The sequence below is a fragment of the Meriones unguiculatus genome, chromosome 9 (assembly GCF_030254825.1).
Source record: "Meriones unguiculatus strain TT.TT164.6M chromosome 9, Bangor_MerUng_6.1, whole genome shotgun sequence".
In the NCBI taxonomy this organism is placed as follows: domain Eukaryota; kingdom Metazoa; phylum Chordata; class Mammalia; order Rodentia; family Muridae; genus Meriones; species Meriones unguiculatus.
In genome coordinates, this window is record NC_083357.1 from 66,357,864 (window position 1) to 66,625,494 (window position 267,631).

Genomic DNA, 267,631 nt, shown 5'->3' on the forward strand with positions numbered 1-267,631 from the left:
CTCTGCATATGTCTACATATATGTGTGTATACATTATAGTCTAGGATCCAGTATGAAAAAGAACAGGCAGGGTCCTTTTTTTTTTCTTTTTCTTTTTTTAAAAAGCAAACTTCATAAACAAATTTTTAAAATTCCACTTCTCTAGCACAAAATGAAACCTGCAAAGCCCAGCTCAATAGTTTTGGTTTCTAATTCAAATATACGAAAGCCAACCTAACAGTCTTGGCCTTTTGTTATAATAAATTGTCTTTGATTATTTACATTTAAAAGAAATTTAGAAGCCTTTAAGTGGCTTTTCTCCTTAATAAAGTGGTAGTGTTTGCATTTGCCTCGTATGGCTACCTTGATAAATTACCACAAACTGGTGGATTAAAACAATGCAGCTGCTTGGGAAGGTGAGAAATAGGATTCCAAGTTCAAGACCCACCTCTCTGCAGGATGAGGTTGAGGCCGACAGGGGACCTTAGCCAGACCTTGCTGCCTCAAAATAAAAAGTAAAAAATGTTAAAGTGCAGGGGTGTGGGGTGTGAGGTGTGAGGTGTGGCCCAGTATGCTTGAGAAGCATATAGGAAGCTGTAGGTGTAGGCTTTTCAAACACTACTTTATTTGGGGGTTCCTTAAAGCTTATACCTTCCTCCCAAGCCCCCAGTCCCAGGTAGGGGAAAAAGAAGATTGTAAGGGAAAGGAAATGTCACCCTCTTTACTTCTTCCTGCTGGGTAGGGTCCTAGAATTCTTTTTGGGGAAATAGCAATCTCTGTCATCAGAAAATTCAAAAGTCCAGGTAACCAGCAAGCCAGCAAGCCAGCAAGCCAGCAAGACAAAGCAGCAAGATAAAGCCAGCAAGAAGTCCTCCTCCTACTCCTCCAAGCTGTCACCCCTTCTTCCTCTGGGCTAGCCTATTTATATCCCTCAAAGTCCTCAGAATTCAACTAATTCCAGCTGGTAAAGAGCCCTTCTCAGAGCCCACACAAGGCAAATGGCCTGCTGCTATGGACAATCTGAGTCCATCGCATATCCCACAACTGGTATTAAAACAAAAACATGTTTACATCCACAACATATAGGTTTAATCCCCACAAGAAAGCCAACACAAACTGATCCTCCTCAGCTACGCGCGCCAGAGTTGAATAGCCACCACTGGGCTAAATCTTCAGAAGGGCTGGGTGGTCCCTTCTGAAGTTTCCTTGACTGGCAACCACTGCCATCCTTGACTCCTGGCCTCTGTCTCCCCGCTTTCCAATTCAATCTGCATCCTGCTTTAACTTCTCTGTTCCCTTTTCCAAAACCCATTGTGCTGACTCTGAGGACCAGCACAGTTCCTGTAGGGTAGTTCCTTTATCTCGATTCCATAATTAAGTCACAGTTTCTAGTCCCTTCCACCATCTGCAGTAGACCTTCAGGTTGCAGGGGTTAGGAGAAAAGCATTTGGGTGTTTTGCCTGCATGTATGCGGGAGTTGGATCCCTCACACAGGAGTTACAGACAGTTGTGAACAGGTGCTGGGAATTAAACCCGGGTGCTCTGAAAGAGCAGCCAGTGCTTTTAGCTGCTGAGCCATCTCTCCAGCCCTGAGAAGAGCATCTTTGTTAGAGGTTATAATTTATTTATTTGTTTGTTTGTTGAGACAGGGTTTCTCTACATAGCCCTGGCTGCCACTGAACTCACTGTGTAGGCCAGGACGGCCTCGAACTCACAGAGATCTGCCAGCTTCTGCCTCTTCCTCTCAAATGTTGGGATTAAAAGTATGTGCTACCATACCTGGCAGAGGTCATTATTCAGCCAAGTCCAATACTTGTCTGGTCTTCTTTAAAGCAGACATTACCAAATGTGTTCTTTCAGTGATGGTAAGAAGATAACTGAATGTGGCAAGCCACAATCATATTGTATATAAACTGACACATCTGCTCCCCGGTATGGTTAAGGAAGTGGTCCTTTTGATCGTAGATACGAAAGAGACGGAACAGTCAGAAGCATCTGGAAGAGTCAAAAGCAGAGAGAGAAAGAATTAGGCTGAACATGGCCAGCAGACTGGACCTGGCCACGGCTGTCTTCAAGAAAGGAGAGAATAGCCGAGGACAGAGCCTAAAGAAAACGTAGTGAGAGAAGCGGGAGCAGAACGTAGAGAAAACGTAGCAAGAACACCAGGCTTATAAGGAGAATGAGTAGCTGGGGGAGGGAGGGAAGCCCAGGAGCTGGAGGGAGTTCATGGTAGGAGAGGAGGTGAGAAGGGCTGGGATGCGAGCACAGACTCTGAAATGTGTACTTGTGACACCGAGGGAGCCTGGAGTCCAGCATGAGCTTTGAAATGCTGGTAGGCCCCACAGGTAGCCACATGCCTCTTCTGCCAGACGCATGGGAAATGACTCCATTTGGTGTCTCAGGAACCAGTTTCACGGCATTCCTGAGGAATGCTGGCTTTTATCTAAGCGCCAGAGATCCTCCTATGGTCAGGCTGAGCTTCTTTTTGGATATTTGCACTGCCTTTTGGAGTTTGGGGGACTGGAGTTCCCTTTGGACCCGACAACGTGCACTGGTGTTTATAAAAGATGCTGGACTGACAAGGAGGCTTGAGTTAGTCCCACTAAGACATCGTTGAAAAAAACGGTATAGCCATTAGACACGGGTGTGCCTGTTTGGGAATCCCTGCTGCAACTGGTAAAAGGGTACACTTGACTGTTGGCTTAATCTGGGAAGCCATACCACCTGCAGGCACAGGGGTGGGGTAGGGTGGTGAGGGCAGGCACAACCCCTGCCATGCTGCATGCCATAGGTCCTTCCTTCTCCATCTCCTGGGATGACATGAAATGTGTGAGTCTCTCTGTTTTGTTTTGTTTTTAACTTTATGAAGGTTGAAAGCAGCACATCAGCATAAATTCATGTTCTTGCACGCAATGAAGAGGATGAAGTTTACCTTCCTGTCACGCTTTCCTCCTAAACTAGGAGAGCTGACTTCTTGAGTGGAGTTTGACGTTGGTTTCCATGTCATTAGGACGGGTGAATGGAAATTTTCGTGCAGAACATCTTTGGACGTAAAGAGATCAAGGGGGTGAAGGAAGATAGGAAAAAAGAAATACAAAGTATGTGGGGTTATAGACTAAAGAAAATACACAGGAGCAGGGCGTGGTGACGCACGCCTTTAGTCCCAGCACTCAGGGAGGCAGAGACAGGTTGATCTCGTGATTTCCAGGCCAGCCTAGTCTACAAAGCGAGTCCAGGATAGCCAAGGTTACACAGAGAAGCCCTGTCTCAAAAGGAAGGAAGGAAGAAAGAAAGAAAGAAGGAAGGAAGGAAGGAAGGAAGGAAGGAAGGAAGGAAGGAAGGAAGGAAGGAAGGAAGGAGAGAGAAAGAAAAGAAAAGAAAAGAAAAGAAAAGAAAAGAAAAGAAAAGAAAAGAAAAGAAAAGAAAAGAAAAGAAAAGAAGAAAAGAAAGACAAAGCATGGGTATGATAGCTCTGTGAATAAAGGCTCTTGCTGCCAGGCCTGATGACCTGGCTTTGATCCCCAATTCACACAGGGTAGAGAGAACTTACCCCACAAACTGTCCTCAGATGCCACACAGAGGATGGCTTTTGAAGAATGACACTTAAAATTGATCTCTGCCCCCCATAAAGATGCGTGTGCATGCATGGCCAACTGCACACACAAGCCTGCGTGCACACGCACAGAGGTCCGAGCACACCCATCCCTTCCCTCCCACCACACAAAACCTAAGGTGAAACCCACCCCAGGTCTTCACCAGCTACATCTGGATTGCTATGGATCAGTCTCCAGCCTTTCTCTCTCCCAGGGTCCCATTGCAAGCCTTCCTGGATGTGAAGTTCTATTCTTAGTTAAAAGAGAGAGAGAGTAGAAGCTCTGTCTTGTTCTGTTTTCTTTTCTGCCTGTGCTCCACCTTCTTTACGGGATAGTCATGACCTGGTTTCCCTGCCTTTCCTATAAGTGAAGCATGTTCAGATGTTTCACGATTTTTAAAAGTATGATCCTCTTGGACAAGCCTTTCATTTTGCACATAAGGAAATTGGGGTTCACAGGAGGCTAGGGATATGGCTCATCCCCGTGTCCTTGCCCAAGCCCACAGTGGGTTTCTATGGAGGTTATGAGGCTTAGAGTCATAGAGATAGCTATAAGTGGCCTGTGACTCCAACACCATCCCTAAGGAAACATGGGGCCGGGGTGCTTCTGGCTTCCACACACAGCTTTCAGAGGCAGGTTATTATTTCAAGACAATTCCAAAGCATTCATCAGTGTCTGTGTTGGCCTGGCTTCCCCTGCTCTACCTGTAGATGAGATTTCCTTTAACAACACACTCCTCTCTCAACTCCCTGCTCCCCTGGCAGCTGGCTCTTTCAGTGTGTCAAGCCTATAACTTGCTTCCAGCCTAAGCAAGATGCTCGGGGCACTCAAAGGTACTTCAAGGCACAGCTGGGCCTAGAGATAAGAAGGGCCATGCCAGCACCCACATGGGTGGGCCATTTATAGAATGGTGGGGAGACCTGGGTGAGGCTCAAGTTCAGTGATGTTGACTAAGCTATGGGGGAGAGTTCTCTCTCACCCCATGGTAGTGGAGCTGCCTATGGTGGCTTGAGCTGATAGACGATTCTACTCTAGCTCTCTGAGGTGGTAGACAACCCTAGGAGGGACCTCAGCCCTGAGCTAAACCTCCAGAGCCCAGGCTAGATTGTGATCAGTGTGGTCCTTGTGATAAAGAATAGCTTGGGGAGGCCCTGTTCCTGGGTGGTGGGACCCCAGGACTCAGAAAAACAGCCGTTTATCATTCTGTCTCCACCCAGCTGGAGGAGGCTCTCCAGAGACTGATAAACCCTGCATGCCATGTTTTCAACTAATAGTACATTTGTTCCTGTTTACATAAGTGGTTAATGATCATACTTGGAAAATGTTGACGAGAGAAAATAATATTCTATAATTCTGTAAGCCACACCAATCAAAATAATCTGTATCCTAGAACTGTTCAGTGTGTTACCTTTAGCCATTTAAAGTGACATAACAGTAATCAGAATATATTTATATTCTATATTTTCTTACCTCATAGTACCTCACAAGCTGTCTTTGCTACAACAAAATTTATAGACATAACTTTCTTTTGAGATAGGGCTTCACTGTGTAAATCAGGCTGTCCTCAAAGGTGGATATGCCTTCCTCTGCCTCCTAAGTGCTGGATTAAAGGCAGGCACCACGATGCCTGGCCATACAGACATAAGCTTAAGAGCCTTCCTTTGATTTGGAGGAGGTGATACATCCTCTGTCATTTCTATAGGGTTAGGCTGTTTCAGTTTTGCATGGTTACAAACAAGGTCATGTTAACATACCATATTTTATAGCTTCAATTACTTCCTTAGAGGAAATCTCCAAGGCGGAATCCATCTACTTAATGCAAATAAACATGTAGAGGATGAACCGTTTGAAGCTGGAGAGATGGCTCAGCAGTTAAGAAGCACAGACTGCTCTTCCAGAGGACCCAGGTTCAATTCCCAGCACCCACATGGCAGCTCACGACTGTCTGTAACTCCAGTTTCAGCGTACCTGACACCCTCACATAGACACACCTGCAGGCAAAAGACCAATGAACGTAAAATGAAATAAATTATTCTTAAAAAGAATTAAGTGTTTAATACTATATAAGACATCTCAAAATACATTCTAGTTTTCTTTTTATGGTGTATATAATACATTCTCATTGTAAAATGTCAAAATACAGAGACACAATGACTAATAATTCTGCCATTAAAAAATAGTAACTCTTTTATATAAAGTCATCCCTTAGATTCAAGGTGGGCATTTGTAAAGTATTCGAAAAACTCCCTTTGCATAGTCAATACAATCCAGTTCTCTCACAGAGAATGATAGCATGTTTGCCATAAACTGAGCTCGTGTCCTGTGGACTTCAGATCCTCTCACCATATTCAATGACATGGAAATGCCATATAAATGCCATAGTGTGTCCTACAGGGGATAACATGAAGAGATCTGTACATTTTCAGTGCAAATACGCCTCCTACACTTATGTATTTGCCATTCATGGTTGAGTGAATCCACAGACATGAAACCTGTGGCCACAAAAGATGGACATGACGGTACCCGCCTCTTTCCCTGCTCTCCTGGAATCATTTGTTATATAAAAATTGTACTTGCTTAATCTATTTTTGCACATCCTTAAAAATTCTTCTAAAACATATTTTCCTGTGTGTGTGTGTGTGTATGTGTGTGTGTGTGTGTGTGTGTGTGTGTGTGTACACAAGGGAGATTGGATACATATGTGTGGATGTCAGATTTAAACAGGAGTCTTCCCAGATGGTTCTCTAGGCAGGGCCTCTGACTTCAACCCAGAACTCACCAATTCAGCTGGTCTAAGTAGCCAGCTGGTGCCAGGTATCACGTCTTCCTCTCCTGTGCGCTGGGATTATAGGCTGGTGGACACTCGTTTACATAGGGATCCAATCTTCATACCTTAACTAGTTAAGCCAGCTCCCCAGCTCCTTGACCATGATTTTCAGTCACCACAGGATGCCCCCCTGTATGTCCCTTCCCACTTGTTATTGGACTCCTTCTCAACCTCAACCCCAATTTCCCTTTACAACACACCACAGCAAATGCTAAAACAGCCCCTACTTTCATGATGAAGGGACTGCCTTAGTGACTGTCACAGAATTACAGTTTTCTTGGAGTCTTCCTAAGAGTTGGTATCTTGAAGGAAAAACCCGCTTTTAATCCAAAGAAGGAGGCAGACAGAATATTTAGGCAGGGGGATGAGAGTACATGAGATTGTGGTGCTCACCCATCATGCCAAGTGAGCATGACAAATTGTCACCCCAGAAGGAAAGGGTGGGGAATCCAAGGGGTTCTGTTAGGACCCTCAGGTTCAAATGTCAGAAATACCACAAACCAGCCTAAGCTGAAGACAGAAAAATTAATTTGTTTGCAGGTTAACCAGAAGTCAATGGGCTGCTGGCTGCAGGCCTGTTTGGATAGGGAACACAAAGCACCCTCCCAGGAGCTCTCTTGAGGCCTCCCTTTGTGCAGTCCTCTGACTGGGCTCCCTTTTCAGGCAGCTTCTCCCCAGATAACAACAGACAGCTGTCCAGCAGTTCCAGGTGGATGTGGTCTCTGTCCTGCTTCGCCCTGGTCCCGGTAGCAGCATCCATTACAACCTTGACTAGCCACACTGGTTAATGTGGACGCATCTGCAAGTGTCAGAACCCGCAAGAACCACAGGACGTCATCTGAGAAAATGGTTCTTCAAAGGAAAACTTCTCGGCTGTCGTGGAATGAAGGGTTGGATGCTGGGAAGCCAAACATCTGGTATCCTCGTCACCAGAGCGAGATGGGATGAGGGGTAGTCATTCTGAATCACCCCAGGGGCTGTCACTCAAGAACGCGGGACTAGGAAGGATCATAGTGGGTTAGCCTGGAGTCCTGGAGCATGCTATGTGCTCTTGCCCACATCGCCATCTAGTGTGCATCGTGGCATAGCAGAGACACCGAGGGCAAAGCAGGTGGATGGAGGCCCCCTATTGGGCTACCGGACAGGGTGGCTCAACTTGAAGACTTCTTACCCTGGGTGTGAGACGGAGCCAGATTTAAATTATATAACCTTATTCCACCTTGGAGGGAAAGAAATCAACAACCAAATGGTACCTTCCTCCCTAGTTTCTCTTTTCTGGGGCTTTTTTCTCCCTCCTGTACCCAGGCATCCCCACTCCATCTGCTGGCAGTCCAGTGCTCTCCCAATACTGCCTAGACCCTCAGATCTGCTTCCCCCTCACACTGTCTCTGCTATACATTTAGTCCCTTTCCCTCCAACTCGAGCATTTGACACAGCTCGCTGTCAAATTTTGCTTCTTCCGGTTAATCCAATTCGAACTGTAGCAGGGCCCTGGATCTCAGGAGGCCTGCAAACCTTAGCACAGCTGACTCCTTGGTGGAAGTACCATTTAGGCTGTAAGACTTAGCACATAGATAGCACCACCCGCCAAAAATGAAAACAAAGACCAATCCGTCAAAGTCAATAGCTATGGGATAGCCTCTAAATGTACCATCCTTGCCTTTTGGCTTCTGTAGTTCTGTGTCTGGCTAACTATTGTTAACTGAAGTATGTCAACCCAGGACATGTGTTTTTGTTGCTGTTGTTGTTTTGTTTTATTTTGTTTTGTTTCTGCCTGAAAGTTCATCCTAAGAAAGGCTTGGGGGCAACATGAGGATCCCAAACATCCAGTGTAACTGCCAGCACAGTAATAAAGACTCTTCATTGGTTTAAGCCCGGGTCTGAGCAGTCTTCTCTGGTGAACACCCCACAAGAACCATGGTGGGAATTTTATAATAGCCTTCTTTCACAGAGAAGGAGGTAGACAAGGTCTCTTGTATCCTATAAGCCCAGGTTGTCTTTGACTCAATATGTATCCGAGGATGACTTTGAAATCTGGATCCTCTTGCTTCTGCCTCTTGAGTGCTGGACCACAGGCATGCACTACCCTGTTAGCCTAATATAACCTTCTGAATCCTCCACAGAGCTTAAATTTTCATCAGTTAAAGAACAGTTAGTTAACCATGTGTCCAAAGTCTACTTGCAAGCAATTCAATTATTTGCTACAAACATATGGGGGAAGGAAGGGCCACATGACAAACTCGGTGATAGTCAGCAGGGGACAGATGTAAATAAACAGGGTCTGGATCTCTCAGAAGGAGCAGTGAGATTGTGAGACAGCTTCTACTGAGTGTCACACTGTGCTATGCACACTACATTAGGTCATGTCTTGTCCCTAACCCTCTCTGGTGAGAATTCTAGGAAAATAAAAATAAAAACCAGGCACCATCAAGATGCTCAGTAGCTTTGACCCCTGGAGCCCATGTAAAAGAGGAAGAAGAGATTCCATTCCATACAGTTCTCCTTTGATCTCTAGGCATGCACCACGGCAGGCTGCCCTTTCCCAACTCACACACAAGGACTTTAGGTCTAAAAGGACCTTTATTCATAAAATAAGACCCAAACCTCAAACCCACCCAAGCCTTCCCTCCTTCTGCCTACAAGCAAATAAGTTATGCACAGTTACAAAACAGCTGAATTTCCTGTAGAGAAAAAAGACACCCTTCCTTTGGGGACGCCCCCACCCCTGGAAGCACAGAGGGGAAGTACTTTCCTTATGACTGGATCCAGGACATAGAGCTAAAACCTCGTAGCTTAATGCTGGTGGGTCAAACACCAGGGCCATTTAGTGGCTGTGTCTTCTCAGTACTGACCTAGCATCTGGGAGTAGAAATGAGAGGAAGATTTGGGGTGAGCGACATGGAGCAGTGTCCAGTGGAGAAGTGGGCTTTCTTCCGAGGGAGGGCGTTCACCGTCCCTAAAAACTGTCCCGGTGTTGATCCGGATGCCTTCACTCAGGGGCAGTAACAGCTGCCCACGTTGGCTCCCTTGCTTGAGCCCAGGTGCAGAGACACAAACTCCAGTGCCCTCTAGCGGCACATTCCTCATCTCAGTGTACGGCTCAAAGAGGAGCTGCCGGCAAAGCTGGTAAAGCTGGGAGTCAGTTGTAATGGGTTCTCAGCTTCACTCATCAAAGTATCTCAAAAGATGTCCAAGCCCCCAAAACATCCACGTCCTGAGTCTAGAAGCCTCCAGCCGCCATGCCCTAACCTCCCAAGCTCCTAGAAGAGCTTCTGACTGTCCTGCCTCGCTTTCCTCTTTGTTTCCTCTCTATGCTAATCAAACTCAGCCTCTCTCCAGAGATCTCTTTCTAAACAGACGGAGGCGAGCAAAATCCCAACATTCCTGGGAGCTCTGGAACAGACACAGGAGGATCACAGAGTCCCGTTCACGCCGAAAGCCTGGGAAACAGGACACCCTCAGCAATTTCTGGGGTCTGAGGAAGTGGCCATCTTGAGACCTCCATTGTGCTCAGATCATCTCTCCACCTAGTACCACAATGCATGACACTTTGGCCTCGCCCCAACCTTCTGAAAGAGGCAGGCTGCCGTGCAGAGCTTGAGAGCAGACGAAAAGAAAGGACACAGGTGCTGACGGGGGCTCCTAGCTACAGGTCAGGCCACAGGGTCAGAGGCAATAGAGAACCCACGTGGTGTCTCAGAGGAATTACGTGACTCAGCCGAGTTGGTGAAGAGTTCTCCGGGGGTATACAGTAGTCAACCCATCGCCGGGGGTCACCTTTCAAGACCCCCGGAGCCAGCCAGACATATACATACATACATACATACATACAAATATATATTAAGTATTTTCCAAAGCATATATACCGATGATAAAGTTTAGTTTATAGATTAGGCACAAATTTAGCATTCGTTAAAAAAAAAAAAAAATAGAACCTTACAACTATACATCAGAATAAAACTTCCAGCATTGCTTTTCTTGGGCTTTGGGGCTGTCCTCGAGTACAATAAAGATTACTGGGACAAAAGCACGGCAGCGCAACGGTCGTCACTGTGCCGGCTGAGCTGACTTCCAGGCGATTAACGGGAAGGTATGTCCACAGCACAGAAACACTGGACAAAATGGTGGCTCTTATCCTAGGTGAGACAGAGCAAGATGGTGCAAGATTTCTTCACGCTGCTCGGAGAGGTGTGCAACTTCAAACTTGTGAATGGTTTTTGGAATTTACCGTGGGATATTTGCAGGCGGTGGTTGACCACAGGTAATTGAAACCACAGCAAGTGAAACCTCCGGTGGGGGCGGGGGATTGCTTGGAAAGTGTTTGTGCTTGATTCATCCAATTTAGCCACTCATTAAGTGAGTAGACGAATAATGTTACATATTATATATCAAATGGCTGTATATCTTCTTTAATTAAAAGAAAATCATCTCCATTTTAGGTTTTGTAGTGAAAGTAATCCCTGTCCCCACCCACTATGTCACATAACCACAGAGAGCTTTGTTAAAGACCAGAGATGGGGAAAAGGATTTGTCATTGATCTTGGACACTCGGGTGCAGAAAACTCCACTGTACTTTCTCTGGATTCCGAAAGGGATTAGGAAGTAAATTGGTCTTGAAAAGTGAATTCATTTGCAGTTTGGGCATATGAGGAGAGAGAGGCTGTTTCTGCGTCGGTGGCAGTCTTACAATTTGTAGGGATCATGAGAAAAAGGCCAGGAGATGCTGGCATCGGATTGTTGAGAGCAACAGCACCTTTCTTGGCTCAGGAGAACTTTAAGCAGGGCACCAGGGGACCAGAGCCACAATGAGAAGGTGGCTCTCGAGCTGAGGAAGCTCAACAGAGTGAGAGTTGAGATAAAATGAGAGCAGGAGAGGTCCCAAGAGAGGGTCGCCCACCATGCTGTGTCATCCAGAGACTTCTTTTTATTAGACGTATGGCATACGCTGAGAAAAGACTGAGCTAATTATATTGAAATTGATTCTCTTCTGGCTTGATCACAGCTTAAGCCAATGTGGACTCCCGCATCCTTTGTTTGCCCTATAGTCGGGGACGTGACTATGTGCTATTTACCCAGTCATGGGGATAGTCACGTGCTGCAGCCATCTCAGTTCATTCTTTCTCTCCCTCAGCTTGTTTTACTGGTCCTTGACTAAACTATGTTCTCTCTTTGTTCCTGGCCATGCACCCCTGCCCTCACAGGGAGCCAACTCCTGTCCAACACACAGGTTTAGCTGTGAGGCCCTTTAATAGGTCCTTTCCTTGGAGAAGGCTGCTAGGCTTCGGGTTGCCTCCACTGACTCCGTCCTCTATACGGTGGAACACAAGTGTCTCTCTTTAGAGTTTAGAATGTCTCCTCTGTCCCGCCAAGGTTCTGGCTTGTTCTCCCTCATCGTAAGACCACCCTCGCATAGTCACCCCCAGTCCTCCAGAAAACCACCTTAGGCTTTTCCCAGAGAGAGATCTGACAGCTGCTGGTTCTGAAAATGGAGGCAGGGGTCATGGGCGAAACATGAAATGCATTCAGAATCTGTAATTTCTGTAACCTCCTACTTACTGTTTTCAGCAATGTATTTGAAAAGTACCTTGATCTGTGATCTGTTAATTTGGGATAACTCAAATCTGCGTTCCTGGGCCATGGTTACATGGACCTCCATAATAAATTATCTCTTTATCCCCTTTGAGGTGAGAGCTGTGCTTTTGCATGACAACACCAAGCTCTTAATATTAACGTCCATCAAGAAGATACACTCCCTCCTCTTATAGGCGGAGGTATGCCATTTTATAACCATCAAGATGTAACTGAAGCGCTGGTGAAGTGAGGTGCTAGTGATGGAAGCCTATCGTGTTAGGACATGTTAAACCCTCTACTTAACCTTCTCAAGTCACCTTGCAGTTGTAGTCAGTAGAGTAGAGACCCTAAGCATAGAGCAGGGAGAAACGTAAAACCTCACGCCCGAACGTTGACAGCAGTGCTGGGAGGCAAACAGATTCACGAGGGAGGAAGCAGGACTGGAGGCGCTGTTTAGAGACACAACAGACAACAGCCTGGCAGGTCAGAAGGGCAGCCTCCTCTCCAGCAAGGGGGCAGGAAGCCAGCTGTACAGACAGGGCACTTCCCAAGTGGGGCCAGCGTTGGGAGGTCCCACCAGAGCCTGAACAGATGCCCTCTGGGTGTAAGAGAAACTTTTGTCGTGTTAAACCTGGCCCAGAGGGACAGCCGCACCTGTCCCCGATCTGTCTCCCCAGCTTCCATGGGGTTAACTGAAAGCAGGTGTGTTGCATTGCCTCCCGAAAGATGCCTCAGTTTCCCCGTGTGAAGCAGTTGCAGTGTTTGTGCTAGATCGAAAGAAAAGATCCTCAGTGAAGGACACATCGTGAACATTTATGATCTACAGGCATGTTCATGAAGATGCAGACACCAGTGTCACTGGACTTAAGGTCACAGCCTACACTGTCACAAGCCAGGTTCAGGCATCTGTTTAGATAAGTAGATCTAAATTAATAGCAAAAGCAAAAAAAGTAATTCAATATGACTATACTAGGAAGAGAGAGACCATGAGATCCAGCAACCTTCCACGTCCATGTTTGGGGTCCCGACCCGAGGTTACAGTTTAAATGGAGGGCTGGAATGTCCTTCTCCACAGTGCTTTAACACGTTCCAGAAGATAGGTTTCCTCTCTGGCTGGTCCAAGCTTTAATCTTTCTCTTCTTCCAGCAAGAGAGTCCTGGGGGGGAATTGTGATTTCTCTGGTCCATTGTTTGAACAATTTGACAGTGAAACAGAAGCACACGGTGTCTCCTTAGAACGTCTTCAACTCTGCCAGCCTGGGCAGATCAGGAACATTTAGACAACCATGAAACGATGAGGTTTTTTGTTTGTTTGTTTGTTTCTTCAAAAAAGTCTTCCTTGACAACTCACACTAGAATGTTCTTCTCATGTCATTGAGTATCTCCTCCCAAGTCCTGTCCACCCAGAGCCTATGAATGTCATCTTATGGGTAGCAGGGTCTTTGCAGATCCAATGAAGTTCAGATAAGCTCACACTGGACAGGAGCGAGAACTCATATGACTAGTGGCTTTGTGGGAAGAAAAAAAGAAAGAAAGAAAAAAAAAAAAAAAGAACAAGGTGCAGAGAATAAGAGGCTGCAGCTACGGTACATACCGTACCGCCTCCTCCAAAGGCTCAGGCATCATTGCAGAAGACGGGAATGAAAGAGAGGAAGAGCCAGGGCTGGTAACTACAAGGAAACATCTGGACAAACAGGGCAGCTGCACATATGAACTCACAGCGATTGTGACAACATGCGCAAGACCACCCATGTAAACCCAAGCCAGACCAAACCCCAGCATGGAGAGGGGAGATGGGCACCCAGGTCCATCGCTAGACAAGGAGCTACTGGCAACTGTTAGCTGCTAGAAGAAGAGTCGGTTTGCTCCGGGATTTGCTCTAAGGGGATAGCACCTAAGAAGCTGACTCCACGCCAGTGGAAAGGCCACTCAGTGAAGACTGTTTGGGCAGCACAAATTGACTTTGACAAAACTGGGTGGGAAGGGAAAGGGGTGGAGCTGGGAAGATCTGGGTGAAGGATCCTCTCCTAGAATCTCCAGCAAATGTACACTCCCACAGGCACCTTGATTTAAAATCCAAGCCTATAGCACTGGACGATCATAGCTCTCTGTTGCTTGATGGTATCCACTTCAGGGTAAGTGATGGCAACTCTAAGAAATGAATGCCTGTATACTGTCACCTTTTCTTATATTTTTCTTCCATCTTTCCAAATAACTGTTACATATGAATTACTAGAAAATAATACTTGGTGTAATGATGCATGCCAGTCTAGAATATCAATAGAGGTTCCCTTGAAAGATAGCATCATAATCCCAACTGGTTCATCAAATAAGAATTTTAAAGGGCAGGGTATTTTGAGGTAGCCTGGTTCTTAAGTCAGAGCATCACAGTGGCCACCTAGGTCAGTGTCTGAATGCCAGCTGGCCTTAGAGACATATCATGGAATTTTCTACCATGTGAATTATCCCAACTGGTGACTTATTTTTATAGCAACACATTGTCAACAAATAGCACCAAAGTAGGAATTGGAAACACTCCAGTTGGAATACCTGAGTTCCCCTTGGGGCTCTTACACAAATCACTCCAATCTCCCCAATGTGCAGGTTCCTGCATTGTTAAAGGAAAATAATAAAGGATGAGGCAACTCCTTTGGCTCTAAGCTTTTGTGGTTTTATGATTCTATTATAGATGAATAGTTCAGAGTTGGTGCACTCAGCTCCCCACTCATGATTTACATTCATGGGACCAATTAACAATGGTCTGGAACTCTTTCTTATACATTGCAAAAGTAATAAATATGTACAGAGGTTCTTTTTCCTCGTCCTTATCCCTTGACAATAAAGTATAGCTACATGCATAGACCTTACATCATATTAGGTCTTATAAGCGATCTAGAGATGAGTTAAAGTATTCATGAGGAATATGAAAATACTACTTATACAAGAGACTTCAGCATAGGTGGATTTTGATACCGGTGGAAGTTGTGGAATTAATGCCCCACAGATCCTGAGAGACAGGTGTTATTTAATGTAAAGCACAAAAGCCTTGGTCACTGCTATGAACTCAGTGGCAGCTCAGTCTGCCACTGGCAACAGAAAATGCAATTCAAGGATACAGACAGAGCAAGTCCAAGCAGTCCTGTTTAGAGCCTCAAGGCTTCTCCTTAGACACTGTTGAGTCAGTCCTTGATATCTTCCACAGAAAAAACCTCAGAGTAAGTCAGAGAGTTTATTGATTAAACAGAAAAAAAGCAAGACTCGGCTGAAGAGACTCAAGGGCGGACATCAGGACAGGAATGCACTTCGGTGCCACAGAAGTAGAAAGAATTTCCAGGGTTCATTCAGGTAGAGACAGGAATTAGAACCTAGAGATGAGGGGCCTCCTTCCTTATGTCTCCTCTATTTCCTGATAAGCTACCCTATGTCAACGCAATGGGGCTTGAATGCCTTAAACTTCAGGGCTGACCGTGGCTGAAGATTAGCCTTCTGGAGGATGATCTTCAGGATCAGTGGATCCTGACTATCCAGAAACTGAAAGTCTACATCCAGGACAGGATGGGTGTTTATATCCAAGACAGGTAGGGTGAGAAGGTCAGATCTTGGAGAATAGAGGGTCATAACTCCATGAAATTCTGGAAGAAATTATATCATTTCCTGATACATTGGACTGTATAAACAATAAAGCACAGCACAGATTGTTATTCCTAGACTCAAAATCAACACCCAAAATAAAGGATCTTTTCCCACACAAGGAGCTTGAGGTTGACCTTAAGACTAGCCGACTAGCCGACCATAACAATCTGTTCTGTGTGTTATTGTCTATACAGTCCATTGTCACAGATGACAGCATTCCAGATTCCTAAAGCAGGATCCTCCGATCTCTAAGCTGACCTTAGATCACGCAAGCTAAGAGTTTCAAACCCACGGAGCTCGCTGTGCATGCACGAGCTGGATTTGGTTCTCAGAACCTACGTAAGAAAGACAGGCGTGATGGTGCATGCTTGTAATTTTAGAGAAGGGGAGGCAGAGACAGGCAGATGTCCCTGGGGCTCTGTGGCCAGCCAGGGGAGCTGAGTTAGTGAGTTCTACACTCAGTGAGTGACCCTGTCTCAAAATAAGTAATAAATAATAAAATAAATGAATGAACAAGATAGACTAGATGGCATCCCAAGAAACAATAGCCAAAGTTGGCTTCTGGCCTCTACACACACCTGCAGGTACACATCCATGAACACACACAGAGACAGACACAGACACACACAATTACAATCCCTGGAGAGGCAGAAGCTACACCCTGTACAGAACACTGACTCCTCAGGCATCATCAAGTCTTAAGATTAAGAGATCAAAGTCTCAGATCAGGGAACTGAAGCAGGAGGATAGCTAGTTAGAAATAGAAGGGAGCATGAGGCAGGAAAAGGCCCTTTTATCCCCTGGTTCTTATTTTTGTCTCTCTTGGCCTGAGCCCCAGGAATTTCCTCATAAGTAACCAGCCACCTGCAAAAGAACTGTTCTCCACTTCCAGAGAATCATCACAGAGAAGACTGTCAAAATGGCAGCCCAACCTTCTTGTGACCTGTGCACAAATAAGTGTACCTTTGATCAGAGTACCTATCTGGATCAGCATTCCCTTCTCTACCTGCAAGCCCACACCATGTACCTTTCAAAAATCCCTTCTTCAAGGGTAGAATTCTAAGGGTAACACAAAGAAACATACCAGCATATACTTTGCCTAACAGCTAAACTTAGTTGTATGGGGGGTTGCTCAAACCCCAAGGTCACATGTGCAGCTTCTTCTGGAACACTGAGGTGCATTCTGCTCCTGATGCCTGCTCTTGGGTCTCTTCAGCTAGGTCATGTAAGTTTGCTGACTTAGCTCCACTCTGACTCATCCTGACATTGTTTTCTGTGGAGGACATCAAGGACCCAGCAGAATCTGAGTAGAAGCCTTGAGGCACTCAGCAGGAAGGCTCCAGTTGCTCTGCCTGCAGTCTCACTTAACTGAATTCCAAGTCCAGCCGTGTAACTTCACCAGAAAGGCCAGGCGACCGAAGCTGGTGCTAGACCAAGGGTTCTGTTTTAAGATGGAGAACTGCTGGTTCCGTGCCAGCGGGTTTTACTTGACAAGTAAACCTTTCTAAAGCTCTAAGCATAAAAATATTTTCAGGTGATTAGACCATCTGTGGTCTAATCCTTATTCCCAGGTCTCCACTCTCAGTTACACAGCTCTGCAACTTCAAAGCAATTAACTGAGCTAGGGAGGGAACAGATCATGGAGTCAGTATGCAGGACCGTGTATTCTGCCATATTTCTCCTCAGAACCAGGGCACAGGATGGGTCTTTGGCTTGAGCAAGCCAAGAGATGGCACCACTGACTGAGCACCTTCCCATCTGTGAAGCAAAAACAGTCGCTGGCAGAATGGGAAAATGCACAGAAGTGGATGGGTGAGAAGGGCCAGTGAGTAAACCTGCTTGTCATGAAAGCCTTGAGGGTCTGAATTCTATTCCTGTAACTTAGAGCAGAAGGTGAGAATCTTCTCTAGAAAGTTATCCTCAACATGTCTGAATGGCTTCTCCCTCAGCATAATAAATGAAATTGGGCCAAATTTAGAGTAAAAAGGCAGGTTGATTGTGGTTCACTGACCTCACAGGACCGGCTCAGTGAAGTTGAAAGCCTGGGCTGGGTTAGAGGCTTCTTAAAGGGGAAGGGGGAGTTGTGACGTGATGGTGAAGTAGGCAGCTAATAGCCTTATTTAGTGAGGTTAGGTCCAGTGGTCACTTTAGAATATGGAACTAGGAGTTGGCTTTGTCTACTGTTTGGCACAGGCTTTTGAAAGCGGAGACTTCTGGTAAAAGAGAAGGGCTGGGACCTACCGGCCCAGGCCATCTTGCCTTTGTCCCAAAACCTCTGGCCTAACAATGTCTACACGCTAGCTGCTGCACATGTGAACCCTCCTTCCAATCATGCACACAAGAAAAAGACAGAAAGAAAGAGAAAGAAGAAAAGAAAGAAAGAGAGAGAAAAAGAAGAAAGAAAAGAAAGAGAAAGAAAGGTAGAAAGAGAAAGACAGAGAAAGAAAGGTAGAAAGAGAAAGAAAGAAGAAAGGTAGAAAGAGAAAGAAAGAAGAAAGAAAGGAAAGAAAGGAAGAAAGAAAGAAATTGAAAAGAAAGAAAGAAAAAGAGAGAGAGAGAGAGAGAGAGAAAGAAAGGAAAGAAAGAAAGAAAGGAAAGAAAGAAGAAAGAAAGAAAGAAAGAAAGAAAGAAGAAAGAAAGAAAGAAAGAAAGAAAGAAGAAAGAAAGAAAGAAAGAAAGAAAGAAAGAAAGAAAGAAAGAAAGAAAGAAAGAAAGAAAGAAAGAAAGAAAGAAAGAAAGAAAGAAAGAAAGAAAGAAAGAAAGAAGAAAGAAAGAAAGAAAGAAAGAAAGAATGATAGTGTTCTGGGTTTGGCCCTAGGACCTAGGCCTTGCTAGGATGTGATGTTTTCTAGAATCCTCTGGGAAGATAAACCAAGGAAAGATAAACCGCAGTCTCACGATCACCTTGCGGCTTGGGGACAACCAGGCTAGCCTGGGGTGGCCAGAAACCAAGCGGACCTCTTAAGCGAGCCGGGCTGGAGTCTGCAAGCCAGCCCGGCGCCCCGTGCCAATCATTCGGTAGGCCCCGCCCCCACGCAGGCCCGTTTTCCCACCCTCCCCAGCGCGCGCGCGCTCTCCTCCTACGTGCGCGCGCCGACGCGAGCGGTGATGTGACGTTGGCGGGCGCGCGCAGCGTGGCTCCCGGAAAGGAGCGGAACCTCCAGGAAGCTGGTGCCGGGATGCGGTGCCCTAGTGGCCGCCCGCCCCCCCGGAGCCGCGGCCCGCCCAGCAGGTGAGGCCGGGGTCCCGAGGGGCGAAGGCAGCGGGAGGCTGCGGTTCGGTTCAGCCGTCCCCACGGCTACATCCGGGCCGGGCCGGAGCCCCGTGACCCCGGTGACAGGTGCTTGTCCCTGGACACCGTGCGGGGTCTCCGGAGCGCCCTGGCCCCATGGCGAGTGTGGGCTGAGGGAGAAGGACTCTTGCTCCCGGGCCTGGATGGCCCCTGCCTGCCTCCCGAAATCTGACCCTGACGCATGTATCATCATGTATTTGCTTTGCTCTGCGCTTTGGGGAAGTTTCCTGGGAAGATTTCCCGGTGGAAAAAAAAATGGAGCTGGTTGAGAGAGAGAAAGAGAGAGAGAGTGATGGTCCACGGTTATGTTTCTCAACTTGAGTCATGCGTGGACTCCTTTTAAAGGGACAAGTCTACCCGTTTCTCAGGAATATAACCCCAGAACCTGCAAGGGCACCACAGACCCGAGCTAGGTGAACACAGGTGCAGAGACCATATGTTACTAGCAAACAAAAGAGATGCTTTATAATTCAAGATCCGCATGTTACACAGTAAACTAGAGGTCAATTACAATACTAAATTAGACACCCAGTTAACGTCAGGTTGCAGTCTTTCATGTATTCAGCTTTTGTGAGAGGAAATTACCTACATTTCCATCCTCAGAGAGGGCTAAGGTCTGTGTTGTGTTACCTTATGTTTCAGGTGTCTTTGTATCTGGTTTGTTAATTGTTTGACGTAGTCAGTCGCAGAACTATGCTTATTTAGATGAGTAGTTTATTTTTCTTCTTAATGCTGATTTACTACCTGTTTTAAGATTTAATTTATCATTACCGTACATGTGTGTGAGTGGATGATAGGGGGCCATCCATATGCCTTGCCCCAGGTCTGGGGTTTATAGAACAACTCTTTTTGGGGTTCCAGGAAATTAATTCAGATAACTGGGATTGCGCAGTAAGTGCTCTGCCTGCTGAGCTATCCTGCCAGCCCCCACCACCTGTTTTTGAATGTCATTGAATGCATGGCTTACATCCTATTAGCCCTATCAGGAATTGTGGGATCAGAGACTTTGAGACAAGACAAACATGAGAATTGATCTACGGATCTGTCTTCTCTATGTATTTGTTCAGCATGTTTATTTAAAATAAGCTACACATGAATCATGAGATTTGGAGTACGGGAAGATAGTAGAAAGTATAACAACTATATATGTATGTGCATATATTTGTGTGTATATATATGTATATATATGTATGTGTATATATATATATATTTTTTTATTTTTATTGTTTTTACCCAGTGGCCTTGAAAGAGGTGTAAGTGTGCAAGCAGGTTATGAGGAGGGAGCAGCATTTTTTTTTTAAGATGTGTTTATTATGTACACAGTGTTCTGCCTGCATAGACACCTGCGTGACAGAAGAGGGAACCAATGGTTGTGAACCGACATGCAGTTGCTGGGAATTGAACTCAGGACCTCTAGACGCTCTAGAAGCACAGCCAGTGCTCTTGACCTCTGAGCCTTCTCTCCAGCCCAGGGAGCAGCATTATTAAAAGACAGAGGCCAATATTAGAAGGGCTTGTGTGGGAATAGGCCCACCTTGCCAGAGCAAAGAGATATTCTTGAGAGTGAGGCAAGAACAGGTTGTTGATACAGTGTGGGAACAGTTGATGGACTGAGGTTTTCAGGTGCTACGTGGAGAAGTCGGTATTGATCTACAGGCTTTCAGGTTTTTCTTTGGTCAGGCTCTGAAGGTAGTGTTTCATAAAGAGTGTTTACAGTGAAAGCAGAAGCGGCTTCCCACAAGCTCGGTCTTGGAGTAATGTTGTCTGCTGTGGTCGTCCTAGATGTGTGGGATGTTGATGAAGAGTTGACAGGATCCTGGGGCCGGGGAGATGGCATAGAGGGCAAGGTGCTTGCTCTGGAAGTGTGAGGACCTAAGTTCAGATTCATCGCTGGGGGAGGATGGGGAGCAGGAGGATCCATGCCTGGCCAGTCGGGGAGCTCCAGGTTCATGGAGAGGCCTTGTTTCAGATATGGAAGCAGGGAGTGATTGAGAAAGATGCTTGGTGTTAATCTGGCCTACACACACACACACACACACACACACGCACACGCACATGCACACGTGTACCTGCACACACATGAACATACAGACACAAAAGAATTGACAGGGCTTAATGAACGATGGACTGTTGGTACAGGAGAAGTGAGAACTGAAGCCGAGGACAAGGCAGCCATGCTGGAGGTGGTGCCTCACACATCTGGAGAATCCAGAGTTGAAATATTTAACCCAGACTTGGCTTAACTGAGCTTAAGGTTTCAGGGCTTTAATAAGCTGAAGATACGGACCTGGGCCTGGAGGAAAGTCATTCTGGGGGAGACTGCAGAGCTGGTATAGGGAAAGTGTGGAAAGTGTGGTCTGTAGAAGGCCATTCAGAATGGCCACCAGGGCAGTACATGAGTAGTAGGGGTAGGGCAAGATTGACAAGGACTTGCTGCTTAAAAGTACCATTTGATGTGGATATCGGGGAACTATGGAGCATGCGTGCAGCTCCGTGCATTCTCCAAGTTGTTTTGCTGCGTCTTCCACCAGGAGCTGAGTCACCGCTGCACAGCAGCCTTCACCTCAAAGCTCACTGCAGTCATTTCTTACAAGCTCTGCCAGTGCAGTTGCTCAAGGTTCTCCTTTAATTCTCTGATACTTAAACCATTCACTTTTGAAATACTCTTCATGTCATCTCAAGTTTTCTGGCTCACAAGTATTTGTGATTTGATTGGTCATTTTCAAGCGTGTTGTGATGGTTACTGTTTGGTTGTTAAGTTGATTGGTTGGGAAATGCCTCAGAGATTAGTAAGGCATGCCACTTTCAGCCATGTCTGTGAGGGCATTTCCACACAGGATCGGCAGAGCCCGTTAGCCCACTCTGACTGTGGGAGACTTCCCTGTAGGCCAGGTACATAAATGGAGTAAAAAGAGAAAAAGGAGAAAGACAACTAGACCTAGCCCAGCAGAGCCTTTCTGCCCCCTCTTTCTCTCTGCTTCCTGGCCACCATGATGTGTCCTGCTCTGCCATGCCCTCTGAAACTGTGAGCTAAAACAAGTCCTTCCACTGTAAGAGGTTTTCTCCAAGGTGCTTATCACAGGGCTGAAAAGTCTGACTAACCCAAGTCTGAAAATTTACTGTGTCTATATTTTTCACCAAGTAAGCTTCATGGCTGATGTGTATCTTTTTTTTTTTTTTCCATTAGAGAGACATGGCTGAAGAGATGGTTCAGCATTCAAAAACACATGCAGCTCTTGTCCCTGCACCCACATGACAGCTCACAACTGTCTGTAACTCCAGTTCCAGGGGATCTGACACCCTCACACAGACATAATGGGAGAGACTCACCAAGATATTGCCCCATGGACCAGATGGGCTCTGTTGTAGTCACTGTCCTATTGATGTGAAGAGACAGCATGACCAAGGCAACTCTTATAAAAGAGAACATTTAATTAGTGGCATGGCTACAGTTTCAGAGGTTTAGTTCATTAACATCATGGTGGGGTAACATGGCTGCACACCTGGCACTAGAGCAGAAGTTAAGAGTTACAGCCTAATCCAGAAGCACAAAGAGACTGGGCCTGGCATGGGCTTTGGAAACCTCAAAGCCCACCCCCAGTGGCACACTTTCTCCAAGAAGGCCACACCTCCTAATCCTTCTCAAGTAGTGCCACTCTCTTATGATGAAGCCTTCAAATACATGAGCCTATGGGGGCCATTCTTTTATATATATATATATATATATATATATATATATATATATATATATATATAAATTTATATAAATATCTAAGTTCTTAATTATATATATTATTTTATTTTATGTGCATTAGTGTGAAGGTTTCAGATTCCTTGGAATTGGCATTACAGATAGTTGTAAGCTGCCATGTGGGTGCTGGGAATTGAGCCTGGGGTCTTTGGAAGAGCAGGCAGTGAGCCATCTCTCCAGCTCTTGGGGTCCATTCTTATTCAAACTGCCACAGGCTTTATTTCCTTACATGATGTTCTGCTAAGGGGACGCAACACCTAAAATCACAAAGGTTCTTGCTCTCTCTGGCAATAGGCCTAGTACAATTTAGAACATGTTTAAAACATGACAGCAATATTAGAAGTTTGCTTGCCTGAGCTCTGGTGCCAAGATTCCTAGGTGTAGAAACAGCCTTTGGAGTTTACATTTTAAGATCAAGTTACAGTATTGTGACTTCTTGTCAACAATCAGCCTTACATCTGTCCTCAGTGAGAGTATTAAGTAACTTATGGACTGTCCCTTTCTGTCAGAATTCTCACATACCTTAAAAGGGAAGTCCTGGAGAGGAAGAGAATTAATCACTCAGAGTGCTTGCTGCTCTTCCAGAGAAATCACAGTCAGTTCCCAGCACCCATATCAGGGGGCTCATAACTAACTGCTCCAGCTCTGAGGGATTTGATGCCCCCTTCTGACTGCTGTAGGCAAGTGTGTATGCACACATACACACACATATACAAATAAAAATAAATTTTTTAAAAGATATGAAGTCCTAAGACAAATGCCAGAAGCTGTAAAATTTGCTAAGTATGCTGTGATCCTTGGTAAGGTGCATCTTAGAAGTGTATTCTCTTTTCTTGGCCCCATCCAAGTTCTTCTCTACCTCCACCTCCTATTGGCACCAGGCTTCCTGGGCTCTGAGCTCTCATAGCCAAGAGTCTGTAGAATTTAACAGAGCTGTTGGTTGCTTTCTTCATCATTTCCCGAATGAGTGTTGTTTAGAGTTTTCATTTGATGATCCTTATCCTGTCACATTCATAGTACTGAGCCATTTATGGCTTTTCTTCTCCCGCAGCCAGTTTGTGTTTAATAGTAGATTGAACACTTTTGTCTTAGCTCAGCTACCTCTCAACTGTCACTGGTTGTTTTGTGCGGTCCCTACATCTTAAGTTTTTTTTCTTAATTTAGATTATTTTCTTGTATGTCCACGAATGTTTTCCCTAAATACGTGTCTGTGCTGCATGCATGCCTGGTGCCACACAGGTCAGAAGAAGTCAAAAGCATTGGGTCCTCTGGAACTGGAGTTACAGATGGTTGTGAGCTACCATGTGGGTATTGGGACTGGAACCCAGGTCCTCTGCAAGGGCAGCAAGTGCTCTTAGCTGCTAAATCATCTTTTCAGCCCTTGTCTTGGGTTTTTAAATATTTAAATCTTTAGGGAATTGAATTTTTCACTATATTAAAGTGCTTTAAAAGTTATTTTACAAAATACATGAAAACTAATTTTAACATCTTTAATTGAAATAATTTTTAAATTTTATATGACTTTTTTTTTTTTTTTTTTTGAGACAGGGTTTCTCTGTGTAGCCCTGGCTGTCCTGGAACTTGCTCTGTAGAGCAGGCTGGCCTTGAATTTACAGAGCTCCACCTTTGTCTCTGCCTGGAACTAAAGTCGTGTGCCACCACTGCCAAGCCACCACACAAACATTCCAATTTAGCAGGCATGAGCACATGTGTACGTGGGTACATGTGTGTTTGTATGTGTGTGTGTGCACGCGTGTGCGTGTGTGTGCATGTGTTTGTGTTGTATTCTTCTGTACTGGGTTATGAATTCTTAAGGGTTGGGTTTAAGTCAGATTACCTGTGTAGCTCTCACTCCGAGTGTAGCAGGTACTGGCCCCTGCCTGGGATGGATGTAAGGAGAAAGTCAACACAAGTGTAACACCAGAGCCCCCTGCTATGTTAGAAGCTCTTACAGAAGCTCATGCTCCCTTTGTACCCTGAGGGGTGCAGGAATTCTAGCCAGTAGATCCCAAGAGGGGTGTTGTACAGAAGATGAGGAATTCACAGCTTGCTTTTGGTGTGGAGATCTACTGGGATCCATGATGGCTGCCTGAAGAGCTTTTGCTGTGATATCCATGTCCAGCACCTGCACAGAACGTGCAGAGGCCACGTGGGTCGGAATAAGGCTAGTGCAATGAAGATCTCAGACATTCTGTGTTTATATTTTTACATTTAATGTCATTATCATTATTATTTGCTACAGTGGGCATAAACCCAGAGCCTCGCCCATGCTAGGCAAATACCTCAGCCTACTTTTTACTTTTTAATGAAACCAGTCTCTCTAGCTTCCCCAGGCCATTCTTGAGTCCACTGTATTAGCCAGGAGGGCATTGCACTTGCAGTCCACCTGTCTTAACCTCCTGAGTAGCTGGATTTACAAGCCTGGGCCACCACGTCTGGATGATATGTTTCATTTCCATTCCTTTAAATAGCTGCACATCGCAGGCAGCCGCTTTATAAGTTACAAGGTGTTGGGGCCCTTATTCCATATCAGAGGAGCTAGGGCTTTTCCCCCTCACTAAAAGAGAAAAGTAGGGGAACAGAGGTTTCTGTGTGATTTGAAAAGATAAATCTAATGTAGAGGTTCTTAGGTTTTTTTCCTTCCCCGAACTCTGACCCTTGCCACCTTGTCAGGACCTTTTCCAAAGTTGGGTGGTTTGAATGCAGTAGTCAGCTAAGGGTCCCATGTAGCATGCATTCTAGAGTCGAGAAATGAAGACACCACCTGCACAGTGTGACTGTGTGAGCCACGCATGTGAATACCAGTCCTGCCTCTCTGCCTCCCCATAAAACATCACAGTAGCAGTCCCAGCCCACAGGGGATTTAGGAGAAAGGAAGAACCATGAGCATTTAGAGTGCAGCCCGAGTGCTGTAAGCACCCCTATGTGTGTTTAATAAAAAGGTAACTGCTAAGCCAGGTGTAGTGGCACACACTTTTAATCCCAGAGGTAGGTGGATCTCTGAGTCCAAGGGCAGTCTGATCTACATAGTGAGTTCCAGGATGACCAGGGCTATGTAGAGAGACTGTTAGGATAGATTTTAAAATGCCATGCTGTCAACAGAAGGAGATTGATTTGGCGGAGGGAAAGGGGAGAGGAGAAAGAGGAGCATGGTGCCCCCTCCTCCCAGAGAGAAAAGTCAGAGAGGCTGAAGCAGAGAGAGAGAGAGAAAGAGGAAGGAGGAGGGAGAGGAAGGACGGGAATGGCAGATGTGTTATATCTGAAGCACCTGGTGATGACATAGGACACAGGTGGTGACACAGAATGCAGTCAGAACCCTCAAGGCCCCTGAGGACAGACCAGTTGAATTGCCTGCACAATATAACAGAGACCCTTTCTCAAAACAAACAAATAAAAAAGAAGTAAAAGGAGAAAGCATTAAGGATGAGAGCTGGGTGGAAAGTAATGTGTGTACTTATTGATCCCTGAAAAGGTGACATTATGTAAAGACCTGAGGGAGATCAGGTGATAAACTGTAAGTGTTGCTCCAAAGCAGAGGGAGTAGTGAGGCCACAGAACAGAGTGAGTGACTTCTGAAACCTGGTAGAGACTGCCAGCACAGCTGGAGTGCTGGAGAAAGCAGCCTGTGAGGTCAAACAGAGCAGCTGGCCAGAGCCTGCAAAGCTGGAGATCACCGGAAGACTTCAGTATTTGTTTGAAGAGCAAGGGCAAACTGGGAGATTTTGAGTCCTGACTTGATGTGATCTGAGTTCTGGGTGTGTCAGCCTCAGGGAAAGAATCTGTGCCTGTGGTGTTGGGAAAGCACTGGGGAGTCCTCGGGTGGAGCTTCAGGGAGAAGGCAGTGCAGATAAGAGGTTAAGAGCCGATCCTGGAACAGTGGTAAGTGAAAGGGACAGGTTTTAGGTAAGGGGGAGTTCAGGGAAGGATTCTAAGAAGTTGGACAGGGAAGAGGACAAGACAGGAAATTTGAGTAGCTTGGAATAAGAATCAGGACAAAGGAGAGGAGTGGTTGGGATTAAATATCATGGGGAGTGCCTTTAAAAATGTGGCTCACAGTAGCTCACAGCGTCCAGATGGAGGTATAGGGATTAAGGGTAGACTAGAGGCTGCATGACTCAGAGAGGAGTTGCATTGAAGAGACAAGTTATCTGATATGTGCTGTAGCTATGAGGCTGAGCTGGAAGCATTAAGAGGGAGTGGAGTCAGAGCAGGAGCAATTAAGTTGTGGAGAGAATGGAGTCTAGGCAGAATTTTGGGGGACTCAAGAACAGACAGCTTTAGTCCTACCAAGTTTGGTCCAACAGAGCCAAGGATCCCCAGCAGGATTGCAAAGTTGTGAAGCTGACTAGGCTGTGAGATTATTGAGGGTGTGGGGGGTTGTGTCTGTCAAGCTCCAGCAGCTTGGAAGGAGTCCCTGGCTTTGTGATAGGAGGGCTGGGGCCTGGAGGAAAAGTGAGAATGGTAACAGGAATGGAGCACCATCTAAGGACAGGACGCTTTGCATGGTACTTCGTCCATTTTGTCCATTAAAGCAAATGAACACATGCTTCTGATTCCTATTGAGTTAATCCTGTGTAACTCCCCCCACCCCAGATCTTTAACATCTCAGTGCTATAATAATTTCATGCCCTGAAATGTTAGGGTTACAGTAATGCTTGTAATAATTGTGCCAGGCTCTTAGCATCCCTTGACTGAGGCCTGGATTTCTAGCAGCATGAAATTGATGTGCAAGCATGCTGGCGGTAACCTAGTAATCTCCACATGGGGATTGCAGTCAGATTGTATGGCTGAGTTTAAGCATGTACTTGGTAGGACTATAGACATTTTATTTGATTACACTCTTCCTGATTTTTCTCACCCTGAACCAGAGGGGCTCTGACTCCATGAAGATCCCAGCTCTGATTCTGTCATCGTGGATGACAAGAACTGACTTCCACAACATTGCCTGGACCTTGGCCTTTCAGCATGGGGAGGTGAGTGGTAGGCTTCATCACTAGCCTGTAAGTCCTGAGGTTCTGATGCTGAAGAAACGGGTCTTAAGAGAGAAAATCTAAATCCCTAGAGAAAAGTATTCGAAGTTATGTTATAGTAGACTAAAACCATTGTTCCTACAGAGCCTAGAGGGGCACTTTTCACAAAAAGAAAGTAGCCAGGTGAGCTCTACAGAGGTTGGTGTGAGTTGTAGTTTAGGCCTGCATCTTTAGATTAACATTAGTACAGGATGGCTGTCTAGGGCCTCTGGAGTTCAGAAGCAGAAGACACATGCCGTGGAGTGTCCTCAGAACTCGTATGAAGGGAACCTGAGTGGGAGTTTCCAGCGAGTTGACAGTATAGCCTTCAGTGAGGGGTTTTAGTCCATGAAGAACTCTTCAAAAGAAAAAAGACAGAAACTATGAAATAATCAAAAATTTACCCTAAAGGTTGTGCCTGCTGATGGCTCTACAGTTTGCTTCTCTTTCGTGGCATAAATTGAAACCCTTTCTGTTTGTAAAACATATCTCAAAGGAATCTTTCTAAAATCATGGGACTTATCAGAGTTCCTTTATTGACTTCATTATGTAGATACTGTTTTTCCCATTACTAGGTCATCGGGGAGAAATTTACTTTAGAATTGCATGTTCAGAAAATCTCACTCGTCCTCAGCCTGACTCATTAATGCACAGTGTTTGTTCCATTAGGCTGTTGGCATTTATGGAGTAGCTTACAGCATGCCTTTTCTGTATCCTCAGTCTCCCTTTGGTGTCATCATCCTTTAACTGGATTTCATTATAGATTTATGTGTTTATCTGACTAAACTTATGAACTGATTTTGAAAAAAGGCAGGATGTTTTTGTAATACTCCCAAGAAAGGGAGGAAATGGAGGAATATTATAACTAGCAGGGAGTCTTTCTCATTATGGCATTTTATAATAATGTGCTCCATAACCAAGCATCAACCTGGAGCATACTAAGTGCAGGCCATGCAGACAGGAAGCAGGGGAGCCGTGCTGAACATCTGTTCAGGTGAGACCAGGTCTCCTCTAACCATGTGGCCTTAAAATCTGCTTCTTTGGAATTTCAGGATTGGCATTTCCTGTCTCTTTCCTGCTTCTTGGCATTTTAGCATCTCTCCAGTGGGCTGTCCTCGAATTCTGAACACCAACTTACGACAAATCATTGTCATTAGCATACTGGCTGCAGCTGTCTCCCTTTTATACTTTTCTGTTGTCATAATCCGCAGCAAGTATGGGTGGCTGTCGAGGGACAAGAAATTTCAAAGGTAAGAGACACAGACTTTGTGTCATACCTCTGGCTGACTGTGTTCCAGCTGCTGTAACAGAGCACTGTGTGGCTTCCATAAGCTCATAGAGTTGTATTTCTCACAGCTCTAGAACAGCAGTTCTCAACCTGTGGGTCACAATCCCTTTGTGACCTTTTCACTGGGGTCACCTAAGACCAGTGGAAAAACAGATATTTCCATTATGATTGATAACCGTGGCAAAATTCCAGTTATGAGTAGCAATGAAATAACTTTATGGTTGGGGCTCACCACCACATGAGGAGCTATATTAAAGGGTCCCAACATTAGAGAAGTTGAGAACCACTGGTCTAGAGGCTGGGAAGCCCAAGAGCAAATACAGCAGAGTTTGTATCTGGAGGGCTGTGTCCTGTTCTCACATGGGAAGGGTAGGGCAGCTCTGTGTCTCCTTTCTCCAGACCTGATCACTCCCCAGAGGGCAGTGCTGCCCACATGGTGAGACTCACAGCAGATGAGCCTCAGAGGGGAGGAACAGTCAGCTCTGAAATGGCACATGAGGAACATGAGGCTGTAGAAACCAGACCCTGTGCTGACTAATAAATTAGACTGTGGAAGTGCCTGGGTCTGTGTCGTCAGAGGCCCTGGCATAGTCACACAATCAGGAGCTCCTTCTGTCTGTTTTTAGCTCGGTTCTGAGAATGAACTTGGAGACTGTTTTCTCTTTGGGGGGTGTGTTCAGAAGAAATGAGCAGGTACCGGAGTTAGAGGTTCCCTCTGGGCAGCATTTGTTTGGCCTTCTTTTGACTCATCATGTGGCCATGGAGGGAATGCCAGAGAGAGATCACCACACATCATGGAGGTCATGGGTTATTTAAGTACAATGGTGCTGTGCTTAAATAACCCATGTGTTTCTAAACAAGGTACTTGGCCCGAGTCACAGACGTTGAGGCTACGGACACCAACAACCCCAACGTGAACTATGGCATTGTGGTGGACTGCGGCAGCAGTGGGTCCCGGATATTTGTCTATTGCTGGCCTCGGCACAACGGCAATCCTCATGACCTGCTGGACATCAGACAGATGAGAGACAAGAACCGAAAGCCGGTGGTGATGAAAATTAAACCCGGTATGAGATAAGAAGGCTGAGGACTGGAACCAGGTTCTGGGCTCCAGTATTGTGTGATACCTCTCACTTCCTCTCACTCAGCACTACCTAACCCTGCTTCCCAGTTCAAGGCAGAGCCTAACAGCTGACTTCATTTCACTTTCCGTTTCCTTCTCTCTTTGTTTTGTATATGTGACCAACATCTTAATCAAACACCCACAGCCTATTTTTTTTGTCACCTGTGGCCATCATCATGGCAGCCCCACGATGTCTGCTTACATGCTATTTAACACTGTCACGGCGATTTTGTTTTGTTTTCTTATTTGGTAGCTCTTCCTTAAAGACAGACATTTTCAGATAACTGGAAAATCTGTACTTTAAGTATTAACATATTATTTGCTTAAATATTGATGTATATTAGTTTTTTACAAAATCACTGCCCAGATATCTATCTTCCTCTCTTTTCCTTCTCTTTCCTGTCTCTATCCTTCCCTCCCTCCCGTGCCCTTTTCTCTTTTGTGGTGCTAGTACTGACCCTAGGAGTCATATTTGTTAGACAATGCTCTGCCACCAAGTTATATCCCCAGCACTCTTTGTTTTTGAGACAGTATTTTACTAAGACACCCAGGTTGACCTTCATCTTATAATTCTTCTGCCTCAGGTCACTAGACTCCACTTGCCCAGATTTGTTTTTTATTATTTATAAGGGCAGCCTTGGGACTTGAAAAGAGTGAATGTAACAGCGAGGTAGTGGCGCACACCTTTGATCCCAGCACTTAGGTGGCTCTCTAAGTTCGCCATCAGTCTGGTCTACAGAGTGAGTTCCAGGACAGCAAGGGCTACACAGAAAAACCCTGCCTCAAAAAACCATGCACTCAGTTTTTAAAGTCACGGCCGTTTCACTTCTAAGCCAGTGTGAAGTGTGAAATCAAGCTTTGGCTTCCTCATTAAGTAGCTTAAGCAGCAGGCTCGTACCTTCTCAGGAACTCAGTCTCTTGTCTGTGGTTGGTACCCTCTCAGAAGCACTGGGAATGGGGCATTTCAAAATGAGCTTGCCGTGCCTAATTCTCAATAAGCTCTGATTTAAGACAATAGGCTACAGAGCATAACAGAAATACTGAACTTTTATCTTCTCTCTCACTAGTACGTGAGTGCTAAAATATTACTCTCTTTAAATGTTAGAGAGACACAGAGAAATGGCAAGTGTTCAAAGAGATGGGCACACTAGTTGCTCCCTTTGATTGTTTTACATTTTGTTCATGTGTCGACCATCATGTTATACCCCCAAAATACAGATAAATTATAACGTGACATAAAAAGTTTAAAATGGAATATTGATAAGGAATAACCTCTTTCTGAGAAGTGTAAATAACATTGGTGGATTTCCATAAACAAAGATTTTAATATTTAGTGGTAACTTTTTATTTTCCATTCTTCTGTCTCTTAAAATTGTATATACACTAAATCTAGAAGTATCTTCAAGATTAACATAATGTTACTCATATAAAGCTGTAACAGGAACCTCAGAACTAAGGCTCACTAAAACACCTTGCCTTTCCCCAAGCCTCATGTGACAGCTTCCAGCCCTTGCTGGACACCTCCATGGGTGGGGTGAATGCAAGTCCTTATGGAGTGTGTTGTAGTAAATTAAAAAAAAAAAAGAGTGTTGGGTTTATAATGTTTATCATTAGCCCTAAGATTATCATGGCGGTATTATTTAACCCGCTATCGCAAATAATAAGATACAGGCACCTGTTAGATTTATAATTAATTGCCTTATTTACCTTGGGCCAGGCAGATATTTCTACCTTACCATTCACCTGTCAGCCCCCATCCAATGTCATCTGCCTTGATCATCCTCATCTGAACTATCTTCTTTCCATAATCTTATACTTTCTTGCATTCTCCATCCATGCCATCCTCAGAGTCCTTCATCCTCGCCCATGTGGTTCCTTCTCCACCTAACCCATCATAGTGTCCTCCTTCCTCTTTTCCCGTCTGTCTGGTCTATATGATTCCCGTGATTCTCTCTGAATTCAGCCACCCCCCCAACCTTAGCCACACCTACCCCATTCTGTCCTGCCCAGGTATAGGCCATTTAATCAACCAATCAAGTATGTCTTAGGCAGGCTTACAAAACAAGGATAGGTGTAACCAGATCTTGAGGGTCATTAACATGCATCAGACCAACCTCCAACAGAGGTGTATGCCAGGATCCTAGTCACAGCTGGCTTCAACATTCTCCCCGTTCTCCCTCACCGGGTGGATCAGCTGAGTGAAGCGGCCTCACTGAGGTGGACACTAGAATCTCAGTTAGATCTGGCTTAGTGCAGTTCTTACCCAGATGGAAATCAGTGTCCCTTTTTATAGCAGTGTTTTGTCGTGACTCTTAGTCTCCCAGTGTTAATATAAGCAAGGTTCTAAGCATATTAAAAATAGATTCTGGTTAGCCTGGGATTTGGTTTTCCACTGAAATAGCTCTGTATGCATAGTCAGGAGTTTTGCCTTTAACTCCATTTTCTGCTCTTTCCTTTCACATTCCGTCTTTCTGGGTCTCAGCCTCCACAATATTGTAGGCTGTATTCCACAGTGACAGCTGTAAATATTCATTTACTGTTTAAAAAGATGTATTTATTGTGTGTGTGTGCCTGAGTGTGTGTATGTGCACCATATGTATGCGAGTGCTTAGAGGTCAGAAGAGGGCATTGGAGCCCCTAGAACTGTTTGGCTGAGAGCCACGTGAAGGTGCTGGGAACCAAACCTGTGTCCTCTGCAAGAGCAGCCAGTGCCTTAACTGCTGAGCTGTCCCATTCACTTCTAATAATAAATATTGAACAGATGTTTCTGAGTACCTCTACTTGCCAGGCACTGTTAAGTGCTGGGACATGAACTGAACGGGACATATATGTGCCCTTGACAAATAAGTGAGACAAATAAGTAAACAGTGTGGTGTGATGAACAGATAGCCAGCAGTGGGGTGGGCGCAGGCTGTAAGGAGAGCTAGGCCCCCTTAGGGCTCAGCTGGGGAGATTTCTGTGGAAAATGGAGCTGACTGGGCATGCAGAAGTTGACTGGGTAAAGGAGGTAGGGAAGAGAAGGCTCCTGCAGGAGACTCAGAATTCCAAAGGCCAGAGCAGGAGGCATCACAGAAGTAGCTAGTTCAGTGCTTTGAGGTGAGAGGAGACAAAGATGGGCCATTGTGTGAGTAGCTGTGTATCTCCAAGCTGAGTTTGTCTGACTTGGTTAGAGGAGCCATAGAAGGGTTTAAAACTAAGAAAATACCATCCTTGGTGTAAGGGATGAAGGAACTGGTGGAGACTGGAAGGTAGTGAGTTATACTAGGCCAGCAGCAGATGGTGGTGTCCAAAGAAACAAGAAGAGAAGTGGTCAGTGAAGGCAGAAGGCACTCTGCACTGTGCATGTGAGAGACTTTACCCAGGATGCCAGCCTGGGCACTGGGGTAGGGAACAAGCAGCAAAAACAGATCTGTAGTGCCAGTTGTAGAATGCATGTCATGTTGGGGGTGTCCGTGAGGACAGGTGGTGACGATGTGCATTAGACAGTCACCTTGAACTAATCTGAAGGTTGGGAAAGAGCACTACGATCTGAAGGCCTGAGAAGAGAGGGGCACGTTTCTCAAGGGCAAGAATGTGCTCCTGTGTGGGACACGGTAGATGCTCAATTGGATCAATCCCCTGATGACAGAGAGGAAGGCATAGAACGGAGCCCTTCATGCCACAGCAGAGTGTGTGGGAGCAGAGGAATAGGCAGAACTTGGAGAGTACAGAGTGAAGCCTGAATTTCCCCCAGATTCGGCACACTAAAGACATTTCCTCTTCGCTCCACCATGTCCCTACTAACACACTGTCTGTTTCTGCAGGCATCTCAGAGTTTGCTACCTCTCCAGAAAAAGTCAGCGATTACATTTTTCCACTTTTGAGCTTTGCTGCAGAACACGTGCCACGGGCAAAACACAAAGAGACTCCTCTTTACATTCTCTGCACTGCTGGAATGAGGGTCCTTCCTGAAAGGTGATCTTCCACAGCCTAAAGCGTGGAAGGGGTGCTTGGGGGGGGGGTGGCTTTCTGCTCATTGTCACTATCCTCATCACAGCACTGAAAATCCTTTCTTGAGTTTGAACTAGTCCCAGAGCCATTCTTCTAGACAGACCTCACCAAAAAGCTTTTAATCTACTTATTTGTGACTATAAAGTGTAAGGTTAACTTTGGTGGGGGCCCAGTGAAGAGTCTTATATCCCAAGTTGGCCTCCAACTATTTATATGTAGCTGAGCTTGACCTTAGGTTTCTGATCCCTCTGCCTCCCACCTTCTTAGTGCTGGGACCTACACTCCCAAACCCAGTTTATACAGTGCCATGGATGGAGCTCTGGGCTTGGTCCCTGCTGGATGGACAAGCATTCCTCCCACTGAGCCAGAAATCACATGATCATAACTTTTTCATTTGGAAAGAACATTCCTAAGATAAGCAATCTTTTCAATGACTTACTTTTGTTTTACAGTTAACTATTTCATGTAGGACATAATGAACCAGGGTTTTTTTGTTTTTGTTTTCAAAACAAAAAAAAAATTGAGGATATGATTTTGACTGTAAATTTTGGATTGCATTAAAGCCAGCAGAAAGCAATTCTGGAGGACCTCCTGACTGATATCCCTGTGCACTTTGACTTCCTGTTTTCTGACTCCCATGCTGAAGTCATCTCAGGAAAACAAGAAGGTTGGTATTAATTAGACCTTCAGTTTCAAGTGTCTGAAGCTGCTCCTTTAGAGGCTCCTTCCCCACCATGCATTATATCCAATCACTGGAAACCGTAGCCTTGAGATACTCTTAAAACACTAAATTAGTTTTTTATATGGCAAGTCTTTATTTTACAATCCTAACTGTTAAACATAACTAATCTGTGATTACCACATGTAGGGGATGTATTTTGAAGAGACTGATGGAGGAAGTCTGTGTTTCTTGCCTACCTCAGAGAGCTTTCTGGGCCATGAACCTCTGACTGACTTCTAGCAAGGAAGAATTCTTGCCTTTGATGAACTGAGAAAATATCATTTCTGTTTCAGAGAAATTATTTCACTTGAAATTATTTAATAGTCAGTGAAATGATTTGCTAGAAGCAGAGACCCACAAGTGCGGTAGCAGAGACCTAGACATGCAGCATCTGTTCTGATGTCACTCGCCACTCCAGCAGGTGTTCCTATGGAAAGGCACTGGGAAATGCAGAATTGGGCACATCAGCCATGAAATCCTTATAGACCAATGTGGCTCTCAGAATTGTAAGAGGTCACTTTTGGTGCCCGAAGGAAGATACAGAAAAAATACCCTGAACCTGCGAAAGGGAAAGGCCTCTCTCCTTTCCCCTGTCCAGCTAGGACTGGTTCTAAGTGGAACCTTTGGGAAGAGAGTAAGGGAAGTTCTTTGTAGGTGGAGGAAGCATGGTCCAAGCAGAAGAAATGATCACTGTTACTGCAGATGGGAAGGGATGACACAGTGGACTCACATAGGTTTTTATTCAGCCGGATCATGGCCCTGTGGAAAAGTGGTGGTGATGTTGAAAGCTGGATACAACTTGACTTAGCAGCCTTTGAACTTTTTGTTTTATGGACCAGCCTAACAGAATAGTTCAGAGGAGGTTGCCATGGAAGATTAAGTAGCTTGTCACCTCCACCACATAACGACACAAATCAAGGTGGCAGTGGAAATGGGTAAGAATGAGCCATAGAGAATGTTGACAGGTATAGACTGAGACTTGGCAGCTGCCTGAGTGACAAAGATACAGGAAAGATGAGAGAAAGTTAGTATGGAATCCCTGCAGAATTTACATTTTTAACACATCTGATATAAAGTATAAGCTTTAAAATTGAGAGTTCTTGTAAAACCACTGGGAAAAGACAAAACATCAGAAGAAATGTGTTATTTGGTGATTCTGTCTCAGGCTGCCAGGAGTTAAAACAAGTGAAAAGCTTACAGAGACCAAATTGATCAGAGTCAGACTTGATTTTTCCTAATTTTGCTCTGAAATGTCTAGGTGTATTTGCTTGGATCGGCATTAATTTTGTCCTCGGGCGGTTTGAGCATATTGAAGAGGGTAAGTGCCACATTCCCACTAGCATTCTAGTTGGAAGTTACAACCAGAATTTATGTTCATCCCAAGGGCAGAGAAGGAGCTAAGTGTTCTGAGATAGCTGAGTATGTGGGGTTGGGTGAGCAGAGCTGCTGTCTAAACTACAGTGGAGTTCATCGGGAGGAGTGGATGGGGTGCTTTTCAAAGGTGCTTTTCAAAGCAGAGATGCCTCAGAAGGCATCTGCTGAGTGGACACTTCTTTCTCCAGATGATGAGGCGGTTGTGGAAGTCAACATTCCTGGTAGTGAGAGCAGTGAGGCCATCGTCCGGAAAAGAACAGCTGGTATTCTTGACATGGGAGGCGTGTCTACTCAGATAGCGTACGAAGTCCCCAAAACTGTAAGCTTTGCCTCCTCACAGCAGGTTATTATCTGTACAAATTGCCTTCTGTTTGGTTCAGTTTTCATTTAACATGTCTCCATCCATTTTTGTTTTGTTTCCTGAGTCTGAACACATCCTTACTCTGCTTGCTGAGGTTCCACCTTCTCATCCCAGGAGGAAAGAGGCCGGAGAATGAGGCAGGCCTCAGCCAAGCCGGTTACGGTTGTACATTGAGCCTAGCTGGTTTGTCTTCTGAAGTTGTCTTCTTGGAGTTTTTCTCTGGTGTATATGTCAGTTGCATGTTTGAGCTTTTGTTCACATTTTCTCATTAGTCGCTTTTTTAAAATGCTTATAGCATTAGGTGTTAAAAGTTATGGTCAGGAGAATCACTTTTGTTTTTTAATAATTTTGAACTTTTCTGGAAAACATTGAAGTTGGTACTCAGTACTTCACATCTGGTTCACTCCATCTTTTCTCCATGACTTCAGTGCTGTCAGTCAGGGTCTGTGGTCCTCAGCAGGCTGTGCCTTGCCAAGAGGACACCAGAACAATTTCCGTGTGTCCCAGAATCACCATGTCTCTCACTAGTGTTTCTATCCAGATATAAATTGACACCAAAGCATGCTGTCCCACAAAGTAGGGGTCATGTACCAGGCGGTGACTCAGAGTTAGGACACGGAGCAGAGCAAGCCTAGCTGGCAGCATCGCCCTGTTCCTCCTAGCTGTGTGACCTCATGCTAGTCCTGTCTCTTCTGTGAGCCAGTTGCTTCTGAAAGTGCAAACAATGGCCCCTCCAGCATGGGGCCATTGAATGGTTGCTGCCTGCTTAATACCAAGGCCCCCAGTGTGTGCTCAGGAGGTCTCACACTGTCTTTATTAAGCTCCTTGGAAAAGTGCTTTGGAAATTTAAGTATTTGAGCCTGTGTTAACCACTTCCCATTGCAAATATGCCTCTAGAGACTGGCACACATGCTTTCTCTCTTCACTGTAAAGTAGCAAATGCTCACAGAGAAAGCTTAAGGCAAACGGAAGACTAAAAATTCCCCCTGGACTCACTGTCATAAAAAAAAAAAAAATAGCCTTGCTAGTGTTTTGATGAATTCTTTTTCCATTATTTTTATTACTGTTATCATTTCAAAAGTGTGGCTTTTGTGTTTTTGCCTTTTGTATGACTGTGTGCCTTTTATTTACAGTGCACAGTGTGTTCCTCGATAAATTCTTCTACAGCCGTTATTTTCCTCCTTTAATGTTGAGTACTCAGCTGCCATTTCTTTTTGGTTTTGTTTTTAATAAAGATGTCTTTATTTATTAGGACATACCTGTGTTTGGGTCTATTTTCACAGTAGGGGTTACCATAAATAGATTTGTGGGTTAGAGGGGGAGGAGCTATAGTACTAACCTCCTTTTCAGAAAGCCCTACCACCCGTGTGCAGCTGCAGTTCCCCCAGTCAAAATCAGCATAACTGAATTATGAAAGAGGCTCAGAGCATCCTTGGGAGGTGGAGAGACAGACTCTGCTGTTCTGGAACCCTTCTCTTTTAACTAGAGCTAGAATTGCTGTAAAATACTGAAATGTTGCCCTTGTGCTTACAGGAGGAAGTAGCTAAAAACCTGTTAGCTGAATTCAACCTGGGCTGTGATGTCCACCAGACTGAGCACGTGTACCGAGTCTACGTGGCCACGTTTCTTGGGTTTGGTGGTAATGCTGCTCGACAGAGATATGAAGACAGACTGTTTGCTAGCACGGTACAGAAAAACAGGTACAGCACCTGCCACTCCTCAGCAGGCACTTGCAGGCATAGCTTGCTCCTCATCAAAACTAGATCCAGGCCGCCACTGTGCTGGATGGGTGGAGAGGCCCTCAGGGTCCTGGCACCAGCTGCCTGTCCCACCATTGTGTGTGCTCGCATTCTCTCTCTCACTTCATCTAATAGAGTGGAAACCATTGCTCTGACTACAGTTGTTCCTGGGTGACACTGGGCTGATTGCAAAGGCCGAGGAAAGCTCAGACGATGACAGCACTTTTGGTACCACACCAGCAGGTGCCCTGATTTCAGAGTCTCAAACAAGGAATATTCTAGAGATACTGGACACAGATAGAGGAGAACCATACTAAAAAAGGTTAAGTGTAAGGAAAGATCTTAAATAATTTTAGGGTTTTAAAATATTTTTAAACAGGGTATCATGGTCTATGCCTATAAATCATTATATTATTAGTTTGAGGCCTACATATTAAGACCCTATCTCAAAAAGCAAATCTAAACAAAACCAAAACCTCATATTTTTATGAGTAAAATTTAAAAAATGAGTTTCTGTGACATTCTGGGCTTGAAAAATATGTGAAAGAAGGACATCACTCCTGTCGTATTGAATTTTTTAAGCTTAGCTAGATGTGGCAGTGCACACCTTTGATTCCACCACTTGGGAGGTAGAGGCAGGTGGATCTCCGTGTGATTTTGAGGCCAGCCTGGTCTATGTGGTTTCAGGCCACACAGGAGTACCCTGTCTTTAAGAAAAATAGTAAGTTTAACTATATACTAATTACTTACTTAAAATGTGCCCATCAGAACAGATAAATGGTCTGGAATTATCTGAGTGGAGTTTGGGCTTGTAAGATACCTTGTTCTTCCTGCATCTGCTTTGTTTGTTCTGATAGAATGTTTTTAAGGAGAAATGCTAATTTTAGAGCTAAGTAATAGTGTATTCCCTTGGCCACTTTAATCTTTTTCATACACTTTATTAGTTATTTTTGTGTGTGTTTTTGCCTGCAAGTATGTCTGTACATCATATGCAAGCAATGTCTGTAAAAGCCAGAAGAGGGCACTGGGTCCCCTGGAACTGGTGTTACAGATGGTTGTAAGCCTCCACATGAGTGCTGGGACTCAAACTTAGGTCTTCTGGAAGAGTAACCCATGCTCTTAACCCCTGGACCATCTCTCCAACCCTGACCAATTTAACCTCAACACATCCATGAAGGCCTAAAAGAAAGACCAAGTTGATGTACTGATGGTAATCAAAGCATCAGGTCAGGCCTTGAGATGGCTCCATAGCTTAAAGCACTTGCTGCTCAAGCCTGACAACTTAAGGGGCCTCAATCCTGGGGCCCCACATGTAGAAGGAGACAACCACCTTCTGCAAGTTGTTCCCTGATCTCCACAACACATGCTGTGGTACATACACATGCACACACTCGAGACACAAATGAAGAGTCAGGCCTGCCTCTCCTTGTTTCCCTGGACTCAGCATGACTGTGTATGTGATTGTGGAGCTCTGCAAGGGGTTGGGTGACTGTTTTCCTAACTTTGTTTGGAACCCTTTGTGTTCCCTCACACAGTTCTGTGGAACCCATGTTAGGAGAACACTGGCTTGCAGCCACTCATAAGTCTCATGGTAAATGGTTCTTTGTGCCACAGGCTCCTGGGTAAACAGACTGGTCTGACTCCCGATGCTCCATTCCTGGACCCCTGCTTACCTCTGGACATTAAAGACGAGATCCAGCAGAATGGGCAGACCCTGTACCTTCGGGGAACGGGAGACTTCGACCTGTGTCGAGAGACCCTCCAGCCTTTCATGAACAAAACCAACGAGACACAGACTTCCCTGAATGGAGTCTACCAGCCCGCCATCCACTTCCAGAACAGTGAATTCTATGGCTTCTCCGAATTCTACTATTGCACCGAGGATGTCTTGAGAATGGGAGGAGACTACAATGCTGCTAAATTTACTAAAGCTGCCAAGGTAATATGCCAAGGAAATTCATGCTTTGGAGAGAGTGTGGGCCACAGGTCCTGCCTCCATCATTCCTGGAGGGAAAGATGGTTGTAGTATGCCATTGCCATGTTCTTTCCCTTCTGTCACGGGGTAGAAAGTAGTCACAGGAGAAAATCTAAGCTCTGATAGCCACATTGGTCACCAGAAATATACAAATCGATCTTAAGTTGACTTTTGATTGTCACATCTCAAAATCCTTTCAGCAGCCTCCCATCCCCATAGCAGCCAGGATATGCCTATGATCTCGTTCCCTCTGCTTTCTCTTTGTCAGAAGTTTGCCCTGTCATGCATCATCAGCCTTGATGGCCCTTGTCTTTCAGCCACAGCCCATTCCCCTTCAAGCTCACGGATTCACAGATTGTCCTACCCATGTCACAGTTCTCTGGCTGCTGATGCTCAGTCTCTGATCTTAGCTCACTGAGTTTCATAATTCCTTTTCCCTTTTCTTTATTTTTTTGTAAGATTTATTTATTTATTTTATGTATATGAGTACTCTGACTGCATGTACATACACCTACATACCAGAAGAAGGCATCAGACCCCAGTATAGATGGTTGTGAGCCACCATGTGGTTGTTAGGAATTGAACTCAGGACATCAGGAAGAGCAGACAGTGCTCTTAACCACTGAACCATCTCTCCAGTCCTCATAATTCCAAACAAATCCACAGTTTTCTCTCTTTCTGTATCTCTTGTGCCATCTTAGTTGGTAGCATCACCAACATCCAGTCCCCTTCCTCCAGGCATGGCTCTTGTATTATTTTGCTTGTAGTGCTGGGGTTTAGAGAATCCCGGGCCTTGTACATGCTAGGCAACTGATGTCTCATGGAGCTGCATCCCAAACCCTTTACTTCTCTTTGTCCCTCTTTCAGCTGCCCTCCCTAGCCCCCTATAATCAGTGACAGTTTCTCTCATGAGTATTTCTCAAGCCTATCCCTGCTTCCTGTTTTATTGCCATTGTCCTCTGTGTTTGGGCTCTCTGGTGTCCATTGTGCATGCTGTCCCAGGGGTGTTCTGTCTGAAGATCTCATGCAGTCACCTTGCTGTACTGTTTAAAACCTTCAGCAGTTTCACAGGCTGAATTCCACTGATCTTAGCCTGCCCCTCCCTCTTCCCACCAGCCCAGTGACCTCTCAGCGTGGCAAGCATCATGGCCGTGTGTGTACCTTCTCTCGTGTGCTTCTTCATTCTGTTTTCCCTTCCTCTTGCCGCAGGCCAAGCACGTTCCCTTGTGCTCCCTGTCACACCAGTTCTCTAAGCCTCAGCCTTTTCATCTTGTAGAGAGGTGAGGAGAGGAGCCATGTTGGTAGGTCAGGTGTCCTTTAGAAGGTCACAGCGCTCAGTTAACATGACTCTGAATGACACTTCCATCACCATCCTCACCCAGTCCTAAGTCTGCCCCAGACATAAGGACTCAGTTTGAACAGGTCAAATACTGTTTCACTTTGCCAAAGTTTATTCTGGTGCCATGACATGAGAGAAGGGCTAAACAGGTTTGAAGAGGCAGCTGGTGGGCGGGATTTCCGGATAAAGAGCAGAGTCTGCTGATTGCCAGGGACTCACCAAGTCCTGGGTCTCACGTTGACTGCACAGACATAGCTGTGCTATGTGTTCGCTCTGCTTGTTACGAATATGAACTTGGTAAACCAATTGTAAGTGGAAGAGGTTTTAGTAAACTTTAATAAGGGATGATTGATTCAGGGTGGAACTGTTTTTAGGATTACTGCGCAACAAAGTGGTCGATCTTGCGGGAGCGCTTTGACCAAGGACTGTATGCCTCTCACGCTGACCTCCATCGACTTAAGTGAGTAGCGGACAGTCAAGTCCTAACCTGCCAGGTGACCCTCCTTATTTACTGTCCTCCTCTACTATCCTTGGTCTCCTTCAAATGTAACAGGTTTTTGTTGCTGGTTTTCTGCTCAGTTCTGAAATTCTTCACTGCAGAAATTCCCCGTTTCATCTGTTTGCTCACGTCCTGCCAAACATCAGAGTTGTGTGGGATGCTGTCCCTTTCAGGCTTCCTGTCCCCTCAGGCCCTCCTGCCCCCCCCCCCCCCCCCCACCTTCCTGAACACTAATGCTGCTCCTCTGGTGAATTGAAGCTGTTCTGATTTGGTTTATAAAATTCCCTTTTGTTTAAGTCACTCAAGTATAATGACTGGGTCTTATTATTTATTGCCGTTTTTATCACTTACTTAGTCCAGTACTTTGTAAAAAACAAAAAGCCTAATAAACATTTAGGATCAGCTAAAAAGGATCCTTCTGCCTTTTCATTTTGTCACAAAGAGGCTGGGGTCTAAAGGAGCTTGACCTTGGCACTGTTTGTTCAGTAAATGATGTTGTACTGACGGCATATGGAGGTGGTGTCGCACAGTAACGATGAAGTGACACTGTTTCAGGCTAATCAGTTTTGACAGGTGAACTGTCCTATGTGTGGGCCAAAGACCCGAGCCAGATAAATCCCTTAGCAGCACGTATGCACTGCGTGCTCAGAGCCGGCCTGCTGCAGGCCGGGAGCAGTCCTTGCCTGGGCGTTCTGACAGGGCGCCTGTCTGACTCATACCTGTGCTCGGCATTGTAGGTATCAGTGTTTCAAATCAGCCTGGATGTACGAGGTGTTCCACAGGGGCTTCTCCTTTCCTGTCACGTACAAAAACCTGAAGACAGCCTTGCAGGTGTATGACAAGGAAGTGCAGTGGACGCTGGGGGCCATCCTCTACAGGACCCGCTTTCTGCCCTTGAGGTAGGCCGTGAACTCGGGAGAATCACGAATGATGCTTCCTGGACTGCCTCCTGGTGACTGTACTTGTGGGCGTGTTGTCAGAGCCGAAGGCCCAGCCAGACTGCACTTGGGCCTTCACCACCTCCCTCCTCCAGTGCTTCCTTTCTTCCCAAGCTGCCAGTCCCTCAGAACACAACAGTCTGGTGCTCCCTAACCCCTGCACAAGAGTCTGCTTAGTGGTGACCCTTATGCCGTTGGGCCCTGCCAGTGGATAGTACAGTGTCTAGGATTGCAGAGGAAACCGCTGTACTGAAATGCATTTATGACACTGTTGCAGTACACATATCTATGATACAGGAGTACACAGGCACACTGACTTGTAATGTCTGGCAGCGGAACCATCATGTCCGTTCCTTCAGTTTGATGATGACTGACAGCTGAGGCATTGGCCATCATAAGGGTCATAAACCATCAATCATTGTTCTTAGCATTGAGGTGTTATTTAAGACTGTGACATTGTCTATGTAGATTCATGTCCCAAGGAGATACTAAATTCCAGGCCACAGTTGGTCACATAAAGACATACAGCCTTCTCCATTCAAGGTCTCAGACCTAGCTCAGCTGACCCACATTAAAAACTATATTTATCTAATATTTTAAGTTTGTCAGCTCCAGAAATTCTATGTAGTAGCTGTTACTGATTATACATAGTTCCACTTGAATGAGTTTGTTCCATTAACTTCCTTGTTAGAGCAAAACCCTGGCCCTTATGTTTATTAGATTTTTGTTGCTGAAATTGTAACACTAGGATCTTACGGATATAATTTCACATGCCATTGCCTTAGTCTTAACAGCATTAGCATCGGCAGGGAACTCACTTTGGGCCTACCAACCCCCCATGTTAGAGGTAGGAAAGCCAGGGACAGCAGGCCCTGCCTGTCTTCTCACTGTTTGTTTGTTTCCATGCCTGCAGAGACATCCGGCAGGAGGTGTTCCGAGCTGGCCATGCACACTGGCGGGGTGTGTCCTTTGTCTACAACCACTATCTGTTCTCTGGCTGCTTCTTGGTCGTCCTTCTGTCCATCCTTCTCTACCTGCTGAGGCTGCGACGCATCCATCGCAGGGCGCCCCGCACTGGCTCTCTGTGGATGGAGGAAGGCCTGCCCTCCCCCCAGAAGGGCCCTGGGCCCTTGTGACAACTGTATCTGTTGGCTTGAGGAAGACGCTACAGGAAAAGCCATTTTTGCCTCAGGGTTTCTCGTATGCTTGGATGGTTTTGTTTGTCTCCTTCCTTTCTGTTATGATAAAACCCACTGACTGTAAACCCTACTGTCTAGAGGTATTGCCATTTTGAAAACAGCTTTAAATGGGAGAGTGGAAAAAGGGAATTCACTCAATTTGTGCTGCGTAGCATCTGCCACAAATTAGTAAGGTTTTTGGTTTTCTTTAGCACATGCTGCATTTTCAGCACATGCACTTGGATAGTGGGGGGGTCAGGGGACAAAGGCCAAGTTCCCATCAATGTAGGTGGGGCCAGTGGTCCTGGGTTAGAACCAAGAAGTGAGTTAGATCTTCTCTCTCCTCTCCAAAAACCTCCAGCCTAGAAGGAGGTATTTGATTTTGTTTACTGCTCGGGTCTGTCACCATCTATGCTTTCTTTGAAGATTTAAGAATTTAGTCATTCATAGCAAAAATTGACAAAATGTTGGCAAGGGAGGTAATACTGAAGAGTCGTGAGTGTTAATAACTACTGAGGAGAGCCTTGTCTTGCTAAAGCACAGACCTGTAAATTAGCTGTTCTTGTTTCTGTGTTCAGAAGCTCCGTTGCCCTCTTGCAGCAGCATTAGGGTTTTTGTGTATTTATTTGTTTTGTTTGCTTTTAAGCCAGAAAGTTTTCAAAGTTTGCTGGTTCATGGTCTGAGGACTGGAGTGTCCCCCGCAGGCGCCCCAGCACCTCTGGGAAACAGAGCTGTGCCGTTCGACTGCTCCAGTCCCGTCCACTTCCGGTTGGCACCACGCTGTTCAGATCTCTTCAGTGTTTTCCTTCAGAACACCCTCCACACTGCTTGACAGTTCTTGTTGTCACCTCTGGGGTTGCAGGTGTTGTTGGCAATGCCACTGTAAGCCCACACCATGAAAGAGCCTGAACTTAGCATAAGAAATAAATGCACATGTTGAAAACAAATTTGACATTTGAAGCAGAAACTTGAAAGGACACCTGGAGGACATGTGGGACTGGTGGGAGATTTGTTTGTCCCTTTGTCTGTTTTTTATGGTGTTCATTTATTTTAGAAATTTGAGGGATTTCTGTTCACGGGGGGGTGTTTTTGGAAGGCTTTGTTTTGGTGTGGTGGTGGTGGTGGTGGTGGTGGTGGTGGTGGTGGTACACATATTTCCTAGCTCCGCAACACTTGAGTGAAAGTAGTTGGTAGCAAATGGGTACTTGGAGAACCTTCAGCTGCTTACTCACAACTCAGAGATGAGAGTGGTGATTCTACCTTTAGAGAAAAGATGTGGCGTTCATGAGAGAAATGCAAATTTCTCATCTCTTCAAAGTGACCATTCTAGATGAAAAACACTAGTGGAGAGTTAGGGGCATGGTGTTGAGCAGCCCATGTGTGGCTCATGCTCAGAGGACGTATGCTGGGATAAACATTCTGTAAATCTCAGAGGGTTGGTTTCTGAAGGCTTGGCCACCAGCTGCCGCAGGTAAGCCGGTCATTGGAATCCTAGCAGCCGCCAGGCTGCCATCTTTCCCTTGAATTCCTGCAAGGGTTTGCCCTGTAAACAAGCTGGGCTTGGTGCTAAACAGGAAGTGTCTACTAGAGTTTAGTCAGGACCCCTCTCCCACTGCCAGGCGGTGAGACTCCTGAGGCCTCATAATCTATAATCTGTGCAATTAAGACCTGTAAATGCCTCTGTTTGGGGGCATTTGCCTTTAAAATCAAGGCAAGGAAAAGCCAGTTTAAGAATTTCCTGAAACCTGACTTCCCTAAGACTTCCTGCCCTGCTTTAACTGGAGGGTGCTGGTCTGGCCCCGCTCTTGCAGCTTGGGGACAGAGTGGAAACAGTCATTCTCCTTTCAGCCTGTAACAGGTCCCTGCAAGGACCAACATTACTTTCCAAAGTTACCCCCTAGCTAGGGTTCCCAGGGCCACACTACCTGTGTTTCTCTGATAGCTCCTAGAGCAAGACCTAGTTGCCATGACAAATCTAGAAGGCTTTTAAGCTAAGAACGTTATTTCAACATTCGAAAGGATTGTTTTAGCTGGACTTGATGGTGCACACTGTTAATCCCTTGGGAGGTAAGGACAGGCAGGTCTGTGAGTTCAAGGCCAGCCTGGTCTACATAGGAAGTAGGTCTACATAGGCCAGCACTATCTCAAAAAAGAAAAGGATTGTCTTTTTAATTAGGGGGGGTGGGGGCAAGGTGGGTCACACTTGTAATCCCAGCATGGGGATGCTGAGGAAAAGGATAAAGATTTCAGGGCAGCATGGGCTTCATAGATCCCATAACCACCACCAAAAAAAAAAAAAAAAACCCAAAACACAAAAAAATCGAGACTGCATGGTTTTGTTTGATCTAAAATAGTTACAGATGTCCCTTTATAGACAATTTTGTTAACTATTGCTATGTTGGCTTTCTGTTGCTATAACTAATTCCTGAGACAATCAACTTACAAAGAGAAACATTTTTGTTTATCTCGTGGCTTCAAAGGTCTCCCTGTGGTCATTGGCCCTGTTTTGGGCCAGTGTTGAGACAGCACACTGTGGTAAGAGCAAGGACTAGAGAAGAACCACCTGCTTCTTAGTCAAGGGTGGAAGTGGGGGTTCCAGGCCTCACAGTTGCCTTCAAAGACACACCACTCGTGACCTGAGAACATCCTGTTTAAGCCCTGTCTTAAAAGTTCCTCTGCCTCCCCTAACACCAAGTCAGGGGTCTAGCCTCTAACACAGAAGCCCCCCGGGGATATTGCAGGTTCAGTCTAGCACTCAGCCTGTGAGAATGAACTGCTCCTCGAGGGAAACTACAGCACTGTAATTCAGCAAGTGTACTGTCCAGTCTCCAGATGGGAAGTGACCCCATGTCAGTCTTAAAACGTCTGCTTAGATACTTCTCTACAGTAGATTACTTCCAAGGTTCATTTTGTTTGTTTTCCATATCAGGAAACCTATGCTTCCCCAATTTAAGAACCACAAAAAAATCTCTTTAGGAAGCCCACGTGGCACTGAGGGGGTTCTGAGTCTGAGAAATCCCTGCTCAGAGGTGGCCTGCAGCTCCTCACAGTGCTTAATACGATGCAGAAGGTCATACTGTGCTGAGTCGTGAGTGAGGGACAGCCAAGGACAAAGCTGCTTTGGGATAAGGATTCCTGTCACCTAGTAGCTGGCCGGGAAGCTCATGAGCTACACGTCCGAAGTAGAAAGACACTGGCCTGGGAAGTTGCTAGGAAGCTTTGTCAAATGAACACATTCTGCATGGACTCCTGGCTCAAAGGCCCCAGCAGTAAATGCACACTTATGTAGCTTATATCAGTGGCTGTATTTTAAACCACGTGGCTTCTTCTCAGATTTAGGCACTTCAGAGAAAAAGGCAAACACAGATCTGCACCCTCCAGGCTTTGCTCATTTCATCCCTAAACCTCCGGCTCTAGCTGTGCTTCCGCCTCAGGCATAGGCAATGACGGCTTAAGGCTGGTATCATAGGTCCCAGCCTGACCTCCCTAAGGTAGGTCACTGGTCACTGTTGCCCACAACTGCACACTGCAGAGTAACCAGCCTTGAACAGATACTCATTTTCATCCAAGTCTACGTGGGATGGTGTTCCTTATGAGAGAGAGCGTGTGTCAGCAAGAAACCAAAAAGAGCAAATGTGTTTGCCAAGCTTTCCAAAGGACACGTTTCTGCTTTCTACTCCTGTGTGATGACGTACGGTGCAGCAAGCAAATTACTCATTTATTTCAGTGCTTCTCCAGAGTTGAGTTCCCCTCTAGGTCAGTGGTTCCCAGCCCTCCTAGTGCTGTGACCCTTTCATACAGTTCTTTGTGTTGTGCTGACCCCCCCCACCATAAAATCATTTCTGTCAGTACTTCCTAACTGTAACTTTGCTGCTGTTATGAATCATAATGTAAATATCTGATATGCAGATTGTCTTAGGTGCCCACTGTGGGGGGTTGGGGCCCGCAGGTTGAGAAACTTCTCTCTAGGTGATGACTGATGTGACCAGCCTGGGAGAATGTTGTGTGACTGAGGTGTTTTTACAGTTAGCAATTACGAAACTAAAGGAGCACCTTTAAATGTTTTTGTTTTTTTAAGTAACAGGGTTTTTGTTTCAAAGCAAGAATTACTGTTTTGGAAAGCATTTGTATGTCTACTGTCTAGTTTTAGCCCAGGTCTACATGGGATAGTCTTCCTTATGAGAAGCATGTGTCAGCAAGAAACCAAAAAAGAAACCTAAGTCAGGTTAGGCAGCCTTCTGTCGTGTACTTGGACACGGATGGGTGCTGAAAATAAACGCTCATCCAGTGAACCAGAGCCTTTGTGTGCTTGTCTTCTTGTGATTTAAATAGACTTCTCTCTGAATCTCATTAGAATGACTGGCTGAATTTGAGTGGAAATTCAGCGAAATAACCTACACACACTTCGTTATTATGTTGCACATACAGCAGGGAGCAACTGTGAGTGCTGCAGCAACAGGCTCTGTAGCACAGAAACCCAGTGCTCCACAAGGAACCAGGCTTATCAACATGCAGTATTAAGCCTGTAATGGCCAAATTGAGACAGCAACTTATAAGGTCCCTATGGTCTGGAGAGAGAGTTCAGTTGGTAAGGTGCTTGTCCCACAGGCCTGAGGACCTGAATTTCAACTCCAGAAACCATGTTAAAAACAAACAAACAAACAAACAAACAAAAAAAAAAAACAGACCTTGTGGCAAAGTCTCCTAGCTTGACATGCAGAGACAGATTCTGGGAGCTTGCCAGCCAGCCAGCCAGCCCAGCTTGGTGAGCTCTAGGCCAGTAAGAGATCCCGCCTCAAAAATTAAGGTGGACAGCACCTGAGGAACAGTGCTGAACCTCCTGGTCTTCCCACACATGGGCACGCATGTACACTCACACACAAAAGTAAGGTTTCCATTTTGAAGTACCTATTTACACACAGACAAGAAAAAGAAATGACGGGGCTGGAGAAATGGCTTAGCAGTTAAGAGCATTTGCTGCTTTTGCAAAGCATATGAGTTCAGTTCCCAGCACCCATAGCTGCCTGTAACTCCAGTTCCTGGGAATTTTGTGCCTTCCTTTGTGGGCACTGCACACATGTGGTACACATATATACATGCAGGCAAAATTCATAAAATAACATCAATGAAAAAATCAAAATGGAGGAGCATTGGTTTGGTCACTTAACATGGTGTTGGGAGGCCACGGTTCTTCAGATCTTAGCCACCTGAAAGCGACCCTTTGAACTGAGCAACAGTTACCTGAACCGTGCTTAACTTGGGCCAGCCAGTACAACAGACCCCTTCCACCAAACTGCACACTCACTGAGTGAACACCCAAAACCTTTTCTACAAGGCAGCTTGACTTTTTCCAGCATCAATCATAATTTCAAACAAACAAATAGTATGATTTCCAGCTGCCCTGGCAGCAAAGCTATCAATATAGCCACCATTATGGAAAGTCTCAGATCCTGCTTTCAGGACTGAATCTGTGTCTTTCAGTTGCAGGCCTGATTAGCCCCAAATTAAATTCTTGACTGGTTTGATTTTATTCTCCATCAGTATCCCTCCATAGTAATGGCAAATGCCTTTCTAGTTCCTTGGGTGGAACCAACTTTGGCTGTATTATCTCTAAGAGATGCCCAGTGGGCTCTCACTGTTCCCTTGGGGTTTGCCAGTGGCACCATGAGTTCTATGTGTTCTAATTTGGTTTCTGTTGCTATGGAAAACACTATGTCCAAAAGCAACCTTGAGGAGGAAAGAATTTATTTTCAGTTTCCACCTCCAGGTCACAGTGCATCACTGAGAAAAGCCCCGTCAAGAAATGAAGCAGACACCTTGAAGAAATGCTGCGTACTGGCTTGCCCTCCAGCTCATGCTCATGTGGCTAATACAGCCCAGGATCATGTTCCCAGAGATGGTGCCACTCACAATGGGTTGAGCCCTTCCTCCTCCAGACAGTCTCTCAAAGACATGGCCACAGGCCAATCTAATCAAGGCAATTCTCTCTTCCCAAATGACAAGAAAAACTTAACAGAGCACTAAGCTTGAAGCTTCTATTTTCAGAGACTTTCTAATATCATTACTGTTACAATATGGATGCAAAACACCACTGGTTAATTGGTTTTTGTTTTGATCCCAGCCATTAACAGTGGAGCCATCTCTCCAGCCCACTTAGTGCTTTTAAATGTCATCGTGCCACAACTTAGAATCACCAAGAGAGTATATTGACTGTGGAATTGCCTACATCAGGTGGTATGTCTGTGGGATATTGTCTTGATTGTTAGTTGATGTGCTAAAAATCAGCCCACAGTGGGTAACACCATTCCCCAGGGTTGGGTTTAGAACAGTATAGAAGAAAGCTAGCTGAGAACAAGAGCCACACAAGGTGTTTATGGTGTGCGTTCGTTTCTCTCTGCTCCTGGCTGTCAATGTGACGTGACTAGCTGTTTAAGTGTCTACTTTGACTTGCCCTCAGTGATGGACTTGTAACCTAGGATTGCAAGCCACATCGACTCTCCTCCCTCCCCAAAGTTGCTTTTTGTCGGGGTATTTTATCGCAACAGAAGTGAAACTAGATCGATCACTTTTGCTCGGAGTTTGTTGTAAGCTAAATCTGAATAGCTACAGTGTGGGAGCATGGATTTCTGTTACTCTGGGTGATAGCTTCTGTTGTGGAAGTGATCATATGACATTTATAGTCAGAGAACAAAAGTCCTAAGTCAATGCATTTGCCACATACGTGGGTAGAGAGATCAGTCAGGCAGTTTATAGCAGGGCAGGAAAACCTCTCCTGAGAGATTCAAATGTTATTGTTAGTCCTCAGGTTCTAGAGAGTGGGAAACCAGTTCCACAATTCTGAGCCAAATTCAAAGCAAGCTTTAACTAAATACAGGCCAGGTCTACCCCAGGTTTCCAGGGAATGGCCATGAGTCACATTTTGCAGGGCTTAAAAAGGCAAAAGCCATAATTCATTGTGTTTCCCATTAGGTCCAATCAGGGGCAAACATACATCCTTGGCATATTTTTCTACCCACATACCTCCTGCCCACCCATGATCCCACCTACCTGATGGAAATGGATCAAACATTCACGTTAGCACAGTAAAACATGTGGCTTGTTATTTCCCAAGAACTACAACTCCCAGCATTCCAGGAAGTTACTTTGTCCTTAGGCAAATGGGGCCTACAGGTTAACTTTGGCTCTTACAGTTGTAACGGTCTTAGCGGTAGAGATGCTGGAGGCTAGCCGTCTGCGAAGGTTATCAGTGCATTCCCAAAGATTTACCCAGTGGTCACAAAGATGGGGGGTTGGTAGTAAGTGGCTAGTGAGAAGCCTAGGGAGTACAAGATAATCTTGCAACATTCCACCTCTTGATGATCAGACAGCTGGAGTCAAGTCAGTCCATCCGACAGACCGTCACCACACATGTCACTTCTTCACAGAACCTCAGTTCCAACCACCAATTGCCAGAAAAGATCAAATTAGAAGCTAAACCTCTTCCAGCCGTTCTTAGGATATATAAACAGTTTTTCTTGAAGGTGGAGGGGTAGGCCTGAGCCGTGCTTAAAAATAGACGTGGAGACAGATGGGAAGAGAAGGTGGCTGGTTGATGGGAACTACAGGGGGAAAACAAGCCTAAGACATTTGTTTGAAGGATGTTGAGAGAAAAAAGGAAAGGGAAAGGGGAGTGGGGAGGTATGCCCTAAAGCAGGGTGCCTTAACCACTGAGGGGAAGAACAGTATATGAGTGTGAAAACAGACAACCTATTTTGAGGCAGTGCAGGACTCGGTGCTTAGAGGTAAATATCTGAAATCAGCCAGTAGTGGTGGTACATGCCTTTGATTAGCACTCAGGAGGCAGAGAAAGGAGTGTTTCTCTGTGAGACCTAGGCCAGCCTGGTTTATAGAGAGTTCCAGGACAGCCAGGGCCACACAGAGAAACCCTGTCTTGAACACACACACACACACACACACACACACACACACACACACACATAAAACAAACAAAACGACAGCAGCGAAAACCCCACAAAAACGAAATACCTACGTCAGTAAAGATATATCGATTATTCATTTGGGTAGAAGGAAGGCACCAGATCCAAAAGCTTCAAAACAATGTTAACAGATCATAAAACACAGCCTTGGTTTTTTGTTTGGTTTATATATTTATGTTCGGTTTTTTTTCTAGATCCCAAAATGCTGATAGTCCCTATGGAGGGTGGGGTGTTGTGGCCAAGGAGCAACAAAGTTCCTGCCAGACCTGTTAGCTAGCGTATCTTCTTTCAGGGGACAAAGGGGTACCCTGCTAATCCCCAAACACTTCTTGGAAGAGGCAGTCCACTTGGAAACACAATACTGCAGAGAGTCTTTGCCAGCCCACCATGTCTGGGGTCTGGAGACCCCAACCTTCTGCCTACCTCACCCTCACAAAGGAAGAATGTGTTGACATGCTTTCATTCTCTGCAGTAATGGCTGAGACCCGCTGCAGGGCCGCTCCGGTCTTTGATCTTCACCCCCTTAGCTCCCGTCCTGTTAGACAGGGGGATCACCCTGGGCTCCAGACTTCACAGCCACTTGAACACTTCCATCAACAGCTTGGGACTGAAACATGGGAGAGACCGAAACAAAACAAACAAACCAAAATCAGGCCTTAGGAAAAGTCCAGAAAGCTCCTGGCGGCTTATGGTGTTGATGGGTTTCAGAGGCGTACTCTTTGTTTAAACAATAATCTCAGCTAAATGGAGGGTGAAGGAGGGGCTTCCTTCCTGTCCAACTGCTCATCTGATAAATGTCCGAGGCACCACGTTCTTTTGTTGCGAGTCCAGAATTCCAGTGACCCTGACTGACAGGAAGGGGGCACATTGGCGTATCACAAAGTTTCCGAAAGACAAGCTCTGCGCCTTCGGAGTGCTTAGCAGAGGGCTGATGTTCGTTGACTTACTCCTCTTTTATTCCATTGATTTATGTTTGTGGGAGCGTGCACACACTGGAGAATACACGCAAAGGTTAGGGAACAACTTGAAGGAGTTGGTTCTTTCCTTCTCTCATGTAGGTCTCAGGGATGGAGCTCAGGCCCTCGAGCTCGATCCGTTCCCTGCTGAGGCACATCAGCGGCCCTTAGTGTATTATTCCTAAAAAGTTCAGCCCTCTCAGGTTTACCGTTGGCTGTGTGAATTCCACTCTTCACCCTTTTTTGACCTAGACAGTTCTGAAAAGATTGCCCACTCTGTCTTTTCCCTTGCCTTGTCTTACACAGGACTTGAACTCCAGGAACCAGACTTGGCATTTTCTTAAAGAGTTCATTTTTTCTAGCCATAGGTTTTACTGCCCAGATTTTTTAAAACAAAAACAAAACAAAACAAACAAGCAAACAAACAAAAAAAGGTTCAGACACCTAACATTTAATGAACTCTGCTTAGCTTTGTGAAATCTTTTTATGCAGGTTATGGTAGCATGAAAGGATGCTCTGAGGCATCCAGCCAGCCTTCTGCTTTGACTTGAATATGTACCCCAAAGTGCATACATTAGAAACTTAATCCCTAACTAAAATGCTAAAATGCAACTCTTGATACTCTGTATGATTAAACCTCAGAGAAATGACGTTCTAGAGAAGGAACTCAGGACTTTTGAGATGATCCCTAAAATACCTATTATGTGTTTTTATAATTTTGCACAATATAAAAAAAATACGTTCTCCTAAATAATAACCCAGCATATTTATTGTGGGGGGGAGCTTGGCTTTTCTTTCGCTTTCAGTGTTGAGGGTGGAGCCCAGGAATGCCAGACAAGCACTCTCCCACAGTGCCACAGGCCACCCCAACTCAGTACATAGCACTCAGATGGTCAGGTTCATCCCAGGTTGTTTTACAGAAGAATTGGTTTCATCTTTGTGACTATGGTCTGTTGGAATACAACTCCAGTTCTAAGCTGCTCGGTATCACTTAAACCATGGAACACTTTGCCTACAGAACACTTTCTAAAGCTTTTCTAAACACTTTCTAAAGTCTTTTCTTTACACTGCCTCCCCCTCCCCGCCCCATGTGCTACAAGACTGTCTCAGGCCTAGTCTCCTGGGTGGCAGGCTAAAGCAGATCAACCAGGGATGATTTAAGAGAAGGAAATACTCCAAGGACTGAATCTGAGGAAGAAAAATTGGGCCTGTGCCATTGCTCAGTGGGGAAAGGCGATTGCCATTCAGGCGTGACCAGAGTTTCATCTCCAGAAGCTAGGTAAGGTGGACGGAGAGAACTGACTCCACAGAGTCGTCTGCTGACCTCCATGTGCTATGGTACCAGAATGTACAGACTTCGTCCTCGCACGCACAGCAATGATAGTAATAAGGGAAGATGTGAAGGTCAGAAAAGTAGGAAGCACAGCCTTGGTACCAAAGACAGAGGGTTTTTATGTAGTCCTTCCACTAAGAGGAGATGCAAAATACCTTCTGACCCTAGCTCCTTGCTTTCTGATCATGGTATTTCTCTCCCACAAGGATTCATATCATGTTTCTCCTTTCTTCTTCTTCTTCCTCCTCCTCCTCCTCTTTCTCTCTCTTTCTCTGTTTCCTCAGCCCATATCATATAATCCAATCTAACAAATCTCCATTATCATGTATACAGAGAGAGAGAGAGAGAGAGAGAGAGAGAGAGAGAGAATGGCTCCTCTAGAGAACCCTGCCTAATAACACCCAGCTGTCTGTCTTAAAAAACAAACAAACAAACTCACAAAACTTAATTCAGATCATGTGACTGGCCAGGAAACAAAAAACCTTGAATCAGCTTTATAATTGTACTTGAAGGAAGAGTTGCCATGAAAATTACCTGTAAGGCCCTCTACAACACAAACTCCCAGAGTTATTTGAGAGATAATATTTAGATATAGTGAGTTAGATAAAATACGTAACTAGTAAGGTCATCCAATAAAAACAAACATTAAACTGAGCTAGTTTTTCCGTCACGGTGGTAAACCAAAACCTAGTCGTACCTTCTGGTTCCAGTAGATATAGGGTGAAACTGCCATGCCATCTCACATTTGTTGTTTCTTGAAAAGAGACTTGGGTCAACCTTTGAGGCAAGTGTCACCTGGTTCTAAAACACTCCTATCTTTTGGTGGATCATGCCTTTCAGAACTCCCCCAGAGAGTTGGAAACAAGCCAGGTATGGCTGGTACACTCCACCTTAGCGAGGTCCGGTGAGCCATGGGCTACCTACATAGTGACCCTGTCAAAAGGGAGGGAGGGAGGGAGGAACAGAGACAGACAGACAGACACACACACACACACACACACAGAGGTTGGTTCCATTGCAGGGTAGAGAGCCGGTGTTTTTGAACAAGCACAGGGTGGCCAAACTCAGAACTGCGCCCTTTCCTACATTGGTGAGCTCAATCCTCAAAGCGAGCCTAGGAACCAACACCTATTATCCTTTTCATATCTCGGGTACAGAGTTGAAGTTTAGGTGAAGCATGTGATTAGTGAGGGAAGAGCTGGAACTTAAACCCGGGCAACGCCACCGTGGCAAATGATCTCAGGTGCTGCGCAGAGCTGTTTGGAGATGGCCAAAATGGAGTGATCTGTGTGTTGGTTTCCATGATCTGTGTGTTAATCTCCACCACCACCACTACCACCTTCCACACCTTCCATCCCCCCCCCAACCCATGGCCGATTGAACACACCGTTGAGACATCTGTGCGGTGAAATTTGAATGATTTACTTCCAAATGCACGAACTCTGAAAACTGCCTCCGAGGTGCTATAGTTAAGTAGCTGAGCAAGTTGCGGGAACCAAGTTTAATGTTTTAAATTCTGCATGTGTATACATGTGGCACGTGTGTGAATGTATGTATGCTTGTCCACATGTGTGTGGGTGCGAGCACATGTTTGGTGGGTGTGAGTATACTTGTGCGTGGAGGCCAAAGGTTGACATGGGTTGTCTTCCTCCCCCTCCGTTCCTTCCTCCCTCCTTCCCTTCTTCCACTTTCCTTCCTTCCCTCCTCTCTCTCTCTCTCATGGGCAGCCTTTTCTTCCACACATCCCCAAAACCATGATTTTAAGCCTCACCCTAGACATGGAGCTGGCCAGCTGTGATTGAAATCTCTAAAACCTTAAGGCAAAATAAATAATTCCTTCCTTTGAGTTTTTCTTTCAGGTATTTGGGTCACAGCTCAGAAAGCTACCTAACTCTGCATTCATACTTTTGGGTTATGTTAATTACAAGTATCTTCTCCTGTTTTATAGCCCCACTCTCTTTAAGCACTGTCTTGATGGGTAGTTTTATTATATTTTATTTTATTTTATTTTAATACAGTAAAGCATGCCATTCTTTTTGGTAGTTGTTGCTTTTGGACTTGGTTTCAGAGGGAAAGGATTTCTGACTGCCCCAGAGATCTACAAGACAGTAAAGAGCCAGAGATATCAAAGAAGTCCATTTATTCATTCAGCAAACAGTTACTAGGACTGGGTGTCAGGTACTTGAGGCATCAGTGAGGGGAAAGAGAAGCTGTGAAAGAAAGCTGGGGTGTGGTGGAGCTTCCCTCCCAGTAAGGAAGAAAATGGAAGGGAGCCTGAGCCGGAGAGTGGGAGAGTGTGGAAATGGAACTTCAGAAGAGTAGTAACGGTCTGAACAGGCAGCCAAGAATGTTCTTCCAGTGAAATGTTATCGAGCAACGATATGAAGGAGGAGAGAGAGGGACCCCAAGGAAACTCAAGGAAAGAGTGTTCTAGAGCCAGAGATCATCAAGACATGTAGAGACTCTGGGCCGGGAGCAGATTTCGGCACTGGAACAGTGAAGAGTCGGGTTTGTGCAGAAAATCAAAGCAGGCGAAGGCTGGCAAAGTGTGCACGGGCAGAAGAAGGTAGGAGCTTGTGGACTTTCATGCCAGTGTCATGAAAGAAGCCACAACAAAGTGCTCATCGGGAGAGTGACATGACCAGACGGATATTTCAAAGGAATGATGTGGCTTTGGGCTTGAACATGAGTTCCAGGACAAAGGAAGAATAGAAGGATCAGTAGGGCTGGCTCAGGTCTGGAAGAGAGGGCCCCAAGCAAAGAGAGTCTGGGTAGATTCTGGGGCGCCTTTGAAGGCAGGGCCAACAGGGTTTGGAGCAGATCTGGGAGCTCGAGGCCACCGATGTAGGGTCAGGAAGAATGTCACAGAGAGGCTGAAAGACTGGAGGAAAGGGGATCCGATTGCCCACCTCATCTCTGGACAGACTGTGATTCAAGAGATAGATTTCTTTACTGTAGAGCACCAGAGAGGAGCTGTGCGTGGGAATCATGGGTAACTGGAGAAAGAAGGCAGAGCTGTAGACCTGGTACCATGGCAGCTATGGCTGGGAGGCGAGGGTCGGAGGAGCATCCCCTGTGGATCTATCTGTCAGCTCAGAATGCTGCCAGAGAACACCACAGGCTGGACGGTCTAGACAACAGACATGTCTATAAAGCACTTCCGGCTCACTGAGCTGATGGGAGCCCAGCTCCTGGTTCAGAGAAGGCCGTCTTTCCCTGTGTCTTACCCAGCACAGAGACATTTTGCTCCTTTCCCCCTTTTTCTTCTTACACAGTTGTGAGTCCTACCAGGAAGGTCTCTTCTAAAGCCCCCCCAACCCTAATTGCCCCCCTAAGGCCCTACTTCCGGATCCCACTTCGTTGGGATTTGGGGTTTCATCATAGAAATTGCAGTTCCCATTCAGACCACAAGGTGTCCCTGCTGCTTTGGTGATTAATGCTGAGGAGGTTTGGCAGTTGCCTCTTCATGTCCCCCTGGTTCCCAGATTCTTGCAGACCAGTGGCTACTTCAAGCAACGCAGCTGTAAGGCTCATCCCTGGTTATGGCACCCAGAACAGGTCTAACTTCGTCTGAGCTCAGAAATCAAAAGGAGCAGGGGGCACACAGGCAAAGACAGGATTTATCCACCCATCTCTCCTGTGGTGCTGAGCTGGCTCTGGGCACAGAGCAGCCTCATAAATACCAGCAGCTGGAATGCAAGAGTCAGACGCTGTCCTCAGCCAACCCTGAGCCACCAGGGCGAAGCTACTGGCATACCTTGGAGAACCCTGGGGCTAGCTGACCTGCAAGTTGGATTGTGGACCCGGCTAAATGCCAGCCCATCTTTCTTGGTAGAAAAAAAGCTCTCATGACCCTTCCCTGCCTCAACTGTGTCTCAGAGTTGGCAGAAATTGGGGGTCTAGAATAATTTGAGCCAGTTTGTATATACAACAAAACCCTATCTAGTCAATTCAGGTACGCATGGACCCGGTTTTAAATAGCAGGACTTCCTGGATAGCAATCGTGCCGTCTGAAAAGCGCTGATTACAGAAGTGGAAAGGACAAAGGCTTGACGGGCTTTTTACGAGCTGCAAGTCTCCACACACACTGCATAAAAGAGCACTGTCTGGTTGCTTTGCATGTATTAAACTTGCATGCTTTTTACTCTACTGCCTTTGGCATAATATTTAGATGAAACTCATGTGAATGAAGCTGCACACTTCCAGTCACAGAGACTTTGGGGTTTGTTCTAGTTTCACTCTATTGCCGTGACAAGCGCCATGACAAAAGCAACTGAGGGGAAGAAAGGATTTATTTGGCTTACACCTCCAGGTCACGGTCAATCCATCGAGGGATATCGGGGCAGGAACTCAAAGAAGGGACTTGAGACCAGACTTGCTTGCTATCCCACAAAGCATTGCCTCCGACCAGGGAACTCACTCAGAGCCAGAGTACAGCAGGAACCATGGAGGAATGCTGTTTCCTTCCTTGCGAGGGGTCGTGCTTAGGTAGCTTTCTCATACAGTGCAACACCACACCACCTCTCTAGGAAGTGGGCTGGGCCCTCCTGCATCCGTGAACAATCAAGACAGTCCCACACAGACATGCTCGTAGGCCAATCTGATCTAAGCAATCCCCCAACTGAGACTCGTTTTTCAGATGACTCTCGGCTATGTCAGGTTGACAACTGAAGCTAACCAGGATGGTGCTTTAGTTACAGTTTTCTCTTCAGGCATAACACAATCATTCCATCTCCATTTTAGAATAAAAATATGTTGGCCCTGGCTGCGTGTCTTTTTTTTTTTTTAAGATGTATTTATTATTTATATAGTATTCTGCCTGCATGTATGCCTACATGCCAGAAAAGATGGTTGTGAGCTGCCATGTGGTTGCTGGGAATCGAACTCAGGACCTTTGGAAGAACAGCCAGTTCTTTAAACTGCTGAGCCATCTCTTCAGCCCCAGCTGCGTGTCTTATTAGCCATAGCAATAACCATGCAACTGTCACAACAAAGACTGCAATGTGTTCTCTAGTCCTTCAACCCGTTTCAGGACATCCCTGCCTTCACACAATAGACCCGCTCATCAAGAGGGCACCCCGATTCATACCACAAAGAAGAAAACAGCCACCCTGGGACTCTTGCCTTGGTCACTCCACCACCACACGGCTCAGTTGCTTGTCTTACTAGGAAAGCAGGCCACCTGTGCCACACACAGCCATGTCATGACTGCCCCTCGGAGAGTTCAGTCTCAGTCACATGCCTTACTGCCCGAAGCAAGGGCAACGTGGTCTCTCCTCCCACACTCATCTTTGGTTTTTTTATGCCCCACATGGGTGCACCAGATTGTTGCATCCACTTTCCCAGAGAGACGCAAGCAAACATCTCTTCACCTAGGTAGGAAACTAATGGCAGACAGCACCACACAAAGTCCAACTCAGTGAACCAGTCCGTGGCTCACCTACGGAGGACTGGAGTTTCGTATAGGAGCGTGGTGACCACCCCTCCCCTAAACAGCTCCATCACTGCAAAGTCTCACTCCATCATGGATGATGACCTCATGGAAGCCGCATCATGGAGTCTCCTTCCGGTCGACGTATTCCAGCACCTCCCAGGATCTCTTGCAGCTAGGGCCGGCAGTAGGAAGAAGTCATAGCCAGACTCTCAGGTCAGGGTACTGTAGCACCTCTCCTTTCCTACCTACGAGGGCATGTCAACAGCTCTGTTATCAGTACCACAAACCCAGCTGTCCTCATATAGTTCTGCTCAATGAGTTAATTCTGTTCTGCCGATGATGTCTTAGCCTCCCCCAAACAGGCTGTTTGTGTTGTTTCATTAGAGTTGCGCTTCTGCAGAAAGCCAACAGACAGCAGTCACAAGGCTGTACAGTGACAGACTAACTGAATTGCTGTAAAGAAATGATTCTGATGGTGGTGAGGTTGCCCAAAGCGTGCTCCCCTAGAAATGCATGTGAAACAATAGGGCATTAAGTGTACCAGGGTCAGCTTACAGTAATAGTTGTTTAAAATGTGGACGTTAGAGGGCCTTAATGTACACAAGCAATTAAATGAACTTTGCCCTTAAGTCTTGGCTTCCTGAGCTGTCAAAGATTGACAAAAGCAGCAGAAAACATAAGCAATTGCATTAACAGAACATTAAATCTTATTCTGTAAGCCAGTTCTCTTTTACAAATGTTATCAAGAGGAGAACAGTAACTTTAAGAACAATTTTCTTGATACTTTGTCTATTTCATACTGTAGGAGAGCAATTGCTCATGGTTGGGCAAGGATCCAGCCACTAGAGGGCGCAGCCTCCTCAGAGCTAGCTACCTTCATTCTCAACAGTACTCATTGAACTAAAAGGCACTGTGATAAGAGTCTCAGATTTGTGGTCACCGGAAACATGGACACCAGATCACAGGGCTGATCAGATGTCTGCCCAAAATGGAATATGTGATATAACTGGCCACGATCCCCTCCCCAAGGCCAGATGAGGCAGATACCCCTCCCTGATAGACGTTTTCAAGTCTCTTCCCCAAACAGATGGACCAATGTTTGCATAGCTGCTTGCTTGATCTCCTTTTATATTAACAACTAGACCACACGAAGATCTTTGGTTGTATGAGTTTCAGCTTCTTCCTTCATCGTCAGAAGTTGGAGAATCAATGATACCGACTGTCGCCATTTCAACTTCAGTCACATGTTAGAGGTTTATGTTTTGGGTTTGATGGGATGCACCTCACAAACACTGTGTGAGTTGCAAAGAATACTGCAGATGCCAGGGTGGCTGCAAGGCTAGTAGGAAGGTAAGGAAGAGGGGCATTAGGAACCCTTTTGAGTGCCCAAAATCTAGTGGCTCAACTGGTGAACCCACAGGCAGACAGCCCTAAGCCCTGAAAGCCAAGGTTCTATTGGTTCAGGCTTTAGATGCCAGAGATTCCTGGCGATAGACACGCAGACTGCGAACTTTTCACTCCAAATTTCAGCTTCAGGACCCCATGTCAGGACAAAGAGAGAAGGCAAATGGAAAGGGCAAAAACAGTTACACTTCACCCTTGAGCCGTGATTCTCAACCTGTGGATCTTGACCCCTTTGGGGGTTGTATATTAAATTATATATATATATATATTAGATATCATCCATATGAGATATCTTGCTTTAGAGCCTTCTCCAAGCCTCTGGCCAGCTGAGAGTCCAGCATGAGTAACGTTTCTGTGAAAGCTGCCTACATAGAGATGGCATTCCTTTTGTATTGAGATGTTTCAAATAAGAATGCTGAAGTAGCAATGAGCCTATGCTTCCAGGCCCAAGTGTATATGATGAAGTATGGCCTTTCTCCTTTCCAGGGTGTAAAGCTTTCCAGGAATCTCGCAAGGAATTCTATTTGCAAAGACACATCTTAACCCCCTTTTTTTCTAGCCCTTTATGATCAATGGTTTTGTTGTATCAGATTGCAGATCTATCCAAGACAGTTCTAATTGTATTTATTAAGAATGAGACAATAGAAAGTTCCTGGGCAACCCTTCAAGATGTAACTTGAGAAGACCAAGCATGGTGCTCGCCTTTAATCCCAGTACTTTTTGGTAGAGGCAGGTTGATTTCTGAATTCCAGATCAGTCAGAGCTGTGTAATAAGACCATGTCTCAAAAAAATTAAAAAAAAAAAAAAAAAGAAAGTTATAACTTGAGAACCATCAAATTCGTTTATGTGGCTACAATTAAAACACCCTAAATGACTGCCGGGTGCGGTGCTTGTAATACCAGCACTCAGAGAGGCAGAGGCAGGTGGATCTCTGTGAGTTCGAAACCAGCCTGCTCTACAAAGTGAGTCCAGAACAGCTACAGGTACATAGAGAAATCTTGTCTCAAAAAACACAAAACAAACAAACCAATTCAAGTGCAACTTTCCCCAGAAAAGCCCACAGCACATTTCTACATTTCATGTGTGTGTGTGTGTTATACTTTCCCTGAACTCTATCATCTATCTATCTATCTATCTATCTATCTATCTATCTATCTATACTTTCTATAACAGATATTGTTTAATCCCATGCATGTTAGGCTTGCTACCTCTGATCTTGCCATGAAACTTTCATCTATGTTTAAGACTCTCTCTTTAACATTCACTGTTTGTGTGTGAGCATGCAATACAACAGCCTGTGTTAGTGAGGTCAGAGGACTTGTGGGAGTCAGCTCTCTCCTCCCACCGTGTGAGGCTCGGACTCAGGTCAGCAGGTTCAGCAGGGAAGCATCTTTACCTGCTGAGCAATCTTTCTGGTCCCCCAAATCTCTTCTTAATAAATTTCAACTCTGCCTCGCGCCAGCTCATCCTGAAATTCTTTCTGCAGGGAAGTCAGGAATCCCATCTTTACCTGAATGAACCCCTCTGGCTGCTGCAGGTGGCAGCCTGGGGCCTGACCTGAGCTCCTCAGGCCCCAGCACTTGGAGGCTCCTGGAACCCTCAGCTTTCAGCAGCAGTATGCCAGCATCAGACAGAAGCGAGCAGTGGTCGGCGCCTCTGCCCTGGTTCAGTGATTGTGATAAAACATGGCAACTGAAAACAACTTGTGGAGGAGAGGATTTGTTTGGCTTTCTACTTCCAAATCACGGACCGTCATCAAAGGAGGTCAGAGCAGGAACTCAAAGCAGGAACATGAAGTCAGAAGCTTAAGCAGAGACCATGGAAAAATGGTGCTTACACTCTTCAGGGCCTATGCAGCCCACTTTCTTACACCGTCCAGGACCATCTTCTCAGGGGCAGCAGCACTGCCCAAAATGGCCGGGCCCTCCCACATCAACCATTAGCCCTGCCCCAGGTAAAACTCATTGTTGGGCTTTGTTGTGGGTATTTGTATTAGGGTTAAGTAGGTGGTGTGTGTGTGTGTGTGTGTGTGTGTGTGTGTGTGTGTGTGTTGGGGCTTCCCTAGGAAAACTCTCCCATACAACAGTGGGGAGTCAGGATTGGCTTTACCTGAACAGAGGTGACAGAGAAACTAGGGGAAATGCAAGGCCTCAGTGCCGGGCACATGCTGCTGTTTAAGGAGGGAACAAACCTCCCTTCCCGTGGAGGGCCAGCTCTCCTTTGTAAACCGGAGCTTCGGATCTTGTGACCTCTGAAGTCCTTTGCTTCATGTCAGGGTCAGCCTTAGCAAGCTGATCCAACGAGTGGGGGATGGACATTGTTCAAAGAGACATAATAACATTCCTGGCTCTGAGGTTCACACTGGGGGCAGGTCACAGTGAGTCACCACAGGAAGACAGGAAAAATTAAGGGCGCAGGGAAAGCCGCTCCTCAGAATCTGTATGGGCGTGTGAAACCTTACCACAACTGATAAGATCAAAACTGCCTGCAAAAATAGCCTAAAGACATCTACAAGAAGGGTGTTAAGAGCAATAACCCGTGTTTATTTAGGGTTTGCAATGTTGAGCTTAACTGAACGAGCAAGTCTTATACCCGTAATCTAAATAATGTAGCTCATGCAGCCACCTGACGGTTTCACTTCAAAGGAGATTTTTAGAAAGATTTATCTATTTGATTTTATGAGCATGAATGTTTTATGCATGTATCATGTGCACCGTGTGCATGCCTGGTGCCCACGGAGGTCAGAAGAGAGCATCAGATCCTTTTTGGACGAGAATTACCAATGGTTGTGAGGTACCATGTAGGTGCTAGGAACTGAACCTGGCTCCTCTGAAAGGACAGCAAAGAGGAGCAAATGCTCAAACGTCTTGGGGAGGGGGCGGGAAGCAGTGATGGCGGAAGCGATGGTGAGGCCGCCAGTGGCCCCTGCTGTGGAACAAGGAGCAGTTTGCTGGGTAAGTAGAAAAGTGATGATAAGTCTGTTAATTTTTTCTGAGTAGACTGACCAGTTATGAAAAACCTCTTGGGATGATTCCGCCAAAGGGTACTTCTAGAAAAGCACGAACATTCAGGAATTTGGGTGTAACTGAAGTTTGCCTCATCATCTTCCTCCTTGGCCATAGTGGCTTAGCTGCTCAGAGTCTCTTCCTCCGGCTGCTGTTTTCTGCTTTTACAACCCTGGGGAGAGGTTCCCAGATCTTACAGGCTTTGGTGTCTGCAGACTTGTGAAGTTGGTTTGCTTCCCGAGGCTGTGAGCCTCCCCACGAGACAATTGTGACAGTTTCCTTTCCGTCACACTGACAAAATACCCTGACTGAAAGCAAGTATCGGAAGGAAGGGCTTGTTTTAGGAGACTGTCCATTACTGGGGAAGTCCAGGCAGGAATTCAACAAGAGCTTGAAGCAGACACCGTCGGGGAGATCTGTTTGTTGGCTCAAAGGCTCATGCTCGGCTAGCTTTCGTGTATAGCTCAGTACTACCTGCCTAGGGAATGTCACCCCCAGTGGGCTGGGTCCTCATACATCAACTAACAGTCAAGACGAGATGAGTCTGTAGTATGCCATCCATGCCATCTCCTTCCATGATGGATTGCAGCTAACAGCAATGGTTTGATCAATAGCAGTTGCATCCCCATCCCCTGCTGCCCCCAGAAGTCTGTGATCTCCCCAGTGTCCGGTTTTGTCCCAGATGTGAACTCCCTCCTGTGGGGTCTCAAATCCAGTTGAAAAGCTGACGGTTGGAGCCATGACAGTCAGGCCACTATTGTACGAGCAGGTACAGCTTGCCTGGCATTTCAGTTATGTCACATACAAGGTCCATAGCTGAGCAGGACTGTTACCGTCCATTCTCCCACAGCAGCCCACACAGCAACTTCATGGGACACCACGAAAGCCAGCGCAACCCCAGCTTTATTTTCCAATGTCCTGTAACCAAGGAATGTAGTGTCTTCATCAATAGGGTCTTTCTGTCAAGTCCTGGGATGTGACCAACCACAGTGAATGTACCCTTCATGGTTTGGGGGGCCTCAGGAGCCTCCCTGGCCAAGTATAAAAGTACCCCAGCTCTGGTACTGAGGTTTTTAATCTAACCACCTTATTCTAACCTCTGGAGTAGCCACGTCCACTTGTTCAGGGGAGCCTCCTCTATCCAGCTCTCTAATCGTCCTCCTGTTATTATTTGGTTTCAATTGTGTGTTGGAACGTTTGTGTGTGGTACCCACATGTGGATACAGGTGCCATCGGATCTTCACCGGCTCAAACTGCCTCTTGACACTTTTTGTCCTAATCACACCTAGAACCCAAATTTGTCAAGTTATACAGGTGACAGACAACTAGGATAGAGAGGGGTATGGAAATCTAGCAACGTCCTAGGAGTCCAAATAGGCCTGAAGCTCTTGTACATTGACAGACACAGCTGTTTTAAATTCTGAAAGTAACTTGGGCTGCTAGTGTATGTGGTTTACCAGACTATAATGCTCTCGGGAACTTTGCAACTATGCCTGGCCCTTCTGCCTTGTGTAAACATTCCTACTCTCATTCCTTTAGGTGCACTTGTATGTCTCTTAGATGCTTCCCCACCAAAAAAGGCCTCTTTTGTTTTCTCTAAAAGCCAACATTCAGGCATCTACTCCATCAGCAACAGGGAAACTAGCTGCAAATGAGACCAGTAGAGGAGACACAACATCCACACACTGAACATTGAAGGCAAAGTGCCAATTATGCCCTGAACATAGACCTTTATTTTTTTTAATCTGTAAAACACTCAGAAGTTAGCATTATATATGGCATCATTAAAATCATTTTACAGAGCTCAGGCAGGACAGGAAAGCAAGGACCCAGGCCACTCTTTCTATGACAAACAGTGAGAATGTAAAAGTAACCTTGGGACAGCACTCTATAAAGGTCCATTCCAAGTGAATGTGAACTGGCCTTGGCATCCAGTAGCTAAGGGAATAAAAAAAAAAAAAGAAAAGAAAATGTTTCCAAGTTCTAATAAGTATGTTCTAAGTATGTTATCAAGTTCTGATACAGCAGGAAAAGAGTCCAGCACTTGTATCAGTCGTCTGGCGTCCTCATCCTGGGGTATCTCCATGGGGCCTCTGTGCGTTTCCTCACGCCAGTGGGCTTGGCTGGATCAGCTCAAGTTGTTTGATTTTGCTCTGGCCTTCCTGGCTGTATGCAACCGAGGGTCTGACGGACTACCAGCCTGAGTTTCTAGATGCAGGTGGGGTCACTCAGCCACATTGAACTAGGCAACCTTGCTTTCCTGGGGTGCTCTGCTCTGTGGGGCAGCTTTAGTTGATGTCTCGGTACCCACTGTAGGGGTAGGTGCATCTACTCCTTCTCAACTCATTCCTGGCTCTGTTGGTCCCTGTTTGGGTACCAAATACTGTCTGTGGTCATGTCTTTCCAAGAAAAGCCTCGGACATGACCCCAGTGAAATGATAACCACATTAGTCAGGAGACATGGAGGACTCAAGCTGGTCCTAACTGGGAAGTTTCCTCCCGCATGGCTTGATTTCATAGTACTGGAAGGTCTATGCAGGCTGCCCAGTAAGAAAAGTCAATAGTCTTATCCAGCTGGGAACCCTGAAAGCTACAATGAAAAAACCTGGCAAGAGATGTCCACAGGTGAGTATAATAGTGGCACAAAGGTTATGGGAGTAACCAGCTGCTCTCTGGTTGTATTTAAGGCTCAATCCACAGAGAAATCACACTATAAATATTGCAAAGAACCCATAGTTGGGGAGCTCTTATGTCCCAGAGGTGAACCTACTACTATTATTTTTTGATAGCAAACTGCTCTCTACATATCTCTACACCCATAGATTAGTGAGGTGCTCAGACCCCAAAAGAGAAGCTTCTTTGGGCAACAGACAGCAGTTAACCCAGACACTCACAGTTGGTCAAAGTACAGAGAATAAACATCTGTGGAGTGCTCAGCCCTAAATGGGACATCTGTATCACGCCCCTTCTCATCAAAGTTCGGGGATTAGCTAAAAAGAGGGGGCAGAAAGATTTTAAGAGTCCGAGGTCAGGAAGGGCTGTGCAGAAGTGTCTTCCAGGCACCATGGAGCCCTGCAGAGGCTGTGTTTGTCTGCACAGGCCCTAAGACCAAGGCAGTCAATGATCCAGCGTGGAACAGGGAAGGGATAGCCAACTGAGGAGCTATTGCGAAGTGATGCAGTCTTGGGGGAGAGTAAATTTTTGTTAAGGTTTTAGGTCAGCCATGTCCAGTGGATGGCCCCACACCCATGTATGGGCAGCACAAATTGGACTCACTGAGTTAAAAAAAAAATTTTTTTTTCAAAGAGGAAGTGAAGCTGGGGAGGTGGGTAGTGGATCTGGGAGAAATTAGGTAGAAGAACAGAGAATGAATATGATCAAAATACATTGTATGTGCGCATGAATTTCTCAAAAAAAAAAAAAAGAGTGGGGATTTACTACGGCTCCAGAAGTCGACCTCTGTCCTCCAAACACACACACACACACACACACACACACACACACACGTTAGAGTCAAGGGTGTTGAGAAGATGGCCTCAGGCACCTTAGGTACCTTCACCCTGGCTCCAAGGTTCATCCTGTGGCTTTCTAAACTGCGTTGCTCAAAGGATGTCATTCACAAGATTTAAAAATTAAGCGAAATTCAGCGTGTAAGTAAAGTTGACAAATTAAAACTATATGTGCTGGTTTTCATACAGTCCTTATCTCGAAAGAATTTCATTTGTAAACAGAATTGCTAGGTCGTTTTGTGGGAGATGGTATTTAGATAAAGAGCCCTAAACCAGCTTGCTTTCTTTTTAGTTTATTTTTAACTTTTTGCTGGAGAAGTCTTTAGGAAGACCACCGTTGTTTCTGTAGGCAATTTCAATTTTGTCAGTTGTGATAAAGTTTTTAAACTCCAGTCAGATTCCAACGACCGGCTTCTTTTCCCCCGACCTTCTCTCAACTTTTCTGTCTTGCCTCCATGCACAGATGTGACCCTGGGGCTGAAAGGCGAACAGTTTGGGTCTGCTACTCAGAATCCATCTACGAGAGAAGACGTGGTGCCTGAGCGAGATGAATGAAAACTTCTGACTTCAGCTTTTAGCTTTCAGGTTAAGGAGCTGGATTCGGCGCCGGCCTTAGCCCCGGGTAAATCACACCCTGGGGGAATTGACTGCGGGGCCAGGAAGGTGGAGGGTGCAGAATCCTCTAGAGAAGAGAAGAGCGCTCTGTCTGGAACGCGCGCGCGGTCTTGGGAGATGCCTGCCCCAACCTCTGCTGATCCACTCCACTCCACCCCGCTCCCTCTCCACCCCGCTCCCCCTCCACCCCCATCCTGGGATAAGCTGAGGAAGTTCAACAAAGGGTGGAGGCCGGGCTAAACTGGAGGCCGCCTTCGGGGCGAGAGGGGGTCGGGGGAGGGGTTTGCTACAAGTTTCTCTTTAAAAGCCCGGAGGGGAGAAAGCCTGCCCAGAACCGTAACGCGCGCAGCTCTGCTTTTCGCCTTGCTTCTCGGCGGGCGGGCGGGCCCCCGGCGCCGATCAGCGCGGAGAGGGGCCAGCACGGAGAGCCCAGTCCCAGCCTGGCCACCTCGGAGCCCTGCTGCCAAGTAAGAGCGCTTACCCTGGTCATCCCCTCTCGTGCGCGGTCCCGGGGCTAGGGGGGGACATCCCCGGGCTCCATCCCTCCCCCCCACCTCCTCCCTTGAGCCAGCTAGGGCCAGGAATGCAGGAGGACGTGCGGGCTGACAGGTCCCCCTAACTCCCACCCTAAGCCACCAGCCCCGCCCAGTCCCACCTTGCCTTGGGTCCCCCGAGGCGGTCGATTTTCCCAAATTGCTGGACGCTTCCCTCCTGGAGACCCGGGGCGTTCCAGGACAGAGGCGTGGGGCCTTGGGGCGCGCTCTGGCTGCAGAGTGGAGAAGGTGCTTCGGAAAGTTGGGGTGGTGGCCAGAGTTCTGGCTTTTGAGATGTGGAGCTCATGGTGGGGAGGGGTCAGGAAGTCACTTCAGTGCCGCTGTGACTGTGACTTTGGGCATCGTGGGGTCGAGCGTTCAGCAGCCGTAGAGCGCACAGCCTGTAACTAGGTTTTCTACCCCGCCTGCTGGAAAGGCTCAGCCGAGAGTCAGAGCTCAGTGAACAGAGCGGGAGAAAGGTCCGGGCGCCAAGTATTCATTCCCAAGTCGCGCTGGGGACCTCTCACCACCGTTATCCAGGGGAGACTGGGCTGTAGTTAAGAACCCGCACGAGTGAATCCCTGGGAGGTGCGTAGGGTCCGGTGTGTTTAGACTTGAGGTTCCCGATACTAACCACAAACACGCAGGCGTCTGGTCCCTCTGTTTTACTCAGACTGCTCCCTACTGGTGTCCTTGCCCACCCCGCCCGTCCCTAAATTTTGAAGCCGTAGGGTGTTGTGTCTTGCCCAAAGTGTCTCTGTTTAGTCCCTTAACAGACATGACTGGAAGAAACAAACATTCCTTTCTCGCCATCACCCTCTGGCCCACTGTGACAAAGATTACAAAAAAAAAAAAAAAAATTCCCAATCAAATAACCACCAACCAACCAATATCACAACAAAACAGACTGTGTGGTAGAGGGGTGCCCCTGCGTGGAGGAGAGGACTGAGTTACCCAATGTGGCTGGGAAACCTCCAGTTCAGATGACAGGTGCATGACGTCAGGAACACGCCCAAATTATTTTATTCCCCCAAGTCCTTGGGGTGGAAGAGACGCTAAAATCGGCCCCATGGGTACTCCCTCCTCCCCCACGTCCCAGGGCTGAAGTTTAACAGCTCTGGTTTAGTGTTGAGGACTGACCCATATGTCTTAGCCGGAGCCCTTGCTTACATCACCACCGGGTGTGTTGCCTGCAACCTCCAAAGCCCATTTGTCATCTCGGGAGAATCGATACTGCATCGTGTCTTGTGTTCTTGGTTGGCCAGGGACTGGGTTGAGGGAGGATGCATTCATTTCCTGGGTCACTTCACATGTGAAAAAAAAAAAAAAATAGCCCAACTCCCTGGACTGGCCTTAACTTGGAGAAAACCGTAACTTTTCCCCAGTCTTTGCCTTTTTCTTATTCTACTTCTCCTGTGTTCTCCTTGGAGCATCTGTGAGGCCAAGGGCTGCCTGACGGTCTCCGGGCTGTCCCTAAAGAGACTGGGTCTCAGTTGTCTATCTTTGACTTTTCCCTGTGACCTTTGTGTTAAAAAGCAAAATTGCTTACACATTAAGTGGCGGCACAGGGAATAAAATCCAGCTCTAAGCACGAAGCCCACCCTGGAGCCTGGCATTTTGAAGCTTCCCTAAAGATTCTTGGAGGACGCTTTCATTTATCTATTTCCTTTCCAGCTGGGAGCCTCCCCTGGCTCTTCCTAACTCTCTGACCTTCTGGATGACTGGTTGAGAAATGCTCTGTGAGGGAACCAGATTTTCAGGGCCGTGGATGTGACCATCAGAAAGCTGACTAATGTCCTAGAAAATTATAAATTGTTTATTTAAGTTGTCTCAGGCTGAAAATGTTCAAATGTGAGAAAATTATGAAGTTATGTTCTCATTAGTCACAACACTGCCCCACTTGCATTATGCCCTTTTTTTTATTTTCTCAGTGAGGTTTTTTTCAAAGCAAATCTTGACATCATGATTTTATCCATATGTATATCCATATATCAGTACGGTTCTGACAATGTTAAATAACTATGATACTGTTGTTAAGCTCAAGAAAGTGAACAATGATTTTTAATTTTTTTTTACTATCATCTATTACGTAGTCTATATTATATGTTTCTCCCAAATGTCTTTCTAGAGTTGATCTACATCCCGTTGCTTTTCTATCTGCTTCTTTTTTTTTAATATTTTTTTTAATTTTTATTTTATTTGCATTGGTGTGAAGGTGTCAGATCCCTTGACATTTGTGTTACAGACAGTTGTGAGCTGCCATGTGGGTGCTGGGAATTGAACCCGGGTCCTTTGGAAGAACAGACAGTGCTCTTAACCACTGAGCCATCTCTCCAGCCCCTTCTATCTGCTTCTTACAAAATCCCACTATAGACTGAGATGGGTAGTGTTTAAGTCATTTTACTCTTAAGGAAACTTGACAGTGCAGACCCTGGACAACGTAGCTGGTTGCTGGGCAAACCCCAGCACCTGACAGGCTGACTTCATTCCTTGGATAAAGGTGTGCATTCAGAATATCAGCTCAGAGCACAAGCAGTTTCCCTTGGCTGGCTGCACCGGAGCCAATCACAGTTCTGTCAGAAGACCCTTTGCAATCATTTGGTAATTTGCCTTTTTGGAGCCTGAGATAATGAGCTACAAAGTCAGGACGCCTGGGTTTGCCATAGGAAAGCAGTGCTCTTTCCCACGTTGGGGAGAAGGTGCATGGCTTTTGGAACTAGGCAGCATAGTCCTTGCCGTCCTTTTCTGGCTTCTTAGCCTAAAAGTAGGATGAAGGAAATGATTGCACCTGGGTTCTAGAAAAAGACAGAGGCCACAGAGGAGAATTTTGGAGAAGACAGCCATCTCTCTTTGAGCATCACCTGGCTGCTGGCATCTTTCATGCTGGTTTCCCTAACTCTTATGACAGAAAGAGGGAGAACACTCTGTCTTCCCGCTTAAGTCCCTAGTTTCTAGACATCTTGGTTTATTTTGGCTCTGTCTGACAAGCATTGGTAACACCAGAGTGTTTTGCTATTCTGATTTTCATCAGTTATGTTTATTTGCTTTTTAAACGAAGTGTTACGTCATTTTGCATCTTATTAATGATCGCGGGTTAGGATCCTCTTTCCTCGGCAAGCAGCGTAGGAAAAAGAACTTCTTGTTTCCGGTACTAGATTATCCGCTGTCTTGTTGTGCACTGAGACTGACGGGGAATGGACGGACCTTCCATACAGCCAGTCAGAGGCTAAGAAGTGGGGGGATCCAACCTCATTCACCAACTCGAGGATCTCAGAAGAGGTCTATGTTAGCCTTAAAGCACAGCTCTCCTGCAGCCATAATTCCCTTCTCCTTTAGATACCAGGCTGTCTCCACGGAGGCAGCCTCCCTAGGTAAGATTATATCCACCACTGCAGTTACAAGGGTGTTGTTTCTTTCCTTGTAAAGTTTTGGGGACACTCAGGAGATACCAGTCTCTACTTCTAGAGGCCAAACCTGGCTTTAGTAGAACAGTTTGCTGCTACTACTACTGTCAGTTTCTGCTGGAGAAAAGCCTTTGTGGTCAGGCCACCTGGTAGTTGGACCCCAAAGACTCAGATGAAATGGCTGGAGCCTACACTGCCCAGGACCACAGAGCCTGCTGGACCAGCAACTCTGTGCTGAGAAGAAGAGCTGGACAGTTACCCACAGAGATGCAGTGATGGCTGCGCACTTGAGGTGGACATCTCAGCCTTCGGCTTTGTTTATCCTGGTCGTCTGGCAGGTGTGCCCCACCCTCGTGTGTGGTACTCGCTCAGGGACAATAACCTGGTTGGGTAGGTGGCTGATTTTCTAAGCCTGTGTCAGAGAAGTCCCTAGCACCAAGACCAACTTTTCAGAGTGATTTTCCCCTCCCCTTTTTCTTCCTTTTTATTCAAGGCAGTGTTTTAAATAGTTTTGGCTGGACTCAAGTTTTACAAGTAGCTGTGGATGACCTTGAACTTCTGGCCTTCCTGTCTGCACCTTGAAGGACAGGGATTATAGGCATGCACCACTACGATGTCTAGTTTGTGTGATGCTGGGTGTTGAACTCAGGACCTTAAGGTTTTTTGTTTGTTTTATCATGTTTTGTAGTGCCAAGGATTGAACCCAGGGCCTTGTGGATGCTAGACAAATGCTCTACCACTAAGTCACATCTCTACATTTCAGAAAGCCATCCCCAGCGTGAGTTTCTGAAAAAAGCATCAAATAGTCTTAGCACTCTCATCCAAACCAACTGACTACAGAGAAGCAAGTATATTCCCAGATTCTCAATTCGGTGCTATGTCTCTTTAAGCCATACCATCTTGGTTGTTAGTGTGTTTGAAACCAGAGTGTGCATGTGTCTTCTTTGCTCTCTTTAGAGTAGCCTCAATGATTCTGGATCTCCTGCAATTCCATATGTACTTTAGAATTGGTTGGCTGGTCAGTGTCCACAAAGAAGTCTGCTAAGTTCAGGATGGTGTTGGATATGCAGATCACCTCGGAGAATAGTGAACATGGGATGCACCATTTATTAAGGTGGTCTTTAATTTCTTTCAACAATGCCTTGTATTTTCACTATTATGGCATATTGTTCTTCATCTGGTAGTAGACTGGGACTCAGGTGTCAGTTTCCGGATGAGAACAGCGGTACCCCAAGAGCAAAGGTTCTTTTTCTCTCAGGAATGACTAGAGCGTTTGATGAAGCCTGGGCTCTAGGCTTCTGGTCTCACCAGAGGAGGTGGAAATGAGTCTTCCACTGGGTGTTACAATTAGCTCTTTTAAACGAGATTGCTGGTATCAGGCAGTAGAAACTCAGGAGTTCCAAAAGCCCTTGATGGTGTTGAAGTGTGACAGCCCTTTGCCTAAGCTGCTGCATTAATGGCAGGGGTGCAGGTGAAAGCCTGTGCCTGGTTCGAATGCAGCTGAAACACAAGCCTGGTGAGGTGCTTTCCCAGCAGTGAGTGAGCTCATGGTGGTGGCAGTTGGACAGGCAGCCAAGCCCCAGAGTTCAGCAGCAAATTTCCAAGGAGGAGGAGAACCCTCATTTTCCCAGAATAAAGGACAAATCTCAGGCAGCCATGGTAAAAAGCTGATGATATCTCACAGCATGTTTATTTTGTGTGAATCAGTGATTTATAAACCTTGGGCAGTGGGAGAGATTTCAAGGGTGAATGTATTTGCTTTGCTGGGGCCTCAGGTGCTGGGGATACTTGATTTACATGCAGTGGTACATACCTCATTTACATGCAGTAGCATGGTCCTATCAAAAGAAGGAGAACATAGTACTTAATTATCCTATGGGTGGGGGAAAATCTCCAGGTATAACTGAAGGTCATTTGCTGAAAGCTAAGCTCTCCTTAGGATACGGTGGGGTATTTCCAAGAATCCCCAGTGTTTGCTGGGGAAAGGGTTGGGCCTGTAATCATCCCTGAGGGCTATGTGGTGCTCCTTATATGATCTGGGGTTCCCCAGATCAGGCAAAGAGAGAACCTTACTGAGAAAGGAGTCCTCCATTATAGACCGAGCTCAGAGGCTCTCTGGGAATGTCAGACTTCAACCTTACCAGAAGAGTCCCATAAAAACATTTGTGCTTCTTTTGTTAAGAGTATTTCTAGTAGTTTATTATTTATGAAGGGAATTATTTTCTCCATTTCATTTTTAGTTCACTCACTGAAAGACAGAAGAAGACTCAGCAGTTAAGACCCTGTACTGCTCTTGTAGAGGACAAGAGTTTGGTTCCTAGCGTCTCCATAGGCTGGCTCACAATTACCTATAACTCTACTTCCAGGGGATCTGATGCCCCCTTCTGGCCTTTAGAGGGACTTCTCACATATACATACAGATACATATACACACTATTACAAATAAAAATAAATAAATAAACATTTTAAAGAAAGTATATAGAAATATCATTATTTTGGATATTGATCTCGTATTCTATAACCTTGATGAACCCACCCATTCATTGATTCTGAACTTTTTTTTCTCAGCAAGTTTCTAAGGAATTAAAAGGCATTATATTTTATGTATGTGTGTACACACAGGAGCTACTGGTGTGGAAATCAGAGGACAATTTTCAGGAGTCAGTCCTCTTCCACCATGTGAGCTCTTTGGACTGAAACTAAGGTCATGATGCTTGTTGCTGGCAAGTGCTTTTACTGCCGAGCCATCTTGCTGTTCTGGATTCTCAGGACTTTAAAAAATGTACACATGTGAGCACATCCTTAAACAGGAATGTGGTGTCTGTGAAATGGATGAGTGGTCTTCTAGGGAACAGCAGGCTCAGAGGCAGATGAACTCGAAAGAAGGTAGGAACCCTATGTGTGAAAGTCCCTTTGGCTAGAGCTCTGGGTGGCAACTGATGCTAGTTTTTGTGATGTTAGTTTTGTGGAAGCTTGCTAAAGCTGGCACTGGGAGCCAGGCTGTGACTTAAGATGCAGGAAGAATATTAGAACCCATCTTAGAAGGGGACTTTAGATAAGCACTAATGTTGATCAGTGACAGTGGTAGCTGAGAAAGACTGTCCCACTCAGTACAAATGGGAACTTTCAGGCCTCTGGGTACATGCCACCACCCTGTAGATGCCATTATCTTGAGTGAGCACTGGAGACTTGGTACCAGCTGGCTTTGTGCAGCCAAGCCCAGCCAGCTTCGCTGATGTGGCACTTGGTGCCTGTTGCTAATGCCTCTGGGCTCTCTCATGGGAGCCAAGGCTGCCACGGGTAGCTTAGACCTCACTCTGGGGCCTTTAAACCAGTTTCAGCACAGCATTCCTACACGCATAGCCAGGCGCTCCCAGCTGAAGATGTGGCCGTGGTCTCTGGGCTTGTGATTCCTGTTGCTGGGCCCTTAAAGAGCACAAGGCTGAAACAGGGGACTGTTGGACCAAGCTGTTCCTCTCAGACCCTCAGATGAGCACCTGGTCTAGCAGCTTCTAGAGATGCCCAACGTGTACGAAGCCAAGGCTGAGTCTCCCTTGGACGGCCAGGCCTTCTCTTAGAGTCTGGAGAAGATGTCACTTAGGGAATGAGCCAATGAATGGGCTGTGGATGCCTTGTGTGCTCCTCTCACGAGGACCCCCACCATCTCCCACTCAACACACTCAGCTCACCCCAGATGTCTGAGCCCCTTCACGATGTGTTTCTACCTAGACTGACCCTGAGAACTCCACTCTGAGGGAGTAGCATGAAGTCTGTAGTCAGTTTCATCCCCAGAGACACCAGGCTTATTCAGAATGGGGGGGGGGGGTGATTCCCAAATCTGTGTATCATCCTGGCCTCGATTCTCATCTATCCTTACTACTTTCTGTGAACTTCCATCTCCTTCCAAGAGGCACTGAACGTCAGGCCAATTTAATTAGTCCCAACTTGTTAGCTCTAAGGTACTGGGTACCTGAAAGTGTGTCTGTGTGTGTGTGTGTCTGTGTACGATGGTTAAAACCTACTTCTTGTGTGGTGTGTTAGTAATGGTTGATAGGAGGCCGTATAAGTGGGAAGACCTCCATGATTCCACATACAGTCTTGAGAACCCAAACTAAAACGTGAGCATGGTGATGTGCTGTGGCTTGTTGATTGGCCAGCTTGGGCTGCTTGAACAGCTTCAGGGCCAGTGAGAAACCCTATTTCAAAAACCAGTGTGGAGAGAGCCTTGAGAAATAACACACAGGTTGGTGTAGGGCCTCAACATGCACTCTCACCCATGTATGCACCCCTACCCACATGCACACATACACACACACACAAATTTAATTTTAAAAATATAATGCAAATGGAGGGTTAGGTGGGTAGGGTGACACCCCACCTTTGTCCCAATTGTTCCAATTTGGGATTATATTGGCCATCACCCCTTGAGTGTTGGCTGTGAACCAGTCGCTACTCTGGATACTTTGGACTTTTTATGTCACCCCAAGGACGCTATCACTCTTCTCTGTTTGCAGAATCTGAGGCTATTCTTGGGCGCGGACATCCTGCTCTTAATATGTATAATCTTGTAACCAAGCCGTGTTTCCCGTTTTTCTTGGGTGATGTAGGTTGGCTATTTGAACCCAGGGTGCATCCTTGCCTTGTGAGTTCCTGTGTGTGGTCTTTGAGTCTGACTGGGAGTTTTCCTGACCCTTCCCTGTGGGGAACATGACGAGGGGTGCCACTTTACCGTTACATGTGTGTTATGTATGCATACATATGTATGCACACATGTGTACAGGTTTGCTCACCCATGAGAATGCATGTGGAAACCGGAAGTTGTTGTTGCAGTGTCCTCCTCATTTGCTTTTATTTTTGGGGACAGGATATCTTATCAGTCCTATGGTTCACAGGGTCAGCTAGGCTGACCACTGAACCCTGAGCTTCTCCCCTGAGTACCAGATCCCCTGTGAGCACTGGGGGTCTGAATTCAGGTCCTCATGCTTGCATAACAAGCACCTTCCCCACTGAGCTGTCTCCCTGGCCCCTGATTGTTTTTTTTTTACCTTTTCATCCGATCTAAGAGTTTCAGTAAGCACATCTGAAAGTGTCTGAAATTGTTTCTTCAACCTCCCCAGGAAACAGCCTGGTCAAAGGGAGATTCCACGCCAGCCAGAGATGGACTGTGGGAACCCCGATTGGCCATGTCAAATTGTGCCAACAAAGCCCTCATTTTGAAGGCCGAAAAATATTTAGCTTTGGATGGCTACCTTCTTACCACCTCGCTGTGCCCTGAGCATTCCATCTCTGTAACCAGAAATAGACAGGGCTGAGGTGGAATTAAGGGCCAAAATGGATCAGGCCTGGACCAGTCTGGTGTCTAAAAGTCTCCATTTCTGTCTGGAGTGCTCACAAGGGCTTTCATGCTCTGTGGAACCTCATCTGCCCAGCACAGCCTCCCTCCTCAAACTGTAGCCAGAAGCAGCCCCAGACCTCCACTCAGGAATGCAGTCTTTGGCCTTGAGCCAGGATCATTCACCTCTCCTGTTGGTCTCAGAGGGAATCCCAGTCCAGTGGAGGAGACGGCCCTAACTTCAGGCCCTGATCCCAAATCAAAATCTCTAGAGATGTCAAATAGAATGCTTTCACTGGTGATAGAGTTCTGCTGAGGTCTGGCCCTGCTGTTTGAACGAGAGCAACCTGGTCCCCACTGCTCTCCAATGCTGAGGCTGTATGCTCATCTTGGGCATGCTTTGTATTGGAGCAGGGTTAGAGTGGTTGCTTTAGAACCTAGACATAAAGATACAGGCTGAGCTGGGCACAGTGGTGCAGGCCTGTAATTCCAGCACTCAGGGAGACAGAGGCAGGCAGATTTCTGTGAGTTCAAAGCCAGCCTGGTCTACAAAGTGAGCCTAGGACAGCCAAGGCTTCACAGAGAAACCCCGTCTGTGGGATTAAAAAAAAAAAAAAAAAGATTCATGCTTCAGGGATTAAGAGCACTTGTGCCTTTTCCTGAAGGTCCCAGTTCAATTCCCAGTACCCAACCACATGGCAGCTCACAGCTGTCTGTAACTCCACTTCCAGGAGATCTAGTGCCCTCTTCTGTCACTACCTCTATGGACACTAGACACACACATCATGAACAGATGTACATGCAGGAAAGACACCCACGCACATAAAATTTTAAAAAATGAAAAATACTAAAAAAAACAGACAGGCAGGCAGACAGACAAACTAATAAAGATATATTGGGAGGAATGAGTAATCTGACCAGTGGCCTGGGAGGCCAGAAGGCAAGTCACATACAGTCACACAGAGAGATGTGGAATCACACACAGTCATATAGAGTCACACACAGCCACATATGTTGGGGGCCTACAGAAATCTCTTTTAGGAGAAGCCCAAGCCTGAGTTGGGGGGAGGGGACAGATATGAGGGTCAGACAAAGATCAGGTTCCACAAGAACAGTTTGAAAAGCCAAAAAGTACAACGCTGCAGATGCAGGATAGGATCCTTATGTGATGTGTTCCCCTCATCTGTGCATGGCGGGGAATTAATATTGCTATTGCCAAAAACAGTAGTTTTGCGGAGGCTTTGAGGGAAGAAGTGCACTCTGGGAAGGGAGCTATGGCCCAGTGCAACCATTGCTAAAGGGGGCGGGGGAGATTTGTCACATGCCAAAATTAGGGACAGGTGGCAGTGCCTACCAGACACGGGGTACCAGCCAGTCCCATGATTTTCCACACAAGTCCTATGAGAGTCCTAGCTTCTATCTGTACATATTTCCTTGTTTTATAATAAAACTTAATAAAACCTAGTAGATCCTGGAAGATAGTTTCAGTTTTGACGGCGATCTGGTTTTTAACTGTGTTCCGTAACTGACAGGTTTAAGGCGCTTATTTCCTCGTGTGTTTCACTATTCACATGGGTTGTGCTCACACTGATGGTGGACCATCAACTACTGCAAGAGGCAGAACCAGTAGGAGGTATCTGTAGGAGGCGTCTAGTAGCCTCAGGTTGTAGTTATCAGGGAGGAAGAAGCTGCAGCTGCTGGTTTTTGCACTCACACACGCACACACTACAATAAGTAGGTTTCTACAGTAGAAGCAGAAAATGGGAAGAGAGTATAGCTACATGTAAAAGATCGAACCTAGATCCTGATCTCACCCTGCACCCCCTCCCAAATCAAGGTGGAAAGTTTGATAGCAGACTTAAAAACTTACTTTTACTATTAGAGCAAAACACAAGAAGAACGTTTCAGAAAACACACAAAGATTTCCTAGGCAGGACTCCGAAGTGCAACGCAAGAAACAAGCAGGAACTGATGGCTAGAATTACATCAAGTTTTAAAGGTCTCGCACAGCAAGCAAACCACAGAGTGAAGAGGCAACCTAGAGGCACCTTCGCCTCCTAGTCATCTCACAATTAATGTCCTCTAGAATACAAAGAAAACTCAGAAAAGTTAAAACAAGTAGTCCAAAAAAAAAAAAGAGTGAAAATTGGGATAGATGCTTACAGAAGAGGAAATATAAATGGCCAAGAAATTTTTTCCCGGGGGAGTGGGGAGCTCAGCAACTTTCTTCATTCACTAAATATATATAGATGAAAACTGTTCACCTGAAAATGGTTGTATTTTCTTTAAATGTTGGTGAGGATTTGGAGACAAGGGAGCCCCCATACGCCATTCTAGTTCTCTTTAACCGTCAACTTGATACAACCTTGAGTCTTCTGAGAAAAGACCTCCAAATGAGGAACTCTCCAGATCAGAATGATCCGTGTCTGGGTGAGGTGGGGTGGGGGTAGGGAATTTATTGATTGTTAACTGTTGTAGGAGGACCCGGCCCACTGCTGGTGACACCATTCCCTAGGCAGATGGCCCCGGGCTATATAAGAAAACCATTTCTACTTCAAGTTCCTGCTTGGGTTCTTGCCATGACTTCCTCCAAGGACAGACAGTAATCTGTAAGATTAAATAAAATCCTTCCTCCCCTAACTCGCTTGTGGTTGGAGTGTTGACTTTTTTGTCCACATTGCTGTTTTTCTCCTGTTTCCAACTTTTCTGTCTAGGGATTCAGTTAAATTTGTGTGCTTGTTTGTATCCTCTTCCAGATCATTGACCACTTTCACCAGATAACGTTTCAGATCTTGCTGTGGCATTTTTCCTGTTTCATTGTCCTTGAGTTTAGAAGTTGAGTTAGGTTCTTTTAGAGGAGCCATGTCGTCCTCAGTTCTGGGTGGTGATCTCTACATCCCTTGGTTGGATATCTCTTTAGTTTTTGTTTTGTTTTCCCTGTGGTGGGGCACAATCTTCTTTTGGGGCATCCTTTTGTTGAGGGCTTAATCCCTGGCACCAAACACTTCTGAAAGGAGCTTTATTTCTTTTTACTCCTCTGTGGAACTATGAAAATATAGCACATGATGCTGTCTTTTTCTTGTTCTTTCTCGGAATTCCTTCTGTTTCACTTCCTCCACTGGTTCTGAAGATCTTTCTCTATTTCTCTCTTGGGAATAAAGTTCACTTTTCTATGTTCCAGCTCCCTCCCTTCGCTGCCTCTCACAGCCTCCTGTGTACCATCTCACCCAGATGCCAGTGCACCTCTTGAAGGATTTTCAAACATACTGTCTGTACATTGTCGGTCCTGGAATCATATTGGAAATATGATTGAATCCTGGGACATATTGGGAAGTTCCTCAGGTGACAGATAAAGATACGAGTGCTGTTGTTTGGACAGTTGAAATATCACTGCCTGTAGACATCCCAGAAAAGGCAGCATGTTGAAGATCTAGAACCCCTTCTCAATCTTTGACTCCATGCTTCCCCTCTTTTACCCTTTAATCCCATCCTTCTCCCCTTTCATCCTCTGATCCCATCCTTCTCTGTTTTCACCCTCTGACTCTATCCTTTCTTCAACTCTGCAAGAACAGCAAGTCTTGGCTCATGTAGTCCTGCTTCAACACCATGTAATCCATGTCCCAATGCCCTTAGCACAGTTGAACACCTGTTTACTTACAGGCAATTGAGCTTCTACAATATAGTATACTATGTAAATGAGAATTTCTGGTTTTTGGACAATGCTGTATAAAAGCTGGATCCAAGAAGGACCTGCCTTGGTTCATTCCCCAGCTCCAATGCACACTTGGAGAAATCAAAGTTCTAAATTAAACCCAGCCCTCTGACGTTCACAGCTGAGCATCAACCCACACTATCGATGGCGTTTGAGCAGCTTGACTGGATCAGGATCACAGTGCCAGTGTGTTCTAAGATATACCAGTTACTTATATTTGACCACTAATTGTGGGCCAGAGATTTGAGAAACTTTTTCTTCGATTCTTTGTACAAAAAGTCTTATCGACTAGGTGGGGTTTCTCTGTTTCTTTGGTTGGTTGTTTTGTTTGCTTGTTTGTTTTGTTTTTGTGTGGTTTTTGGAGACAGGGTTTCTCTGTGTAACAGAGCCCTAGCTGTCCTGGACTCACTTTGTACACCAGGCTGGGCTTGAACTCACAGAGATCCGCCTGCCTCTCCCTCTTTAGTGCTGGGATTGAAGGCGTGCACATCCGACTTGCAAAGATTATTTTAAAGACTGTATCCTTTCAAGTCTACAGGCTTATTTAGACTAGCAAACCCAAGTACACCTGGTGTTCCTGAGCTCATGGGCAGTGGACATGGAATTTGAACCAGTTGCTGTCAGTGAGAACACAGCAGTGATCTGTCCTGTTGTGTGTGGAGGTAGTGTGGGGACAGCCGAGTGGTCAGTGATGGCTGGGCAAGAGCCACATACAAGGCCTTGGGGAGCTGATGTTTCTGAAGAAGTCCCTTTCCACATACCTCTCCGATGGCCCTGTCAGGAAGGCTGAGTGGACGTTGTATCCTCAAATGGATTGAACTGAATGTAAGAATATCCTCAACCACTTAATCGCAAGCCAGTGAGAAAATACTGGGGACAAAATTTATCACTTTCTGATAAGCGACAGTGGCAAGCAAACCCCTTCTAGCACTCAGATATTTCAGCCTGTAGTCATGTTGCCTGAAGCCTTTTGAGGTTGACCTTTTCCTGGGCTCCGCTGTATGAGCAATCACGACCATTGGCTGCAAGCTTCCCAGGTCCGCACTCCGGTGATTTTCAGTAGGATGTTCCTCAAGGAAGGTCTTGTGGAGCAGACCCCGTAGTCTCAGTACGTGTGAACTGAGCTGAGCTGTGTGTGGGGGGGGGGTGGGGGGTCCTTACTGACCCAGTTGGCCGACACCCTCTGCTCATAGACCAAGGTTTCCAGAATTTCCATCATTTCCGTGATGTAACTTCCCTGCTGTGGGGTGTTTTTGGAAACTGTGGCTATGAAGAGACTCTTCAGGGGTGTTCAGAGGGGCAGTGGGTCATATCTTCTTGTCTGACCACGCAAAAGGGATGGAGAGATGAGGTTTCATCTCTCCATCTTGGCTATATTTCTCTCTCTCTCCCCTCCCCCCCAATTTCGCCCACCTCCCTTGCCCCATTGGTGTATGTGTACCCATACACCAGTACCCATACACATGTACACTAAGGCCAGGAGAAGACATTGGGTGTCTCCCTCAAACAAACAAACAAACAAAAAAGACTTTTCTTTTTTGAGAGTCTCTGGCTGAACTTGAAACCCTGTGTCTAGGCTGGTTGGCCAGCGAGTACCAAGGATCCGCCTGTCTCCAAATCCAGTACTTGGCCTGCATACGTGGACATGCCTAGCTTCTATGAGGCTGATCTGGATTTGAACTCAAGTCCTCTTGCTTTCACGGCAAGCACCTTTATCCACTGTACCATCTCCATAACGTTTTTTTTTTCTTTAAAGTATTTATTTATTTATTTATATTTTATATATGTTGGTGTTTTGCCTGTGTGTGTGTGTGTGTGTGTGTGTGTGTGTGTGTGTGTGTGTATCAGATCCTCTGCACCGGGAGTTACAGACAGTTGTGAGCTGCCATGTGGGTGCTGGGAGTTGAAGTCAGGTCCTCTGGGAGAGTGGTCAGCACTCTTAACCACTGAGCCATCTCTCTAGTCCCCCCTTTTTTCTTTTAATTATTTTATCTGTTTAAGTGTCTGTCTGTCTCTCTCTCTCTCTGTGTGTATGTGTGCACCAGAAGAGGGTGTTGAGTCCCTGGGAACTGGGGTTTTCACATAGTTATGAACCACCTGATGTGAGTGCTAGGGACTGGACTTGGGTCTTCTTCAAGAGCAACAAGTACTCTTCACTGCTCAGTCACCTCTGCAGCCCTTTTCCTGACCTCTGGTGGCAGAAGCTGCTGGAGGGGGTCTGCGGAAGACAGAGGTGCCTCCATCCTTCCAGATGGAGCTCGTGTCTGGAGAAGCATCTGGGGAATTTACCACGCTGGTTTATGTTCAGGTGTTGAAAAAGAAGGGAAAAGACTACTACTCCTGAGTAAGGGGAAGCCCAGAGTGGGGGAGTCCACACAACCCCACTACTTTGGGTGTCTGGTCTTCTGAGAGGCCTGGAACTTTTCTCTCTTGTGGCTTAGTTGGACGCATCGAGAAATTAGTTGGGGAAAGGCACAAAGACACAGTCTCCAAAGAAAGAGTCTGGGTAGCCAAAGCGATGCTAATTAAAGCAAAATATCATGTTTGCATATCAGTGTGGAGAAACCTCCCTGACTGCTGACCGCAGTGGGACTTGACCGTTTTTCTGCTAGGCAGTTAGTATCGTTTACAGAAATGTTGCCCTTTTTTTTTTTTTTTTTTTTTTGCCTAGCTAGTTTATTTTTAGGAATGCATCCCAGGACTGTACAACATTAAACAATACGGACTTCCATTTCAACAATGTATACAATGGCAAAGAGATTCGGAAGCAGGATTACAATCCACCCACGTGACTGAATACTCTATAAGTGTGATTTTGTTTCACTATGGCAAAACACTAGAGAAAAACATTTTCAAGGGGAAAGATTTTTGTCGGCTCATGGTTTTAGAGGTGGTGGCTGGCTCATCAGAGGAAGGCGTGGCAGAGAATATCACACATGGCAACCGGAAGCAGAGACAGTGCCTGTGCTGTGCTACTTCCTGTACTTCACCCAGGGGCCATCCTCCTGGCTGGCGTCACTCACTCTTCTCCCGCGCTTATGGACACTTCACATAGCCGTGTATGTCTGAAAACCCAGTACTAGGTATGGAGAGGGGTGGATTCTTGGTCTTCTCTGGCCAACCAGCCTCAACAGCATTTCAACACAGAAATGCTCTTTACTAAATTCTTAGGTAGCTCTCAATCCACTCCAGTTCACCATCAAGATTACCGGGCTAATACATAATAACTACAGAAAAGGGCAGTTAGACATGATATCAGTATTATAGTATCCAAATAAAAAGCTGTTTGTGAGCCAGGTGTGGTAGTGCACCCCTTTAATCCCAACACTCGTGAGGCAGAGGCAGATGGATCTCTATGTTTGTTCGAGGCCAGCCTGGTCTACAGAGTGAGTTCCAGGACAGTCAGGGCTCTATAAAACAGAGAAACCCTGTCTGAAGCCACTCCTGCCCCCCCAAAAAAAGCAGTGTGTGTGTGTGTGTGTGTGTTTGAGACAGGGTCTCTATGTAGCCCTGGCTGTCATGGAACTCTATATAGACCACACCCAGCCTTAAAATGAAGTTTTCAAGCTGGGTACAGTGGTACATATCTTTAATCCCAGCACTCGGAAGGCAGAGGCAGGCAGATCTCTGTGGATTTGAGGCCAGCCTGGTATACATAGAGAGTTCCAGACTAACCAGGCAGGCTACATGAGACTGTGTGTGTATGTGTGTGTGTGTGTGTGTGTGTGTGTGTGAGAGAGAGAGAGAGAGAGAGAGAGAGAGAGAGAGAGAGAAAGAGATAGAAAGAGAGTAACAGAGAGAAAGAGAGAGACAGAGATCAGTTTCCAAGGCAATGTGTAGAAAAGGATTTCAACTGGTTTGATCCCCACTGCTAGGACTGAACCGGGTGATTTGCATATGCCAGGCACAAGCACTCTACCACTGAGCTGCATCCCTCCTTGTTTTTGTTGTTGTTTTTTTTTTTTGACACAGTGTTTCACTTTGTACCTCTGGCTGGCCTTGAACTTGTTATGCAGTCCTGAGTTCTTTAAACTCTCAGTATTCTTCCTTTAAAAAAATTTTTTTTTATTTTTACATACACTAGCATTTGATGGCCTGTATGTCTGTGTAAGGGTGTCGGATCCCCTGGAACAGAAGTTATAGACAGTTGTGAGCCACGATGTGGGTGCCTGGGAATTGAACCCAGGTTCTCCGGAGAAACACTCAGTGCTCTTAACCTGTAAGCCATCTCTCCAGCCCCTGCTCCTTCTTTTTGAATATGGGGTCTATAGACATGCTCAGAGACTCAAATTATTTTCTATATTTATTTATTTATTGGATTTTGGTGTTTGGTTTTCTGAAGACAGTGTTTCTCTCGGTAGCCTTGGATGACCTGGTCTCGATTTATAGATGGGCTGGCCCCGAACTCACAGAGATCCACCTGCCTCTGTCTCCATGAGCGCTGGGATTACAGGCGAGTGCCAGCGCACCAGGCTGATTCAGGTTTTTTAAAGGCAATAGATACAGAGAAAAGATGGGAGAGTGAGCACGGCAGACTTGATGGAGATTGGCGCAACGGCTGCGTTACAGGTTTTCCTTCTCCCTTTTACAAGTTTGCATTTTCTCACATTTTTATCATGGATATGTAAAACTTTCCCGACAGGGAGGGGAAAGCACAAAGAGCTTATTTTTAAGAGAAAAGTGGCTGAATCAGACGTATGACGGCGAGGCGGAAGAAGCAAAGACGCCACGAGCCCCTCTTCTAGGGAGGATGTGGCTCCGCACAGGGAAACGCCCGTGGAATCTGAGGAGCTGGTGTGCAGTCTATAGGCGTGCAAAGCCAGAAATGAAGAGTTCTCTTTTTAAATTACAAGATCACATTTTTCCCCCACTTCTTTCTGGAACAGGATTAGAGGATCTCTAAGGCTCTGAAGTCCATGGAGAGGGGGACAAGGGCCAGGCTAGGGCCGCAGAGCACAGGGCGGGGCATAGCCGTGGCCACCTGGTGACCCACAGTTAGATCCTGGCTTATAACTACTACCAGAACAGCCTGACTTACTGAGCCTCTGTGACCTGATTTCTTCCTTGGGCTAAAGCTGCTGTTGATGACTTCACATCAGTGCTGGTCCAACCTGCAGCCCACGAGCCATGTGTATCTTTCCATAGCTATAGGCAGCTCAGAACGTTGGTAGAGGCACTGTCAAAAGGTTGGTCAACCCTGCCTGGAGTGCGTCAAGTCTCTCTTCAGATGAAGATGACCCTCAGTGGGTATGTGAGTCTAGAGGTATCATGGAATGCTACGTAGCTCATGCTTTCTCTGTAGATGCATTCTAATGATGATCTTTTTGTTTGTTTCGTTTTTTTTGTTTTTCGAGACAGGGTTTCTCTGTGTAGCCCTGGCTGTCCTGGACTCGATTTGTAGACCAGGCTGGCCTCGAACTCAACAGAAGTCTGCCTGCCTCTGCCTTCCTGAGTGCTGGGATAAAAGGCATGTGCCACAGAGATTGGCTCTAATGCTGACATTTTATTTGCAAATTAAGCGTGGTAAGGGATTCACAGCGTATAACAAAAAAAAACAATTGCAGCAATATACTGTGATACAGCTTGTAATGAATCTGTCTTTCTCCATCTCTGTCTTTTCTCCTTGTGCTGCTTAGTTTTTGGTCAACTTGATACAAGCTAGACTCACCTGAAAAGAGAGACCCTCAATTGAGGAATCACTTCCATCTGATTGACTGTGGGGCATTTCCTTGATTAGTGACTAGTGGGGGAAGGGCCAGATCACTGTGGGAGGTGTCATCCATGGGCAGGTGGTCCTGGAGCGAGTAAGAAGGCAGGCTGAGCAAGCCATGAGAAGCAAGTCAGCAAGCAGCATCCCTCTGTAGCTTCTGCTTCAGTTCCTGCCTCCACATTCCTGCCCTGAGTTCCTGCTTTGACTTTCCTCAGTGATGGAGTATGACCTGGGATGTATCAGCCAAATGAACCCTTTCCTCCCCAAATTGCTCTTGGTGACAGTCTTTACGACAGCTGTAGGAACCTAACTAGGGCACTCTTTCTTAAAGCAACTTAGCATGCTAGTATTGACCATTCTGGCATAAATTTCATCTGTCTTCACAGTTTTGTGGAGGTTCCTTCTCCTGGCAGATCCTAGCATCTCCAGCTCGTGAGCCTTCTCTTTCCTGAGGAAGCACACGTGTGTGGCTTTTGTTCTCTTTCATATCTGAGCTTCCAGCCTCTGTGCTCTCATGCCTTGTGGCCACCACTATGAAAACAATAGTTGCCTGAACATCGGATAGGTACGGCAAGCTGTGATGGGCCTAATATCTGAGCCATGATAAGATAAGCTACTGACTGCCTAATGAATGGGTGGGTGGGTAGTGCAGGCAGCCAAGATACAAGGTACAATGTACCTAGGAGTGAATGACATCATAGGTAGAGGAGGCAGAGAGGCCATGGCATAGGTCAGCATGCGATTTCAGTACATTACTTGAAATAGCTGCACAATTTAAAACGAATGAGTTGTTTTTTTCTTAGGATTTTCCACTTAATGTTTTCTCATAAAATTGAGAATGAGGGGATACCTCTTGTATTGAGAGACATAAGAGGGGTTTGTTTGTTTGTTTGTTTGTTTGTTTTTAATGTAGTGACTGCAAATCACTCAGTTTGACCTTTGGCAGGTCAAAGGTCACTGACTTATTTAATTTAACTTCCACTGACTTCATTTAATTTCCAAAAAAAAAATAAAAAAAAAGGAAGCACAAGGCTGGGTGTGGCAATGCATGCCAGCATTCAGGACGTGGAAGCAAGAGGACTTCTAGTTCCAGGCTAGCCTGGGCTACATAATGAGACCCATCTCAAAAAAATCAAAGGGGAAACATGAAAGACAAAAAGCAAGACAAGACAAAACAAAACCCCAGAATTCCAAGTCAGGTCACCTAGGCTCATGTCCTTCAGCCCTTGAGTATTCACCAATGTCCTGGAGGTGCACCAAACTAAGCTGTCAGGTTCCTGTCATTGCCACAGCCAAGAACGGTTCTGTTCACTCAGAGCAGGACCTCACCTGACAAGGATGTCCAAGAGTTAGCCCAACAAATAGCTGTGTTTGCCCTTGTGAGCTGTAAGGAGAGCATTTCATTGTCAATCACTCCCTAAAGTTCGGGGATGCTCTAGGGACATGGTTAAAAGTGTGTGCCCAAGGCTCCTCTCCCTCCTTGCTTCATGTTTAAAGCAGAAATGGAACCTGACCGTGCTGTTCAGAGCTGGGGCCTTGGGGAATTGACCAGAATTAGATAATGTCATCACAGTGGACCCCCTCATTTAATCCTGGTGACTTTATAAGAAGAAGGCACGAGACAAAAAGAGACACGTGTATGTTCCGTGTCCTTTGCCATGTGATGTCCAGTGTTGCTTTTGAACTTTGGCAGCAGAAAGTCGCTGTCAGGTGACCTTGATTTGAACCAGCAGAGCTAGGCTATAAAACAAGCTCCCCTTTCTATCTGTTGTTTACTTGTTTTGAGAATGTCTTTCATAGCCTAGACTGGCCTCACACTTGTCATGTAGTTGAGGATGGTCTTGAACTCGAAATTCTCCATTTCCCCAGCGCTGAGACTAGAGGATTGCCCATTTTATGTAATACTGAGGATTGACCCCCAGGCTTTGTGCATGCTAGTAAGCACTCTACCAACACGCCCAATCAGCACCCCTCTTCAGAACTTACCAAGTCCACGGTATATGCTATTGGAAACAAAACAGACAAATAATTAGATTTTTCAGCCCCGGCACAGGGCTAAGTTCTCCTATGGGCAAACATCCACTCTCTGGTCTCATTGATTGTGTTGAGACTTGCCAGTTGACTCAACTTGGGGTTCGTTTTTGGCAAGTCCGTGTGTCCTTGAAGGGAGTCTGTCCTGTGGAGTTGTTGAATACATTCTCCAGAGACTTACATTCTCCAGAGACTTGTGAATTGTCAGGTTGTTAATCTCATTGCTTCTGTATTCAGTGCCCCGGCTATCTTGTGTGGAAAGTCGCCACTGCCAGTAAGGATCAGCTGATGGCTCTGATTCGCCTTTCATTCTGTCAGTATTTATTTCATGCATGTTGAAGTGATCCATGCAAATTTACAGCATTGTAGCTTCCCGGCACATTGACTCCGTTGTTAGCTGTGGTAGTTCTCTTGTCCTGGAGTCGGTGTTACCTCCACTGTGGGTCAGCTTTCTTTTGGCCTAGCTGCACATGGTGTATCTTCTTCCATCTTTTCCTGGTGAGTCTCTATGTCTTTTGTAGGAAATATGTAGTTTGATTATATTGTTCAGTCTGGTTTTGGTGATTTTTGTCTTTTAATTGGAATCTTTTTGTTATGCTTTGTTCGTGTCTCCCAAAGGCTGTATTTCGCGTGCAGTCCTAGCCACTTTGGGAGTTAGTTTAGTAGAACCTTAGGACATTGTGGCGGTGCCTTCAGAAGAAATACTGGGGGGCTGGGAGACGACTCAGTTGGTAAAGTGCTGAGTAAGCATGGAGACTTGAGTTCGGATGCTCGGCACTCACATAAGAGCTGGGCATGGTGGCATAGACCTGTCACCCCAGGGCTGCAGGGGTGAAGACAGATGGATCCCGTGGGCTTGCTGCCAGCCGATCAAGCTGAATCACTGAGCTCCAGGTTTAGTGGAGAGATCTTGTCTCAAAAAACAAGATGGAGAGCAACTGAGGAAGACTTCAGTGTCTATCCCAGGCCTCCCTTCAAGAGCAAACACCAGAGAAGAGAAAGAGGGATAGGAGAGAGACTCTGGAATCCCAATCTATTCTTTCTTTATTCCGTGGAGGAGAGTAGCCTTCTCTGTCATGTACTCCTTTCATTATTCATGGAGTATCTGCATATGACCATGAACACGGACTGAAACTTCAGAAACCATGAGGGAACATAAATCTTTTTTCCTTATCAGTTGATTACCCCAGATAACAGCAAGTTCACAGGTCAAGTTTTTTTTTCTTTTTTTTTTTAGAATTCGTTTATTCACCCACTGTGGTAACCTGTGCTACTTTTTGTTGTTGCTGTTTTGCTGTTCCCGTGGTGATGAACACAAACATGATAGCATGCATCAATTAAGGCCTGTTAAGTCTGTTAAAAAGTAGTCTTCCACCATCCTTCAGACCACACAAGAATCTGACATTTTAATTCCCACTTGCCTCTTGTCCTGCTGTTGTCAGCATATTAATCACACAACACACACACACACACACACACACACACACACACACACAGAATTGTTGCTGTTATTATCTTTGTGTTGTAACTCTGAGTACCAAACCCAGGGTCTTTCTCATGATAGACAAGTGCCCTACCCATGAGTTACAAATAGTTTAGAACAGACGGCATTGTTAGTGTTTTATACAGTGCGTTTGCATTTAGGTTTGCTTATGTAGTTTTCTAGTCCATCTCTCATTTCTTCCCAAACCTCCACTCCCTTGCACCTTTGGCTCAAAGATCTCCTTCTAGTACCTCCATTTTTGGTTAATCTCAATGTTCTCATTTCACCTTCATCCTCTCCTACCCCCCGCCCCCATGAATATAGACTGCTGTTACTTTGTGAGCCCTTTGACAATGTCATCTTGCTCTCTTCTTGCTTCCTTATTTTTGTAGGAAGGCTTCCTGACATTCTTCAGATGTAGCATACCCACGACCCTATGGCTATATGTAATATTTCCTGCCTCAGGCTTTCCACAGTCCATGTGGCCAGACGTGGTTTCCTCTATGAAGTATACTGCTTGGCCTTGCGACTGTTCATTGATGTTGGAAATTCTTCACCATTGCTCTTCAAATGCTTCTGCTGTACATTCTTTTCTCTCCTCTTGGGGTTGGGTTTCCCAACATGCTATTTACATTCCACATCCTAATATGCCTCTATCATCAGTCCCTTCCCCTGACATCTGATTTTTAGTGTGTCAGTCATTGGAGGCTACTGAAAATTTCACTCAGCCCCACAACCTACTGGCCACCATCTTGGGAAAAGCAGAGACGTATAGGAGTGCATCTTAATGCACATCGTTTTCCCCTGGATGCTTGGCTCTTTGAGCGCATGTTGCCTCAGTAGCCTTCTAGTGTCTGGAGCATGTGGCTCAGGCTTTGCTTAAACATCCTAGAACGTTCCCTCACGAACCTGAATGGCAGACGCCAGTCCCTCCTCATGGCCTCTTGATGCAATTGACAGACTTATAAACAAGCTGTGTAAGGCTGCTGCTGATGTGACGCAGCATGACGTCTTATATTAAACATTGTTCATGAGCAGAAGGAGCAATTGCAAAGCAGTGATGAAGCATGTACTGAATGAACACACGGTGGTTCGTGCCTGTAGTCCCAGGTGAGGCAGGAAGACCACTGTGTGTTTGATTCAGCGGGAGCCACAGAGTGAGACCTTGTCTCAAATAAAACAAACAAACAAACAAAAAAAGCAAAAACAAATACAACAAAAGCATAAAGCAGTAAAGTCATTATCATAAAGGTATATTATGCTTCAGTGTTACTTTTAGACAAAGGCAATACAGCAGGCTCATTTCCACCATAAGAGCAAATGTGAATAATGCAATAATGCTTTGTGCTGGCTACTATGCTTCCAGGTTATAGAAACTTTTCATCTCTACTATAAACATGGGATTTCTTTTTCTTTCTTTCTTTCTTTCTTTCTTTCTTTCTTTCTTTCTTTCTTTCTTTCTTTTCTTCCTTCCTTCCTTCTTTCTTTTTCTTTCCTGTTTTCCTTCTTTCTTTCTTTCTTTTCTTCTTTCTCTCTCTCTCTTCCTCTCTTCCTCTCTTTCTTTCTCTCTCTCTCTCTCTCTCTCTCTCTCTCTCTCTCTCTCTCTTTCTTTCTGTCCTGGAGCTCCAGTTGTAGACCCCACTGTCCTCAAAGTCAGATCCACCTGCCTCTGTCTCCCAAGTGCTGAGATTAAAGGCATGCACCACTACTGCCTGGCTTTACGGGGTCATTTTCATAGGCAGGGTCTTTTGCTGAACAAAAATTTATGCAGTGAATGATAATATATGTTTTTATCATGTTTACCTACTGTTTTATAGTTGTTTGTGTCAAGATTTATCTAACACAGATGTGGCTGCCTAGCTGAAACAGGTGTGTTGCTTTGTGGTATCCCTTAGGGTTGAGGCTCTGACACAAAGCCTGATGGACAGCAGAGCAAAGCACAAGCAACAAGATATTTTAAAGCAGGTAGAGCGGACCTTCGTTTTGCCTAACAGTGCCTGGCAAGGTCTCCTTGAGGAATGTGGTATAGATCTGCTATAGACAGGAAGGGCATTGACACAGGGCCCTTCTCTGAACATGAATTCTGCTTCTCTGGAGACCTCTTCCCTTTTTATCCCATCATTTTATTTTGTTTTATTTTATTTTATTTTATTCCTTCTTTCTTCCTTTCTTTCCCCTCTCTTTTCTTCCTTTCTTCTTTCCTTTTTTCCTTTCCTTTTCTTTCTTTTCTTCCTTCCTTTCTTTTCTCTTTCTTCTCTTCCTTCTTCCTCCCTTTCTTTTCTCTCATTCTTTCTTTCTTTGTTCCTTCTCTTTCTTTTCTTTCTTTCATTCTTTTTTCCTTCCTTCCTTTTTTCTTCCTTTCTTTTCTCTTTCTTCCTTCCTTCCTTTCCTCTTCTTTCCTTCCTTCCTTCCTTGTTTTCTTTCTTTTTTTGGAGGGCAGGCTTAGAGGTACTCTTCTGTGGGTGTCAAAGCATAACCCAGGTGTAGACTGTAGACCTGATGCAAGAACCCCTCCACTTTCTGGCCTTCACACAGGGCACCAACATACAAAAGATTGCCACTCTTCAAGGCAGATCACAGGTGGCTCTGGGTGGCTCCATCTCAGGGTCCTTCCTCGATAGTCCTCTAAATTGAAGACTATGATCTCTCTGGTACTTTGTATATGGTTAAAATGAAGTGTGTATGCCCCTGCAGTTTCCAACGGCAACTTCTGGTTTTGCCTTTTGGGTTGTCTCTCATCTCTCAGTCTGCCTCCTTCTATGAGTTGGGAGCAGAATGATCTCAAACCCCTGCACACCCTAGGGAGAGATAGTTTAGACAGGAAGGAAGTTGACACAGGGCCCTCATAGCTTCTCTGAGAGTGAATTCCACTTGTCTGCAGACCCCTTCCTTTTTTTCCTTCCCTTCTTTTCCTTTCTCTTTCTTTCTTTCTTTCTTTCTTTCTTTCTTTCTTTCTTTCTTTCCTCAAACTCACTACATAGACCAGGCTGGCCTCAAACTCACAGAGAGCCAACTGCTTCTGCCTCCCAAATTCTAGGATTAAAGGCGTGTGCCACTATGCCCAGCTTGCTCCATCATTTTTAAAGGAAGCGACAGTAGCCCTCTGCCAACAGAGCACATAGACTCATAATCTGCAGAGTAACTGTCAAGGCCAAGCTCGTTGTGATCACCTCAGTCACTGACACTGCAGGGTTTCCCATACACGCCCAATGGGAACAAGGCCACCGGGCCCTGGAAGACCGTGCAGGTCACAGAGGATCCTGCCAGACTTGCTGATGCAGTGCTACATTGGGTACCACTCAAAAATCCACGCCCCACTCATGGCTCAGTCCCTGCAGACAGATCCCCTTCCCATTTAGTAAATGTGTCTATGAAGCTATGAAATCTGTCGTGGATAAACCAGAGGAGATTGAGATATAAACTTTGCCCTGAAGAAGTTTGTCATTCAACTAGTCATGTTGAAAATCCCTGGGAAATTACCAGTGCCTTAATCTGGTTTGGCAGGAAATGGGGAAGCTGGCTCAGGTTGAGCTGGGCCTTGGCTGTGATGGCTGCAAAGCAGGAAGGTGTTCTGAGAAGCCTGCCCTTGCCTCTTAGGACCCACTGTCCTTCCTCTCTACCAGCCTTGCACTCCATGCTGACTTCTCCAGCTTCTCTTAACCTGGTTCTTGGTTGGGTTGAATTGGGTTTTCCCATTAGAAGCACCAGAGAGCGATTAGAAACCAAGGGAAGAGTGCCATCCTGGATATGTTTGCTCCGTGGCTTCTCCCTGCTGGCTTCTGTAGGTGCCCCTGAGACCCGTCAGTAAAGAACCCAGATGCCGCTAGATATTCTTCTCCACCCAACTGTGCTCATTTCTATAAACCAATGGTGTCTCCGGAGATTCTTCAAGCCCTAAGGAGTAATGGCTATATCCTCTATTGACATCCAAGGGCATTTCCCTCATCCTTCGTCAGTTCCCCTGAAGTATACTCACTTCTTCCCTGAGGGGGAAAAAATGGAAAGAAAGAGGGCTGGTGCGATGGCTCAGCATGTAAAGAAGGCTGTTGCCAAGGCCGATGACCTGAGTTCAACCCCCAGGACCCACATGGAGAAACAGCAGAGTTGACTCACACACCTGTGACCTTCACGTTCAAACAATGGCCCTAATTTTATACATAAAAACGAAATGATAAAAAGAGAAGAAATGGTTTTCTTTAAATTGAGTTGAGTACTGATAACCACATCCAGAGATGAGGAAGATGGGGACTCAGACTGGTGTGGCTAAAACATGAGGTGGAAGCAGAGTAGTCCAGAAGCACTTTGCATGCTAAGCCAGAAAGGTGATGTCACTGAACACTTCACAGGTCTCTGCAACATTTATCCTAGACTAATGGCGCTCTCTCTCTTTCCAGAAAATTCCTGCTGCCATCCTCCGACCTCCTCTCAGCACGGGACAAGGATGGAGGAAGCTTTTGGCTCCCGCCTCTATGTCTGTTTGGCTATGCTCGTCTTCCTGCCCTCCCTGAGCCTAGCACAGTATGAGAGCTGGCCCTACCAGCTCCAGTACCCTGAGTACTTCCAGCAGCCGGCTCCCGAGCACCATCAGCGCCAGGTGCCCTCTGATGTGGTCAAGATCCAGGTGCGCCTGGCGGGCCAGAAGAGGAAGCATAATGAAGGCCGAGTGGAGGTCTATTATGAAGGCCAGTGGGGCACTGTGTGTGATGATGACTTCTCCATCCATGCCGCCCACGTGGTCTGCCGGGAAGTGGGTTATGTGGAAGCCAAGTCCTGGACTGCCAGCTCCTCCTACGGCCCAGGGGAAGGTAAGACACTATGCTGTGGAGCTAAGTGTATGTCACACAGCAAGGCCGGGGACACTCCCTGATTAACCTGCAAAGAAAGCTGTCATCACATTCGGCACAAATTTCCAAGAGTTCTCTACATGCCCCGCAGGCTGTGTCCTGCTGGAAGGTGGGTGGGGAATGATAGAGGGAGCAACCATCATGAACTCTCCAGGCTAGTCTTTCTTTGGGCGTGAAACATCTCGGGCAAGCCAAGATGGTTGGTGACCTCAGCCAGTAGGTGAATGGAGCCTGTGCTCATCTCACTAAGCCACATGCTGTGTCTGGGGGTTGCAGTGTCATGCCTGCCTCCAGATTTCTCCTCCCAGGTAGGGCTTTCACTTTCTCAGTAGTACTCAATAGTAGGGCTAGAGTTCAACCCACATGAAGATCATATCATCATCATCATCATCATCATCATCATCATCATCATCATCATCATCGTATCTATGGTGCGTGCACGCCTTGTGATTTCACACAGGTGTGTATTTGTGGCATTGAGCATTGAGAGGACAATATTATCCTTCTTTTTTTTTTTTTGTCTTTTGAGACAAGGTCTCTCAATGGCCCGGAACCCACCAGGTAGGCTAAGTGTTAGGCCAGCAAGCCCCAGGGATTCCCCCTTGACTCTTCCTCCCTATGGCTGGGACTAAAAGCGAGTGCCACCGGACTCCTTTTCAACTTGTTTTCAGTTTAATTAACATCATTAAGCAAAGTGCCGTATGGCATGTGACTGACATCTGGAAGATGGACTCGTTAAGAAAGTGTTCCCCGATAGTCCATGTTCCTTGGTGAGCATGCAGGTGTTGGTGAAAGGCAGCATTTGCGAACAAATGTTCTTCCAGGGGATAGTAGATGGCTCCGTGGGTAAAGAGTTTGCTGTGCAAGCATGGAGGCCTAAATTTGGGTATCTACAGCCTACATAACAGCTGGGCACAGTGACATGTACCTGAAGCCTTGGTGCTGAGGGGGTGGGGACAAGTGGGTCTCCTGGAGCTCATTGGCCAGCCAGCCTAGCCAATTGGTGAGCACCAGGTTCAATGCGAGACTTTGTCTCAAGAGATAAAGTAGAAGATGACACACACACACACACATACACACACACACACATTCCTCCAGGAGCTACACCTTCACCCCAGGTTGGCAAATCAAGCTGCTCCCCAGCTGAGCTGCCCAAATGTCTTGGCATGAATCAGAACTACAGTGAGTTGTATCCACACGCCCTGGACCAGGGGGCCAATGCCATGAAAACGGCGCAGAGCTCTCCTGGGTGAGCATAAAATACAGCACATTTCCGACCCAACCCAACCCAGAACATTCTGTTCTCAAAGTTTCTGGTTGTGACTGTATCTGTAGCTGGATTGAGGGAGCCGCGAGATAGACAAGTTAACCCTGCAACCCTCCTTCCAGATATTCTAGAAACGAAGGGAAGAAAGGTGTCCCGCTTTCTGCATACCTCCCCCACAGACAATGGGAAGTTTCTTGACGGAAGAACTGGCTGGAGATCCCGTGTTTAGAGCCACGTGTTCCGAAAGCTTGTTCTGAGTACCTTGGCAGCAACGAGAGCCAAAGCAGCCAAGACCAGTTAGCTGAGCCCTTTAGAATCACTCCCTGCCTCTGACTACACTTCCAGTGTGCTTCCATATGTCTGCCTCTCTGTTTATTCTGTGATCTGAGTGAGCCAGGGCTTACGTCAGATTTACATTTCCCATTCCAGATCAGTGTGCCCTCAAAATTTTATGACCAACACTCTCCAACAATGATGGCTTTTACCCCGTGACAAGTTTACTTTTTAACCAAATTGGCAACAAATCTACCATCCGATGAGGTAATTGTGGGTCTTTGCCCACAGGAGGCAGCATGGGGTGGCCGGACAGGTGGGATTATTTGCTAGGACTTTGCTATCGAAGAGTGACAGAGGGTCAAAGTGTTCAGGAGAGTGGAGAAGACTTGAAGGGCTACCAAGTCCGTGCTGGACAATGGGATGGTGGGAGATCCAGGTGCAGAACACAATCCTTGTGCTAGAGATCGGGGAGAGTATATTATTGACCACAGCTAGGGCTGAGCCATGAGCTTGAAGAGCAGCCGGAGCCAAGGGCAAGAAAGTCTCTGGAGAGAGGACATGCAGTGGCCAAATAATGAACTTCTTTGGCCATCTGTGCGGGCACTGAGGCCATGGTTTATGGCAGCTGCAGTTTAAGGAAAGGATGGAGAGCAACAAAAATGAGACAAACTGAACACCGGGGTTCCAAGGGATTTAAGACAAGCCACCTGAGAGAGGAGAAGACAGCTCAGTTAATTAAGAGCTTATGAAGACCCAAGTTTGAAAACCACCTCACCCCCCCACACACACACAGGAAGAGGAGGATGTGGCAGTTGGACATGGTGGAATGGATGTACCTGTGCACACATTTACACAGACACAAACACGTGTGCACACTCATGTACACACGCACACACACACACGTGCACACAGAGTTCAGCCATCTGTACACAGAGTGGCACTTGGTTTGTACCATGAGAGAACTTCTAAGTATAAATAGATTTACCTTCCATCAGGCACGGTGGTGATTTTATTTTAGCACAGGGTACATGGTGTGCGCTCGGTAAATACGAGCTGACGGGTCTGCTGTGGTGTGGGAGAATACAGAAAACAGTTCATGAAGCAGCCTGTTGTATGATGACCACAGTGTCCTGGCTGGGGCTGGGGCTCTTGGTGGTGCCTAATGGAGTCTGGCCTGGGAGCTAGGCTCTGCAGTGGAACGGTGTAACTGACCCCACAACATGCTACCCTCCTGGAGTCTCCAAACACCTCCAAGGTTCAAGCTGCTGTGATGAAAATAGGGCCATCATCAGGGACCCTCGGGATTTTTCAGCCTAACCCTGCAAGTAGGTCTCAACTCCCAAAGCCTCTGTGAGCCCAGGCAAGCCACGACCCTTTCAGAGAGCTCTAAAGAGGGCAGCTAGCCTATTTCATACCCTCTGATGGGCTTTCACAGTAACCTGAAACAGGATAGAGACCCTCTACCCAACTGTACCAATACTGCAAGGTCAAGGGCCCTGCATGTTCTGACGTGGAGTAACTTCCATTGCTCTGATGGAACCAAGGGCTCAGCGTGCAAACCCACTTCATGGATGGTCTTCCAAAGCATCTGCTAATTTGTTTACATACTTCTTTCACCAGGAGAGGCGTTTCTGTGAATGAGTGGAAAGAGTAAAACACAATTTTGCTTCTGATGGCTTTTTTTGTGTTCCAAATATGAGCCTCATCTTACGTCCCAAGTTGGCATGTTCCTAGCATCCATATGTCCCCTAGGTGGGGGAATATGAGGCAGTTCTAGGCACCTAGGGAATGTATGGAAGCAGGATGTGTTGGGATCAGGGCAGTCTGGCTGATGGTACTAGATATATTGGAGAAAACAGTGATGTGAAGCCAGACCAAATAGCGAACCGTGGAATGTCGTGTTATCTTAAGCAAAGTGTAAAGTTGCATATCCTGCATCTAATAGAAAGCAGCATGGTCGAGCATAACAGAGAGCAAGACCGCTGAAGGGAGTGTGACAGATCCAGGAAAGAGCAGCTCTGCTGGGTAACGGCTCCCTCCGCACCTCAGGGTGATGACTTCACACGCCTTGCTATTCCACGCCGTGCCTTTGAGGGTGCTCTGAGTTTTGTAGAGTAGCCACGTGATGAAATTAAGCTAGATGCCTATCAAGAGGGGATTGAAAACTGCACATAGGGATGCATGCCTTTAACCCTAGCACTTGGGAAGCAGAGGCAAGAGGATCTCTAGGACTTTGAGGCCAGCCTGGTCTACACGGTGAGTTCCAGGACAGCCAGAGCTACTTAACAGACAAACAAAACATAAAACAAAACAAACAAACAAACAAAAAGATGACCGAATAAGAGAAATGGATATACACACAATGGAATATTAATCAGCCATCACAAAAGCAAAATGATGTCATTTTCAAGAAAAATGGATGGAACTGGAGACCATCATATGAAGTGAAGCAAACCAGGGCCAACTGGAAAAATACCATGTTTTCTCTCATACGTGAAATCTAAATTTTATATAAAGGACTTAAGCCAGGTGATGGTAGGATATGCCTTTAATCCCAGCACTCAGAGGCTGAGCCAAGTGGATCTGTGAGTTCGAGGCCAGCTTGGCCTGTCTAGTGAATTCCAGGACAGCCAGGGCTATGCAGAGAAAACTTTTCTTGACAAACAAAAACAAACAACAACAACACAGAAGGACTTGAAAGCAGAGGGAAGACTATTTGGAAAGAGTAGGGGATCCGCAGAGGTGAACGATGGGAGGAGACGGTGGGCTGCATATTATCAATGGTCATGATATGCACGCAGAGGAATGTCATAAAGAACTCTCTTTGAGAGCGGCTATTGCTAGGTAGCCCTGACAGGCCTCACACTCATGTGCTATCCTCCTGCTTCTGCCTCCCCAGTGATTACAGGCATGTGCCACCACACCACAGGCATGTGCATTATTTTGTGTAATGAATACACACTCAGTGGGAAACAAAGAGCTTCTGGGCTATCCTCCATGCCCAAGTGAAGGTGGCTTCCTTGGCCACAGACGGAATAAGGGCACTGCCTCTTTTCACAGTCTGTCCTTCAGCAGCTCGGCTCAGAATGTTCTGGGGAAGAAGCCTCGCTGGCAAGATGGAGGGGCCCTTCCGTTGCTAGTACGCAGTAAAACAAATACAAGCTTGCTATAGAAACAGCCGTCTATTAGCAAGCGTGTGTTTCAGTGGAGCCTGACGGCTTGGAAACCAGCCCAGATTGGGAAAGTGGTTGGAAAACCCAGTCCAGATGTTTTCAATCAGCCCATTGTTCCCACAATGAGTCCAAAGCTCTTTCCTTTGAGCCACAACCAGCCAGGCATCAGAGTACACATGTTGTAGCAAGGCTTGCAAGTCAGGAGACTGGCCCCGTGTCCTCCTTGGCCTTGAAGAACCTCAGCTTCACACAGCAATTTTCTATTCTCTGCAACAGGAGTGGTTTCATCACCTCCCTTTCTCACTATGGGAACCATAGAATACATTGGTTTTTTTTGTTGTTGTTGTTGTTGTTTACTTAGAAGAAGGAAAAGAGGGTCTAATGAGTCCCTCACCCCATTCATTAGCTTATTGGGTCTTCATGGCAGCCTGTCTGTTGGACATCACTTTGACTTTAAAAATAAAGACAAAATTTTTTTCAATAGTTGACTGAGTCACAGATCACTCAAGCCTGTGGCAGATAAGACTTAAACACAGGTTTGTGGGCCTGCTCTTCTTCAGGCCTCTAAAAGGACCCACAGAAAAATGAGAGGCTTGGTTTGGTTTGGCTTTGCAGAGGCTCAGGTGCAAGGTGCTTGCTGTGCAAATGTGAGGACCTGGGTTCGAATCCCTAGCACCCACCTAAAAGCCAACATGAAGGCAGTACTTGTGTAACCCCTGCACTGGAGAGCAAAGCCAATCTCAAGAAGCTGTTGGGTCATCCAGCCTGGCCGAATTGATGAGTTCCAGGTTCAGGGAAGTGACCCCGTCACAAAAAGTAAGGTAGAGATCACTAGAGGAAGGCATACTAATGCGATGCTCTGGCATTCATGCCTGTGCATGTACACATGTGGGCAATATTACACATGTTTTATGCAGCTACAGTACACACATACATGCATGTCCATTCAAGTACAAAATCACTGTTTGAAAACCATCTGACATACGTCTTCTGTTTTTCATTGCAGTCAAACACATGTCAGAAAACTTACATTTTAACCACGTGAAGCGCATATACAGCTCAGGAGTGGTACATATGTTCCCATTTTTGTGCGACTAATGTCCAGAACATTCTTGCAAAACACAAACTGCAGACCCATTAAATAACCTTCCCCATCCTCCATGCAGCCCCTGGCAATTCCCATTCCGCTCGCTCTCTCAGAATCTGACAACAGTGGGAATCATCCCATATTTGGTCTTTTGTGACCAGCTTTTCCCGCTTAGCAGAACGTCCTCAAGGTCTGATGTTGAAGGTCCTTCTGCAGTTTTGCATACATGTATGCAGTTTTTCAGCAGAGGTCAGCCGCTTCTATATTTTGGCAGTTATGACTTGTGCTGGCATAAACACACCTGGTTTTCAATGTCTGTCCCTCCCTCCCTCTTTCTTGTTGTGGGTCCTTGTAGATACTAGACAAGCACCCAACCACTGAGCTACACCACCAGCCTTTTTTTTTCCTTTGTTATTTTTAAGAGTTTATTTAATCACTTTACAGCCTTATCCCAGCCCCCTCTCTCTTCTTCTCTGGGTCCCACCCTCATGCCCCTCCCCCATTCCTCCCTCTTCTTCTCAGAGAAGGGGAGGCCCCCAAGGGGTACCAACCCATCCTGGCACCTCAAGTCACAGCAGGGATAAGCCCATCTTCTCCCGCTAAATCTGGACAAGGCAACCCAGCTGGGGAAAAGGGATCCAAAGGCAGGCAATAGAGTCAGAGACAGCCCCTACTCCAAATATTAGGGGGTCCACATGAAGACCAAGCTCCACATCTGCTACATATGTGTAGGGGGTCTAGGTGCAGTCCATACATGCTCTTTGGTTGGTATTTCAGTCTCTGTGAGCCCCCATGGGCCCAGGTTAGTTGACTCTGTAGGTTTTCTTGTGTTCTTGACCCCTCCGGCTCTCTCAATCCTTCCTCCCACTCTTCCTCAAAACTCCCTGAGCTCGGCCTATTGTTTGGCTGTATTGTTTGGTCTCTGCCTCTGTTTCCATCAGCTGCTGGATGAAGGATCTCGGAAGACAGTTATGTTAGGCTCCTGTCTATAAGCATAACAGAGTATCATTAATAGTGTCATGGGTTAGCTTTCTCTCTCTCTCTCATGGACACTCCCAGTCTTTTTAATTTAATTAAAAAATTTTTGAGACAAGATCTCACTCAGTAGCTCAAGCTAGTCAGGAACTCACTGTGTCGCCTAATCTAGCCTCAGACTCCTGACAATCTTGACTTAGTCTTTTGAGAGCTATGAATTATAGACACAGGTCTGAGTAAATCTGTATCTTTTTTTAAATTTTGAGACAGGGTCTCAATAAGCTGTCCAGGCTGACTTAGAGCTCAGCATGTAGTCAGGTTGGCCTTGAACTTGTGATCCTCTTGCCTCAGTCTGCTTAGTAGCTATAATTACAGTCATATACCCCCACACTTGGCTTCAGTTTTGGAATTCTGAGTTATATGACAGCTTTAAATTTGGGGGAGCTGAGAACATAGCTTGGGGGTAGAGCAATTGCCTAGCATGCACAAGGCCCAGAATCCTATTCCCAGCATGGCCCCCACTACAACAAACTAAACAAACAAACAAACAAACAAAAAGCAAGTTTTGAAAGTTGGGCAGTGGTGACAAGCCTTTAAGCCCAGTACTCGGAAGGCGGAGGCAGGAATATCTCTGAGTTTCAGACCAGCCTGGGCTGCAGAGGGAGTTCCAAGTCAGCCAGAGATAAAGAGAGAAACCCAGGTTCTGAGGAACACTGTACTGCTTCCCACAGCAGCTGTACCACTGACACACAAAGGCTTCAGTGTCTTCACATCCTCATCCGTACTGGTGCACTCGCCGTTTCCTGTGTTTTTGACAGTAGCTCCCTGCAGAAGATACGTTCCCTGTTGCTGTGACCAAGTGTCTGTCAAGAAGCATCCTAAAAGAAGGGTCGTGTTGGCTTGCAGTTTGGGAGCATAAAGTCCATCGCGGTGGCTCTACAGTAGCAGGGGTCTGCATCCTGGGACTCCTCTCCACTTTTCATCTTTGTTTTTGTTTTTTTGTTTTTTTTCTCTTTGAGTCAAGGTCTCACTATGTAGCCCTGGCTGCCCTGGAACTTGCTATGTGGACCAGACTGGCCTCAGACTCGCAAAGATCCACCTGTCTCTGCCTCCCGAGTGCTGGGATGAAAGGCATGCACCACCCATCTGGCCTATCCCCTCACATGTTGACAAACAGAAAGCAGGGAACTGCCAAGAATTGTGGTCACACTATAAAATGTCAGGGTCCTCCCCCAGTGACTCACTTCCTTCTGTTAAGGTCCCACCTCCAAAAAGTTTCCCAGGCTTCTAAAGCAGTGCCTCCAGCTGGGAAGAAAGCATTCAAACTAGGAGTTCCCTGCTAGCGTAAGGAAGGTGAAGGGATAGGAGGTGAACCACAGAGTGACTTCGCTGAATGTGTAGTAATGGCTCTGATGTAATGGTCTCTCTCTGAACCAGGCACAGTGAAAAACAAACAAAAAACAGAATTGAAAAGGCACTAGTTGGAGAACTGACTCTAGGCTTCTGTTCTCAGGGATGGCATGGTGCCCAGAGGCTGAGCTATCTGAGCCAGGCTCTGTGTCTGTGAAGAGAGAGTAATAGTGTCACCTAGGTCTCCCAAAGGTCAAGGTAATGATGCATGTGGATGTGCCCTGAAAGCAGCAAACCCTTGATCACAGAGCAGATGAGCGTTTCTGTGAGCAGCTAGAAGACAGCTGCCCCACACAGAGGCAGGGGAGGCTGGCTTGTGTTGTGGGTATAACCAAACCCCACATTCTTGTCATTGTCCCCATTTTCAAGTCCCTTCAGAGCAGCGATGAACTGTTTCTAGTCAACCCACACCTCTGCAGCTCACAAGTCCTTGCTGCCTCCATTTTGCTCATAGGAAAGGGGCTTTGACCTGAGTTTCAAAGCTCAAAAAGAGACTGAACCAGAATTCAAAGTCCAGTTAGTCTCCAAAGCCTAGTGCATCCAGAGTGGCTTGGTCCTGGAAACTCGATTGGGGCAGCAAGGGAAGGAAGAAAGGACAGAAGACACACAGACACGCAGACAGGACATCTGAGATCAGGTGGGTTGTGCTAGTTCTGGTGGAGCAGCACGGATTACAACAATCCAGAACTTCAGCCCCTGCATTATGTGCAGCCCAGAAGGAGGGGCTAGAGGGTCTCAGTAGGAGATCTCTGTAGGGGAGCAATCAATCTCAGGTTGCAGGCATACAAGAGAAAGAAGCTGCAGTTACTAGGTTTTGCCCACACCGTCAATATTCACACATGAATCAGAGGAGGGCATTGCCAGTTGCTATGGGCCTGAGACGTGGGTCCTTGTCAATAATATACATTCACTCAAGACTTCATCTGCTCCAGTGATGGTTTGCCCTCTACTCCTCATAGGCTCATATATTTAAATGCTTGGTCCCCAGTTAGTGGAACTGTTTGGGAAAGATTAGGAGGTGTGGTCTTGTTGGAGGAGATGTGCCACAGAGGGACACGCCACTCCCAGATCTCTCTCCCTGCTTCATGGTTGTGTCTCAAGATGTGATCTCTCAACTACTACTCCAGCAGCAAAGCTCCTGTCATGGACTCTAACCTTCTGGATCCATGAGCCTAAAAATAAACACTTTCACTTACAAGTTGCCTTGGTTTTGTGACAGCAACTGAAAAGCAATTTAGACAGCTCCTTACGCATTCACACAGGGCTTCCTTTACTCCCCACAAAAGGCCCTGTTCCACTCACAGTGCTAAAACTTCATTGTCAGACGGGTGAGGTGGCTCAGTGGGTAAAGGTGCTTTCCATGCAAGGCCACCCGAATTGGATCCCCAGGGGGCTCAGATAAACACGGAAGGAGAGATCCAACTCCACAAAAATTGCTCTCTGATCTCTGCACTTCCTGCACTTCCTCACTGTGACATGTGTCCCCTGGCCCCCAACATATGTCCCTCACATATACACAATAGTAATGACAAATAAAATGAACTCTATGGTCAAGTTGACTTGATTTGAAATCTCCGAAGAGACTCAGCCTTGGGCACACCTATCAAGGTGTTTCCATCTCGATTTAACTAAGGAAGGAACACCCACCCTAAGTGTGGGTGGCACCATCTGGAGTCCCAAACTGAATTAAAAGGAGAAAAACAAGGAAGCCAGCTGAGCACCAGAATTCACCCCTCTCTTCCTGACTGGGACACAGTGTGGCCAGCCATCTCACTTCCTGATGTCACGCCTCCTCGCCACGATGGACTGACCCTTTTTCCTTTAAGTTGTCTTTGCCAGGTACCATTGAGAAAGGCAACAGATATACCACACGGCTTCCAGGATTAAACCTGATTTCTGTCCTAACCATGATCTAAGATTAGATGTGACAACCTTGTATAATAAAAATCACCTGACAGCTACACACCAAAATCCAGGGGCATTCCGTGCCAGGGACACCCTTGCCACCTGGATCTGTACTGACAGGATGCTTGCCTTCTCTCCTCTGCTTCCTCCAGGGCCCATCTGGTTGGACAATACCCACTGCACTGGGAAAGAGGCAACCCTGGCAGCCTGCTCCTCCAATGGCTGGGGTGTCAGCGACTGTAAGCACACGGAAGATGTCGGTGTGGTGTGCAGTGAGAAAAGGATCCCTGGGTTCAAATTTGACAACTCATTGATCAACCAAATAGAGGTAAGCTCTATGCTTCCTTCCCCCCACCCCACATGCGATCATGAGAATGGAACCCCAGAAGCTGTGTGTTCTCAACCTCACCTGCTCTCAATAGCATACTCACTTGAATGTATTTTCCTTTCCCTGGTGAAGGATTTCTGGAGAATGCATACTATTATGTGTATGGTTTTTTTTTTTTTTTTTTTTTTTTTTTGCCCATATGTATGTCTGTGTACCATATGTCTATGTGGTGCTCAAGGAGGCCAGAAGAGAGCACTAGGTCCCCTGGAACTGGAGTTACAGATGGTTGTAAGCTGCCATTTAGGTGCTGGGAAGTGAACCCAGGTCTTCTGGAAGAGAAACCAGTGCTTTTAACTGCTGTGTCATCCCTCCAGCCCCTGGATTGACTTTTGAGAAGAGACTTGAAATTGTCCATTTATGCTCCAGGAAATGTCCCCAGACTGTGCCCTACTTGTTATCCTTCCGTGATCCCCACTGCCCAGCTACTTCTCTCTGCTCTGCCCTCAGAGCCCACAGCACACAATGGAACACAATGGAACTGGTCCAGCCTGCATGGAGCATGGACTGAGTTCCCATCTTCCCCTCCACTGGTGTGTGAGTCCCCTTCTAGTCATCTTCTTCAAATGTGCTTGTTCATTCATGATAACAAGAGTGCCATGGAGTCCATGCAATTTAGGGACTGAATACTGCTAGCCAAACTTTGGTTTTCCACGGAAATGTCATTGAGGAGGACGGGCGCTTATACAGCCCAGGGTCCCAGAACTTTCCCTGCTCACTCTACATCCCCCTAGGAAACAGTGCCCACAGTGTCTCTGATGAGACCAGAAGTTCCTGGAGGGCAGATGCTCCATCTTAATCATCTTAATGTGTGTTGCATCCAACACACAGAACTCTAGGTACCGCATGTGAACAAATTTCCAACTTTTGCATTTCCTTCTCCCTAGAAATGTGGACCAGAGATTATTGTTCCCTTAGGCAGAGAAGCACCCAAGATCAAGCAAGTATTAAACTATACTGTGAAGAGAAGCACACAGAGCAGAGGTCCCTTCATGGCATTGCCCTGCCTCAGCAGACACTGAGCTTATTTATGGCATCTTCAGTGGCCTTAAGCTCGGGACTACCCACTTGGAGTGGAGAGAAGAGCTGGCCAGGCTCAGAGGCCAAGAAGATGTTAAAGGTGCAAATAGAAGGGGGAAAAAATGCCAAACTATCAGCCAGTATGGGTTTATGAGAGAGTAAGATTCATCTGCGAGCAGCAAAATAATAACAACAATATAAATAATCATGCAAAGGGGACCCTGAGGGCAGCACTTCCGTATGTAAATGTGCACTAGTTACACTGTTTAGCATGTGAATGGGAGTTAAGATGTGACGTAGTTTATGTATTTTGTTTATTTATTTAGTTTAAGGGGAAGGCCAGGGTCTTATGGAGCCTAAAACTCAGCTGGTAGCCAAGAAGGGTGACGTTCGACTTCTGATCCTCCTACCTCCACCTCCTGAGTGTCAGGATTCCAGGCGTGCGTTACCATGTTGAGCTTATGTGCTACTGGAGAGTCAAACCCGAGGGCTTCACACATGCTAGCTATTCCACTAAGTGGAAAAAAGAAATGTTGGGAAGAACTTTCTCATTCTGGACGTGCCTATGAGCAAGCGTAGTATTCAGCTTTGATGTTTGATGGGGAAAATGCATCCATCATGATCTGAAGACTCCCATCAGAAAGAAAACACCATCCTTGGTTGCTGGGAAGATGAAGGGTGTGTCGTGAGGAGAGCTGGAGCATCATGCCGAAGCCTGGTGCCACAGATCCTGGGGAATTCGCAGTCACCCAGAGGGCTACGGAGCAGACATCTGGTATGACAGGCACAGCCTTTGAAGTGAACATTTTTCTCAAAAGGCCTCCTGTTGTGCAGACCAGTTTGGTAACACAAGCCAGGGTGAGACTACCTTGCCCAGCCACAGACACACAGGGAACTTAAGTTAGTGAGCTGTCTCCTCTGGAACATCCCTTTCACGCCCTTTGAAAGTAGGTCATGTTGGCCCTAGATTCAAGATGCCTAAGGAAAACCCTTGAGTTATAAGAAGATTCCTACGTGCTGAGCTTCATGGTTAAACCTCATGCTCACATGTAGCTCGGGTCTGACCGGGAGCGGCCTAGACCACCTACACAGGATGTTTGTGGGATGCTGAGAAGTCTCTCCAAAATGCCTCATGTCAGTAGCTGAAGTCATGGAAGCATTCCTCTTGGCTAAAGAAATGGCCCCTATGAAATCATTGTGGGTGAGTGACTGAGACATAGCTTTGGTGTCATGCAGCTAGAACATACTTGCTGGACACTAAGGCTTCCCAGGGAGATCTGGTGGCTAATTGTGTATAAACATAGTGAATGGTCTTTAGTGGTGTGCCCTAAGCCTCTGCTCCTGTTTGTGCATCCTGCATAAAGAATCTGCCTGGAAACAAAAATGTGGACTGGACACAGTACTGAAAGGTATTAAACTGGGAGGAATTGCTGGGATATAAAAATCATGACATGAAGATTTAGGATAACTGCATTAGCTTGAACTAATAGGTCTCAAATGTGACCGTTATTTACCCAAAATGTAAGGTGTGTTATAATTTGGGGTCAAAGGGACTTTGACCGTACAATCCAATATCCATGTTTGTGGGGAAGAGAAATCAGGCCCAACAGTTCAGTCACAGGGGGCAGTGAGTGAAAGGTGCTGATTTTTTTTTTTTTAATCACTGGCTTAGTTCTGCGTCCATCTCTTAACCGGGATACCCACAGAAGGGGCGAAGAGGACAGAGGCGTGTCTGGAAACCATATCCTAGGAGGGAGTGAAGATTTTTCTGTCAAGAAGAGATACTGGGGGAGGCACTGTCAGTTCTTTTCAAATATTTAGAGTGACGGAGGCAGGTGATGAGGAATGGCTTCATTGGAGGCAGAGTCCTACCACAGACCCATCTTCCCTTGTGTGGAGTGAGTTTTTTATTGGTGGAGGAGTTCAAGCAGACACTAGATGACCTCCTGCCAGAAGCATTGTAATCAGAGTCCTATATGGGGAAGGAAGTGGGATGAGGTGATCGCCAAATTTTAAGCTCCCGAAGTTATGGCAAAGCATTCGTTTCACATTAGAAGCATCTAACAGACAAATAGGCATCACTTGTGTTTAATGTGTGCCACACATGTTCAGAGAAGGGATGGCAAATAGTGTGTGTTAGGGTTAGGGTTAGGGTTAGATGGTTGGTTGCTGGGAATAGTGTGTGGATTGTGTGCTCAGACCCTCTCCTGGTCTCTTCTCTGCTTCCTTACAACTTTGACCTTGAAGCTAGGTATACTTTGCATCCTCACTGATTGTCTGGAGGTCAAGAACAAATCACAGTGTGACAGATGACCCCATAGGCTTACATCTTCACTAGAGTGCTCAGATATCTCCCGAGAAGAGAGTGGGAGAAAAAAGCACTAGTCTAGACCAGATCTCTTCAGCACATGCCTTAAGAACTAGGATTTGCTAGCCCCAACCCCTGCTCAGGGCTTAGTGCTAGGCTTAGGGGTTAGGGTTAACAAATCTAGCTTTTAAATTAGGGAAGTAGAAAAGGAGATCTTACTTAATTGTCTTCCCCAGACTTTTCTGTCAGCTTGTGGCATCCTTGGAGTTTCTTGACAGTAAATCCCTTTCCAGGGGAGGGAAAATAGCCCCTTCCTCACAAAAAGGACTCTACCAAGGAAGAGTCTACAGATTTGATGATAAGGGCCTTGATGGCTGCAACCAGAACAATAAAAGAACCAGCACCCATGACAGCGGTCCCTCTCTGTCATTGGCAAGTAGTATAAGCACTCTGGGGGTGAGGGGAGGGGAAGAGAGAATCAGATGTGCTCAACGATGAAGCCTTGTACACTATGAAGGACTTATGATAGGTCGCCAACCAAGTTCACGGGTCTCGAGGATTCTGGAGGTGTGAGTCACAAAGCCTGGAGCAACTGGAGGAATTTCACTTGCACTGACCACTTTCTTGGACACGTGCATGCACTCTAGACATCCTCTGGGACAAAGAAAGACAATAGGAGCTTTGTTCTACAGAAACTCACTGAGCGGTATATCTACCCTCTTTTCCAACACAGACTGTACCATCTCACCTTGCTGCAGATCTTTAGCTTCAGACCCTACAGCTGAAGGTGCGGGTTCTATCTAGCCTTATGGAGACAGACTTTGGGACTGTGTCTAGCATGGCTGACCCCTCTTGGGTCACCTGATCTCACACCATAAAACTTCTATTTGGCTGACTATAGAGACAAAAAGAATCTTGGGTCAGTCATTAAAACACTTTTAAAATAAGCTAGGTGGGAGCAAAAAATACCATGTGCAATACAGATATTTTTAAATACAGAAAACAGGGCCCCAGCAAACCTCCTAGGACCTCAGAGCCTCTTAAACCAGGATGCTCTGTTTCCTGCCTGTGGTGGGTGGAAAAAGCATTAGATAAAGAGAGGGATGACAAATCCAGATGTCCTTCGGAGCTGCAGCTGGTACAAGTTCCTAGATCACATGCTCGCTCCTCCCAGGCCTCTTCTGGGGCCTGTAAGGTCAGGAAATGTGTGTGTCTGCAGTCCTCATCACCTACCTTCTTTTCTACACATTTCTTAAAGGTTCTTTTCCCCCCAAAAGGCAAATCTGGGGGTTGGAGGTGTGGTTTATTTGGTAGAGTGCCTAGTATGTATGAAACCCAGGGTTCAAGCCCCAGCACCACATGAAACTGGGTGTGCTGACAACTGAGTGAGCAGGACAAACTAGAAATGCCCAGGGATGGTGCCTATTCTGTGAGGGATTCCCTGGGCCACAGTATCATGACTAAGACAGTAGTAAGCCCAGGATACCCTGAAGGGTCAACAGAGGGATTCCACTGAACCAGGAGATCATATATATCCCCTGACTCTACAGGTTAACATTCTTCTGGAAAGATAGTGGGGCCTGAAAAAAAAGTCCTTTTTATTTCCTTTAACTACAGGGACTGGGCAAAGTATCCAGGTTTTTATTAGTCACTGTCCCTGCCAGATGTTTCCATCTCTCCCTCCCAACCACAGCCTTATCTGCCTGCATCTGGAGGCCCAGGGGAAGGTCCCTAGATAGACTTGCTGCAAAGAGGGCACTTCCCAGCTAGGAGGTTTCACTGTCTCTGATCCCAGCACCAGGGCAGAGGGGTGGATTGCATTGAGTGTTTAAAGAAAGGAGGCCGGTGCCTGTCAGGGTGCAGTTTGTAGACCAGGCTTCTCAGGTAGTTTCAGGAAAGCCGAACAACTTCCCTCCTGTAAGAGACAAAAGATGACGATGCTGCTGCGTGCCTGACTCTTGGGAGAGGAGTAAAAAGGGTTAAGCAAGGCACCCTCTGACAGCTGAGCTTTGGGGCTGAGTGATTGGATGTGCTTCTCCAGAGTATCTTTATTTGCCACCACTCTGTGAGCACGCATGAGAAGACATATAGGGCCCTAATCTGTGTTTATAATCTGTGCCCTATTCAAGGAAAACCTCTGTGTAGCCATTGGCTACCATTAGGAGCACAAGAGAATAAGCTCTACGGTACCTTATTATTTTTTTTTCAACCAAAAATAGGTCACCATGTCTGAAAAGCAAAGGGTGTTTATGTGGCAAACAGAACCAAATATTTGAAATTGCGCAGATCCCAGCAAATCTGGAAACTTGGTTCTGGCGGGTTGCCCAGGCTGCCCTTTGCAAAGAGCATAGATACCATTAGAAAAAGCCACGAGGTGAAACAAACAAGTAGCATTGTAGTTGCTAGACTGTGCAAACCTTACACTTTGTTTTAGCTGTAACGAACACATGAGCCGTATACACTCCAACTTTGAACGTTGTAGATTGACTTGGACTGGTGTGTTGAATGGTGGTTTGGAGAAAAGATGAATGGTGTTGGTGGGTGGGAAGTTTGCGTCGGTGAGTGGGCTAAGCCACCCTGACTCTGGGTGTGTAGCGCTGTTCTCTGGGCCTGTAGGGTTGTCTGGTGACACGAGTGTAGCAGCACTAGTGGAGTCCAAGCTGGCTCTGCCACGTGCCCTGGAGTTCAGGTACGTGAGCCGTGCTGGAAAATGAACGCTGACTCTCTCCCTTCATCCTCATGAGGCTGCTGTAACAGGGAGCTGCTCATTCATTCTCTGCGTGCCACTTCACTGAGCCCTCAGCTAGGCATGAGGACAAAAGGGACTGTTAAATGGATAGCCTTGCCCTTCTTGAGCTTACTGCTTAGCAGTGGACAAGGACGGTTTCAGAACTTGTTGCTTCGTTGCCATGGTGATGATTGCTACGTACAATCAAAGGCATGTGGTGTTGTAGTCTGGCCCAGCCTAGGACTTGTGGAGACTGTGGCCTCAGAACCCAGGCGAGGTCAGAGAAGCTGCTGGGCCACAAGGGGTTGGTGCCTGGAGCAGGTGTCCCGCCGGCTTCCTGCCCGAAGCAGGGCTGGCCTGCTCTCCAAAGAAGCCTCTGTTACCTGCTCAGAGTCTTCCTGGCTGGAAAATGAAAGCATTTTCCAGCAGCGGTGCAGAGTTCCTGATTTATAGGAGGTCCAGACAGACAGCGGGCTTGTTTCTCTAGCCACGTCAGTGTGAGTTCAGCTCTCCACACTGTCTCCATTGCCTCCCCCGCCCCTCCACTACCAGTGCAGTCAGTCCAGTGCAGAGCTGAGCAATGGAAACCACAGAGCAGGGCCTGGTGGTGCAGGCCTGGGATCTCAGCTACTTGGCAGGCTGAGGTAGGAGGATTGCAAGTTCAAAGTCTCCCTCAGCTGCCGAGTGAGTCAAACACTGGCCTAGGTGACTTAAGTGACACCCTGAGTCACAATAAAAAGTAAAAAGAAAACAAAAGAGGTAGGTCAGTAGTGAAGCATTTGCTCAGCGGGTCTTGATGTCCTAGGTTCAAATACCCAGTACTGAAAAAATGAGAACAAAAGAAAATCACAAAAATGGAGCTAGGCAGGGCAGTACATGGCTGTTAATCCCTGGTGAGCTAAAGCAGGAGAATGATGAGTTCAAGTCCAGCCTGATCCACATGGCAAGGGAGATCCTGCATCAAAACAAACAAATATCAGAGAGGCACCTTTCCTCTTTCCCTTTGTTCCACTGTTCCAGTCAGAAGTCAGTGTTAAGTCTAGAGAATGTTACTGGCAACTTGTTGACCTCTGAATTTCTGATTTGATCATGAACATCGAACAACTACGTATAGGCAGATTCTTCTTCTGTGAAGTGTTTAACAGCATTCACAGATAGTACCCACCTCCCCCGTCTATCTAAGCCTGTGCTGAGTGTCAGATTTTGTGGGGTAATTCTGCTTAGTAACCGTGTGCCAGATCCTGGGAGGGGAAGGGAACGAAGGTGAATGTGTGTGTGTTCATGGGTGTGTGTGAGTGCATGTGTGTGTACATGCCAGTGGAGGATACAGGACAACCTCAGACGACCCCCATCAGATACTGTCTACCCTGTTTCCTGAGACAGACAGTCTCTCATCTGGGGCTGGCTGTTTAAGCGAGGCTGTCTAGCCGGTCAGCCCCAGGGATCTGCCTGTGTCCACCTCCTTCACGGGGGCTCACGGCATGTGCTTATATATGTGTTCTGAGGAGCCGAACTTGGGTCCTTATGCTTTCCTGGGAAGCACTATACCAGCTGAACCACCTCCCCAGCTCTTCGGTGTCAGGTCTTGCGAGAAGAGGGGATGAGATGTTGAACAGCTTGGTTACAAGAAGCGCCCATGTTCTCCATGTCTAGCCACAGGGCCCACGAGAAGTGCTCGTGTTGTAGCAAGAGGCCAGGGCTGCCCGACTGTTTGTTTTGCATAAAACAAGGACTAAAAAGAATGTAATGATTTTCTTGGCTTTAGTGCCCAAAATACTTAAGCTTTGAAAAATGATCATTGACTAATTAAAAAACTGTTTTTTTGTTTGTTTGTTTGTTTGTTTGTTTGCTACTGAGGGCTTCATACTGGTTAAGCAAGTATTGTATCTCTAAACTACGTGCCTGCTGCAGCCTCCTCAATACAAGTCAATACAAAGTAGCCAGGAGAAGCCAAGGACTACATGGGGCATGAGAAAGCAGATGCTGGAGAGGTGGATCACAAGTGTGAAGACTGGGGCTTGATCCCCAGCACTCACATAGAAAAGACAGCTATCGCAGCCCATGTTTATAATCCCATGATCTGGGATGGAGGCAGAAGGGTCCCTGGGTCTTGCTGGCCAGCTGTTATAGCTGAATCAGCAAGTTTCAGCTGATGTGAGAGAGTCTGTCTCAAAAAATATATTTATCTATAAGATGGAGTGTGAAGATATCAGACTTTGACCGCTGGCTTTCACATACCTGGCAGCAAACATGCATGAACTCATACACACACTCATGCAAATAAATGTTCTTAAAGACTGAAAAGATATTTAGGGCAGAGAAAGCTCTTCATGGAGAATGTAGCAAGACTTCTCTCTCTACTAGAAGCTTTGTAACAGCAAGCAGCTTGCATGACTAGTTGACCTTTGCTTGGGCACTCTATACACACATATGAAGTAAAAAATGTATGTGTGAGTTCATCAGGCAATCAGTGGCTGCTTTTTTAACCCAAGTGTTGGTCAGGGAGACTGGCAGGGAATGGCCAGTCGCCTGGGGAAACCCAGGAAGGTCTGAGGAGTACATTGTTGTCATTGTGAGTGAATGTAGCCAGGGACTAGATCAGAGATTGGCCATGGACTGGAACAGATGTAAGAAGACATTTAGGACATTGAGGTGGTAGAATTCTAAAGGTTAAATATCCACAATCGTCCAGCATTACCTGTTAGGGCCACAGAAGTGTAGGTGGGAAATCAATAGAGAAGAGGTGTTGGTGGAGCCAAATGGGCCATAGGAGTAAAGAAGAGAGAGCAGAAGAAAGTATTCAGGAACTGTGGTCTGCAAAGACGGACAGGTGAGACTCACTTGATGGCTGTCTGTATAAGGAAGATTCGTGGGCACCTGGATTGTTTGGATATAAGATGTTGAGAAAGGTAGAGAATACGGATCTGAATGTAACTTCTCACTTCAAAAAGAATAGTCAAGTAAGACATGCTGAGGTCCTTTCGAGCAAGATGCAGAAACTTGTTAGCAGTGGAGGATAGACCAAGTGAGTGGGCTTTCCCAACCAATGGTACATCCCAGGAGGATGTCAGTGTATTGACATTTCCTCCACTTCTTCGTCTGCAGCCCCCCAGAAACTTCCAGTATGAAGTTAAATTATGAGGTGGGATGGGTAGGGGAGGGCTGGAGAGATGGCTCAGCAGTTAAGAGCACACTACTTGCTCTTCCAGAGGTCCTGTGTTCAATTCCCAGCAACCAATGGTGGCTCACAACCATCTATGCTGAGATCTGATGGCCTCTTCTGGCATACAGGTGTACATGCAGATAAAAAATTCATAAACATAAAATAAATAAATCTTTTTTTTTAAGAGAGGTTAAATTATGGCTTTTAGAACAGAGGGAAGAGACAAGGCATTGATCTAAGAACTGCCTGGTTCCAATGCCTTCGGAGAGGCTATTTGCTCTTTAGAAAGGCACTGGCTGCAAGTTGGGTGCCCCCTTGCTTTGCCTCTCCTTGCATCATCTGCTGAGGCAATTCCAGCTAGCCTTTCAAAATGAGTGATTTCCCCATGGGCAGAGATCCCAGACTGCCACATTATATGATTTTCAAGTCATCAACAGACGCTGCGCCTGTTAAATGGCACTGAGGCATAAGCCTGGGTGTCCCTTTCCTTAGCATTCACTTTATCCCCTCTTCACACCAGCTCAGCAGTGACAACATGGCGGCCAGCCCCTGACCTCATGTGTCTTGGATTTCCTCTGCTGAGATTGCACATTACTCACTCATGGGGACTCTCTGAGGGGTAGGAGATTAATTCCATTGCTAGTCAAGGGCAGAGGGTTATGCAAGACCCTGGAAGTGGAAGAAATGATTATTAAAGCCCTGAGACACTTTGTTTTAGGTGCTTGACCAGCTTCCAGGTTCCTGGGCTTCATCTTAATCTACAAAACTGGATCATTGAGATGGCTCAGTGATAAAGGTGCCTCCCTCAAAGCCTGATGACCCGAGTTCAATCTTTAGGGCTATTCTCAATCCTCCACATGCGTGCTGTGGCATTCATGCTGTGACATGCACTCCCACACACATGTTCTCAACACACACACAGACAAACAAACAAGTGTAACAAAACCTTAACAAATCAACAGGGGTAAAAAAAAAAATCTGTTCGTTTTGTTATTTCAAACAAACCTCTTTGAGAACCAAAGTTCTGGGAAAAAGAAAATCCAAGCACTTGTGGTTATGGAGGGATTCCATAGCAGTGAAGTAGGAGGGAGGTGGTGCATGCTGGCATGTGCTTCCCAACCCCGAGGCCTCCCAGGACCCGGGGCAGCTGCTGAGCTCACATGAGCCCTGAGTATGTGCCACCGAAGCTTGCCTGCCACTTCCTACTGGCTTGAGGACAAGAGCAGCTCACCCCTCACGTCCACAGTTCTCTGACTCACAGCCTTTCTGGGGACTGTCTTGAACTTCTACTATACACAATGCCATGCAGCCCTGAGGGGACCACCCAGAAGTCAGAGCCGGAGGCTCCCCAGCCTTAGAGTCACCCCGATATTAGGCAAGAAAGGGATGTGAGAACAGAGACTGCTCAGGGGCTGTGGTCACTAGACTTGGTACCTGGCTTAGAGACAGCTCCATTTTTACTTTGACCTGCTTCTTAATAAGACTATAGACTTGAACGAGCTACCCAACCTCACCACGTTTTCTCACGTTTTTACCTATGAATAGGGCCAAACCATTAGCCATCTTGTAGCTTTTGTGGTAGTTGAAGAAGGGAACAGATGTAAGGTTCTGTGTTCACAGGGCCTCAAAAGTACAATCGACTGACACTTGGCTAGCACTGGTTTTTGACTGGGGTTGCCATTAAAGCAGACATAGGATACAGAGAGAGGTGCAGAGAAGTCTGGCAAGGTCCGTGGAGAACAGACTGTATTTTGTTGAGTGAATAATTGAATGAGCGAGTGAAATGGATGGTGCCTGTCTTTTGTTACTTCTTCATTGCTCTGACAAAACACCATACCAAGGAAACTTATAAAAGAAGGTGCTTCATTGGGCTTACGTTTCAGAGAGGTAGAGTCTATGACCACAGAAGAAAGGTATGGCAGCAGGAATAGCCGAGAGCTCACATCTTGATACACAAGTAGGAGACAAGAGGGAGGTACAGTGGGAATGGCAGCAGTCTTTTGAAACTTCAGTTTCCAGTGACACACCTCCTTCAAGGAGGCCACACCTCCTAATCCTTCCCAGACGGTTCCATCAACTGAGAACCAAGTAGTTAAGCATGATCCTCTTAGGGCCCTTCTCATTCAAACCACCACGTACCTCCCAGAAGCAGCACTTGTTTCTATGGGTAAAGATGGATGTTCTACCTCAGAAAAAAAAAATGAGTGCAAAGCCCATTCTGACTGCTTGCTTCTTAAGTGTTGTGGGGAATGGGTCCGTTTCTGTCCTCTCCATCCCTCAAACACATCCCACACATACAAACACACACACAGGCCGTTATATGCCACCATGCACATACATGAACAAAGACCCACATCACAGGCACACAGCCTTGTCACCACACACACACATCATGTACACACACTCAGCGACATAGTACTCACCCCCCCCCAGTTACACAAAGACAGATTTAAATTCATGGATGCATAGACGCACAGGGAGACATGCATACCACATACCCGTGCCTCTAATCACGTATGCATGCATTACAGACACACATGTATGGACTGAGCTGGGAGAGGAATGAAGACAGTGATGCCTAAGGCTCATTATCCCTGCCCTGAAGGCCTTTAGGTCTGCCAATGGGCTGTATCCTGCCCTACCTCAAAGCAGGAAAGGAGATAAGCATTTCAACAGGTGTGGCTGTTTGTGGCCTCAGGGTCTGTGCAGGTACTTTCTCAGGGTGGCTGTCAAGTTTCTTAGCCAGCTATTCTTTATAGTACCGTGCTAGGGGTCATATCTGCCCTCCATAAGCTTATACAACTACTGACAGCCAAGAAAAGTTCCCTCAGTGGAACCATGTCAGCCTGCTATGGATGACTGGGACAGCCACAACTTTCCTCCTGGGCATGATGTATTCACACTGGAAGCCAGGGGCCTCCTGCTGTGGGAAGAGGCAGGCGGGGGCTGGCCTGTGGGCTTGGATTAGACCCCAGGCTCATCACCGCCCATGTGTCTAGGTGGCACGAGTCTCCTGGCCTGGTGAGGGCTGTAAAGGATCCAGTGCGAAAAGCATGATCCTGCCCCGGCAGCTTTCCTTCCGTTTTGCGTGAAGGGAACTGGGGCCAAATGCCATTACTCTGGGCCGAATACTTTCCACTGCCTGGCAGGGCCTGTGGAGTGGGTCCTGGCTTTAGGCTCTGAAGCCTGTGGCAGGAGACATTAATCCCCAGGCACCCAAATAATGGCTCTCTTCAATCTCTGATTCATTTGCATCCCGACTGGACAGGGCACTTGGGTCACTGGAGTCTTCCTTCCAGCTCGGCCCTCCCTCACCAGCCCCACTCTCCCTCACTGGGCTTGCTCAGGGTGTGTCCTACAATACACCTCAGGGTGGTCTGAGGAAGAAATGAGAACTGCTAGCTTTTGCATCTGTAAATTGTGGTCAGTGGCAATGGACCTCGTTATTCTGCTCAAGGGTCAGGAAGTTCTTGGCATAGAGTTCCCCGCTGCTGAAAGCTGTCTGTATTATATGCTGAAGTTCCTAGTATCCGAGAATGAATCTGGAGCTCGGGACATCAAGTAGGGAGGGTGGCATAGCTGGAATCCTCCAGGAAAGATTACAGACGTCTCTAAGACATCTGTGTGTAAGAGACAAAAAGGAACAAGTATAAATAAGTGCTTTCGGCAGGGCTCTCTAGCCAGTACTGTGGCAGATGGACGGAGGCAGTGATTCTGCTAGAGACTATTAGAAGATAAGGCAATGGCTCCAGAGGGACGGGGGGGGGGGAGCTGGAAGCGAGAGGTTCTGGATTTGAACATTGATGGAGAAAGCATGAAAAGTGTCAGTGTAACTCTGGGGACCCCTGTGGGTCACACTCACTGTGGTCTCTAAAGGTCTCACTTCTCACACAAGCGCGTTCCAATTGAGTGTCAGGGAACAGGGGAAAATGTCCAGGATCGGGCGCTTCCTCCCGTCCTCCCCTCTAGCCTGCTACTCTCTTCAGAAGAGTCCTACCAACCCAAGCCCAAACCGCTGCTCCCACTGACCTAGAAAGGTTAGAAGGTGGCTTCCTAAGGGCTCTCCAGGTTTGAGGCTCCCCTGGCTTTGCCTCTTCCTGCAAGCCACGTGCCCTGTGCAGGGCCTCAGGGACTTCAGCAGGAGGAGTGATGTGAGGTAATGTGTCAGCCAGGTGACAGAAAAGGGCCTGAGGCTCATCTCCATATACACATACATATTTGTTGGTATGTTTGCATATATTTCGGAGTAAAATGTAAAAAAAAAGAAAAAGAAAAAGAAAAAGAAAAAACTGGATTGTTTTGAGATGATGAAAAGTCAAAAATATTTCTCTCTTATGCTTTTATATTTAATAAAGCTCATGTAGGAAGAATCTACTGCCTGTGGCTCTCCACATTTTCTTGTATAAAAGGGGAGCTTCGGGGGCTTCTTCAAGACTTCTCTGAGCACGGCAAGTCAGCCTTGGTGCCTGCTGCCAATCCACCTCCTAACGTACAGCAATTGGCAATAGTACCATGTGCCCATTGGGAATACTCGGGCCCCTCTTTAGAGCCTGGAGAGCGGCCGGCCAGCAGAACTCAGCCTGTGGTCCCGAGGCAGGGGTTGCTGTTTGGCACCTGTCCAGAGCCAGGCTCCTATCATAACCCTTGTCCTTCCATATCGTCTTCACAGAGCCTAAACATACAGGTGGAAGACATCCGGATTCGGCCCATCCTTTCTGCCTTCCGCCATCGCAAGCCTGTGACTGAGGGCTACGTGGAGGTGAAGGAGGGCAGGGCCTGGAAGCAGATCTGTAACAAGCACTGGACGGCCAAGAATTCCCACGTGGTCTGTGGCATGTTTGGCTTTCCTGCCGAGAAGAACTACAACCCCAAAGCCTACAAGTAAGAGGGCAAGGTTTTCTGGACTCCTATTCTTGTGGCGACAGTGCCAGTCCTAGTGATGGTGGTTTCATGCCTTGCTTTTGAGTAATCCACACTACTGTGGGAAGCAAGCAAGATGATGGACCTGGCATTGTACATAGAAAGGCTTACCCACTGAGGCACAAAGGGCTTGAGCCCAGGGAAATCCCACCCATCACTTCCAGGAGCCACTGAAGAATGTATAGACTGTGTAAGAGCAATATACAGACTGGGCGAGGATGACACAAACTTCTTAAGACTTGCTTGACAGGACAGTGATATGGTTCAGGGTGTCTCTTGCCCTGGAGACGATTCCTAGAGTCTCCCTTTTTAGACTTGTTCTTGCCAGACCCACCTCTCCCTCCCCCACCTCTATCAGATTCCATCAGGGCATTTTCTTGCTTAGTGATTGATGTGGGAGAGCCACACCCACGGTGGTCCCGGCTTTGATAAGAAAGCAGGCTGAGCAAGCCCTGGAAAGCAAACCCGTGAGCATTCCTCTGTGCCTCTTCTTTGGCCTCCACCTTCACTGCTCTGTGTGTGACGTGAGAGAGTCAACAGAGGTTGCTGAAACAAGAGCCTCTTCCGCCTTCTTCCTCATAAAGGGTGGGAGGGTGCAGAAACGTTTCCACGTGCATCTCAACAGAGAAAGCATGCTTTTTGAGCCTTGACAGCATTGCTGGGGTTGAACCAACTGGGGCTAGAAGGAGATGATGGCAAGGAATCCTGAACTGCCCTCAAGGCCAGTGTTGGGTCACTCACTAATAGAGCCTACAGGACAGCCCACATAGGCTCCATGGACAGTTTTCCCACCCAGCTCCTCACCCAGTCTCCACCAGGGAGCTGTGACCTCCTGGGATGGGTACCAGCTCAGTGGGGCTGAAACAACGGTGGCCCCAGGCAAGGTTATCTGTGGACCCTCATCAGAGGTGATGCCAGGTGAGCCTGGTCCCTGAAATGAGAGCTCCTAGTAGGACCTTTTCCGCCAACTCTCTTCAATCTTCTTAAATAGTTCCTGTTGGAAGAGTCTACAAGACACACCTTTCCCCAAGATTGCTGGGGGACCCTGCATGCATCCTCTAAGTGTGAATAGCAATCCCTGTATTGGGAAACCCAAAATGCACACAAATAGTTCAGAGGTGGTAGGCCCAAGTGATGCTAAGAGCAAGGAGACATGGTCCTGTGAAGAGCAGCATGACATTCAGAATGTTCTGGCTCCTGAAGATCTTGCTGGAAGGGAAAGTAGAGCTTGACTAAATTTTTCTTTGGTTGTCCCAACAGGTAAGCCCTAGGTCAAGTGAGAAGTGAGAGGTCTAATCTGAATAGCAATGAGCAGCACAGTCTCTTAATCAATTCTAAGATTCGGGTCAGTTTACAGACCCAGAGCCCCAGAGCAAAATGGAGGTGCGTCCTTCTGAGGACCTGGGTACCTTGCCAAAACCTTGTATTGCTTTTCTCCCAGCCCTCTCCAAAGGGACCCTCTCCCAGGATGCCAGAATGTCAGGATGGAAGGAGCAATCAGATCTGCTGAGTGCTGGGCGCTAGCTCTGAGCTGACCCAAGCGTGTAGCGTATTTGTGGCTCACTAGTCCATGGAAGGTAATGGTGGGGTCTTAGCTAAAGTTCATCTCACATAGACTCCAATCCTTCCCTTGAGTGATTCCTCCAGGCTCAGGAAGTGTAGATGGAACCGACACATTGAGCCCCTGGCAGGCTCTCACAAAATCTCGCTTTCCCTTGGCTGGGGAGAGCCACTGGGACTCTCTTTGCTTCTAGAGTGACTCCAGCTCATTAACTGCTGCAGCCCTGCTGGCTTCCAGCTTGGCTTCCAACCCCAGCCATCCCTCTCATGTCCAGGCCTGGGGGCGGCCTATGCTTTCCTCCTCTCTACCTCTCTACTGCTTCTCGCTCAGCCAGTGTGTGAGTGACTAAATGAGAGTGGGGGCGGGATGGTGCTCCCGCTGCTGGAGGCTCGTGGTGGGCGGCACATTCCTGAGAGCTGATGTAAGACAGAAGCAGGGGGAAGACTGGTGCTGGGGGAGTAAGGGCGGTGCCTTCCAACAGCTGGAAACAGATGGACTTTCCCAAGCCAGCGGTGGGTCCGGTGCTCTCTGACCCGGAACAGCTCATGCTCCCCTGAGTGGATTCCCCTGCCCATGTCTCCTATCATTTACCCCAAGACAAAGCAGGTGTTTCTGAGGCTGGACAGGCAGGGCCAAGACCTCATACCTGTCCCTTCCAACGCCTACTCACCACAAAGCCTCCTCTGTCAGGGTAGCAATGGCCGGCTCCCTCAAGCATCTCTCTGAGTCCTGCTAAGCAGAGGCAAGCACACAGGCTCTAAAAAGCTGGACCGTTTCAGAAGACAAGCGTCCTCATATGTATCCTCTTTAAGCCCCACGATCATTCATAGCCAGGTCTTCCATCAAACAGCCCTATCACTCCAGCAACGATCCTTCCTCCTTTTTTCGAAACTTATTTTTATTTTATGTGCATCGGTGTTTTGCCTGAATGTATGTCCTCCCTGGAACTGGAGTAGCAGATGGTTGTAAGCTGCCATGTGGGTGCTGGGAATTGAACTCTGGAAGAGCATCTAGTGCTTTTAACTGCTGAGCTGATGGATCCTTCCTCTTTTCTTTTCTTCTCCTCCTTTGGCCATTTTTTTTTATTTTCTTTTTTGTAAAACTATTTTGTTTCTCTCTTTTTCCTCGTGTGTGTGTGTGTGTGTGTGTGTGTGTGTGTGTGTGTGTCCATGCCTACAGAGGCCAGGGGCTTCCCTAGAGCTGGAGTTTCAGGCATGGTTTTAGGAAGCACATTTGGGTCCTCTACAAGAGCAGTACATGTTCTTAGCCATTGAGCCATCTCTCTGTCGTCTGGTTACTTTTCTTGTCACTGTGACAAAATGCCTAACTGAGGCAACTCAAGAGAAGAAGAATTCATCCTGGCTTACAGTTTGGGAGGATACAGTCCGTCATGGTGGCATAGTGGAGTTCACTGTGGCGGTGAGTGCAGCTGGGACGCCTCACATCCCTGTGGATCAGGAGCTGTGAGGGCAGAAGAGGAAAGTCCACATTAAAACTCTGACTGCCCATCCTGTGGAGACCCACCTCCTCCAGCTAGGCCCTGCCTCTCAAAACAGTGCGGCCAGCAGGGGAGCAAATGTTCGGTATGAGTCCATGGAGGACATTTCACATTCAATCCACATCACCACTACCGTTTTCTCATTCCTTTCAGAAAATGCTCCCCGTGATCTGTGCACTGTTTTAAGCGCTTCACAAGCGTTTGTTCGTTGACCGGCCACAATGTTTATGATGACTTCTGGCTGTAAGCCCTGCCCCTCCATCTGAACATTCATTTGCATTGGGAGATTAACTGATTCAGTTGCAGTTTTGACTAACACTAAGGAGAGAGAAATTCTCACCTGAGTTTTTAACTTTCCTTCAACAGTGTTAAAATTCACAGAAAAGATAGAGCCAAAGCCAGGAAATATACATATGTAGATTAGCTGTGGGCCCCAGTTAGCAGAACTGGGGGATGTCTTTTTTCTGGGACCCTTGCCAGGGGCCACTGCCTGTCCCAGTATGGCTCTTCCTCCAGCAGTCCTGGGCCCTAACCTTCACCCACCATCACGGTAATGCTATGGTTTGACTGTCTCCCTCTACTACAAATTGCAATGTAATTAACAGTATTAAGAAATGGTACCTTCAAGGGGTGGTTAGGTTGCAAAAAGGGCGGTCCCTGAAAGGACTGATGCTATTTTCATGGGACCCGCTTAGTTATTTTATCAGTGGGCTGTTTCTTTAAGAAAGGGGGCTTTTACAAACCATGATCCTTTAATTGTTACACTTTTAAGATAAAAACAAAGCCTGCAGTGGTGGTGCTGCCTATAATCTAGCACAGCAGGGAGGCAGGGAGACTGAGTTCCTGGAACTGGATCTGCTAGGAAGGAAGGAAGCAGGTGACTGCTGGAATGCCCCGGTTGCCCATCCGTTCTTTTCCCCTGCAGAACCTTTGCCTCAAGGAGGAAGCTGCGCTATTGGCAGTTTTCCATGAACTGCACGGGCACCGAAGCTCACATCTCCAGCTGCAAGCTGGGCCCTTCAGTGTCCCGGGACCCTGTGAAGAATGCCACCTGTGAGAATGGACAGCCAGCTGTGGTCAGTTGTGTACCTAGCCAGATCTTCAGCCCTGATGGACCCTCAAGGTTCCGAAAAGCCTACAAGCCAGAGGTAAGGACTGGGAAAAGGCATGGCCGCTTGGCCACTGGTAGGAATCAAGATTAGAAAGGGAACGGGAGAGAGAGAAAGCTGGCCCCAGCTGAGACCACCATTGTTGCTGCCTTAGTCAAAATCAGAGCCTCCTCTGTGGCTCTTCAGAGAAGGAGGGCATCCGTTGTTGATCAGCACAGACTCCTTGTACTTCGTCCATTGACCCAGCATGAGCAAGTGATATGGGGTAGCCAGACAGGGACCTTGTGTGCCTATAAAGTTCCTGAAAGAGAAAGCATCTGGGACTATGGAGCTCTAGGAGGTAGAATGCAACTCTACAAAGCACAGGACATCAGCTATGTTGTTATTAACCCATTTGGGCTCATTTCACAAAAGAAAAGCTAACTGCAGAAGGCTTTCGCCAACTAGAAAGCCTGCCATTATCATTCCCAAATCATCTATCCCATGGCCACATTATCATTACAGGAAATGCTCCTAGGTTTGTATAGAGGGTGTGAGCATAATTAGGCAGGGGCAAGAGGGCAAGGTAGATATCTTCCTGTATAAATTAGATCCTCTATTTCAACTCACTGAGTTTCCAGAATAAGTGAGTAACCCAAGCAGGGCAGATTGATCTTCTGAAAAAGAAAGGGCCTCTATTCTGTCTTCCCTCCATAATCATGCAGAGGCTCATATGTGTGTGTGTGTGTGTGTGTGTGTGTGTGTGTAATGTGTTGGGGATATGTATGTATTGGAGATGTCTATGTGTGTATTTGGGATGCATATATGTTGTTGGGTACTGGCTGTGTATGTGTGTGTGTGTATGTGTATGTAAGAGTATGTGTTCTGGAAATTGCTAATATAGGGTTACTAGGTGAGAACAGCACATGAAAAGAGGAGGATTGATCACAAATCAGGTGTTGAGTCACAGGCCTGATAAAACCTCCACCACGGGCTGAGTCCTCAGGCCATTTGAGACCTGTGTACCCAGTAGACACCTTATTGGCAGGGTGAGGTCCCTGCCAGGAAAAAGGGGTGGGGGAGGGAAGGTGGTGGAACAGTAGAGGTGCCACCTGGACCAATAATAATTGTGTCTCCTCTCCTTTCTCTTCCTCCTGCCCTACCCTTTTCCTCAGTTACTTCTGAGGTGCCCCACAAAGATAGGAAATCAGAGGGAAGGAGATCTCCAGTAAACCAGGCTGGGCCAGGAGGTGTTTGAATAAAAGTCCTAGGAGTAAATGAGAGGAGTGAGATGCATTCTGGGAGCCCAGCCTTCTGCTCAGGCTGTGGGAATTATTTAAAGGAAACTCCTAATTTACTGGTATTTCTGAGAAATAGTGAGCTTCGCCTTCTCAGTCCCCTCAGGGGACTGTGGAAGTGGAGATAATGTGACCACTTTATCAGACACCTTTAGCCCTGTGTCACAGGCATAGCTGGAGAGTGCTATTTCTAGGCCCCCAACTGCCCCTGCCTTGAACCCTCACTTCCCCTGCCTCCCTCATACATATACCCGCCCCCAGCTTTCCCTGTCATCCAGAGTTCCAGATCCTACTGTTTTGGAATTCCTCTGCTGTGCTGTGTAATTCAAAGGAGTCAAGTTTATACCAAACCAATGAACAAAAATGGGAGGCTGACCTCATTTTTTCCTTGGTTTCTGTCTTCACTCCATGGCCAGCTGGATGGCTACCTGACCACTTCCAGAGTCTGTGGCTAGGCTATCTGATATTCTGTCTCCATCTAGCTGTGGTCAGGGTGTGGCCGCACGTGAGCGTGTGGGGCCCCTGCAGCCCACTCACGAGCTTGGAAAGAGGGTCACGTTTTGTGGAAAGCAGAGGCCGTAGCCAGAGGTTCCCCCCCCTGTGCTCTGCTTTCTAAACTAAGAACAAACGTGTCTGAAGCCACTCAGTGTTTTACACTCATCCGTCCTCTTTTACTTTTCCCACTAGTGCCAGGCTCAGCAGTCCCCGGGGGAGTCTGTGAATCTGGGTGGTGTCACAGCACCCCACCTTGCAAGGCTAGCCCCAAGATGCCAGTGTGGGGAAGCAAGAGGTGGCTGGAGAGTAGAGAGACAGGCTCTTACTTGGTGCCATGGTCCTCAAGGTGACAGAGGTCCTGCATGCTTGAAACATACCACCTTCAGGCAGGCCTGACCATCCCCATGGGCTGAAGGAAGCCAGGGTTGAGAACCGCATAAGTTGCAGTAGAGCAAGGTCTCTAGTCTGGTCTGACTACAGTGGCTTCGTAGCCAATGAGTATCAGCAGAGACTCAGAGCCTTCCAGACTTACACACACACAGACATTGAGTGAGCAAACATGGGTATGTACACATGCACAGAAACTGAGGCAAAGCCGCTGTGTAGACAGGTGAAGCCAATCCCCATCCTTTAAGACATAATCCACAGACTTCATGAAACTGGCGGGGAAGGCCTTACTCCTGTGTAATTCCAGAAGTCCCAGAAGGGGGCTGAGGCTTCTAGACAGTGAGTAAGACTGGGGGCATTTAAATGACCATCTCCACCCTCTCTGCCCTGTCTGCATGTCTGGACAGGCTCCAGCTTTTGAACTGGACTCCCATGGCTGTTGGTCTTCAGTAGGAAAGCTCCCTATCTTTCGCAGCTTCCCTGCTTTGAGTCAAGTTCTGATTATGTCTGTCTTCCCTGATAAGGCACCCCCTTTTTTTTTCACTCTCTGTCTCGCAACTTCCTGTAGGCTCCCTCTTGCCTCCCTCCTAATGAACAGAATCGCCACTTGCATTTGGCTCCTCACCAAGGGGGGCTCCCTGCAGGATTAGACTGTAAAACTCTGTTATGAGCTGTGGAAAATAAAGATTCAATTGTAATCGGTGGGCTGGGAAGGTAGAAACTTCTCTGTAGCTCTAATGGTGGAGGCTCCAGAACTGGGGGGTAGAAAGAGATGGCAGATGGGGAGGTCTAGGAGTCAAGCATGGGAGGGAATGATGAGCTGATGGGGGTCTTGGATGGCATTCCTCGTGGTCCAGGAAAGAGAGGCCCATGGGAAGCTAACAAGCTGAGCACTTATAGACTCTGAGCTGTGGGGATCTGGCAAGGCCGTGGGGGTGGGAGAGGAAAAGGCGTGGGGCAGGGGCAGCTCGAAGGGTGTGTGTCACTTCTGCCCCCTCATCAGGACCGTGTGTCCCTCCAGCAACCCTTGGTGCGGCTGAGAGGAGGAGCCCAGGTCGGGGAGGGCCGAGTGGAGGTGCTCAAGAATGGCGAATGGGGAACCGTCTGCGATGACAAGTGGGACCTGGTATCTGCCAGTGTGGTCTGCAGAGAGCTTGGCTTCGGGACTGCTAAAGAGGCTGTCACGGGCTCCAGGCTGGGCCAAGGTAAGGAATGGGGTAGCTAAAGGTAGGAGCCTCTTTTTAGGGGAAAATATGGCCATAGGAACCTAGGCCCAGCTGGTGGCCATGAACCCCTCAAGCTCAGCTTTCTCTGCTCCTTCGCTGCAGCGGCTCTTCCGTTAGGAATCCTGGAACACCCCTGCCCAGAGTGCAAGATCCTTAGAGAAAATAAAATCCCCATTTGATGGATTTGGAACTGCCACCTAGAGAAAGGATGGATGGGCAAAGGGAGATGATAGAACAGCAACTTGTGGACATAGCGGCCCAGGTCTCCAACCCCCCAACCTATCCTCTCAGCCCCTCCAATGGGAAAGCCAGAATTCCTGGCCCTTCCTCCAGGGGAAGACCTCAGAATCCATCAAGCATGGCTCACCCAGGCCCTGGACACCACAAAAGAACTACCACCTTGCTTTTCCACCCTGGTGCTGCCTTGCCAATATCAGGACACTGAGAGCAGAGAAAGGAAACAGGGCAGCCCTCTCTGACATCATGAGACAGTCATGAGAAAGAAGCTAGTTTTCATCGAGTGTCCCAACTAAATCATTCGTGTGAGTAAAGAGCAAAAGTATAGGAGGCTTTCAGTGGGGAGACCCTAGGAGCAGTTCTGTCTCCTTGACCACAGAGCTGACCACAACCTCCCCTGGGTGAACCCAGCAGCCTTGAAAGCCCTGGTCCATCAGGAGCCTTTCTTGAGACCAAACAGCCTTGCTAGGGGCCAGCCCTGAAGAACTGTGCTTGAAGAAAGAAAGTCTTTTGGTCTTTTCTGGGACTCTGTTCAACACTGACCATCAGGGAGGCTGCGATGGCACTGAGGATGGGGCTTGGGCTACAGACAGAGATGGGATGTCATAGGCCAGCGGTTCTTAACCTGTGGGTTTGCAACCCCTAAGGGGAGGTCACATGTCAGATATCCTGCATGTCAGATATTTACATTATGAATCATAACACTAGCAAAATTACCATTATGAAGTAGCAATGAAAATAATTTTATGGTTGGGGGTCACCGTGACATGAGCAACTGTTTTAAAGTGTTGCAGCATTAGGGAGGTTGAGAACCACTGTCCTAGGCTGTGAGAGGAAACCCATATTTTTGCACATGGAGTCATCACCCCACGGAAAGGAGTCTGGTGAAGTCACTTCAGCCTGAGGGAAATAACAGCTCCCACTCACCCAGGCCCTGGACACCACACAGTGGTTCCCTCTACTCGGGCTCCAGCATCCTGGTTGAACTTCACCTCCAGCTCAGCTAAAGAACACAGAATTCACACATCCTAGCAGGGCAGCTCATCTCTCCTAACTCACCCGCTTGTCCGTCCTGCAGTGTGCCACGCCCCGAGCAGCCCTGGGCATGAACTGGGAAAGGTCCTGGGGCCATAGACCTGCCCTGTTGGAGAGGAACTCAGTTTCTCTGGTCCACCAGGTGAGGGATTTGAGGTTCAGGGCACTCCAATAGTTGACAGGCAGATGGAAGCTCAAGTTTCCTAACCCAAAATTTTGGCTTCCTCTTTCTGACACTGTCTCCCAGCTCGCCCACCCATCTGGTCGCGTTTGAACCTTTCTTATGCAGATGTTCCAAGTGTACAATAACAGATAGGTGGTTCGGGACAGCAGCAACATATTGTGTTACCCAAAGATAGTCTCTGCTATGCCACACAACAACCCACTCTCCTCAGATCCCAGTGAGGAAGTCAGGATCCTCACAGAGAGTTCCCATAGTCCACTCTGTCAATTGATCCACATGAAAGCCTGTGCCTTCCTAAGGTCCATAGGACCAGGGCCGCCCATCCTGGGGCATAAACAAGCAAGCACTGGATGACATGGACATTCCATGTGTTGTGAGTGGGTTCTGTATGACCTAATTCTTTCACCGCCCAGAGCAGCCAACGGTTTACAAGTGCCTGAGGAATTTTTGGAAGAAGAGTCCTTGGGTACCTTTGATGTTAGCCTTAAAGGCACCATGGAAGATACATCTGCCTTCTGTCTCACTGGGGAGATGACGATAGTAGTCAGGAAAGAAAAAGTACCACTTTCAAGGTCAGCTCCTGAGTCCTGGCTCTAGCCAATGGAACAAGCAACCACACCCACACCCATGGGTAGTGAAAGGACAGAGGTTGAGTCGTCATCCTGGGCTGGCTACATCCTTGTCTGGTGACCTTGAAGAACCTTCTGATTCCGAGATTCTTCGCTGTAAAGCAAGATAGCTGGATAGGTGATGTGTGCAGCTCTGTCTGGCTCTAGCGTCATTGGCATGGGCGCCATGGTAGGGCAGGCTCTTCCCTCTGTACTTCAGGGCCCCCAACAGGTCCCAATTGTCTGCTGACAGACTCACCTTCCCCAACAACTGAACCATGTATGAAGGAAAGGCCAGTGTGCCTGATCTCCTGTCTTTAGAGTCCATGCCCAGCAGGTGCTGCTCCAGAGATGTCCAGGGAAGGACTGAAGGAGGGAGGGACCCCAGGAAGAGGAGGCACACTCCAGTTAAACAGGTCAACCGAACAGACACTTGATGAAACATTTCAACTCTGTAGACCAGTGCTTTCCAGAAGAAACATAGAACAAGCCACGTATGTAATTTTGAACTTTCTAGCAGCCACTTTAAAAGAACTACAGGTGAAATTAACTCTAATAATATATTTTGCTAAACCCAGTATATCCAAACTATTACGATTTCGACATGTCCTTGATAGAAACGCTGCTAACAAGATTGCTTGCATTTTCATAGTATAGCTTTGTCATCCATCATGTATTTGATGCTTACAGCCATGTCCTTGCCAATGGAACAAGCAACCACACCCACACCCATGGGTAGTGAAAGGACAGAGGTTGAGTCGTCATCCTGGGCTACGTTTTGAGTAGCCACTGGCTCCTGTATATTGGCACAGCAGTGTTAAAGAAGTGGCTGCAAAAGCCTTTTGTCCACAGTAAGAAGTGCCTGTGACAGGCCTGTTGCATGTGCAGCAGGGGATTGCTGTGGTGTTCAAATGAGTTAAAGATAACCTGGGCGTTTGGATCCAATCCACAGTAAATGTCAGCCATGGGTATCTCTCTATCGCCATCTTCATATTTATAGCACAAGCCCTGATCCTATGGTTCTGGCTCCCTTGCGGGGGTCTGTATTTTGTCTTAGCCTTTGTGCTTTGGAACTTTGTAATCTTCCGGCGATTTTTCATTAAGTGTTTTTACTAGTTTGTAAAATTCCAAGAGACTGGAAATGTCTTCACTTATAAATTTCCCAAAGCAGAAATTTGACACTCTTCCTTCTGAAAGTCAGTTTGGAGCCCCGGGACACCTAGATGGTGGCTGTCTCTAGACCTTCCGCTCTCCTAATAGGGCCCAAAGGCACTCCTGGACTCCAAGGAACCTGCGACTCTCTCTCTCTTTGTTTCTGACCACATTATGCCATAAGTCTTTGTGTGACTCCTGCCTGCTGAAGCACTAAGAACTTTTCAGGGCAAATTCTGCCTTATCTTGAGTCCATAACCCATGGCATTCAGGCAGATAGGTCGCAGACACGTTCAGCGGTGTCAGCTGCATCTGTGTGGACACTGTGGGAATTTCCTGTTTTGCCAGGCACTGGCTGGGAATATCCAGAAGGAAAATATGGGGTCCCTGCCCTCATGGGGGGGAGGAGGGGAGGAATGACATCATCAGAGCACTCAAAATGGGGCTACAGGACACAATGCAACACAGACAAGATTAAAGTGAGGGCCAAAAAGACTTCTCTGGGGAAATGAAGGATGGGTGGGTGGCAGTGGGTGGACTGTGAGAGGGTGAGTGAGCCATGCAGCGGGAGAAGCACTTGGCTCCGTGACAGAATCCCAGATTCCTACAGCTGAGCTGGGAGGCGCCTAAGGTTCCTGTGGCTGAGGTGGTAGGAACCTGAGACCTCTGTGGCTGAGGTGGGAGGCGTGGGCAGAACCAGAAGGAAAGTGGGAGGCCGTATAGTGCCGGGCCTCCCAGACCATGTGGTGCTAGTGGATCATGGACACTGCTCCCTAAGAGCAGTGAGAAGCCATTGGAGGCATTTGACATGGATTTAAAACCCTATGGGGGAAGTTATTAGAATAGGGCAGAGAGAGGGAGGCTAAAGATCTTTTTTTTTTTTTTCATTTGTATACAGTGTTGGGGAAGTGGGGAGTGGGAACTAAGCATCCAGATTTGGGGAAACGAGTGAGCAGAATTTGATGGGTGGGTTGTCTGGGGTGGCGGAGGTGCCAGAGATGATCTTGAGGTCCCAACAATGTCATGTGTGCTAGGAGGTTCCTTTACCTGGTTGGGGGGGGAGAGTGTCTGTGGAGAAACAGGATAGGGAAGACGAAAGAGGCAAAACCAGGAGACTCTTCGAAAACTTCACCATGCTTGAAAAGGAGAATGGCAGGCGTGAGCGGAAAGGTCTGGGTAGCCTTTCTCTCCAGTCCAAGGCTCACTCTCATCCCAGCCTCCGAAGCTTCCTGATGCCAAGTCCAGGTCGCCTGCAGCCCGTCTCCTGTCTGCCCTTCCATGTCCTCTCTCCACCCTCACCCATGATGCCCAGTGCCTCAAGGCATAGTTGGGCTTGGCCAAAACACAGGACACTGATGAGAACTAGAGGTGACCAGAGGAGAAAGGCCTAGGCAGTTTTCACAAGTGCTGTGTTCCTCCATGGAGCGTGACAGCTCTTGTCAGGGGTCTTCTCCTCTCTATGCCTCTCCTAAGTTGGTTGTTGGCTCTTCTGTCACTCACAGGGGTATATCCAAGCCCCAGGTTCTCGAGGTACAGGTTCCCCAGGTACTTTGTGAGATACACTCTTTTCACCCTTAACTGTATTTTAAAGAGTCTCTGCAGGCTACCTGTTGCCTGCAGGGACTTTTACAAGTACAGCCACAATTACTACTTTCAGATTCCTGAATGCACAGAATATGGCAGTTGCAGGCTAAAATAGCATCTTCTAGTCTGACTCCTTTATTAAAGAGAGAAACCCAGTGACCAGGGAGGCGGGGATGAGTTCCCATCAGTGTGACCAAATACCTGACTTAAGAAGATGATTTATTTGGTTTTAGGCCAGAGCGTGAGGCAGCTGGTCACATCGCCTCCATCTGAAGTCAGGAAGGAAACAGTGGGCTGAAAGACTGACCTGGCTTTCGACGCTCAAAGCCCACATTCCCCAGTGTCTCCCTCTTTCCAGCAATGCTGTCTCCTGAAGTTTTCACAATCTTTCAAAAACAGCACCACCAGCTGGTGACCAGATATTCAAACGCATGAGCTTGTGGGGAAGATTTTATATTCAAAACCCTAATATTAAGCAATCTGACTAAGGTTACGTAGTAGTTTAATAGTGAATTTTATTTACACCTATGGCAAAATATGTAACCCCAGTTCTCTCTTGGGAGCAGGGGCCCAGGTTGGGTGGGTTTTGAACACAGAAGAGGCAGAGTCTGCTTTCTTGCCTGTTCCAGGAAACTTCCTCCAGGTGGTCTTACAGTACCTATCTTTTTCCCCTTCCCTAGGGATTGGACCCATCCACCTCAATGAGGTCCAATGCACAGGGACCGAGAAGTCCATCATAGACTGCAAACTCAACACGGAGTCTCAAGGCTGCAACCACGAGGAAGATGCTGGTGTGCGATGCAACATTCCCATCATGGGCTTCCAGAAAAAGGTGAGGAGGTGGGGTGCCCAGGGGGACCTGTGATGGCAGAGAGCCCCAAGGGATACAGAGTAAGGCTCCCAGGTCGCCTGCCTCCGAAGGACTTTCTAAGGTGAGAGTGCTCTAAGATGGCTTGTGACCGTCACTATCGATGTCATTGCCACCCAACATTTCTAACCATGCCAATGAGCCCACACGTGGACCGCGCTTGGTATGGCAAATATCTGACCTCTCCCTGCAGACTATTCTTTGCTTTGGGACTAGCCATGGGTACGGTGGCAGCTCAGAATTCTCTACAAGGGACTCTACAGATTCTCTACAAGGTCTGCCATACCTCTGACTCCCTCGGCATAGGTCCTCTTCAAGGACTCTGAGGCGCCACATGGACGGATGGCATGTCTCCAGAGCACCGTGTGAGCACGGCCCAGGCAGCAGTGTGTAAACGGAATTAAGAAGCCAGCGGAATTGCAACTGGAGACAGACTCTGCCCTGCCTGAGGCAGGGCTTCAAAAGCTTGCTGCACCATGCACATACAGAAGAACCCGCCACCTCTTGTCCTTCAGGAAGACTAGCCAATGCTGCAAACACCCGGGATTTCCTACACGATGCTCTCTGCTATGCCTTAAAATTGCCGGGTGCTGTGTATATATGTCATAGAGCTAAAATTGTATGCTCAGTTAAACAGAAACATCATGGCGACGGATGTTTAGACAGCAGTCCTGGACCTCGACACCAGAACAGCCAGGCACTCCTGAGGCCATCCACCACCCTTAATTGTACCATGGCAGCTGAGCTGTGCGTTCCCTTGTGGGTGAGCTAGGGTGCGCACACGGGGAACTCTGTCCTCTGGGGCAGTATTCTAAGGGAGCCCTGATAAAATGCGACCCCTGGCCAGCTGGAAGTGCTGAGTCAGTCTCCAGATGGGTCAACACTGAGTGATGTGGCAGACCTCAGCCAAAGAAATGAGGCTTTCCAGAACCTTCTGATGGTCTGAGCCAGGCCAGATGCCTGATTGTGGCAACAGGAGGGCCGAATTCCCACTGCCAGAGCTTTCACCTTTCCAAAGGCCTGATCAGGTTCAAGGCTATCCTGCCTGAGCTCAATCCGGAGGCAGGAGGGTGTATGTTTGCCGTGTTGCCCAGCCAGGCACTGCATGGGGCTCCTAAGTGTGCCAGCAACCATGCTGGGCAGAATCAAAGCGTTTGAGTTTTATCACCCTGGGTTTGCTGCCGCTGACAAGACAAAATGCCATCACCTTCACCAATGGGATTGGTCTTTTCCTGGTTCTGCAAGGAGAATACAGCCAGGCCAAGCCATTGCCAGGCTCAGTGTCTTCTGGAGCTCCTCTGTTCTGACCTGTTTCCAGCCACCTTCTTATTGTCCTCATGTAACCTCTTTCTGTGCCTGCTACATCCCCAGGGGCTCTTTTCTCCTTATAAAGACATCACCAGGCTGGTTGAATTATAGCATATGGTCTTATGTGACCTTAATTGTCCCCTTAGAGGCCACACCTCCAAGCAGAGCGAATAGCATTGGAGCTTATGCCTAAGCATTAGGGAATGGGATCTGGGATGCGGTTTAGGTGGTAGGCTGTTTGCTTAGCATGCTGGGTTATGTTTGTCCAGCTACGCGAAGCTTCATTTCCTCTCACTGGAAGAAAAGAGCCACAGTGGGAGAGGCTCTGTGAGTGGTCAGTGGTACCTAGTATCTATGAGGGAGTGACCAAATCCAGCAGAATCCAGATGCTAAACACTTAATTCACATTACCTCTTACATTACCAAGAGTGGTGTCAGGAGGTCCGGACACCAGGGTGAGACCTCACTGAGTTCATGCTGGTATAATTTGACACACAGGGGCCTCTGAAGGGCCCTCTGAATCCAAGGATGGCCAGGTAGGACCACCTGGCTTGGAGCTACTGGCAATATGGAGAGAACTCCCCATTCATCCTCACGACCATGTTTCCTGCTATCCACAGGTGCGCCTGAATGGAGGCCGCAATCCCTACGAGGGCCGAGTTGAGGTACTAACAGAGAGGAATGGGTCCCTTGTGTGGGGGACCGTATGCGGCCAGAACTGGGGCATCGTGGAGGCCATGGTGGTCTGCCGGCAGCTGGGCCTGGGCTTTGCCAGCAACGCCTTCCAGGTAAGTGGTCCTACCCTCACAGCCTCGTGCACCCTCCATCCAGCCTGGCCTTCCCCCATCATCAGACAGCTCTTCCTCTTCAACTAGCTCTCCCCAGCCACTAAGACGGGACACGATCAAGCAAACCCTGGGCCACCATTCTACCCACCTCATTGTAGACATCGCTCCCTCCCTGACACCCCCACGGCCTGGAGTAAGTCCTAGCCCAAGTTCAGTTTCCAGCTACAGAATAAGGGGCTCCAGGTGCGTCCAGCAGTCTGACATCATTGTGACACAAAGTTGTCATCTACAGAGTCCACAACTGTGGGTTTTGGTTTTTTTTTTTTTTTTTTTTTTTTGGTTGCAAAAACGAGACAGAGAAAACTCATAATGCTTTAAGGAAGTTTGTGAATTTGCTTTTGTTAAGCGGCATTCGTGGCCATGCTGGCCTCCTTAAGGTCTCATGTGGCCCACTGACTGCATGTTGGACACCTCTGGGCCACTTACTGCTGTCTGTGGACCACTCCAGTCTGCATGGTGGGGTTCTCCCCGGGCCAAGGGCTGAACCTGAAGTGTCCTGTACAGTGTTTGTAGAGGGAAGCAATTTTGGGGGAGTACCCAGCCCAGGGTCAACACTCCGAATATCTTAGTTTGCTTCTTTGCAGCTCTCTTTGCTATGAGGCTTGGTATCTCTGACTCTTTTTCTTTTTCTTTTCTTTTTTTTTTTTTTTTTTACTGAGATGCTAGCAAATATCCAGGTTGTGTCCTAAAACCTTGTCACATTGGCTGCACCTTTTTCCCAGGGCCACTCTCTAATGACCTAAGACTCAAGAGAGCCTGAAAGCTCACTCTGGTCTTCATTTCTGCTTCTCAGTCCCCTGTCATAGGCAGCTCAGGACTAGATGCCCTAGTTCTACTCAATTCCATTCCTGCATGATGGTCTGAGGCAAAGTACCGACTCCTCTGTGCCCCATGGAACGAAGGATCCATAATCCTCAGCATCCCGGCTCTGAGCATTTTCATGAAGCAGGACAAGACTTTGTGGTCCATCTTATCTGCTAACCTGACTTTATTTCCTGGTCCCACATAGCCCTTCCTGGGCCCAGAGGAAGGAGATTAGCATCCTTGCTGAGCTTGTTAGTTACCCATGAACTGACATGGGTTGAGTCCTGAGCCAGGAATGCTTGTGTTCTCTGTCTGCAGCTCACCATTCTCGTATCCAGGAGAGATGTGGCTCCTCACATGTGGGAGCTTAGCCTCCCCCCAGCCTCCACCATGCACACATGCACATGCACACAAATTCTCCATGTAACAAATCTGCTGGTTGGCTGATTTTCTTCTGTGACAGTTCATTTCCAAGACACCTGGTCCTCAGCTTAGGGTCTTATACAGCCACCTAAGACAAGCCCTATCTCTGCTCAGGAGTTTTTCCTGTGAAGAATTAGAAGGATTTTGGAAGACAGAACCAACAGGATAGATAGAGTCATCACTCAGTATCCCTGGGGCATTAGTACAGGACCCCCTCAGATACCAATCTCCGCAATGCTCCAGTCCTCTGGCGTTAGGGTGCAGTATTCCTTTAGAATCTATACATGCCCTCCCCTCAACTTCCTCATCTTTAGATGGTTTGTCATCTCTAATATAGTATAAATGCTATGCTTATAGTTGTGGCATTGTACTTCTTGGGGAACAGTGACAAAAACAAAACAAAAGTCTATACATGTTTAGCACAGTCACTATTTTAAATTTTTTTTTCATTTTTCCATCGAAGGCTGTGAATTAATGGCTATAGAAAACTCAATGAGAGAGGGAAAACTCTCTATCTCTATACTCTTATCTAAAACTACCCATCAGTCAGCAGATAGAGCTTTATGTGAGAGAATTAGCTCCCAGTATTTGGGAGGCTTACAAGCCTAAATTGCACAGAGCCAAGGACCCAAAGAACAAGTCAAGTTGTGGATCAAGTCCAAAGGCATTCTGCAGGTAGCATCCTTGTTCACAAATGAACCTTGGTCTTTTTCCTTATAAGGTTTTCAACTGAATGGCTGGATGAGGCCCATCCTCCATGATGAAATACAATCTGTCTGACTCCAATCAATTAATTTAAATATTAATATTACTTTTAAAAAGCTACTTCACAGAAATATCTAGAATAGTGTTTAAACAAATATCCGGGTATTGTCACTGAGCCAAGTTGACACATAAATAAACCTTGGAGACTTCAGGAGCACAGGAGCTTATGTTTCCTTGCATGCTCATTTACCTGATCTCCCCACCACCACACACACACACACACACTTCTCTGTTTTCTCTACTGAAAACTTCTTGAAGTGTGTGAGTTTATGCTAACAGTGTTTTGAAGTTCTGTAGCGAGCAGGGGCCCAATAAATCTCAGCATCATAAGCTTACGGGCTCCGGTCAGCATCCAATGAAGTGCTTTTCCTAGAATTAAATCCAGAAGTTGAATTGGATAAGATGGCTAAGTTTTGGCACACGTGAATGGGTTTCTCCTCTCCTGCAAACCCAGGATTAGTCACAGAAGCTCACTCATTCCGTAGCCAGCTGATCACATAGCTGGGATAAATGGCTCCCTGTCCTCTGCAGTCTCCGTCTGGAAAATGGAGCCATAAAGCCTTGGGTTTTGCGAAGCCAGAAGTTGACAAGGTGACCTGCGAGTGACTTGTTGTTGTTGTTGATTTCTCCAGGAAACCTGGTATTGGCATGGAAATATCTTTGCTAACAAAGTGGTCATGAGTGGAGTGAAGTGCTCAGGAACGGAGCTCTCCCTGGCACACTGCCGCCATGATGAGGAGGTGGCCTGCCCCGAGGGTGGGGTGCGGTTCGGTGCTGGAGTCGCCTGCTCAGAAAGTAAGAATTTCTAACAGCTGCCTTTCTCCCTCCTCCCGCCTGGTCCAGTTCTAGGGGAGCTCAGGGAACCATCAGTCACTCTTTCCAAGGCTCTGGGGTGTCACAGTGTATGCTGGATCAAACAATACCTACTCCCTAACCACAGACATGGTAAAGAGGAAACAGGCAAACGTTAGCTTTAGGAATGTGTATCAGTTTTAGTACCAAATGCCTGACTGAAGCAACTTAAGGAACTGTTTATTTTGGCTAATAGTTTGAGGATACAATCATAGGGGTGGGAGAGGAATAGGAGATAGCTAATCACGTTATAGCCACAAGCAGAAAACACGGAGAGATGAATGCTAGAGTTCCCTTCTCCATGTAGTCGGGGACTCTTGCCCATGGAATGAGGCCTCCTGTGTTTAGGGTTAAGTATTCCCACCTATGGTGGTTTGAATAAGAATGGCCCTCACAGACTCACATATTTGAATACCCAGTTCCTAGGTAGTGGGCTCTCGATGCCCTACACAGGCCGTCAGGCCGTCTTCATCTTTACCTTTCAGCATGTTCTCAGCTGCATTTCCTCTTACATCACCATTATAGTACGTGTCCACTTGTCCACCTTACTTCTATACTGTGTGGATTATGCAAACTCTCATTTGGGATGAGGGCCACATGGGTATTTGATCTTTCTTCCCCCAAGCTAGGCTAATGCTGTCTCCACTTCTACTCTCCTGCTCCATTTCCATCATTCCTATTGCAATTGAACCCAAGACATCCATATCTGTTACTAGAATATTTGGCAGCTCTATGTCTGCCTAGTTTCCCTCTAGGCTACCAAGCTGAGTGTAAACTATGTATAGTTACCTATCCTGAGTTGAAGGGAAGCTAACCTTTTCCCAGAAGGAAAAAACATGATGGACCACTCCTTGCTCAATTCATCTCAGAGCAGCTAGGGAACTAGGTCCTCAGTGCTCACGAAGGAATCAACATCTTGGAAGAGTCACAGCACAGTGCTGAGAAAGTCTGGGCACTGAGCACTGTCACACCTGTCATGCCTTTTCAGGGAAGTATTTGCCAGCTGATCAAGTCTCTTGACGGATGTCTTTCCCTCGCTGCCCACAGCCACCTGGCTGCCCTCCTTAACCTACCCTATGTTGCACACCTTATTAAGTCAAGTGGATTTGCTCAACAGAGGCTGCCAGCTCCAGTGAATGGCAGTGAGCTTGGAGTTCACTGAGACCCAGAGATGGGAGCAAGGTCACCAGTACTGCTGTGGACACTATGCTAGGCTCTCTAGAACTTGCAGGAGGAGTATAGGGCTAGCTGGGAATTAAGCTGGAAATGCTCCCATGTGCATGGCCAAGAAAGACTTCCCTGGGGAAGTTAGTTTTAAATTTTTCTCTCTGTGAACTTGGGGAAGTGAAACTCCAGACCATGCTCTCTTGAGACATTCACCTGTGCTCTAGTTTCATTCCTGTGACTGGGATAAATATCCTGATGAAAAGTAACACCAAATAAAACTGTTTATTTGGCTCCTAATTCCAGTGTATACACTGAAAATCAAGGCAGGAACTTAAAGTGTCACATCCATGGTCAAGAGCAGAAAGAGACAAATGTATGCATGCTGCCTGCTTGCTTGCTCTCCACCAACCCTTTCTACTCTCCTACAGCCCTACCCAGAGAATGGTACTGCCCATCACGGGCTGGACCAATTAGCAATAGATAATACCTAACAGACATGCTCATTGGCCAATCTAACCTAGGAAATCCCTCAGCTGAGACTCCCTGCTCAGGTGATTCTAGGTTCTGTCAAGCTGATAATTAAAACCAACCAGAAAACTGGATTTCTGCCTCTGTTGGAAATCAGTCCTACAGGACCAGTATTCTTAAACCTTTCCACTTCGAGACTCCTGAGACATTTTCACATGACTTTAACTACAGGCGTCTACAAAATAGGCACACAAATCAAACAATGAGTCACGCATTTACTTTACAACAGTTCTTTTGTATGAGTATGTTACCATTTATAAAGGATAAAGTCAAGTTTGCATAGTTAGGGTCTCTATTACTATGACCAAAAGCAATTTGGGGAGGAAAGGGTTTATTTCACTTAAAAGTTTCCATCCATCACTGAGAAAAGGAAACCAGGCCAGAAACTCAGGGCAGGGACCTAGAGGCAAGAAATAAAGCAGAGGCCATGGAAGGGTCCTGCTTACTGGCTTGCTCCTCATGCCTTGCCCAACATGATTTCTTATAGAACCCAGGACCACCAGCCCAGTGAGGACACCATTCACAATGAACCTGCCCCCCCGCCACATCAATTATTAGTCAAGAAAATGCACCCGCCACAGGCTTGTCTACAGGCCAATTTGGTGGGAGCATTTTTCTCAGTGGAGGTTCCCGCTTCCAAAATGACTCTAGCTTGTGTCAAGTTAATATAAAAACTAGAGAGCATAGATACTAATCGGATGGGTGTACTTTTTATTTTTGCGTAAAGAAATAAATCTTGATGAATGAGAGTTGATTAGCACCTTGATATTATAATTGTTGATGCTAAGAACGCTATTTGCATAAATACACAAAACAACAGAAGTATGTTTAGGGTCATCTCAGAGGCGATTGGAAATCAGTCCTAATCCCAAACCAAGGTTCTTTTAAAATTTTAAAAAATGAAATTCAAGCCAGCATCTCAAGCAACACTTTTTGAAATGGAACGTTCCTAGCACAACACAAGTAAAGATATGATGATGTGACGTTTACTTACAAAAGAATGGTGGGAGAAAAAAATATTAAAAGTCTTTATTTCCTAGAATTCAACCATGTTTTTACAACAACAGAAAACTCTTGGGTACAGTAAAAGCACCGTAACTCATAACATACGGAAATCCTGAAAATAAGCTGAGGCGTTTCAGGCAGTGTGCACTGGTCCTGCATACATGACGTCTACAATGCTGTGTCTGGAGAACCGAGGCTGTGGTGAGGTCACACAGTGCAACACGGCCAGGCACCGCTAGAAACGCCTCGGCCTCTCTGTGCGTCTGATTTTTTAAATTAATTTCCAGCCATTGTGTATCCAGAAAACTTTTATTGTTCCTGAAATTTTCAAGACCCCCATATTCACTTACACAGCTTTAGACAGGGATCTCCACCCACAGCTCATGACGCTGGGCCTAGGATATTGCTGTGACTTGTTCAAAGAGGCTTTCCCTCCCCACAACAGCCTGGACAGCCTCCTTTCCACACAAGCGCCACGCTGTGCGGTGATGAAAGGAAATAGGAGTCTTGAATTCATGCAGCTCTTTCTCCTGGGAATTGCTCTGCCAGACCTTCATCTCTGCTAGAGATACATTCTAAAGAAAACACACACACACACACACACACACACAATTTAGATGCAGACTGACTATGTGATGTTGATCATAGACCTGTCTTTAATTGAAAAATTCCAAGCATCCACGGTGTAGCAACCCTAAAAGATAGAAGCGGGTGGTGAATTAAATGTCACAGAACCATAAAACGAATGTTGCGATGTTGAGATATCAACAGGAAAGGTGTGTTTTAAGAGGGATGGCATTGGCAGACCATAAATCCACAGGCACACTGGAAGAGATAGAATCACACCAAGGGTGCGCAGAGTCTTCATTCATTTGTTGTTTTTCTGCTTTTCATTATGGAAAGTCTGAGGGGCTCGAAAAGCCAGAGAATGACCTAAGGAGCCCTCGGGTGTTCAACATATATGTGCCAGCATTTTGCCCACCATACTGGTAACTGAAGGGGAGTGTTCAGAAGACTTCTGGGAAACGAAGAAAGTATGGGTGTGACAGGAAGGTAACATGGAGGAGCCCTAGGCAAGCTCCTGAAGAACATATAGAAGGATGGCACTTTTCTCAGGGGTACCCTCTGAAGGGGTTTCCTGTCTGTGACCCACGTCTATCTTCCCCAGCTGCCCCTGACCTGGTGCTTAATGCTGAGATTGTACAACAGACGGCCTACCTGGAGGACAGGCCCATGGCCCTGCTGCAGTGTGCCATGGAGGAGAACTGCCTCTCAGCCTCCGCAGTCCACACCAACCCCACCACAGGCTACCGTCGCCTTCTGCGGTTCTCCTCCCAGATCCACAACAACGGCCAGTCTGACTTCCGCCCCAAGAATGGCCGCCACGCGTGGATTTGGCATGACTGCCACAGGTAGGCCATGCATGCCCCCTTTGGTCAGTCAGATATTCAGCCTGAGGGTACCTCAGCACCCAGACCAGGAGTCTAGAGTCAGCTCAAGTTGGTTTTGAGCCATGATCTAGGCAGAAAAGTAATCTGCACCTCTGGAAGCCATTCTCCACTCCCAGCTCACTGCCAGTCCCCTTTTTTCTGCTAAGTCCCTGCCTCTTGGCTCCAGTGTTTTTGACCCTAGGAGACATGCTGATCTGAGCGCCAGTGCCCTCCAGGGACCTTCAGTCAGCAGCTTCCATGTGCACGCACAATACATTTGTGCCCTACTGGGAACTTTCGGGTCTGCAGCCTTGGGCCCCGAGTCCATATAGAAGTATGTTTTGCATACCAATATGAGATTTCTTTTTTCAATTAAAAACTTAAAGTTAGCTTACAAAGTAATGGGTTCCGTTATGGCATTTGCATTCACATGGTCGTACTTTAAAAGATTCCTCTTCTCCAGCGCCATTTCAAATCTCTTCCTTTCTCCCCTGGTCCTCCTTACTCAGTATGTTTAGTATCTGTAGGAAGACAGGAGTTATGGAGCTAGGAGCCCCAGGACTCAGAGTCAGAGACCTGCTAATATAGGCCTGCTAGTGGCCTGACATTAGGCCAACTGGGCTACATTGCCTGGGACTTCTGGGCATCCTTTCAGCTCATCTGTGGCTGCGATCCAGGTGCTACAAAGACTGGACCAGGAAAGAAGAATGGAGGGAAAGCCTCCAGCCAGTCCCACCAGGGCCTGTGGAAGCTACTTGAATCCCCTCCCCTCCTATTTTCCCTTTGCTCCTCTTGACTTGCAATCCAATTCAGACCCTCCTGTCACTGCTCGCACACCTCCCGTTCTCATTCTCGGCAGGTAGAGGACACTGCATGCACACTGTCGGAAAAGTAGCTGCCATTCCTTCTGCCAGGAATCCTCCTTCTAGAGGTCCACACACTTTCAGTAGATTCTGTTCTCTGGGCTCAAATATTCCATCCGTGACAGGAAATGTTTGCAGTAGATTCCAGCCTTTCAAAGTGAGGCCCTCAGGCTGGTGTATCTACCGTCACCATGAGATCTTAGGCATACTGAGTGCCAGCCCTGGCTGCAGATGAACCCGTCTGGGTTTCAGTAGGACCCCCACAGGTCTGCGTTCACATCAGAGCCTCCATTTAGGCTTCCATCCAGCTCTAGTGCTGCAATGACATCAGAGGCAGATGCAGTCACATTTACCATTCCAGGTACCAGGTCACTAAATTCCATAAAACTGCCCAAGACAACATAAGAAGTTACAGTTCAGAGGTCTCAGCCTGGCCCATCTGCTCTAACGTGTGCTGCTTCTTCTGTTAGCTCTTCCAGGCTTTCACCAGACACCTCCAAAGGTTTTCTTTCTTTTTCATGTTGAAATTATGATCCACTCACATTTAAATCAGTCTGAGGATAGAGTTGTACAGCCTATTCCAAAATAACAAAACAAAACAAAATACTTTGATCCCATTTAAGCTTCTGGTTTTTGTTTGAAATGACTGGCTGTTGTAAATACCCGAAGGCCCAAGGAATCACTTTGTCTTTGCCAAGGTATAAAGCGGAGTACAATTAAAGTCCTGACAGTCTCAGTGCCTGGTTTCTCTTAGACACCATGTGGTGGGAAGCCAGGACAGGAGGGGGCTGATGCTGCCTATGGGTCTATAAGTGGAAGGTAATTACATCCCAGCCCTGCATATGGTGGCCCACCCAAGATTACATGGTAGAAGCCTCCAAGTGCCATATGCTTACCCTCAGAGCCATCCATGTCTGCTCTAAGAATAGTCTTACGGTGACATCATGGCAGCGTTGTGATCTGGAACCCCAGGGACTCTGACACCTCCTCCCCGAGCCCCTCAAACTGGTCTCTTTTTTCCTTTGCCCATAAAATGTTCCCCTCAATGGTTTGGGAGAGGGGGTGGAGAAGAACATGGCTAAGCATATGTCCCTTCAGGCATCCCTGATTTCTTGCCAATTGGACATGGGTGGGGGGGAACACCCTCAAGGCTGCTCCCTCAGATGTATTGTGCTCTTAGTCAGTGACCTTGATATAGTCCCTCTTCTGTCCTCGTGCCCAGGGACTGGCCCCACATCTTATTAAATAATATAGCATGCTACAGTCTTGAATAGAGCCAGACAGTGTAAGCACATTCACATAATATATATATTATGACATATATAGTATGACAGGAAGATCCAAGGACCATCATGAGACCCAAATCACACAAACAAACACACACACACACACACACACACACACACACAGAGAGAGAGAGAGAGAGAGAGAGAGAGAGAGGCTACAGAGCTCCAGGTGGCTTCTGCAGGCTCATTGGTTTTGTTTTTGTTGCATTTCCTGGGACTGTGCTGGATTCCCTATCTAGCCTAAGCTGTCTGTGAACTAATCCTCCTGCCCCCAGTCCCAAAGTTCTGGGGTTTCAGACATGAAACACTCTGCCTAGTACTCTCCAGGCCCATTGGGAAGACGTTCCAGGGAAGCTGACTTTAGCTCTGTTGGGTCTCTTGCTGAGGCTCCTGAGAGCTGGCCTGACCCTTCCTCAACTCAAGAAACTTGTTTCTGAAAGAATTAATATTCCATTCTGGCAGGTCTATAGACATTCTGAAGCCATGAGTGGACCCAAGCAGGAAAGCCCTGGCTCAGATGTGAGCGAACATCTGGGGAAATTGCCACTGAAATCTTAATTAATGCTACATTAAGGAGCGAGCTATGCTCCTGAAGACATTAAGCTAAAACACAAAGATTAGTGGTCTTGAAGTTTTACGCTATCTGGACACAGAGGAATGGCATCAGTAATGTCCTCTTAGATGTACTGATTGTGTCCTTGGTTGACCGCAGAGCCCTCGATGCGGTCAGCTGTATCCCAGGGGCTCGCCCTTCCCTCCTTGGGTGAATCCCAGGAAAAGGTCAGGCAGAGTGGAGGGAGCTGGAAGAGTGGGGGAATGGCCCCCGGCACAGTCTGTAGCTCTTGGAGTGAGGAATGGCACAGAAGTAGAAAGGGTAGTGTCAGTCCAGCAGGTCCGCCTAGTCACCCCACCGCAGGGTCAGAATCCACAGGCTCGATGAGGCGTCTGAACCAGTTAGCCCTCATCTCGCCATTGAGTCGACCTGACACATGTCAATAGAAAATGAGATCCCAAAGAAGGACCCTTCTCTCTTACGGCAGTCCCTGCTAGGACTGGTTTATAGTGTCAGTGTATCAAAACATGTACAGTTTCCCCTGAACGTGCTATGTCTGCCTCCCATCTACATTTTCATCCAGCATAACATATCCCCAAAGAAGTGTCGGGTCTCAGGACACAGAGCCCTGGAGTCCCATACAGTCAAAGCCAACTTTCATTTTATCTAGATTACCAGGACTTCAAAAGTTGTACATGGGAGTCCGTGCCTGTAATTCCAGCATTCAGTAGTCAGGGTAATGAATTTGGGGCCACATAGTGAGTTCAAGGCCAACCTGAATTAGTCTGTCTCTGTCTCCAGGAAAACAAGGGCTGGTGATATAGCTGGTGGCAGAGTACTGTGTTCCTAGCACCACAGGCGGCAAAGTCAAACAAGCAAATAAAAGAATTCTATCAAGCACCAGGCCACATTCCTCTTTTTAGTATTCTGAGATATCTTCCCAAGCCTGCAATTTTGAATGCCCACTCAGAGCTCAGGCTATCCTCAGACTCTGGGCTGATAAGGGCGCCACTGTGATGCCCGAGACTTTTTTTTTCCCCCTCTTGCCTTCCCAGCACCCATCAGTGTCTCCTGTGTGGAAGCCTGTGGGAGATTAGATGGCTAACATTTCTACCTCAGACCAGCTAGGAGGGGCATGTGGCCTCTAAGGGTGTCTGAGAGATAAAGCAGACACACTCCAGGACTCTTCCAGGTCAGCAAAAAGCAGGGGCCATGAAGCCTATGGTTTCCTCCCAGTACCAATTCCCAGGAGGAAAACTGAAACTGGAGAAGACTAAAATCCAGACTGAAGGAGGTCTGACGGCAGGAGGCCGCTTCACAACAGGCCGTCTGTGGCTCCATCTGAATTCTGTTTAGACAACGGAACATAAACGTACTTCCCTGCAATCTTTCCAGCCGCTCGGCAAGTCACATAAGCCCCTCTCTGAGGAAGCAGACACTTTTCATTCCGTGAGTCAGACCTCATGTCTCATCCGCTCCCTGCAGGGAGCCAAAATAGACTCCCTCAAAGTCATCATTTCATCTGCTACAAAATGCTCCTTGTAAGGGTTGTCCACTGGCCCTGACTCAGTACCATTTTACCCAGAAATATGAATGACCTGGGGAAGCCCAACTTAGCAATTTCTGACGTTATTTATATAGCACAGACAAACACAGGAGGTAGGAAAGAGCTTCTAGTTTCCTCTCTGGAAACCCTTTTCACCGCCCTCCTCTTTTCTCCACACGTGGTAGAGGAATCTCCAGACTAATATACCAATAGTCAGGCTGGGTAACAGGACCCCAGGAGCCTTGAATACTGCAGCAATGACTGCAGATGTGGGGAACCATCTTCCAATGCCCAAAACTGAGAATGAGAGAGAACGTTCTTTGTTGCAGCCTCATGTGGGCTCTTTTATGTCTCTGACCTTTCATTTCTTTTTCTGCACAGGGTCTCGTGTACCTGGGTTGGTCTCAAACTCACTTATGCAACTGGGGATGACCGTGAACTTCTGATCCTCTTGCCTTCACCTCCTCAGTGATAAGTTCACAGGCCACCATGCCTGGTTTACGTGGTACTGGGCTCGAACCAAAGGCTTTCTGCATGGTAGGCAAGCATTCTAGCAACTGAGCTGCATGGCCAGATCTATGTCATTTATCTTATTTGGTCACCCCAGAAGTTGGCAATGATCTTGCTTTACCAACAAGGAAACAGGCTAGGCATAAATAAAGCCAGAGCTTCTGCCCCCACAGCGCCTTGGTCCTAAGAGACTTCCGTTAATAAACGTCCCTGCAATGGGTGAAGATAAGTGTGTTAGAATAGTTTCACGTATGACACACATAAACACACACACACACACACACACACACACGGCAGGTAGAGATGAGGCTAAAGCCAGCCTCATATTGTTCGTCCTGGGTAAAATGGAGGATTCTGGAAACCCCTCAGCTCCCCTCAGTAGAACTGTTCCCTGGTTATTCCTGAACCAGATGTGTCACTCTTCGGGACATCTGTTCTCAATTTCTCTCAAGTGACGGCAGGGACCGTGGTAAGCAGTCAGCAAGGGAACTGCACCCGCCTGTACAGGCGCCGCCTCAGCTAGCTCCCTTCCGCAGGGAACCCCAGAGATGTGCTATCCTGAGCTGCTTCTACGTCCCTCCCTGAGAACCACACAGTCTCCATCCCAGAAACCTTCTAGTCCTTATCCTTCCCTTTTCTGTTCCATTTGCTCAATTTGAGGAGCATGGGTTGGCTGCTCCCTTCCCGGGGCTCTCGGGCCAAGCCCAGGCCTCCTCTCCCAAGTCCAGAGTGCACACATCACTAGAGTACATGTGTGCCCTTCTCTGAGCACACGCCCTATTTTTTAGTGACTCTTGTTTCCCTGTGGTTGCTACCCCATCCCTCTCCCCTTTCCTTCCTTCTTTTTATACCTGTATTTTTAAAAATGTGATCTTAAAAATTAGCCTGTTATAATAGTTTTATGCTGGTAAAAAAAAAATGATAACTGAGGAAACTAATTTAGAAAGGTTTGTTTAGCTTAACGGCGGGAAGGTTCAAAGCCACGGTGTCCATGGACAACAGCTGGCAGCACATCTGTGTGGGAACACGCGTAAGGACAAGCACTCCTGAGGCCAGGAAGCAGAGAAAGAAAGGAAGAGGCTATGTTCCCAGTCACCCAAGACTCTCCTTCAAATAGTCCATAGCATCCCAATATCACCCCCCCAACCCCCAGGAAAGAAGCTTTTAATACGCAGGCACTTGTCAGACCTACAGCGAATCTGGAGAAAGATTCCATGTGGGAGCGGGCCGAGAGCCAGTGTTGGGCTGATGGAATGCCAGACTTCACTCTCACCACAACACTCCATGAATTAAGTTACATCGTTCTCACTCCTGATGAGTAGATCGAGGCTTAGATGCTCCTATCTTTGCTTTGGCCTTCCCTTCTCTCGTTTTCTTCTTCATTCCTCTTGCTGCCACCCTCGGCCCCTGCTACCTTGAGGGTCTCCCAGAGGCAAACCACCAGCCAGCAAGCTGCTTACAGGCAGCCGTGGTTCCAGACACTGACGTTGGGCCCTGTTTCCGGTTCCCAGGCACTACCACAGCATGGAAGTATTCACTTACTATGACCTGCTCAGCCTCAACGGCACCAAGGTGGCTGAGGGCCACAAGGCCAGCTTCTGCCTGGAGGACACGGAGTGTGAGGGAGGTATGTTGTTATGTTTGACGGGGAGGGTTGGGGCTTCACAGACCTCTGAACACTCCTGCATTGAGCAAAGTCCATCTGGACGGGGGCCAGGCATCTCTCTATGTTATTCTGGCCACTGCCTGATGTCCATGTGGCCTCCCTCCCCCAACTCTTGAGGCCTTCTTTGGCTACAGATTGGAGGTGGGAAAAGTGGTTCTAAAGTGATCTGTCCCCCGGAGCGGTTCTCACTGGCAGAGAGAGGGCTGCTTTCCAGGTGGGGTCTGATCACTTGGGCCTGACTCACATGCCTCTCCCTGCCTGCCTGCCACAGACGGTTCTTCCTGGAAGCCCCAATACTGACTTCTTCTCCCCTATCAGGCTATAGAGCCCTGCAATGTTCCCAGCTTCTCTCCCTGAGCCCACGCACATTGTCATTCTGCTTCTACCTTGGGTAGGGCATCATCACACCTAACTGTGATTGCCTAACTTGCCACTGAGACATCAAAGACCCTTTCGGGACAGACATCTGTCATCTCCCTATCGCCCACACAAGGCATGCCCCATGAAATCACAGCAAAGAGGTTTTAAATGCCCGCTGTATTCAGACAATCTGTGAGGTACCAAGAGAACAGATCAGGTACGAGCCCAGAGTCTGGTTGCCAATGGTCTACAGAAGAAAGATGAGGTGACCTCATGTTAGGCTAAATGGTAAACACTAGGGATGCCTCAGATCATCACAGCACTCATCCCTACACAAGGCTGAGGGTTTCATGGGAATGCCAGCACAGTCCAGATTGGTCAGGGAGCACTTTATGGAGGAGAGGACCTTGAGCTAGTCTTGGAGGGAACGTTGACATGTCGATAGGGAACGGAGTGAGTGGGTTCTGCTGAAATGAGAAGGTATCGGAAACCCACGTGGGACGGAACGAGGCGGGAGCCTTGGGGGTTAGAAGAGAGGAGGCGGGGACTGTAGCCGCACGGCGATGCTTTTCTCTGCTCACCCACAGACATTCAGAAAAGTTACGAGTGCGCCAACTTCGGAGAGCAAGGCATCACCATGGGCTGCTGGGACATGTACCGCCATGACATCGACTGCCAGTGGGTAGACATCACCGATGTGCCCCCCGGAGACTACCTGTTCCAGGTGAGGTGGGCAGAGCCCAGGGCTGCTGGAGGAGGAGAAGCAGTCTCACCTAGCCTCCTTCCTGTGGGTCCCCAGAAACAAGAGTCATGAGACCTCCAGGGTGCCACACTTAGAGGCCATCCTACCTGTCAAGCAATGTGCAAGAGGCACCTGAGGGATACTGAGTCTGCAGGGCATGATGGGAACCCATGGTAGACCCCAAGATGTAGAGACAGTTATAAATAATTCAGTTAACCTCAGGAGCTTGATATCAAAACATAGCTGTAAGCAGATTTGGACTGAATCAGGAGTTGATTCCATGGACTCTGAAGCAACCCGCATCTCTGGCTTCCCCGTCAGTCACCATTCTGATTTCCCTCAGTTTCCTCGCTTTGCTTTGATCTGTTCTAGTGACACCGAAAGCAATTGCATCATCCTGTGACCTTGTGATTTTTCTTTCCTCGGTCTGCAAAAGGGCCATTCTCCATGCACATAAATCCATCTGTAAGACTAGAAAGTCAAACTAAGGACAACCTGGCCAGAAGACTGTTTTGTGAGGGCATCCAACTGGCCTGGCCAGAGGAAGAGCCAGGGAGCCCTGGCTTCCACCTCCCTGCAGACAGTGGTGGCCATGTGGCAAGAGAGACACACTGTATCCCAGTTTCCTCCTGGCACATGGCTGCATTCCTGCCTACAGAGGCTTCTTCTCCACACATCGTGCTTCCCGCTTGCCCTGTTGGATGGCAAAGCTTATGACCAGAAATGGGTCGCTCTGCCTTGAAAGCATTCCTAGCGGGGCATCCAGCCAGCCCACAGTCTAGCCCACGGTCCCTACTGCTTGACACTCCTCCTGAAGAGCCGACACCTGCAGAGAAGTAGCCACGGGGTGCTTTGAAAGGGTTCCTGGGCACCATCAGCTCTGAAAAGCAGACAGCCAAACACTTTACAGCCCCAAGCCAAGCCCAGAACCACAGTTGGCTCAGGAGCAGAGCTCTCATATTGAACAAATGGCTTTCCACGGCTGTGGACATGTATGCGGTGCCTGGTGGCTCATGTTGGCAGTTTGCTGTCACTGGGCAGATGAACGCGTTATCATCATATCCACTGAAAGTCTCTGATAACCCAGGCTGGCCTTTGCCCAGGCAGTGCATTGACCCATTGACTTTCCCAGTGAAGGGACAATGTCAGTATCCTCATGTCACAGCCAGGCAAATGGAGGCCACAAGTCTCTGTGTGGTGTTCTTGTCCCCTCAGCTGTACAAGCAGCAGACAGGTGGACCTGGGGATGCCAGTGCTATGAATGCCCTGGACTGTAAGTCAACAAGACACAAGAACTAGCCCTTGTGGCAGACTATAAGGACTAAAGAGGACCCCAAAAGGAGGAAGCGCCCAGGGGGTTCACAGACTCAGAGGCAGGAATGGATGGGTGTCTGGTGGCCCTTGCTTTGTCCCCTCCAGATGCAGAGACTTCAATCCACTTCCCCCTATGCTCCTAAGCTTTGGAATCTTGGACCCGAGTGTGGGGAGGACTGTGACAATCATACAGTTTACCCCAGCCCTGGCCCCTGCGTGGGCCACACCCACCCTGAGGACCTGCCTTGAGCCCAGGTTGTAATCTGATGTGCTAGGATAGACAGGGAGCTGCCTGGACCTCAGCGTGGGAGGTGCTGTTTACCCCATGTTAAATGGGTGGGGCTGAGGAGACAAGTGGGATTTGGGGAGAAGAGAGATCAAAGCAAAATCAGGCCACCCCAGAGAAGGGACATTTAACTGTTTGTCTGGATGGACAGTGCCACATGGCCTGAAAAGGTTGTGGTTAGCGAGCCAGGCACAGGCTTGCCAGAGTGGCCCCTACCAGGCCAGGATGTAGCATCAGACCCACAGCCTCTCTTAGGGAAGACCCAGCCATCCTGTTAGGGACACCCAGCCCTGGAGTGTAGGATGGCCAGCAACAGAGTCATGGCATCCTCCGACTTGACTCCCTACAGGTTGTCATTAACCCTAACTACGAGGTGCCGGAGTCAGATTTCTCTAACAACATCATGAAGTGCAGGAGCCGCTACGACGGCTACCGCATCTGGATGTACAACTGTCACGTCGGTAAGTTTCCTCCGCAGTCCCTCCCTCCTCAAGAGGCTAGGACACAAGACGCAGCTGCCCTACTTTCTCCGGGAACCAGAGGCAAGTTCATCTGGGAGAAGCTGGGAGTGGAGCCCACGTCAAATTCCTAGCTCAGAAAGCAAGCCAGAGATGCATGAAGGCCTGGGTGGGGACTGGGTGTTCCAGCCAGCCCTTGCCAAGGGGAGAGGGCGCTGCAGAACTGGATGGCCTGGCACAAGCAGACCCCCAGGGCTCCCTACGGGCTGGAGCTCGTGTGCCCACAACTATGTGGGCATCAGCAGTTCTTGAGCTCTGTGGAGCGAACCACTCTCCTGCCTCATCTCTAACAAAGAGGTTTATTCCTGGGGCGACAAGGAGAGCGGTTTTTGTCCCTGTCGGCATTATGATGGGCCTCACCCCTCATAATGAAAAATTGAAGACACTAGGTCTATTTAAACACCCTCTGGAGTTTGGCATGGGACCTGCTGAGTGCCTGCCACAGCACTCACTCGGGGGAGTGCGCAGAGGGGACACAGCTGAGCGTGCACTTAATTCTGTGTCCTTGACCCCTGCTTTCCAGGTGGAGCCTTCAGTGAGGAGACAGAACAAAAGTTTGAACACTTCAGTGGACTTCTAAATAATCAGCTCTCTGTGCAGTAAAGACGACCCCGGGCCAGGCATGATGGCTCATGCCTGTAATCCCTGCACTTGGGCTGAGGCAGGAGGATTGCCACCAGACTTCCACTCTGGAAATTAGACCAAACTTCTGTTTCAAAAATGAAGAGAGAGAGAGAGAGAGAGAGAGAAAGAAAAAGAAAAAAAGAAGAAAAATGACTTAATGGTCACCTACCGAGACACTTTAGTGTCTCAGGGATAGATGGGAGGGTATCAATTGCCACCTCCCTGCTAGCCATCTCCATCTGAGAAGAAAGGTGCTCATTCATTCATTCAGCAGGCACTGCCGCCTGTCCCTGCCCTGAGGCCTCAGGGGCAGGGGTTCTGGCACACGGCTATGGGAACTGGAGGGTAAGCTATGAGCAGCTTACCCCATCCAAGCTTTGGCATCTCCTACGTGTGACATCACCACGCTCTGCACAGATGGGCCATTTTCTTCTGGAGATGTGGCAGGTGTGAACTTAGCAACTGCAGAGGTGGTCAAGCTAAATTCCATTTTCCCCCTTCTTAGGTCATTTCTGGAAAACTTGAATATCAAGACCTCTGTACTAAGTATTTTTTTTCCTCATTGTACAAACACACTTCTTGACAAAATCAACTTGAAAAAGAAGGCTTTATTTGGGCTCTCAGTCCGTTGTGCGTGGCAAAGAAGGCATTGCAGCAGGAGCACTGAAGCATCTGGTTTCAGGCTCACTAAACAGCTGACGATGACCTTGAACTTCTGATCCTCCTGCTTCCACCTCCAGAGTGCTGGGGATCAAACCCAGGACTTCACACATGTAAGGCAACGCACCCTTTAACAGTTAACAGCTGCTTTCTCGGCTCTCACCGTTCTCGGCTGCTGTAAACTTGTACGTGTTCTTTTCTTTACCGAACTGCACAGTTTTCCATATCTTTCTGCTCCACTTGCTTAATCATTTTTACTTGGGCCTGAATAAGAGCAGTGAGGTGGAACTGTACCACAGCCTGAATGCCATTCCTGTCTTAAAATGTCCTCCGCCAAACAAATTAGTTCATCATTCTTGAGTTCCGACTCACTCGAGTGCTCAGAACCAGGCAGGGTGCTGCTGGATCCTGGCCAGGGTGTGACATGACTGGCTTTTAGCTCCGTTCTAGATAGCCCTTGAAACCTCAGGTACCAGGCCTCCACTGTCCACATTTCTCTAGGCATTCTGGGCCTTCCAAACTCCCACCAGAATAACCCATTCAGATCTGTTCTCAGCACTCTAGGGCTTTTCAGGCCCAAAGTTCCAAGCTCGGGAACGCTACAGCCATGCTTATCACCCCCTCACAGTATAAATCTGCATTCATTAATTGTTCTCATTACTATTACAACATACTTGACAAAACAAAGTACAAATCTGTATTAGTTAACTTTTCTCATTACTATCACAATATACTTGACAAAAGCAACTCAAGGGAAGGTTAGTTTGGGCTTACAGTTCAAGAGTGCAGCCTACCATACTGGGAAATGTGTGGTAGCGGGTGCAGGAGGCAGGATTATGAATGCTGGTGCTCCCCTCGCTTACACCTTCGTAGTCAGCCTACATCCCCAGCCCATGGAATGGTGCTACTGCTGTGTTGGGGATGCCTTCCTTCTATTAAACCTCTTCTGGAAGCACCCCCATAGATCCACCTACAGGTGTGTTTCCACAGTGGTTCTAGAACCCACCTAGGTGACCATCAAGGTTATCTTTAACAACCTCTTCTTAAACCGACTTCTGTATTCCGCGCAACAATAGCCACAATTTAAAGAACAATAAAGCCATACATTCCAAGACTCCGAGGGGAAGACTGGAGATTTGGATGGTTCTGAGACAGGATAGGAGGGGACGTGGAAGGGGCCCTTCAACTCAGAGTCTGGTTGAAGCTTTTGCCAGTTGAGAATCCCAACCCGGATGACAACATTGTCAATGGTGCTAATACAGAGACAGTATTCCTTTTATGTAGATATTTCAAGTGAGTATGTTGCAATAGCAAGGAATCATGCTGAAGGCTTTTTAAATGGCCTCTCTCCTTTCCTAGCTGTAAACATACAGTTTCCTAGAACTTCACCCAAAACCCCATCTACAGGAAAAGCCATATCTCAAGATCCTTAGGCTACCCTTCTGACCCATGGTTTCATCTTACCACCTCGGGTGCCACCCCATAATCTCAGTATCAAAAAGGGGAAGAGATTGGGGGGTGGAACTTAGAAACCCATCAAGCAATACCAAAGACTTCCGAACTCCTGTGTACAGCTATTGACCAGACACTTAGGGACGGCTGTCCTTAGGGAAGCCCACCCCCCAGCTCTCGGGTGTGCCTTATTCTTACCCTGAGCACCTCTCAACCCCTGTAACTTAAATTTATATTTAAAATATTTCAAATAAACTTCTAACCCTGCTTCATTCTGGCTCGCCTGGAATCTCTTCTCTGTGGCAAAGGCAAAGGTCCAGAGGTCCCTAAGGGGGAAGGAAGGGGACTCCAGGCCGCTGTCAATGGTACGCTGTCTCCAGCTGCACCACCACTGACAGCTCCAATGTTTCCCTTCTTGTTGGTGTGGCCACACAGCCTTGGGCACATGGTTTGAGAGGGCCTGCAGCAAAAGGAGCAGGGAGCTGCTTGCTCAAATCGCAGCAGACGAGGAAAAGAGAATGCCAACCCTTCTGTGAGTTTCTCCCTTCCGTTCAGTCTGGGACTCCAACCCATGGGACAGTGCTCCCATATTCAGGGTGCTCCCACATTTCCTCAATTGGAAATGCCCTAACAGACACACCTAGAAATGTATCTCCCACGGGACTCTAAATCTAGTCAAGCGGATGACAAAAGTTACCTATTTCAGGGCGCAGTGGCACATGCCTGTAATCCCAGCACGAGGGGAGGCAGGGGCAGGTGGCTCTCTGTAAGTTAGAGAACAGCCTGGCCTACAGAGCAATTCCAGGACAGCCAAGGCTACACAGAAACCTTGTCTTGGGAAAAAAAAAAAAAAAAAAAAAGTTAGCTATCACACAACCCTCAAGAATAATGGCATATTCTGTCCATACCTACATAACTACTGTGCAAATGTTTTGTTCTGACAACTATCTTTAAGAACAATGTGCAAGGAGCAAAGTGTTCCCTTGGCCTCATGGTCCAGTCCACTGTGAGCTGGCTCCCGGTGGGCTCATGATGAGATGACGTCAGTTGTAAGTTATCAACTCAACAGTGCTATCCACCTACCTCACCACACACACATACTTGCAGGCTGGAATGAAATGCTCCAGACACACACCCAGGTTTCATCCGAACCACTGCCCCTGGGCCCAGAGCTCCCTTCATCTAGGAGTGTCATAGATATTTAGTTTCACACTTGCAGGAATGGTCCCTGTGTCTTCCAAAGTCCCCCGGGACCTGGAGGGCTTCACCGGTACAGGCTGCAGCCCTAAGAAGCAATCTGAGCCACCTGAACAGCAGCAGAGGTCAGCGGTGGCCCTTCTCCAACAGTTGATCTTCACTGAAGCTTGGGTAAGGCCACAGGAGCGTGTCAGCACCAGGCAGGGGAGCTGGTCACAGGGCAACTTCCCAAGGAAGAGGGTGAGCATTAGCAGAGCAGGGCTCCAGGCCTCCCTAGGTTCTCCTGTGTTAAGAGTGTGCTGGTCCCACACAATGACTCCCAAACCCTAGGGTGGGCCACAGCACCTCCAATACTGCCCCCAAGACTCATGAAAGGAAAGCACAGGCCCGCCCTACAAGGATGCCCCTGGCCGTGTTTGTGAGGGGCACACTTAGCCTGCACTCAGGTCTCACCTCTCAGCCTTGTTTGTGCTTACTTTTGCAAGGCGCCTTGAAGACTCAAACACGACCACACCCACAGCTGCCCCCACAGCACAGGATGGCAGGCTGGGGTTCCTGAAATGGAGGAGACTGGACGGGCGGCATGGAGCTAGTACCACCTACTCCCCAAACAGGGCCACCTGTACACAAATGCCTCCGAAGTTAAGATGGGATCCTCCAGGCACGGCGACCTGGTGCTCAGTAATGACAGACCCACAGTAAGAGATGGGACAGCGCCCTCTAGTGTCCTCAAAACCACACTTGGAAGCAACAATATAACAACCGTAATTTTTTTTATTTCTTCTCAATTTCTGAGACCAGATCGACTAAAGCCTGCTGTGCCCCACAGCAGCTCTAGTGAGGTGAAGGAGCTGTCTTGGTGTCTGTAAAGGCGTGTGGTGTTGGAGCTCAGCCTAGTCTGGACAGCAGGGCCTGGGGCCTCAAGATGGCAGACTTGGGGCAGCAGGCAGTTCTCTCTTTCTGTTGTGTTGGAGCCCTAAGGCACGGGCCACCAGCCTGCGGGCCACGGCCGAATCTGTCTGTGGCCTCTCCTTCGCTAGTTGCAGGAGCTCTGAAAGGAAGACCCAGTGGGTGGGGACCTGGATTCAAGGCGAGGGCTGTCTCTCCTCTGGGTGACAGAGTAGCCTTGAAAGCCAGGTGAGAGCGAGCCCGCGGCTAATGGTATGCAGCAGGGGCTGGGGCCCAGTTGTGCCCACAGCAGCCAGGTGCCTGTGAGAGGGACCCCAGGAGGACTCTGGGATTGTATCTCTACCTCCCTGTGAGACCCAATACAAAAATACCCCTCCTGTCACTCTGGTTTTTCTGCAGCTGGGGTGAGGAGGAACTCATATCCCAAGCATTCCCTTGTTCTTCGGGGTCCTTTGGGAGGAAACACTCAGAATGGGACACTTGGACCACTGGACATGAAGACGGGGTATTTACTGTTTCTAAGGAGTCTAGGACAAGATCATGTTGCCATTCACAGTGGCATGGATGGGGCTCTGGCAGGCCTTCCCTGGTCCCATTCTTCTGCTTCCATCTTTGCTATCATAAAGACTGACTTTTCAGTCCCCACCATGTTTTCCTGCAAGAGGACAGGAAAGGAGCTAACACTTGGCATCTAGCTCCCATACAAATGACTCACTCGAGGGCATATGAGGTAATAGAACCAAGGTCCCATTAGGGCTGATCTAGGCCCAAGCACTTTTTACTGTTACGGAGTGCAGTCTTCACGGCTCTCTAGAAGGAAGGCTGGGCTTTTCCTAGACCAATGTGAACTAGAAGGCAAACTTGGACAGTAGCTGATCCTAGGCCCTCTCCAGGCACCCTACTAGCTGCTGTAGCCCTGGCTCTTGAAGAGCAGGGAAATAAGGGAAAACAAAGCAAACACATAAGTGTACACAGCCTCCCTGCAGAGGGCAGGCTTTGCCTTACTTGGCCTCTGCAAGGCTCTGAGCTTGGACTGCTTGCTTCCCTGTGTGAGCGGCCGGATCTTGAGCACAGAGAAATCCTTGGCCAGGGCCTCAGCAGCTGGAGAAAGGAGGAAAGAAATGGATTATTCTTGTGCTGTGTGAAACCCACCCCTAGGGAGCTGGAGCATATGCCTCACCCCAAACTGCCACAGCTGCTCTTATACATCCAGTCCCAGCTGCTCTGCCTCTGGTCTAGCTCAGTAAAGCTGAAAGTCTCACCTTGGGCCCCAGATCCCTACAGAACAGCGCTGGGGAGGAGGTACTACCGCCTTGTGCTGTCAGATAACGCCCAGCCCAGTGTTCAGAGTCTTACAGCAAGATGGGCGGGCTCATCTTGTGAAAGCCAGAGCTTAAACCAGACTCTCCTGTCTTCCAAGAGCCCCAGCGGATACCACTACTCCCTGCACCACTCACACTGGCACAAGGTGCTCCCAACATCAGGACCCAGCAGGTGTGTTATACGAATAAGGAAACTGAGGCCAGGGCATGACTTGCTCTTACTATACTGTTTATGGCAGGCCCAGGAGGCAGCCATGGCTACCCCAGCGAGAGCTCATTCTTCCACGGTCCTCAGTGGCTGCTTGGCCTTTTTTCCAACCTTCAAGGGTCCCCTCCCTAACCACTGCCTCTGCTCCTCCACATCCCTCAACTCAGGCTTTTTAAGGACCAGGGCAACCCAAGTAGGGTGTGTCCAGCTCTGATGCGCAGAAGGCCTTATGTGCACACATGGTTCAGGATGGGAGGGTCCTATTTATAAGTACGCCAAAGTGACAGTGGGATGGCAGGGACTAGCATAGGACAGTGGCTAAAGTGGAGCAAGGAGTACTGGAGTCACCGTGGGGAGGCTGCATGGTGCCCCGGCCTCCACAGTCAGAGGTCTGCAGTCCCACGCAGACCCTGGCATTCTGGGAACCTTGACCTTCTGTCGGAGGGCCAACACATGAGGCTGAAGTGAAAACTGAAAATGCACCTGCCTGAGGTCTGTACCCATAGCAACAGTACCTGATAATTTCATTCAATCTGCAGAAGGACCTATGACTTGGCCCAAGACACCTGTTGTTCAGTAATTGTCACTGATCCTAAAGCCTCTGCATATAGGGAGGAGAGGCCAAAGACTTCCTGACTTTCCCAGGCTATAGGCCCCAGCATCCAGACTATGGTTCAGGCTGGCTGAAAGCTGAACCCACAGGCTCAAGGTAGCCTACACCTGGACATGAGGAGCCATCCACCCAGGGAACCCAGGCACCTCTGCTCCCAGTGGAGGCCAGAGAAGAAGCAGAGCCCAACAGGAAGCCATTATCCTTACCTGAGGCCTGGCAGGGAAAGATACCGATGGCGTGGGTGTCATCTACCCACTGGATCTTGAACCCCTTCTCTCTGTGTGTGGAGAGAACACAGGCACTCACAAAAGCCAGTGGTCAAGACCTTTCCCCCTTGGATCCTGCACACTGGGTCATGGGTCCTTCAGGCAAAGTCCCTCCTGACTTGAACCCCAAGACAAAGCTTTGTCCTCTGTTAAACAGAGGATCATTTGCATGCTTTCTCGTCAGCTTCAGATGTCACCCTTACAATGTCATGTCAGATGCCATGCTTACAATGTCACCCTATAAACATGTGAGGTGGGTCTCGAGTCAGCCTCTGGAAAAGAAGGAGCCAGTGCTGGAAGGCTTGTATTAAAAGGTGAAAAATGTTCCCCAGATACTTCGATAGCCAGCCATGCTGGGCACGGACTCTGAGTAGGCTAAAGAAGGCTAAGAGTAGGAGAGAAGATAGGCCCAGACAAGTGTATCCGGGACATGGCTCTGGTTGGCTTCCTCCCTATTGCTCAGGAAGGCACCGTGGACTCTGTGCCTGGGAGAACCGAGAAGCAGCTTTGGACTGGCCCAGCTCCTCTAGTGGCACTGTTTCCTTGGCAAGGGGTCAGCAATGGCCCCATGTGGCCACATAGTTAGAGAGAGAGCTGGAAAAAGTAAACTGTGCCACCCCGTCAGCTGACCCTTCAGCGCAGGAGCAGAGAGGCAAGGGAGAGTGGTCTGGGAAGCAGTGTCAGAGACGAGGGGCAGGAAGAAGGGGGCTTTGATTTTACTGTAATCAGATTTATTTTATGTATACGACTGCTTTGCCTCCTGCAAGTGTCGATGGGCACCACACGTGTGCCTGGTGCCCACAGATCTCCTAGAACTGGAGTTACAGATGATTCTGAGTCACTGTGTGGGTGCTGGGACCCAAACCCAGGTCCTCTGCAAGAACAGCAAGTGCTCTTAACTTCTGAGCCACCTCTCCAGCCCCAGAAAGGGCTTTAAAAAGCCCACACAGGTAAAGCAAAGACAGAGAAAAGAGAAGAAATGAGAATTAGAAAGAAAAAAGGAGAAACAGCACAAGGTTGAATCCACAGGCATTTGGGGCAGTCAAGAAGTCCTGTCCCTGAAATGCACCACTCCAGGCTACACTGGCCCTGCCCAAGCCAGGTGCCCCAGAAGCAGTCATCATACCAGGATGGCCCTCAGGCTACTGCAGACCTAGAGACCCACTGGCATATGGACAGCTGTATCCTGAGACTGATGGAAAGCCTAATGGTCCCAGCAGGCCTTGGCCAAGGTCTAAAGCTTTTGAAACTCAGTGCTAGAACGACAACCCTTCCCTCCCCTCAGTCAGAGCCCCAGAGCAAGCAGCCAAGACATCACACCTACCTTCGGCCTTTCTTTCTGGGGCAGGCAATCATCCTTAGCAGGGCAGGGCTATCCCAGCCTCTCCCAGCCTCCCCCACAACTGTTAGGACTCACTGGAACTCAGAGAAGGTGGCCAGCAGGTCCTCAGTTTTGAGTGCTGGCTTAAAGTCGTAGATCTCCACCACGTGGGCCAAGTCCCTCTCCCCGGGCAGTTCTTCGGCGAAGGCGGAGGTGTCCAGGTGGATCTTCTCTATTTCAATCTCCTTTTCAGTCAGGTTGGCTGTGATCTGGGAGTGAACGGACCCTTTGGCAAGGGGAGCTCTTCCACACAGGGCCCCAAAATGGCAGCACTGGGGGAGAAGCCTGCTTGGTAGGAATCTGGGTATGGCTTGGTTCCTCGGAATGTGGATGTTTTTAGGGAGGGTATTTGCTTTTACGGAGTCCCTGCTGGATGACTGCCAACTGCACCCACTATGTTTCACCTAAATCTCAAAAAGTGCACTCTAAGGGGCTGGAGAGATGGCTCAGAGGTTAAGGACACTGGACGTTCTTCCCGAGTTCAATTCCCAGCAACCACATGTTGGCTCATAACCATCTATAGTGAAATCTGGTGCCCTCTTCCGGTGCACAGGCACACATTCAGACAGAATGCTATATAAATAAGAAATAAAAATAAATAAATCTTTAAAAAAAAGAAAGAAAAGCACACTCTATAAATCCTCTTTACAGATGGAAACGTGGATGAGACAAAGAGTTAAGTAGTTTGCCCAAAATTGCATAGTCCGGAGAAAAAAAGAGCTGGACAAAGCCAGTATCTTTAGTTTCCTTACTAGAAATATAATATTCTGAAAGACTATACAGAAAACAGCAACCAAAGATGTGCACCCCGCCAATGTCAACCTAAGGGGCAGGTGCACTGTTCCAAGAAAATGCAGTGCCTAAGGCAAAGGACCAGGCAGGAGGGTGATATTCTCCAAAGGAGAAGTGCACCTGTGTAGACTCTGTCTCCTCTCTCTTGTAAAATGTACAGTACTTTTTTTTTTCATATGAGGAAACAGACTTTAAAAAGCAAATGACTTGCTTAGGGCTAACCATCTCCTAAATGGGCTGGGACCCAAATACACCAATCTTTCTCCAGGCTTCCTAATCGACTCCTGAGCACATCCCATTAGCACACATGCCCTCACCTTCCCCCAAGGCCCTCCTCCTATATAACTGAGGCCACATCCACCTCACCTCCACCCTCCCTTTTCTGGGCTCAAGAGCCTCATCACCTCCTGTAGCAGCTCACTGAAATCATCGTGGTTGGCACCATCATTCTGGTCCTCTTCTTCTCCATCCACCTTTTCTTCACCTCCATCCACCTTCTCTTCCTCCTCATACACCTTGCCTTTCTGAGCATCAGTCTTCTCTTCCACATCATCTACCTTCTCTTCCTGCTTGCCTACATCCTCTTCTTCCTCATCCACCTTCTCTTTCTCCTCTCCCTCTACCTTTTCCTCCGTGTGGTCCAAAAGGCTCTGCACCAGATGTCTCCTATTTTCCTCCTGCGAGGCCAGCTGAGGGCTGGACCCCTGCTGTGTGGCTGTCTCCACCCCTTGCTCCTTCTTAGAAGGATTCTCAGAGGGCTCAGTGCCACCCAGCTCTAGCTCTGGGTCGTTTGCATAGCCTGGATCTGGGCTCTTCAAGAGCTCTGTTCCCTGAGTCACCAACATGGGAACTTCCTGATCAGCCTCAGGTTCCCCAGCACCGGCCCCTCTCAGATCTTCAGGAACTCCACCGGCTGGGTCTTCTCCCTTGAAGCCAGGGATGGAGGATGCCTCTGGTTCATCCTCCCTGCGTAGCACCCGGGGCACATACAAAGGTTGGTCCGGCTTACGTCCACGATGCCATCGGCCCGCAGGAGCACCTCGGGGACCAGCAGCTGCTCCCTGATGTGAGGTGTGCCGAGGACCTCGGTACTTGCTGGGATGGGAGGCAGGAGGGCGGCAGGGACCAGAAGGGCCGTCTGAACTGGGTACCCTGGAGCAGGAACAGGAGCTTCAGGGCATGTTTGGGTCCACAGCAAAATGGCTTCCTGGAGCCACCTATCATTCAGGTGTGACATTCTCAAGTTAGCATAAGCAAAGGTCACAACTAAAATGACCCTCAAAAAACAAAAACAAAAACCACACCAAATCTCTTACAAGGGCATTGAGGCAAAGGCAAAAATCCCACCCCCGCCACACGCCACTCCCTCACGAACCCTACAATCAAATCAATGGAGACCGAATCTTTGGTTACACACTAAAGCAGGCTAATACTTGCATTTAGGGGCTATTATTAGGATCAGTCACAATATGATGTCCATCCTGTGAGATGAACATGGAAATCGGGATGGCTACTGGCTGGCAGGTTCTTCCCCTGCATCACGGCCTCTCTGGAGAGCAAGCTCACAAAAAACAGAGAGGTGCAGACCCACCCTTACCAGCCCAACTGCTTGTGTGCAGTCTCTTTCCCTTGGCCCAGTATGAACAGCTGATTTAGCCAAGTCGGCTTCGTCCCCGATGGAACAAAAGGCAACGGAGGGTTCCTGGCCACCCCACCCCACCCCCGACTAGCCAGTTAGCCCAATCATCACAAAAAAAGCCAACTGCTGAGAAACCTCCAAAGCTGTATGATAACACACCTGATGTCCAGGTGACAGACGACCGTCCTCCTTTTCCAGCCCTCCCCAACAGAGAAGCTGCTCAAGAGATTAAAATTCTCTGCTGTTCTATGGATCAGGTACCGCAAGCGGCTGGAGACCGGCGGGAAAAGAAGGACCCTGCGAAGGGTCCAAACAGAGTATTAAGCCGAGGCTGCGGGTCCAGCTTCTGGGCCTGATTCCCACCGAGGCCACTCCCCGGTTTATAATGGTTTAACAACACCAGGTTCATTGTGCCCAAGCCAGTCCCTGCCCTAAATGCAAAGTAGATCAGAGGGAGCTCCCAGTTCCCATCATCCCGAAGAGGGTAGTTACTTCTGCCTGAGTGGGATGACGCTCCGATACAAAGGAAAGATGTGGCTGGGCGAGGCGGCAGAGGCTAAAGTCAGGCAGGGCCTAGCCGGTGGACCAGCCAGTTACCTGGGCAATGAACCTGGGGGAGGGGCAAACCCTGCCCTTCCTAACATTAAAGCGGGTCCCCATACTTGGATAGCTGCTTCTGCAGCAGGAAGCGATCCAGCTCCTCCTGGACCCGGTGGACAAAGTCATTTTCGGCCGAGGAGAGGAAGACACCGTCCAAGCAGAGAAGGGCCAGGGTGACAGATGGCAGAGCCTGTAGGGGCGGTGGACAAGGTTAGGATCAGAATATAGGCCCGGAGGCCGCCCACAGCCCCAAGTGTCCCTACGGCAAGGACTTTGGAGACTTTCGCATCCCTGGCTACTGTGGAGCAGGATGGGAGGCGCGTGAGAGCGGGGGCCGAGGGCGCTCACGTCCGGGGCCAGCCTGTGTCTCCAGCTCCCAGCCCCGCCTCGTTCTCCCCTCGCGCTACCCGGGCTTTCCAGTTCTCGGGCGCACCCCACTGAAAACGCCCCTCGTCATTCAGCCGCCCTTGCCACCCTCGATTGAGAAGGAGGGCAGGCGGGAACCCCCAACTCCGGCAGCCCTCACTCACCGCGGCAGCCCGGAAAGTTGCCGCCGCGCTCAGGGTCCCCAGGAGCCTGAGTGCCCCCTCCTTCCCAGCAGGCTCAGCGCCATCGTGCGGCCTGGAGGAAGTAGCGCACGTGCCGCAGAGGGGCGGTTCTTGTCTTGTAATAGAGCTGGGGGCTGGGGGCCACAGTTGCCACTAACCCAAATAGGGCTTCTTCCACAAAGACGCGACTAAGTGTTTATACTCTTAGAAAAATGGAGACCCAAGAAGGTGATATGACTTGTCTAGAGTTTCACAAACCAAAAGTGGCTCTGCTTCCAAAGTCAGTTATTTCTTTTTTCTTCTAGAATCAATTAAATTCAACTGACACGTTTGACCCGCTACCGCGTACTAGCTGTTATGGCATTGTGTATTTCTAATTTTAGATGCCCTTGACCTAATGGAGCAACAAAGAGGGAGGAAAGAGAGGCTAGAGCTGGGGAGATGGTTTAAGGATTAAGAAATTGAACTGCCCTCTGGTTTCAGGTCCCAGTGACGCCTGCACGCGGACACACATTTAGAGCGCACAAAAATAAGTGAATTGTAGTAGAAAGTTTTAGTGTCTTTAAAAATTCAGTTATGTTATATGAAGATGTTTTTGTTTTGATCCCAGGTGTGGGATAATATGCGGCTCATTCAGATTGTCCACAGCAGCAAACTATTTGCCTGGTGCCAGCTCGGAGAGGGCCTCTTTGCCAGTTGCAGATGGTTTAATTCTGAGGACTCTGGAGAGGGAATAAACGCCAGAGCCCAGAGAGAGAAAGGGCACTCTGAGAAAGAAGGCTTATGTATAACACCCCCCCACCCCCGCTGCTCCTGGTTGCTGTTGTTGCAGTTTGACAAGAAGTTGCAGATATCTGAAACAAAGCTTGGACTTGCCCCAAGGACCCGAACTAGCAGGAAGTAGCTAAAGAGACCCCGGCCCCCTCTCCCCACTAACCTTTCTCTCCTACCTGGTGTTGGGATGTTGGAAGGGATCGGGCTGTAGAAGGGAGGAAGAGGCATTAAGAAACGTAAATAAACTGGTGTTTAAAAGCAGCGCCAACAGTAAATAAATCTTTAAAAACAAAGTTTAAAAGGTGGATAAATGGCTCAGCTGGTAAGAACACTACTTGAGGTGACCCAGGTTCAGTGACCAGCACCCACATGGTGGCTTAGAACCATCAGTGACATCAATTCCAAGGGGTCTAACACCTTTTTTCTGAACTCCTCCGGCACCAGCCATACAGATGGTTTATCTACATACATGCAGACAAAACAATCATACACATACTTTTTTTTTTTTAAGTTTCTAAGTGCTGTATCGAGAATATTTTCCCTTATATCATTTCTCCTTCTTCAGTGAGAGACCTACAAGGACTTGTTGTCACAAGGCATGCTCCAGGTGGGCAACTCCAGGTGGGTCCAGTAGCCACTAAAATGCTGAGTAGAGTTGAATGTCAAAATCCAGATCTAGTGTGCTTGCCAAACCACTGCTTATAGATATGCCGCGACTAGGACTAGACAGCTTTAGAGTATTGATGCAGCGACCAAGAGTTGGGCCCAGAAGCCAAAAGTTCAATAAAACTAGTGACTCTGGTCAGTGAGAGAAGCTGGTATTCTCTAGAATTTTACCCCGAATAGGAGGCATGGTTGAAAGATTAAAGATTGAATCCAGCTCTTTGGCTCCCTAATGGAATGGAGTCAGGGAAGGAGAAGGCAGGACCTTACCCTGTAACACCAAGAAATTATACATAATGGTAAAAGGGTCAATTCATCCAGAAGACACAGAAGTTCTAAAACCGAAAGCACCAAACAACAGGCTCACAAAACAGAGTCAAAGCTCATAAGAGAAAAAGAGGTGGGGGGAGAGAAAGAGAGAGACAGAGAGAGAGAGAGAGAGAGAGAGAATCAAGTTAATCAACAACTGCACATATTCCTCCACTTATAATGGGGTTATAATAAACCCACTATAAATTGAAAATAATAAAAATTAAGACACTGTCAAGATATTTCACTCACAAGGGGATCCCTGTAAGCTCGCTGGGCAGTTGGCCCATGTGGCAAAGTTCCAGGCCAGTGAGAGACTGTCTCAAACAGAACATAAGAGTGGAAGGTGCCTGAGGATGGTCTATGGAGGTTGTCCTCTCTACCCACATCCACAGGCACACCCACACGTGTGAACACACACACACATACAACAAACACAGACCCCTACACCAGAAATCCAGAAATCAATAACTAATAGACCTGAGAAGGTAATGGGAAAAAAGAAAAAAGACATTTTCTTTAAACAAAAGAAAACATGAATGTCCAGATGAAAATGATGTTCCAGAAATTAAGAAGACAAATGGCTGATGCATATTATACCAAAAAGGTTCCTTCAGGATTGGAGAGATGGCTCAGTGGTTAAGAGCACATGCAACACTTGCAGGGGACCCAGCTCACACATTGTGCTGTTCGCAACTGTAACTCCAGTTCCAGGAAATCTCTGGCCACTATGAGCACCAGTGACACACATGTGCACATGTACACATACACACATAATTAAAAACAAATTCCTTTAAAAGTTGTAAAATCATATATAACATATATGTATGTGTGTGAATGTTTTAGCTAGAAGCCAGAAGTAGAAAAAAAAAAAAAAAAAAAGAAGTGCCTGGTACATTTCTCTAGCAACTCATACGACAGAAGAAAATGGAATAATGTATGTGGGATTTTAAAGGAAAAATTTATGTTAAAACCAGAAAATTCTATAAACTGTGGCGTCTATAGGCAGTCTTGAACCGGCAGCCACAGAGGAAGAAATGGAGCACTCCAGCATAAGGCGAAGGGAACAAAGCACTTTAGCTGAGACACACCTGCCACCTGTCCTGCACAACTCACCTCCTCAGCCTTAGTAAAATCCACAAAGAACTGCACTTTTTTTTCCCCTCTAATGGTTGAGTCAATTTATTTAAGGATAGAGAGCCTGCAACTAGTCACCATGACGAAAGGAGACTTCTCTCCTCCTGGCCTGGTGCCTTTCTCCACTTCTCCTTTTTCTTTCATAAACTATTAGCCATTCTCTCTCTCTTTCTTTTCACTCATTGATACGAATCTAATGATGGCCTCCTTGGTGGGTGTACTTGTGACTTAGTGCTATTGCTTGAAAATGGTTTATTCCTTCAGATGGATGCAGGAAGTGTTTTTGCTGTTTTGTTTGAGACAGGGTCTCACTGGGTAGCCCTGGCAGGCCCGGTATGCACTGTGTAGACCAGGCTGGCCTCGGACATGCACAAATCTGCTTGCCTCTGCTTCCTAAAGCCATGTACCACTGCACCCTACTCACGCAGGAGCTTATTTGCTTGTTCTATCTAGCTGTCTGTCTGTCTATCTACCTACCTACCTACCTACCTATTTTGGTTTTCGAGACAGGGTTTCTCTGTGTAGTCCTGGCTGTCTGTACAACAGGCTGGCCTCAAACTCAGAGATCCACCTGCCTCTGCCTTAAAGGTGTGTACCACCACCATCCACTTCTGACAGGAGTTTATACACTGAAGTTTTGTATTAGTGTCAGACTTTGGTATACAAAGAATCTTTGATCAATCATCAGAGTGTAGGCTCCAGAGGGTTCATAAAAGGTAGAGAGGGGCTAGAGAGACAGTTCATTTGATAAAGCACTTGCTGGATAAACACAAGAACCTAAGTTTGCCTCCCCAGAACCCACATACTGAGCCAAGCCTGTCAGTAATCCCAAGAGTGCAAGGGTGAAGTTTTGGCTGAAGACAGGAAGATACCTGGCTCTTACTAGATGGATAGGCTTCCTGAATCAGTGAGCCAAGTTCAATGGCAGCCCTTGCCTCAAAAAATAAGGTGGAAGGGCTAGAGAGATGACTCAGCAGTATTTGCTGCTCTTCCAGAGGACCCGTTCCCAGCACCTACAAGGCAGCTCAGACCATCCCTAACTCCAGTTCCAGGGGATCCAGTGCCCTCTTCTGATTTCCTGGGGCATCTGCTATGCATGTAGGCACAGACATACATGCTGGCAAAACACTTAGACATATAACAAAATGAGCAAATCTTAAAAAACCAAATCAAAACAAAACAAACAAAAAGGTAGAGTGACTGAGGAAAAACCTGTTTCATCTTTATTCTTCACAGGTTTGTACATACACACATACACATACGAACTGGAAATAAAAAAGGAAAGTTGAAAATTTTGATGAGATCAAAATTGTGTGTATATATGTGTATGTATGTAAATATACATATACAAATACACATACACACATATATGAATATATACATATATACATGTAATACATGTATATATTACACACATATATTATGTATATATGTATAATGTATATATTATATATATAATATGTATGTGATATATAAATGTAAACATTACATATATATGCCTGTTCATGCAGGGGGTGTTATATGGTGTATTTGTGTGGTGTGTGGAGGATGGTGCCTGTTGGGGTGTGGTGTGGTATGTTTGAGTGTGTGCGTGTATGCATATTCCTTTATGTGGATATGGATGAAAGTAAATTATCATTGAAGTCTCAAGAGATGGCTCAGTGGGTGAAGGCATTTGCTGCTGAGTCAGACAGAGTTTGATCACTGGGAACCACACCTTGGAAGGAAAGAACTGACTATCCCAAACTCTCTTCTGATCTCTGCCTGTGGACTGTAGCACATATGTACATAATCTATTTTAAAAAATATTATTGATTGCAGAATACGTTTTAAACCTTCAAATCCAAGAAAATCAGTTGTGAAATACTCGTAAGCAAGAGATATTCCCCTGAAGAGGGGTGGGGGTGAGGGTGGCAAAGCAGATTATTCATTATTTTCCCTTTGCTGTGATCAAGTGCCTCTGTGAATTCAGCAAGAACCATAGGGAGAAAGGGTTTGTTTTGGCTTATAGTTTAAGTAAGGACACATTCATCATCATCATCATCATCATCATCATCATCGAAGGGAAGGCACGGCAAAAGTATGGGAAGCTGGTCCCAGTTGGAAAGCAGACAGAAAACAGAAAGTAGGGCTGGACTGTAAAACCACAAGGCCCGCCCCTAAAGACCCATTTCCTCCTGGAAGACTCTCCTATAGGTTAACAATCTGTCAAAGCAGCACTGTCAGTTGGGCACCAGGTGTTCAAAGACAGGAACCTGTGGGGAGACACTTCACACTCAAACTACAACAGCAGAGATAGGGACAGCTGTAGAGAAAAAGTGGGGAAGACAGAGGGACTAAAGGGAGAAGCCAGTGAAAACCTCACCATTCCCCCCTTTACCTGTTGCCTTCTGTAGTCATCAAAATCTCAGGTGTTTTTTTTTCTTTTTGTTGTTGTTATCCCTCTGTTTCTAGGAGACCACAGCCTTAGTCTAGCCTGAGTTCTAGGCCTTCTTAAAGGACCAGAGGAAACAGTCTGTGGTGTTACTTGTCTGTAATCCCAACCATTAGAAGGCCAAGGTGGGAGGATCTTCAATTTGAGGCCAGCCATGGGCTGTGGGAACTCACATACTGAACTTTTTTTCCAGGTACCTGGCACCTTGTACCGCTAATTCAGCTCGTTTATTGACACAGTGCTAGCAGAGTGGTGTCACTACTGACATCCATTTTGCAGATGAAGAAACTAAAGTAGGAGCTGAGAGGTGGCTGAGCAGTTAAAAGCATGTACTACTCTCTCGGAAGACCTGGTTTCAGTTGCCAGCACCCATGTCAGGCAGCTCACAACTACACACTTGCTCACATGTAACTAAACCAAAAAAGAACCTAAAGCACACAAAAGACCAACTGGCCAATGTCACACAGCCAACGTCAGTGGAGCCACTTATCTCGTTTATCTTGCTTATCCTTGCTTATCTTGTTCTGGTTTCACTCTCGTGAGGTGAGAACCAAGGTTCCTTCTACAGGAAGGACATCTCTGCAGGGTGACACTCTGACTGAAGTTGCCTATTTCCACTACAGCCCAGGAAGGAGACGAAAGCCTGGCAGGCTTTGCTAAGCCACAGACCATTGGATTGAGGAAGTGGTCTCCCTGGCACAAGGTGGGAAGGTGCCACAGCCCAGGAGCGGGGAAGAACTGAGAACGAGGAGGGGAGCCAGCAGCACACTCGGAGCCAGTGAAGAAAAACTGTGTCTTAGTGCTCTGGCCTTCCTGTGGCGGGTGGTAGGTGAGGAGAGCTCAGCAGCTCAGACAGCAAGAGACAAAGTGCAACACAAAACCAGGTAGGTGCTGGACTGGTGTGCGGTGATCGCACGAGCAGGGCTGTTCTCATTTTGGAGAACGGAACTTGGGCGACAGTACAGCACAGTCCAGGGCTGCACAGCTGTGAGCCCAGCACTTAGGTGGAAGTCAGAGGATCAAGAATCCACGGCCAGTCTCAGCTACATAATTCCCTACCTCAGAAAAAGAAAAACCAAGAAAAAAAAAATGACATTATCCACAATCTAAAGAACAGGCAACAACAAAACCTGATGTTTTTCTCTTTTAATTATTTTTACCAGATTAGAAAAGAAAAAATAGTGATTGTTTTTCTTCACCCCCAATATTTCCATTTGCCAAAGCCGAGTGGGAGAGACTCGAACAGTGATTCCTGCACCTTGGCCTGAAGCCAAGCCCTCCCCTCTGCTCTGTGCCACCTCAAGCAGGAGGGGCAGCGCCAAGAGACCCAGGCAGTCATCGTCCCTGGGCAGCAGAACGGCAGTGTGGTTTTTCTCCATGCTGCCACCAGAGCACTCAGATCTACTTTTCCCGCCTGCCCTGCAGTTCATGGAAGAAAAGAAGATGCGCCTGCAGGAGGCAGGTGCAGGGCAGAGCAGGGCCTGGGACGGCACACAGCAGGTGCAGCAGGCCAGCGCCACCTCCTTCTATTGCACATTCTGGCTCGGGCCCCTGCCCTGAGTGGTGGATGCGCCACGAGACGCTTTCCAGATCCTAACAGGGAGCCTGCCAGTTGAATGTCAGGCTCAAGAGACAGGGAATGTGGCACTGTGTGGCTTGCTCCAGAAAACACATAATTTATGATGGGGCCAAAGCAAAAACTTAGCTTCTTTTACACCATGGGGCCCTGTAGGTTACTTAGGTTTCTCCTACTCAAGTTCAAAATACAGATTAGCCCTCTCCCCACCCCATCAGCAGATCGGCTTCTGCCTAAGACAGAAGAGGTTGTGGCCCCCAGTCAATAAGCCACCCCCACAACTGCCATGACCCTGAACCATTCAGAGCCATGAACACCCGGGGAATGTGACAAAGCATGTAGAGAGACATCATGTGGACAATGTTTCTCCAGACACTCGGCCGTCAGGTCTCTCTGAGTTGACTCTCATTCTTAATCCCAGTCTTAATCCCATTCTTGGTTGACTCTCATTCTTAATCCCCATAAAGTAGAGGATGGGGAGCAGTTTAACTGCACTGCAGATAACAAAATTGTTTTAAAGACCTCAAGAGTGGAAGAGAGGCCTGGCTTTGATGGGCAAAGCTGCAGACCTTTCACCGTCCCTGGCTGGAGTGAAGCTGGTGGGTAAGGACAAAGCTAACGGAGCCAAAGGCGAGAACTGCAGGCTATGAGACGACAGGTCAAACACAGAACTGTATAAATTGTGGCACTCTAAAGACGAGAAGGTAGGTCCATGACATCAGCTGGGAGCACACCTTCACAGCATGGCTTCCAGAAGCTGTATCTGTCCTGTCATGAGTGGCAGCATCCAGATACACAAAAGTGGTTCTTCCCTCCTCTTTCAACAATTTCTCAGTGTTTCTCATTAAATAACTATGTACACACACAAGGCTGCCTCTCTGTTACATGAGGGTCCTTTACTTGAGTTCCTGCAATGGCTTTAGAGAGTTGGCTCCAATTGTCTTTTTGGAGATTTACTGCTTGGGACCAAACCTGCAAGAAGAAATGATAATATTCAGCAAGAAGTCCTAGGACCAAAGCATCCAAAACCTAAAGCCTCTGGGTGTCCACATACACAACCACCTGTCCCTTGTAGGCTTTGGGATGCAGGCTATCTGAGTTCTTGGGATGGAACCTGTCATGTGCCTGGCTCCTCTGTCAGCCACAGTCTCATGTCTAGGATCTATGGGAAACAGCTCCATACCTCCTTCTGATAGGGACAGTTTTTCAAGTTCAGCTTCAAGTTCAGCATCCAAGATCCTAGGCTTAGGCACACTGTTGGTATAAAGCGTCTCATGGGGGTTGTCAGGCAGGTCCAAAGGTTCTTTGGTGGTGTCCTGAAGGAGGATGTCCAACTCCTTCTCCAGTTCCTCACTGTCAAAATCTGGGAGAGAGATGGTGCATCAACCCCAGGAAAAAAGATGAACCTATGTGGCCGGGACAGCTCAGCTTTCACAGCCCAGCAGTCCCTCTGCAGGTCGGCAGTCCCATGAGTCATGAGGCAAAGGATACCCTCAGGCAGATAGTCTTTCTTTATAAGCAGAGCTGAGCTGACCGATGGGTAAAGTCTATTGACCCCAGGAACCTAATCCTGCTTCCCTTTGCCCTGAGAGAGGACTGCCAGACAGAAGCTTTGTCAGAATGCAGACGGAGTATAGAGGACCATCAGAACACCTGTCAGGGAGGGAACAGTAACTCCCTCCAACCACCCATGCAGGTGAGCCCCAGAGAGAGGCCAAGTCCATGATCAGACCTGTCCTGGCCCAGGAAGTGATGTCCCTCAGAAAGGAGAGAAGAGTATCCTTGTCAACTCACCTAAACCATTGGTTACCCCACCAGCCAGGGTCTGAGAAACTTCATCCTGCGTGTCACATAGCTGTAAGAGACAAACACAAAACTCTGAAGGAAATGGTGGCTCTGGGCAGCTCAAGGCCTTTAGGTGAAATATTCTGGGTTACAGAGATCTGATAGACAAGGAATGGTTTCTTTCGGGCACAATGCTGAGTCAAGTTTGGAAAACTGGCCTGCAGTAAGTCAACCATGCTCTCTATAACTTCTCGTGGACCCTCCCAGGCTCCTGTACCTCCTGAATCTGATCCACAAGACTCTCTGCCTTCTCCACCGTGACATCCTTCATGGAGAGTTTCAAGGCTCCCACACCAGCTTGGTAGGCATTAAAAACCTAAAGAGAAGACCAAGTTACCTTTGCAACATTTGCCAGAATACAGACAACTTTGCTATATTCATCTCCAAGCTGACTTTGACCTTTGGCCACCAAGGTCAACTCACATTATACCCACAGAAGTTAAACTTTCCAACAAGAAAGGGAACCCAGCCACACCCTGGAAGAAGCCAGAACTCCTTGAAACAGTAGGTCACAAGGGAGGGAGGTGCAGTGTAGGAGACTGGGACCACAGGGCACGGAGGGGCGTGGCTACTACCATCTGGTCTGTCTGGGAGGCGTAGATGCGATCCAGGATGCCTTGAACAGTGTCCAGCTTGGCGTGCAGGGCCTCAATGCGTTTCTCTGTCCTCTGCTTGGCCTTGAGAGACCTCAGTGCCTGGCGGGTATGAAAACAGATCGGGGTGGGACATGGTAGGCCACAAGATGAAAGCCAGACAGCCCTGCTCCCAGGGCTGCTCTCTATAAATTAAGCTGTGGTGCCGGAGCCCCCTGCAGATGCTGCTCTCTGAACTGCTGGGCCCCTGTCCCTGACATCTAGGAATGCCACTCCAAGGCTGCAGGAAAAGGGAACCTACCAACTGCTTCTTTCCTGCTCGGCATGCCCGGCGGGCTTCCTCTTTGCACCTGTGGAATGAAGGGTAGATGAGCCTTGGCAGAGTCTCCAAGAATGCTTGAGAGCACTTAGTTAAAGTAGCTGCATACCTGAAGAATTCCCTAAACCCACAGCCATGGAGATGGCCAAAAACCCACTGCCAGCCTCTAGAAGCAAGTTTCAACACAGGCTCCAGCACCTGTATGTGGCAAGGCGAGGTGATCCAGTGCTGAAGGTGAGAGAATTATACACACGTCTTTCCACTGCAAGCATGGGACTGGTCCCTACACATTATAGATTGTGGACATGTCTCTGAGTCCCCCAACACTCCTATATTTCTTTGAGAGATGGAGTGAAGATTTCTATTTCAGTATGTGGAGGTGTCTGTGGCTGCTATCAAGGATCCCTGTAGAAGCACCCCAAGGAAAGAGCAAGAGCTCCTAAAACAGGACCTATGGAGGCACAGACCCACGTTACCATCTCCCCACTGGTAGGACAACACCAGGCTTTGGAATAATATAATTGTTAATAATTGTAACCGCCAGAGAAATAAGTTTTCTCCTTTATTTTCTGTTTCAGGAGCTTTCTGCACAGAGTACCTGGTAAGTATGTAACTAATAAGTAACTTTTTGGAGGCAAACCCCTGGCTTCATCACACTGGATGAGCACCCTGAAAATGGAGATATACTCCCAGCCTATGCTTTTCCTTTTGGAGGAGACCCACTCATGCTAGGGTCCAGGGCCAGCCAGGCAGGGAAGGAGATTACCTCTCGGACTCTTGGGATAGAGACTCAACCTTTCGAGAGAGGAGCTGCTCACTCTGCATCAGCTGGTAGACCCCAACGTCCACGTCATTGACAGGCGACACCTTGGCATGTGGCCCCCTGGCAAACTTCACAATCTGGGGGACAGGCACAAATTACTGCTGTCCTTACCACACATGCTGAGAAATTCACAACCAGGCCTGGGGCGGGCACATGAGTGCAGACTAAGTCATTGAGTCCATGCAAGCACACATATGCACACGCATGCATGTGCACGCACTCATGGACAGGCATGCTTTCACACCTTCTCTCCATTCTGTTCCAAGACCGTGACTCTCTTCTCCTTCTGCAGCTGCAGCAGTACCAGGTAGAAGGTCCTCTCGTCTGGGCAGGAGTTGGCGCACAGAGTGCTCAGCTCCGACAGGGCCACCACAGGGTGTGAGGAGAGGGGCGAGTTCTGGTACAGGCGGTACACCTCCTCAGCCTTTTCCTGCAAGGAAGGCAAAGGGATTCGAGGCCCTGGTTACCACCACAGGACACATGAGCCTTGACCCTGAGCTTCAGAGCCATGAGCCCACAACTTTAAGACCTGAGGAATACTGGCCCCATCCGAGTGGCAGCTTTGAAGAGCTCACTGGCTAGCCAGCTTAGCCAACAGTGAGCTCCAAATCCAGTGAAAGATTACAAAAATAAAGTAGGCCAGTGAGATGACTCAGTGAGTAAGGGCACTTGCCACCAAGCCTGATAACTGGGACCCAAATGATGGAGGGGGCAAACTGACTCCCACAGATTGTCCTCTGACCCTACAGACACACCATAGTATATGCACACAAGCAAGCAAGCAATAAATGTGGAGAGATACATAGGTGGAGAACATCCAAGGTCATCTCTGGCCTCCACACATGCGTACACACATGAATATCTATGTATACACACACACACATACACACACACACACACACACACACACACACACAAAGGATTTGTATACTTCTCAAACTTTGGGAAAGAGTGGTGACTATATGAAATAAGATGTACAACACGGCAGCCTGGCCTGAGGCTCCTCACAGGAGGCATAAGCAGAGGGCCGAGTGGAAGCGGCTGTGATCTAGGACCCAAGCTCACTTCCAGCTTAGCCCATGACCCTGCACCTGCCAGTCTCCTGGATCCTCAGCTTCTTGCCCATGAACTGAGAAGATGACGCTAAATCCCCTCTCCGTCCTGGCTTCTCTCTCTATTTACGCAACACTGCAGATGTGAATATCATTATGCCCGTGCAAGGAGTGAAGAGGAAAAGCGCGTCATGATAGACAGGAGGAACAGGCAGGCTGCACTAGTGAGAAGACTAGCAGGCAGAGTGCCAAGGACAGTGTCACTCCCCTTCAGACAGGGGAATTCAGAAGGTTCTTAAAACAAAGAGGTAACTGACCACAGGCTGTAGGGTGAGTCACTACAAACTGACAGAGGTGGAGAAAGCTGTCCAAAAACAACAGGCAGACCTGGGCACAGAAGTGTGAGTTCACATGGTGTGCGTGTCCCTGGAGGAGAAGGCAGCGAGGAGAGAGGCACTGCTGTACTGTATAAAATGAACATGTCCCCTCCTGTTCTTTGATGTGCAGAGGACGGGCACTCAGGGAGGAACTGCATGGCTAGACTGCCAGAGAGCAAAGAGCTGGCAAAGAGTGGGCTGAAGAGTTAGGATTGGAGGCAGGGAAGCCGTTGATCCAAGAAGAGACATTATGACCTCTCTGAAGAGAGTGTTTAGGACACAGAGAGATGGGGTAGAGCCGAACAAAACTTAGAGGAAAAAGAAGCAGCCCATGGTGTCTGAACAAGGGCTGATGAGAAAGGGGACATAGCTATGGCTGGGGTGACTTATACACGAATGCAGGAGAAGCCTGTCTCAAACACCAAACGTTCCACTTTGGATAAGCTGGTTTGGGATATCTAAACAAACACAACTGTGAAAGCTTGAAAGAAGACAACAGGAGAGCAAGGAGAGCGGTCCCCAGCACACAGAAGGCAGTCAAGATCACAAGTGTGAGTGAGAGAACACAAGCAGATTCAAGGGAAAGTGGCAAGCTGAAGGAAGACCAGTGTCGGAACAGGGAGGTGAGCCCCAGAGCCCCACAGGACTACCTAGGGGAACCAAAGAGAACCCACAGTTCACTGTGAATAAAACCAAGGAAAGGAACCATTATAAGAAGCAAGCAGTTAGCCACATCCAGGACAGCGAACAAGAGTCTAGCAAGACAGAGACTATGGTTCCCTTTAGACCTGACTCACCATTCACAGCGAAAACCACTAAGAGCAGTGTGACAGCCACACACAAGACTCATTGCACTGCATTAGGAAAAGGGATGGAGAAACCTGGTGGGCGGGCTGGCTAGGGAAAATAACTTTCCCTTACCACGTGTGCACAGATACTCAAGAACTGAAATGCAAATTGAAAAAAAAATATAAGCACAAAATAATTAGCATAAAAAGGAAGCTAGAAATGGAGTACACTGGTGGAGTACCTGCTTAGCACACACAAGGTGAATCATGCCTATGATTCCAGCCCTTGAGAGGCTGAGGCAGGACTGCTACAAATCTGAGACCAACTTAGACTACACTACGAAAACCTGTCTCAATACCACACACACGCACGCACGCACACACCTCAAAACAGAACCAACAACATAAAACATCAGGTATTATTTTGTATGTGTGTGTTGATGTGTTCACACATGTGTGCACACGTATGTAGGTACTGTGGGGGTGCATGTGGAGCCCTGAAGTAGGTATCATCTTATATTTTCAAGATAGGTACACAATTCAGCTAGCCTGGCTGGCCAGCAAGCCCCAGGGAAGCCCATCTCTCCTCGCAGCACTGGAATCAAGGGTGGGCCTCTACACACAGCTTTGTATGTGGGTGCTATAGAGCCAAACCCATAGCATTTACCCAACTGAGCTGTCTCCCCAGCCCCTAGTTGGGCAATAATTTTTGTTAAAAATGTAAAAGGTGGGCTGGAGAGATGGCTCAGAGGTTAAGAACACTGGCTATTCTTCCTAAAGGTCCTGAGTTCAAGTCCCAGCAACCACATGGTGGCTCATAACCATCTATAGTGAGATCTGGTGTGCAGGTAAACATGCAGGCAGAATGTTGTATAAATAATTAAATAGATCTTTTTTAAAAAATGTAAAAGGCACAGAACTACACAGATTCATGTGCACAAGCCCCAGCAAAGATGGAAAAGCAAGAGAAACTAGTGACTTAAAGCCTACTTGTGGGACAGCCACTGCATAAATGGTGGCAGAGAGACCTACAGGCTATTATATAGCTGTCCAAAAAAATGAACTAGATTACACAGTGTATGACCCAGAAAAACACTCCCAACATAATGAAGTGGAAAGAAAAACAAACTATGGGGTGATTTTATTTTCCAGAGTGCTGGGGTTACAGATGTGTGCCACCATGCCCACTGTCTTTTCTTTCCTTCTTTTTTTTTAATAGCAAAAATCATGGGCAATTATTTTCCTTTCTGGTTGATTCCTCTGTACAGCCTTGAGAAAATCGGTGTTCCTGACATGCTCTTCCCTCTAAGCTCCCTTCCCTTCTTTGGCCAACAAGGGAAAACAGGATTCACCACATATTTGGAATCAGGCGTCACCAAAGGGAACGCGAAGTATCTGCTTAGTAAATGGGAGGTGGCACAGAATCACTACTGTGCCTGCTGAGCTCAAGGCTGCTTCTATGACACAGGATTGGACTGACTACACTGCTTTAGAAAGTGACTGCTGGTTCCCAGATGGCTACATTAATTCCACCCAACTCCTGTGTGGAACAGGAGAGCTTCTCCATGGCTGCTCAGGGCTCTGAGGTTGCATCTGTCCTGCAGTCAGCACATGGCCCTGCCTGGGAGGAAAAAGCAGCATGTAAAGAAGCTGATCGGACAGCACAGTAAGAAGGCAATGTCTAGTTGCCTCTTCCAGGCAGAAGAGAGGGGACAGTGATAAGCAAGCTACTGTGGAGTTGGACGGAAAAGACTGATGAGAGGACGGAAACCAGAGCTTAGTAAGAAGGGCTGAACTAGAGCTTAGTAGCAAAGCGCTTGCCCAATGCACACAACTTGGGTTCAATACCAAGTACAATAATAAATATATTAATTAATTTAATGTGAAATTCTGGGAATTTCTCGCCAGTAAACTGAAGAGGGCAGAGCACACCTAAAGTATAGCTTATCATTAATTCCTCAAACTGTCCAGAAGTGATCACCTGTTTACTGATAAGTCCTAGACAAAGCTCATCCTTGCATGTAAAGTGGTGGCATACGCCTTTAATCCCAGCAAGCAGGGAAACAAAGAAGGGCGGGTTGCTGTGAGTTCAAGGCCAGCCTGGTCTACAAAGTCCAGAACAGCCAAAGCTACATAGAGAAACCTTGTCTCAAAAACAAACAAAACAAAAGAAAGAAAGAAAGAAAGAAAGAAAGAAAGAAAGAAAGAAAGAAAGAAAGAAAGAAAGAAAGGTAAAAATAACCAAAGAACACATAAGACTACAACGTTCACAGCAAAAGACATCATGTAGACTCAGTCATTAGTCCTGTTACTTGGTATTTTCCTGATGTCACCCAGTCCCCCCTTCTGCATAACTACCTTAAGCAGCTCCACAGCCACGAGCACCTCCTCAGCTGGAACTTTGTTATCCCCCAGCATGTTAGACAGAGTCCACTTCAGAGGCTTCAGCAGGAAGACTCCAACCCCCCAGGAGATCCAGCTGCTATCCACACTGGCCATGAAGTCTGATTCTCGCTGCAGCTCCCCTCGACTGCAGAGAAAGAGAGAGAAAGACAGGTAGGGATATGTAATCAGTGGCCTGTCCTAGTCCGTACTTGCCCCTTTACCCCCAGAGGCATTTTATCAGCATCATCAGCATCACCATCATCACCACCACTAGTCTATTTTGTCCTAGCTACTAGGAACAGTGTCACCTGTACTCAAGTGCTCAGCCTCCTTGTCTGGCTCCAAAAATACAAGTGTCCCACTAAGACAACGGAGGCGCAAAAGCCTTCACTGGGCCTATGTGGAGGTTTCCTTCTACCAGCGGGCCTGAAGCAATCGAATGAAAAACCACGCATGTGCATCATGCAGAGCCAAGGAAGAAAGCAAAGCAACCTAGGTGGGGGTTATGCTATCTCTAAGGTGGGCCGGAAGTGAGATGCACCTCCTATTGGTGGTAACAGCAGCAGCCAAGTCTACCAAATGCTTGCCAGAGACAATTACTATTGATACAGAAAGATCCTCAAGTTTTCACAGCCAACCTATATAATGCTGTCACTGTAATTTGATAATTGGTCAAACTAGGGCTTACTGATGGCATCTGTATCCTGTGTACGGCCACTGATTAGAAAATAGTAAAGCCAGGATCTGAGCACAACTGTGTGGTCCTCAAGCTGTCGATGTTTGGATATCAAATCTGGACAGGTATCAGGATGTTTCAAGGATCAGCAGCCAGAAGAGGTTAAAGGTGTCAAAGGTCTCTGGATTTGGACATGGTCCATGACTGTCCTGTAGCAGGAAGCCCATTTTGATTTTGTCCCTCACTGACTTAACTGTTTTCCACTTGAGGCATCGAGGAAAACTTTTTCCATAGCACACTTTCTCAGGAGAAAATTTCAGAAAGGTTTCTTGGGTCAAGGTCAGGTAATGAAAGGTTTTGGGAACAGAAGCAAAGGAGGGTGAGTATTTAATGACAAAGCATTACGCTAAACCAACACAAGACCTTTGGCTTTCTCTTTTTTCATTGAAAGAGACACAGTGCTATGGGTATGCTGGGCATAATCCATACAGTGTGAAACGCAACTAAAATCCAAAGGAGGGATCCACTCCTGGGATTACTCTAACCTGGAATAGGTAACTTGATTTCTCTCTGAGATTCTGTTTCTTACCTTCAATGAAGATGACTGCCCTAGATTATTGAAAAGGCCAAAGAATGGAGTGTGACAGTATCAGAAACCATGAAGTATTGTTCATCTATTACATATATCACCTCTTCACGACCTGAACACTATACCTGTCACACACACTTATCACCTAAAGCCGGTTCAGAGGCCCCAGGTACCTAGTTAAATTCTCCCTTTGCTCTAGTCCAAACATTCTCAGTCTTGGACATACCAGGAAAGGCTATTTGCACGACCTATGCCAAAGTTCTCTTGTCAAGATATCTATAACCCCATAAGTACTCTCTCCTAAGATCTGTTCTTTCTTAATTCAAAGCACCTATCTCGGAGATCTGCCGTAGAGGTAATTCAAATCTGGAGGTCCCGTTGAAATAACTGCATAACGGGATCCCAGTTCAAGTGTCCCGCTGACTCCTCTGCCAGGATGCTTCTCGCCTGGACCATTCCGACTACCCCAGTCACTCCAACCAACCGACCCCTCTTTCTCTCTCTCCAGAGATCCATCCATGCAGCAGCCTCGTCGTCCCCTTCCACCCACTGAACAAACCCTGGACGCTGAGTCTGGGCTGCCAAAGGGCAGGTCTGATGTCAGCCCTGGGGAGCCGCCCCCCGCATGGCCCGCTCGGCCCCGGTCCTCACCGCAGCAGGTCCTGCAGCACCGTGGCCAGCCCCAACGGGACACTGCCCTTGCGCTGGAAGGCCTCCTGCAAGTCCCGCAGACGCAGGCGCACCACCCCTTGGCGGCGGCTGTGGCTCAGCACCAACGGCGCCCAGAAGCCCATCTTGCTGTCCCAATCGGTGCTGTTCACCTCGCGACTCCTCTTGAAGGCGGAGAACAGGAAAGACATGCGCTCCTCGTCCTCCTCCCACTCGGGCGGCAGGAGGCCCGCCGGGTCTCCCCCGGTCGGGGCCTGGGCCTCCCGCTCCGGGGACCACATCGGAACCCCAGCCCCGCCAAGAAACCGAACACAAGCCTGGTCCGGGTTCCCGTTCGCCCCAGGTCCCTCCCGGCTTCCGTCGTTCCTTCACGCCCTCCTCCTCAGCCATCACGTCACCGCCGTCGACAGTGTGATAAAAGTCCCGCAGCTCTTCAGCGCGCAGGCGCAGCGCCCCTTCGTTTGTCCAGGAGGGGGAGACGAGGGCGTTCCCGCCAGGGAGAGGCAGAACGCAGGCGCAGAACCGTCCTTCGCGGCCTTTGTGCGACGAGAAGGATTCTGCGCATGCGCCGCCACCAGAGTTTGGCGAAGCGCTCGGGAGGGGCGAACCATTGCGCCTTTCCCAGGTGGTTTGGGCTTAAGGTAGCGGGGTGGGGCCGCGGGAGCTGCGGGTGGATCTCAAACCTGGGATCTGGTTTGGCGCTCCGAGCCCGGAAGCTTTTATATTAAGCAAGTGACCAGGATACCTCCCTTTCCTGTCCGTAGACAGAAATGGTCCCAAAAGTTCCGCGACAGTGCACACTTTTTTAGGGCTATCTATGCTTCCTATCACTTTACTTCCCGCACTTCTGCTCTGGAGTGTCCGTTTTCTTCTGGAAACCCACGTCCTGTCCGGTCTTTTAAAAAGCCAGCATCACTCTGACTCGTCCCCTAAAGACCCGGCTCTCCTGGCTATCAGTTTAGCATTATCTCCGACTCCGCTTCCTCGGAGGAGGACGGGGCCAGACAGCAATGCAGCACTGTCTTGCAAGGACAGTGCTACGGCAGAAAATACTTTATAGACCGAAAGGCACCAAAAGTGCCTTGCTCTTAAAAAAAAAAAAAAAAAAGCCTGCTCTTTAATTACTTTTCAGTCTTGAAGAGTCTCACAAAATCTGTTCAGTGTTGAGAATAAATTGTTGTTGTGATGATGGTGGTGGTGTTTTATCCGGGTTTTCGCTAAAGAAGAGACCAGGACGAGCTCTTTATGGATTAGAAGTTTTTATTGAGCCACACGGACCCGGTTAAGGGTTACAAGTCTAGAGAAACGACCTCGACCTGGTAAAGACAGGTTTATAAAGGGAAAAAGCCACAGGTCCGTACTTTGGTTCACGCGGTCGCTCTTGGCAAGCACGACAGGATATGAACTTAAAAAAAAAAAAGAAAGAAAGTAGGCGTGGGCAAAGGTGTATTACCGTGGCTTCTCTGTTCGATCGGGGAGCAGAAAGCTTTGAGGTTACAGAAACAGAACAATTCAGGTTAGTACTGTTTCCCGTAAGTACCGCGAATGCGTTGGGGTCAGGCAGACTTAATTTCAGCCCTGTCAGCAATTAGCCAACATGTCCTTTTCATTAAATTGGCGGTGGCTTTTCCTGGGCGGGAGCACCTCCTGCATGCTGACCAAACAAAACACTCTTCCACTGAAAAAAATACTGGTTTTTAGGAATTTTTAAATTTTTCTCATGTTCAAAGTGTTTTACCTGCTTGTGTGCCAAGTGCACCGCGTACACGCAGTTCCTGCAGAGGCCAGAAGAGGGAGTCGGAACTCCCGGAATTGTAGTCACTTTGGCGAGCTGCCTTGTGGGTGATGGTGTAACCTAAGTCCTAAATTAACAGTAGTTAAAACAGTCTTAGGGTGAATTTTCATAGGAAACGAGTTTTAATGAATTTTAATAAGCATTTTGAAGGAGGAAGAGTGTTTGGTCATACGATGTGTGTATCAATTGATATCATTGTATTGAATTTCTCAGTGTTCAAAATATCTCACTTAGCGCTCCTTTCTAAATATGTTCGATATAGCTTGTGAGGTAAGTTGTCCACTTTCTCTATTCTTAGGGTAGAGGAAGCTGAGTCAGGCTTGGTGGCGCACACCTTTAATCCCAGCACTCAGGAGGCAGGGGCAGGTGTATCTTTGAATTTGAGGCCAGCCTCCAATTTACAGAGTGAGCTACATAGAGAAACCCTGTCAGAGAGACGGGGGTGGGGTGGGATGGGGCCGGGGTGGGGGATGGGGAGTAGGCAGGGGAGAGGAGAGGCGGAGGAGAGAGGAAGAATGGGGAGGGTTGTGGAAAGGAGAGGAGAGGAAGGGAGGAAGAGAGGCAGAGAGAGAGAGAGAGAGAGAGAGAGAGATCAGAGGAGAGATGGAGAGAGGCGAAGAAGAAAGGGCAAAGAGAGAGAGAAGCCCAGAGGTAGAGAGGAGAGGAAATGAGAGAGGCATAGATGAGAGAGAGAGAGAGAGAGAGAGAGAGGCAGAGAGGCAGAGAGGAGGAGAGAAGAGAGGCAAGGAAGCGAGCAGAGAGGTAGAGAGGCAGAGGTGAGAGAGGTGGAAGGAGAGGGGAGAGGGAGAAGGAGGGAAGGGAGAGTGCTGAGTATTATCAAATCTAGTGAACAAGTCTATACCATGCCCCCTGTCATGCCCTGAAAAAACTAGGTTTTCTCAACCTGTCCAAGGGTTGAAACATTTGCAGGAGAGCAAATTGCACCTGCAAATTCCACTGCATTTGACCTTTCTAGGCAGACAGGTTGGCTTTCTCCTTGTGGAGTCTGAAAAGATAACTGGGAAAAGAATCAGTGGATACAAATCTCTGAAACTGATCTTAAATATATCCTCTCTGGACTGGTGTCTTCTGGATGTTTTGTCCCATGCATTTTGGCTTTGTCTGTCTCAGTAAACAACAGCTTGACCCAAGGCAGGCAGATTTCCTCCTAGACTCGTTCTCTGATAATTAAAGATTTCTAAACTGCGACCATAAGGGTTTTCTTAGTACACACATTCTGAGTCTTTTTCTTATGAATCAGCTACAGGTATGTAAGTGACTATAGAAACCTTTATTGTGAGACCGAAGAACACAATTTCACCCTCCTGTACTCTACTGCGGCAGTTATATTTATTTGCTGATGTCCTTAGATACTTAAATCTCTCCCATCCCATCCCTGAGGATTCACACATTTTCACCCCACTCTAATGATACTCCAGGTCACCATCGCGCCCACTTGCCAGGGGTCCTCTTCATTTCCATGGGAATATGCAAGCCTTGCCGTCTCATCCACTTACTTCTAATGCTCGTACCTAACCCTGGAATTCACAGCCTCCAGGGTCAGCCAAACGAAAAAGTGGAAAATAAAATAGTCATTGTCTATGGGATTTATGGAGAAACCAGACTTGTTAACATCCTGTTCAGGTGCCAAAATATAATGCATTCTGGAGCTTTTCCCACCCTTGTTCTGTCGTTTCCTGTGCATCTCGAACTGTGTTGATCTTTCTCTTACCCTGTAGACCTCTTTGCACATACTAAGTGCTACATTGCTTTCTAAATCTCTGTTAAGGTGTGTCTCTATAACTAGCTATGTGCCTTTTCTAACAGGGACTGTGATCTTAATCATACTTGTTCCTAGCAAAGTGCTAGGAGCATCTTAGGAACTGTTTGTGGACTGCATAGATGGATGAATTTAAGTAAATAATTAGTTTTAAGTCTATCAAAGCCTATCATTTACAGCATAAAATATTTAAGTATAATATGCTGACACATTGTATTTTTATTTATATGAATGGATTATTTGTTGCTCAGCCCTCTGAAGAGGGCATTAGATCCCAATATAGATGGTTGTGAGCCACCATGTGGGTGCTGGGAATTGAACTCAGGACGTCTGGAAGAGCAGCCAGTGCTGTTAACCTCTGAGCCATTTCTCAAGCCCAAATTAAAATGTCGTAATGCTTGGACAGTTAGAAAAATATTAGAAGATAATGTCTTTTTTTTTTTTTTTTCTGTGTCCAAACCATTATTACTGTCCATCTACTCATGATCCTGGCTTTCTAGAATGATGCAGCAGCCATTCCGGAAGCTGACTATCCAGTTTTCCCATTTACTATCTCAGTACGGGACTGGGAGGGTGACCTGGTGGGTAAAATCATTTGCCACACAAGCATCAGGACTCGCGTTCAAATTACCACATAATGCCAGGCAGCTATCTCAAACAAGGTCTTCCTCTGCCTCCTCACTCACACTGTGGCATGCTTGTGCCCACGCAGATAAACACACACACTTTTAAACAGGTTTTCATTGATAAGTGTAATAATAAAAGATCACTACCTTCGAGATCACCGCCTTCCCTCCCTCTCTTCTCTTTCAAATCATTCTTCCGTGTAAGAAACTTAGAAACCATCACGTCCCCTCAATGGGTTAAAAAGTAAACAAGCAGGGCTAGAAACTTGGCTCGGTGGTTAAAAGCACTTGTTGCTCTTACAGAGGACCTGGGGTCAGTTTGTAGCACCTACATGGTGGCTAACAACCATCTGTAATTCAAGTTCCATGGGATCTGATACTCTCTTTTAATCCTCAAAGGTACCAGGGAGGCATCTGTTGCATATACATACTGTTCTGCCCAGTTCATGAACCCCAAAAGACCAGGAATAACTAGACTCCGCTGTAAATACATGAGGTTCTTTTTATTGTAAATTACAAGCTGCAGCTTGGGCCTACACACACCCACCGCTTTGGCTGAGCACGCCGTCCCCACGTTAGTTGTGTGATTTATAGATTCTGGTCCCTACCAGCATGCCCAAAGCAAGGGCAATTCCTGCCTGGCAAGCATCTATTGGTCAAGATGCTACATTTTGAATCAATTGGCTATAGGAAGGTCCCCAGATCGTTAATGACCTGGTGTCCCTCCCTAGGGGAGTGGTCCAGTTTCCTAGCAACTGTATCTCTAGTGGGTGGGGAAAGAATGCAGTGAGGTGGCTCTTCCCCTCAGGGAATTACTAGACTTCTTTACTTACCTACTTCAGGTCTTAATAATAGCTGCTAATTTATCTTTTGGTCTCTCAATACATGTGGGCGAAACACTCAGACACAAAGTAAATAGATCTAAAAACAAACGAACTAACTAACCAAAACAGTTTTGTAGGGAATGGGGAAACAGGTCATGTGATAAAGGACAAGCATGATAATCTGAATTTGAGCCCCCAAACCCGCATTAAAAAATCCAGGTTCAGAGGCACATGCCTACGATCTTATCACCAGGGAGACAGAAACATGCAAGTCCCCAGGGCTAGCTGGTAGCTTAGGTAACTTGTTAAGCTCCGAGATGATGAGAGACCCTATTTCAAAAACAAAAACGAAACCCAGGTGGAAACACCACAACTGGCCTCTGACCTGAATGCACACGGATACATATGTAATGTACACACAACCACATATACACACGTACACACATGAACACACACCCCCAGGCACACATATACAAAACTACCAGGAACAACAACAACCAATTTCACAACTTTCTGTGAGCATTATTAGGAAGCTAGACACCTGGGGTGGCTCTTGCCCTGAATCCATTTTGCTTACTTACCTACCATTCTCCGGGTGGTTTCTCTACACAGAGATCTGACAGAGAGGTGTGAATGTAAGACCCTGAGGATGGGGAGGAGGGCTGTGAGCTGCTGTCTTTGGATACATGACGTGGCCATGGCACTCATGAACTCACTGCAGCTGTGGCTACCTGCACAAGATCAAGTCAACACTGCAACAGGTAGGATTAATTGGACCCAGTGTGTTATTACCCAGATAAGGAGAGGGTATGAAGAGGGAAGGGTGTTTGTTTTGGAGGTGTTTAGGGGGAAAAGAGGAAAGCAGAAGTTGCGGTGCACATGATCAAGGTGCATTGTTTACATGCAAGAAATTGTCAAAGAATAAATAAAGATTCTAATTAAAAAAAAGAGAGAGAAACTTATTTGGAATCACTGTTGGAATATAAGAAATTATTGTTTTTTAAAATAATCATTGCAATCTGAAACTTTGTTATAATCCATTATTGGTACCAGTTTTGTACTAACAATGAGGATTATTTGAAGTTTTCTTTGCATGTATGTGTGTGTACATAGCCATATGAGCACATGTGAAGGATGCTTATATGTACATATGTATATATATAAGGCCAGAGGTTGACATTGAATGATTTCTTCAATAGCTCTCCACCTCATTTCCTCCCACTTTTCCAGTGAATGTTTAGTAGTAGTTTCATCATGAATTTCAGAATCCTGGGATAAGAACCATCATATACCCAGATATATTACTTGGGGTTCTCTAGAGTAACAGAACTTACAGAATATATATATTCACTATATACATATGAAATTTATTAGTATATCTGTATATATATATATATGTCTATATATATACAGCTATACTAATATATATATATATATATATATGGGATTTATTAAAAGGACTTACAGGCTGTGATCTAGCTAATTCAACAATGGGTGGCTTTGAATGGAAAGTCCAAGAATCCAGTAGTTTCTCAGTCTATGAAGTTGGATATCTCAGCTGGTCTGAAGAATTTGATGAAATCCTGAAGAAGTAGGCTTGAATTCCAGTGAATGAATGGACTTGCTAGCAAGGCAAGAGTAAGCATGTCCTTATGTAGGTTTCCAGCAGAAGGCAAGGGCCATCAGATATGGGTTAAAGATCTGAACTAAAGATGTGTCTTGCTACCTCAAAGATCTGTATTAAAGGTAGATCTCCGAATTCCAAATTAAGCAGAAATCCCTCACAGACATGTCCTTTATTTTGGGGATTTCCAGATGTTGACAACCAAGAACAGCCACAGCCACCACAAGTCCACCCCTTGCCAACTTAACATACAATCATATCTGCCTATGTCAAGATTAATTTCCAAATGAAAACAATAATCAGGCCACAATAATGACTAAACAGTATGGCTATCCTATGTACAATTGCAAATTTATTATTTATTTAACCAGGCCGTAATTGTGCCTAACATGATCTAACTATCTCTTGTATAACTACAAACATGTTATAAACTTAGAATATGTTGCAATGTCTCTTGAGGGACATTCTTTTAGTATCTAAAACTTACATATGATAACCCCTGATATTCTCTTAATTGATGTTAATCACGTGATGAAGAACTTGAGGAAAGAAAACACAAATATATGTACAAACACACTGTTAACAAAACATGACAGAAACACTCATGTCATTGGTCTTAGCTAGTATTTATAATTACCTTTCTCCATTATCCAGTTTATATTTCCTCCACCCCAGGTGGAGCAATCACCCTAGCAGGTCTTCGGCTCTTTTCCCGGAGGAGTGACTCATACTTTTTTCTATATCCTTTGCCACACTGCCTGGATTACACTGTTGTCGTCTCCCTTTGATTTTAATCACAGGACACGGTAGCACCAAGAGACTCCCTAGAGTCTGCACTCCAGGCAACAACTGTCTTACCTCCACTGTAGACAAGCAATCCGATTTCCTTGTGGTAATCTGGATCAAGCACCCCTCTTAACACTGTTCTTCCTTTCTTAGCCTGTTGCTTTAAGGGCCTCAGAAGCCCAAATGACCAGGGGGAAGCCTGAGCTTCCAGTTTGATAGAACTTTTGTTGTGGCTCCTAGCAGGAACACTCCCCACTCTGGAAACAAAACTTCTAGGCCAGCAGAACTTAAGGTTGCAGGATGAGTAAGCAAACATTTTCCTAGTAGGTCACTGGGGTGATTGTGAGTGAAACTATTCCCTTTTCCACTCCTTGATTCCTGGACCCATGGATCCTGGCTATGGGAGAAACTGTACCATACACTGGACACTGATTCAAAGCATCTGGCACCTTCTGGAGAACGCTGCCACAGCTGTTGCCATCTAGTTGGAGCTGTAACTGTGTCTTCAAAAGACCATTCCGTATTTCTATCAGGGCAGCTGCTTCAGGATAGTGGGGGACATGGTAAGACCAGTGGATTCTGTGATTGTAGGCCCACTGTGCACTTCTCTGGCTGTGTGTGGAGTGAATTCCTTGGTCATAACACTGTCGTGGAATACCACAACAATGGATAAGGCATTATGTAAGTCCACGCATAGTCTTGGCAGAAGTATTATATATGCAGGAAAGGCAAATCCATGGGCAAAATAATTATCTACGTTAGTAAAAACAAAATATGGTCCTTTCCATGGAGGAAGTCATCCATCCTGCCACCAGGTTGCTGGCTAGTCACCCTGGGGAATGATGCCATATCTGGGACTCAGTATTGATCTCTGCTCCTGGCAGATCTGGCATGCAGTAGCAGCTATAGCCAGAGGCAACTCTAAAGGCTTCCATTTAGCCTTTCTAAGAACAATAGCCTTCATTCCACAGGTCAGGAAACCAGTGTGATAATTCTGCCAACTTTTAAGTCCATCTATCCCAATTACACATTCTAGAGCTGAAGAAATAACCACAGGACGAGTTTGGGAACCCACAGGACCTACTGTGAGTTGTAGCCAAAACTCTATTAATCACCTCACCTCCATAAGTCCCTACTTTAACTGGAAGGCCACAATGTTTCTTGGCTTCTCCCAGAATCAGTGTTAATTCAGAACTGGTGTCTGGACATTCTGTTTGCTTTCCCCAGTGTTGTTACCCTTTAGCCAGTATCAAAATTCCGTATGAGTCATGCCCTCATAAAACTTACTTTGCCTATGCTGCCCATTATAGGCAGACCATTATGAACATTGCTTTGTCTGCACTGCCCGTTACAACAACTACGATCACTTTGCCTTTGGCAATTCAGTGTTGCCGCCTGGCCCCTGCGACCGTCAGGCCCAATTAGACTTACTGCATTTAATTCACCCAAGTAGGCAGCAGCATCTCCAGCCCCAAGGTCTGGCACAAGGGAACGGGTCACAACAAAGCTCTTCAAATATTCTGGTGCCTGTCACCATTTTGTGTCTTATAAGGTTAGTGAGGGATGTGTCTTCTGCGCCTTCCCACTGTGGAGGATTAGGTTTTACAGTGTACCCACTCTAGCATTGTACATTCCCCGAGCCTTAAAATCCCTCCATCAACACTAAGCCAAAGGATATCTGGCATCTCCAATTCCTTTTCGGGAGTTCATCTTTTGATAAACACTTCAACCAGCCATCAAAACTTTTGACTCATTTTTAACTGTGGGAGCTTCCATATTAAACCTAGAATCTCCACTCGGAGGGCCCACGTCAATAACCTCAGCCTGGTCCAGTTTTTTGTTCCTCCTACCATCCCCTACACCCTTAATGTCCATCCCCATACCTATTACCCAGACTTCTGCTTCTCTGAAGCTCTTCATGCACTACACATTCTACCTCTCCTCTAGGGGCCTGCTTTGTCTTAGTCTGATTATAACTCTTGATGTAACTGTTGGTGGGCCCTGAGGGACATCAGTACTGTCTTGCCTGGCATCTCTTTCAGAGAAAGGTACAAGCTGGTTTAGAAGACAATGAAGTATTAATTTCCTCAAGGGTAAAAAAAAAAAAAAAAAAAAAAAAAACATATTTCAGGAGATGGAGCTGAGGGTAGGGAGCCTACTTCCTTGGATAAAATAAACCCATGAGACTTTGAGGGTTCAAAGTTCTCGGCTTCAATAGGCTCCTCCCACACATCATCACCCCAAGTTACAAGATCCCATTCTTTACTGATTATTGTCCTTATTTTAATCACTGACACCCTCCAAAGCTGAGACTTGAATTTTCCCTGCAATTCAGCCAATATTGTAATGGGGGCTTCAGTTTGATTTTCTGCAACTTGAACTCTGTGCCTGCTGGAAAGAAGATTCTCTTTCAGGGCATACTTAGAAACCTTTAAGACTGTTTATGCATATCTGGAGCCGGTCAGTTTTAATAATGAGTTTACTGTTGTCATTCACCATATTCTGAGATGCTAGAGGTTGGTGATCATGGAGCTCATTCCTATTCTTTGTTAATTTACCCAGAGATGCTAAGAGCAACTGACCAGCATCATTATTTTTCTTATTTTTCCACAAACTGTCAGCCACAGATTTGTTCACAATGGGTGAATCAGGATAATCGAATGCATTTATCGCATCGAGTTTGTAAAATAGTTCACACAATGGCCTTTCACTGCTCTCCACACTTCAGAAGAGGCTTCAGTAACTGACCACACTGGCAAATTGGAAAGCCTATCTCAGATTCTTCAGAGTCATCCCTCCTTAGACTTGTCAAACAGCAGTCTTGTGGTTCTCGATTTAGTCTTGTTTGACGTATTCAGCTTTGGTGCTAGCTCTTAAGGACAGACCTGGAACAGTGAGAGTTCAATGTGACCTTATTTTTTGAGACAACCTCTCTCACTGAAACCAGAGCTCACCAGTTCAGCTAAACTGTCCGGCAGCAAGCGCTAGGGACCCTCCAAGCCCTGCCTCCCAGAACTGGGACAGTAGGCATGTATCACCCCTGGTGGTAATTTTTTGTTGTTGTTTGAGGCATGGTATGCCTATGTAGCTCAGAATGGCCTCGGACTCTTAGAGATTTACCCACCTCAGCCTCCTGAATGCTGGGAGTAAAGTTGTGTGCTCCTACAGCCAGCACATCTCTGCTTTTAAAAGTGACTTCTGGAGAACTGAATTTACATTCTCACAGCTGCTCAGCAAATACTCTACTGACTGAGTCATGTCCCCAATCTTCTTTCCCTGCCACCTGTTAACCAACAATTTTGCTTATTTTTTTCCCTATTCTATACATTATACTCTTTCAACCACCTTTCCTTTTGAAACTTTCCAGTATCATTGATAGGAATGATCTAAATGGACATTAGTCCATGGTTCCTGATTTTAGTGGGAGAGAGTCTAGATTTTTTAATAACAAGCTTCTAAGTCTTGAGTCAGAAATGAACAGAATTAAAGAGGAATAGACACAGACATAGCTAAAAACAGACATGGCTTGCCAAGTGACTGATAGAATGACTAGACTAGTCAAGGAAACAGGACAAGAAAGCCATAGCTGGTCTGAAAAATAAAACAAAAAACAACCAACTTCCTGATCTAAAAACATTTCTACAACATTCTGTCAATATAGATAGAGTATTTGTTCATGAAGGTAGACTAAATTCTGTGCACTGAAAACTCCAGAAATTGAAAAGGATTGAAATCACGTTCTTTAATTGCAAAGGAATACAGTCAGAAATCAGAAGCAATAAATGTATAGAAAAGACTTACACACTCCTGCCAGGGAAGCAGGAAGGCTAAATGTAGATCTTCACCCCTTCCTCTGCTTCTCCAGATCCGTTGTCCTAGTCTCATCCTCAGCCCTGTAGCAAAACACCAGCTGAAGCCTCCCTTCCCCCATATCTAGTGAATCACTGAAAGAAATACTCCCTTAGTCATCCGGGAAATATAAATCAAAACAACTCTGAGATGCTATCTTACACCTATCAAAAGGCTAAGATCAAACACTCAAGTGACAGCCCATGCTGGAGAAGATGTGAAGAAAGGGGAAGGCTCCTCCATTGCTGGTGGGAATGTAACCTTGTACAGCCACTTTGGAAATCAATCTAGTGTTTTCTCAAAAAATTGGAAATAGCTCTACCTCAAGACCCAGTTACATCACTCCTGGGCATATATTCAAAAGATGCTCCACCATACAGCAAGAACATTTATTCAACCATGTTCATAGCAGCTTTATTCATAATAGCCAGAAACTGGAAACAAGTCAGATGTCTTTCAAATGAAGAGTAGATAAAGAAATTATGGTACATTTATACAATGGAATACCAATTACATATTAAAAACAAGAAAATCATGAAATTTGCAGGCAAATGGATGGAACTAGAAAAAATCATCCTGAGTGAGGTAACACAGACCCAGAAAGACACACATGGTATGTACTCATTTATAAGTAGATATTAGCCATATACTAAAGGATACTAATATATTATATTATATGCTAAAAGGATACTGATATACCATATACTAAAGGAGGCTACAACTCACGGACCCAAAGAAGCTAAGTAACAAGGAGGGCCCAAAGGAGGATGCTTGAATCTTACTCAGTAGGGTAATAGAATCGACAGCGGATTATGAGAGGGAACTGGGGAGGAGATGGTGTGGAGTGTTAAAGGAGGGGATCATGTGTTGGGAGAGCAGGGGTGGGAGGTGAGAGGGCTGGGAGAGAGAAGGGAAACTGAGGGTGGGGCCATCTCTGAGATAAGCTGGGGACCCTCGACAGGCTAGGCTCCTGGGAGGATATGAGGGTGACTCTAGCTGAAATCACAAGATCTCACAAGTGGATCACAAGATCTTCCTCCCCAAACTTCTTTCCCGTTCCCCTCACCCATTCTGTTATTCCAGCCTCCAACTCCAGCAGGCACTCCCTGGGAACCCAGGGCACTCTGGCCGGGAAGCAAGTAGGCTAACTGCAGATCTTCACCTCTCCCTCCATCCCTCCAAATCCAACCCCTATTCTCATCCAGGCTCCATAGCAGACCTTTTGCTGTGGCCTCCCCTCATGCTCTATGCCCATTCCCAGTGGACCAACAAAGCAGATGCTGGGTTAACACTCTGCTTCCCTACCTCTTGTGAGCTTCTTCAGCACCAACTCCCTCCCAGCCCATCCTAATTCCTAAGTGTCAGTTCCCAACACCCAGAAACACATTTTACCTGGAACCTCCAGTGGGCATACCTATCAGCAGGTCCCCAGAAAAATTTCCTACTAGGAAACAGAGAGCCACCACACTCTCCTCAGAATCACAGATGAAACAGAAAGAAAGGAACAAAATACTCCCATAACAAAGATAAGGACAGACACCAGCACCTAGAATTACAATCTTCCCAATTCCAGAGGCCTAGACACCAGTGTAAGAACACAATCAGTAACAGCCAGGACAGTTCGTCTCCACTGGAGCCCAGCAACCCTCCCAGAGCAGCCCTGAGTATTCCAACATAGCTGAAGCACAAGAAAATGACCTATAAACAGCCTTTATTAATATGATAGAGGTCCTTAAAGAAGTAATGGATAAGTCCCCTGAAAAAAATCTATGAAAACACTAACAGTGAATGAAAGAAATGAATAAAACTGTTCAGGAAATGAAAATTGTAGGATCTTGAACAGAAACCACAAAGGCAAGCCTCACCACCAGAAAAAAAGAGATGGAAGAGAGACTCTCAGGCATTGAAGACATGATAGAAGAAATGGATACACCAATCAAAGAAAATGTGAAATCTAAAAAACTCCTGATGCAAAATATCCAGGAAATCTGGGACGCTATGAAAATACCAAATCTAAGAATAACAAGAATACCAAAAGAGAAGAATCCCAGATCGAAAGCACAAAAATATTTTCAATAAAATCAGAGAAGAAAAATTTCTTAGCCTAGTAAAGAAGATGCCTCTAAAGGTGCAAGAAGCATACAAACACCAAATACACTAGACAGGAAAAGAAAGTTCCCTTGGCACATAATAATCAAAACAAAATAAAAATAAAACACAAAATTCCCTACCCAAGGAATAGCCTGGAGGTAACCATAAGAATGGGAAGGTATCTCATCTCAGGGTGGGGCATCCATGCTGGGCAGCCCAATGACCTAACATTTCTGAGGTCTAATGTTATGTTAGTTAGCCAATCACTTTGTAACAAGCTTGCCCTTGGTCACCCAATCGTGTAACTGTTAAACCAGAAATTCCCGGTCCTTCCTCAAACCCCAATAAAAACCCTACCATGCAGCTACTGGGGGCTCTCCTCTCTAATCCACTACATTGGTGGTGATGAAGAGACCAAGCTTAAGCCTGAATAAAGCTCTTTGCTCTTTCATGCGTGATCCAGCTCCTGGTGGTCTTTGGGGACCTTAAGATCTGGGCACAACAATACGATTTGAGTCTGAGGTGTTTTCTTCAGTGAGTTTTGAAACCCTAACACTGTATGTTTATAGTGTTTTGATTATTATGTACTCCAATAAATTGGAAAATCTAAAAGAAATGGATGGATAGTGTTCTCAATACATGCCACTTAATCTCATCAAGATCAGATAAGCAATGTACACAGACATATAACCTCTGGTGAACTAGAAGCAGCCATTTTTTTAAAAAGCCCAGGGCCAGATGGATTTAGCACAGATTTCTATCAAACTTTCAAAGAAGAGTTAATGCCAATACACCTCAAATTAGTTCACAAAATAGAAACAGACAGAACATTATACAGTTCGTTTTTCACCCTGATAACCAAACCAAATAAAGACCAAACAAATTATAGACCAATTTCCCTTAGGAACATAGATGCAAACATACCCAAATACTTGCAAACTGAATTGAAGAGTGCATCAAAAATATCATTAACCATGATCAAGTAGGCTTCATCCCAGAGATGAAAAGATGGTTCAACATACATAAATGAAGAAATGTAATATACCATATAAACAAACTAAAAGACAAAAACCAAATGATTATCTCATTAGACGCAGAAAAGGCCTTTGACAAATTAAAACACCACTTCATGATAACAGTCCTGGAGAGAATAGGGATACAAGGGACATACCTCAACTTAATAAAGGCAGTTTATAGAAGCCCATAGTCAACATCAATTTAAATGTAAAGAAACTCAACAATTCCACCAAAATTAGGAATAACACAAGGTTGTCTACTATTTTCATACCTATTCAACATAATACTTAAAGTATTAGCTAGAGTAATAAGACAACTTAAGGAGATCAAGGGGATGCAAATTGGAAAGGAAGAAGTCAAAGTATCTTTATTTGTAGATGATATGATAATATATATATATATAAGTGACCCTAAAAATTCCAACAGGAAACAGCTGACAAACACTTTCAACAAAATAGCATAATACAAAATTACCTCACAAAAATCAGTAGCCTTCTTACACACAAATAACAAATGGATTGAGAAAGGAATCAGAGAAACACCACCTTTCACAGTAGCCTTAAATAATATAAAATATCTTGGTGGTAACTCTAACCAAGTAGGTGAAAGACATGTGTAGTAAGAACTTCAAGTCATGGAAAAGGGAAATTGAAGAAGGTATCAGAAGATGCATAGACCTCCCATGCTCGTGGATCAGTAGGATTAACACAGGAAAAATGGCCATCTTACCAAAAGCAATCTATAGATCCAATGCAATCCCCATCAGAATTCTAACAGTTCTTCACAGATCTCGAAAGGACAGTTTTCAGTTTCATATAGAAATACACACACACATACACACACACACACACACACACTCCAAGAACAACAACAACCCCCCCACCCCCACCCCCAAAAAAAGGATAGCTAAAACAGTCCTGAATAATAAAAGAACTGCAGGAGATATCACCATCCCTTATTTCAGGTTATAATACAGAGTTATAATAATAAAACAGCATGGCATTGGCATAAAAACAGACATGTTTTATGTGTGGAATCAAACTGAAGACCAGACATAAAACCACCCACCTATGAACACCTGTTTTGTTGTTGTTGTTTGTTTGTTTTTATAAAGGAGCCAGAAACACACACTGGAAAAAAAAAAAAAAAGGACAGCATCTTTAACAAATGGTGCTGATCAAACTGGAGGACTGCATATAGAAGAATCCAATATAGCCATACTTACCACCCTGCACAAAACTTCAAAATGGAAGCCAGGGGTGGTAGTGCAACCTGTAATCCCAGCACTGGACGAGGCAGAGGCAGGCGGACCTCTGTGAATTCAAGGCCAGTCTGGACTACAAAGCCAAGGCTACACAGAGAAACACCGATTCAAAAAAAGCAAACCAAAGCAAAGCAAAACAAAACCAAAAACAAACAAACAAACGACGCTCAAAATAGATCCAACGCCTCAACATAAATCTAGATACCCTGAAACTGATAGAAGAGAAAGTGGGGATACCCTTGAACTCACTGGCATAGGAAAAGACTTTCTGAATTGAACATGGATAGCACAGGCCCAGGGATCAACAATAAATGGAACCTCATACAACTGAGAAGCTTCTGTATGTCAGAGACCCACACAATGGAAAAAGATTTTTACTAACTACAAATCCATACAGGGCTAATATCCAAAATATATAAAGAACACAAAAACCCAGAAAACAAGAAAACAATCCAAATTAAAAATGGGGTACAGACCTAAACAGGTATTTCTCAATAAAGGAAACTCAAATGGCTGTGAAACACTAAAAGAAATATTTAGCATCCTTAGTCATCAGGAAAATGCAAATCAAAACTATTTTGAGATTCCATCTTACCCCTGTCAGAATGACTATGACCAATAAAACAGCAAATCAAGTGATAGCTCGTGCTGGTGGAGCAAAGAGAACACTCATCCACTGCTGGTGGGAACAAACTTGCACAGCCACTACGGAAATCAGTGTGGTGGTTCCTCAGAAACATGAGAATTGATCTACCTCAAGATCCAGAGATACCACTCTTGGGTATATACATAAAGGACACTTCATCCTAGCACAAAGGCACTTGCTCAACCATGTTTGTTGCTGCTCTATTCATAAAATAGTCAGAAATTGGAAATAACCTAGATGTCGCTCAACAGAAGAATGGATAAAGAAAATGTGGTACATTTACATAACAAAATATTATTCAGCTGTTAAAAAATGACATCACTGAAATTTGCAGGCACATGATGGAACTAGAAAGCATCATCCTAAGTAAGATAACCCAGACACAGAAAGAGAAATAAGGCATGTATTCATTTATATGTGGATACTAGCTGTTAAGTCAATAACCAAGCTACAATCCATAGAACAACAGAGGTTAAGTATAGCGTAAAGGACTAGAGAATACAGATATTTGTTTTGTTTGTTTGTTTAGGAAAAGGAAATATGATATCTATGGGTGGATGGGGAGGCCTGGAATGGGAGGATCAAGTGGTGAGGGGAAACGGAGAGGGAGATAAGGAAGGGAATACAGGGAGGGACAGCTAAAACTGAGGGCCTTTGAGGAGTAGTATAAAAACCATATACATTAGAAGCTTCCTAAAATATATACATATATGAAGGCAATTCAAATAAAATTACCTAAAAATGAGGGAGGCAGAGTCCCAACTGGCCTTTCCTTATCACCAACTGAAGCTGCCAGTACTGGGATTGAATTACATCTAATTGAGATGTTGGCCAAAGGGGTCCCATGGGAATCTTCAAACAATCCAGGCTGTTTCCAAGACTATAGTGCTGTGGGTATTAATATTTACTGTTGATTTATCTTTTAGTTAAGCAGCGGTTATTCCTAAACAAGCTGCATACTCAAATCACCACACAGAGACTGGAATTTTTTTAATTAACCTAGAGCACAATGCTGGGCAATAGTTACTCCATCCTAAACCTCCAAGCCTGCATAGTTTCCTACCATTCAGATTTCACCCATTATACTTGCTTTTAGTCATATCTTAGGTCCAGTTCATCTCTCCTTGTGGTTCTAAGACCTCTCCTGCAGATTCTCTGCTCCTCCTCTCTTCCTTGCTTCCTTCTCTGCCCTTCTGACCTGGATGTCCCACTCTATACTTTTCATTGCACAGCACTGGCTGGTTGTTTAATTGACAAGTACAGACAACAAATGGTGGCATGTTTACACAAATGTGAGACAGGTGATGCAATGCAATGGCCAGATTGAAACCAGAGAGTGGGGGAGGCAGAGGCAGAGGCAGGGGCGCAGGGGCTGAGGGGCCAAGGGGCCGAGGGGCCAAGGGGCCAAGAGAGAGGCCAAAAGAGGCTGAGAGAGGCCAAGAGAGGAAAAAAGTAAGATAATTTCGTAACCCTTCGCAAAGTTCATTAAAAAGAGGGGGAAAAATCAGTATTTTAGAAGCTGGCATCACTATTACGACCAATGATCAAGAGCTTTACAAGCTGCTTTATGTCACGACACTAGAACTTAGCTGAAAGAGACAAATACCTTGCAAATGTTCACATGTAGACAGATACGGGAGCTTGAGATGGCTTAGCAGTTAAGAGCACCTGCTGTTCCTCTAGATAGATCCGGGTTCAATTCCCAGCACCCACAAGGCAGCTCCCAACTGTCTGGAACTCCAGTTCCAGGGGACCCAATACTGTTACACAGACACACATGCAGGCAGATTACCTAATGCACATAAAATAAAGTAAACAAAATCTTTTAAAAAAGTGTTCTTGGGGACTGGAGAGGTGGCTCAGCAGTTAAAAGCATTGGCTGCTCTTGCAGAGGACCCTAGTTCAATTCCCAGCACCCACATGGAAGCTCATAATTGTCTCACCTGTAATTCAAATTCCAGTGGACCCGACTCCCTCATACAGATATATATGTATGCCAAACACCAAATGTACATAAAAATAAATAAATTTAAAATAAATAAAGTATTCTTTAGCCGAGCGTGTGACACAAGTCTTTAATCCCAGTGCTCAGGGAGGCAGAGGCAGACGGATTGTTCCGAGTTTGAGGCCAGCTTGAAAAAAAAAAAGTTCTTTAATTTTAGAAAATAAACAGATAAGAAATAGAAAATATGGCGGCTGGTCAGTGGCTAAGAGCACCTGCTGCTCTTGAAGAGGACCCGGCTTGATTCCCAGCACCCACAACTGCCTTTCAGTTCTAGGATGTCCTCTTAGGTGTCCAAGCGCACCAGGCACACATGAAATTCACTTACATATATGGAGGCAGTCACACATATATAGAAAATAGAATAAATCTTATTTTTAAAAGAAAAGAGAAACATGAGTGATGTGATATTGGATATCAAAAGATTTGAATTTATTATCAAAAGCTTCCACACTGGCCCATCCTCAAAACATAAGGAAAATCACCTCTAAATCCACATGATGCTATGCTGAATAGGGCCAATCATTTAAGAAATATTAACCATTCTTATACAATTTCTCCAGAAACATGAGTCTACTTCCTAAAGCCAGGATAATAATGACATTTAACCTCTAAAAAGTCAGTAAAAGAAAAAAGAACTGATGGGCTAATATTCCTTATCAATCCAGACATAAAAATAGGCTTAAGAAGATATTTTCAGGGGCTGGAGATGTCTCAATGGTTGGGATCACTGGGTGTTTTTCCCGAGAACCCCGGTTCAATTCCCAGAACCCATGTGGCAGCTCACAACTCTCTGTAACTCCACGGGACCCAACACCCTTAAACGGGCATACATGTAGGCAAAACACCGATGCACATAAAAAAAAAAATCATTTAGATAAAGAAGAAAATATTGGGCTGGAGAGATGGCTCAGAGGTTAAGAGCACTGGCTGCCCTTCCAAAGGTCCTGAGTTCAAACCCCAGCAAAAACATGGCGGCTCACAACCTGGCCTGTAGGTGTATATGCAGGGTCAACCCTGAATACATTATGAGTAAATCTTAAAAAAAAAAAAAAAAAAAAAAAAAAAAAATTACCAAGTCAAATTCAGCAATATGTTTAGAACAAAACAAAACAAAACAAAACAATGCCAAGTGTAGCCTGAGAATTCAAGCAAGGGGCTGGAGAGATGGTTCAGCAGTTAAGAGCACTGGCTGCTCTTCCAGGGGTCCTGAGTTCAATTCCCAGAAATCACAGGGTGGCTGCCAACCCTCTGTAATGGGATCTGATTCTCTCCTCTGGCGTGCGTGAAAACTCATTTACATAAATAAATCTTCAAAAAAGAAAGAAAGAAAGAAAAAGAATTCAAGCAAAATGTAACATGTGAATGTCCCAAGATGTAACATGTGAATGTCCCAGGATTATTTAATAGCATGAAACAAAAATTACAAGCTCACCTCCACAGATGCAAAGAGATCCCCTGAAAAGTTCCAACTGACATTCCTAAGAATTCTCAGCAAGCTAGGAGTGGGAAGCAGTTTAATCTGAAAGGGAGAAGGAGGGGGAGAGAGAGGATAAGTAGGATAGTGGTGGGGGTGGCTGAGTTCCTCTACGCGCCCCCCACTTTTCTACCTCCGATAGCAGTGGGCGTGGCTGGGCTCCTCCGCGGGATCGGGGCTGAGTGACGCGAAGATAGATTTCCGCTACCTATAAAAGTTGAGGAACCCGCCCTTCCCTGTCCATTCAGAGAGCTGCAGCCGCGGGACTTCGTATCGGGAGAACCCTAACTACGACCCAGCGCGCCCACAGCCTCTGCCGCCTGGACGGTCCTCCCCGGCCCAGGTCCCAGGCCACGCCCGGGACGCAGACCTCGAAGTCCGGTGTCCGCGATGGGCATGTTCAAAGTCGTCCTGCTGCTTGTGAGTACCGCCCGGTGGGAGCGCGCTGGCCGAGGCCGAGCGGGAACCGGCGGGCACCGGCGGGCACGGAGTGCCCTGCAGGCCCGGACTGTAGCCAGCACGTGCCCTAGGGAGGAAAAGGCCGCCGGAGGGGCCGCGGAGCGGGGAGGACTAGACGGTGAAGAGCCGCCGGCTCGGGGCTGGGACGGGGGTACGGTGGGGGTGGGGAACCCCAAGGTGGGCTGAGGCAGGCTGGGCTGGAGAGGTGCCGGCGGAAGGCCAGGGAGGACGTGACGGGCCGGGGCTCCGGTGGGAGGGAAGGACCCGACGGTGGGGTGAGACGTCCGGAAGGTGGTGTGAAGAAAGTTCTGAGGTTGGATTGGAGCCCGGGCGGGAAGTAGGGGAGGCCGGGGGGGGGGGGGTAAGGTGGGGCGCGGAGGGACGGGGAGGAAAGGCCCAGCAAGACCCAGCCGGCCCAGTCAAAACCACCATACCTGGGGCGAGATGGGGCAGGGGAAGAGGGGATGGTGCGTGGGGGAAAGACCCGGTAGCCCTGCAGGACCCCCGTGGTCGGGGAGGTTGACCCTGCCTCGCTGCTGGGCACCTGCCGCTCCCTCCCCAGCCAGGAGAGGGAGCTCTGCCCAGCAATAGCTTTAGCGAAAAGAATTTTCCAGTTCATTTCCAGTCACATGATTGCGTCTCTTGCAGTTTTTTTTTTTGGGACTCCGCACATTGTTGGGTTTAAAAAGAGTAAAAAGGCCCGAATAGGGCTGGAATCTGGCTTTTGCCTCTTCGGCCAACATGAGATTGTTGAGGGGAATTCCAGTTTCTTGAAATCCATTGTGTCTGATTTTTAATAGTTAGAGCGGTTCACAGTGTTTCCTGAGAGACTCTATGTGTGTGTGTTATGTTATATTCATATTATTATTGATTCATTTCCATCAGGCTGGTTACAGTTCTCCACCTTCTGTTTTTTTGTTGTTTTGTTTTCTTGGTTTTTTCGAGACAGGGTTTCTCTGTGTAGCCTTGACTGTCCTGGACTCACTTTTTAGACCAGGCTGGCCTGGAACTCACAGCGATCCGCTCGCCTCTGCCTCCTCAGTGCAGGGATTAAAGTCGGCCGCCGTGCCCGACTCCACCTTCTGTTTTGACACTTCACTGTTGAGGAGGAACATGCTGATGTCTGGAAAAAAATAACTTGAATGAGAGTGGGAACCAAAGTTAGGACATGTTCAATTAGTGCCAGACGGCCCTGCATAAGAGCCATTTTTTTCCCATACTTTTTTGGTTTGTAGCTACTTTTGGCACTATTTTAGCCACCCGAAAAACAGGCAGAAAGAAGGAAGGAAGGAAGGAAGAAAGGTAGGCAGAATGAGAGAGCGAAGGTTTGTTATTTTAATGGGTAAAGACTTAGAGTTTAGCAAGACGAGAAGAAATTCTGGATTTTGTTTACATGACAGTGTGAATGCAGTTAGCATTGCTGGCCTATATGTTTAAAATGATTACGGTGTTTTCTTCCTAACGTATACCTGAATCATTTTTTAAAAATCTGTGTGTGTGCACACTTGTCTTAGTTAGGGTTTCATTGCTGTGAAGAGACACCACGACAGTCCTTGCAAACAAAACATTTCATTGGGGCTGGCTTTCAGTTTCAGAGGTGTAGTCCATTATCATCATGGCAGGAAGCATGGCAGCATGCAGGCAGACGCGGTGCTGGGTGAGGAGCTGAGAGTTCTACACCTCTGTCGGCGGGCAGCAGAAGGAGACTGTGTGACACGCTGGGTGTAGCTTGAGCATATATAAGACCTTAAAGCCCACCTCTACAGTGATACACTTCCTCCAACAAGACTACACCTCCTGTTAGTGCCACTCTCTGTGGGCTAAGCATTCAAACGTGTGAAAATCAAACCTGTTCAAACTACCACATTCTGCTCCCTGACTCCTATGGGCTTATAGCAATAACATATAATGCAAAAATGCATTTAGTCCCACTTCAGTTTATCACAGTCTCAACAATGTTTAAAAGTTCAAAGTCTCTTCTGAGATTCACACAGCCTCTTAACTGTAATCCCCTATAATATCAGATTCAAAAAGCAGATCATATACGTTTAGCATATCAGGGCACAGGGTATACATTATCATTCCAAAATAACGGAATAAAGGAAATTTCCCTGAGGAAATAGTGCACCAAAGGAGACAGAACACCAGCCGGGCAAGCTCCAAAGCCTTCATCTCCGTGTCTGATGTCAAAACGCTCTTCAGATGGCCAGCTCCTTTCAGCTTTGTTGACTGAAACACACTTCTTTCTCCTGGTCTATTTCCCACCTCCTAGCCCCTTTTTAGAAGCTATCTTAGGTGGGTCTCCCATGGCTTCAGCATCTCTAACATCCTGGAGCCTCCATGTAGAAACAACTGTGTAACCTGCCTGGCCTCAGTGGCTTTCTTTAGTCTCAGAGGGGGGATTCCATAACCCCCTTCTTTTACCCTTGACTCTAAAGCCAGAACTGCGTGGCCAGTGCTGTCAAGTTCTGCTCTTTGCTGAGGCTGGAACAAGGCCCCCTCCTTTCATTACGGCTTCACAAGCTCTGTGTTTTTGGTGGTTTCCTTCACTGCCTAAACTTGGCTGTCCTGGAACTAGCTCTGTAAGACCAGGCTGACCTGGGAGCTCAGAGATCTGTATGCCTCACCTCTGTCTCCTGAGTGCTAGGATTAAAGGTGTGTACCACCACATCTGGACCTAAACTTTTCTTTAGTTCCTTTTCACAGGGTGGAAGCTTAACTGGGTAGGATCTTGTTCGCTACTTCCTTAATTCCATTTAATATCTTTAATCTGTTTATCTCCTTGAATATAGGATTTAGCTCTAACTCACTTCCTGGTGCCCCTTTAATCCTTGAACCATACATTTTGTATTTTTTCCCTCCTCAGCTTGCTCTGTATCATCAAAATGCTCTTCATAAGAGTGAGCCACTGGGGCTAGAGAGGTGATTCAGAGGGTTAAGAACACTGGCTGCTCCAAATATCCTGAGTTCAATTTCCAGGAACCACATAGTAGCTCATAACCATTAATAGTGACATCTGGTGCCCTCTTCTGGTGTGTTGTCTAAATAATAAATAAATAAATCTTAAAAAAAAAAAAAGAGTGAGCCACAGATCAGAAATTATACTAGGCTGTTTTGAGATCTCCTTTGCCAATGCAATTAATCTAAATCTCTTCACCTTAGCCTCAGGCAGACTCTTAGGACAAGGGCAAAAAAGCAGCCACACTCTTCAAAATATCACAAGAACAATCTCTAGACTACGTACTAAAATTCTTCTCCTATGAAACCTTTTGCACCAGGTCCCCATACCTATTCAAACCACCACATTATGACTCCATAGACTCATGTAATTGAATGTTTGGCCATAAGAAGTGGTACTATTAGGAGGTGTGGCCTTGCTGGAGGAAGTGTGTCACTGTGGATGTGGCCTCTAAGGTCTTATATGCTCAAGCTATACCCAGTGTGAGCCACAGTCTCCTGCTGCTGTCTACAGATCAAGGTGTAGACCTCTTGGCTCCTCCAGCACCATGTCTGCCTGCAGGTTGCCATGATGATAATGGAGTTGCCGTGGTCATGGTGTCTCTTCACAGCAATAAACCCTAGCTAAGAAGTCAGCAGAAGGGTTGGCCTAGATTAAGAGTGTGCCTCAAGATCTGAGTTCTTTAGTTCATGTGTCAATCTGAATCTAAAGCATCATCTCACCTCGATATCCAGATCAAAAGCCTGTGTCTTCTATCATCAATGTCTGGATCACAAGCGTGTCCTCCATTTCTGCTTGCTAGTTCATTGCCAGTGTAGTCTGGTTGACATCCGGGAATAGCCATCACAGCCAGTCATTGAGTGCAGTGCCATGGGGTGTGTTTGGAGATCAGAGGCCGACCTCAGGTGTCAGTTCTTCCCTTCTACTGAGCTTGTAGCAGGATCTCTCTTGTTCACCACTGAGTATGCTGCTGGTTGGCCCACGAGCTTCTAGGAATTCTCCATCTCCACCTCCCATTCAGCCCGAGGAGTCCTGGGGTTTCAGTTGTGTGCTGTTGTGCCTGGCTTTATATGAGTTTTGGGAATCTGACCTCAGGTCCTCATGCTGGTGTGGCAAGTGTATTGTCCACTGAGCCATCGTCTCAGGTCTTAACTGCATTTTTAAAAACCTATGTGTGGGAGAGAGAGACAGATACAGAAAGACAGAAACAGTCACACCTATGATTAGTCACACCTATGATTACTCACACATGATACAAGACAGTATGTTAGAAGATGCATGCTGTTTCTACTTGAGAAAACATATAATTTTTATTTTATGTATATATAAACCTTTTTTTTTAAACAGGAAAGAACAAAAGAGAGGATTAGTTCAAGTTTCTATGACTTGGGCAGCTTCAAGAAGCAAAGAGAGGAATATGAACACAAATAATTAGTATACAGTTTTAGAAGAGGGAAAGGGCCTAAGCTTCATGTCTTTTAGAAGCGGGGGGGAGGGGGGGAGGCAGTGTGAGATGGCCTTGTGATGGTGAGACCCAAACACCACTTAATGCAGGTCCTGCCTTGTTTCCACAGGGTTTCTTTGGTCTAGCGACAGCTGGGCCAATCCATAATGGCACAGCTAACCTACAGAGACTGAAGCGGGATCCACCAAACTGTCCAGCAGGTACATTCTAGACTGATCGCCAGTCTTTGTTCCTGATTGCCCACCAGCTCCAGCACTGCTGGCTAGTTACCATTCATTTATTTGTATTGTGTGAATTCTGGGTGCCTTACAGTGATAAAACCATAGAAACCGGATGTGTTCACATACTTTTCACTCATCTTAACTTTCCTTGGAACCGTTGGTAGCTCCCAGCCTAGTCTTATTAACCAGAACTATCAAGCTCAGAGTCTTTGCTTTGACATTCCTAACAAGCCAGGCTCTACCATGATCCTCAATAATGAAACTAGTCAAAAAAAGTCATTGACAGGAGAACTGGCCCTGTCCCTCACCTGGGCAGTGCTGGAGAGCTAGTCTAGATGGCGCGAGTATGGGAGAACTGATGGGCTGACCAACTCATCTATCACCCTGACCCTGATCCAGGGCTTTGAGCTGGCCCACTCCAACATCTATCCCACCTATGAGCTGCTAGAGCCCATCAAGGGGCCAGTCCTGCTGAACCAAAGCTACAGGACCTTTATGACCCAGGGCAACAACAGAACATCTGAGAGAAGTCCCAGTGAAAATTCAGTATTGATGGTGTAGCAAAAGCCAAAGGCTTCAAACCAGACAACTCATTGCGTGAACATTTTCAAGTAATGATGTATGCACAAAAGGGTATATTGTGGGACACACCACAGCCTCAATTGTGAGATTGTTTTTTATTTTTTTTGTTTTTGTTTTGTTTTCTGTTTTCATTTGGGGGAAGGTTACAAGCATAGGTGTAGATATGGAAGGGAAAATGAGTGAGGTTGGGATGCATGATGTGAAATTAATAAATAATCAACAAAAAAAATTATAGGAAAAAAGGTCATTGATACTGAAATTCACAAGAAGGAGATTTGTCTTTTGTAGCCATATTGGAAACAGATAGAAGGTCTAGTGCCTCCCTGGGTCCATCTTTGACGTAAAACTTAGGGTTAAGTAGGGACCAGAGTTATGGATTATTTGTTGTTGTTTTGTTTTCATATTTTTGTTGTTGTTTTTCAACCAAGTGTAGCCTTGATTGTCCTAGACTTGCTTTGTAGACCAGGCTGGCCTCTTAACTCAAGAGATCTGCCTGCCTCTGCCTCCCTGAGTGCTGGGATTATAGGCGTGCACCACCATGACCAGCTTTTTTCATACTTTTTTAATGGATTATTTACTTTCATTTTATGAGCACTGATGCTTTGCCTACATGTATGTCTGTGTAAGGGTGTAGGATCCCCTGGAACTGGAATTACAGACAGTCATGAGCTGCCTTGTGGTTGCTGGGAATTGAACTCAGGACCTCTGGAAGAGCAGCCAGTGCTCTTAACCTCAGAGCTATCTCTCCAGCCCCAGAATTATTGACCCATCATTATTTTGTCCCGATTCTATTCTTGCAGGGTGGTCTGACAAGTTGCAAGTCTCCCTCTATAAGTTTCTGTCTCCACCTACACATAGACTTCATCCTTTTTCTTTCCCCAGTACAATTTGTTGGAGTGCAGTGTCTTGATAGTCTTATAGGCAAAAGGAGAGGTCACAACCATCTCTTTAACATAATCTCTATTCCTTCCAAGAGGACCATTACAACTCTGCAGTCTCTGGCTGCTCCCTGTGTCTGGGTACCACTGCAGAGGTACACTGCTCCTTGGCCTCTTAAAGCAGCTGCCTCACTTTCTTTTGGCTGTGGCTTCAGCCTCCTTCCAGGAATGAATAGAATGAATAGAGCAGGTGGCAGGTGCTGAGACAGTTCCCATGGAGATGACTCTGTGCTGGAGCCACCAATCTTGAGGACAGGCCAGCTCTGCTGGGTGGCGCAGGCATAGCAGAGGGCAGACAGTGCCACCTCCTGTCCCTCCAGTGCACGATGTCAGTAGGAACAGTGTCTGCTACTCCACTCAGTAGAGGCAAACCTCTCCCAGCCTGATAGGGATGTAGTCCTGAGTGCTGGGCAGTGGTACAGTAAGAAAGAGAATGGGTAACAGATTGCTTCAGCTTGAGTCGATTTTCCATAGTCTGCCCATATAGGTATTTGTCTATTTTACAAGTTACCTACTTTGTTGCTGTGCCAAGATTCATAATATTCTTTCATAACCCTCCTTCTTTTTATTGGGAAAGAGAGTCTCCCTATTTAGCCCTGGCTATCCTGGAATTGCTTATGTAGACCAGTCTTGCCTTGAACTGTTGCTAACCTATATAGTGAGTTCTAGCCTAGCTAGGGCTATGTAGTGAGACCCTGTCTTAAAAAAAAAAAAAATCAAAAGGAGAAAAGAATGCTCCGTAGACATCTCCACAGCCAATCTAATGAACACAATTCCTCGGTTGTGACCCCCCTGCTTCCCAGGTATGTCTGACTAGGACACAGGTCTTTACCACATCTCTGGGAATCCTGAGATTTCTGTCACCATTTTTCTTTCCCTCCTCAGGCTCCTACCTGTCAGAGAGGACTGGAGTTTGTGAGCTCTGCCAGGAGGGTGTCGACTTCACCAGCTCCCCCAACAAACTGCCTTCGTGTGAACGCTGCAGAGTCTGTAAGGAAGGTACAGAACAAAGGGGATCTTTCCATGAGTGGGGCTGGGGACGTGGGAATCATAATTGCTGTGGACTCCGGAATCTCAATTCCAGCCCAACCTGGTCTTCATCATGCCTTGTTCTCTGCCTGTCTTTAGTTCAAAAACAAAACCCCTGAAGAACTAATTTGTTTCAGAATTGTGTTTTAGAATCATTGAGACCTTCAGCTGAGAATGAGATAGAAACCAGTCTGCCCTGTGGAGGGCCCACCCTGCTGACACCAGATGCATTACGGAGCGGTCCCCACTGCCTTCCCATTCATCGACTTATAAACTTGGTGCACTTGGTGAACAGGGCGCCAGCTGAGCAGGGACTTGCCCCAAGGAATGCTGTGGCTCCACAGAGCACATGACATTAGAGCTGGGCCTTGAAAGATAGATACAGAATTCTAAGAAGAACAGGGAGATCTCCAGCCAGAGATCTAGAATGGAGGAGTAAAGAGTCCTGCACATTTGGAAGAGGGCATAATTCCATTCTGGGTCCAGCATGAGACTCCTCAACTCTGCAGTGGATTTGATACCCGCTAGCAAATCTTGAATTATCACGGGTAGTGGCCTGCTCTGCGTTTTCCAGGAGTGGAAGTCAGAAGTGTGGGTCATGGGTTGTAATGCCAGCCTCGGAAAGAAAGGACCCTAGAAAGGAAGTCTCCTCTGGTTCCTGGGGTCGGTCTCCAGTTGTGGATGACACGCTATGTTCTATCCTTACCCTCAAGAGTCATCGGCTTATTCGTGTTGGCTGCTATCTACTTCTAGAACCTTCTGCAAAATCTTCAACACGCATTCAGCTTTCCTGTTGTGGGCCTGCTAACGTGTTTAGGTCGTAGGTTATTGTTTTAGTGTCTTCTGTGTTGTAGTTTTACTTGCTGTGGCGAAAGCTCTGACAGAGGCAGCTTAAGGAAGGAGGGGTTAAACTGGCTCACGAGTCCTGTCCCTCACTGGAAGGAAGCCAAGGTGGCAGGAGCTTGAAGCAGCTGCTCAAATCACATTCCCAGCGAGTAATAGATTTGTGTGTTCTGCTCGCTTTCTCCTTTTTATACAGCTCAGAAAGCTAGTTTCAGAGTGTATGAGTCTTCCCACCCAATTGGCTTAGTCAAATAATCTCCACAGACATTCCCGGAGGCCTGTCTCTCAGATGATTCTAGGTCTTACCAAGTTAACTATCATAATAACAAAAAAAAAAAAAAAAAGGTAGTGACTAGCTTTGGGTGGGGTTCCTAGCTGGTTCCAGGCCACGCTGCCTTGTTCCAAGCTCTGAGCTCTTGGCAGGTGGGAGCACTCAGTCTCTGCTTCATAAGGATCCCCCTTAAGGATTCTAGGAGCTTGAAGATCATTCTGTGTACATCCCTTGCAGCTGTCTTCATGATCTTTAAAAGACTTTTCCTCCCAAATATGATGCATGAGGTCAATAAATTGTGCTCTTTTTTTGCATGGCTCTGAGTACGCATAGCCGCTCATGGGAGCCATCATCTTCATGCCTCCGGGGTGTTATAGAAACTGGTCCTTGCTATTACTTCCTAAGTTCAGCTGAGCTGAAGCAGAAGGAACTGTGTCATGAGGAAGTGTTAATATGGTGACCAGGAAAACTCATTCCTCAAACTCTTACAGATGAAGATGAAAAAAGCAGATGCACCTCAACCAGGAACACGGAGTGTCAGTGCAAATCAGGCAGTTTTAAAGATGACAACTTAACTGAGTACTGCAAGAAATGCTCTCTGTAAGTATGACCCAGGGGCCCTGGAACTCCTACAAGCACAGAGGAACCCCAGAAGACCCAACCTTCCTTGCATCCTTTTCTTTCCCTGACTCCATGGAGTTCCCCTACCACAGAGTCTCCCTAAATCCTTGGGGTTTCTCCATATCCAAATGCAAGTCTCTCCATATCCCTGTCCCCCACCACTCAGCAGCCCCTTCATGTCCTTTTCTACCCGTTCTTTGTCTACTGTCCGTAGATACATAGCATGAGAATGAGGAGCACAACATAGCCCGGCTTGTGTTTATTTACTCCACTTGGGAATTCTTGTGCATGAAGAGGCCTCTAGAAAAGCCTCTTTATAGAAAGACAAAAGTGTTTTATCCTGCAAAAGACATAAGGAGGAGCTCTATGTGTGTTAGGGTTCCTGTTCAGATAAAAGGGTATCCTGGGATTGGGAGCCTGGGAACCACACAGCTCTGAAGTGTGCTAGTGTCCCAATGGAGGGGCACCCTGAGACATAAGAGCTGCTTGGCTTCATCTGATGAGAGAGTCATATCAGCCAGCAAAAATATTTATTGGAGGGTCCAAGGTGTGGAGGGACGAATCCAAGGTATGGTTTCCCTGGCTTCTGGAGAGGACAGCAGGGAGTTGAACAAGGTGCAGGATTTATGTAGGATTTCTTAGGGGGCAGAGCTTTTCAGGGAAGAAATTTCTAGAGTGAGTATTGGTGGGATTTCAGGTCCTGAGTTTAGGTGGGTCAGAGATTAGGGGTTTTTCCTGTTCAGGGATTGGTAGGTTTCTGTTCAGATCATTCACCCCAAATTAGCATAACCTGGGATGGGTCCTATTGAGGGCCTGGAGATGATCTTGTGACAGTTACAGATGCTGGAAATGCTGTTTCAATCATTAGAGAGGTCTGAGGGAGGGGCCTGGTCACTTTCCTGCCTTGAGAGATTACAAAGTTTATAAAGGGAGTCCATGACAGGGAAGCCTTTCCCTGCAGCTTGCATCAGCATGAACAACCAACAGAAACTGGAGAAGAGATGCTGCCACAGTGGACAGCTCCCGTGAGTTGCTGAGGCAGGAAAGGTGTCACCCCTGTCACCAGGGATAACGAAAAGTGGCAGGACACTGAAGAGGCATCACCTTGCTTTAGGAGCCAACCTTGCTTTAGGAGTTTGAGGAAAAATAGTTCATTTACTCTTCCCTGACCACTTGGTGGTTGTTCTAGTTGGTAAAGAGACTTGTTTATTAAAGGTTGACTGTTGTAAACAGTGATTAATATTTACTATTGATTTATCTTCTAGTAATGCTGCTGTTAATCCTAAACCGCTGTATAACCAAATCACCACACAGAGACTGGGTTTATTGTACCTAGAATACAATGCTGGGCAGTAGTTACTCCCTCCTAAACCTCCAAGCCCTCATAGTTTCCTAACATTTAGATTTCACCCATTATACTTGCTTTTAGTGATATATTAGGTCCAGTCCATCTCTCCACATCGTTCCAAGATCTCTCCTCCAGCACCGCTCTCTCAGCTCTCCTCTTGCCCTTCTCCTCCCACTCATTTCCTGCCCTGTAGATTCTCCCCTTTTTCTTGTCCTCCGGCTCCTCCCATTGTACAACATTGGAGTTAGTTGCTTTATTTTGGCCTGTTTACACACAGTTGAGACAGGATGCTTAGAATAAGTATCACAATGCAATATCTGATTGAAACGGGGTGGGGGTATCAGCATTTGAATGAACAAGGATAAGGTGTATACATTTTAAAAGAACATTATACCAACAATTGACTAAGGGACATGGCTCAGCAGTGGCCACACAGGCTTCAGACCTTTCCCTTCCTAATTTAGGCTCTCCCTGTGGTCCAGGACAGCTCAGCACACGCCCTGCAGAAAAGGCAGAAGGGCTGCCACCATGCCTACAGAGGGTTCCCCAATGGTTGCACTCTGTGTGCCCAGATGTAGGGACATACTTGGACAGGAGGAGCCTGTCCTTCTTTTAATACCATTTCATGGACATTGGGCAGAGTGGGTGACTCCCCTTTCATCGCATCTGGCTAGCAGCCTTCTTACAAAATCGTATCACATGTTCCTTGTGTGTGCCCAGGTGCACTGATGGGAAAGAGGAAGTGACTCCCTGTACCCCAAAGACAGACCGGAAGTGTGTACCCCAAAATGCTGGGACAAGTCATCTCGTGAGCATAGTAGTGCCGCTGGCCCTGCTGGCCCTGCTGGTCCTGCTGATTTTAGCTTATGTTGTTTGGCGGAAGACTCAACTACGGAGTATAATATTGCGGCATATAAAAAGAGCCTGCCCATGTGAGTACTGGCTGAGGGTGGGCCCCCTGGACACTGAATCTGAGTCTCCCTGACCTGATCTTCAGAGTCTCCCTTCCCATGTCCCAAACCCCAGTGTCCCCGGAGCCTAGCTCTCTCTTGTTCCTGTGATTCATATACCACCTCCCACTTCCCCCAAAACTCAAAAACACAGACTCTCCAGTTCATCTCACTGACCATTCCCTCATTCGCTTAACAAAGGCTGAGAGAGTGGGGCTTGGTCAGGACAAAGAGGCATCAACTCAGCTGAGGACAAAGCTCAGGACCGTAGAGGGCCAGGGCCAGCTCTGGTTACAGCAGAACCAGACAAAGATTCAAGGTGTGTTCAATCGGTTTCTCCCCAACTGCCTTCTCAGCCTGAGAGCAGACCCAAGTGAGAATGGCCCCTCTGTATCTACTTAGTGTTGGAACCTCTAGCCCACTCTGCTCAGGTGAAGAAGGGCTGGTGAGTCCCCTGCCCACTTGCTATGGGAATCTCCTTCTCTTCTAGGCCGCAAACAGGGCTTGGAAAGTGCGGACACGAGTTTGAATCTCATGGGAAATGACTCTCACTGTAACAAGGTCAGTCCTGCAGTGGAGGCCCCAGAGGTTGTAGCTCTGCTGAGAAGTAGGGCTTTTTTAAAATTTTACTTGTGTGTGATGAGTATGCTTATGATCTATGTGTACATGCCTGGTGATGACGGAGGTCAGAAGAGGGCATTGGATCCCCCGGAACTGGAGTTACAGGCAGTTGGGAGTTGCCATGTGGGTTCTGCCGATCAAACCCAGGTCCTCTGGAAGAGCAGCCAGTGCTCTTAACTACTGAGCCATCTCTCCATCCCTGAGAAGCAGGGTGTTTGAGGGGCTGCACATCATCTCCCCTGCCCTGGGTTGCTGTCCTGACACAATAAAAACACTTGCTTTAATTAATTGCTTGCAGCTGGGCATGGTGGTCTATGGCTGTAATCCCAGCACTCTGGGAGGCAGAGAAACCCAGTCTTAAAAAAACAGAAAAGAAATTAAGAAAAATGTAATTGCTTGCATTCATTAATTTGACTATGATGATTTGGGTTGGTAGTCTTTCTCCTGTCTTTGGAATTAACACTATCCTTTGGCTCCTGGTTGTCTTTTAAAAGTCAAATTTAGGGGCTGGAGAGGTCGCTCAGCAATTAAAAGTGCTTGCTGTTCTCTTAGAGGATCCAGGTTCAGTTCTCAGTACCTGTATTGGGTGGCTCACAACTGCCTCTACTCCAGCTCCAGGGCACCTGACACTCTATTCTGGCCTCCACAGTTCCCCCTCACATGCTCATGACATACATCCACATGGACGCATACACATCAATTGAAAAACCTTTTAAATGGTCAAATTTCTTACTCAGTTGTTTTTATTTAAAAAAATGTAAATCCTAATTGTTGTATTTTACCAATGGAGATCCAGGAGCCAGATGCTGGGGTGAAAACCTACTAGCTCAGAGAGGCAGAGAAAGCACCCAACTGACCTTTCTACTCAGCTCACGTCCCAGAAGGAAAAGGCCAAAAGCCCAAAGCTAAAAGCTTGCTTGCTCAGCTGATGGCCTAGAAGGAGAAGGCCAAAAGCTCAAGGCCAAAGAGCTAAGGAGTCCAAGAACTAGGGATCTAAAGCCAAGGAGCTGAAGAGCTAAAGCTCCCTCTTCTCCACACTGTGTTAAATACCCCTCATCTCTCAAGTCCCTTCTTCCTGCTTAATCCCTGTTATCTGATTTCTTGCTCTGCCACTTGACCTAGGGTTAACTTTATTAAATCCTGTGTACAGAAAGCTCTTGGAATAATAGGTATGTGTTAGGGCTGGCTGAGCCACACCACAACTACCTGTTTACAATAAACAGAAAGTTTATGTTAGGGCTGAATCACACTAAACAAACAGATGTGTACTGTTCACAGTCTCAGGGTTCACAATGGGATAAAATATCTTTTAATATTTGGTTGTACCAAATGCCTTCCCAGCCAACATTGCTATTGGTGTTTTTATTTCAATATTTAGACAGTTGATGTGTGAGCAAAACACCGTTAAAGCCTTGAAACAAATCTTGACCTTGGGTTTTGCAAAGCTTTCTGTAGTCTCCAGTTGAGTGTTACAAGAAGCCTGGGCCAGGGGGGATTGGCCAGAAGGAAAGCCCTGGAGGATAGAGCGGATGTCCAGTCCTGACGCAGGCTCATACACGTTGTCACGGAACACGAACGCTGATCACGAGCCTTCAAGCAGCTGAGGCAGGAAGTTCATCTGTGTCTCCATAGAGACCTTAGAGGGGCAGTGCTGTAACCTACGTCTGGAAATCAGGATCAAGCCTGGGCTCCAGGTCTCCTGACTCTGACCAGGGTGTCTGCTATTGGTTTACAGGAACCTGAGGAAGCTGAGAATTCTCCAACAGGAAGGAAACTGCTGGTTCCTGCGAATGGATGCGACCCAATTGACGGTGAGTGTTTCGTCAGAGGCAACAGCACAGAAGCCTGGGGAATAGGGAAAGCGTTCCAGCTGTCGTCCCCGTGCCAAATAGGGCTCTGCCAAGACAAATAATGATTGGTGCGAAGCCTACACTGTTGTCACTGGACTTGGGGGCCATAAATGCCCCTCTCCTCCCTTCTGTCTCCACTGGGACTCTTCCCATGTCCCATAATGCTGTTGTTAGAATCTTTCTGTCCTTCCACTCTCTACCATCCCTCCTTTTTCTCCTGTAGTCCCCACCCCAAACTCTGCCAAGACCTCCAGAGTGCTGCATTGGCCTGTGTTAATAATACCCACAGACCTTGGACTAGAAGCTCCTGAAATGGCCAGACCTAGTGTGATGAGTTGTGCTATAAGCCACAAACCTGATCTTAGAGACTTCATGTAAAATGAATGGAAACCATCTCATGAGTAATGTTTCAGATACTGACTACATAAGTTGATGGATTTTGTATGTATTGAGTTGAATCAAATGACTCTTGTTTCCTTTGATAATTAGTTACTTCGTAAGTTAGTTCTATATAGGTTCTGGGAACAGAACTTAGGGCTCCTGCGGGAGCATTATGTGCTTTTTACCATTAACCACTGGGCTCTCTTCAGCCCCCATACTCAGTGCTGTAATGCTTGGGACTGAACCCGGGGCTTTGCATATGCTGGGTAAATACCAATTGAGCTATGCCTCTAACCCTCTTACTGGCTAAATAATGCTGTTAAGAATTGTCCATGTGACTGCTGGGCTTACGGGACTCAAATCCCTGCTCCTTCTGTTTCCTGGGGTAGTGACACGTTTCATTCGTGCCTCACCTGCATCACCTATAAGTGAGTTCTCAGGACTTAGCTGCAGGTTTAGGTTTTCAATCATTTCTTTTCCGACATCTAATTGTGATGCAGCAGTGAGGGAGGCCAGCTGGCACGGGAAGGTCCCCCACCGCTCCACCTGGTTCTGTTGGTAGATGTGGAGAGCCTTGCCCTACACCCCACTCACTGTGAGTGAGTACAGCCGAAACACCTTCCTTTCCTTGAGATGCTATGCTCTCACCCCCCCATTCCCATTCCCCTCTGTGGTTCCGGCCATATGCTACTACCTTCCAATTTATCCAGCATTCTGCCTGCATGTGTGCCTGTGTACCAGATCTCACTATAGATGGTTGTAAGCCACTATGTGGATGCTGGGAATTGAACTCAGGACCTTTGGAAGAACCGCCAGTGTTCTTAACCTCTGAGCCATCTCTCCAGCCCCAAAATTTTTATTTTTTATATTAATCAAGAACAGGATTTTTTTTAAGTATATTTTTTTAAAAAATTATTAAAAATTTACTGTGTAAATATGGGTGTTTCGCCTGCATGTATGTCCATGTACCACTTCTAGCAGAGGCTGGATGATGGCATCAGATTTCCTGGGACTACCGTTACAAATGGTTGTGAGCCATCATAAGGGTGTTGGGAATCGAACCTGTGTCCTCTGGAAGAGTAGTCCAGCTGAACCATCTCTCCAGCACCCAGATTCTTGGTTGGCTTCGGGTGTGGTGGAGCTCCGACAGCGTTCATGGGACAACAGGGGGAGTGCATAAGGTCCTACCCTTGGCTTCTAGATCTGATTTAGGATTCTCCGCCCTTTGTGAAGTGCTTACAGCTTACCCGTCCCCCATGTTTTCTTTCATCTAGCCCTGCAGAGGATCTTCAATTACTGTACAGATGTTGTACCCTTTAACTCCTGGGACCGCCTCATGAGGGAGATGGGCCTCAAAGACAATGAGATTAAAGTGATCAGAGCTGAAACACAGCCCCAAAGTGATGCCTTGTACCAAATGCTGCAGAAGTGGCTCAACCAAAGAGGGCGAGGTGCCTCTATCAACCATCTGCTGGATGCCTTGGAAGCTGTGGGAGAAAGATGCGCCCGGGACAAAATTAAAGAGCATGCAGTGAAATCAGGGAAGTTCACTTATCAACAGTCTACAGATGAGCCAGGTGTGGCTGACTCATTCCTGTGATCGCAGCACTCACGAGACAGAGACAGGAGGATCTCTATGAGTCTGAAGCCAGCCTGGTCTACATAATGAAGTCAGGATAGCTAAGGCTATGTAGGGAGACCCAGACTTCAGAATGTTCATTTCACATGTCTACCAAGACCCCTTGTCCAGAGACAAACTCTGCCTCCTCCACCCCAACCCCTCTCTGTCAAAGAGGGAAGAACAAAACAGCCCGAGTGTAGAAACTTGTATTCTTGACCTTGTCCAACCAAGGACACCGCTGTTGGTTAGACTGCTGTTCAAGCACACAACTGCACAGCCCTCCCTGGCTCTAGCCTGCTAGTGAGCACCTGCAGACGGGCTGTGTTGAATCTACAAACCTGTAAATTGTGATTTCTCACTTAGTGAGTTTGGTGCTTTGCACACATAGGGAACATAAAAAGCACTACCTAGCGTGACACGTCCACCCTGACCCCCCATTTCTTGTTAACTGCTGGAGAACCAGTGGCTTCCTGCCTCCAAGGACCTCTGAAATCTCTAAGAGGCAACTGGATTCTTAGAGATTCTCGACCTTGATTCTCCCTGGGTTCCAGTTCTCCTTAACACTTGATCAGTCTGGGTGTGTATAACTGGATCCTTTAAGCTGTATAACTTTATAATGTTTACATATAATTTAACAGTTTATTTATAGTTATAGATAATTGTATAGTGAATAGTATAATTATGTCATAATTATATAAGTTATATTAGTAATAGTTTATATGATAACTATGTTTCTGTTTGTTTTTGTCTTATGGTTCTCTTTACTGGACGCAGGTCCTACTTCATGCTGAGCAAATATTTTGCAGTTGGTTAGCCTCTAAGTTTAACAACTCTTTAGGTAGAAGAATATTTACGTGTTTACAGTTAGGTGTTTCCAGGCAAGCAGAGACTTGAGAACTCTATCCATGTGATGTGGTGGGAGGCTGGTCCATGATCTGGCATGTGTGATGGTTAATCTTGATTAGGTTGAGAGGTGCTAGACCAGTGTGATGGTTTGAATAGGTACGGTGCCATAGATTCATGTGTTTGAATACTTGGCCTTTAGGGAGTCGCACTGTTAAGGGGTGTGTCCCTGTGGGGGAGGGCTTTCCCATGTACCACAGAGTCCCCTTTGGTGGCTGCCTGTGGATCAAGATGTAGAACTCTCAGTGCTTTCTCCAGCACCATGTCTGCCTGGATGCTGCCATGCTTCCCACCATGTTAATGGACTAAGCCTGTTAAACTGTAAGCCAGCCCCAGTTAAATGCACTTCTGTGTAAGAGTTGCCATGGTCATGGTGTCTCATCAGAGCAATAAAACCCTAACTGAGAAAGCCAGGAAGAGGCTAGAAGATAAAGGTGTTGCCACCAAGCCCGGTGACCGAAATTCAGTCTCCAGAAACCACATGAAGGAAGCTGAAAACAGACTCCTATAGGTTGTCTTCTGGCCTCTTTATATGTGATGAGGTTCATGGGCATCTGTGTCTGCACGCGTGTACACACACATAAATGTAATTTTAAAAATCCAAATTGAGAAGTGTCTAGGAGATTGTACAGCATACTTTTGGGTGTGTCTGGGGCATTTCCAGAGAGGGTCAACATGAAGAACAGCAACTGTGATGGGAAGACTTGGCTTAGATTGAGTTACTCTCCAGTAGGCTGGGGGCAGGCATGGAGGATGAGGAAGGAGGAGGCAGGCAGCCAGTGCTTGCGAGCTCCATTCTTCACCAATGAATTTGTTTGTTGCTGCTGCCATCACCAGTGGACATCCTTCTCCGGCCTCCTCAGCTGTCTTACATGGACTCAACCTTAGCTACTCTCCTGGGGAATCTCAGACCATCAGCCTTGGTTTGGGATGTACTTGTAGGCAGACAAGCCAGTTTCCTGAGTCCCCCTTTACAATTTTATACTATTGGTTTCTATTTGGACTTCTCACCTATGGCCAGGGTGAGGAGATGGGAGGAAGGTTAGGGTAGAGGTGCCAAATGAGCTCATGTACATTTAAAAGTAGTGGTGACCGAGTCCTGTTTGGGATCAAGGGAGGAGGGGACAGAGACTCTCAAGCATGGTACATACGAATGTGAAATACTAGCCAACTCATGACTTCTCGGTTGTAGTGAATCTAGGCCTGGACCACGTTTGGGGTACAGAAATTCATTCTTGAGGACCATGTCCTTTGTAAGCATCTGGCCATTGTACACAGACTAAATGCTGAAACTCACAATTGTCCTACCTTGGCTTCCTTAGAACTGGAATTTATAGGTTTGCTTCCCCCAAATCTAGAAAACTTTTTAAAACACTGTGATAGGGATTTCTGAAGAGCTGGCACATACAGATTTTTGTCTGGATTCCTATTGGTTTTTTTATTTGTTTGTTTTTAAAAACTGATTTGTTTTTGAGACAGTCTCAGTATGTGGCCTTAGTCCACCTTGAACTATGTAGACCAGGATGATCTCCAATTCAGAGATCTACCTGCATCTGCCTTCCAAGTTCTGGGATTAAAAGGGTTTGCCACCATACCTGGCCTTTGTCTATTTTATTAATTTTTGGTGTGTATGAATGAATGTTTTGCTTGCATGTATGTGCATGACATGCATGCCTGGTGCCCTCAGAGGTCAGCCAGTGGCATCTGATCCCCTTGAACTGGAGTTACAGGTGGTTGTGATCCACTATCTGGGTGCTTGGAGCTAGTCCAGGGCCTCTGCAAGAGCAAGTGCTCTAAAGCACCGAACAACCTTCGTAAGTCCTCATTCTTTCAGCCATCCTTCGGGCAAAACCTTCTCCGGTAGGTTCTAGGCACACAGGACAGTTCTAGAGATGGCTGTTCCTGGCTATTCTATATTGTCTTGTCTATATTCTGTGTTGTTGCTGTGGCATTCATGTAGCTTCAGGAGGGAGACCCCGCTTCCTAGTGTTATCCTCATCGGTGTCCTTGTGCCTACACACAGATGCTGGAATTGCACATGAGGGTTTGCTGGGCTCTGTACCCAGCCCCAACATCGGGTCTATGTTTCACCCTCACATGTGATGCGCTTTCTTACCTCTCTCAGAAATGTGTTGGTAACATAAAACAGTACAAGGCATGACATTAGGTACAAAATACTCATGTATTATGAATTCATGACCAAATTAAATATGAAACCTCATATAAAAAGGTGTGTGTGGGGGTTATTTGTGTTTGTATTTTTTTGCCCCCGTCCTCTAAAACAACACTGAATGACACGTGACAGCCCAGGGGCGCATGCTCTTGTGTCACTGCCCACCCCTGGGGGCTTTGACCCACAAGGCTTGCCCCACACTGGAGTTTCTCCTGCTTCTATGTCCCTGGAATCCAGAGCACCCATGCACAAAGGGACTGCAGTTTGCCCCTCCTCTCTCCTGGCTCACACAGAGTCTCCCCCCGATGGTTATGCCCAGCTGTAGGGCCCTACCTGGTGCACACTGGCTCTGACAGCTGTGTGGGGGCTGTGGAGTCCCTGAGGGGTGAATGTATGATGTTCCTTGACCAATCTCCTTGGGCTTCCTCCAACCCCACAGGGCTTCACTTTCACCCACTGGCCTGTCCATCCTCATCACTAGTGGTGCCCAAGCTGCTCAGCCCTAAAATCACCTGGGAGACCCAGTTTCTCTTGCTCTTTAGGACAGAACTCTACTTATCACCTAGATACCTCTCAAAGGTATCTGTCCTCAAAGGTGGGTGTGGGAGGCTGCCTGCCTTTCCTACTTGCTCCTCATTTTCACACTTGAAACCGTTTAGAACTCAGCGGCAGGAGGGCATACCAGCCAGCAGATGGCAGCACACATCACACATCCCCACACTTCTGGAGGATTTAACTAAAAAGGCAGCTGCTGTAGCTTTGGCTCAGATGGCACGAGTTCAGCACTGAGCCCTGCCACTGCCTGTTCCTTATGACGAGATCAGAACTCTAGGTCCTGGAACCACACAATTGTAGTGTTGCATTTGCTTCCGGGTTTCCTCTAATCCCAGACCTAAGCAGCCTATCCAGGTCCTGGGGACTCGGCCAGTATTTCCCACTTAAAGCATCTTCTCAGGGTAGGGGACCCATGAGCTCTCATGATCTGTTGCCTCATGAGACTTCACCTCATAAATCTAGAGGAAGGATAAAAGGTGATGTATGAATCATAATTAGGAAATGGATAGGTTCGAGTGAGGCCCAGTGCTTTTCCCATGGGGCTTCCAGCCATTGTGTTAACTCCCCAGTCACCCCAAATCCCCTCTAGAACACCATCCTTCCTGCTCAGCGTTCCCATTTTCTCCTTCCCTTTACCCCCCATTCCAGTCCCGGGTTGGGTTGTGTGGCCCATTCTCCAGTGCCCTTTCCTGACCCTTAACCCTTGCTGAAAGCCTCCCACCCACCCCCAGGAAAGCACTGCTTCAAGTACATCCTGTGGCGCCACCCTTGGAAGAGGAGGGCAGCCCGCATCAAGAGGGAAAAAGTCCAAAACCTTTCCTGCCACCCTGTAGCCTATATCCATCCAGCCTCAGGGAACAGCATCCTCAGGTAGGCTGGGGACAAGCCCTCTCCTGAACAGCATTGGAGTGGCTGGTCCCACTGGCCCTTTATATCCATATTATTACAGAGGCCTCCATCCAGCTCTATGAAAATGTATACCCTACAGGGTCTCTTTCTTTGGAACTTCATTCCTTGGGGGCAGACAAAGGATAGAGTGGCCCTGTTAGTGGTGCTTTTCTTTTGAGTTTGGTTTTCTTCTGTTGGGCTGCTTTGGCCCCACCTCACAGAAGGCAGTGCTACCCAGAGGCAGGGGAAGAGGCCTAGAGGAGCATGGGATTGCTGAGCATAGAACCCACCCTTCCTCCTCCTCCATCCACGTCCAAATGTAACAAGTGCAGGGAGGGTGCAGTCGGAGACTCGCTGAGGTATTGCCTACAAACCCGCACACTGGATCAACGCTGCTACCCACCACTGGTTCTGCACCGCCTGTAGCCCTGAAAGGATGCTGGCAGGATGCAGTTTGTTCCTTTCTCCTCCTCACAGCCATAGCTCATGGTATAGAACCCTTGATGTGAGCCCTGGAGAATTCTTTTCTCCCCTGACTTCTCAAGCAAGGATTTGAATAAGCGCACAGGACGATGCTCACAAAATACCTGCAACCCTCAAAAGTCTGTTGGTACAAAAACATGACCAGCTCCTGGGGAGGAAGCTGCCTCCCTGGCCAAAGCAGACACCAACACAAACAAGCCCACGTACAGGGAAGCTTTCCTCCATTGACTCTATTGTCAAGTCCAGAGAGCAAAGAGCAGAGCTCTGAGCTCTTTCCTGCTCCCCACCTTGGGGCAGACCTCTTCCTGCCCTGCCTGGAATTGTAGGTGGACCCTGTTCTGATCTGCAGGGCTGGCTCCTCTTAGCCTGAGCCACCTTGGCTGGTAAGAACAGCTCTGCCCTTAGGGTTCTGGCTAGGTGAGTTCCCTCGTCCCCTGTCGGGTGGAGGAGATGATACAGAAGAGCAGAAGGACAAGGACTAATGAGGACAACAGCAGCAGGATCAGAAGAGGGTGGCAGCATCTCAGACCACGGCCGAGGAGGAGGACGGAGATGCTGAGCCTGCTGCTGAGGAGGACGGTGATGAGGGACTGTTCCAGAACAGCCACCGCCGCTTCGGTTGCCTCCGCAGGTGTAAATAGTCCTCTTTCTCACGCTCCTTCCGAGCACGTTGATAGTGGTCTTCTTCTTTCAGGTACCAGACCGGCGGCCAGCGGTGCTTCTCAAAGTACTCTTGGTTTTCTAGAGCACAGTGCAAGGGGTGCTGAGTCAGGATGTATGCTTCCCCTCCTCTTCCCCTTATCCAGGCCAGCACTACGCCCACCCCTGCCTATGATCCAGGTGAGCTCCCGCTGCAGAAGCTGCTGCTGCGGCTGGCACAAAGACTCACCTGGAGACATGGCCTTCATGTCTCGGGGGAACTTGCGGCACACGTTGTTGTAGTTGGTGCAGATATGGTGGAGACACCAGTCGGCCAACTGGTATGCGCAGTGGAACTGTGGATGGTACAGAAACGCATGCCCATTGGGGTAAGAGACTTTGCATAGAGGCCTACGGAATAGCAGCTCTGGGCAGCGCCCATGGATACTCTAGTCATAAGGCCCACCCTCAAAAGCATGCCTTCCCTTGCCAGAACCGAGCAAGGCAATGATTGATGCAGGCTCCTGGACCCTATTACCAACCCCACAGTGGCCCCCAGCATCCGTGCTACTGGCATTCATGTCCCACACGTCCTTCCTCTGGCATCTGTTCTTCTCAGCTCTTACCCCATCTGGTTCCCTTCTCCTCCCATCTGCGGACAAAACAATCCGCAGCAAGACGTGGGCAACCAAGTTCAGCAAACCTGGCAGCAGCCACACTCAAAGACTGAATTCCTGGCACTGTGACTCTTTTGTTTGGTAATAGGAGGCAGGAAGTTAACTTCAGGGGGGGAATCCTCAGTACCCTCTACATGATTCAAGCCCTATCCTGGGGTCCACTCTAATGACCTATGGTCTCAGTCCATCCATTTCCTGTCAGCTCTCTTTGCAGGCGTCCAAATGTTCTCTAGTTGCTTCCTGATGTATAAGGTGACATGAGCGCCACCTTGCTGTGAAGCCAGGGCTGTACACCATCCCGACCCATCACCTCCCAGAGTCCTATACTCTGCCTAAGGGCAGACAGAGCCTGGAGTCAAGACCTGCCCATTCCTTCCCCTGCCACCATACCTGTGCCAATTCCAGGAACACAAGGACATCCCCATCGATGTCCACCATCATCTGGGTTGCTTCCATCAGTCCGGTCACTGTGTACTGCTCTGTGACACACACACACAGCCAGCAATCAGCTGAAGAAACAGTGCAAATGTACCATAGCAGGGGATTGCTGCAGGGAGGGGTTCAAACTGGATAGGCCATGGATAAGTCTCAATAGGCCAGAAAGGGAGACTAAGTTTGTTCCCACTGATGATGGGAACAGGGATGAGGCTAAGACCTCAGTGGAGTAGGGATGGGAAATGAAAAAGGATGCTAAGTGAATTAAGAGCTTTTTTTGTTTTTTTTTTCTTTCCCCCAAACTACATATGTCCCACCATATAACCTGATATACAGAGCATGGTCCTTGGAACAATTAACAACTGAGGGAAGAGGGCCTAAAACCTCATGCCTGTCGAAAGTGAAAAGAGCCTGAAAACTCTGATCTAGAACTGTGGGTCTAAACATTATTAACAGATGGTATGTTAATCCTCCAGTTTACATTAAAACATTTATATGGAGGAAGTAAAACTCCCTTGCCCCGAATTCAACTAAAAGGATCAGAATAAACCATGAGGTATTTCATCCTTAAAAAGATGGGTATGTTTGTTCAGCTCCTCCCACAGGAAAGACTAGGAAACAGGAAGTATCACAAGGCCAGCGGGCATTTCCATTGTCAACTATAAGAAACCAGGACTCCCAGCATCTATAGGACCCTGGGTTCATCACCACAAAGAAACCAGGGTGTTTTGTAGTAATGGCTGATTCCAGATCTGAAACATAAAGGTTCATGGAGGAGCTAGAACATTCAAGACGGCAAGGAAGCCAAGGACTCCAGAGCAAACACGAAGAGAGTGCTATTGGTTACAGTGTTTGAACTTCCATAAGAATAAATGCGTTGGTTGTGGTGGTGCCTGCTTACGATCCTAGCACCTGGAGGATGAAGCAGGAGGATGGGGAGTTCAAAGCCAGTTCAAAGAACATAGCAAGTTCAAGGCCAGCCTGGGCTTTATAAGACCCTGTCTTAAAAGCAACAAACAAACAAACAAAAGAAATACAATTAAACAAAACCAACCAAGTTTGTTCATGATAACACTTTAAAAATATACACAGAAAAAAAATTGGCAGGAGGAAAAAAAACCCCAAAGAAAGGACCAAGTGTTACTGTCTTAACTACAGAAACTCTCTTACAGGTAACCAAACAGTAAGTGATGAGTGTTCCCCACTTTGTGGAAGGAATGGTTGAGTTGGAATAGTATCTTTTTGGAACATCTAATTAGATGACAGATCTAGGTAGTGATACCCAATGTCCGTTAAAACCATAAAAAGAAAGAAAAGTAGGCGATCTTTGTCTCTTCTAACTTATAAGGCAGTTTGAGGTTTGTTTGTTTGTTTTCACCAGGATCTAAATCCTAAATTGAACAGCCAGTTTACAAGAAACAGAGTGAGGAGAGAATTATATTGACTGTACCATGAACAAGGAATGGTGGAAGTGGGGCTATAGGTCAGTTGGTAGAGTGCGAGCCTATCATGCATGAAGCCCTGGGTCCCATCTCGGCACTGCATAAAGCAGGCGTGTAAAGATTAGGAATGCAGTCAGTAAGAAATCTAGCTCATAGAAAACTACGAGACCAAAGGACCAGTATAGGGCTCGTGAGATGGCTCAGGCGGTAAAGGCACTTGCTGACAAACCTGAAACATTTGAGTTTGATCCCCAAAGCCCACAGAGTGAAAGGAGGGAACCAACTCCCAAAAGTTGTTCTTAGACTATCACATATACACACACAATAAATAAACAAAGGTACATTTTTTAAAAAAGACTAGAGTAGCGGGGGGCAGTGGTGGTGCACCCCTTTAATCCCGACACTCGGGAGGCAGAGGCAGGCGCCTCTCTGTGAGTTTGAGGTCAGCCTGGTCTACAGAGCGAGTTCCAGGACAACCAAGGCCATACAGAGTTATCCTGTCTAGAAAAACAAAAACAAAAACAAAACAAAACAAACAAACAAAACAAAACAAACAAACAAAAAAAAACAAAAGCAGTGCAGGAGTACACTGGCTCCTTTTTGTCAACTTGACACAAACTATGCCTGTGGGGCATTTTCTTCATTGCTGATTGATGTGGGAGGGTCCAGCCCCCTGTGGGCCTAATCCTGGTTGTACAAGAAAGCAAGCTGGGTGAGCCACAGAGGCAAAGCAGTAAACTCTTCTTAATGGACAGGTAATCATTGATTAAATGAAATTCAAAAGATAACCCAAAAAGGGAAACCAAGCTATAATGTTTAAAGGAAGCATGCTCGGATAATAAAACCATAGACTATAAGGAAGTGAGTCAAGGTAAGAGTTACTGTAAGAAAAGAGGATTGGGTAGTGTGGGCTCCTCGGGAGGAAAGAGAGATCTGAGGTGGAAACTAATGGTATGGCCACGGAGGTTCAAGTTCCTGGCTTTCATCGGGTTAGAAAAGAATTTTGCTGTATGATTCATTAAGTGGAACACACATTTCACTTATTTGTGTCCTATCTAGCATCAGTTTAAGTATGAACTGATAACCTCAGAAAATAAACAGCCCCAACTACCTAAAACTCAGCAGCTCCCCACAGACCCTTAACAAGGCGGGGGGGGGCAGTCATGTCTTAGTGCACAGGTCATTTCCAGGGAAAAGTAGTTAGGCTTTGCTTTCTGCAAGGCCTTCCACGGGGCAATCCAGTTTGACATTTTAAGCGGCAGCTGTTCGAAAATTACCTATGTGGACTTATCCAAGGGGCTTCTCTGGGCTGCTTCCAATCCCTACCCTAATGAAAAGATGCCCTAGAAATACCTTTATGGGTTTTATTTTGTCCCAGAGATCATTACTTCAGAGATAGTCTTTTGAGAATGGAATTAACTCCATGTCAAATTTTTAAATGCTATGGCCTCTGGAAAGGTTACACCATTTTCCATGGGCACCGAAGAGTGCTAAAACTGTAATCCTGAGACGCCGCTCTTACTCTCAACTCTCAACGCCCTCTTGTCCCTCTTGGGTCACTGGACTCTGTGACTGACATGTCCCTTTTAATCTCTCTCCCTCACAGGATTGCTGTCTCTCTGCTGTCTGTCCTTAATCTTAATTAACTGTCCAGGGTTTCAGCAGTTTAGACACTGGCCCTACCTGAGACCTGACTCAGGTTCTAAGGCTCTTCTCTGCCCTCTCCTGACCTGCCCAGGAAAACCAGTCTTGACCGCAACACTAACACTGGTGTCTAAGTCAGTGGCAACACAAACACCAGCTTTAACATCAACAGATGCTGTCTGCCTGCCTGGGCCTCCATCATTAGCTCCCCTCCCCACTGTGGGCACCCGCCTGACTGCCTACTGCTGCATTCCCCAATTGCCTGAGTGCTTCTGGAATTGACTTATTTTAAAAGTTGAGCTATAGCCTTCATAATATTCTCTCTCTCTCTCTCTCCGATTCCCACCCCCTCTCCCTCGTGTGTGTGTGTGTGTGTGTGTGTGTGTGTGTGTGTGCGCGCGCGCGTGTGGGCATGGGCCTTGCGTGGGCATGGGCCTTGCATGAGTAGGCAGGCACCACCACTGAGCTACATCCCCCTCCTTACCCCCTTTCTTTGAGACAAAGATTGCTAAATTGCCCAGAATAATTAAACTTATTCTGTAGCTCAGGCAAAACTTGAATGTAGGCTCCTTCTGCCTCTGCCTCCTGTGAGCTCTGCTTACAGCCGGTAGCACCAGGCCCAGCTTTCACAATCCTTACAAGAAACTATGAGTGGCTAGTGAGTGTTTACCTTACGTTTCTGGAAGAAGAAAAGGTGGAGTCAAAGAAGAGGAAGAAGAAAAAGAAAGAACAGGAAGCTGACCAGGAGAAGAACCATACAGTGGAATCAGAAATATGTTCTAATTCTTCTGACTTCTTGACCTTGCCTGAGTGGAGGTCAAAGTGTCATCACATGCTAGAGACCATTTTGTGATGCCACAAGAACTCTGACAGAACGCTTCTGTCACCCACCAACACTCCTACACTGTACATCTATGTCCTCAGGTAAACCTTTACACACATCAGCAGACTGAACTCTTTTTTTTTTTTTTCTTTTCCTTAATGAAGTGCATTAGTGTTTGATTCCATGTATATCAGTGCAATGGAGTCAAATTCTCTAGATCTGGAGTTATAGGACTTGAACCCGGGTCCTCTGGAAGAGCTGCCAGGGCTCTTAACCACGGAGCCATCCATCTCTCCAGACCCCAGCGGACTAAATTCTAAGAGCACTTTTTTCCCTTGGTGCTCCGGCCTGTCCCCAGGAGGAGAGAGGAAAGGAACGATGGATAAGCACTCCCTGGGGTCTCCACGATCTTGCCCCGGGGAGGTCCCTGTACACTGCAGTTAGTTACCTGTGAGGGCAACCAAGTGCGGTAGGCAGAGGCGGTTGGCCAAGACGATGAGCTTCATGTCGTCCAGGTCCGGGCTGGAGGCGAACATGCCTGTGTAGAGGTACTCCAGCACAGCCCTCATGCAGCTCTTGCTTGTGTATGGAAACACGACCTGAGGTGGGAAGCAGCAGGCAAGGTGCATGAAGTCGAGGGTGGCCCAGAGTCTCTGGGTCCCGACAGATGAAAAGGCCCGGCTTGGTGGGCTGGTCTTTCCCAGCCAACCAGCCTTCTGGGCTGTTGCTGAATCTGCTTAGAAAAACACCCCTAACCTTGGCACTGAGTCTCGGTGACTTGACAGCACTTAGTGAGGGGCGCTCTGGTGTCTTCTAGAGGGACCTAGGTTCTTGGCACCTCCCCGAAAACTACTCAGGCAGGGAGGATGCTTGAAGGGGCCATTTGGGTCAGCTACTCCCCCGAGCCCCCTGAGCCTGCAGGGAACAGCTGAAGTGGGCTACAGAATGAGCAAAGGGAACCAGCCAGCTGCTCAGTGCTGCTGCTCTGGGCCTCTGCGATCCCTTCACAGCAGCACAGAAACAAAACCTGCTTTCTCATCAGATGGAAGTCTCTCTGGGCTTGCTGAGAATTGGGTGGAGTTTTAAAATGTGTGTCTATGGTACTGAGAAACGCCCAGGGCACACGGGCTCCCTGGGGCTTCAAAGAATCCCGGCCTCATATTCTGTATATCCAATTCCTACTCCCACTTCAGAGACCAGTTCAGCTCTTAACTGCTCTGCTTAGCCTTCCCTAAGCACTTCCTTTCCTGAAACCTTAGGGAACTCATACTCTAATTCACCCGGCGTGATTGCTGATTGCTCTTAGTTCAGTTTTTCACTCAAGGATCTGGTGAGCATGGTCTAAGGGGTGGGAACAGGGGGCAGGAAGGGTACCTGGCAGAAGTCAAAGACCATGTCCCTGCACCCCAAAGACATTACAGAACATCTGGGAAAACTGCATAGAGATACTTGGAATTTTATACATCTGTGTATGTGTAACATAGAGCCTTGTTAACTATAAGATAGAGTGATGGAGCCAGGCACAATGGCACGCACCTGTAATTCCAACACTCTGGGAAGCAGAGGCAGGCGGATCTTTGTGAGTTTGAGGCCAGTCTGGTCTAAAAGAGAGTCTGGGGCAGCTAAGACTACACAGAAAAACACTGTCTCAAATTAAAACAAACAAGCAAAAAAGACAGAGTGATGGGCAGCTCATGGTCCAGGAAACAGAGATAATGGAAAGCTGCAAGGGCTGTGTCTGGACTACTCTGCTTGTCTGGGAGGACAGAAAAGAGGGCATGGATGCAGGAGAATTTCTAAAGGCTCATCAACAAACCCCTTCCGAGACAAGGGGACAATATTCATTATGTGCTTTTATAGTCTGTATCTTATGCTCTGGCATCTAGAGCCTGAGGGATGGGAGGGGTCCTTTCCCAGCCCCTCTACCATACTCACACCCCAGTCTACCATTGCCTGTTCCAATCACCCCAGACCAGGTATCAGACAACCAAGATACCTCCATCTCCACTTTCTGGCTGACTCCTGATCTTCCCCTGTGTGGGATCTCTATCAATCCATCTTTTCAATGGCATTATCACTTGATCTGTTGGTCTCCCCATAGCTCAATAAAAATAAAACCTATCTTTGCAGACACTGCTGACTTCACCTTGGAACATAGGCTTTTCTCGTGGTTCCATGTGTCTCAGGGAAGCAGCAGAGTATAATTGAGAAACCAAGGAACTGTCAATCCTGAGTTCCAGACCTACCCTCTTTTTTTTCCCTTCTCCTAGTTGCATAACTTTGTACAAATTGCATAACTTCTCAGGGCATCCCTTTCTTGCAAATAACATGTTCAGCTTGCTATACGTAGGTCTGGGTAAATTAAATGAGATACGTATGAAAGACTTTTCCAAACTGCTAAGACACTGTAATTCCCTCTCCCAGAATAAGGAAAAATCCTTGACTCTCTGAAGCACCATGGTGCTTAGAACATGAGCAGTGCTGAGGAAAGTACCATTAACCGAGGCCATCTCAAATTCGAAGATGTAAAATGTCTCTCCCATCCACTCCCTCCCCATCTCCAGGCTCACCTCCCTGGTAGAACTCTCCACAAATGGTCCCCCGAACATGGCAGCCATCCAGTCACAGCTGGATATCAGCAGGGGTTTATGGGCGCTGATGGTCCCATCATCCAGGATGAAGGTCACATCTGTCCAGGAGGAGAAGAGGTATCATGTAAGGACACAGTGGCTGTGCTGGAGAATCAGCTCCAAGGGCAGTCATGCGGTCCTGGCTACCCACCTGACTTCTGGAGCCCTGTGATAGGAATAATGGGCTCTGGACAAGCTATTGGCTTGAGCAGCAGGACAGCCATATTGCTATAGCATTGGGAGCTGAAGCCAATTCTGAATACTAAGGGATAACCTAGACCCCTCAGAAAATTTCCTGGAGAGAACCCCTTCTTCTTCTAAACATGTCCCATACCTGAAAAGGTGCCCTTTGCCAAACACTCCTTAACTCGGTTGGTCCGGCGTACATGGAAGGCCTTAGTGATCTCCTGATTCATGAAGGCCTCGTTGTTGAGAATGTTGGCCACCATCATGCGTAGATCAAAGACCTCTAGCAGCTCGGCAATGTGGGCGATATGCATGAGGTCCCGCTCATTCTCACCCAGTTCCCCTGTGTACAGGTACTTGAGAACGGCCCGGAAGGGCCCTGGCTGAATGGAGTTATCCATCTTCACCACCACCATCAGCCGGGATTTGAAGGTCAGAGGATCCTCTGCCATCTCTTCCTGGATACTCACAAAAGCTCGGCTCCAGGAAGAGAGCACACGCCCTCTCCCTGGCAGGTACCCTGTTCCGTTACCCCGTAAGATCCCATCACTGGTTGAAGCTCGGAGGCCAGCAGGACCAGAGCCCCCAGCCTCGTCTACACTCTCACATACGTCAAAGCTGGCTGCCCGAAGCAGGAAGTCCCGCCCATGGTGGTGATGGTGATGATGGTGGTGTTGCTCAGGGTGGCTCCGGTGGTCCTCCGGCCGGGGGCCCCCTGGCCCTGAGGGGCCCCCCAGCTCCCCCTCACTCAGGTCCATGAGGAACAAGTCATAGAATTTGGAGGAGGAGGTGGAGAGGTAGATCTTGTGGGCAAAGATGCGCACGCGCTCCTGCAGCACCAGAATGACATCCGCACAGAGCGGGTCTTCCAGGAGGTGGGCGGGGCACTCCTCGCTGCTGGAGGGGGGATCGGGCACCACGATGATTGGGGGTGGTGGCTTGGGGGGCAGGAAGGGTGCTTGCAGTAGAGGCCGCTGCACATTGCGCAGATGAGATTTCCAGAATTGCAGGTGACGGCGGGAGATGAGTGCAGCCCGGATGGCATTGTCAAAGACGTCCTTGATACCAAACTGGGCCACCACGCTGGTCTCATAGTAAGGGATCCCCAGCTCCTTGGCCACTTCCCGACCCTTCTCTGGGGGGAGGATTTCATTGGGTTTGATGGGCCTTGATGTGCGAGAAGGGAATACAAACTTGTATTAGTGATGGAGGGAGCCTGGCCGTTCTTTCTGAGCAGGCTGCAGGGTCTGCTCAGCACCTGCCCTTGAAAGCCCCCTTCCCTGTCTGACCCTCCTGTCCTTTAGGAAAGCTTGTCTATGCTGGCTCCCATTGACTGCACCAGCTAAAAACAGGGACGGCACCTCCCTCTCTTGCACGCGAAGCTTCACACCAGCATTTAATCTACTCACAGAAAGACATCCCTTGGTATCAGTTCCAAGATTCCCCTCAGACTCCAAATCTGTGGAAACTCAAGTCCCTCATAGAAAACATCACTGTCATTACATAACCTGTGCATATCCCCACTCTTTTTTAAATCGCTTCTCGATTATTTCTAAGTGCTATGCTATAACTGTTATCACTCCTTATTTAGGGAATAATGACGGAGGTGGGGGGGAATCTAAACCTTCCCATTCACGTTGGCCAAACTCACGGCTGTGTAACCCATGATATGAAGAGCACCACAGAATTATGAGACCCTTTCAAATATATATTCCCACACACATCTTCTCCTCTCTGTCTTTCCTCGACAGAAGACAGCACAAGACTTTTCCCACAGGGGTATACAATGACACAGAAGACTGAGTGAGTGAGTGAGTGAGTGAGTGAGTGAGTGAGTGAATGAGCATGCTTATTGTTGACTCTGATGTGAATTTGCTCCAAATGGAAGGAGAGACATAAGGGTCAGTGGGTCTCCTTCAGGGCTGAGCAGGGAATCATAGTGCTGTCCTGCCCCTGTATCCCTTCCCTCTCCCTGGGCACAGTCCCCCTACCTAGCCAAAGGTCTCCTGGCCCTGTTAACGGCTTCCAGGTCAGCATAGCGTAGGTCCAGCTGGCAGCCCACCAGAATGACAGGAGCTCGAGGGCAGAAATGCTTGATTTCTGGGTACCACATGGTCTTGACATGGTGGAGGGAATTGGGGTTGGCAATGGAGAAACACAAAACCACCACATCGGATCTGGGGGAGGTAGGAGAGAAAAGTTACAGGCAGAGGAAGCTGGGGTGGGGGTTTACCTGCCCCCAGAAAAACATACCTGCCTCCACTACAGCCTGCCCCTGTCTTATGAACCTGTTCCCACCATCTTCCCCACAATACACAGTAATAGTGTCTACAATATATGAAGGCATTTTAAAGCAAAAAGATTCATTTGGCCACACACCTGCAGTATGAGTTAAAAACTATCATTCTGGGGCTGGGGATGTGGCTAAAGTGATTTCTACACAGACACGAGGATTTGAGTTCAGATCCCTGGTACTCACACAGTCACATAAAAAGTCAAGCATGGCTGTGAGCATTTGTATGCCCAGCACAGAGACACGGTGTAAGGGATGGAATCCCTGGGGCTCTCTATCCAGCAACACCAGCCAAAGCTCAGTGTCAGGCTCAGTAGAAAGCCCTGTCTCCAAAAATAAAGCTAAGGTTGGAGAGGAGTTGAAGAAGACATCCTGACATTTATTTTCAGCCTCTAGCACACCCAAAGGCGCAAGGCGCTCTCCCTGCCAATTTGCATACACATGAACATGTATGTGCCAATATACATATCTATACACACATACAAACTGCTATTTTGCCAGACCTGGCGGTACAGGCAAGCCACTTGGGAGGCCTGAGGCAGAAAACTTCCAGTTCAAGGCTTCCTTGGTGACATGGGCAACCGGGGAAGATTGAGTCTCAAAATAAAATTCTTCACTTGCTTGTTTTGCTTTACAAAGGGCTAGAGATACAGCTCAGTGGTAGAGCACTTGCCTATGATGCACGAGGCCCTAGGTTCAAGGTTCAGCATTGAAAGGGGGAAAAAAAGGGAAGAAAGAAAGAAATGATCACCATCTCACAATGAGAAAAAAAATTGTCCCAGAGCTGCTCAGGGCTAGTAGGTTGCAGAGCTGGGACTCAAAGGAGGCCTCCAAGCTCAGGATGCCTTCAGCCCCAGGGAATGCCCATCACTGTATCTACTCCACTCTTTTCTCCCAGTTTCTACTGTATAGTTCAGTACCTTAGAAAAGAGTGAAAATTCTCCTGCAAGTGCCCAAGGCCTTCCCTACCTTCCGTAAGCAAAACGTCGGTCTTTGTGGTGGTCTCCAAAGGTGTCCCAGAGGCGCAGGGAGACGCTGACGTCATCTACCACATCTCGGGAGCGCTCCAGCACCTGGGCATGGGGGACACAGGACAATGGGTCTTGGGTCTGAGAGGGTTGGACAGGGCTGGAACGTGTGCCTTGTTCAACCCGCTGTCCACATGAAACCTCTGGAGAATCAATAACAAGGGTAGTCTCCATGCTGAGCTGAAGCAGAGAGACCTTAAAGGGGCATACTTATTGTTGGAGAAGGAAATGTTATTATCTAGGGCTATGACTGCACAGGATGTGGTGCCCAGCCAATGCTAGATTCCTAGCCCCTGGCTTACCCATTTGTGCTGACTAGTTTCATGTCAACTTGACACAAGCTAGAGTTATCTGAAAAAAGGGAAGCTCAATTGAGATGCTTCCATAAGATCTAGCTGTAGGGTATTGGTGATTAATAGAGGAAGGCTCAGCCTATTGTGGGTGGTGCCATCCCTGGACTGGTGGTCCTGGCTTCTATAAGAAAGCAGGCTAAGCAAGCCATGAGGAGCAAGCCAGTAAGCAGCATCCCTCCATGGCCTCTGCACCCAGCTCCAGCTTCCAGCGCTGCTTGAGTGTGTGTTCTACTTCCTTCAGTTATGGGCTATGGTGAAGACCTGCAAGCTAAATAAACCCTTTCCTCCCCAACTTGCTTTTGGTCATGGTGTTTCCTCACAGCAAAAGAAACCCTAACCAGAACATCACTGAAAACACAAATAGTCAAAGATACCTTCCTGGGGGTGGTCTTCCTGCAGACCTCATTACAGAGGTTCCTTCTGCTTTATCCACTTCTGCCCCACCCCTAGAGGCTCCAGAGACACCAGACTACAGTTCAACATACATAGCACAGGCCCCGAACCAAGAAGCCTTGTAGTCTTACCTCCTGGCATACACGATACTGGTCAATGGCCCACACTGTGGGCACATGGGTGGCAAGCAGCTGGTACTGGGTGAGGGTGGCATTGCAGGCCCGGGCACAGATGAGCCTGGTCTTGCCCACGGCGTTGTCCCCCACCACCACGCACTTGATGGTCTCTACGTTTGGCCTTTCATAATCCATGTCAGAATCCATTAATTGGGACCTGAAGAGCAGGAAAAGGATATCAGGATGGGTTCGGACCAGGACCAGGACTAGGACCAGAATCAATGTAAGCAGTTCTCCTCAGCTGGGTCTGTCTCCTTGTCAAGCACTCGCACTGACATGAAGAGAATGGAGTGGACAACTTTCAGGGAAGTAGCTTTGCAGGGGCCTTAGGAGACAGGAGCTCATTCAAGCTGAGTGGCGCAATGCTACCAGATGGCTCGCTTGTCTCCCTCTGGTCCCTTACCATCCTGCAGCTCTGCTTCTGAATGGAGGCAGTCTTTGAGAGCTCCCAAGGCAGGACCTGACTTGGCCCTGGCCCTATCCCTACTCCCCCAGAGAGAGGGAATTGGCCTGGTAGCTCACTCATCCTCTGTTCTCCTCCTCTTCCCTGGGGCTGTAGCAGCAGCAGCAAAACAAGCAGCTGAGAGAAGCAGACTTGGGGCCAGCTCCCCACCCTTTCCCAGCATACTCCAGCACAGAGTCACTTTAAAATTTAATGGACATGTCAGGGCTGGGCAGTAGCTCTCCCCAGCTTCCCCTATTTTCCCCTGGCCCTCTCAAATGGTAAATTTCCAAGACCCAGCCTGCTTACTTCCATCCTCCTACCCTATCCTTTCTTATTGGCTGGGAGAGGTTTTTCTGGCTGCATCTTTTGAGTAGGGAGCCTTCTGTGTACCTGCTGAATCTACAAGCCTCCCCTCCTCTACTGTGGTTCTGTCACGTTGCCCACGTGTCTGCTCAGCTGAAGTTCTACTTTGAGATAGGGATGGAGGGAGTCATAGCCCGGAACAATACACTCTATGGTCCATGGGCCTTCCCATGCCCTATCTGGGATACCCCACACCTGGCTCCCAAGAGTAAGATCTACTTCCTTTGACTCCCCTATAGAGGAAGCAGCTTAGATCAGAAGACCCTCTTCCCTCTGGCACTTTGAGGAGAAGCTAGACAGATCGTCTATGTGGGGAACCGGCTGCTGGAGGAGGTTGAGGGTCAAGCTTAGTTTAAGTTTCTGCTTCAGTTTCCTTTTGTGATAGGCAGAGAAGTAGCTTGTCCATCCCAGAGAACAGTCGATCAGATGAACAGTTAGAAGGCCCTTCTGTAGTTAGCAAGTCCCGTCGGTGGGTAAGAAGCCGAGGCTCTCAGTTTGAGAAGACGTTGAGGCTAGTCTCCCCATTGGCATCTACCCTTCTAGAAGGGGCTAAAAGCAGGATGAAAAGGGAGCAGGCAAGTGCACTTCAGGTTATCAGTTTGCTCCTGCTCATTCCCTGTGTGCAGAGAGTCATTTCTGGAGTGAGCCTTCCCAGGTACAGGAAGGCTGAGCGCAGATGAGCCTGGAGGCTGCCCAGGCGCTTTACTGCTGAGCCATCAAGACCAGAGCCAAGCCACCACCACCACCAGCAGCAGCAGCAGCAGCAGAGGAGCTCCGTCCCTGGCAGGCTGTTATGAGATGCTAGCATGCAGGAACGCAGAACCGAGAGACTCAAGTAACATGACAACTGGGATTTGCGCAAGTGGATGCAGCTCAGCAACCTAAGCAAAAAAGGGCAGCAAGGACTTTTCAATGAGATCGGCTCACCCTCCTCCTTGGAATCTTACAGCATCTGGACCCTTCTACTACAAGAGGTCTTGACCAAGCTCTGGCTCAGTCTATATGGCAACTGTCTGCATCATTCCTGCACCCTCCTGGTCCCATCCTCCAGGGAACTGTTATAGCCATCAGCTTTCTGCTCCCTCTTCTCTCTCCTGAACTGAGAGCATAGAGAATCCTCCTTGGCAGCTCCTAGTCTCAACATCTGAGGGATGTGTGGGCACCAGGAAAAGCCACGTGGGTGTGGCTCCTGCTTTATGGGGTGGATAACAAAAAAGAAGAGAAAAACAGAACCCCACCTATGAAGACAGAAACCCACAGGCCAAAAGAACCTCCTTCGGTAGTTTAGATTCACGACCTGAAAGCTAATGGGAGAAGGGGCCTGGGTTCTTAAATCCAGGGGCCTCTCCAAGTTCAAGCCGCTTCATGACCTAACACTCACTCACACAGCTTGGGATTTGGTTTCCAGAGTTCAGTAGGGGCCATGAAGCCAACAAGTACAAGAGTGGTAAACAACTGGCCATAAATGTGGGAAGCGGGCTGCCTAAATTGCTATCTAACCTCAACACCCAAGCCCATCCCTTCTCTGGCTGCCCCCTTCAGACTTCCCTTACCCATCCACCAACTGGCTCTCTTGGCCATCATCATCCTTGCTGCAAGTGCAAGCTTCCCTGTCCTATCTAGAAAGAGGCAAACCACTTCGCTTTTTATGGACATCAGTCTCTACCTCCAGAAAATGGGTATGAGGGTGTTGGAAGAAATTTCTTGAGTTTTGGTAAATTCATGCCAAAAGAGCCTGGGTGAAAAGAGGCATTTGTCTTCTTATGTAATATAGTATTATATAATGCTAGATTGCATATCCATATGTGTAATTATATCCTTCTTTACGATACAGGCTGGCCCAATTAAGCCAGAACTCTTTTGTCTAATCAGGCCTGTCTTAAATGAGGAGCCTGTCCTGGAGACAGCGTGCCAACATTAATATAATTTCTGCTCTAGAACCACACTACTTTTCTGAACTGCTACTCATGCGCGATGAGACAAACCATTCGGTGAACTTCCCCACTGCCCCTCTCCCTCTGACACGCTCTTCTTCAGCGACTCTCCTTCACAACTGTCCAGCCCCATTTCTTTAGAGACTCCTGACTACCCTCCACCTTGCCCTGGGTATCACAACCTCCAATTCACCCCACTCCCTTGACAATCCCAAAGACACTGATATTTCTTCCACCAACTCTTGTCCTCAAACCACTGCCCCCCTCTTCACAAACAGCCTCCTGCACAATAGCTTTCCCAGGTCTTTGTGCTCTGTCCAGGACAGATCCGAAGGTGTGCTCAGATTACCCACAAATCTCAAGAGCTCCCATTGCCACCCCCGCAACCCCTACACACACTCTTTGCAGAGCTCAAAAGGCCCCCTTTCCCTCCCACAGCTGATAGGAGGCTTGTTCATCTGTGGCTGCCCTAGTCTGGTTGTCAAGGAAACGACAATCTCCCTGGGAGCCTGGCTTGTCTCCTAGCAACCAATATCCCACATCCTGCATCTTACAAAAAAAAAAAAAAAAAAAAAAAAAACGTGAAAGGGAGGAAAATCGAGAAAATGAAAGTAAAAAAAAATCAAGGAAGATGGATAGAAAGGGAGAATCGGGAGGAGAGGAGTAAATAAGGAAGGGTGGATTCGGACTTAAAGGAGCTCCCACTGGGGAAGCTGACGTTGTAATACGGGCGAAGGTGGAGGGGTGGATCCTCCCCGCGCAGAAAACGTAGAGCAAGGCCCAAAGGGATCTTGAATGATCACGTTAACAGAAACAGAAGCCTAAATACAGGAAAAAAACTTCTCAATCCTAGGACACTCGAACGTGAACAGAGAAAGCTCAACATTTCCACCAGTAGTTTGCCAAAACTCAGCTGGACAGACCATAGTGGAGTTGACTTCAAAGAAACAGCTCCACCACCGTCAGCAAACACCCCAATTGTACTGGCTTTAAAAAAAAAAAAAAAAAAAAAACGAAAGAAAGAAGGTACACCTCTACCACTATGAATTTATTCATTCTCCGTCCCACCCCACCCCCGACACACACATGCACACATAATTTGTTTTTAATGAAGTAGAAAAGGGGGAGGGGCACGACACACCAATGCAAGGCGTGTACTTCTCCCTAAAAACACCGAAGGAAGAAGGTTAGTTTCTCTCCGTTCTGAACCGAGCAGCCTCAGCAAGTGCCCAGGGGAAGAGCGGAGCCCGGGGAAACGCAGGAGGGGCGCAGGCAGGAGAAGGGAGGGCGCTGAAGACTGAGCCAAAGGCGAGGCGGCGCGTTTGCAGAGGCTGCTTGCAAACCGGCCATAACAGAAATCAATCGTGTACTTACACCACTACATGTGACGGGGTAATTTCTAGTGTAGGGAACACATCTCTTCCTGCTAAGCACGCTCATTTTAGTGAGATGTCTGGGGTCACTCCGCGCGTGCAAGTTGAGGCGCCGCCGACGCCGCTGCTCTGTGCTGGAGATCCAGCCTCCTTGGGGTCCCGGTTCGGGTGAGATCAGAAACTCTGGCACAGGAGCCCAGGCCGGACCGCGGCGCGTGAGCAGCCTCGGGCGCTGCACTGCAGCCACTGCCTCTTCCGGATCAGCATCTCCGCGCGCCCCGGGCGCCCAATGTCATGGAGGCTCCGCCGGGCTGCGCGCCGCCCCTCCGACCTCCGGCCGCTGGGCCGCGCCGCCGCCGCCCGGCAGCGCTGCGGAGGTTGCGGGCGGCGCGCTGGATGAGCGAGGAGCCGGGCGAGGCCGCCGCACGCGCGCAGCCTTAAGACGCCGAGCGCCGCAGTCCCGGGGACCGCTCACGACCTCCTTTTTTCATTCACAAAAAAAGCAAAGTTGGAGGGGGGGGAGGTTGGGGAGGAAAAAAGGGAGAGAAAAAAAAAAAGGGAAAAAAAAATCGCACCCAGGAACGGTTGCTGTGACAGGGACCGCCCACAGCGGCGCGCGGTTGGTGGAAAGGGGAGAGAAGGGGATTGGACACCCGGAGGCCACTCCCGGGACACGCCCCCCGATCCCGTGCACGCCCCGCCGCTTCTCTCCGGCTCCTTGCGCCTCCTCCCTTTTCCCCTGGGAGCCTCGGATGGCCAGCAGCTGACCTCGCGGGGCTCAAAACCTTGCTGGACTCTCACGATGGGTTTTGTCCAGGAGGCTGGGAAGAAATTCATCCTGGTGCTCCCTGGGAATGCAACTTAGAGAACCACTTGCAGGAAGATTTTTCTTGTTTCTCCCTGAATTCAGCCAAGCCTTCAGCAGTGGCACACAACTGCGTTTCCGTCCAAGTCCTCTGTCTCCTTGTTTATTTTTCCGAGTGCTCGAGGGCCTTTCTTCCCGCATTGTCCCTGCAGCTCTGACTTTCGGGCATTTTCTGTATGGCTACCTGTACCTCCTTACCTGTCTGTCACCTCTTCAGAGGTCCCCATCCCAACCTGTTGTCACAGAAAGTTCATAGTATCTTCTTCACTTTGCAAAAAAAATGCCACGGAAATATTAGCCAGAGATACCCTACCTAAGTCCCCTCTGGGTGCTCTTTTGTAACCTTCAGTAATTCAAGCCAGATTTGGTGGCTTGTAATCTCAGAACTTGGGAGTGTGGGACAGGAGGATGGCCACGGTTGCAAAATTTCTCCAAACGCTAAAATAAAAACGAGTTGATTCTAATGCCATTTTTTTCCCCTGCTCATTAAAATGAAACTTTCATGTTCAAGGCTTGTCTTGTTAAGATGGTCTGGACTGCTAGGAATTGCCCATCTTGTCAATTGTCTCTGGTCAGTTTTTAAAGCCCAGACTGGCAAAACTCACCCTTGATCTCTGTCACATTTCTAACTTGTTCTTTGAGAATGCAGATCCATTTTTAATATTAGCTTATGCTAAATATGATGTAAAAGAGAGATTTACTGCCACTCCCCAAAGTCAAAAGCTGAATTTTGGCCTGGCAGGTTCAGTGATACACAAACTCAGCATTCAGGGGGCCAAGGTAGGAGGATGGAAAGTTTGAGGCCGGTAACCCTGCCATAAACAAATAAATACGCAGTGTGCATTGTCTGAAACATGCCTCTTGTCTGTGAGTGCATATGGTTGAAAGTTGCCCACCAGGGCGGGGCGCTTGTTGCAAGTGTGCAATCAGGCTCACTTAACCCATCGCACGCACGGTGGGTAGATACTTCACTGTCCCCAGCTTCCAACACCCACCCAGAGATGGAGAGAAGTGTGACAGTGACTCATGTTCAGGCTCAGTCTTCATAAAGCAAGTGCTAACTCAAACACATGTATAGGAAAGAAGCTAGGCTTTGCTCAGGTATGTTCTCCCCCCTGGTTTGGCACAGGAGGGTCTCACTTCATTGTTTATGCTCTTAAGATTGTACTTAAGGAAAACACAGTACTCAGCCAGGGACCTTTCCACCCATACCCTGGTCTCTCCACCCCAACCCCTTTCTTTCCTTCTTCCTTCCATGCCTCTCTGCCCATTCCCTGCAGCTTAGAGTCTCCCTTCCTGTTAGTTAGCTGACTTTCCAGGCAGCCGAGGCACTGCCCTGCTGTGGCCTCCCTCCCTTGCATTGGAAGCAATGCCTCGCTGCAGTCTTACACTCCTGCAACACAAAGATAGGTTTAATGCCAGCATTTCCTGCCCCAGACCCCCCCCCACACACACACATCCTTTCCCTCACCACAGCCGTCTGTGCCCTAAAATCCCCTTGAACCTGTTCTCTGAAGTCCCTTCCTCCTTCCCTCTTCACAACCAAAGCCAGGCCATTATAAGGCTGCTGGGCAGATGCCTGCTTATAAACTAGAGGTAAAGCTGGAGAGAGAAGCCTCCACCCTGGTTCTCAGAAAGAGCTACACTTCAAGATCCAGACTAGTTCCAGTACTAGCCTTGGTCCATGGCTCCCTCCACCTCTCCCAAGGCCACCCCAGCCTATGCAGACCCGTCCATCCACCCCTCTTCCAGCCGGTGTGTTCTACGTGCATAACAGGCAGCACAGCCTTCCAGATGGCCAAGCCCCTGTTCCCAGGGGCTGTCTCCTCCTAGAGTCACACACCATACACACACACACACACACACACACACACACACACACACACATGAACACATGCACGTGTGGTAGTCACCCACCACCTGAACCAGACCTCGTGAGATGAGCAGTGTGCCTACTGGAGCAGGTGGCATCCATGCTCAGAACCAGAAACAGAGATGACAAGTAAATCTTGAGCAAAGGCTGAGGTATTTTGAGAGATAGAGCCTAGAGAAGGAGAGGAAGACCAGCCAGGATAACCAGGTTGTTCTCAACTCCCTGACCAGAATAAAACCACCATCAGATCTCCATGAGGAGACCTTTGTAGGAGCAGTCCTCTGAGCACAAAGATGCTCCCACCGCAACCCTCCATACTGAGAAATACTCAACCATTCTTGTTTGTTTGTTTGTTTGTCTGTGTGTTTTCAAGACAAGGTTTCTCTGTGTATCAAGCCCTCGCTGTCCTGGACTTGCTTTATAGACCAGGCTGGAACTCATAGAGATCCACCTGCCTCTGCCTCCCATGTGCTGGGATCACAGGCATGCGCCTCTACACCAGCTGTACTTACCCATTCTTTAAAGACAGCCATTTTGTCATTATCTGGGTGCCACATCCCCCAGGGGAGGTCTTCTACCAACACCCCCTGTCAACCTGAGGGCCCCAACCTTCTCCTGTGCTCCTCTACTAACTCACTCAAGAAGTGCTTTGTCTCCTTTGGAAAGGGACATGCATATCCAGAAGGGCATTTTTGTCATGCTAGTCTAGCACTTCAACAAGCACACAGTAGATGCTCAATAAATACCTGATGGACAAATGAAAGTTTGGGGAGAGGCAATAGAATGGGGCAGAGGACAAAAACCACAAAGTGGCGACTCACATGTTGTTCTGAGAAGCCTTCCAGGGGCTACTCCGGCCTTTTCCTTGTTTTCCCATGGTGTTGAGCTCCCTTGAGGCTCCTGACGGAGGTGGCAGAAAGAAAGGAGGCTAGACGGGAGGAGACAAGAGAGTGAAAGGGAATGAGCAGACTGAGTCACACAAAAGTCAGCTGGCTCAAATGAAAGGCTCTACCCAGGGCAAGGACATGGCCGCTGCTACCCGAGCTCAGAGGTCTGATACTCTAGCCTGGGAGCCACAGGAGCCAGCTTTGAGGTGGACAGTGGAGTCCCAGGCCAGGCCACCCTGAGTTGTCTGAGTAATTTAACAGAGAGCTGTCAGTTGACAGTCATGGAACTGTGTGATACTGAACAAAGCTATCTTCTCTGGGTTTGTTTTCTCACAGATAAGCGTTGGTCCATCTACATGACCTTCAAGGTTCACTAACATATGATATGAAGGTTAAACATGAAAGGCTTGGATGTGAACAGTTACCCTTTCTACAGAGCAGCTCCTGAGACAATTAGGACTCAGCAGACATGAGCTGAAGACCACCAAGGCTCGGAATAGACAGGGAAGTCTTTGGGAGGGATGAAATTAACACACAATGAGAGAAAGATAACCTAATTGTGCAACTCCACCTACATATCTTAAGTCTCATCCATCAAAAAAAAAATCTAGACTTTTTAGAGTGTTCAGAAACGGTAGAGAAAGGCTTGGAGAAGCCAGCTACATACTCACTGGAAAGCAGTTGACTTGGTTAACTTGTAGTTAACAGGGGACAAGTCGACTTGGTGATGATGAATTTCCAGGGACAGGGGAGAGTGATGAGACAGGAGCAGCCCCCAAAGTAGGGGAGCAATGGCTCAACAGTTAAAAGTGCCAGCTGCTCTTCCTGAGGACCCTGGTTCTGTTCCCAGTGCCTATATTGGGTGGCTTATAATTGTGTAACACAGCTCCAAGGGATCTGACACACTTCTCTGGCCTCTGAGGACACACATATAAAGGTCTTAAAAGGCAGGACATCAGAGCAGAGGGGCAGCTGTCACCCTCTTTGCTTCTGACCTTTAAAACGGCAGTGTGACTTTGGGCGATGGCTGTACTCTCTCCGGCCTTCTACTGGGCACAATGGCGCAAGTCACACTGTGTGAAGACAGCAGACGGCTACCTGACCTCACTGCCCCTTCCAGCACTGAAACCCCTCAAATTCTCCCCAACTCTTCCTGTGCTGTCCCCTCATGTCTCTGGGTAACAGGAACCCAGCTTCTGTCTGTATCCCAGCCATCTGCTAACCCTGTTGCAGAGCAGACCATGCAGGGCCATTGCATGAGGCCAGAGTAAAGTTCCTAGAGTCTAACTCACTAGAGTAATAGAATTTCACATCCTCCTTGGCCCGAGGGGTCACCTGACAAAATGAAAGGGAGACTGAACAGGGAAGATGAGCAAGAGTTCTTAGTGGAGTGTTCAAGGCTGGCCCAGGCCCTTGTGTGAAAGGCCTGCGACCACACCATGGCAAAAAGATTCCGTTAGCAATCTGCTGTAGCCCCACCAGCGGAGCCTTCACCTGCTCCCTCCAGGTCCCCTACCTGCAGCTGATCCAGGACCTCATTAAATATTTTTATGACTCTGAGATGACTCCTCTTCATTCATCAGAGAAATCTGAGCTCTTGATGGTTTACATCGGTAAGAACCACCACTAAAGCCAGGCCTCAAGGCAAGATACCGAGCAGCCAAATGGCTCTAACCCAAGCCTCCCGGGAGGTGGCTTTCAGGGTTCTGAAGCCACCATGAGGTAGGCAGGGCTACACCAGAATGAAGCTAGGTAGCTCTGCTTCTATCCAAGAAGGTAGAAGAGGGGACCAAAACCACACCCCCGTACCCAGTGCTGCTAGGCCTAAGAATCCTTGGCCTCCTACAAGCCTCAGGCCTTCCCAGCAAGGGCAGGTCCCATCCTGAGAACACAGAGCTGGGAGTGTGAGGCTTTAAGGAGGCTGATCGCCCCGAAATAGATTTGTGTTTTTCACAACTTTTTTTTTAAAAAAATGAGCCACTGGCATCTCTTGCAGCATGGGAAAAAAATAGCCTCAACTGTTAACAAATAAAGATTATAAAAAAGCTCCAACTGTTCCCCATGGGTGTCTATGTGGTGGGGGGGGGAGGGAGTAAGGTGAGGGAGATGAGCGACTCAGAACCTGGGTCTCTTCTCTCTGACCTGGCCCCTGCCTCTGAGCTGCCAGGAATCACAAGGGCTGGGTAGTTGAGAGGAGTAAGCCTTAGTGCCGGAGGCAGAGACATTTGCATGGACCTTCAGCTGCTGTGTCCACTGAGCACGTATATTCTTGCTTTCTGCTTCCAAATACACAGGACAGTGTAATACAGACCATATTGCAGCCAGGCTGGTTTCAGGAAAGCTGGAGGACAGAGTTTGTGAAGGCAATACTTGGAAGGTCAAGTTAGCCTGGAATGGACTCCCCTGGGTGTTGCCGGATGACACTAAGCAGCTTGATTTTGAGGCTGCAGCCACTTCTGACCCTGGCCTTAGTGGCACTGATTAGGGCTACCCCAGAGGACATGTGGTCCTCACTTAGGTCCTTAGTCTCCCTGGAGAACTCTAGGCTGAATCCTTTTTATGCCTTTGCCTTGTACTAGGAGCCTCCTTGGTACCTGGACCCCTAAGGATGAAATGGAATGGTATGAATACATGGCACCTAGTTAGTAGCTGAGCTCCTGTCCCTGCAGAGGCCTCAGGGGAAAAAAAATGGGTGGTTGACTTGGGGGACTCATGTGGGGTCCCTGGCCCTGATCTTTGACAGAATAAAAAAGCACCTTAAGTTCTGAGAAGCCTCCTGTTCTCTACAAAGCCTGGGGTTCTTTCAGACCCACTCCACCCACCTTTATAGGCTCGGCTCTCTCTCCTCTCCTTGTTTCTCTCTTTTTCTTCCCTCTCCCTTTTCCTGCCTCCTAAGTTAAGATTCTGTAATAAGTGCACGCAGTGATCCAGCTTAGGGTAGGCAGGTGACAAGCCATCACTGGGACCCTCCGGGGCATTACTCAACCCTGAGTGATGCTCCAGGGCCTGGGGTTAGGGACTGCTGATCAGAAGTTTCTTGAAAGAGCTACAGTGATGAGGGACACACGAGCAGCTGTACATCCCTGGCCTCCTCAGGACCCCACTCTTCCCAGGGTCTGGTTTTCAAATGGCTAAGAACTGGGGGAAGAGCTGTGTGGAGATTGCTAAGATTACTCTGACTTGATACAAACCAAGTTTGCAGGGTGTGGTCATGGCTGGTTTAAGACCCCTCATACCACGGAGGATTGTGTGAAAGGAGCTGCAGGCAGGAATGCAAGCCACAAGGACCCAATTTTCACTTAGAAAGAAGCTGATGCTCAGAGTTGACGACTGTCAACACAGGACACAACTTATGCCGGGCAGGTGCCTGGGCAGAGGAATTAGAATGTGGGCTGCTGCCAGGCTGCCCACTGGAAGCACATGTTCCAACTTTGATTGTCTGGGGATTATTGCATGCTCTGAAAAAAAATCACTGTTGGTCACAGACCTACCCTCTTCCTCTTGCTCCCAAGAGTGCCAGCAGGAAGCTCACTGGGAGCCTGAGCTATATAGGTTGGCACTCAGGGCTAGAGGCAACCCTGAGGAGCTCAGAGTGGAGGTTGCTCTGTCATATTTTCCCTGCAGGGAGCCTTGAAGTCCTAGCTTGGATCACTCAGATGCAGACCTGAGGACCAGAGAAGCAGGTACATTGAGATATAGAGCCTTAGGTCCAGCTTGGGCATTCTGGACACAGGCTGCTCCAGAGGAAGACAGTGCTGTTTCAGGCAGAAGTGGCGTAAGGGCACAGATAATCCTGTTGGATCAAGATGGTGAACAGCCTGTGCGACCCCTGACACACTGTCTAACTGCGATTTAACTTTCTCTGCAAATAATAAGGCTTGTTTGACCACTTATCCCTGTCATTAGCCTCTCTCTCTCATTCATCAAATACATGCTAAGCTCCTTCTGGTGCCTGGTGCTGAGCTAGAGGTCAAAGAGATTAAGAAATGGCAAGGATGCCAGCAACTGAGATCATCAAGGTTTAGGAGAACAATAACTACTTTCTTCCTTCTTCCTTCTTTTTCTTTCTTTCTTTCTTTCTTTCTTTCTTTCTTTCTTTCTTTCTTTCTTTCTTTCTTTCTCCTTCCTTCCTTCCTTCCTTTCTTTCTCTTTCTTTCTTTCTTTCTTTCTTTCTTTCTCCTTCATTCCTTCCTTCCTTCCTTCCTTCCTTCCTTTCTTTCTTTCTTTCTTTCTTTCTTTCTTTTCCCTTCCTTCCTTCCTTCCTTCCTTCTTTTCTTTCTTTCTTTTTTGTTTTGTTTTTTGTTGTTTTGAGACAGGGTTTACAAACCTGGTATAACAAACCCTGGCTGTCCTGGAACTCACCCTGTAGATCAGGCTGGCCTGGAATTCACAGCGATCCCCCTGCCTCTGCCTCCCAAGGGCCAAGCTCAGCTTTGTTTAAAAATTTAAAATCCAGTAATAAAGAGTTGCCATTATCATCATCATCATCATCATCATCATCATCATCATCATTATCATTATCTTCCTTCTCCTACCCCTTGGCCAAGGAGAAAATTGAAATTGAAGCTTCCAGAGGTGATAGGTTCTTCCGGGGTCACAGCGCAGGTAGTTAGCATAAAGGTTCCCACTAGGCTGAGCAGCTTGGCAAGATGCAGATGTCCTGGGGCAGGTGCCCAGGTAGAGGAGTAGAAGTGTGGGACACTGCCAGACTGTTCAGTGGAAGCACACCCCAGTTCTGATTGTTTGGGGTGTGCCAAACGTGAGGCAGTGTTCATGCCCTGAGCCTCCCAGATGGAGCTACACAACCCTGGCCCCTTTCCAGTCTTGGCTCTAACTCCCTACAGGTTTTCCTGGCTTTCAGTTTTCTTGTACAGAACTACATCGGTGACTGATCACCCCATCACCACCACACACACCTCCACCCCATCATTTTTGGAATTCTGAAGTGTGCTATTATGGTGTAGCTATGTCTGCCATGAGGGAGGGTCGTGGCTGGAGGGAGAAGGAAAGCAGAGCAGAGGGCTCTGCTAACCTGAGGACCTCTTTCAGGCCACTCTGGGTAGGACTGGAGTGATTCTTGCCTCTCACAGAGTTTGAGGTTTTTTGTCTACCCAGGCTGCTGTCCTTAACTCAATGTACACTTGGCCATTGAGGGCCTGGTTGAGCTTAACATTCCAGACGAGAAAGTGCGGCCTTGGGGTAGGGCGAGGAGGACAAGATAGAAAATTCCTGAATTTACTGCCTCGGCCCAAAGTGAATGTGAACATAGCCAGTGAGAGCCTTAAATGGCCACTTCAGGAAGCCTCTTTCAGATACGGGAACAAGGCCTGTGCCCCTCTCCACCTTAGCCCACGTCCAGGGTAGCCCACGCCTGAATTATGACTGCCTAGTTGCCATACTTGGAAGCCCCAAGAAGCCTCAGGCTCAGGCCTGATCTCAGCGATATCTATCTATTATTAAAACCAAAAGGGTCCCTCATTTAGCTGCTACTTTGTAAGGGATTAAATGTTGAGGCAGGAACAGGCGTGTTCACTGCAAGCCCGCAAGCTCCTAGGTAGCTGGGAATGGAAAGAGGAACAAAATGTAAGGGTTGGAGGCTGGAAAGGGGAAGAATTAGAATTTGGGCTATTGATCTATTGGGGGGGGGGGTGCGCACATATTCTATTGCCTAAACGGTCGAGTTTCTCCAAAGTGTGGAAGGCCATCCAGGGTTTGGGGGTCAGAAGGTGCAAGTTATCCCAAAGGCTGGAGACAATTGCAGAGGAGAGACTTTCCTAGAGTATGTGAGTCAGGGGCCCTAAAGACTAAGGGAGGCAGGAAGGAAATCAGGTGACCTCAAAGGCCAGAGTGGCCCCAACATCACAAGGTATCACTGTGGCCTTTTTATTAATCAACCTGTAGCACCTTTGATTAATAAAATTCAATGGTTGGGGAGGATAAGATTTCTGCTTGTCCAACCACTTAAATACCTACCCTTCCATCCTAGCCAGGGTCACAGGAAAGAATGGAACTCTGCTCTACACTGGCCCATGGCTACTAGCTATAACCCCCCATCACTACATACATAGCAGGCAAAAGTCCTTTGTCTCCTATTCCAAACCTGGCCACCACAGGTAGCCGCTGGGCCTCAGTCCAGGGGATGTTACAATGTTACAGGCCAACAGATCCAGAACCAGGATCCTTAGCCACCCGCCCTCCGTCTGATATCACATGTCACCTTCCCTAAGAGACCTGACACTGAGAACAGAGAGCAGGGATGAGAGAACCCTTTCTTTTTCTCCAGTACACAGGGCATTAACTTACCTGCTGTGTCTCCTTGAGGGCCCAGCTAGCCTGTCGCCTTTCCTTGTCTGTACACAGTGCTGGCCTGGGCCCAGGTTGTTGGGAGGGGAGATGTAAAGAAACAGCAGGCCTATTGGATTTTAAGGCTAGGATCCAAATCTTAGCCTATGGCAAAGCAGGTTAAATGCTCAGGTAACCAGGAACATGGCCTTTCACTCTGAAACCCACACCCCACCCCACTGCACCCCACCCCACCCCACCCCTGCCCTTAGGCTTTCACAGAGCCCAAAATAAACCACCTGTTCCTGCCTTTGGCCAGATAAGCATTCCTGGAGCCTGGACTAGTTACTGCCTCCCCTGGAGTCCTATATAGCTACCCTCGGGCTGCTGGGAGGACTTGGGCCCTGGCCTGTCCTCCTGGGTCCCTGGTGAGTCACACTGCTTTGGAATCTCATTCACTGGCATTTTCTGACGCACTTCCTGATAGCCTGGCCTGGCGCCAGGAAATGGGCACTGCCACAGCAACCCCACCGGTGATTATTACTTTTGTCTCTCTGAACTCCAGGCCATAGAGGTTGGGGAGAGGGAAGTCTGGCCAGAGAAGCCAGGTGGGGACAGAGAGGCTGTGTTCAGCTTGGGTTTACCTGCACACAGGTGGAGAACAGCAGGAAATCTAAGGATTAGCATGGTTGCCCAGGAAACGAAAGACAGAAAACCTAAACTGGCCACCAGGCTTTTTTTTTTTTCTTAGTATGTGGTTTTGAGAGCTCAAGCTGGCCTCAAACTCCAGCAATCCTCCTGCCTCGCTGGGGTTGCAGGCGTAAGGGCTTCTTGGAATGGATTTCGGGGCCTCAGTTTAACATCTCGTGGATCTTTTAAAGGTTCGAAGACTCTGGATGCAAACGCTGAGAGGGACCACCTCTTTGCGCTGTTGCACCCTTCCAAATGGAGCTGTCCCCACGGACTCACACGTGGTGCACTTGTTCTCCAGCCCAGCACCTTTTAGGGGGGCTGTAAGGGCTTTCAGAGATGGGACCTAGATGGCAGAAGGCCATGGCCCAGGCCCTGGCTCCTGGTGTCTCTGATTCCTGGTACACGATGCTATGAAGCACTTTATGCTCCCAGCTGCCATAGGCGGCTGCCACCATATACTCTGCAGTGATGGACTGAAAGCCAAAATAGATGCTTCCTCCCTTAAGTTGTTCTGTCAAGTACTTTATCATGGTGACATAAAAATAATTAATAATATATCTCTCATTTTGAATATCCTGCGAGGGCTCAGCCCCAGGTGGGATTTTGGAAAACAGAAGCGGGAAGGAACATTGATACCACCAGGCTAGAGGGGGCAAACGGGAGATCTCGATTCATTCCTAGCTCTCAGCCTCCCAAACTATAAACCAATATAAACAAACCTCTTTGCTTTATACATTTCTCAGTCCTCAGAGTTTTATTACGGAAACCTAAATAGACTAAGATGGTCTCTACCCATGTTTTGTTGGTTTGTTGGTTTGTTTGTTTTCAGATCAAAGGAACCTTTAAACAGAAGCATGCCATGGACAAGTGGGTTTACAGGTTTAAGCCCAAAGTCAGACTGCCAGAGTTCAAATCGAAGACTTGCTACTTACAGGCTTTGGCTATGTTTCCAGTTTCCTTCTGTGGCCATCAACATTTTTTAAATGGTATGTAATACATAAAATACCCCAGGTACCTGAGTTATAAAACATAGCAGAGACCCAAACGATTGCGAAGGCCTTTCGTCAACTCTAAAAGCATAATATAATCCTACCCGGGAGTGGTGGCACACACCTGTAGTCCCAGCACTCAGGAGGCAGAGGCAGGCAGATTTCTGTGTGTTCGGGGCCAGCCTGGTCTACCTACTGAGTTCCAGAAGAGCCAAGGCTACACAGAGAGACCCTGTCTCAATACCCACCACATCAAAAAAAAAGTGTAATGTAATCGGTATACCTCATGAGAAAAGCTCTATACTGTCCTCAATTCTCCTATCTCTCCACCTTCTCCTTCTTCCTGCCTCATTCCCCCCTCCGTTTCTACTTCTAACAGAGGGAATTCATGCTATATGGATTTGTCATTTCACTGACAGTTTTATATCACTTGCATATATTGTGTGCAATTGCCTATAATATGTGATGCAGACTTGCTTGCTTGGTGTTCACTTGTCTTCACCTTTTGGGTGGGGGTCAAAGGTGATGGGGATGGAGCCCAGGGCCTCCATTACATGCTAAGCACATACCCTGCCATGGAACTCTACCTTCAGCCTAACTACTTCCTGATAATTTTTTGAGTTGTTGTATTATACGCACACCCTATGTTAGACTTGTTTGACCCCATCAACTCTGTGTTCATAAGGCATAGATCCTATACTATTGTCCTTCATTTTTGCCACAGTTTACCGTACCTCAGCTCCGGCAGTACCAGGCTGCTCAGTTTCTTTGAACATTCTTGTGCTTATCTTTGTGTGTACACATTCAAGCCTTCCTCATTGGGGAAGTAACTGGATTTGGAATGCCTGGATGATAGAAAAATATGCATCTTCAATTGCAACAAGGGGATACCAAAGCATTTTCCCAGGGAGTTTCTAAGGGGTCCCAGCCAAGCAGGATAGGGCATGCCTGCAATTCCAGCACTTGAAATGCTGAGGCAGGAGGATTTTGACTTCTAAGGAAGACTGAGCTATATAGCAAAACTCTCTCTCTCAAAAATGAAAATAAATAAATAAATAAAAATTCCCAGCTGCTTTGTGTTCTCATCTCCACACAGGTTTTTGGGTGTGACCTTGTGCCTTTTTTTTTGGGGGGGGTGCATAGTGGTGTTCCAGTTGGACAATCTGGGGCTCACTGATTACTAACAAGACCAAGAAAATAATACCCTAAGTTTTGCTACATTGTGTTTCCATTTCTGTGAGATACCCATCTCTGTCTCCCCACCCACCTCTTTTTGCGGACACTATCATTTCCTTGACCTCTGTTACCCGTAGCAGTTTCTTGTGTGTTCTCAGGTTTTCTTTCACTCATGTTTTAAAGTACGTGAATGTGAGCCTTTATGAGCATATTTGCACCATGTGTGAACAGGAGCCCATAGAGGCTAGAAAAGGGTGTTGGTTTCTCTTAAACTGCAGGTTTAAGGTGGTTGTGAGCTACTGTGTGATCGCTGGAAGCCAAACCTGGGTCTTCTGCAAGAGGAGTTAGTACTCTTTTTTTTTTTGGGGGGGGGAGGGAGGGTCAGAATTTGAGACAGGGTCTCTCTATGTAGCCCTGGCTGTCCTGTAACTCACTATGTAGATCAGGCTGGCCTCAAACTCTTGAGATTCCCCTACCTCTGCCTCTTGAGTGTTGAAACTAAAGGTGTGCACCACCACTGCCTGGCAAGGAGCTAGTACTCTTAAATGTTGAAGCATCTCTCCCCCTTCCATTCTTCCCCACCCCCTCCCTTTTTGAGATAAGGTTTTACTATATTGCCCTGGTTGGCCTAGATTTGCTATATACACCAGACTGGCCTCAGACTCAGAAATCTGCCTGCGTTTGCCTCCTTGACAAGGTGCTGGGATTAAGGCCTGTGCCACCACACACTCTTACCTTTTCCAAATAATTATAAGCATGACAAGTGTGTTCTCCGGGACTGTGGACAGTTTTAAGATTTTCCTATTGTGTCTTTTGAAGAACAGAAATCCCTAATTATGTTGCAGTTGAAGAATTAATCAAGCACCCTTTTGTGGCAATGCTTTCTCTGTCTTAATTGAGAAGTCCTTCCTTACCCCAAGGTTACTACTGGGTTTTCTCAATTTTCTGCTTGGGGACCAAGTCTCGCTTTTTCATCTCAGAGCTTTTCCGTTGCTATTTAAAAATAGGGAGAGTTTTCTTGCTTGTTTTTGTCATTAAGAAAAATAGTATTTTATTTGAAAACGATTTTGTTATCTGGGCCTGGAAGTTGGCTCAGCATTTTCGATGCAAGCCTGACTATAATCCCAGGAACTCACTTCAAAAGCCAAAAACCAGATGTTGCCCATTTGCAATCCTAGCACTTCTGTGGGGTTGGCGGGCAGAGACAGGAGACTATCCCAGAAGGTCTAGGCCAGAGAGCATGCAGCAGCAGAACCACAGAACCCTGTCTCAATAAGATGGAAGACAATGGCTCTGGAAGAGCTGTCCTCAGACTACCACACGCACACGCACACGCACACGCACACGCACAGTCTCTCAAACTCAATAAATCAAAAACAAGATAAGAACAAAAACTAATTCTTTTCCTGTGCTCCAGAAATAACGCAGTGGTACAGTGTTTCACAAGCGAAAGGCCCTGGGCTCTATCTCCATTACCAAAAGGAACATAATAACTTAAAAAAAAAAAACAAAAAAACAACTTTCCTTGTTCCATGAAGCGTATACTCATAAAGGAATGAAAAAAGACTCCAAAAGACAAGAGCCAAATAAATATTACAGAAATGGTCATGACCAGCAGATACAGAAAACTGAAATCAGCACGACGCTGGGCATAGAATTGTCTCCATTTTTATGTCTTTTTTATTGCGTAAATTTACTGTAAAACATTTAGAAAATAGAAGAAAAGCTAGCAAAGCTTCATACACCTCTGAAATTTAAATATTTCTTCTAACACCTCCATTGGCTACCCAGGAACAGAGCTCTCAACTGGCAAGAAGGGGAGAATATTCCACATCACAGACACCACCCGCTTTGAAAGACCTCCAAGCCATGCCCATGGTAATGGAGAGACTTCTGACCACTTCCGTAGTCAAAGTGTGTCTCTACGGGACCTTCCCTGGCCCAGTATAATGCCAAAGAAGCTGGACCATCTCTCCAGCCCCATCCAGTCCTCACCCCCCTCCCCATTAAGCTGAGCTCTCTGCACAGTTTCATTGGATTGGTACCAGGCAGTCTGCCCATCAACACAAACTTCATCCTTCCCTATCCTGCCTCACCTGTAGCAGGCAGAGACCACCTGCCAGGTCCCCGTGGTTTCTGAAGTGATGCCAGAGATGCCTGACAATCCAGACAGTGTCTCAACCGTGGGGCTGGAGTTCACACAGAAGGCAGAGTTACACAGAGTCTGCCATAGTACAGTGAGAGTTTAGAGGTGTCCTCCAAAGACATATGTAGAAAGATAATCCGTAGGGGCCTGGAGAGATGGTATATCGGTTAAGAACACGAAGCTGCTCTTCCAGGGGATACCCAGTCCCCACACGGCAACTCACTAGAGTCTGAAGCCCTCTTCTGGCCTCTGGGGTTACAAGGCACATATGTAATGTGCAGACATACATGCGGACAAAACACCTACCGATATAAAATAGAATGAGAGAGAGAGAGTGTGTGTGAACTGTAACAGTATTGCGAGGCAGAGCTTGAGAAAAATGGTTAGGTCACAAGGTCCCATCCTTATGAGCAGGATTAGTGTCCTAAAAATGACCCAGGGAGCTTGTTAGCAAGCCACGGAGGACAGACACGGCCAGAACGTGACATCTCTAAACCAGGTCTGGCAGCCCAGGTGTATAATCGCAACCACTCAGGAGGCTGAAGCAAAAGTTCAAGGCCAGAATGGGCAATTTAGTTTCAAAATAAAAACTGAAGAGAACCAGAGATGTAGCTCGGTGAAGGGAGTTAGATCCAATCACCAGAGAAAGAAAAGAAAACTCCCTCCCTCCCTCCCTCTCAGCAATACTGCCTAGGACCCAGTGCTCTCAATCTCTGGACACAGCCACCCCTTGTTCTTACAGTGGGAGATCTGAGGACCTACTAGACACAAACCCTGAGACCGGCGGCGAGAGCAGCCAGCGGGGCTGCTGCAGCCAGCACTGAGCTAACCAGGCTCGGGGCCAAGCTGAGGCCAGGAGCTGGCGCTGGAGGTGTGAGCTGGCCGCTGGGCAGCCGGGCAGCGCAGCGTCCGCACTGCAGAGCAAGCCCGGGGTGGGCTTCCCAGACCCGCTCCCTGCCTGCCTTCCCCTTCTAGCCTTGCACCACCGAGGGCTAGGGTGAGCTGGCCACTGCCTGCAGAATTCCCGGGAGGGCCCTATGTGGCTTTCTCAAACGACTGTGGTGAGCGAAAGACTCAACTCTAAAAAATCAGACTACTTGAACAGTCTCGAGGGGCCTGCCCTACCTAGTCAGCTCCAGATTAGCAAAGAGAGGGTTGGTTGGGGGATGGGAAGGTGGGCGGGGCTTCCTGCTGCTCCTGAGGGTTCCACACTGGGGACCAGCTGAGCGCAGCTCCTCTGAACTCCCACAACCCAGGTTTTAAAATAATTGTCACCACAACCCGACTTAAAGAGGCAATTCCTCGCAACCGTGTTTGCAGAAACCCCTGTCCCTAAGAATTACAGAACTCCTTATGCCTGGCATTAATGATTTGCTTGCAAAAGGAAATGAGACTGCGGTAAGAAAAATTTTTTGGCCTTAAGCTCTACAAAACAGACAGGAGATGGTAAAACAGAAAAGGGCTGGCCCAGAGCAACGTAGTGTTTTCTTTTGATTGGCTGTAAGCTAAAAGAGCAAGTTAAATATAGGAGATGTGAGCAAATTTTAAAAATATTGGTTTTGGATGACAGGCTATGGGGTCTGGGTACAGTGAAACAGCGATCGAGTGGAAAGACCCAGGTTGTAATTTGGGGCTGCTCAAGTGTTTGTAGGTGTCACACAAAGCTATGAGGAGATTACATTCCTTGGAATGTAGAGCCGAAATTTTAAATATCTACAGAGTTTGTTTTGTGAAATAACTTGGCCCTGGACATCCGTGTTTAGCGCTGTGCTTTGAAGACAGCTAGGATAACAATCAAAATTGTGCTGGTTAAATGAACTGGCTCTTCTGTTTTTTCAAAATTATGAAGGAATTTGGCGACTAAATGCATTCTTTTTTTTCTCTTCACATTGGTAAGAAAATACCCAGGTTTTTCACTTGTCTGTCCTTATAAATATTCTAATGTGACAACTGAGCATTTAAACCTCCGGGGATTTAATGTACTGGTAAATTATTTAGGCAAATTAAAAATAGGCAAAGAACATGCAAATATGATTCATTAAAAAGGAATTAAATATAGAAACATTTTTAAATGTTTTACGTGGGGCCTTATGGGACAAACCTATCATCCCTACTCCCTGGGGGGTAGAGGTGGGAAGATCTCTAGTCCCAGGCTTGCCTGGGTTACAGGATGAATTTTAGGACAGCTTAGGCAACTTAACAAGATCCTGTTTCAAAATGAAAAGAAGAGGCTGGAAGATGTAGCTCAGTGGTAGGGTACTTGCGTATCTGAGTCCCTGGGTTCCTGGCATTTCCAGAACTGAAAACAAAAGTGTAAATTAGATTCTCCCCTCGCCCCCCCTCCCACATAAGACTACTACTCTGTACCTTGTACCTGGGAAGAAAGTGCTCAGCCCTAGATTAACTATGAAATCAGTAAGAATCCCACCCCATCCCACCATTTTGGTGGTAGTAGAGCTTGAACGGAGGACCTCAGAGTGCTAAATAAAAATACATTTGTGGGTGCACATGCTTTTAATCCCAGTACTCAGGAGGCAGAGGTGATGAGATCTCTGTAAATTCAAGGCCAGCCTGGTCTATAAATCAAGTCCAGGACAGTAAAAGCTACACAGAGAAACCCTGTCTCAAAGGGGGAAAAATGCTTTTGTGCTTTTGTGGGAATTGGAGAGATGGCTCAGGGGTTAGGAGCTCACAGTGCTCTTGCAGAGGACCGGAGACTTGAGTTTACTTTCCAAAACCTATATAAGGTGGGGAATCAAGGGCATGGAACACGCTCATGCCCTTGACAACACACGGAAGTATGCACGTAAACATAATTAGATAAAATGAATGTCTTTTTAAATGAATGTGTTTCTAAAGTATGGTTTTGCTATGTAGACTAAGCTGGACTTGAGCTACTGATTCTCCTGTCTCTCTTTAGCAAGTACTGGGCTATGGTGTAGACTCTCACCTGGGAAAGGTAAAATGTCCTTAAATGATAATACTCTACTCCCTCTGCTTTGTGGGAATATAAACTGGCAGACCTTATCTGGAAAACACTTAGATGATATATTTGGGAACCCAGTCAGAGCCCCGGAGTTACTATAAAGATTGTTAAAGACTCTAACCACGTTATGAACCAGCTACTTCTATTTTATTTTATTTTATTTTATTTTATTTTATTTTATTTTATTTTTAGGGTGTTGTACCTGCAAGTACATCTGTGTGCCGTGTGTGTGTGTGTGTGTGTGTGTGTGTGTGTGTGTGTGTAGATCCTTCAGATGACAGAAGAAGGTGCCATGTCCTGGAACTGGAGTTACAGACAGTTGTAAACTGCCGTGAGGGTGCCTGGTCCTTTGAAAGAGCTCTGAGGCCAAATCTTCTTCCCAGTCCTCAGCTACATCTTTCATAGATGCCCATGTGTGCTGCAAATAAGCCCTTTTGTCTCCTTTTAACTGTTCTTTTATCACTTTAATTCACAGGCTTAGGGACTGAATATAGACTGAATAACGGTTGCTTTGGCTCTCCCCCCCCCCTTTTTCATATATATTCAGAGGCTTAAAACATTCTCAACTACTTTGACGCAAGAAAGTCGGATAAGTTCTAGGGAAATAACCTCAGCCCAGAAATATTTGGTGATATCAGTAACGGTGGGGAAAACACAAAGGGAAACAAACCCACCACATATGGAGAGGTTTAAATGAATGGTGGATGTCTGTCTGTAAGATGGAATGTTGGTAGCATTGGCTGTCCTGGGGTGTGTGTGTGTGTGTTTGTGTGTGCCCAGACACCAGCTATATAAGTATTGGTTGTTTATCAGTACACTCTCAAGTATTAAGGAAAAATTCATCCGCAAAGAAAAGCAAAGAAGCATGTAATAGCCATTTCTAGAAGTCAAAGTTATAGATCTTACCATTTTTTCTGCATATTTTTTAAAGATTTTTTTAGATTTATATAATACATTTAGCGTTAGATTGGGGTGGTGTCTTAGGGTTTTTATTGCTGTGAAGAGACACAAGACCACAGCAACCGGTATAACGAAAACATTTAATTGGGGCTGGCTTATAGTTTCAGAGGTTTAATCCATTATCATCATGACAGCCTACAGGCAGACATGGTGCTGGAGAAGGAGCTGAGGGTTGTAAATCTTCATCCACAGGCAGCAGAAGGAGACTGTGTGCCACCACTAGGCATAACTTGAGCACTGGAGACCTCAAAGCCTGCCCCCAGAGTGATACACCTCCTCCAGCAAGGCCACACCTACTCCAGCAAGGGCACACCTTCTGATAGTTACACAACCTAATGGGCCAAGCATCCAAACACACGAGTCTCCGAGGCTGGCCGTACCTACTCAAACCACCACAGGTAGGAGAGCACCCCAATCATAAAAAGCAGCTATGTGAATCCAGGTATATTTCATGGTATGGGGGAGGGAACTCTATTTCCCCAGCACGTGCTAAGGGAAACAGTGCAAGCCTGAAGGAAGCACAGGAGAACGTGCCGATCTGGAGCTAGGGTAAACCCTGAGACGTGTGAAGCTGCCGCTGGCAGAGGACGGCATTCTTTTTCACAGAAAAAGTGAGTGGAAGAAGTGCGTTCTGAAATAGTGGTGAGAGTACAGTACAGAAGAAACACCGACAGCGTGCTCCTTACCATCAGGGAGAATGATGGGCTAAGCCAGGCATGCTGCTCACACCTGTCATCCCAGCATTTGGGAGATGAGAGAGGGGACTCACAAGTTAAGGCTACATAGCAAAAACCCAACCAAAACAAAACAGTCTTTATTTAGGTAGGCAGTAGCTCACGTCTGTAATCTACTTGCAAGGCTAAGGCAGGGGAATTACGAGTTCAAGGGTAGCCTGGGTTACATAATGAGTTGGAAGCCAGGCAGGGTTATATAAGAAGACCCTGTACACACACACATACACACACACACTCTCTCTCGTGCATGTACACACTCAGTGCTGGGGAGGAAATGACTCAGTTTATAAAATGCCTGCTGCATACATGTGAGGACCTGAGTTTGTTTCCCTAGCATTCACCTAAATGCACTTGCAAAGGATCTAGGTTCAGTTCTCAACACTCACGTGATGGTTTACAATCTTCTGTCTCTCCAGTTCCAGTGTCAGGATCTGACACCCTTGGCAGAACTCTCTGGGCACCAGGCATGTACATGGTACACACACATACATTAAGACAAAAACAAAACAAAAACCTCATATACACACACAATAAAGTAAATATGAGGTTGGACAGTGAAATAGTCTGCCTGATAGCCAAGATGACCAAGAAGCAGGTAGCCTATACACGGAGGATACCCTGGGCAAAAGGATAAGGCAAATCCTGGGTGAGATGGAGCCAATTGAAGCGGGATTCCAACACGTTTCTCTGAACAAGGCAGAGTTTAAAATATATGAAGTACTGTCTTTTTCCTGGAATCTTCCATTGAATACTCTTGGGCAGCAGTTGACCTAGGGTAAGGCAGAATACATAAAGCCAATCATCAGTAAGGGGCTGTCCCCTAAGTGTCCCTACACTGGTGATGTGCTCTACTCTGTCTTGTCTTGAGCTGTGTCCCTGCTGGAAGATTCCAGCCATCCTCTGCCCGCAGCTCTCAAGGCCAAACTCAAGCTCTAGGGCTTTTCGTCTTTCCTCACCTCTGCATTCAGCTCACATCTTGTCCCCTCTCCTGGGTCACAGTACTTGCATGGTAGAAAACCCACTCCTTGTCATGACTCCCAGACGGTCTTCTCCTCGATTCTTGGGGTTGTTTCCAGCCAGCTCTGCTGGGAACCGCGTGCCCCATTTGGTATGCATGACGAACTCAGTGTCTCAGTGCCAGCCATGTGCTAAAGCCTAATCTGTAGCCTGCAGTCCTTCCTTATGTGACCTCCGCATCTTCCCCGGGAGGTTAGGGAAGTCCTCATCCGGCCCCTTTAAGATACGAATTGGGTAGGAGGCAGAGGGCAGCATCCGGTAAGGTGGGCGTGGAGGTGGCTCATTGCTTCCGTGAGCAGGATGGGAGGCCTTGACTCGGGAGAGAGAAGGTACAGGAGATGTGGGTTTTGGGGTCAGCATCCTGGGGACACACACTGGGTCCCTGGAAAGGGATATATATGCACATCTAGAGACACCATTAAGAAAGACCTCAAGGGACAAAACTGAGCGGGAAAAGGGCACGGTGTGCCCTTAGTAGGTGAATTATTGACCTTGCCCCTTTTATTCACAGGCCTTCAAAGTAGGAGGAACTCTCGAGTCCTAGCTCTGCTTCTAGAACCTGGGCCAGCCACCTCCCAGCAGCCTTTGCTCTGCACCTACAGCTCATGTGATATAATTATGAGCCCAAGGATTCCTAGTAGAGGTTACAGAGCCCAAGACTACCCTGCTGGCTAGTTTTCACAGGTCAGCACCAACCCAGCCTGGCCTCTAAGCCTTGCAGGCCTCAGGGGACTGAAGCTTCTCTCTGACCTGTGCAGCAGTGACTAACGGTATTCTCTTTTAGCATGTCCAGGAGGAGAAAAATTACAGTGTGAAATCGGGCAGAGGCCTAGGCCTGTGGGAGTTAAAGGGAGGCCACCCAAACCTCAGCTCTCTGTTGTTGTTTGGGCCCTCATGTGAGACCTATGGGCCACTTGAGTCTCCCCTCTAGAGCTGCAGGCTCCATCCTGTTTGTTTGTCTCACCCTTAACACTGAAAGAGACACAAAGAACCCGCGGGCCACCCTGCACCCGCACCTTGCCTCTGCCTTGTGACTGTTCTTAATATAGGCCAAACGAAAACAGCTCCCAAAATAGAGCTGCTCTGAGAGGCAGCTGCGGCTAGGAAGCACTCCCCAGAAAGAGAAAATGTGCAGGTGACAGGGGAGCCTAGTTCTCCTCAGGTGTTACATAACCCAGACTGGAAACTGGGGCCCTAAATCAGCGGAAGGAAGAAAGTGTGCCCTCTCCCTTCAGCAGCCTTCTACTCTCTCTCCCTCAGACTGTGGGGTCAGCCCCACTTCATAGGCAAAAGAAGGAGCTGGGTACAAGGTCACCCCTTAGAGCATCACCAGGGAGCCTGTCATGCATGCCTAAGTGGTCACATGACTTCCCAGAGCTGGCTAAGAGCCTCAGAGGAGTCAGGTGACACGCCCCCAGAAGGGCTGGTGCCTGGGGTGGGTTTCATCTGCCCAGAGGGGTGGGAGAAGCAGGGGAGGAGAGAGGCAAGATAGCCAAAGGAAGCAGCAACAGCAGAGGCTGTCCTGTGGCCAGCATTCTCTGGAATCTGGAGCAGCCTCTGGCTTGGCAGTTTTCATCTTGCTTCAGCCAGGATGAAACCTCTATCGTGCCGGAGAGCTGCCTCCTCCCTTCACTCATCTCGCCATTCCTTCAGTGGTCATTTCATTGCCGGAAGAAGCTCTACTCCCTGCCCGACAGTACTTCGGCTCCACTTCCGGTCTGACTTCGGCCCTCCTTGGCTTACTTCATAGTTTTTCCCAGGTTTTCTTCCTTCTCCCCGGCTGGTCCTCCTCAGCTCTTGTGTATGCTGGCCTTCCTCTGACATCCCTTAAAAGTCATTGTCCTTTGTCTTTCTGACTGGCTCCCAGCCAGGTGTGAAAAAGACCATCTCTTTGCTGCTAAAAAATCACTGAATTTAGAAAACAGAAAAGATAAGGACCAAGGTGGGTGGAGTCCAGAACAGTGCAGGCCACAGGAAAGGAGCACCCAGAGGGTACAGAGGCTATTTTTGGGGCAAGTACAGGGGGTTAAAACATGCCAGCCAGTTCAGGGGAAGGAACTGATTGTTATAGATGGTCCAAACAGAGGATGGGGGCATGAGGCAAAGGCCTCGGGGCCGCATACAAAACATGTAGATAGATTCTGAGAGGTAGGATGAGGGATGAGCATGAGGCGGTGATTAAATACCACACAGCTACAAAGGATGGAGCATGTCAATATTATTTCCAATGTGACAGCCTCGGGGGACAGCTGAGGCAGAGGGTTCTCAAAGCCTGGGTAGCAAACAGTAGGCTAGAAAAGCAAATCGCTGATCTTACCTCAGATCTGTTGCATCAAAAAGTCTGGGGGTGAGCTGGAGGTTTGGGAACTGATGAGGGAGGGCTAGGGTATGAGCAGCTTAGAATAATATCTGGTTACAGGACATCTGCTTTGTTAGGGTTTCTATTACTATGAAGAGACACCATGACCACAGCAACTCTTATAAAGGAAAACATTTCATTGGGGCCGGCTTACAGTTCAGAGGTTTAGTCCATTATTGTCATGGAGGGAAGCATGGCGGCAAGTAGGCAGACATAGTGCTGGAGAAGGAGCTGAGAGTTCTCCGACGGGATCCACAGGCAGCAGGAAGAGAGAGTGAGCCACCAGGTCTGGCTTGAGCTTCTGAAACCTTAAAGCCTGACACCTCCCGCAGTGACACATCTCCTCCAACAAAGCCACACCTCCGATAATACTACTCCCTAGGGGTCTATGGGAGTCATTCAGTGGGCTCCTTCCTCCACCAGCAAAACCTAAAATTGGCAGTGGTGCACACCTTTAAATCCCACCACTTGGGAGTCAAAAGCAAGTGGATCTGTGTGCATTCAATGTCACTCTGGTCTATGGAATGAGTTCCAGAAGCTTGAAGAGTAGCTTAGTTGATAGAATGCTTGTCCTGAAAGCATGGGGACCTGGGTCCGTAAAAACCCATGAGAGACACTTGAAAACACATGATGGACACTTGTAATCCTAACACTGGGGAGGGTGAGCAGGTGGGTTCCTGGGGCTTGGTGGACAGACAGAGACCCTGTCACAAAGATAAAACCGATGAGTCCTGAGGAATGAGATCAAGGTTGTCCTCTGGCCTCCATATGTACTTACACACATGCACACAAACATGCATGTGCACACACATACACACATTTGATGGTTACATTTGGCATAAAGATAACTATACTCTAGCATGGATCGTGTTACTTTCTTCTCAGGTTTTTTTTTTTTTTTTTTTTTAATAAAAACAGTTGTACAGACCCCTCAAAGAACCAGGAGTCCAGTGAATAAGTCTACCATAACTATTCAGGCGAGAGTCTCAGAAGGCCTAGCCTTTGACTGATTAGAGCAGGGAAAGATGGGACATTGTAGCTAATATTCCAAGTCTGGATTCAGGTGCTGGGTGCTGGACACTAAAACCAAAGAGAACAGAGGAAGAGAAAACTTACAGGAGATGGTCCCACCTGTTTCACTCAAGTTCAAGCACGAGATACTCGAGAAACATTCAAGTGGGACTGTCCAAGCCGAGCAGGGCAAGAGTTCTAACACAGATGTGTAAGTCACAGTTATAAGGGCTTGCTGAAGCAGAGGGAGAGCCAGGGTTGTCCTGGCAGAAAATAAGAGGACAAGAATCAAAGGAGGGGAACCCAAGGGACAGCGATGTTTAAAAGATAGGTCAAGCCACCTGCCCAAGAGATGAAAAGGAACAGCCAGGGAGGTGGAGGGAAGACAAGAAAGGTATAGTGCCAACCAGAGAGGAAGAGACTCAAAGTGGGCAGCGGCCAGGTGTCAGTCCCTACAAAGAGCCCAGCAATGTGGGCGGGGAAGCATGCTGAGGTGTCAACATACAAGGTCACGGTAGCCTTGACTGCTGGGGTGTGGAAGGCAACTGGAACACAGGGAGACCAGGAGCAGGGGTCCTTCCTCTAAGATGTCTGGCTGAGAAAGAAAGTAGATATGGGGGTGGGGGTGGTTGGTGGGATTGTGGGGGTGTAGAGAGTGTCTATATTGGTTCCCTGGGAAACAGATGCCAAGATGAGCGATTGCAGGCGCGAGCGTTCCTGGGGAGAGAGCTGGGTAGGGGAAGCAGCATGATGGAGCCCTGGGGGAGTAGTCCTTTGATGCACAGATAGTAAAGACCTTTGCAGAGCCGGCAGGAGCTGCAGGTCTGGGATGGTCCTTCAGTCACCCCTCCATCAGGCAGATGAGAAGAGGAATTTTACTCTACCTATGGATTACATCTTTCTAATTTCTGTTTTGTTTTTTTTTTTCTGATGCTTTGACATGGAGTGGGGTTTCTGACCCTTGAGAGATTGGCTCCTCCTCCAGGCTGGTGATTCTTAGAGGTGAAAAATGACTGCCCCGTCCATAAGTACAGCTTTTCACATTTATAGCAACCCAAACCCTATGCTTTCTGCTCGTTTCATTTGGGCCCACCTTGATTATGCTCTAATTGGGCAGGTCAGGTCCTGCTGCTGGGAGACAGGAACACCCTAAAGAGATCAAAACTACTGATCCATCAAACGGAGCCAAAGGGCCTTGTTTCACTTTGTTTATTGATATTTTCAGTAGAAGTCACAATAAAGGCTCTTGGTTACATTTTCCCCTACCCACTCAGTTTTCTGGATGGCCGTGTTTTCTCAAGTAGCCCTGTGTTGCATACCTTCTGTTCTTGGGATGCCGTTCTGTTTTGAGTGTGCTGGGATTTGATACTAGGGCTCCATGATCGTGGAGACCAAACTCAGCTTCAGAGGTATGTAGGGATGTGTGAGCGTACACTCTCCCGCTGTGACAGTCATTATCTGTGTCTGCGTGACTTACCACATCTTAATAAAATAAACCCGGGGCTTACTTATCAGTCATTGGGTGAGGCCTGCCCTGGGAATGGACGTTAGTGTGGTCCAGGCATCAGCTATCTTTGGTAGTTCCCACAGGGTACTAAGCTTTATGTTGTCTGCCCCAAGATGGGAAGGGGGAGAGTGGCTATATTTCTGTCCAGAAGGGGGCGCCTGTTGGCAGAGACATTCTTAGAAAGTGCTCTTAAGCTAAAAGCAAAATGAAAGGGGCCGGGGTGGGAGGGTGGAATCAAAATGCAGAGAAGGGAAAGAAAGAAAGAAATGATTGGCGGGAGGCAGAGGTCTGAAGCCAGGAAGAGAGGAAAGCCTTTAGAGTCCTCGAAGGATGAAGTTCCCGTTATATTGGAAGGAAGGAGGGACAATTCTGGAGGCTCTTGTCAATAACTCCTATTTTCCCCTGCAAAACAGAGAGGAGAGGGAAAGTGAGGGGAGGGGACGGGAGATTTACTGAGGAAGGGGAGGGTTTGTAAAGGTTTGTAAATAGGGAGGGACTCAGAAGGGGAAGCAGTTAAAGACAAACCCAGAGAGTGCAGCACCTCGGACCTATGGTGCTGGGTTTTATTTGCAGATGAAAAGATCTGAATAGAGAGGGTGGTGAATGAGTCTGGACATCATCAGGGATGAAGAGGAGGGGCAAAGAGGTCAATGGGTGGTATTGATAGAAAGATACAGGGTCAGCTTGTCCTGGAGGCTGGATAAAGGATCTTAGTTGTCAGGAATGTTAACTTCTATCTCTAGGCAAAGGACAAAATTCTGTTTCGTAGAGGTTTTTGTTTGGTTTTTGGTTTTTTGAGCAGAGTTTCTCTGTGTAGCCTTGGTTGTCCTGGACTCACTTGGTGGACCAGGCTGGTCTCCAACTCACAGCAATCTGCCTGCCTCTTCCTCCCTGAGTGCTGGGATTACAGGTCTGTGCCACTGCGCCTGGCTCTGTTTTCTTATAGAACCCAGGACCACCAGCCTAGGAATGGCCCCACAATGGGCAGGGCCCTCCCTCACCAGTCTCTAATTAAGAAAATGCCCTACAGCTGGATCTTCTGCAAGGTTGTTCCCAATCGAGGCTCCTTCCTTTCAGATGACTCTATCTTGTGTCAGGTTGACATAAAACTAGCCAAGACACAGCGTGGAAGACGCCATTGGGTGTTTCCTTTTGCACACTGGTTTCAATATTCCTCATCTATCCGTTTGTTCCCTCCTCTAGGTACCCTTGAACTGGCTGTAAGACCTCACTAGTTCCCTCATTAGTCATGAAGCTGCTGTGATTTGGATCTGAAGTGTTCTGCATAGGCTCACGTTTTGAACGTGTATTCCTCAACTTACTCTGCCTTTTTGGAAGCTGTGGAGTCTTTAGGAGATATGGCCTAGCTGGCAAAAGTGGGCCTCTGCAGCTCACAGGGTCCCTGTTTCTAGCTCTCCACTTCCTTTCAGCCTTTGTTCTAGCAGACATGAGGAACTGTGCCAGGCCTTCTTCACTGTGATGGACCTGGAACCCTGAACCAACAAAATTTTATTTTCTATAATTTATTTCTGTTGGGCTATTAATCGCGGTGACATGAAGAGCTACTAATCTAAAACCCTAATGCAGAAAACATTGGTGTGCTATGCAACCCTCAGTTCTGGTCCTGTGAGACCATGGCCCTAAGCCTAACCCTGACCCATGACAGCACTTTAACGCAGGACGTGTTCTCTGCCATTTCGTTTTTGTTCCTTCTCATCACAGTGTCTGATATTTTGTAGTTGGTTAAGTAACTGCTTATCATTCCCATTAAACCACACGCTGCCGTGTGCGGCCTGGCAGTGATTTGCAAAGCTGAGATTACTGCTTTGCACATTGATGGGCTCTGAAGACGTTTAGGATTTGACAACTTCTCCACTCACTTTCCTCAGAAGAGAACAGCTAAGCCACCGTTCCCATTTCCAGACCTGGCTGAGACCTCTTTTGTCCCCCTTTCTAATTCTACATTGATAGAGCGGCGAGAGAGCCAACCCCAGAGGCTGGCAGCATCTAGCCTGGAGAGGATCCAGAGACTGTTCGTTGATTGAATGAGTGAATGAATAAGTGTGATGAGACACAGGAGGAGGATAAGTAGGAGCGTCCAAGAAACAGGACCCCAAAATGTCCTGTGACCATTGCAGTTTGGGGGAGCTGTAAATCAGAGAGACATCTTGTTGCAAGGAAGAGACATTTGTGTTCACAGGCCTTTGGTGGGGGGAAGATAGAAAATGCAGACATCCCAAGGGTATCTTACCTGGGGAAGGCAAGCAAGCACACAGGCTTTGGATACAGAAGGATCTGGATTGGGATCCAGCTCTTCCATTCACTAATTGTGTAGCCTTTGATAAGTATGCCAAGCTCTAGCTGTAAAGCAGGGACCTAGGTCACAGGTCTGGATTAAATGGAACAGTCCAAGTTAGACATGCTCCCAGGGTGCCTAGGGCATGGTGGATACCAACACTGTCACCGCCTTTGGAACAGACTCAGTGGCACAATCATCCCGAGAAGCAGAATACCTGGAAACAGAGAGCTGAGGTGGGAAATCTGTTTATCTGTTCTTTCTTTCCCGCAGACAGGCTCAGGAAACTGTAGGGGCAGTTAGCCATGTCCTTTGGAAGCTTCATCCAAAAAGTGATGGAGGCCGGTACTAACTGTAGATATCATGGCTCTTCTGCAGATCAACAGCTCCAAGGTCTCCTGGGTGGCAGCAGGGACTATCTGGAAGAGATGCCCTTACTGAGCTGGCATTCACTGGCAACTGAGCTACCATCTTGCAGTTTTGCTATGTTCTGTTTGCAGTAGTGGGGAGTCAAATCCAAGGACTTGCTTACCCTAGGCCAACACTCTACCACTGAACTACACTCCAGTCCTCATCTTTCAGTTTGGGCGAAACATGCTGAGCTTTGAGCTAGGCAGCAGCAGGATCAACATCTTCCTGCCTCCAGCACCTTCCAAGTAAACAAACGCCTGCCGCTCACCTATGTTTAACACAGGAACTAAGAGCCCACCAGACTTTCCTAAGGAGCATCTAATGATGTCTGGGAAAGTCTGACAGAATTCTCCTGGAGTATGACAGCCGT

The 267,631-nt window shown here is 47.2% G+C and overlaps 6 protein-coding genes and 1 long non-coding RNA gene across 10 annotated transcripts; 3 read left to right on the forward strand and 4 right to left on the reverse strand.

Moving 5' to 3' along the window:
• Positions 1-18,677: 18,677 nt before the first annotated feature.
• On the forward strand, positions 18,678-45,126 carry Entpd4 (ectonucleoside triphosphate diphosphohydrolase 4). Of its 2 annotated transcripts, none has more exons than XM_021647851.2 (13): positions 18,678-18,834; positions 27,514-27,618; positions 28,707-28,904; positions 29,804-30,009; positions 33,869-34,019; positions 34,619-34,722; positions 36,035-36,094; positions 36,339-36,493; positions 38,045-38,211; positions 39,865-40,189; positions 41,939-42,024; positions 42,801-42,962; positions 43,915-45,126. In XM_021647851.2, exons 2-13 carry the CDS (start codon positions 27,611-27,613, stop codon positions 44,135-44,137), a joined length of 1,845 nt encoding a protein of 614 aa, XP_021503526.1. In that variant the 5' UTR covers positions 18,678-18,834; positions 27,514-27,610; the 3' UTR covers positions 44,138-45,126. The 2 variants fall into 2 exon arrangements, with proteins under 2 accessions (XP_021503526.1, XP_021503527.1); XM_021647852.2 differs by having other exon boundaries at positions 36,339-36,469.
• Positions 45,127-68,714: 23,588 nt separating this feature from the next.
• Loxl2 (lysyl oxidase like 2) lies at positions 68,715-155,081 on the forward strand. 2 transcript variants are annotated; one of them, XM_021647855.2, is made up of 14 exons: positions 68,715-68,879; positions 95,012-95,422; positions 105,707-105,882; positions 119,828-120,039; positions 124,063-124,285; positions 127,409-127,610; positions 133,112-133,263; positions 135,228-135,395; positions 138,080-138,242; positions 142,168-142,411; positions 148,699-148,814; positions 149,801-149,937; positions 151,905-152,016; positions 152,597-155,081. In XM_021647855.2, the coding sequence occupies exons 2-14, from the start codon at positions 95,059-95,061 to the stop codon at positions 152,674-152,676; spliced, it is 2,349 nt and encodes a 782-aa protein (XP_021503530.1). In that variant the 5' UTR covers positions 68,715-68,879; positions 95,012-95,058; the 3' UTR covers positions 152,677-155,081. The 2 variants fall into 2 exon arrangements, with proteins under 2 accessions (XP_021503530.1, XP_060247358.1); XM_060391375.1 differs by having other exon boundaries at positions 68,716-68,879; positions 127,427-127,610.
• A 1,681-nt stretch (positions 155,082-156,762) lies between these two features.
• Positions 156,763-164,208, reverse strand: R3hcc1 (R3H domain and coiled-coil containing 1). Of its 2 annotated transcripts, XM_060391376.1 has the most exons (8): positions 164,170-164,208; positions 163,799-163,926; positions 163,296-163,433; positions 161,902-162,649; positions 160,742-160,914; positions 159,265-159,335; positions 157,921-158,016; positions 156,763-157,057 (listed from the first exon to the last, which is right to left on the reverse strand). In XM_060391376.1, exons 1-8 carry the CDS (start codon positions 164,191-164,193, stop codon positions 156,927-156,929), a joined length of 1,509 nt encoding a protein of 502 aa, XP_060247359.1. In that variant the 5' UTR covers positions 164,194-164,208; the 3' UTR covers positions 156,763-156,926. The 2 variants fall into 2 exon arrangements, with proteins under 2 accessions (XP_060247359.1, XP_060247360.1); XM_060391377.1 differs by lacking the exon at positions 163,296-163,433.
• A 6,524-nt stretch (positions 164,209-170,732) lies between these two features.
• Chmp7 (charged multivesicular body protein 7) lies at positions 170,733-181,684 on the reverse strand. Its single transcript, XM_021647846.2, has 10 exons — positions 181,276-181,684; positions 179,333-179,504; positions 175,002-175,187; positions 174,701-174,834; positions 173,917-173,965; positions 173,598-173,717; positions 173,240-173,338; positions 172,972-173,032; positions 172,361-172,540; positions 170,733-172,149 (listed from the first exon to the last, which is right to left on the reverse strand). The coding sequence occupies exons 1-10, from the start codon at positions 181,572-181,574 to the stop codon at positions 172,097-172,099; spliced, it is 1,353 nt and encodes a 450-aa protein (XP_021503521.1). The 5' UTR covers positions 181,575-181,684; the 3' UTR covers positions 170,733-172,096.
• Positions 181,685-200,016: 18,332 nt separating this feature from the next.
• On the reverse strand, positions 200,017-201,579 carry LOC132656499 (uncharacterized). Its single transcript, XR_009594246.1, has 3 exons — positions 201,445-201,579; positions 201,033-201,119; positions 200,017-200,908 (listed from the first exon to the last, which is right to left on the reverse strand). It is a non-coding gene; the product is annotated as an uncharacterized LOC132656499 (long non-coding RNA).
• On the forward strand, positions 201,364-219,730 carry LOC110557077 (tumor necrosis factor receptor superfamily member 10B-like). Its single transcript, XM_060391378.1, has 8 exons — positions 201,364-201,494; positions 206,067-206,157; positions 208,584-208,697; positions 210,333-210,441; positions 212,531-212,742; positions 213,251-213,321; positions 215,117-215,192; positions 216,887-219,730. Exons 1-8 carry the CDS (start codon positions 201,465-201,467, stop codon positions 217,210-217,212), a joined length of 1,029 nt encoding a protein of 342 aa, XP_060247361.1. The 5' UTR covers positions 201,364-201,464; the 3' UTR covers positions 217,213-219,730.
• Positions 219,731-220,299: 569 nt separating this feature from the next.
• On the reverse strand, positions 220,300-239,610 carry Rhobtb2 (Rho related BTB domain containing 2). The gene is made up of 10 exons (XM_021651213.2): positions 239,071-239,610; positions 234,910-235,111; positions 233,974-234,077; positions 232,703-232,888; positions 230,860-231,878; positions 230,466-230,584; positions 228,344-228,494; positions 223,942-224,030; positions 223,125-223,230; positions 220,300-222,976 (listed from the first exon to the last, which is right to left on the reverse strand). The coding sequence occupies exons 2-10, from the start codon at positions 235,099-235,101 to the stop codon at positions 222,759-222,761; spliced, it is 2,184 nt and encodes a 727-aa protein (XP_021506888.1). The 5' UTR covers positions 235,102-235,111; positions 239,071-239,610; the 3' UTR covers positions 220,300-222,758.
• Positions 239,611-267,631: the final 28,021 nt, after the last annotated feature.

What these genes read in the sequence shown, in the direction of transcription:
- Chmp7 (XM_021647846.2), bottom strand. Translation starts at nt 181,574, where the DNA reads ATGTGGTCCCCGGAGCGGGAGGCCCAGGCCCCGACCGGGGGAGACCCG. An exon ending in TGGAACAGAATGGAGAGAAG is followed by an intron (nt 174,835 to 175,001) that starts GTGTGAAAGCAT and finishes CCTGTCCCCCAG; the next exon opens with ATTGTGAAGTTTGCCAGGGG. An exon ending in CTATCCCAAGAGTCCGAGAG is followed by an intron (nt 173,966 to 174,700) that starts GTAATCTCCTTC and finishes TTCATTCCACAG; the next exon opens with GTGCAAAGAGGAAGCCCGCC.
- Entpd4 (XM_021647851.2), top strand. An exon ending in ATGAGGGTCCTTCCTGAAAG is followed by an intron (nt 34,020 to 34,618) that starts GTGATCTTCCAC and finishes ATTGCATTAAAG; the next exon opens with CCAGCAGAAAGCAATTCTGG. An exon ending in AGCACGGTACAGAAAAACAG is followed by an intron (nt 38,212 to 39,864) that starts GTACAGCACCTG and finishes TTTGTGCCACAG; the next exon opens with GCTCCTGGGTAAACAGACTG.
- R3hcc1 (XM_060391376.1), bottom strand. Translation starts at nt 164,193, where the DNA reads ATGACGAGGGGCGTTTTCAGTGGG. An exon ending in CGAGGGGCGTTTTCAGTGGG is followed by an intron (nt 163,927 to 164,169) that starts GTGCGCCCGAGA and finishes CCGCCCCTACAG; the next exon opens with GCTCTGCCATCTGTCACCCT. An exon ending in TCAGTGAGCTGCTACAGGAG is followed by an intron (nt 160,915 to 161,901) that starts GTGATGAGGCTC and finishes GTTCACTCCCAG; the next exon opens with ATCACAGCCAACCTGACTGA.
- Loxl2 (XM_021647855.2), top strand. Translation starts at nt 95,059, where the DNA reads ATGGAGGAAGCTTTTGGCTCCCGCCTCTATGTCTGTTTGGCTATGCTC. An exon ending in TCATGGGCTTCCAGAAAAAG is followed by an intron (nt 133,264 to 135,227) that starts GTGAGGAGGTGG and finishes TGCTATCCACAG; the next exon opens with GTGCGCCTGAATGGAGGCCG. An exon ending in CCGGAGACTACCTGTTCCAG is followed by an intron (nt 149,938 to 151,904) that starts GTGAGGTGGGCA and finishes GACTCCCTACAG; the next exon opens with GTTGTCATTAACCCTAACTA.
- Rhobtb2 (XM_021651213.2), bottom strand. Translation starts at nt 235,101, where the DNA reads ATGGATTCTGACATGGATTATGAAAGGCCAAACGTAGAGACCATCAAG. An exon ending in GCCAGGAGACCTTTGGCTAG is followed by an intron (nt 231,879 to 232,702) that starts GTAGGGGGACTG and finishes TCGCACATCAAG; the next exon opens with GCCCATCAAACCCAATGAAA. An exon ending in TGGAGAGTTCTACCAGGGAG is followed by an intron (nt 228,495 to 230,465) that starts GTGAGCCTGGAG and finishes TTCCCACCTCAG; the next exon opens with GTCGTGTTTCCATACACAAG.
- LOC110557077 (XM_060391378.1), top strand. Translation starts at nt 201,465, where the DNA reads ATGGGCATGTTCAAAGTCGTCCTGCTGCTT. An exon ending in TACTGCAAGAAATGCTCTCT is followed by an intron (nt 210,442 to 212,530) that starts GTAAGTATGACC and finishes GTGTGTGCCCAG; the next exon opens with GTGCACTGATGGGAAAGAGG. An exon ending in TGGATGCGACCCAATTGACG is followed by an intron (nt 215,193 to 216,886) that starts GTGAGTGTTTCG and finishes TCTTTCATCTAG; the next exon opens with CCCTGCAGAGGATCTTCAAT.